Source organism: Amblyomma americanum, chromosome 6 (genome assembly GCF_052857255.1).
Source record: "Amblyomma americanum isolate KBUSLIRL-KWMA chromosome 6, ASM5285725v1, whole genome shotgun sequence".
NCBI classification, from domain to species: domain Eukaryota; kingdom Metazoa; phylum Arthropoda; class Arachnida; order Ixodida; family Ixodidae; genus Amblyomma; species Amblyomma americanum.
The window spans coordinates 72,280,539-72,568,896 of record NC_135502.1 but is presented as its reverse complement, the minus strand read 5'-3'; the positions used below and the strand labels follow the sequence as shown (position 1 = coordinate 72,568,896).

The 288,358-nt window shown below is 47.6% G+C and overlaps 8 protein-coding genes and 2 pseudogenes across 15 annotated transcripts in view; 7 read left to right on the top strand and 3 right to left on the bottom strand.

Annotated features, from left to right (window-relative positions):
• Positions 1-1,784, top strand: part of LOC144093690 (nephrin-like) — a 327,305-nt gene extending 325,521 nt beyond the window's left edge. The window contains 1 exon segment of the mRNA XM_077627281.1: positions 1-1,784. This exon segment is cut by the window's left edge and continues 527 nt beyond it. The gene's annotated coding sequence lies outside the window, so the exon portion shown is untranslated.
• Positions 1,785-20,649: 18,865 nt separating this feature from the next.
• On the bottom strand, positions 20,650-23,262 carry LOC144095326 (protein unc-13 homolog 4B-like). Its single transcript, XM_077629096.1, has one exon. The coding sequence runs from the start codon at positions 23,260-23,262 to the stop codon at positions 20,650-20,652; it is 2,613 nt and encodes an 870-aa protein (XP_077485222.1).
• A 39,201-nt stretch (positions 23,263-62,463) lies between these two features.
• On the bottom strand, positions 62,464-94,741 carry LOC144093689 (protein maelstrom homolog). Its single transcript, XM_077627280.1, has 13 exons — positions 94,495-94,741; positions 94,011-94,121; positions 93,509-93,602; positions 93,283-93,426; positions 93,159-93,200; positions 91,401-91,586; positions 74,805-74,943; positions 72,029-72,091; positions 71,060-71,177; positions 70,428-70,574; positions 69,728-69,938; positions 65,075-65,296; positions 62,464-63,283 (listed from the first exon to the last, which is right to left on the bottom strand). Exons 1-13 carry the CDS (start codon positions 94,615-94,617, stop codon positions 63,261-63,263), a joined length of 1,623 nt encoding a protein of 540 aa, XP_077483406.1. The 5' UTR covers positions 94,618-94,741; the 3' UTR covers positions 62,464-63,260.
• A 694-nt stretch (positions 94,742-95,435) lies between these two features.
• LOC144093686 (cullin-3-like) lies at positions 95,436-153,828 on the top strand. Of its 8 annotated transcripts, none has more exons than XR_013306309.1 (4): positions 142,960-144,166; positions 145,065-145,289; positions 147,167-147,336; positions 147,484-147,658. XR_013306309.1 is itself a non-coding variant. In XM_077627279.1 (4 exons), the coding sequence occupies exons 1-3, from the start codon at positions 143,995-143,997 to the stop codon at positions 147,333-147,335; spliced, it is 519 nt and encodes a 172-aa protein (XP_077483405.1). In that variant the 5' UTR covers positions 142,960-143,994; the 3' UTR covers position 147,336; positions 151,729-153,828. The 8 variants fall into 8 exon arrangements, 6 of the variants coding, with proteins under 6 accessions (XP_077483403.1, XP_077483402.1, XP_077483405.1 ...); XR_013306308.1 differs by having other exon boundaries at positions 145,065-145,517; positions 147,484-147,654; XM_077627279.1 differs by lacking the exon at positions 147,484-147,658 and adding an exon at positions 151,729-153,828 and having other exon boundaries at positions 147,214-147,336.
• AspRS-m (aspartyl-tRNA synthetase, mitochondrial) lies at positions 134,074-137,100 on the top strand. Its single transcript, XM_077627272.1, has one exon. The coding sequence runs from the start codon at positions 134,213-134,215 to the stop codon at positions 136,268-136,270; it is 2,058 nt and encodes a 685-aa protein (XP_077483398.1). The 5' UTR covers positions 134,074-134,212; the 3' UTR covers positions 136,271-137,100.
• Positions 153,829-154,470: 642 nt separating the features above from the next.
• Positions 154,471-183,782, bottom strand: LOC144093685 (protein maelstrom homolog). The gene is made up of 11 exons (XM_077627273.1): positions 183,584-183,782; positions 182,228-182,338; positions 181,736-181,829; positions 181,510-181,653; positions 181,386-181,427; positions 179,592-179,777; positions 162,524-162,662; positions 159,020-159,082; positions 158,049-158,166; positions 157,363-157,509; positions 154,471-156,869 (listed from the first exon to the last, which is right to left on the bottom strand). Exons 1-11 carry the CDS (start codon positions 183,704-183,706, stop codon positions 156,654-156,656), a joined length of 1,383 nt encoding a protein of 460 aa, XP_077483399.1. The 5' UTR covers positions 183,707-183,782; the 3' UTR covers positions 154,471-156,653.
• Positions 183,783-193,587: 9,805 nt separating this feature from the next.
• Positions 193,588-195,668, top strand: LOC144094771 (uncharacterized). Its single transcript, XM_077628678.1, has 2 exons — positions 193,588-193,794; positions 195,201-195,668. The coding sequence occupies exons 1-2, from the start codon at positions 193,623-193,625 to the stop codon at positions 195,608-195,610; spliced, it is 582 nt and encodes a 193-aa protein (XP_077484804.1). The 5' UTR covers positions 193,588-193,622; the 3' UTR covers positions 195,611-195,668.
• Positions 195,669-198,443: 2,775 nt separating this feature from the next.
• On the top strand, positions 198,444-198,606 carry LOC144095704 (U2 spliceosomal RNA; annotated as a pseudogene).
• Positions 198,607-205,163: 6,557 nt separating this feature from the next.
• On the top strand, positions 205,164-207,380 carry LOC144095325 (cullin-3 pseudogene; annotated as a pseudogene).
• A 5,746-nt stretch (positions 207,381-213,126) lies between these two features.
• Positions 213,127-241,274, top strand: LOC144093683 (uncharacterized). Its single transcript, XM_077627270.1, has 6 exons — positions 213,127-213,317; positions 213,995-214,129; positions 217,326-217,472; positions 220,248-220,359; positions 227,351-227,495; positions 235,607-241,274. Exons 1-6 carry the CDS (start codon positions 213,257-213,259, stop codon positions 235,694-235,696), a joined length of 690 nt encoding a protein of 229 aa, XP_077483396.1. The 5' UTR covers positions 213,127-213,256; the 3' UTR covers positions 235,697-241,274.
• The last annotated feature ends 47,084 nt before the right edge of the window (positions 241,275-288,358 follow it).

Genomic DNA, 288,358 nt, shown 5'->3' with positions numbered 1-288,358 from the left:
GCCACGCGTGACCCCTAATGGACAGAACTGAGCGCTGTACGCGCCGGGTCACGTCGCCAAGAACGCTGTGCGCGTCGAAACGCCGTGCAAGGCTTGTACGTGACTGCTCGCTAAGCAGCCGGACCAGAGTGGAACCGAAGTTGCGCGCCCCGCCATCGACGCCCTGCGTCATTCGTGCTGCGCGAGGCGCAGCGCTGGCTCGCACGAGCTCCAGTTTCCGAGAGAAGAGCGACTACGTCAGCGTCATAACACGCGCCTGGTACAGAAGAGGCCAAAAGAAACTGGCGCAGTCCTCGTTCTTTCCCAAAGTCATTTCCTGCAACAGTCAGGCTGCAGTGACCGCAAGCGGTATGCTGTCTTCAGGGAAGCTCCAGAGCTTGATGACAAGTCCACGTGAATGTGAAAAAAAGGGTGTTTCGTTTACTTTCGTCATCTCACGTGTTTTGTTACCCTCTGTTTTTCTTCGGCCATAATGACGACATGCGCTTATCTGAGTTCGTGTGCCTGTGGCTTCAATGGACGTCAAGGACCCTCGGCGACATCTCGCCGATTACAGTTTGTTGTGCTCAAGTCGTGCATCCGGGAAAGCACTGTCTGAGAGTCCGTCGCCAGCGGAGTGGCATTTGTACAGACGAACTAGACAGCTTTCCACCGTGCCTTAATGCAATCTAGTAACGTTCAGTGCGGAACTCGCTTGATTTGAAAGCCGCCCCTTTCACCTCCACGTTTTGTAGCGTGTTCGTCTCTGATCGACTACCGGACACTGAGTGTGATGTGTCAGTGCGCGCTCTAAACTAGGACTTAACAGCAACTCTTCTGCTCTCTTCGAGAGGTACTTAGCACTGAACAGCTGGCTGGTGTTTATTTATGATGCAAATCTGACACACTTGTTCGACGTGTTTCTTGGTTGTGTACAATCTGAATTACAATTTAGAGTTGCCAACGCGTCCCGAGGAAGCACACCATCGTTAAGTTTCAGTCGTTCTTTATCAAAACCTTTACTGTCTCTGCTCTCGCATATTTAATTTTTGTTGAGTGAATGTGTTTTCTTTCACTTCTAAAGGGACACATGATAGTGTGAATTGTGTACATAACTCGGTGCAAGCACGCCATGGAGCTGTCACTCTGTTCATCTCATAGCCACACAATAACGTAATCACATTTTCTCATCATGTCTAGTCACAGCCAATGGCCAAAGAAACTACTGTTGCTCTTATGCCAGACTGAAACTTTCAATTACTAAGAAGCCTTCTGAGGACAGCCTAGCATTCGTTCTTTCCTCAGTTGAAATGCATTCATCTTTCTCAGAGACAGAAAACGAAATACAAACAACTGATCACATACACTAGCGAATTGGTCACACTCGGCTTTTTAAAGCAGTAGGAATGCCATGTTCTGCAGTGCATTTTTATCAATATCTGACGCGACCATTTGAAGCGTTCAGTCACATGGTGGCATAGTTTTGCGTTGACTGTACTGAAACTCACTTTTACAATTTCACGCAGCTCTGTGCGACGAGTGTGGCAGACATTATAAAGCCTAGTCTTGCTGACTATCACCAAAGGACCAATATGTCAACATGCTTGCGATTCCACTTCGCACAAGCGAGCTGCCATGAATCCATGAGCATAATTTTGTGTGTGTTTTGTTGTGTTTAAAGGACGCGGAAAAAAGTGGCAGTGACTTCCGTCAGTGAATGGAAGTGCAACAGTCTGCTTTCACCCCAATCGCTGATTCACGGCAAAAAATGTACAGCAATACACATGAATAAATGGTTTGTCCTTAAGTTTGTACGTCTAGTTATTGTATAGTCTAAGCGGCATACAGACTGCTGGCATGCCAGATTCTTCTTACACCATCGAAGTACTCAGAAATTTTTTTGAGCGGTCGCGGCTAGCCAGTCATTATGTATATATAAAAAAAAATGCTAGAACTGGTACACATAACCTTGATAGATGTAACCCTGCTATATGTGAATGCATTTCCAATCGTGGTTTTACAGGAACTGGTTAATGACTCCGCCAGCACAAGTGCATTGCCATGCATATTAAAAATCGAGTTCGGCATTTTTCTTTCATTCCACACTCGGTTTTTTGTTGAAAGCGGGTCAAGTGAAGCTTCATCAAAAGCCATGCTGACGGCTACCAGTAGGTCATTTTTGTATCCAGTGCATTCAACAAAATGGTCACAAAAGATGAAAAAAATACACACAGTTATTTTAATAAAACTCAGTCATATCCTGAATTTCCCCTGGAGCAATGAATATGAATCAAATTAAAGCTAAAACAAAATTGATATTTTATGCCAGTAATATGTGGTCAACGCAGTCGCAGATAACGATTCAAATACAAGTAAACACGGTAAAAAGACTGCAGTGACTAACAGTGTAATAGAAAATGTCAACATATTAGGAAGAAGTTATGTACATCTTATTTTAAATAATCAAAAAGCTTGTTCTTTTTAAAGTATAAATATGATGGAAATAAAATATCGTTTAAAACACGCATGAGCGCATTATACTTACTTATATAAAACTTAAACTTGTGGATCCATCAACCACGTATTTAATCGAACAGAATAAAAAGTTTCAGTAAACTCTTACCCACAAAACAAGCTTATGAACAGCGTTTCCAAACGGATAAAGGTGGTTACACCATGGTGCGGTGAACAAAAACGCAGAGAGAAAAATACTTTTAAAGAATCTCATCTTTAAGCCGCTGTTTATAATTTACCCAGAATCCATGCTTACTCCAATCCAAGCCGAAACCCCTTTTTTTATACAGGATGCGGAACTCCGTGGTCGGCCTGGATACAGGATGCAGTTTTTCTGTAACCTTCGCGCATCTCGCACACAGCATACAAAACCTTCGCAGCCATCCGGAACTTACAGAAGTGCACTGTTTGTTCGGAATAGGTGTCTAGCCAACCATGCTTCTGGTACCTACAACGCAAACGCTGTCTGCAGCAATATGACACTGGCTAGGCAGGGCTCTTACATCGCAGCGTTCGAGTAGTTCTAGTAACAATGAAAAAAACATCAAACCAACAGTAGTAACGTGACTTCCCTTTGTGCCGAGATGCCGGGAGGAAACAACGGAACGGATTTTTGTGAACTGTGCTGTAAGGATGACCTTGAGGGGCCCCAAAACGGTCGTCATCAAAACGTGAATGATGAAGTTGGCGATTTCGTTATGACACACGGGGCAACAACTTTTGTCTCTACGGAGACAGTCCCAACGAATGCCAGTGAATAGGCGAAAGTTCAAGGTACTCAGAGAGAAGAAACTGGTTGCAAAACTTCTGTAAAACGCCTTGGATTTATCCTCGTATGACGCAGTTCTGTGAGCCATAAAAGTACCTTGCGATTTTCAAGCAAAGCTGGACGCGTTCCAGCGGCATGTTATGAAGGAGTAACACGGAAAGGCCCACGTATTACTAGGCATAATCGGCAACGCCGGCCAGGAAGCGGCGATTAAACGGCTATTAATCTATTAAACGCAGTTTAATCAATTAATCTTTTAATTTATTATTCTATTATTCTATTAAACGCAGTTAACAAAAATTGAAGGATACACTTAAGCTCCACCTTAAGGGTATGAATCGATAGTGTTAATGGGTTAATACCCATGTGTGTAGAATTTCTCATTCTCTAACTTTACATTTATATAATCCTTGAAGTCCCCGTACCACTCCTGGCGCGGTGGTGCAGCGGTTAAGCAATGCGCCACTGCCCCACGATGGCAGGCGCTGCCGCCGGTGGGGCTTGTGCGAACTATGTTCCTCTTCCGAAGCAACCTCTCACGATCAGTAATTCATTTAAATGTCACGGAGGTCAGTTTGCTCAGAATCCAGTGGGCAGGTTGTGATGACGCCACAAGGTCCCATGACTTACGCAGTCCACCTACGTTGCTTCTCCGGAGATTTTTCGCTCACAACGCCACCGACGACGACGACGCCCGATTTTTTTTGTAGAACGGGAGCCATAACGCTACCGCGTTAAAAAGCGCGCCAAAAAGGCCAGCCGACCAGTAGGCTGCGAGAAACAGCGTGAGGTATTGTTGTGTTGCGCGCACAGCGGAGGAAAGTTGCCTACACGCAGTGGGTTCAAGTGCGGCGTTTTTCATGTCGACAAAGTTATCGCAAAAAAATGTCTCCTTGTGTGCGAACGAAAACGATTGAATGAACAGTAATGTGTTCAGCGAAGCCTCCCGCTGCCACTTTAGTCTTACTCACGCAGCGGCAACTTGCAACTGGCGGCGACGCTCGGTCTGGCCCCTATGCCAATCAGCGTCTCGTTCGACAAGGCGCATGGCTGGGTCTTCCCTGTGCCGATGCTTGGAGTCTCACTGTTGAGTACGGCGACGAGCGAGAGCAGCCGCTGCTGTTTCCTCCTTTCGCTTTCTGTTGTTGCTGCGGCTGTGTGTCTGCCATGGCCCTCTTCGAGAAACTTGCACTAGCCGACCGCGTCTCGTGCTGCCTTCATTGTCCTCGGGTGGCGCGTGCGCTCGTCTCTGACCGCATGCCAACCGCGGTGCCCTGGTGTCAAGCGTGCGAACAAGCGTGGCGGAGCTGCAGGTAGCTCCTTCACGGAAACCACCCATTCAGCTTTCGGTCCAACAGCCTTCCCTCCATTGATTTTCTGTCGTGTTTGCTCCTTTAAAGCGTGTTCTGCCTCAATAAGATAGATAGTGAGGAAAAGCCATCCTCGCACACAAATGCAAATAGATGCGCTTGCAAAATAGTTTCTGAGCAACTATTGGGACAGTTTGCCGCGACACCTCAAATACAGCCAGAAAAGAAGAAAATTAAAGCAGACTGCTAACTGGACAAAGTGCTCTTCATAAAAAAGCGAAATTCGGTGGCGGACGCAGCAGACAAATGCACATCTTCAGTCACGGCATGGATGCCTGCAACTGACGGCCGGCACTTATTTACAGGCGTCATCATACGTTCGTGGCCGTTCGCCCGTTATCGCAACGCTTTGAGAAAATGCTGCAAGCAATTATCGACGTACTTGCGCAACTTTATATAGCGAGAGCTTCTCGCGGGGAAAGGAAACCATTTTTTAAAATTTATCAGGTACTTACTGCGGTCTTATAAGAGACTAAGCAGACTGGTCGTGATAAAACTCTTTACTTTGCTTAATTCTTTCCTTTTTCCTGCAGAAGGCGAAATATAGATATGAAACACGCAAAGACATGAAGACAAGGCAGCCTTGGAAGCTGTGAAAGGGAAGTTAAACATTCGGCATATTGACGTAATTAACAGGAACGCAGACTTGCAGAACAAGGTCAGCGATCATGCAAACACCGTATGAAACACATTTGTAAAATGGTAACATCAGTGCAACATTGTTCTTTTTTCTTTTGGGCCTGCTGCGTGTTTCTTTCTTCTGTGCTTCTCTGTTGCGGTGAAAGAAACGAAGAGCCCCAAACGTGTTATTCAATCTAACTACCGGCTTGTTCGGGTACTACTTGAGTTCAACAGTTTCGTTATTATTGCATTTAATATGCTGGTCTTGCCTTGACACCCAGAGGTGCAATTTTCTAAGAACAAAATTTTAAATGCATGTTAAAAATTCACGCCACGGTGACGGCAATTCAACTCGAAATTCAATGACGCCTGGTGCGAAACTGAATTCAACACAGAGGTCGGCAGTCGGAAACCTCTTTTGCAGTTCGTAACGGCAAGCCAAGAGTATGCCGTGAGGGCGTTGCGTAACCACAGACGATCATACGCAGGTCAACCGCGACTAAACGGGTTGCTCCGGAATTGCTTCAAGATGCCTTCGTGAATCGTTCCCCTTCCGCTTGCCTGCGACGATTGCTTGTCTAGGCACGCACTGAGCGGTCTTGCCTCGGCTTCGGTGATACGCACAGTGCCTTCGGCGGCATCGATTGTGGGGTCTTCACGCCGACGCCTATTGGCCTCGCACTCCGCGCAGCACGAAGTTTTCCTCCCCGTGTTCAGCACGCCGCAACGCATCTCCATCAGCAGGGCCTATTTTAAAGCGAAAGCATTACAAGGCTACGTCGACGGGGTTGTGTCCGCAAAACGTGTCATCAAAACATGTCCGCAGCAGTTTTGAGGAACTCAGAAGAGATAGCGCCAAGCGAATAGTTGCGATCGATAGAGGACAACGTGAGGCTGATGTCGCAAAATGAATTTTCAAAATCGTTTGAGTAGTTTATTAATTAGAGCCAAAAATGTCCAGAAAGTGGGCGGGGCCGCAGAAGAAGTGGCGCCATATTTGAAAACACCGGAAGTGGGCGGTGTCAAAGCATGGCGCCAAATGTGAAAACGAAGCGTGGGGCTAAGTCTGAACACCCAGAATGTGCAATTGATGGAACTTGATTAAGTGAGACAATTAATTGTGGCAATTAGGAAACTGGATGAATTGACAAATTCTTTGAATCAAAGAGAGGCGACGAGTAAAGCAAACAGAGGTGGAGAGGGGCTAGGAGGCGTCAATGCTTTCGCATTCCTCCAAGGCGGGTTACCGCAGTGATCTCGAAAGTTTTACCAGGCGCCAAGTGAGACGCGCAGCAGTGACTAAGAGAAAGGCGAAGAGGCTAGCACTCACAGGCACCTGCAGTAGACCACTAGGCCCTCCTCCTCGCCACTTGCTCCTTCTCACCACCGCGCGCCTTCCCTTTACCTTTTCTCTTGCTCCTCCGCGGACGCCACCAACATGGTATCGGAAGTTGAGGAATTAACAGCTATCGAATTAAAATGTAATTCGATTGGATTAACATCTTAGGGAGCTTTCAAACATGAAGTACTCGCACTTTGGCAAAGAACGAAATCTCCGGATTGTGGCTCTACCGATCGCCATGTGCCCCTGGTCATATTATCCTGCGAAATCTGCGAAAACTGGGAAATTAACACTAGGTGTTTTTCACGGCGTACTCATTCAGTAGCAGTGAGTAAGCGGAAAATAAACGCCATAGATGTTAGTCAGATATACTTCTTGTCTGTAGTTAGATTGGTGAAAAACGCATCATAATTTATTTCTGTCGTCGAAGTTTCAAATTTACTTAGAAATGCGCTCATACGTATATATAAACCACCTGTATTCAGGGTATCAATCGCATTCATAATTCTGCGTTTTGAAGCTTACTCATGTGCGTGGTATATGGCTATTAGCTACACACGATGAAAATTTTAAACCTAGATTGTTATATCAGCTGGTATTTTAATGCGAAAGCCTAACAGTCGAACGTCATTATAACGAAACGGTTTATAACGAAATAATCGACATAAGGAAGGAATGACAATTCTCTTTGGAAGCACCGTCAACGCGGGCCATAACGAAGTTGCGGCTATAACGAAGTAATCGCCGGGCACCATCAACTTCATTATAACGAGGTTCAACTGCATATGCCCATGAAGCGGAAAAGCCGAGGTTGTCTTTGTCCATGCAACACGGTCCGAAAACCCACATGACCCCATGGCGTCACCGGTGGTCCTTATATCATCATGAAATAAAGAAAAATAACATTTATTAAATAAAATTTCTCTCAAGTGACCAGACGCCTGCACTCGAGAACGCTAACAAGGAAAAAGCCGGATTATTGTACTGGGCGTTGCTTATACGCCCCAGACTGCCGGTTGAGGGAAAGGGAGCCCGGGGAAGGAAAAAGTGATAGTCGCCGAGCGTTGCGGCGCGCTGACGTCATAACAACCTTCTTTCCCTTAAGGGGAGAATCGCTGTAGAGGCATTCGGGTTCGCGTGAACCTGCTCAGTAGCGATGTTTAATCCAGGGGTGAAGACGCTGGCAGGCCGACCTTCTGCATAGTTCCTTCCTCTGGTCCTTGAGGACCCGTGGTGCCTTCCGCCTGGATCTCAGTCGGACGCTGCAGTGGTGAGTTGGCCACAGAACTGTCCGGAAGTCGCAACTTGACTTGGTCCAAGTGACGGTGCACGGTCTCCCCAGCAGCTTCATCTGCAGTTACCATCCGGGTGCCTTGTGTTTCACAAATTGTGGCCGGAATCCAGGGTTCTTCTTGTCCAATGCTTCGTGCTCACACTACATCGACCGTCCGCAAGAAGCCGGGTACATTATCATGACGGGCTATGTTCGACAGGGACCAGGGTTACCACAGCGCTGCCTATTATAGAATGCGGCTAGAACGCCAACAGTCACATTGCCGGTGTCTCTCCCAGGCCAACGGGAACCAGTCGACAACCACGAAGGATCCTTGCTATACGTGTTTTCAATGACCTTTGCCGGTTCTTCTTCAAACCCTGCTTTACGGTCCGCGCAGCTCGTTCCACCAACCCGTTTGACTGCGGGTGATACGGTGCTGCGCGCAAATGTACAACGTTATTCATCCGCAGGAAGTCAGCGAATTCAAATCCTTACCCGTGAACTGAGGGCCGTTATCGGATATGATGGTTTCGGGTATTCTAAAGGTGCTGAACTTGGTGCACAAAGCCTCGATGGCTGAGCACGCTGTGGCGCTTTTCGTGAGCACGACCTCTGTCCATTTAGTATGAGCATCTACCAATATCAGCAACATATGAAATCGATGTGCAGCCTCGACCAACGCCGACCAGTTTCCGGCCAGGGACCGACTCCTGTCTATGTGGCATAGGAGCCGCTTGCACGCAAACAAGATAACTTTTTTGGAGCCGCTTTATGCAGCATCGATCCGGGAGTACCAAAACAGCGAACGCTCTAGTGCCTTCAGCGCCCCGGTTCCTTCATGTGTGTCGGGCAAAAGGTGTAGCATCGCCGTTCCTGCCTCAGTGGGCACGCGATGGCACCAGTACACGAGCTCGTGACTGACAGTCAACTTGTCTCTTCTGTTATAGAAGACTTTGAAAGCCACGTCCTATCTCGCCAGGTGCTGCGGCCAAGCTTCTTGTACCCATTTTTGCACCTTGGTTAACGTCTTGACGTTCGAAGTCAAGACTGGTAGCTGTTTGGCCGAAATCATCCCGTCGTGGAGGCTGTCCGTGAGAAGAACGTACTCACCATAACCGTCGACGTCTTCCATATTATCAAGAAGTGTCGATGAGGTTACAGGAAGCGGCAGAGCGCATCGGCTGGCTGGAGCGTTGGCCTTGACCTTCTTGTGCAGGATGTGGTAGCTGTAGATGCTCAAGATCAGGGCCCAGCGCTCGGTCCGGCCCGCAACCATGGTAAGCACGAGCTTGTCAGAATGGAAGAGGCCCACGAGGGGCTTGTGGTCTGTTGGTAAAGTTAAAACTCTGTCGAGCAGATAGGCTCCAAATTTGAGCGCACCAGACACCAAACCGAGGGCTTTCCGCTCCAACTGTGAATAATTTCGCTCAGGTTGGGTGAGTATGCGGGAGCGGAAGCCAACGGGGCATATTCCGACTGGTGATGCGTAGCATTCGAGAATTAGTGTATTGTCGCCGTCAAAATGGGCTAGCCATTTGGCTTATTTGAGCAGCGTCTTTACCTTGTCAAAGGTCTCCTGCTTCTGGTGGCCCCATCGCCATTTGACATTGCAGCGGAGAACCTTGTACAGCGGCGCCATCATCGCGGACGCGTTGTCGAGGAACTTGTGGCAGTAAGTGACCAGTCGTAAGAATGACCGCAGTTCAGCTGTGGTTTGCGGCCCGTCGACTTCGAGGGTTGCATCGATGTTTTCTGTTCAGGAGTGCATGATGCTGGGCGAGTCGGTCATACATAGTTAAGCAAAGGGTACTACGCAAAAAAAAAAAACAATCACGGAAGAGAAGACGACAAGGACAGGCTCAGACTGGCCCTTGTCGTCTTCTCGCCCATGATTTTTTTTTTGCTCAGTACCCTTGCTTAAAGATGTTTTTGTCTTCGGCAGCACCCTGTGAGAACTTCATCGGCGACCCAGGAAGTTAACTTCAGGCTGTCGAAATTTGCACCTGGTTGTGTGCAAACACACTCTCGACTCTTCACTTTACTTCACTTCACTTTATTACCTTAAAGGCCCCCGGGATTGGGGGTGTTATATAAGGGGTGGGTTACATGTATAAAACAGATTTAATAAACAAAGAAAACACGTAAGGTACATAGATTATTCGATGTTAAATATAGTCTCTAAACAATTCACAAATGTTGTTGGACAGGTGATTGCGGCGATGTCGTGTGGAAGGCTGTTCCAGTCCGGGGCTGAACGTGGAAAGAATAACGATGCAAATGTAGTAGTGCGCGTACGAGGCCGCGCAACTTGGAGGGGATGACCAATGTGGGGGGAAATGCGTGCCGGCGGATTGATGTAGGGCGGATGACGAAGTGAGCTGTAATAAAATTTATGAAACAAGCACATACTAGTAATACGAAGTCTACAAGCTAGAGATGTTAAGCCTGCCTCTGCTTTTAATGACGATATACTAACATTATATGAATAGCCCGAATATATGGAACCGCTGCAGCACTTCGCGAAATATGGTGCAATCATTCCTTTTTAAGACGAAAGCCTTTAATGGCTCATACTCGCGGCCATGAATCTGTCCGGCGTCCTTTACATCCAGCAACTCGATAAGAAAAAAAAATCTTTGTGCACGGTGGGCTTCGAACCATCATCCTTGCGCTCCGCATCCGAGTGTGCTGACGACTACGTTACTTCCTGCCAACGCATGTATTGTTCCCCTTGTCTAGGACGCTGGAGAGTGTTTGCGGAAAGGCGATGAATCAGACGGATGTCTCCCAAACGCCCTCCAGTGTCTCCAGCATTTAAGATTCACAAACAATTGTGTACTTAACATCGTAACCACACAAGCAGTGACACAAGCAGTGACACAAGCAGTGACACAAGCAGTGACACAAGCAGTGACACAAGCAGTGACACAAGCAGTGACACAAGCAGTGACACAAGCAGTGACACAAGCAGTGGCACAAGCAGTGGCACAAGCAGTGAGACAAGCAGTGACACCGCGCTAAAGACTTTCGTCTCACCGCACTTTAGGTCAAGAAAGCGCCCCCTGTATTCTTTTTTCTTCAATGATGACATCATCAAGATAGACTTGCATACCTAGCAAAGGCAAACCGGGGAAAGGAAAGGTGATAGTCGACGAGCACCATTCTCCCGAAGTAGGTTTCAAATCATGTCCGGAGCAAACAGATCAGCTTTGCTGGCCACTTCATTAGAGCACTGCGCCATCACCGCAGCACACACACACCACGCGCTAAAGCTGGTTGGTTGGTTGGCCTCAAACAATGCTGGCACATACCCACTGCGGGGTAGTGGCCAAGACACAGGCGGTTACTTGCTGGGTACAGGAACGTTTTGACAAGAAAAGGAATAGGAATAGTGTGTATGCTTTGCATAGCATACTCGCCGACCTCATGAATTACACGGATCGGCTCCCTGAGAGACTGTAACCAAATGAAATCCTTGCAGCACCGTGTTGTACACAGGCTGAACAGATGAACTGATGCCCCCTTCCCGCCCCTTGCAGTGTTGCTCCGAATGCGCATTCCATGCCTCACCACAACTGTGAGCGCAGACAGACGTATACCCCACCGATACCATACGCCAACAAATGGCATGTCTTCGGTTCGCAAAAGCTTCAGACAATATAGAATGCATCGTAGCGGGAAATGACGGTGCGCAAATCATTTTTCGAATACTTCTTCAACGTTTCGAATATTTCCATTACCAAAAAACACCTTGTTTGTTTCCTCATTTTTCTCCGGCGTTCAAAATTTCCGGAAATTTTCCACATATCAAGGCGAGAGAGAGACCCACCCTCCAGCTACCGCATTTTCTCTTCGCAATATCACCCTCTTCCTAGCACAGTTGACACATAACATACGCTAAGAACTGCAACTAGCAGCGCCCTCTTCAGCAGCGGTGGGGCAGTGGAAATTTGGGTAAAATTGGTATATATTTATAAAAAAGCACCAGAAGCAACATTACAATCAGCACTTCTGCAGTGCGGCGCTCAGTTGACTCTTCGAACGCAAGGACAGCTCTGTCCAGAGGTCGTACCTGTACCTCTGAACTTTTTTTCATACGGCCAGTTATTTCTGGAATGACGATGGATAAATTATTACAACCCACACGTTTCAACATGCCATGAAATAAGCTTCAGGGAGCCCTATTTCTCCATGCAGATTGTCTTCAAACAGCGTGAGGCTGCCGCAACAGTTAAGCCACATTCATATCAAGTGTGGTGACTTTCATCTTGCTATTTCATCCGAATTTGTGACACTTCTACATTATTTTGTGCTTTCTTTTATGGTTTCTGTAAACCAAGGTGTAAAGCTTGTAAAACTTATAATTTATCCCGTGTTTTTATCAGAAAACTTTAAAAAAAGCAAAGCAACCACAGAACTTAATAACTTGATTATTCAATACCAATAAATGAAGTGAGCACCACAGCGCTGCTTTTGCCGACGGGCTCTTGGACGTTGTTTCCAGAATGCCTGCCAATTACGCGGCAGATAAAGATGTACGTGTTTACACATATAACTATAAAGCTAACTAACACTAACCTCCAAGCAAAGAGAGAAACAAAAAAAAAGGGATGCTCTGAACACAGTTTACATTATCAACATGCAGCTGTCAAGTTATCAAAACCCGTCAGGGATTCCAGCTAGTCCCGTTATAAAGCATTAAAGTAGCGTAACTCCTGTCACCATTTAATTAAACGCGCTTCACAGCATGCGGCCCCAGAGCCACAAACCATACCATGATGCAGCAAAAACCAAAGCCGTGTCTTCGGCGCTCATCGTCGTAAAGCACTCTCCAGCGCATAGGTTCCAAGTGACAACTCTGCAACGCGAGTGAAAGTTTGTGCCAAGCTTCTGAACGCGCGACTACTGCCTTTTTTTCTGCTTTATATCACCCGAGAAACATCATCGGTTCGTTATTTTGTTCTATCTTGTTCCTTCCCCGCATCGCCAAGTATTAAGGGTGAAGCTTCGGGAAGGGTTATACGCCGATGACGGAGACCAGTGAGCGTGCCGAAAGCCCGCTTAATTCTTTATCGGAACTTCCTAAAAGCAGGGATTAGCATTTCGTAATTACACTGACGCGCTCCGGCGCGCCCGAGAGAAACAGCGGAGCAAAAACAAAAATAAAGAGCCGAAAAAAAAAGAAGAGACGTCGAGGGTCGACGGCGGGACAAACAAGACCACTGCAACGCGACCCAGTTCTCCCACCCCCGCAAAATCCTCTTTGCTCCATGCGAGAAGCAGGGCAAAGTTCGGTACCAGTACATATTAGCTGCGAAGCAGCAGCAAAAGAGATAACGAAACGGCAAGATAAAACGCCTTCCATGAAGCAAGACACTCGACGCGCCAAGAGGACCGTAAATGCTGGAATGCGAGACGCACAAAAGACGCCTAAGTACGAACTAAAAAAGTAGAGAGAGAAACGAGGATGCTTAAGGCCGTGCTCGAGGGAAATCATTTACCTATTTATCAGTCTTCCCTCAGCCCAGACATAATGCTTTATTGTGCTCCGAGCTTTGCGCGAACGTAAATGTGCTCTTTTACTCCACGCAAGGTTGCGTCTTGTATCGGCTGCTCATCGGTACAACAACCGAAAATAAAGCAGAAGAAGAAAAAGACGAGCGGCGTAAGAAAACTTGAGTCGTCCGGTTGCGCCATTGTTCAGGATCCTTGCGAAACGCCGCGGGGAGGTGGGGGGGGGGGGGGGGATGCGGTGCGCGGAGTTCGCCCGATGTCCCAACGCCGCCGCGCGGGCGTAACAAGACGCGAGCATCTCCTGTTTGTTGCAGCGAGAAGGCAACGACGGCGACTCGGAGAAAAAGTGACGTCGCCCCATCGGCTGCAGCTGGTAGCGTTGGAGCAAGTCGTGGAGGGGGAGGTGGTGCGGGACGTCACTTCGGGCATATCTCTGCAGAACCGTACACCAGATTGCGTGTCAAGTGCCCTTGACCAATGACCGATGAGCAGCTAGCGCTGCCAGAGTTGTTCTCCTCAGCAGCTCTCCGACGACGAAGAAGAAGACGGTGCTTTGTGGCGTCGGCTCAGAAGATGTTATAGCGCGCTTTCGCCTTTGTTCTCTTTGTTAAATAGCGCGCTTTCGCCTTTGTTCTCTTTGTTAACATCGATGGTGCAGAGATGCGGGGATTGTGGCGCGTTGTGTAATAAAGCAAGGCTCAGAAAGTGACTCTCTTTTTATACTTTAGACTGTAATACACGAACGTTCATCCGAAGGCAGACTACGGAATACGATTACGTACTGAACTTGTTAGCTTCGCGGAACAACGAGAATAATTAAAAGTCACCGAGAAAAATTTGAAAAATTCGTGCGTTACAAAACTGCAGCCTGTACAATTGTCTGCTCTGGAGAAGTGGGCGTTCCCGTTAGTGCAATCAAAGCGACGAGTCCCCAATTCTCCGAGGTTATTGCACTGCTTCTCTAGGCTTGCTGTACATTAACCTTCTTTTTCTTTTTTGTACGGTAAGTTATTACCTTTTTCTAATTATTGCTCCTGGTGAGCTGTGAAGAAACCATAAGCGCTTTTCTCAATTTCCGCTCAGTTGTCACTAGTACATCGATAATGATCGGCCCCAATAATGAGTTAGCGCGAGCCTTAAGACATGAGGGCAGTTAATGTTACGCGTAATTTTTTTTATAGACAACGTAGCTAAGGCAACGAGCGCTTACGATTCACCTTCTCGAAAGTGATCAAAAAGTCTCGCGTATGTGCGTATTCTTCGTATGGAATAACGAAAGTGATATAACGCTAATGAGTCATAATTTTTCTCGCTAAAGAGGTTCACTGAGTCGTGGTGTACACGAGAGTGAAGAGCTTTGCATAAATTTCGTCCACCCATGGTTTTCTTACCATATGCCAAAATGACAATGTACGTGACGCTTTGCATTTCGCCTACATCAGAAAAAGTGGTAGCGTTTTAACGTATTTAAACCGCGTAGAAGTGCGAAAGCATGTGTTTAGCCTGATACTGAAAGGATTTGAGCAAGGGTCTCTGTAGCTGCGCCGCCACCAGAGCGGCGCATGCGTCAACAACAGCGTCTTCGCAGTCTCGTGTCAGGCAAAGCCAGCGTAATGCGCCAAGGAGGTCGTGCAAGTGCAGTCCTGGTGACACATGCTGAGCGAGGCGACAACGCCGCCTGAGTTGCCGCCCTTACGTAATGCGCGCGCTGGCGACACAGGTCCCGCGGCGCCATCTACCACCAGGGCGGCCAGTAACCAGCTCCGGTCGCGCGGGTCACCTTCAAGGACAAGGTCATAGTTCTCTTGGCTGGGATTGGATCCCGTCAAGGAGTGCTTCCGCAATAAAACGCAAGCCGCCACAGGGCGCTTCGCGTGCAGCCAGACATCCTCAGCACCAAAAGGCCATAGCTGCTCAGATGCCACGGCGTCTCTGTACTGAAGCCAGAGGTCGATCAGTGATGTGGCCCAAACACAGGAACAACAACAATTAGCCTCATAGTATAGTGGGCCAGTTGGTATTGATAAAGAAAAAATTGTAGAGCTATGCTTACTGGCATAGCGCATTAATCAGCGGAGGCTGTTATAGCGTTGGTTCAGCCATTTAGGTTAATCCCACCCTCTATCTCTCCTCTCTTTCTCACTTTTCCTCTACCCCCTTTCCCCTAAACATGAAATGGAGATTTCTCTGCCTATACTTTGCCATCTACTAACCGTGGCAGGTGGCCGCCATTTAAATGAATTGGATTAAATGAAATTCTGCTATTCACGCTAAATTAAGGTATTTCAGCCACCTGCGGCCATTGAATTCAATTTAATTGGTTTAAATTAATTAAATAAGAGTGCACATCCTGGAAGCGCTCCTCGTCATTCTCAAGAATAGTCATCTTGAACAAGGCGAACAGAGAAATGTTTTTTTTTTAATGGAAGGTACTGATTTGAAAGGAACTGGTCCGACTAGAGCTCGGTATACATCATACACTCGATGCAAACCACGTTTGTTACAATGTAATCTTTATGACACGACGACGGCTGATAGGATGCGTTATTTTCACTAAGCTTCAGTTCGAGATTAATCAAATACTTTGTGTCACAATTCGCGATAATAAAATAAGGGCATCTGGCTGAGGCCTGATATGCAGGAGGGGCTGGTTAGGGCATGGACTGCAACGTTGTGTCTCCGTGTGGTTTAACCACCGTCATGGCCGGGCTCCCCTCCAGCCTAAGGGGGTTAGAAAGCGAACACTCTCGTCCAGCGTAGCCATGAAGATGGCGACAGCAAGTGTCCTCTGGAAGCAGCCAGCGTACCTTTGCCATTGTGCCCTCTGTCCACACGACAAAGATAGCTCCCAGGCCCTGCCGTAATGGACTTCCCAGAGAGGACCCGGGCGTCATCTGGGTCCAGTTACCGTGTTCGGCCGCGCCACAGTGCAGCCGTCTTCAACGCCAAAGAACGTCGCGCCGAACTTTGATCACAAAAGGCCTCGTTTCCAGTGTCTCTTCTGCGTACCGAGCCCGGCAGCGGCGACCCGCTGTGCATTATCCTCCCATCCGTAGTAACCATGTCTGCAGACAAAGGAGTAGTTTCCTCTACCCCGCCTGGCGCATCGGGACTCATGAAGAACAGGTGAGTGCCACACGTGTTGACTCCCTGCGGACCCTGGGAACCCCACTCGCGGACCTACCGCTCTCAACGCAACCTATAGATGACATCCCCCTCACCCTCAAGCTCAACACGTGACGAGGCGTGTCCACCAGTAAGAGTGCCAAAGCGAACTTCTCAGGACCCTCCCTCTTCGGCAAGCCCGGCCTCTAATCGGGATTTTAGGGTATGAAAGCCATATAAAGTATGTATAAAGTTTTCCCTGTGTTCTTCGTAACCACATCTCCGACTACCTCGTCCCTTCTCCGGCACGGCATGCTGTCTGAATCCCAACGCAATTACTTCACCGCGAAAAAACTGTCGTGCGGCCTGTGGCCGGGTGTCGCATTTCCCCATCCCTATACTCATTCTTAATTGGCGTGGCAGATAGCCTGACGTGCGGACTCTGACGATGTGATTGGGCCATTACGCGTGCATAATCTCGTTCCGTCGTCACTTGTCCCTGCGGACGGTCTTAATCGGTGACGAAGATTCTACAAGATCGTGGCCTTATAATTTCAGGATGCACACAGCCATTCCACTGCTGCTGCAGTATCTCAAGTAGGCACGCCTCAGAGACCAGTATAGACTTCATCTCCATACCTACTATAGTGTCTGTTTTCTATTACTTTGAGCTTCCTCTTTCCATCCTTCTTGCCTTAATTTATTTGTTTATTTTTATTTATTTACAATTATGTTACCCCAAAGGTAAGGGCTGTGACAGGGTAGGTCTGACGTCAATAAACATCGAAGTATGAAGTAAAACAGTGAATGGAAAAAAAAGGAAACAGTACATGTAATGGAAAGCACAAAATGAAAACAGTGCATTCTACTCCTTCCAGTAAAGTGGTGGCCAATAACCGGTCAGTTTCTCGTTCACTTCTACATCATACTTTTCCTGCAAGTGTGCATTTTTGCACTCCCGGCGGCAATTTTTTTTTCATCGAGATGAAGCACTGAGCACGGAAAGCAGGGAGCCCAAGGCCCCAGCCTTGTCACCACAAAACATGATAAAGTTTGCCTAATCCTATGCGCGGCGCGAGGACAATCTAGGACATCATCCTCGAATAGAAAGCGCTGTGGAAATATGACAACATTGAAAAAAAAAATCTTAGCGAGTGCGGCAAGCTGCTGATGTCGACGGCCTCGGCTGTCGGCCGTGATTTGCGGCAATGTGATCGAAGTCATGAGCGCGCATTTGCGCATCCCGAAGCGGTCTTCCGGGTAGCATCGATTGAGAGAAGCAAGCGCCAGAGGACCACCACAAACTTTTCTTTATGAATGGCCATTATAACTGAAGTGAATATAAATGACCAAGCACGCACAATAATAATGGTTTATGGTTTATGGGGATTTAGCGACTCAGGCTATGAGGGACGCAGTAGTAAAGGGCTCCGGAAATTTCGACCACCAGGGGTTCTTTAACGTGCACTGACATCGCACAGCACACGGGCCTCTAGAATTTCGCCTCCATCGATATTCGACCGCCGTGGTCAGGATGAAACCCGCGTCTTTCGTGTCAACAGCCGAGTGCCACAACCACTGAACCACAGTGGCGGCTACACACACAGTATTAGTTCTGCTGTTCGTACCTGTCTTTGGTATTATGCGACCAGAAATCTCGACTGAATTCCCCATAGTTAAAATGAACGATGATATAAAATTAGTCAAATATTAAAATGAGCGAAACCGATTACAGGCGGCTAAATGTATGATCGGATACAAATGAAATGCGAACAGCGGAGCGCGTGACCAAAGGCCTATTTTACGCCGCCCGCCTGCCGTCATCAGAGGGAGGCGCGCTGATCCGGTATGCGATAGTTTTGCTTCTGTTTTCTTTGAAGTACGTTTTCTCGCTTTGCCACTGGAGCGCCACTTGTATTCTGTCCACCGACCACAACTTGCGCAGCCGGCTTAGCTGGCGGCAAAGGCTGTATGTAGCCCGCCTCGTTGAAGCGAGCGCTCTTAGCTCTTTGGCTGGCAGTGTTTCGATTTTTCTTCTACCATCGCCCGGTTATCAGCGTCTGGTTGCCACGCTAACAGTGAAAAAAAAAAAAACGATCAGGTGGCGGTCGGTGTCCAACGAGGCCGTCGCTGAATCGCTTGCTTCTGGCAGTGAGCAAAACTTTGTCGCCGTACTGCCGCCAGAAATGTGGCGCTCCGGCGGCAAAGCGACGAAATGGACGTCAAAGAAAACAAGCAACGCCATCGCAGACGAGAACAGTACGCGTATGTCTGATGACGACAGGCAGACGGCGTAAAATGGCCCTTTGGTCACGCGCTTCGCTGTTCGCATTTCATTTGTTGCCGACAGTAGAAGCTACAACGAATGAGGTAGAGGCGATGAGAATTTTTCTTTCCTCTTATTCTAAAGGGGGCTGTTTCTTGAAGCATGGAAAGGCTTGGATAAGCTACATAGCCCCTATGCTGTTCAAAACCGCATTCATACGACTCGTAGCTTAACAGATTCTCCCTCTGAAAGCGTATGTAACCCCAAGACCTAACGAAAAACAAGTGTTTCCGAAGCTAAACAGTCGAAAGTAGAACATAGACAAGAGCACCGAGTACACACGATTACACTTTCATATTAGCATCATTATGTACTCTAAAGGGTACCGTATATTGCCACTATTTTCAAGAGAGCATGAAAATTGATCAATATTAAATGCGCGGCAAGATACAAAAAAAATTCAGCATAAAAGAAACAAATAATCAGCACGTTCATTCATTTATTACCTACTGCGGACCCTTGGGTCTAAGTGGAGGGGCATTAGGAGACATATACAAACAGCGATGAACGAATCAAGAACAGGCAACTACACATTTATAAATTTTTAGCCACTTTGTGTAGCTGTCTGTAAACCATCGTTCCATTTCGTTATTGTTGCAGGAAAAAAGTAAAATTTAAACGTATAATTTACAGCACAGTACGGTGTGAGTCGGTCAGGACGGTGATGTCTTGTGTGCCGTGTTATTGCAGGAGTTACATCTGAAACGGACCTGTTTTCCTAAATTCTGGCGAATATTCTTTGTTCTGTGTATCAAATTTTTAAGCATTCAACTTTTGTAAGGTCGGAAGTCAGTTTCGCGACGTCAGCTCGCACAGAGCTGTCACTCTGGTTTGGGAACGCGTAGACGTTGTGCTGTGTTATTCCCTACTCTGTCGAGTGCTCCTTCTATCGTTAATGGTAGCGTTCGAGAAGGCATCTCGCAACGCTGTAGCCACCGTGACACAGTTCCGGAGAATGAGGCTTTTAGATGCTAACTTCGCGCGCTCAGAATAAACGTCGCTGCGCGGATTAAGGGAGCAAGCAGAAGCGCATCAAAATGCGAAGGCACTGTTTACGCGGGCTTAGTCAACTGTCAGAGAGTGCTTCAGTGCTTCGAAAAACAAGGTTTACCTTATATAAGTAGATTTGTCCACGTAGTTATCCCTTTCCGAGCCCCATCAATGTCGGCACATTGCAGTCAACTACGATTTTTACGGATGCGCGCTTCAAAAAACAAAAACAAAAAAATAGGGCGCTTCACGACAAAATGAATACTGTGACAGGCCGGGCCAAGCTCGACAGCACCTAATTATACAACGCATTTACAGAGAGCGCTCCCATCTAACGAGCTTGCTCGTTATATAGAGCTCCTGAACCGTTAAGATATGGATGTACAAACACTACTTTTCAAGAAACAGCACTAAACAAAAACGAAAGAAAAACAGCGAAAAAAATGAGCATGGAAGCGGTTGTTTTCGTAGTTGTGTATTTTCCTCTGCAAGGCGCGTAGCACGCATGCTCGATTATCTGGTAATCCAGGATTTGCCCAATGATTGTCCGTTAGAAACTGCCTGTGCTGTATTCTAACCAAGAAACGCCACGCTGGTAATAGTTTATTCCATACTATTGTGTATTATGCAGTTAACACATCCGTAGAAGGGCAAGATTGTACTTTTTTGCTTCATTTCGAAGTTCTTAAATCTTAAGAGTGCAATGCATCTCAAGGCGAAACAGCAGTGATGGGCTCCAGCAGTTGCATATTTCACTCTTGCAATCGGGCAGAGACGAAAATACAAAAAACGCCTCTGCTGTTTGCACGCAACGACGGTTAACACAGTCCACGTGACTGTTCCTCAAACTATGACGACCCCCGCGTCTTTTGACAGACTGACGCCGTGCTCTTCTAAAGCTCGAACGGTTTCGTGCAACTGTCCGTCAAGAGCAACGTAAGGTTTGATGTCCAACTCTGCGGGAGAGAGGCCCGCACCATCGGCATGAAACACGTCTCTGAGCTGGAACAGCGCCCTGTGCAAGCCCTGAAAGCTGAGAGGCGCCGTAGTGAACCGATACAAGTAGTTCTCTTGGACCAGAGAAGCTTCTTCCCTGATGGATCCGACAACGGACCTCCACAGAAGGCGAAGCATCTTGCGGAATGCTATGTCGTCCAAGTGGTCGCGAAGCGTCCCGATGCAGGCGTCTACGTACAGCACCAGTTCGTGAAGCGCGCGGTCTTGCAAGTGTCGCGAACTCGCGTCGGAGACGCGAGACACTCTCTTCCTTTGTTCCGGCTTGAGCTTGTCCACGGCTTCAGAGCAGACGCGAGACATGGCGATCAGGGACTCGTCCAGTGCCTTTTCCAGCGGGAAGCGAGCCTCGCCAGCCCTGAGCGCGATGTCGCCATCAGACAAGCAGACGCCGTCGACTTGCGTTATGGTTTCCTGCAGGAAGGCCGCGATGCGCGCGAAGCTGCTTATGGCAACGCAGAGCTGGGCAGACACTTCAAACTCGCCGACGACGTCGAAGTAACCGGCCGACTCGACGCGGCCCGAAAGACAGCGCACGAAATGGGAGCAGTCCTCCGCCACAGCCGCAGTGAAGGCCCGGGCACACTGAAAGTTGCGGAGCTCGAGTCTTTGCCACAGATGAACATAGCGGGCGTGCAGAATGTCGACCGTGTCTCGGACGGCTGTCCCATACTTGATGTCGCGGGCCAGCTGAGACATGTCATCCCTGCTTACCAGATCGGATATCCATTGAGACACAGGTCTTCTGGCCAGATCGAACCACATCAAGACCAGGTCAAAACCGAACCAGCCTTGGAAGCTGTCCATCTCCAAACGCCCTCTTTTTGCCTCAAGCGCATTGGAGGTTCGCTTGTGGAACCCTTGCAGAAGATAAAAGAGTTGCAAACTCTCCTCCACTTTGTTCGAGCTGGGAACCGACTGGCTGAGAAGCGTGGAGCAGAAGCTCGATACTCTTGTCTGAAATGCCTCGCAAATGAACGCGTCCAGTTCTTTGTGCACAATCTCGGTGTACGTTTCGCTCCAAGCAGATTTGAAAATACGATCGGCCTCTTCGTGATAACTGCCTATGACGCAAAGTATCTGCTGCACCATATTTATGAGTGAATCATCATCGCGCCCACTATCTGGCATCAGTTTACACTGATACCAAGCAGAAGCGTCTTTCCTTATCTCCACACTCGCCAGGTCCGTGACTTCATATTCTACGAGCGCTTCAATCGTGACGCAGCAAAACAAGAGTCCCAGCAGATCAACCCGCTCGTACTTCTTCGCGAATGAAAAGTTCTCGTGAAGTCTTGCCAGGCGCTCCAAGCACGGTTCGGCTAGAGCTTTCACTACCACCTCTAGGGAATTAACGAGAAACTGGTCCTGCGAATCCTTGATTGATGACCTCATCTGCGCCAAGAGTCGATACAATACACAAAAGTTGACTCTCCCCTTCCGCGACTTGACCACATTCGTCAAGGCCGTGATCTGACACAACAGTTGCTCCGCGAACGAGAGGTTGTGGTACTGCGCATGACGATACAGTAACGTGAGGCCCTCTTCGGCGAGACACTGTTCCCACTGGGTCCAGGAGAGTGGTACACCTCGAACGACCGTCGACACACGTTGCAGCAAAAACACGAGGCACAGGTAGTAGTGGTAGCGGAGCACAGTGCGACGGTCAAACAGCTTTCTGGGCCTGCACTCGAATGCAAACCTCACGTAAACACGACCGTACGCGCCCCTACCGCCGGCGTCCCTGAGCTTCAGCCAGTGTTCGCACCCCGTGCACGGTATCTCGTTGATAAACATCGAAGCCGTGCCCATGAAGTCGTCGGCGCCGTCAAAGGAGCACAAGGTCTCGAAGAACTCTCTCAGGAAGTGAACGCACGAACCGCAGGAACGCACGTCCCGCAGCTCGCGGCACACGCCGCACACGGTTCGCGGGTCCCTGTCCCACACGGCCAGCTCAAAGGCGTCCGCATCCGGATCCGGGACGCGGATGCGAAAGCTCTCGTCCCACGTGGGGCACACGGTGCTGCTCTTGACGCTGGTCAGGTACACCTCCGCGCCACCGCCGCCGACGCGGAGGACGCAGTAGGGATCGGACTTTCCGCTCACGTCTCTGGCCACGAGACCTTCCGCCTGGACGACCGTGACACACAGCTCCACTCGGGCTTCCGGAAGGCGCGCGGCGAGGCGCGCCAGCTTCTCCGCGCTCGATGCCTCCACGACCTCGGCGAACGTGGCGCTCACGTAGCTGCGTAGCTCCTGGTTGATGGCCCCGTAGGGCTTAGTCGGTTTGCCCACGGCCCGCTCGGCCAGATGCAGGCACTGAACGCACAGCTTCAAGAAGTCCCGCGGTGAGATGGGATCGAAGAGTTTCTCGAGTTCCTGCGCGGAATAAGGGCTGTCCTCGTAGATTTCGAGCGGACTGGAAGAGCCGCTGGGGACCATGTGAGACTTCTTCGTTCTCTTCTGCCTTCAACCTCAGGCTAATTCACGGTGGTGCACATTGCCGGGACCATCCTACGGAGATCAAATACAGGGTCGGCACTTGACTGGATGCATTCTATAGCTGGAGGCTGCGATGCCATGAAGGACACTGGGGAACCTCGTCTGTGTATTTTCATAATTGATAATTGAGGTAAACAAAACGAGACAGGTGGATGCACACACTGTTCATTCATCAGGTTACGTTGCGGAAATAATAATGCCTAATTTGTACGTGGCAGATGCAAAGAAAGCGGCGATTAGGCATGCTGTAGAGCCGATGAAGACATGGAGTTCATTTTAACATGCTTTGAAATGATAATACATGACTGTTTATGGATCGCGCTTTCATTTAAATGCGGCCGTGGTGGCTGGGATTGGACGCGCCCTCGCGCTGTGCAGCAGAAAGCCACGGCTATTAGTCACCAAAGTGGGTGCACGTTTAAATAATTAACAGGGCGGTATATTTAATTGGCGAGGATACGCCCGTATTCTGCGTCAGGTAGCATCAACACGGGCCGCCTCAATGTTTGAATGGCGGCATCATTGAGGGCTTGGGGATATAAAGTCGCCTGGACGTTTCTTTTCTGACTGTATATCAAATTTATATCAATTTTGACTTTAAACAATGTATATAGAAAGAAATATTTCGTATATTGCCGAAAGCAGGACTAAGAATTCGTACCAAACGCGCTAATGAAATTAAATGAAGCAGCTTGTAGCACTAGTGATAAAATTACAAGAACAAAAATAATTCTGAACGCTATACCAACGAAGGTATGCAAGGCTGCCGTTGAAAATTTATTATCTTTGACACTAGATGTGACACTAGATACCAGAGTGCACATGTACAGGAATGGGGCCCGAAGTAGATACTGTACAGAACCTGTTAATTTAAATATGTAGTCAAAGTAAATAAAAGCAGTCGGTCAGCAAAAAAAAAAAACAAAGCATGCAAACTCACGCGCTAATGAAATAAATCCAGATAAAAATAAAGATTAGTAGATTTTCACTGCGATTTTCTGCGACCTTCACCGAATTACTATACGTGCATATTCACCCTTTCGGAAAAAGTTTTGTGCTGCAGTATGCCCAAAAAGATACATAAATAAACAAATAAAATAAATCCTTCCCATGGTAAATCGAGAAAGTATAACATGCTGATAATTTGATGTCCGATTATACTTATAGTGTGTGGGAAGAAATATTTGAGCTGGAAATGCTTTTCGATCGTGGGCTGCGGTGGCTCGCTGGCTGTGCCTTTGCGGCCGGGATCACAGGCTCCATCCCGGCCGTGGCAGCCACATTTCAATGGCCGCGAAATGTGAAAATGACCGAGTATTGTGATTTCTGCGCAGGTTGGTGGTCGACATTCAGCCCGACTGGCTTTAGTTCGCTTTGAGAACCTTCGGAATGTCTTGCATCGTGTTCTCGCCTCCGACATTTTTCGCTGCGTTCGAGTCCATCCTCTAAACGGCCTTCACTTCATTCGTTCATCTTTCACTCGCTGGCTCAACCCTGATCTCACCTAAAACTTCGAGGGGTCTCTTTTTTTTTCTTGTAATTCCTACTCTGGTGCCACCTGTGAACGCACCATGCCGACCGACACAGGTTTCATGTAGTCAGGCTCTCACGGGCTGACAGCCAGAGGCCTCAGTTCACATCGCTAGTGCTGGGAACCACGCAGACTCACTTTGTCTCCTTAAAGAGGCTATTATCAATGGGAAAGCATTATATAGTTATTGTCACCAGCAAAAAGTGTCCGCAAATTTTGTCCGCACTATAATGTCGTTCTGTGGAGATAAATGTGCAAAAGTTTGATTGTGCTAGGTAGTGCGTGCGTAGATCTTGAGATGGGAAAAGTTTGGTTGATGAATTGCAATTAAATAATAAAATTGAATTAATGAAAATAAATGTGTTTGAAGCAGGTTTTGTGTGACTGATTCGATTAAAAGCGATGTAAACGCGTGAGAAGGCTTACTTAGCATAAATAAATAAGTAAATAAATAAATAGATAAATAAATAAAAATAAGAGCAACAAAATTTTAAACATCAGAAAATAAAAAAAAATATATAAAATTAAAAAGGGAGATAGAAATAGAGGAAAGGGAAAGGCTTCCGCATGTCCTCTCCAAAGCAGACTTAAGCACAATCCTGTAATTTTTTACCCTGACTGAGACTCGCTGCGGGAACTTGAGGCAGGAGCTATCGTCGCGACTGCGCTTGCCCACGTTCAATAAAAGTGCGGCCCAACATCAGTTAGAAGGTGCTGGCTGATGTGACAAGCAGCGTAAAGTCCCTCAAAATACGTGCGTTTAGCTGTCGTAAGCGCACGTACGGTATACCGAAACCATTTAAACTGCGCTACTTCATTGTGGCCACCCATTCTCTGGCGAGTACGGGCGGATCGGTTAAAGAAATACCGGTCTAACCAATCTCTACAGAAACGTTCTATGCCGCGAGTACCATAATTCTTTGTTCTCCATATGACTCATATGGAGTCCATATGGAGCATACGAATTCTCTATAAACTATGTGAACCGCGTATATGGGAACATATGGACACGATTTGACGTTATGCACACGGCACAAAAATCATGTGGAAACTATATGAAAAGTTTACAGAGACTATACGTATACATATGGCAGGCATGAATATTTCTGCATATTTTTACATATCATATGGTCTCCATATTCGCACAACTTCATAAGAGCGGCTCATATGGTGCGTTTAAGTCAGTCGGGACTGTAGCGCATACAGCCCGCCAAGAGGTCGCTTTGTACAATAGCCTCTATAGATAGTCTTCATAAAAGAGGTACCGTCTTTGCCAGAACCCAGAAGTAACCAGGCTGCCCGGTTTGCTTCTGAGTTGTATAGCGGAACACTTATCACACCCAGCAAGTCATCAATCACTGTGAGGTAAGGAAAACCATTTTCTTCACCTTCCAATACATTTCGGTTATTCGGGAGGCCGTAGGGGCTCTACTATATGAGAGAGAAGCAAACAATGCAGCATGGTTACCTTTGGCAAAGACTGTGCACATTTAAAATGCAGTGATGACCTAATGTAAGGCCCCAGTAAACCAACCTGCTAGTAGGCGACGGAGTGGGTAGGAATCTTCGAAGTATGAAATACTTCTAGCTACCATTCTCGGAAACCTCAGTCGAAATCCCGGCGAAACTGAAGCCGAAGCAAAAGCGCATTTCTGTCGGCAAGGTAAGAGAATAAATTTCTAAGCGCCTCGAACTGGATTCCAAAACCCACTGGCGCGAACTCAGTCCGAACGTCGTTATTTTTTTTTGTCTCTGGTTAAAAGAAAAACAAGAGAAGATTAGAAAATTCCTCTCAGGCGTTTCCATGCAAGAACCGAAATTTCTAGGGATTAGGCGGCCAGAGCGGTTCATAGCCTACCGTACACACTCGAAGGAATGTACGAGGTCTCAATGACAACCCGTGTGACTTAAAAGGACATTGAATGCAAATTGAAGTTGGTCTGTGCCGACAGATTAGCGCGTTGTATTGACAAAGTGGTGGTAGTTGTGGTAATAACTTTTTGTCAAGCAAAAAATAAAAAAGGTCCTCAAGGGTTGGCTTCTATTTGTCCAAGAGTCTACCGACCTGGGCTTCACGGAGAGTTCTATTCACTAACGTTTGGGCAGCTGCTTGAGCAACTCGCAGAGCGGCCTCCCATGAGGAGGGAGATGGATTGGGTATGGGGGAACTGCCATGGGTCGGGGCCATTCCCACAGGTAGTGTATGAGGGTGGACTTGGCAGCCCCACATGTTGACCAGAGTGGGGAGGTCAAGGTAGTGTGGTAGCGATGAAGGAGGTGGGGTGAGATGTAGCAGTTTGCTTGCAGTTGCCACAAGACCCCGCTGTATGTTGAATCTAGTGTACGGTGAGGTGGTTGGAGGGTGAAGAGGTTGTTTTTGTAATGAGAGGTGATTTGGTGGCATGCGAGTAGACGATGTGCCCACCGTCACTGAAAAAATGAGGTTTTATAATGTAGAAAATGCCAAAAAAATTAAGCATAGGTAAGTTACTTTTTATTTATTTGTGTTGTAAAAAGAGAGATGGGCAGCGGCAGCAGCCGCACCACCAGCACACGGCGTTGCACTGGCGGTCGGAACTCGGACTGCCGTTTTTGCTAGCTCTCATCAGGCTCCGTTCCCTGGGAATCAACCCTGTATATCTCGTTACAACTCAGTGCAGGTGCTGGGCACAGCCTATGGCCTACGTCCTGCAGCTTCGCTGCAGAACCATCGTGTCAACTATGCCGACCGACTCAAGCCACCCGTCTTCAGAGTCTGCACAGTGTATTTATTGAGTATTTACTTAATAATTAATAATAATTGGTTTTTGGGGGAAAGGAAATGGCGCAGTATCTGTCTCATATATCGTTGGACACCTGAACCGCGCCGTAAGGGAAAGGATAAAGGAGGGAATGAAAGAAGAAAGGAAGAAGAGGTGCCGTAGTGGAGGGCTCCGTAATAATTTCGACCACCTGGGGATCTTTAACGTGCACTGACATTGCACAGCACACGGGCGCCTTAGCGTTTTTCCTCCATAAAAACGCAGCCGCTGCGGTCGGGTTCGAACCCGGGAACTGCGGATCAGTAGTCGAGCGCCCTAACCACTGAGCCACCGCGGCGCGAAACAGTGCTCACGGAGATGTTCTTCCTATTGACGCCACGAGTTTAATAACAAACATAGGCATTGCGAAAAAAAGTTGAGCTGAGGCTTAGCTAAAGTGTTAAGCCTGGATATCTCGAAGCGAGAAGCTTCGTGGCGATGCTCGTGGTTTAGCTTAAGGTTTTATACATAGGGTTACAATTTGTGTATACCTAAGCTTTTCCAAAACGTGTTGTCTTAGGTATGCAAAGCTTGTACAATCGTTACACAGGGCTGTTAAAATCTCCAACTCCCACGCTACCACTTCTGGGTCTTCTCCTCCTTCCATGGTGGCCACCTGCGCTCCGCGTGACGTCACTCGGTTTCACGGTCAAACGGCGGAGTCAGCGCGCGGTGGCTACGACGGCTGCGGCCACCTGCGCTCCGCGTGACGTCACTCGGTTTCGCGCATGCGCAGCTGTGGCAAATCTGTAGTGTGGCTCACGCGAAGTCCGGCGTTGACGAGCCTAGTGAAGCTTTTCGCTTCAAAAGACGTAAATATGTACTATGAACAAAATTGTATGGAGTTGTCCTCGGAGCTCCTTTTGAGGCGCTGGTAATGACAAGCACAGGTGGCGACGCCTGCTGCACTGAAGCAGACAGGCATAAGGAGCTTTGAGGCGATTCTTTGATCTTGCCGACCGGGCGCCACTAGAGAAGCTTCCCCCCCTCCCCTTATGGTGGTGCTGACGTCGACATTCTCCAATTAATTTTTCCAATTGTTTTCCCTTCGCCCTTGTCTTCCCATTTCCCTCGCGAAGCAGTCGCCATTCCTTCAACGCATGGCATGTTTTTTTTTTTTATTTCACGTTCCCCTTCGCCGTGCGCTAATATTAAAGAAAAAGTAGGTTGCTTGCTATATCGTGCAGTTGGCTGCTCCAACAGATATACAAAGGATGTGAGACAATTTAAAGCTCGCAAAAATAAAAATTCACGGGGACATATTACCTAACGTGTTGGCAGTGCGATAGCATTAGAAGCTGTTGATTCCAAAGCGACGTCCCTTCCGTTCGGGTGACGTCATTTCCATCCAGCCAACGGGCGAACTTTGTGACCAAGGATACATTTTTTTTTCGGTGAGGCTTTTAATGCTATTGCATTTTTTTTAAAAAAGCAGGCACACTAGTCCTAAAAATATCCGCCGCGACTGGTGGACCCCGACGGACCGCTACAACCTATGAGGAACATTCTCGGCTACAGTCGGTTATATTTAAACAAATTAAAAACAGCCTAATTAAGCAGGCAAGCAAAAGGACGAACACTAACACTGACGAAAAAGAAATCCCGATTACATCCGCGGTACTGCAGACAATGTGCTAGCGTGGAGGCCACGTTTCAATGGAGGAAAAACGCAAAAGGCGACCGTAAGCTGAGCGACGTGAGTGCAGCATATATATATATATATATATATATATATATATATATATATATATATATATATATATATATATATATATATATATATATATATATATATATATATATATATATATAATTATAATTGGTTTTTAGGAGAAAGGAAATGGCGCAGTATCTGTCTCATATGTCGCTGGACACCTGAACCACGCCGCAAGGGAAGGGATAAAGGAGGGAGTGAAAGAAGAAAGGAAGAAAGAGGTGCCGTAGTGAAGGGCTCCGGAATAATTTCGACCACCTGGGGATCTTTAACGTGCACTGACATCGAACAGCACACGGGAGCCTTAGCGTTTTCCCCCCATAAAAACGCAGCCGCCGCGGTGGCAGAAATTATTTCGCAGCCTTCCACCACGGCGCCTCTTTCCCTCCTCCTTCGTTCATTCCCTTTGTCATCCCTTCCCTCACGGAGTGGTAGAGGCGTCAGCTGAGAGGCGAGAAAGTTACTGCACCTTTCCTTTCCTTAAAACCAATTTTCACGATCACCTTCCTCCCCAGCCTAAATGCGTTCACTGCAGAGCAAAGACCTACCTCACATTCATTGAATTAACCCTTTCCTGTGCCAGCTCCAGCCACCTTATCACCAAAACCTTCCTAACCTCAGTCACCCACCTTACTCCCTGGCGCCCCCTACTACGTTCGCCTTGTCTTGGAATCCCCTCCGTTGCCTTAATGGAACATCGGTTATCTTGTTTTCGCATTAAATACGTCGCCCATTTGTTCTTTATTTCGACGTATATCCTTAAGTCCCGTTTATTTCCTGCCCCGTTCTTCTTTCTGTCTCAAAGTTACACTTATAATTTTCCTTTCAAGGTCGCTACGCTGCCCTAAATTTAAGTTTGACCCTTTTCGTTTGACCCCACTCCAGTTGTAGTCAACATAGTGCTGTGCGCGTGTATTTTTATTGCCCCTACATGAACTGATCACGCGCACGACCTGGACACATTCCTTAATGTGTCAATAGTTTGTGTATATTACCTCTCCCCCTATCCTCTCTTCCTATCCCCTTACCTCTTTCATTTCATTTCTCCATTCTGCCTGCATTCCTTTATTTCCACTGCCCCTGCTCAGCTGCTTCGGTATCGATGGCAGATGCCGGGGCTAGCAAAAATCTTTTCCTTCCTTTTTATTCTTATTTTAATAAAACCGCTTACTACTATTACTTTCGTTAACCTTCACGTTGCTTTTTGCCAATTCGTTTTGGGGTAAAGGAAATGGCGCAGTATCTGTCTCACATATTGGCGACACCTGAACCGCGCCTTAAGGGAAGGGATAAAGGAGGGAGTGAAAGAATAAAGGAAGAGGTGCCGTAGTGGAAGGCTCCGGAATAATTTCGACCACCTGGTGATCTTTAACGTGCACTGACATCGCACATAACAAGGACGCCTTTTGCGTTTCGCCTACATCGAAACGCGGCCTGCGCGGTTCGGTTCGAACCCGGATGCATTTCCTCTTGAGGGTTATTGGTAAACCGCTGCTGAAAAATTAATGTGGATTAGCTCGGCTAATCCGGGATATACAAGGCGAAAGATGTCGGCGTTCACTGTGTTCATTGGTGTTGGCGTTGACAATGTTCTAGACGCTATGGCTTTGAGTTAAGGAAGGGCGTATAACTGGCTCCCTGGATATGCGGACGCCTCATTCGTGCTTTGATACATGTGGCGGTGGTGAGAAAGAGATGTGGCCTGAATGCATTAGCGCTGACAGCGTTGTGGCTGACATGCGTCCCTGCGGCAATAGCTAGGCCGCAGCGTTCATTTGGTGATCAATCTCTCGCTATCAACCATTAACTGCATGCCACCTCCCAGGGTGGCAGGCAGGGCACGCTGCCTATCCAGTGTGCGGAATGCAATCAAAGCAGGCTTTTTCATTTGGACACCAACGCCACGTACATGAAAGCGAGATTGAGGACTCCACTAGGGTGCCTCGATGCCAGCGCTCGATGCCTCGGCGGCGCTGGCATCGAGGCACCCTAGTGCCCCGTGACCCACAGAGCCGGTTGTGCGCCTTTCTTTTCGTGAAAATGAACGGCCTTTGCAAAGTTGTCAACGCCAATGAACTTTATGAACGCCATCGGCTCACTTGTTTTGTTTGGTTTTTGAGGAAAGGCAAAGACACTGTAATCGTCTCGCACATCTCGGTCGACACCCGAACCGCACCGTAAAGGAAGGGGTAAAGGAGGGAGGGAAAGAAGAAATAGAAAACTGAAAATTGAGTTGGATTTTGAGGAAAAGCGCGGCGCTGAACAGCGGCAGAACACCTGCGGCTCGGTGCTACTTGTGGCGCATGTGCAGTAGTGACTAGGGAGCGAGAGAGAGAGAAATATCCGCGGCGAGGCGCGCGTTGTGACGTTATGTGCCTCCTCGGAGTACCGCCACGGCGAAATCGCAAGTTCGCAGCCAGTAAAGCTTTCGCTTTAAAACCAGAGTGTGTCTTCCCAATGCGCTCCACCCCATTCTTATTCTTCTAGCTGTTTCACTCTCGGAGTCCGAATCTGCACTCAATACCAGCCTTAAATGAACGTATCCCCTTACCACTTCCAAAGGTCCCCTGCCTATCTTAAACTGTAGCCGCCCGGAAGTGTTGAGCATTACTTTAGATTTCTTCATATTAATCTTTATACCCGCCATTCTGCCTTGCTTATCTGTCTTCGATCATGCACTCCAATATGGCCCCATGAGTTACTTAGCAAGGTTGCCATCAGAAAATAGGATATTGCATGCTTACGTATTCTCCATTACGCTTTCTTCCCACCTTCTCCCAGTACAGTTCTCTAGAATACGCCCTGTTAACACTTCGTGAATACTGCTTGAGAGATCGTGTCCCGTGGCCTGAAACTCTTCCCCATTGTTCCCCCGTACCTTTCTCTATGAAGTACTACGGTCGCTGTGCATCCGGTGCAGATATTTTAGAGGAATTTTTTTTAGAAAACTGACACTAAGTCAATTTATACTGTAACGACATGCAAATCCACACATCTTTCCGCTGGGAAAACTATGATAACGAAAGGGTCCCCGTAACGCCTGGAAACCCTACATGCAAATCCTATGTGAAATAAAAAATGAGCCAAATGCTGCTGATGTACGGATCAAAATGAGCCAGATCCACACGCGAGCTGCCCCAGCTCAGGTGCCGCTGCCACAGTGATGGCAGATGCCAGGGTTAGCAAAAATCTTGTAATTTCCATTTTATTATTATTTTTATTAAACACTTACTACTACTGCTACTTCTTTCTGAGCTTGGGCGTCACATATCGTGTACTACTTTGTAGCGTGGTTTCCGTCTCCGGCGCTATTTTACGGTCGACTGCGTTATGAAGAGATCGGAGGAAGATCGGAACCCAGAAGACGACGAAAGCAAAGGGATCAACATCCCCGTTGTCGAGGAAGCAAGGATGCGCCTGGCAACATTGATTGGCCAGTTGGTACAGGCTTCCTAAACTCATTAATTGCGAAATGGCAGATGCAGACAGGATAATACAGGACTAACCGCTTCCCTGTCGTGTTGTGTCTACGTCTGTACTATCATATCGCTACTAATTATGAATGTATGCATGATGCTGCAATGAAGTAGAATAAACTCTGGATCACATACATTCTTGCTGGCTTACTTTCGCACTGCCGAAGTGCGAACACGCGAAAAGAGGGCTGGCAGATCAGCGCTCGTGACTGAAGCTTGCTTGTCACATTTACTTGTTTATGTTGGTGAAGCACCGAAGTGCCCCTGATTGCAGACAATGAAAGTTCTTAATGTTTTTTTTTTGCTTAATTCACAGACTTACCATTCTTAAGCACTATTTCCAAAAACAAAGCTGGAAGTAATACCGGAGAATTACGGTTTTTGGATCAAAACTGGGTCGGATAAAGAATTTCACATCGAAAAGAGCCAAATCCAAAGTTTACATGTTTATACTGACCAAATTATTAGCGTAATATTACATTACATGGTGGTGTAGAGTTGCTCTAAGTTGCGAGTAAAACCCATTGTATAAGAGCTTCGATAGCGCTGCGCTTTGTGCGGATGAAAAACCTTCGCGTTTTTCTCGATTCCTGTTAGGTGGATTTGACTCATTTCGAAAAAAAAAAGAAAAAAAACTGATCCTATGCATATTTTACACCCTGGTTGCGCAATGCCCGCCTTACTGCGGTGGTTTCGACTTAGTCAAATGCTTGCCCATAATCTACAAAGGCTAAACATATATACCATACAGGGTGGTTATATTTTGTGCACTTCTCGATCATTTGATTAATGGTGTGAATAATGCCGCAAAGATTTATGATGTTGATTTGTTCGTGCTCAAGGCCGCCGGAATGCGACATTGCGGCATATTGTCACCAAAAATGCTGTTGTTAGCGGCGATTTATTAATAAAATAACAATGGAAAGAAAAGATGTTGCTAGCCGCGGCATCTGCCGTCCGAACATGAAGCACCTGAGCTGCGCCCGTGTGCTGTGCGATGTCAGTGCACGTTAAAGATCCCCAGGTGGTCGAAATTATTCCGGAGCCCTCCACTACGGCACCTATTATTCCTTTCTTCTTTCACTCCCTCCTTTATCCCTTCCCTTACGGCGCGGTTCAGGTGTCCAAAGATATATGAGACAGATACTGCGCCATTTCCTTTCCCCCCAAAACCAATTATTATTATTATTAGCGGGAATAAAAGGACAGGGAGAGGACAGGGAGAGGGAAAGAAAAGGGAGAGCGATAGTGAAAAAGGATAGGGGTAGGGTGTAAATATACACTATGTACAAATACAGAACTTGGAAATATTCAAAGAAATTTTGAATATTTATCGGGATATGCACAACTCAAACATGTGGCGAGTTACATTTACCATCGGGGGAAAGAAGTGCCCGCCTATGCGATGCGCGAGCGCGCGCAAAACGTACCCCTCGCGGCGGAACATTTTTTTGTAACACCGTGGTCATTCCTGCCGGGAGGGGAGGCCAACTGGGAATGTTGCTGCAACGGTGCTCGATTCGGCTTGGTACGCGAAGCGACACTCCGGCAGCCCGGAGCAGCGAGGTGCCGATAAAAAAAAAAAATGTAGGTTGCCTTCGCCTTATCGGAACCGCCCCTGCAGAAGCCAGGAGAAGCGCGCAAGCTTGTCGCGACATCGAGTTGGCTGCCTCTCGCACCAAGCCCAACGGTGGCAGAGCAGACGTTTCCAGACGATCATCCCTCGGTGCGCAGAAATAGATTCACCATTTACGGGCCACAAGCAGCTGACGCTGATGACGCAGCGATGCATATGGAACAAAGGCGGCGCGCACGGGCACGAATTGGATGCTGTCGCACGGCTTCGCCCAGTACTACGGCGTATCTTTAGCGCAAGTTCAATTTGCTGTCTGGACCCAGGGAGCCAATCTACCCTTCCCAGCGAATTAACTGCACATACAGAGTCACCTGATTTATACCCAGCTCGCTATCTTTTGCATGATCACGATCATTCCCTAACCGATAGACAAGCTGGACCCGACTCTGCAGAGTTGATGTAAACGCCTTCTCTATGGGACTTTTTCTCTCAACTGAGCGACAGGTCACACCATAATCACAAAACGACGCCGCCCCTTTACTTGCGCTAACATGCAAGAGAGAGCTGAAATGTAATTTGACGCGACCTTCTGAAGAAAAAAAAAATTGGCGATGGTTTAGCTCTGGTTAAACCAGGAGTGACGCGATAGCTACAGCTGGTCGAGTGGAACTTGGTCACGTGGCCAACCATGTGACGAGCCACGTGATCAGCCACGGTGCTGTGCCGCCGGCAGCTGCTCCGCACCACGTGACCGACCATGTCACAGCGTAACGGCGCAGCCATAGGGTTGCAGCGGAGCCACAAGGTGGCGGCACCGCCACGCTGAAGACTCGAAATGCTACCGTAATGTAGCTATCGCTACATAAAATGGGAGTGGCTTAGCTCCGCTATGCCCGGATATACGTATACCGGGAGGTATGTACGTTTCCCTGGCTGAGCTTGCTGTTGGCACTGTATATTTAGCAATGAGAGACATGGCCGCTTGAAATGTCCGTGTCGCAGATGCACTTTCAGAAACTCGAATGGTGTGATCAGTCACACGACGGGCCTTCACATCCTCTTCGGTTGGTTGCCGTCCACTGACGCTTTCCATAGGCTCCATCTCGGTGGCTATGTAGCGTCTATTGTGCTCGGCAGTCTGGCGTCTCCGTTTGGCAAGGCATTCCTTTGTCTGTTCAGGTGTCTCCGCTGCTCTCTTCGCCTTCTGACGCACATTCTCTCTTTGTTGAGCAGTCAACTGCCAGGCGACAACCTCAGGATCGGAAGACTTAATGTTCTCTTGTCTATACCGCCGTTTAGCAGCGGCTGGACTCTCCTTCTGTGCATCCACATCAAGCATAGCGATACAACCGCCTATTACACCTCCGCCTTTTATACGAAATGCTACGCATGCGACGACGCGCGGTTCGGGTGATGAACGCGGTGTGACGCGCCATACCAAAGGGCGGCGGCGGCGGCGAGCCGCGCGGTGTGACGTCATGCCAGATGGCGCCGCGAGCGCTCAAAGCACAGTAACCGTCTCACATATCTCGGTGGACACCCGAACCGCGCCGTAAAGGAAGGGATAAAGGAGGGAGGGAAAGAAGAAATAATAATAATAATAATTGGTTTTTGGGGGAAAGGAAATGGCGCAGTATCTGTCTCATATATCGTTGGACACCTGAACCGCGCCGTAAGGGAAGGGATAAAGGAGGGAGTGAAACAAGAAAAGAAGAAGAGGTGCCGTAGTGGAGGGCTCCGGAATAATTTCGACCACCTGGGGATCTTTAACGTGCACTGACATCGCACAGCACACGGGCGCCTTAGCGTTTTTCCTCCATAAAAACGCAGCCGCCGCGATCGGGTTCGAACCCGGGCACTCCGGATCAGTAGTCGAGCGCCCTAACCACTGAGCCATCGCGGCGGGGCAAAGAAAGAGAAAACTGGAAATTGAAAGTTGCATTCTTAGGAAAGGCGCGGCGCACCCACTCCTCCCCGGTTGCTATGGTAAAGGCGCATGCGCACAACTGGCCTCTTGCATGTACTACAATGGTAAAGGCGCATGCACAAAACTGGCGTCTCGCCTGTACCGCGAAATGCTCGACTGTTAGCCCAGTGTAGCTCCCGCTACAAAACAATGTGGAGGAGAGTAAATTCAAGTTCATTTCTTTCGTTTATCGTTAACCAAGAGCTTTCCTCAAAATAACAACGTCCTGTAATTGTTCCTCAGTCTACAAACGGCACGCATTTTCTGTGCATGGGAAGCGCCATGCTCCCGCCACATGCGTTTTGCGAACCCCAGAAACGACTAAAACTGCCCTTAATGTCTGTTGGGCAACAAAACGCACAGTGACCGCAAGTCTATAAGCAAGCCCAGGCCAACAACCGAAAGCATATCACAATCAACGAGAGGGAGCTTGGTTCGCACGTTGTTTGGAAAACGAGAGTATCCCTTTGTGAACAGCCGCGATGATTGCAGACAGAGAGCGCGATGTTTTCACGAAGCCAGCACGTACCTGGGCGCTGTGGCACTGTCCCACGAATTTGAGGCTGTCCGCAGGCTCCAGGCTGTGGTGACGCAAACTTGACACAGTGCTTGTAAGCCGTTCGCATATCACTAATGGCATCAACTTTTCATGGCGCGCTGACATCTGTGCTCCGACGCCTTGCACTTCACTAGCGGCCTAGGCACTACACTATTGCCTTGGTCGACGCTAAGAGAGTCAATTTCAGTGGCTGCTGCAGATGAGCGAATGGTGGTAACATGCGACGCTTCAATCACCAGCTGCAGCAATAAGCCCATTTTCAAGCCTGCATAGTCTGGCGGCGCTGGCGGAGCCAACGTAGCTCTAAGTGCAGCGTCACTCACGGTGTCGTCGTGGTTGATCAGGCGTGCTGCTCGCGTGACGAACTGAGCGGATTCGCATGACGTTGGCAATGTTGGCGTCGGGTTTAGGCAGCGCTTTCTGACCTACGAAAACGCAGCTGCGAAACCGCACCAACTTTGTTGTTACGCTCTGTCTTTCCCTACTACTTAGTTCGGATTGGAAATATGGGCTTTCTAGGGGCCCAGGCGTTATTAGAGCAGTGCAGTGTGATTATTCGTTGGCACTTTATTTGTAAACGCGTTCGTCTTGCACCGATATCACTTGTGCTGGACACTGTCATAACTTGGAAGGGGACTCTAGGCTCCTCTTCCTCTCAGTTACCGGTACATTTCTTTTCATACCAGGCTGCGTTGGCAATAATAATAATTGGTTTTTTGGGGGAAAGGAAATGGCGCAGTATCTGTCTCATATATCGTTGGACGCCTGAACCGCGCCGTAAGGGGAGGGTAAAGGAGGGAATGAAAGAAGAAAGGAAGAGAGAGGTGCCGTAGTGGAGGGCTCCGGAATAATTTCGACCACCTGGGGATCTTTAACGTGCACTGACATCGCACACACAGGCCTCTAGTATTTCTCCTCCACCGAAATTCCACCACCGCAGCCGGGATCGAACCCGCGTCTTTTGGGTCAGCAGCTGAGCGCCATACCTGCGGCTCACAAGAGACAAGAGCAAAAATGAACTCTCTCTCTGCACACGCACCCACGCACGCACGCACGCACGCACGCGTGCGCGCGCGCACGCACGCACACACACACACACACACACACACACACACACACACACACACACACACACACACACACACACACACACACACACACACACACACACACACACACACACACACACACACACACACACGAAAGCAGCAGATTGAACAGCCGTCTCCGTAGCTCAGCTGGTAGAGCATGGAACGCGATATTCGGAGGTCGTGGGTTCGGATCCCACAGCCATCATGGTTGTTTTTTTCGGCTGCTTCATAAGTAATTTTCCTTAAGCGACAGATTAATCGCAGTATTATTCTCCCATTGATTGGGTCTACAAATAAAAAAAATATAAACATTCTCCGATGCACCTTGGTTTCGGTGACTGTTGGCTTCCTCCATTTGTTTGTCAAACGAGCCCCTCCTTTCATTTCTCTTGTCTGCTAATAGCTTAACGCGTGTTTCGGTTCTGGAAGTCTTGATGCCATAGGTAGCATAAGAGGGTTCTCGCACAGTTTCCACCCTCGCCATTAGAAGACGTTCCACGCAACACTCACGGTATTACAGGACGTGCAGCGTCCGCCGCTATGGACCAGGGTGGCGCTGGTGAACACTCTCAAGGTTCGCTTACACGCAAAAATAAATACCCACGAAAGCAGCCGATTGAACAGCCGTCGCCGTAGCTCAGTTGGTAGTGCACCGGACGCGCTATTCGGAGGTCGTGGGTTCGGATCTCGACGGCGGCATGGTTGTTAATGCGACAGCGTTAAGGAACACGTGTCGCAGAAAATCCGGCGTCGTCGGCGTCGGACGTGAGCGAAAAATTCCTCCTCCTCCTCCTCGCAATGTACGCCAATGCAACAACAGATGGCGCGCGAATGCAGCGCCTCCAGCGCCCAACGCTCGTCTCGTTCGGGCGCAGTGGGGCCGTGCCGGCACGCAGGAATCACGCGGTGAGCGGCGAACAACGCAGCGCACATCCAAAGCGCGTTCACCACGAAGCTTGCGGCTTGCTGCCCGTTCGTTCGGCGCGGAAGCTATGCTGGCGTTCGTGGCACCGGGTTTGCCGAGAACGATGTGCCGACGAACTACGACTGCAACTTGAGTCCCGCGCGTTTGGGCAAGGCGCCTGGCAGCGCCTCTACGTGGTTTGCCGTTCCGCGCGTCCGTTTCACCGTATGTAGCAGAGCGATTTGTCTAGCGGGCAAGGCGTCGCGCCGAACGGGCGATGGCGTTCCGTGGACTCCCTGGCAGTGCTGCAACACGCTGTCGCGTTCCACTATTAAAGGCGAAGCTTAAGTGTCCAATTTTGTAGTGGGAGCTACACTAGGCTACCAGTCGAGCATTTCGCGATACACGCGAGAGGCCGGTTGTGCGCATGCGCCGTTACCATGGCAACCGGGGAGGAGGAGTGGGTGCGCCGCCGCCTCTCTTTCTTCCGGAGTCCGAAGTCACTGCCAATTTTTTTTTTCTGCTGCTTCATAAGTAATTTTCTTTAAGCGACAGGTTAACCGCGGTATTATTCTCCCATTGATTTGGTCTACAAATAAAAAAAATAGAAACATTCCCCTATGCACCTTGGTTTCGGTGACTGTTGGCTTCCTTCATTTGTTTGTCAAACGAGCCCCTCGCTTCATTTGTCTTGTCTGCTATGTATATATATATACACACACACACGACGGATAAACCTCCTTGGAAATCAGGCATACAGCATACAGTTCAGTACTCGTTTTCATTAAGAAAAGCAAAAGCGTCAAAGTAACATGATGGATGATAAGGCGCCTGTGAACAATGGGAACGACGTCCGACGCGTTCCGGTAAATATTAGGCTAAAATTGAATGCAAACAGCATATCTCCTTTGAAATCAGGCATACAGCGTACAGCTCAAGTTCGTATACTTGTTCTTGGTTTCATTCATTGTAGAGCCATCTGTGTGAATTTTCAAGTGACGTTGCAATGGTAATTGGGTGTCGTTTTGAAGCTTCGCTGTCCAACCATGTTCACAGCGTTGATTGGAACCACATTTTTTAGTTTTTATTTTTCAACATTATTTAACTTTTATTTCTTATATAATATTTATTTTTTAATTATATATTTTTATTCCCTTTCTTATTCAGTTCTTTTTGTATTTTTACATTACCACTGCTTTATGACCAGTATCACATACGATTTCCATGCTCTTCCGTATTTTTCCACTCGCAGTAGCATTCGATTTTTAGCCTGGCGTTTTCTGCTCACGAATGAAAATTGGTTGAAAATGGGTTTTGTAGCGGGAGCTACACTAGGCTACCAGTCGAGCATTTCGCAGTACAGGCGAGACGCCAGTTGTGCGCATGCTCCTTTACCATTGTACTTGCGGGAGGCCAGTTGTGCGCATGCGCCGTTACCATTGCAACCGGGGAGGAGGAGTGGGTGCGCCGCGCCCTTTGTCGTTTCCCTCCCTCCTTTATCCCTTCATTTACGGCACGGTTCGGGTGTTTACCGAGATATGTGAGCATGGTACATGCGGGAGGCCAGTTGTGCGCATGTGCCGTTACCATGGAAACCGGGGAGGAGTGGGTGCGCCGCGCGCTTCACCGTTTCCCTCCCTCCTTTATACTTTCCTTTACGGCGTGGTTCGGGTGTCCACCGAGATATGTGAGATGGTTACTGTGCTTTGCGCGCTCGCGGAGCCATTTGGCATGACGTCACACCGCGCGGCTCGCCGCGTCGCCGGCGTTTGGTATGACGTCACACCGCGTTCATCCTCCGAACCGCGTGTCGTCGAATGCACAGCACTGCGTATAAAAAGCGGAGGTGTAATCGGCGGCTGTATCGCAGTGCTTGATGTGGATGCACAGAAGGAGAGTCCAGCCGCTGCTAAACGGCGGTATAGACAAGAGAACATTGTCTTCCGATCCTGAGGTTGTCGCCTGGCAGTTGAATGTTCAACAAAGAGAGAATGAGCGTCAGAAGGCGAAGAAAGGAGACGCCCGAACAGAGAGAGGAACGCCTTGCCAAACGGAGACGCCAGACTGCCGAGCGTAATAGACGCCACATAGCCGCCGAGATGGAGCCTATGGAAGGCGTCAGACAACAGCAACCAACCGGAGAGGATGTGGAGGCCTGTCGGGTGTGATCACACCATTCGAGTTTCCGAAAGTGCATCTGCGACCCGGACATTTCAAGCGGACATGTCTTTCATCTAAACATACCGTGCCAACAAAAAGCTCAGCCAGGGAAACGTACCTCCCGCTTTGTATATCCTGGCATAGCGGAGCTAAGCCACTGCCAATGTTTTTTTTTTTGGGGGGGGGGGGGGGGTTGGAAAGGAAATGTCGCAGTATCTGTCTCACATATCGGCGGAGACCTGAACCACGCTGTAAGGGAAAGATAAAGGAGGGAGTGAAAGAAGAAAGGAAGAAAGAGGTGCCGTAGTGGAGGTCTCCGGGATAATTTCGACCACCTGTAGATCTTTAACGTACACTGACATTGAACAGCATACGGGCGCCTTAGCGTATTGCCTCCATCGAAACGTAGCCGCCGCAGTCGGGTCTGAAGCGCCGCCGACATGAAAATTTCTTTGCAGGATAGAGGTATACAGCTTTGCTGTAATTCACCGCTTTCCAGTAGTTTACCAGCAGAACTGCGGCTTGAAATACCAGAACCAAGATAAGAAAAATAATTCATCATCATCATCATCATCATCATCATCATCATCACCATCAGCCTTACTACACCCACTGCAGGGCAAAGGCCTCTCCCATGTCTCTCCAATTAACCCTATCCTTTCCTAGCTGCATCCATCATTTGCCTGCAAACTTCTTAATCTCATGCGCCCACCTCACCTTCTGCCGCCCCCTGCTACGCTTACTTTCTCTTGGAATCCACTCCGTTACCCTTAAGGACCAGCGGTTATCTTGCCGAAAAATAATAAGAAGAAAAATAATTGGAGGACGCTTAAGCTTCGTCTTTAAGAGTGGAACACGACAGCGTATTGCGCACTGCCAGGGAGTCCGCGGAACGCCATCGCCCGCTCGGCGCGACGCCTTGCCCGTTATACAAATCGCTCTGCTACGCACGGTGAGACGGACGCGCGGAGCGGCAAACCACGTAGAAGCGCTGCCAGGCGCCTTGCCGAAACGCGCGGGACTCAAGTTGCAGTCGTAGTTCGTCGGCATATCGTTCTCGACAAACCCGATGCCACGAACGCCAGCATAGCTTCCGCGCCGAACGAACGGGCAGCAAGCTGCAAGCTTCGTGGTGAACGCGCTTTGGATGTGCGCTGCGTTGTTCGCCACTCATCGCGATTCCCGCGTGCCCGCACGGCCCCACTGCGCCCGAGACGAGCGGGAGGGGCTGCCGTCGCGCGAGTTGCGGTTCTTGTTGGGAGTGGAAAGGGGTACACAGCACATTTATCTCTCTCTTCTGAGGGGATGGTCCAGCTTAGAGGGTGTTGGTCCAGCGCCATCTAGAATTTTTGGATGGTCGCTGCGGTGTGGGGGGAGGGGGAAGTGGGTGAGAAAGGAGAGGAAGTGCGCCGCGTCGCGAAGGAGAGGGGGTTAGAGTGAGCGAAGGAGCCGCACTATCTGTTGGGGCAGTGGCGTACATTGCGAGGAGGAGGAGTGCAAGGAGGAGGGTTTCTTGCTCACGGCCAACGTCGCCGACGCCGAAACCGGCTTTTAAAGCGAAAGCTTTAATGGCCGCTAACTTGCGATTTCGCCGTGACGGTGGTCCGAGGAGGCACATGACGTCACAACGCGCGCCTCGCCATGGATAGTTCTCTCTCTCGCGCGCGCGCTTCCAAATCACAACTGCACATGCGCCACTAAAAGCACCGAGCCACCGGTGTGTTCCGCCGCTGCGCAGCGCCGTGCCTTTCCTCAAAATCCAACTTTCAATTTTCTCTTTCTTCTTTTCCTCCCTCCTTTATCCCTTCCATTACGGTGCGGTTCGGGTGTCCACCGAGATATGTGAGACGGTTACTGTGCCATTCCTTTCCTCAAAAACTAAACGAAACAAGTGAGCCGACGACGTTCATAGAGTTCATTGGCGTTGACAACTTTGCAAACGCCGTTCATGTTCACGAAAGGAAAGGCGCACAACCGGCTCTGTGGGTCAGTGGAGACCTCAATCTCGCTTTCATGTCCGTGGCATTGGTGTCCAACTGCAAAAGCCTGCTTTGATTGCGTTCCGCACACTGGATGAGCAGCGCTCCCTCCCTCCCACCCTGGGAGGTGGCATGCAGTTAATGATTGATCGCGAGAGATTGATCACCAAATGAACGCTGCGGCCTAGCTTTTGCTGCAGCGCCGCATGTCAGCCACAATGCTGTCAGCGCTAATGAATTCAGGCCACACCAATCTCTCACCACCGCATCAAAGCACGAATGAGGCGTCCGCATATCCGGGGAGCCAGTTATGCGCCCTTCCTTTGCTCAATGCCATCGTCGTCTAGAACATTGTCAACGCCAACGCCAATGAGCACAGTGAACGCCGACATCTTTCACGTTGTATATCCTGGATTAGCTGAGCTAATCCGCATTAATTTTTTTTCTGCTACACGAGCTCCTTAACGCTGTCGTGTTAAAATGGTTACAGTTTAGCTCAGCTAAGCGCGGTTATGCAAACGAAAGGTTTCGTTATGCTTGGTTGTGCTGTGGTTTAAGCCAGGTTAGGCTCATAAGGACGAACACGTTTTGCAGTGTTTAGCATCGTTTTTTTATTCTTAGTTGTTTACTCTTACAGACGCGGCACGCGTGCGCAGTGCATAAAAGTGTGTTCTATCTTTGGACACCTGAACCGCGCCGTAAGGGAAGGGATAAAGGAGGGAGTGAAAGAAGAAAGGAATAAATAGGTGCCGTAGTGACCTCCACTACGGCACCCATTTATTCCTTTCTTCTTTCACTCCCTCCTTTATCCCTTCCCTTACGGCGCGGTTCAGGTGTCCAACGATATATGAGACAGATACTGCGCCACTTCCTTTCCCCAAAAAAACCAATTATTATTATTATTATTATGACAGCATGGAAGGATGGAAACCACTTTTATCAGACGAAAAACAAAATCTTCCAGGGTGGTCCCTTACTGGTACAGGAGTCCACGGGCTTGTGCTTCACATAAAGCCCGATCCACCAGCCATTTCTGGCCGGCGGGCTGAGTTCTGCATAGAACGCAGGTGAATTTCGATGCATTCTACGGAACGCTGGTTGTGTTCAATGCAACGCCTGCCGTGGAGAGCTCCGGTAGATGTGCTCTCTGTCGGCGCGTTGCGGAGAGGAGGAGAGAAGACATCCCAGGTACGCTACCTACTCCGAGTTCCGTGACCTGCCGCGGTGGCTCAATGGTTAGGGCGCTCGGCTTCAGATCCGAAGTACCCGGGTTCAAACCCGACCGCGGCGGCCGCGTTTCGATGGAGGTGAAACGCAAAGGTGCCCGTGGGCTGTGCGATGTCAAAATAATTGGTAATAATAATTGTTTTTTGGGGAAAGGAAATGACGTAGTATCTGTATCATATATCGGCGGACACCTGAACCGCGCCGTAAGGGAAGGGATAAAGGAGGGAGTGAAAGAAGAAAGGAAGAGAGAGGTGCCTTAGTGGAGGGCTCCGGAATAATTTCGACCACCTGGGAATCTTTAGCGTGTACTGACACCGCACAGCACACTAGCGCCTATGCGTCTCGATCCATCGAAACGCAAAGGTGCCCGTTTGAAAGTCAAATTGCGGCGCCGATTACCTTGGCTTGACTAGGTCAGTAAAGCTTCCGCTTTAAAAGACGGTTCCCATCGAGGTCGAAAACATCGTTTTCCAATCTCGATGGTTGAAACCTCCCGCGTGGAATTCGTTGATTCACAAATTGGTAGCGATTGCCACCAGCTAAACGCGCTGCCTTCCCCACTCTCATACTTGTATCTTTCAAAGAAAAAGCTTTACTGGCCTAGTCAAGAAGGTCATCGGCGCCGCAATTTTATAGACCCCGCGCAGACCCGGGGCGACACACAGCGCCAATTACAACGAGCACTCCATAATTTCAAGGGCAGCAAAACACGACTTGCAGAGACACTCAGGGACAAGCATCTCTGCTGCAAACAGGACCGTCGCGGTCAGGAGTACCTTTACGCAGGCAAAGATAATCCTGAGTTGGACCAACCGTTCCAATTATTTGATCTCAAGGCAGCCCTGACCAAAATGAGGAGAGGCACTGCGCCTGGACGGGACAAGGTCACAGTTAAACTGCTGGCCAATATCCCTGACCAGCAGGCGTATGAGGCCCTTCTGAAATACATCAACACTATATGGAAGGGCGAGAACCCTCTCCCCCTTGATTGGAAAACAGCACTAGTAACCTTCATCCTCAAGGCGGGAAAGGAAATCAACACAGACAACTTGGAGGCCTATCTCGCTCACCTCGTGTGTGGGCAAGCTGATGGAAACCATGGTGCGGGATAGGCTCTCCGAATACTTGGAGCAACGAAACACATTTCCAGACACTATGTTCGGCTTTCGCCCACATAAGTCGGCACAGGACGTACTCCTCCAGCTCAACTGAGACATAATACAACCAGTCGAACACCCACACAATGACAAGGTCGTCCTGGCCTTGGACTTGAAAGGAGCCTTCGACAACATCAAACACAGCGTCATACTGACACACCTCAATGAAACCAACTGTGGCCGCGACACTTTCAACTATATCAAAGACTTCCTGACCGATCGAGCCGCACTAATCAGAATCCAAGAGGAAGAATTTGGTCCGTATCAATTGGGTACGCGGGGGACACCACAAGGCGCGGTGCTATCTCCCCTACTCTTTAATTTGGCGATGCTCCATCTCCCAGACAAGTTGAATGGTATCGAAGGCATACGGCATGCGCTGTATGCCGATGATATCACGATCTGGGCCACAGAGGGAAACTTAGGGCTTGGAGGAATGCCTGCAAACAGCCGCTCACGTAGTGGATCGCTACGCAGGGCGTTGTGGTCTCCAATGCGCACCCAACAAGTCTGAATTTGTGCACCTTAGGGCATCCCCTAAGGACACTACCCAAATACATCTCTCCTTAACAAGTGGCCCCATACACGAGGCCAAAGAGATTCGAATACTCGGGCTCTTCATCCATAACCAAAGAAGAGTAGACACAACATTGCACAAACTCCGCAAAGTTGGAGACCAAGTAGGCCGTATGGTCCGTCGCGTCTCCAACAAGAGAGGGTTTGCGAAGCAGGGATGCCGTGCGGCTGGCCCATGCTTCCGTAATCAGCCGAATCCTCTATTGGGTCCCTTATCTACACTTGCGGAAACAAGACAAAGACAAAGTTGAGGTAATACTCCGCAAAATGATGAAGAGGGCACTTGACCTTCCTGTGTCCACCTCCAATGCGAGACTTCTTGCATTGGGAGTGGTGAACACTTTTCAGGAACTCAAGGAAGCCCATCTCACAAATCAATACACGAGGCTAGCCCAAACGAAGTCGGGTCGGCACTTGCTAGCCCGCCTTCACATCCAACATGATTTTCACATTCAGGAGCGGGTCCGAGTGCCCGAACTCTGGAGACGCACCGTCAGAGTTCGACCCCTCCCCTTGGACAAGGAGGATGGACAAGGAGGATCATAGTGGTCGTCGTCAGGCTAGGGCGGAAGCCTTAGCGTACCACTATGGCAACAAACATGGTGCCTTTACGCAGATGTAGCTGGGCCTACCCACGGGGGGTGGTACACGGCCGCAGTCATACATCAAGAAGTACAGGTGGATGGGCTTTCCTTTCGAGCCCCAGGCACAACACAAGCTGTAGAGGTTGCCATCGCCCTAGCTGCTTCTGATTCAAAATCCAAACACATAACAACAGACTCGCGTTCGGCATGTCGCAATTATGAGGCTGGCTGGATAACTCCACTAGCTGAACGAATACTAAGGAACTGCAGCCGGGATACCGATCCTACACCCCGCTGCCTGGTTTGGACTCCGGGCCACCAGGGCCTAGCAGGAAACGAAGCTGCAGACGCGGCGGCCCAAGCACTCATTCACCGGGCGTTCCCATTGGCTCCTGAGCACCTGAAACCTGAAGGTAGCTACTTACTCTCCTTCAAAGCTATCACATCCTATTATAAGGATAGGCATCCCCTCTACCCGGCCCCTGCAAAGGGACTGGGGAAAGCAAACGAACGCGTTCTACTTCGATTATTCACGAACACAATGCTGTGCCCGGCAGTACTAAAACACTTCGATCCCGCGTTCACTGGCAGGTGCAAACACTGTGGGGAGGTGGCTGACACCTACCACATGGTTTGGGCTTGCCAGCGCAACTCAGCTCTCTCCCCCACCCCAACCCTACCAGAGAGGAATGGGAGGCAGCCTTGCTTGGCTGTTCGGACCTTCAGTCCCAAAAGGCTTTGGTCAAGAGGGCTAAGCTGGCGGCTTCGACCAATGGGGTTCCGGAATAAGGACTCCACCCATTGCGGGGCTCTTTAAAGAGCCTCACCTCTTTCATTAAATAAACGGTTTTCACCACCACCAATTTGACATTCATGTGGCGAAAATTGGAAAAAAATAAAATTGTTTTTTTAGGGAAAGGAAATGCCGCAGTATCTGTCCACGTATCGGCGGACACCTGAACCACGCCGTAAGGGAAGGCATAAAGAAGGGAGTGAAAGAAGAAAGGAAGAAAGAAGAAAGGAAGAAAGATGTGTCGTAGTGGAGGGCTCCGGAATAATTTCGACCACCTGGGGATCTTAAACGTGCACTGACATTGCACAGCACACGAGCGCCTTAGCGTTTCGCCTCCCCCGAAAAGCGGCCGCCGCGGTCGGGTTCGAACCCGGGACCTCCGTCAGTAGCCGAGTGCACCGGCGTTCTATGCAGAGCCTACTTTCATGCCCTGCACATGCGACGCCGGCAGACGCTTTCCCGCTTTCCCATTTCCACCGGAAATGGCGGCCCCGCTGCACCAAGTCAAAGGGTGTGACGTCACGGAGAGAGTAGGCAGCGCACCTGGGATGCCTCCTTTCCTCCTCTCCGCAACGCACATCTGCCGGAGCTCTCCACAGAAGCCTTGAAATTTCATCTCCGACCTATATCTCTCACCTGTGCCGGTAAACTGATTGAGCATGTCGTCCTCAACAGGCTGAGCTGGTACATGGACGACCAGCAATTGTATCCGCACACCATGCCTGGCTTCCAGCAACACGTGCCCTTGCAGGACGTCATGCTTCAACTGAGAAATGAAATCCTAGAGCCATACCTCTCCCACCGGCCGAGAGCGATGCTTGCACTAGACCTATCTAAAGCTTTTGACATTGCTAAGCACTCAGCAATACTCATGGCCATCAGTAATATGAATGTCGGGAAGATGAAATACAACTATGCCACAGCCTTCCTGACGGACAGGAAAGCAAAAATACAACTCGGCTCCGCCAAATCTAATACCTTCCATCTAGGCGGAACAGGTATTCCACAAGGCGCAGTCCTCTAGCCGTTCCTTTCCAACGTGACCCACTTCCTGCTGGCCCATAAGCTGGGAGAAATTCCCAACCTAGAACATCCGCTGTACGCGGACGATATTACGCTCTGGACTGCTACCGGAAATTATAGCAATATTAAGGAGACACTTCAATACCACTACAGATGTCGTCCAGTCTCATGCCAGGAGCATTGGCTTAAAATGCTCCCCGAGTAAATCAGAACTCCTGGTCGTTTGTGAAAAACCCCCGAGTCTCCAACCACTCTAAAGTGGATATCACCCTCAATGATGTCAAAATACCCGAAGTCCAAACCATCCGGGTACTAGGAATGCATCTAAAGAACTGTGGGAGAAGTAATGCGATAATTGGCCAACTGAAAGCAAGCGCCAACTGTACATCTTTCCTCATCCGCAGAATTACTAACACAGAGGAATGAGAGAGCTGGACACACGGTGACTAGTGCAGGCCTTCGTCCTCAGCTGTATAACCTATACTATCCCTTACGTTACCTCTCCCGAGCTGAAAGATTCCTCAGACAGAACAATTCGCGCGGAATATCAAACAGCCCTCCCCGTACTCAAAAATACTCCCACCGAAAAACTCCTCCAGCTAGGGGTACATAACACGGTCGATGAACTGACAGGTGCATCTTACAGCTCACTACGAACGCCTCTCCCGCACGACCACACGAAGGACTATCTTTAGGAAACTTAAAATTGGTTACACCCCGTAACACCTCTATGATTGCATAAATGTTTTCACCACCACCACCACCACGGCTACCCAAAACTTTCGCTCCCTAATGAAATTACCAACCACATATTAATTCCTCCCCTTCCCAAAAACATGCATGTACCGAGTGCATGACCAAGGCCGACGCGCCGCCAGAGCCAAGACACTACGTAAAACCTACTACCACTTGCCGCAAACTGTTCACGTAGATGCGGCAGAATACCCCAAGGAAGTATTTGCACTGGCGGTCGTGGTCACCCGTGGTGACGGCCGCCTCCCTCAACGCCCGATTATCGATAGAGGCTGAGGAGGCGGCCATAGCGCTCGCCATAGCTGTCACCAAGGCCGTACATCTAGGCACCATAAAGGCCGGATACATCCTCAGTGATTCGAAGTCAGCTTCGATAAGAGAAGGCTTCATGCCCCCAGCTCTCTCCATCCTGGCAAAAGCCAAATTATCCACCGAACGGCTCCAGCTCATATGGGTGCCAGTACATACCGCCAACGCAGGGAACATGGCAGCTCATGAATGTGCCTGAGGACTCGTCAACCGGGCACAGGGCGACCAGTGCCCCTTGTTCATAAGGGAGCGCCTGGTAACCTACTATGAAATCACCCTCCACTATCGAAATGACCGACTCAAATACCCACCCCCCACACAAATCCCTGACCAAATCAGAGCCTGGCGGCAACTTCAAACGGGTACATTCCCAAATCATTATATCTACTCCCTAATGTATCCCGCGGAATGCAATTCCCACTGCGCACTCTGCAATAATTTTAAAGCCAATCTCAATCGCATCCTATTCGAGTGCCCAGGGGACCCACCACCTCTGAGCATACAAATCTCAAACCAATGTCAATGGGAGACTGCGTTGCTCAGCCCTCACCCGGAGGTACAATTCTGAATAGTGAGCTGGGCCCTGAAGGTCGCCAAGAAGGATGTCTTCAAGCCACCTAGCGCCGTCGCGAGGGCCCACGCATTTGTCTAAGCCTTATACCTAACCCTACCCTCTTTGTCACATGACAAATAAAAGTTCATTCCTCCTCCTCCTCCACGGCGGGCGTTGCATCGAAATTTGGCTAGGGGCAGAATATATCCGTCACAGCGGCCCGAATGCTAAATCGGGCCAAGGGGCGAGGGACTACGGAGGTGGAAATTGTCCGGGTAGCGGCACTCTGGGAACCCTGGAAACGAGGCGGCTCACATGAATGTTCGAGGTGACCCGGACATTCCGAGGAGGTACACGAGAGATGGGCTGGTGTCCTTTCAAGGCATTACTAACCTTTACAAACTTGAGCGGAGAATTTACCCGCCCCCGGACAAGCAATTGGTAAAGGCGCAGGAATGCTTCTAGTGAAGAATGCAGACGAGATCGTTCTTCAACCCATACGTGTTAAGCAAAATCTACCCGGACATTCAGCCGGAATGCAGATGGTGTCAGGAAGTGGAAACCTATGACCACATATTATGGAACTGTAGCATATAGCGCCGCCGCCGGCGGATATTATGCGTGATCCTTCTCTCGAGCAGTGAGAGACTGTGTTGGCTAGCTCAGACCCAGTCGTCCAGACCAGGGGCGTAGAGTGGGCCACCCAGGTCGCCGTCAGCCATGGGTTGATGACCATCTAGCACGGTATCAACCGCACATACGTTCTGTCGAAAAATAGTTTTTCCATCCATCCATCCATGCATCGAACCCAACCAGCGTTCCGCTGAACGCATTAACGTGCAGCTGCGTTCTATGCAGAACCCACTTTCATGTCCTGCCCATATGACGCGGGCAGACGCGTTCCCGCTCCTCTCGGATGATGATGATACCTACTTTATTTTCCACCAGATCAGGAGGCCCCCTACTCCCTGTCCACGGCACGCAAGCCTGTGTGACGGGGGCCGATACTTCCACGATTAGAAGCAGGCAAAGAAGTCGTCTCCTCACGACTTCTTCTGCCAGGAGGATGGCTTGTTGCTGTGGGGCAGGGACCTCGCTCCGCAGCAGGGCTTCCCAGGTTTCTCTACAATTTATATTTGCTTTAGACCCTGGGGAGCTTGCGTATTCCAAGATTATGTGGTTGAGGGTCCCTCTCACCCCACAGTGCTTGCACTTTTCGTTTTGTCTCTCATCTTTCTGAACATGACATGCCCAGACAGCCCCGCCACGGTGGCTCAGTGGTTAGGGCGCTCGACTACTGATCCGGAGTTCCCGGGTTCGAACCCGACCGCAGCGGCTGCGTTTTTATGGAGGAAAAACGCTAAGGCGCCCGTGTGCTGTGTGATGTCAGTGCACGTTAAAGATCCCCAGGTGGTCGAAATTATTCCGGAGCCCTCCACTATGGCACCTCTCTTCCTTTCTTCTTTCACTCCCTCCTTTACCCTTCCCTTACGGCGCGGTTCAGGTGTCCAACGATATATGAGACAGATACTGTGCCATTTCCATTCCCCCCAAAAACCAATTATTATTATTATTATGCCCAGACAGGGTTTACGAAGTTCCCAGCTTGGAGGCGCCGCCATGCGTTTGCCTCCCTATTGTTTAGACTTTTATCCGGTGGTGGCACCAGTCTCCTCTGTAACCCATATTTTTCTACAATCTCCGTATAATTTTGCAGACGCTCGTCCATGTTCCGGCAGTCGGGCGGCTCCACAGTTACCCGGAAGTAGAGAGCTCGGGCTAACTCGTGGGCCACGTCGTTGCCAGGAACGGACGCGTGTGCTGGAGTCCTAATAGGTTAATTTTTCTGTTTAGCCGTCTATTGGCCTGAATCCTTGCCGCTTCCAACAAGATCCTACCTTTTCCAAAATTATAGGTGGCCGTTTTGCTATCGCTAATTATAAAATTGGCTTCCGTTCCAACTCAAGCGAGCGCTACCGCAAGGGCCTCACGAAGGCGGAGGAACGCTTACTCCTTCGCCTTTATACTAAAACACTGCTGTGCCCGGCAGACATCAAACATTTCGACCCTGCGTGCACAGGGGAGCGCCCGCACTGTAGGAAAAAGTCTTCGGACATTTACCACATGGTGTGGGCATGCCAATCAACCCCGCATCTTCCTCCTATTCTCAACCCTACCCGGAAGGACTGGGAGGTGGTCCTGCTCGGCTGCTCTGACCTGGCGAGCCAAAAGACCCTGGTCGGGCGCGCCCGAGCAGCAGCTATATTCCGCCAATGGGCTCCGGTAATGATCGAGCAGCCCACCTAGAATTTGTAAGGAAAGCTCCACTTGCTCCCTGTATATATGTTGAAAGTAAAGTTTTCAGTCAGTCAGTCAGTCTACGCAACTTCTTCAGCTGTTTCCGTGTTGCGGCTTCTAATGGTGGCTGCCGATACGGGGGCACCGCGGCCGTCGACCACTGAGGCGACCGCCGCACCCGACTTGCCACTTGCCGCGTCCACATTCGCAACTGACTTGCTGTCCATCGGATCGAAGCGTGCTTCTGCTCTCTTCTCCCTTCTCTCAGTGTTGGATATGGGATGCATGTTACGAGGGAGTGCGGGAATGATTATTTTCTCGGCAGTCTTGCGGAATTCTCGATTTGGCTCGTAGTCCCCTATCTGTTTGCAGGCCTATCATTTCAAGGATGGCTCTGCCCCTGATTGTTCGGCTTAATCTTTCGAGCTATAAAATTCTGACAGCCTCCGCTATTTCGTCCCAGGTATTGTGCACTCCCATAGAGAGGAGTTTCTCTGTGGAGGTGCTAATCGGTGAGCCAGGGCCCTCTTTATGCACCGTCGAATGAGCGAATCTAGTTTCTTCCTCTCATCAGCCCTGATGTCTAAGAAAGGCATGGCAAAGCTCACGCGGCTTATTACGTATGCTTGGGTTATAGTTCAAGCAAGTTTCTTTCCTTCAGGCCTCGTCCTTTCAGCGCGACCCTTCTAAATATGCCAAAGGCTTGCGTGTCAAATCCCACAAGCCTTTTGATTGCCCCATCATTATATCCATTGTCCTGAATGAACAGCCCTAAAATTCTGATCTTTGGAACTCATTTCCCCTCTACTTTAATGTCAAATTCCCATTTGTGGTTGCATCGCAGTGACTTCGGGTTATAGACGAATAGTTCTGATTTTTTGCGGAGAGCATGAGAGACCCCTACTGGCAGCATAGACCACGACAGTGTCCGCCGCCGCCTGAAGGCGCTCCTCGATACTCGCATCGCTCCCCTGGTTAATCCCCTGGCCATCCGCATACATACTGAAATTTAGCCCCTGTATGCTACTCCGAGCTTCTGGGAGGCTCCATAGAGAAACATACTTACGCAAGTATGTTTCTCTATGGAGGCTCCTCATCGTCACGTTGAAGAGGAATGGGGAGAGAACCGAGCCCCGCGGCATGCCCCTGCTCCCTAACTTAACTGTGTGGGAGATTCAATGTCTTGGAACTTCATGCAGGCAGAAAGAACTTGATGTACCTGCCTCGATTTTATGGAGACCGCGGAGGATTGCTTCGTGTTTGACATGATCAGAAGCCTTTGTCGTCTAGGCCGAGAATTACTTTGGCGTCTCTACAACACGAGTCGATTGTCATGTTTCAGTCAGAGCATCACGTCCTGCGTGCACAGGCCCGCTCCTATCGGTCAAGATGTGTGAAGTCACGGATGGAGTAGGCAGCACACCTGGGATGCTTCCTTTTCTCCTCTCCGCAACGCCGCGACAGAGCGCATATCTGCCGGAGCTAAGGCGGGCGTTGCATCGAACACAACCGGCATTCCGTTGAACGCATTAAAGTGCACCTGCGTTCTATAATAATAATTGGTTTTGGGGGAAAGGAAATGGCGCAGTATCTGTCTCATATGCAGAACCCAGTTTTATGCCTGCCCGCCGCGGTGGCTAAGTGGTTAGGGCGCTCGGCTACTCATCCGGAGTTCCCCGGTTCGAACCCGACCGCGGCGGCTGCGTTTCGATGGAGGCGAAACGCAATGGCGCCCGTGTGCTGTGCGATGTCAGTGCACATTAAAGATTCCCAGTCACCTTTCTTCCTTCACTCCCTCCTTTATCCCTTCCCATACGGCACGGTCAGCTGGCAGGTGTCGGCCGATATGTGAGACAGATACTACGCCATTTCCTTTCCAAAGAAAAAAAAAATTGCTGATGGCCTAAAGCTCAGTTAGGCCCGCAGCTCTGTTAGGCCAGGATATACGTAGCGAAAGCGCGGCGACTGCTGTATCGGAAGAGTGCATTCACTAAATGCGCATTTATTAATGGTTAAAGCTTGAGCCGTCGTGGCAGCGTCTGCGCCTCAAAGGCCCTGGTTCGATTCCGAGCCTCGGCACAGCTTTTTTTTTTATTCAGCGAGTCCCATAGATGCCGCCGCCGAATGCATTGGTTAGCGGTTAAGCGCAGGCTCTGTTAAGGCGCGTTTATACTCCGGCGTAACGCGCGCGCTGCACGGCGACGTCACGTCGGCCAATGCGATACCCTCCATACTCGAACTGCGCTTGACAGCCGACGCGTTCGGCGGCTGCGGCAACGCAGTGGCGGAGACTTGGAGCATGTCTATTTCGCGCAGAGTGCGCTATCCGCCGCCGGCCCGGCCAGACCGGTTCGGCTCCGCGGCGAGGCGCGCGTTGTGACGTCATGTGGCTCCTCGGAGCACCGCCACGGCGAAATCGCAAGTTCGCGGCCAGTAAAGGTTTCGCTTAAAAAAAAAACATGCCCTGCGCATGCGACGCGGGCAGACGTTTTCCCGCTCCACTCGGTCAAGATGAGTGACGTCATGGAGGGAGTAGGCAGCACACCTGGGATGTCTCCTTTTCTCTCCGCAACGCACATCTGCCGGAGCTCTCCACGGTGGGCGTCGCATCGAACACAACCAGCGTTCCATTGAACGCATTAAGTGCGACTGCGTTCTACTGAGAACCCACTTGCATGCACTGCCGCGTCTCTAAGACAAAACTATCAGGATTAAAACAAAATAAACGGTGCTAAACAAAGCAAAACGAGTTCGTCTTTATGAGCCTAGCCTGGGTTAAACAACAGCACAACCAAGCATAACAAAACCCTTCGCTTGCATAACCATGCTTAGCTGAGCGAAACCACCTTTTTTTTTTCATACAGTCGCGGGACAAGGCTATGTCTGATTTGCAATCAGACTGTCTGCCAAAGGAGTACAATGTGCGACTTCATGTTCCATCTCATGACAAATACAATGCAATACCTGGAAAGATGCGCGACGACACGGTGGATCAGCTGAAGGAGTCACTAGGAAAACAGGAATTCCAAAAGCCTACCAAAAAAGTGGAAGTGAGAGGAAGCATCATTATTCTCTTACACCGAAGGATTATTTGTGAAAAACTGCATGCTTGAAGCCACAGGTGCTATCTGTCCCAGCATGAATTAAGAATTAAAAAAGATAAGCCTTTCATCAAATATGGTTATGGAGAGAATTACTGAAACAAACCACATTAAAAAAAATGCATTAATGAACAAATGTCATGGCTTCCAAGCCATTGACAAAAAGAACCGATATTACGGATAATGCCTGTTGTGCCATCTCCATTAGGCATGTAGACAAAGATCTCACCAAGACATAACTACAGGGCATTGTCCTGATGGAAGACACCATCATGGGGGCAGACATCATTTCGGTGCTTGAAGGAGTTGGACAGACCTGCTTGCGTTAGAAGCAAATGGTGTGTGGCAACCGCAGTGCTCCGTCAATGCTCGAAGCAGGAGCGGTCTTGTAGGACGTTTGCGAACAAAGCCTGAAGGGCTCGGAGTCTCTCAAAGTTAGTCGTGCATCTTGCAGAAAGAAGCACAATGTAGCTAGACATTGAACATAAAATCTATCATGAACATTGTGTACGACATAATGAATGTCATTCTTTCAATAGTGCTCGACTACAGTCTGTTTGCCTCTCTCTTACAGGAGGAAGAATGCAATGTTAAGAAGATCCCACACCACACGGATGTGTGCTGGTTGAGGTGTGGAAAAGTACTAGATTTTTGGACCTCGCAGAAGAAATCGACAGCTTCGTGAAGGAGAAAACTGAGCCAATTGCTGACCTGTCAATCGAGAAGTGGCTTCGTTACTTTCTAATTCTCAAAGACATATGTGATCACCTGAACATCTTGAACATAAAATGTCATAGGAAACAAATATAATTAAAATAAGCGAGAGTATTTGTGCATTTCAGGCCAAATTGCAACTCTGCCAACACATTAAAGCAAATAAGCTGGATCACTTTCAACCTCTCCAGACACTAGGGCACATTGCCCAAGATAGTTGCGGTTTTTGTAGATTTGCTTCACAATATCGAGGAAGAATTCAAAACTTAGTTTCAAGACATCTACAGCCTCTCCAGACTGAGTTGACAATGTTGAGCCTGAGTTGTAAATGGAGCTATCTGAACTCCAAACAAACACCATATTAGATGCAGGTGTCCCAAAGTCTTCCGCTTTTTTATACAAGACAATTTTTCCAACTCTCTGGCACCAGACGAAAAGGATCATTGGATATTCGGAAGCACATGCTTGTACGAGCCCTTCCTCTTTATTGAAAATGAACAAATATGCTCTGCATTCCAAGGATGACGGATGATGACCACCTCGAAGCCACCACACTAGTTATCTCCGCACAAGACCTAATGCCAGATATTGCATCCCTTGCCGCTGTCGAGTGCACCTGAAGCCAGCAGCACACTTAGAGCTGAAAGGCAATTCCCGCAATTAAAAACGAAAGCCTCTTCTTGACAAGGTCTTGGCAATTTATTTTACACAGAGCAAAATGCAAGCTCGTCACACAACCACCCCCCCCCCCCCCCCAAAAAAACCAGTGTGAATGAATGACCCCCTCTTTCCCTTTTTATTTTACAGCTTCTGGCCAGCGGAAAACAATTTTCTCGACAAGAGTTTCAGACCCGTGGTCTAATCGACGCCGAGCTGTCAGGGCGAACATCTTCCACATACAAGTGTATTTGTGGAATCTCATGCATGTCTTAACCGGATTGAAGTCCTTGCAGCATTTCTTAAAGGGGCCCTGAAAAGGGCTCTAACAAAGCTTTGGTATCAAAATCAAAGCATTGTTTATCTTCGAAAGTACAAGGCAGTGCATAAAAAATATTTGGACAGATAGCCATGCGGCTAGTGAAATGATCCAGTGCAAAATAAAATGTTAAAGTACGTCGCTTCACGAATATTGTCTAGCAAGGATTTTTTAATGCACTTTGTAGAAGCAGAGTTCTGTTATCAAAATTTGAATTTCAGCATCTTCGCGCCTTTCCCTCTCCTCTAGTCCCTTTTTGCACACTGGAAGATCGGCGCTCCTCCACCGGCCCCACCACTGGGAGCGGCTCCCCCAGACCTGCTGGAGCTTATTGGCCGCGGCCTTGGTAGCTGCCCGATGCCTGAAAGAATCTAACCAATAGTCACCTCTGAACATGTACATGCAGGTGCGAACGACGGAGGAGAGTGCGAGCATGAAAACGTCGCTGGGAAGGGCCCGCAACTTTCGCTTGATTGTGTTCTCTGCTGCGTGTATAAGTGTATTAAGGCGAAAGCCTTTACTGGCTTTTAATGGCTCATGCTCGCGACCCTGTCCGTCCGTTACTTTTCAGCAACTCGGCAAGAAAAAAATCTTTGTGCACCATGGGATTCGAACCACCATCCTTCCATTCCGCAGCCGAGCGTGCTAACGGCAACGCTACTTCCTGCCAACGCATGTGTAGTTCTTGTCTAGGATGCTGGACAGTTTGCGGAAAGGTGTCGAATCAGACGGGTGCCTCTCAAATGCCCTCCAGTGTCTCCAGCATTTAAGATTCACAAACAGTTGTGTACTTAACATCTTAACCACACATTAGTGACACAAGCAGCAACACCGAGCTAAAGGCTTTCTCCTCATCGCACTTTAGGTCAACAAAGTGCCCCCCTGAATTTTTTGGCTCGGGTTTTCATGACAACACAATGCAGTGACTGAGTGAGTTTATGTGCTCTCCTCGGAAGGAGTTTCAGAGACCCTTGAATCTGCGCATTTCACGCAACGTTCGTCCCGTTTCTCTGACCATCACACTGCTACCGCATTCATGAGATACCATGCCTGTCCTTGGCTTGAGCCAAAATTGGCACTTTGGAGGATATGCTTCGCAAATAGGCAACGAGGATTTTAACGAGCACGCAAGGTCTGCTTTGGAGTGTTGCACAACCAAGCGTTGATCTCATTTGCAGGATAGCATTTTTGACAGGAACAGAGGTATGGATCCATTGCTATCTGTTGAATAAGCTCCTACCATAAAAGCAAACAAGGAGCTGCTGTTGAAAGGCCTTCATGAGGTAGAGTGTGAGGCTCCTGGCACAGAGGGGATTGCTACTGTGAAGCGCGACTTTAAAAAGTTTGACGGGGAACTCTTTCGGTCTTGCACCATTCATGCCTTGCACCCTGAGGATCCAACTAGAGAAGCCTTGCTTGACGAGCACAGGCATGCAGATGCTAAACAAATCTCTGAAATTATTGTGGTGGTGCTCTGATCACAAGCGCAAGTTAAATTCTTTTGGAATTCAAAGAATACTACGTCTTTTTGCAGTCTGTTGAAGCTATTCGTGTGCCTCATTAAGCTCCTCTCAGGGAATGAAGGTTTGGTTAAATGTCCAAAAGCGACTCGAGCTGTGAGGGACACCACAGTGAAGTGCTCCGTAAATTTCGACCACCTCAGGTTCTTACTCTGCAATGACATCGCACAGTACATGGGCCTCTAGAATTTCGCCTCCATCAAAATTCAACCACCGCAGCCAGCATCGAACCTGCGTCGTTTGGGGCAGCAGACGAGCGCCATAACCACTCAGCGACCCAACGGCCTCTTTTAGGGAATGAGTCTGACAATAAGTGGCCCTTTACCAATAGTATTTTATTTTCCCAAGGTTAAACTGCCAGTTTCCAGAACTCCTGGATTTGGTGGCCTTCCAGGTTATGACGAGTATCGATGTTGCAATTCTGCCGCAGCCATTTACAAAAAGTCAGATTCAATTTCAAAATGCAGTTATAAATAGGAACAGATTTGGGAACTACTACGCACCTATTATCCTTTGACAACAGACTGCGGTTTGCACTGGCCACTGTAATTGGATGTTACCAGACATAATGTGTGCTCAACTGGAAGGGACCCACCAAGGACAAATTAAGTAGGAGCATACAACCGCAGCAACACACTGCACCTCTATGTTGCTTCATTGTTCGCTCTGTACATTCCCCCTTTTGTTGCACACAGCCTTACTGGCCTAGCGGCACCGATTTCGCTGTGGGCTGCAGTTTGACTTTGAAAGTCCTTGCAGCGCCGCTGCCATATTAACACTGCTCTGGGACTCCACAGCCGCAGAGCGGCTGCTGCCTGACCAAGTGGTCTAGCCGAACAAACGTGGCTTGGAATCTAACATTGATTGCGCTCTGCACACTGGATATACAGTGCGCCCACCCTGGCAGGTGGCAGTTAATGGTTGATTGCGAGAGGTTGGTCACCCAATGAACGCTATGGCCTATTACTGCAGTGCCGCGCGTCTGCCAGTTGTCCGCGCTAATGCATACACCCCACATCTCTCTCACCACAGCCACATATCTCAAAGCGTAATTAAAGTGTCCACTGACCCAGGGAGCCAGCTATGCGCCCTTCCTTTCCTCAAAACCATCCGCATCTAGAACGTTGTCAATGCCAATGAACACCATGAATGCCGACAGCTTTCACTTTGTATATCCTGGATTAGCTGAGCTAATCCACATTCATTTTTTTTGCCATGTATAAAATGATAGTTGCTCTGGGTGAATGTATCTGTTTTGCACGTACACGATGTGAGAGTAAGCATTGTACTGCTTCCTGCATACCTCTAATCGACAGCTACAGATATCCACATCGTAATAAGAAACGTCTTGCAAAGCACAGCGTCGCAAACAACCGGCGGTACAGTCCAGGCACGGAGCAGAGGCAGCGGTCAGTCCAGAGCACGCATGAGGGACAGAGCGTTCGGCGCTTCTCGTCGTCTTCTTCGTTAAGCGCCAGCCTCTGAAGATTCCAAAGCCGAAGACCAGCCTTACAACATTAACTTTTCATGAAAAGTGTGTTTAAAATCGCCACTTTTCATTTACATATGATGACTGCAACCTTGCTGCTAATCCACTTCAACAAGTGCAAGATGGCAATTAATGTGTCATATAGTGTTATGGGAATAAACGGCCAGGGCACGGTGTAAGCTGACCAAGTGCCCTGAGCTAAAGAGGAGGAGGAGCGAGCGCGCAGAGACGAAAATAAAGATTAGGGGCCGCCGGCGGTGTTCCTGGGGCTCTCTCCGACACGGTGTGGTTTCCTTTGGGTGAGACCGTCGTCCCGTTTCATTTTGGTGGCAGCGGTGGGATAGCAGCCACCCGCGCTCGGAAACAGGCTGCGGCAGCGGCCGAGGATGTCGGGCGCCCTCAGGCTGACGTGGCACACGGCGCAGCGGGCAGCGCCCCTGATCTCTGACATTCCGACGGCCTGTCCCTTCCCCCGGTGCTGGGGGCCGCCTTTAAGCGCCTCCATCGTCGAGTGGACCGGCTGTTCGAGCGGCTGGAGAAGGTGGAACGAGAGGATAGCATCTGTGGCGATGAGGCAGCGCCGGATCAACCGGTTAGAACAATGGGTGAGCAAGGGGCAAGGACCGAGCTGGCTGCAGGTGGTGACGAGCGTGGGCGTGAGCTGAAGAGGATGGTGCATCGGCCGGGAGGTGGAGGTGAATTGGATGCATGTGACTGTTCCCCTGCCACGCCCAGTTGTCCCGCAAACGCCCGAAGTGTCGCTGCAGCCTGCTTGAAGGTCGGCGTGGGGTGAGTTGTCCCACACCATGTGATGCTTGCTGCCTCGCTCACCGGAGTGGACCTAGCCGGTGTAAGACGTTCTTCGGTGATTGCGCGCCTTTGCCCAGCTCACAAACTTTGAAGTCAACGAACAGTTTGACCACTTCCTTTCTCCGACCCCACGTTGCGTCTCTCGAGGTAAACCTGAATCAAATGCCAATGTGCCGTCTCCATCCGAAGAAGAATGGCGCGATCAAAAGTTTCGAAATGTGTCCCTCCAGACTGTAGACATGGAAGCAACCTCGTCTGCCACGGTAAATCTAGAAGAGGTCAAGCCTAGAGGTCCGCCTCCAGAAGCGAGCACGGTGCAGATAGAAGAGGCGCAGGCCAACAGTGCTGTCGAAGCCGAAAAGCTGGCTAAGCTTGAGGTGAACGGCTTAATGGAACCATTGTCTGAAGGCAAACAGGAGCCCTTACCGTTATCGTACGTGGAAGAACCACCTACAAGCAGCTCCGCAATCTATCTGGACAGTTTGGTATCAAACGGCACTTCAACGCCATCCCCGCGTGGCGATGCCTGCCGCAAATCAAGCTATGTTCCTGAGAAGAACCTGAATCCAGAATGCCCTGTGGCTCGTCTGGAAGAGCTGGATGCCTTTCTCAAGGAATGCAGCCCCATCAAGGGAGCGCCGCAAGATGTACAAGAACAGCAGGGAGCTCCTCCTAGGTGTAGGTCAACATCGACTACTCCATCGGATGCCATCTCGAGGGGCACCAGCGTGGAGTCTGCGAGCCCACATGCTTCTTCATCGCAAGAGCCCCCGTCCCCGCCCAAAGACGACGGAGTTCCTGATATTTCAGAACCCCGCTCGCTCCTAGCCAAAGACCTGCAGGTGCCAGACAATACGTCTCTCGCGAGCGGCGAGATGCTCATCAACTTCGCCGAGCACACGACCGCACTCAAAGAACACCTGTATGGCTTGGTGGCCGACTACAAAGTGAAGCAGGAGATTGATGCCACAAGCACTGCTGGGACGGCGTTCTGCCCAGACGGTGCCGGCGTTGACGGCGCCAAGAACGTCTTCGAAAAGCATGCCAGGTCCTTTCCGACTAGGTCGACTGCTTCAGTGCTGCAGCCTTCAGACATTTTTCGCCCCGACTCGCTGCACTGGAGTCTGCGGCCATTGTCGTGGGACGGCATCACTTGAGGCTGCCGTATTTCCGGCTGGCCTCCCTGGACTCGAACAACGTGGACCGTCGCACTACACCAGACTCCCCACCCCCCCCCCCCCCCCCCCGCTGCCACAAAAATGAAACAGAACGACGGTCCCGCCCAATAAAAAGCACAAGTCGGAGAGAGCCCAAGGAACCCCGCCGGCGGCCCATAATCTTTATCTTCGTCTCTGCGCACTTGCTCCTCCGCGCGCCTCCTCTTCTTCCGCCCAGGGCGCTGTGCCCTGGGCGTTTATTCCCGCAACAATAGGCAGTCGTCTGACCACCTGCACATTTCTAAGATGCGGGACCACAAAAAGACAAATCAGCACAACTGAAATATGGCAAAGATGAAGCACTGATTCAAATGTTTATTATGATACAAAGAAAAGCTACAGAGACTTTTTATTGACTTGAGCACCGGGGCCTTAGGTGCACAACTACAGTCAAAGTCCCAAATAAGTCCGAACCCAACGACTTCATTTGATTACAAAACAAGAAGGAAAAAACCCCCCTCAAAACTGAGGCCTAAGCCACTGTCACACTTGACCACAAAAAAAGAAAAGAAGCACAGCTATAGTCAATATTATGAAGTCAAAACTTCCCTGCACATCTCTAAGATGTGGGACCACAAAAAGACAAATCAGCACAACTGAAATATGGCAAAGATGAAGCACTGATTCAAATGTTTATTATGATACAAAGAAAAGCTACAGAGACTTCTCATTGACTTCAGCACCGGGGCCTTAGGTGCACAACTACAGTCAAAGTCCCAAATAAGTCCGAACCCAACGACTTCATTTGATTACAAAACAAGAAGGAAAAAAACCCCTCAAAACTGAGGCCTAAGCCACTGTCACACTTGACCACAGAAAAAGAAAAGAAGCACAGCTATAGTCAATATTATGAAGTCACAACTTCGAGAGTTCATTATAAACACACAAAAAATCCCTACACACAAAACTACAGCCCAAGCTCTTTGTATCAGTCCAACCAGACAACTAAATGTTGATCCACACTCTTTAAAAAAAAGAAATGAAAGGCACATGGTATAACAGCTGGTAAAGTTAGAAGCTTCAAACACATGCAGCACATAGCTGCATCAAAGACAAAAACAAACTTGCACCGCTGGCAAATTCAAATGGCACCTCTTCCAGCCCCTGAAAAAAAGAAAATGCCCAATTTTCATGTATCACTGCTTCATGCACAAAACATAAACGTTTAACGTGCACTGCTGTGCGATGTCAGTGCACGTTAAAGAACCCCAGGTGGTCGAAATTTCCGGAGCCCTTCACTACGGCGTCCCTCATAGCCTGAGTCGCTTTGGGATGTTAAAACCTAATAAGCCAAACCAAAAACAGAAACGAAAATTGGACTTCACACCACAAAAAGCCCACAGCTTTCCTTTAACCAGTCTGATAATATTCCAAATTTACACTGTTTCCAGGGCTATCACCCACTCCCTGCAATACACTACTGCTACACACATCCCAGAAGAAAAAGTAACAAGGCCACAAGTGGTAAGAGTGAGCATGACAGATGAAGCTACTTGGTATGACAACTCCTGCTCCAGAAAACAGAATTACAGTAAAACCTCTTTGATATGTTCCCAGTTAGTATGCTACCGGTTAGTACGCTCAAAATCGCGGACATTAAATATGTTCCACTGAGTTAAGCTATATTTTTCCTGGTTAATACGTTCCCAGAAAACACGATTTCCCGGCTACTACGTTTCAATTTTCGACAAATTGTGCTCGTAATTTACTGACCAACCGCACACGTGCAAACATACAAGTTGGCAGAAAAATGCAACATGGGGGGTGGGGCAGCATCTTGGCACGCTGCCAAGGTTTGCACTGCCGACAGCGCGAAAAGAAGACCCCGCTACAAAAAGCTAAATGCTGAAAAAAAAAAAGTAGACTCTGGCGGATGAAAGTGAAGGGCGGGTTCATTATTAGAGTGCGTTCATTACGCGGGTATATACTGTACATGCTAGACTATATCCAATGACCGTCTAAAGCAGCTGCATAAGCCATTATATGCTTTTGGCTTCGGACTTTTCGGAACACACCTTCTGCAATTTTTATTTGTAGCGCCCCAAAGGCACAAGTCAGCTACGAGGGACACTTGGTGGAGGGCTCGGGACTAGTTTCTACCAGTTGGAATTCTTCCAATGAGTGCCGGACGTCACCCAGCCCAGGAACGTTTTTACTTTCACCAAAATTGAAATTAAGCTGCCCTAGCTGTGATTCGACCCCTCAATCACAGTAGCTATGCAAAGCATTAACATAGACAAAATTATGCCTCTTTGCTGCGAGGTCCTTGTCCAGTAATTTCTTGCACATGAAAATTTATCCTACTCAGTGGCTACTAAATACTTTAGGAGCAGTTTAGTGCACAAGCGCAGTGCCATACATGTACTCCGGCCCACTCGCTAAAAGGCCGAGACGCCGATATCAGCCGGCAAGAGTGGCACATAAGATTAGGCAGCACAGGCACAGCATACATTACCTTATGAAACCAGTCAGCTTTGGTCACTTTTGCTATTTTGACGCCAGCATTGCATTGCAAATCACATTCTGATTGCAGCTGCATGTCAACCTTGCTGCTGTGTGCACATTTTCTTTCAGCTCCTATGCTAGAAACAGTTGCAAGGCAAAGCTAATGACAAGAAAAAAAATTTGTTGCTTGTTCTACGTTACGCTTGCTTGCATCCTCAATGATATATGCATGGTGTATCTACATTTGTGCATAAGCTCAGTGCACATTCATATATTCAGAAAAGTCGAGTGGCCTTTTTTCATGTTTCATGGAGTTCACTCAAGCAGTAGTTCACAGTAACATCACACCACCTACAGTCACCACGTGCCTTTTACATGACACACTGCACTTGCACCGCCTTGGGTGCCTTCACATTCCACGGCTAGCGTGCACACGAAGGAAAGACTCACCCTTGGCAAACTTGGCGTCGCCCGGCTTCCTCAGCTGAATATAGGCAGCCGGCAGTACGCGTGGCTGCCTAGGGATCTGTGGTCCCTCCGCGGTGCCACCTAGCATCAGGCCGCGGCCAATGCCTTGCACTTCAGGCAAGGCAGTGGAATGCTCTGGAAATTGAGCAGCCAGTCGAGAAGATGCCCCATACTTTGGCCTGGCACCTCCGTGCTGGCTGGATTCTGCACAAAAAGTGGGACAGTCTAGCTCGCAAGCGGCATGAGAAAGCTACAGTTAATGCTGCATGCCTTCCTCGTTTATCTGGCCATAAAATGCCAAAATTTAGCTCCGCTACACTTAAAAAGCCCGCGTTAATTCTATCTAACCTGCAGCCCCCTTCAACTCCGATTTACATCCAGGACTGACTGTACTAATCCACGTGGCCGAAACCTAATGAGTATGAGACATAACCTCTCCATAGTAGTGAGGCGAAGTTTATAAACACAGGACAAAAGAAATGAAGGGCGAGTAGTGTGTTAACTTGCCAGGAAACACTAACCACAGTGCTCTGTGTGTCGTTTATCGCTGTCAGTTCCAGCCATGCCATTCTTTGCATAGCATAACCCTCCCTCACATCTAGCATTTCTGCACTACACCTCTATCAATGCATTACCAACTATGCAGCCTGAACACAGGTCCTGAAGGCCATGTGCACGTTTTTTACAAGAGGTTAAAAAAACCCAGGAAAACTCCGACTGTGTAATGCCAATGTTTAAGCCTTCGCTTATAGCACACAACATCTTGGAGCTGTGCCAAGTTTGCGGAGTGCGCCGCAACTCCCCCCCCCCCCCCCCTCCCCCCCCCCCCCCCCCCAAATATCTCTGGCTGGAGCTCTCCTCAAAAGATAAACAAGTGGTTATGTTATCGATGGGCAGCCTGAGCAGACAGCGCAAAAACTGAGGAACCTGATTAAAAAAGCTAAAGGCTAAAAAAAAAAGTAAAAGTGGACATTAAAAGTGGGGAGGGCGTTCATTATGAGAGTATCTACAGTATGTCATTTAATTTCATGTAAAAAATTCCTTGAGCACTTATGCAATTGTTACGCAAGCATTTTGTGAAGAGGTTCGAAGAAAATTTGCAGCAGGAAACTTGCTGAAATGTATGCTATGGGTTCTTGACATAAAGGAATGCAATAAAGGTAAAATTGTCTTCCTGCCTATCACAGAACTTGAATTATAGGGTATTGAAGCTACCACTTATGAAACAGGTTTAAAAACTTTTCTTTGAATATTTGAAGCGACTTCAAAAACCTTTAACTGTCGTTCTATGATAGTCGAAATGATAATTTTACCCTTATTGGGTTCCTTGGTTCAAGAGAACCCAATGGCATATATTTTAGTAAGTTCCCTGCAGCAGCCTTTCTTGAAAGCTGTACACAAAATCTAGAATAAAAATTACAGTAGACTCCTGCTAAGACGAACTCGCTTAAGATGAACACTTGGTTAAGATGAACAGTGGAGGTCGTTTGTTTGGTTTCCCATAGAGTCAATGCAAAAAAAATCCGCTTAAGATTTACACTGCGCACGCGCTAATCGGCTAAGATGAACTTTCACGACTAGCCGCGCCCAAGCCATGCAGCTATACTCGACCATTCGAGCAGCATTTCAGCGGAAAGAAATAAAGAAAAAGTGAAAAGAAGTTTTTCGGCGCCGCCGACTCTCCGTGCAACGCGGGGAGGAACAGAGACCTAACCAACGTAACCACGTCTTCGTTGAAAAGGCGATTCTGCGAAAGCAGAACTGCCGCTGCTCACCCCCCCCCCGCAGCAACTCCCAACAATAATCTGTCTTTATCGCGCCAGCAGATTCATGTCACGTCAGCAGAGTTCTCGGAATTTGCAGACTCCTCCTACGATCACAGGCAGGGAGGAAAAGTGGCGCACAGAGAGAGAGAGAGAGACCATGCGAGCAGCCCAGCCGGAAAGCCAGCAAAACTCGAGAATAAAAAAAAGGTGAAGAGAAAAAAGTGAGAAGAAAAAGCAGCAAATGCTGCTTCCCAATGGTGATCACATGACAGTGTCGTCATGCCAGTGCTACCGATGCTGTGTGGTCGTGTCTCACGCGTTTGTTGGCCGCAGCGCAAACTGTGCAGTAGGCCTATCGATTGTTCATGGCATGTGTGCGCGCCATGACCTCGCCGTGTTCCGTGATCTCCCGCCTGTCTGTACGCAGCCACATCGTGGTGTCCATTGTTTGTTTTAGTGTGCGCCCTGTTCGTCGTGTTGCTAGTATGGCTAGTCAGCCAAAACCTTGGAAAAAGCCGCTTGAGCTTCGTGACAAGATCGAAGTTTTGACTGAAATTCACGCCGGCCGGCTTTCAAAGACTGAAATATTGCGCAAGTTCGGCATCGCGAAAAGTACCGTGAGCGGTATTGTGAAAGACAAAGAGCGGATTACTAATGCTTTGCAAGATGGTGAGTTTGCGGCGAAGCGGAAGAAAATGCGCACAGCTATGCACAAAGACCTAGAAGACGTTTCGCTTGCTGGGGTGAAAAGAGCGCGCGGTGCGAATTTGCCAGTGAATGGAGTGATATTGAAAGCGAAAGCAGAAGAAATTGCGCTGCGGCTCAATGTGGAGTCTGCGTGCAGTGATGGCTGGCTCGACCGTTTTCGGGTAATTCGGGCTCCAATAATTCGGACTCGTAGGAAATTTCGGACTTCGATGAGGCGCCGTCAGTCACCCCATAGAAGCGCATACATATTCGTGACGGATATTTCGGACTTTAAAAGTCCTAAAGTTCGGTTTTTCAGACTAATTTCAGTCGCCTGCTGGCCAAAATCGGCCATCTTATCGGCTTTTCGCAGATGCAAAGGGTGCCATTTTGGATTGTGGCGGATTTACTTTGCAGTTGGATTGGCTTGACATACTTTCGGTACCTCATTTTTGCTATTAGAGGTCCCTGCCTGCGATCTTTGACACTTCGAAGTGGCAGTCGGATTGTCATCGCTGTCAACTTGCTTTTGTCGCCAACGTAGTCGCAGGCAGTTATCGCTTGTCTTATACGCTGAAAATTGGTAAATTGGTTTTTGGGGAAAGAAAGCGGTGGAGGTTCTGTCTCGCATGTCCCTGAACCGGGCGCCATAAGGGAAGGGATAAAGGAGGGAGTGAAAGAAGAAAGAGGTGCTGTAATGCCCCGTAATAATTTCGACCACCTGGGGATCTTTAACATGCACTCACATGTCACACAGCACACTGGTGCCTTTGAGTTTCGCCTCCATCGAAACGCTGCCGCCGCGGTCGGTTTCGAACCCGGGAACTCCGGAACAGTAGACAAGCACCCTAACCACCACGGCGGCGGATAAAGTTTGCCATTCGCCATTTCGTCACTTGGGTTTCTCCGACCGCGTCGACCGAGTGGCGCTCCGTCTTCACGAAGTTGCATCCATTCGCTGTTTTGTGATTGCGGCCAGCGGTTCCATTGATTTGAACAAAAAGTGCCTAATCATTGTGCGTGTTTGACGAGCGGTGTGGTGCACACTTGGGCTGTGGACAACATGGGCCCGCCGGTGCCGCCGGGTCCGTCACAGAAGCACGGGAAGTATTTAACTAAACGCCGTGACCTTGGAGTGTACAGTGAAAGCACAACTTTGGCGCAAATCATCACCAGCAAAGAGAAATTTTCCACTCGGTAAAATCAGCGACTTTTTTAAGCTGATTTCATCTCACATCTCAATAAAGTGATTTTTTTGTACTTCACGAATTTTTCGGGCTGTTCGATTATTCGGCCCACTTTTTGGGTCCGTTCGTGTTTGAAAAATCGGTCGGCGACTGTATATTAATAAAATTGTCTTTTCAAGAACAGGCTCCTCCCTGGTCTGATTTTTTTGCGACATGCTTGACTATTTGGACTTTTTCGCACCACCGCAACATGACCCTAGAGCAAATTTATAAGCACACCTGAAATTTTGTATACATCATGACTGATTGCTTGGTTTTTCAGACGCCTCTCGCACTCACCACACCACCACCGTAAATAGACAAACTGGCATAGATCTGTACACTAGAATGTCATTAACTCAAAACTTCAAGCTAGTCCTTCCATCCCAAATACACAAAGCGTGCAGAAGGCGTATGGCTTCGCGCATATGCCGGAGCCGGTCTACACGTGTGAGCAGGCACGAGCGCAGTACCCAGATCGGTACATGCTAGATGCTGATGCCTGCGCTGTTATCCCGCGCATGTGCCTGAAACGGCACAGCAGTTTACAACATCGAAGGACGGCATGGCTCACAAAAGTGCTGGGCCAAGTGTGAGCTGCTCTTTTCTTCACGGCACAGAACTTTCTGATCAAGCCTCTTGGTGTGAAAGGGAAAGCATCAGCACCAGGCAAATGGAGATCCATTCCCCTTTTCGACAACTAGTGTGGGGTAGTGCTGCACACACAAGCATGCAGCACATACGCTCCTATAGTGCCTATCGAGTCTCAAGCTCAGAATGCAGTCCAAATGAACTTTTAATGCACTTCCATCACACGCTTTATATGCCAATGAAAACTTAGGATTTTGGACTTTGCTATCCCCAAATTACATCTTATTAAATGCGGGCCTATATTATACAGGGGTTTTTATGGTAATTAAACAATTTGAGGTCAATGCTGGTGCCACACTACTAACCCGAAGTAATGCTAGCAGTCTCACTCCTGTCAGAGTACGACGTCATGCTGCTGCTAGCACGCGAGAGCATGCCCCCACTGGCTCCACGGCTGGGAGGCTGGCACTTCTGCATTGAGTCGCAGAGCGAAGGAAACTCGTCGTCCACTGCACTGCTGCTCGCAGAAGCGGATGAGACGCCAAAACGGCCAGAAGCAGCAACCACAGTTGGGCCCTGTGAAAAGTGAAGGCTCGTTAAGATAGAAAACTTTCCCACTGTGAAGCACTGAGATGCATTAGTGTTATCAAAGTCGCACTGTGGTTGGACATTTCTCAACTGAACTTTGGCCCAACTTTTAACCACAGCTACTACTCTAGTTGAGGCCTTGAAATTGACTAATGTGTTGAAATGTGGCCGAACAGTGGCAATCAAAGCTGCAAAACAGTCCCCACCAATCCACAACCAACAACTCCTGTCTAGTTTTCGAGCAAGCTCCCTTTCTACCAACAAATATCTATCACAGCACACCGCAAAAGTGCAGTTCTTAAAAAATATCAGTGTAATACCCGAGCCGTTTCTATTGTGGCAGGCAATAGAAGAAGCAAAACTAAAGCAAGAGAAGTGCACCAGCCCTCAAAGCTAGTTTCTGCCACATCCAGTTAAGCATGAGCCAAGAATAATGGCTCTGAAAACGACCAATCCACAGCAGGGTCTCAAACTTACCACTTCTTCGCCATAGTAGTCACTGGGGCGCCTAGTCTCCCTGGGCAAGGGTGCAGACGCATAGCTGTCCCTTGGGATGCTGCTGCCTTCATCCCCGCCACCAGCCTGCGGCTCCAAACGACGTCCCCATCCTGCACGGGCCGGCCTCTGAAAGCCGCCAGAAGTGCACAAAGGAAAAAGAAATTGGGGAGGGGGTGCAGACGGTTTGGCTCAGTCAAGATGATACAGTACCAAAGTACAAAATCAAGTTTCCAATTTTGCACTACTTACCATATTTACTCGTACAGACACCTAGCAGTGCACATAGAGCGCATGGGGAGCACACTACAGTGCATTCGCAACAGGATCTGCGGCCCTGTTACAGTTTGGTATGCGAGGTGGTGCGGACATGAAAGCATGACTGCTCAGACACAATCTAATATTATAACTTGCAAACAGAACACTGTAAAAGGCAAAGTTCATTATTTTTCAAGCTTTTTTTTTTTTGCAGCAAAGTTAACTTTTTGAAGTTCACAAATTATTTTGAAAACTGTTCGATTATTCAGAGCATTTTTAAAGTCCCGCCAAGTCTGAAATATTGATTGGCAACTTTACAGGCAGAAGTGCACTAAAAAAAAAATCCCATCACTCACCACATTCATCTGTGAAACTTCGAAGTTCGACGAAGGGTCCAGTCGTGGAGGCAAGTGCTGGTACTCAATGATCTCATCAACCTCGTAGGCACTGAGGAGGACGTTTGACATTTTGAACCTGCAATGGCAAAAGCAATTTTATCCTAGATTCTTTAAACAAGTAAAAAAAAACTGCATGAATGTTGCCTTGTTTTGTTACTTTCCTGTTGGTCTATACTGTTTCTCATGTCATAAATGGTAGGGTTTTAATGTAGTTAAACAGAGTGGGACAAGCGAAAGCAATTGAGGCAACATTGCCTCAAAGGCAACCGCATGAAACGACGCGGAACGAGCAGCGCACGTCCATCGCCACCGAGCGGTTGCTTGCGCGATCCTGACGACAATGGCTCTCGCACATCGGGAGCAGAGATGGCGGAGTGCACTGGTGACATTGTGTGGGCGGGAGTATCAGCCAAGTTGGGGCACTAGGCGTGTAAACGACGTGGGATAGCATCACCGTCGGCATTGATGGCTCAAAGCCGCACTCATCGCAAGATCTTGCTTGGGGTCTACCCGTTGGAATAGTGCTTTTGCACTAAAAAAAAAAAGCATCTGCCTCCAAAAAACGACAGCGAAAAACAACTTGTGCATTAACCTGAAGGAGTGGCAGAACTCATGCAGTAAGCCTTACGTGTTAGTAGCAGATGCGAGTGAATTTTAAAACCAAGCAGACGAAAGTTAACATTTTGGCAATTGTTAGCATAGCTGCCATGTGTAAGGCCTAACGTCACTAAACAAGCAGCGAGCATTAAATCAACATGCGTACTGCCACTGCTAGATGGTAAGCTGTAATGCCACGAAGTTCTTTAGTTCTACACCAAATATATGTGGCACTCACGTCACCAGTTCAGCGCTGTAAAAATTTTAGATGAGAAAGTCAGTTTATTTTTGTTGTCTGCCATGCACCCAAATTAAGAAAAGATGCCTTACCCGATCCTCCTGGTCTCCCCAAGAGCACAGTGAATATTATCGATTTCCGCATGGTAGTAGCACCTAAACAAGTAAAGTGGGGAGAAGGCCAGGGCAGTGAGCACAGCATCAAATCTCAAACATGGTCTGCTACATTTCAGTCATGTCAAGACAAAGCGAAAGCCCTTGAGTGACTCATTGTTGCCCTCGATGCTCACCTTAGAAGAACTTAGCTTAGAAGAACTAGTAGCTCAAATTAGCGAAAGCCGCATGCTAATTTTTGAAAGCCCAAGTTTAGCGCATGTGGCACAATGACCGCACACTGGCCAAAGCGGGACTTTCTTCACTACACTGGTGCCTGACCAACACTGCTCGGCATTCTCCAGCACTTAACGCTTAACGGCTGCAAAGGCTTGTAAATTCCAGAAGCATATTGCGCTTACAAGCAATAAAGAAAATGTGGCATACAACACTCGCAATCTTTTCCACACACATTGTTTGGCTACATTGCCTGGCTGGTATAATTTTCCTGGTAGCCCCATGAAAAACAGCAGCGTAGTTCTACTGTATCATTTCACGACTTCCTAACTGGAATAGTTCCTATGAGCCGGGTGTGTGGACTGTTCCAGTAAAAAAGTCCCTACAGGCCTTGTACCTCTGTCAACACAGCCTTCATCCAATGCCCTCCAAGAGCGTATTGTTTCACTAATGTAGCAAAAGCTGCAAGGAGCCATTAAAGAGTTACATGGCAAAGCTGCAGAACAAAAAGCAGGCGGATTTTTGGACCCAATCCCCAATATCCTGTGCTGCCAGTGAGCTCCAAAAGTGCAACCATTCATACTGAGTTGCCATAAGCATATGGAATAACCAGTTCTTGACAACTGAGAGCAAATATATTCTATTAAAGGGACAGTGAGGAGAACTCTGATATTTTTTTTTTGGTTAGCAAAATCTGATAGTTCGGCATTTCATGGCTTTGTTGCCGCTGGTCCGGGAGCAAAAGATGCATTTATTTCAAAGAAATTTGGATTCGAAGTTGATAAAGTTTCTCCCGCCCTCCGATTCAAACTGTGCGCACTCTTATGACGTCACGGCGTCCTCTTATGATGTCACAGGACGGAGTGACGTGAAACGTGACGTAAACGCAGACTCCGTGATTTCTGGTGGCTAGCGGTGCGGTCTAGCAGCAGCTGAAATGAAAGCTACTGCCGCCGCACGTTGAAGGCATCTATCTGGGGTCGGTACCGTTGCTTGGTTTACGTCTGCACCGGCGTCTTTCCAGCTTTACGATGGATCTTGTTCCCGCACCCGCCAACGAAGCTCTCGCAAAAAACTCCGGCCTGCATTTCAGTGACCTCAGCCTCACAGAGCGTGCGATGCTTTGAGGGAGCACGGTTAGGTTAGGCGCCGCCGGGTCGTTTCCCCCTTCCTCAGTTGAGCAGCCATTGCTAATTAAATATCTTAACCCCAGTGCAGGGAGTCGTGAGGGGCGAGGACAAGGTCGGCACGTCGCGCCCATCGGAGGCTGGCCGAGACTTTGGGGCCAATGGATTGTGATTCCTTGAAAAGCGCCGTTGCACGGTGCAGCAGGCAGCGTCGAGGAGGTTTCTCACGATTGCAAGGGCCAGGCTATTTATTTATTTATTTTTTCCCCACAAAAAACGGATGGGTGCTCAAGGGCGCTCGCAAGTGAAGTTGGCGGCTTGAAAGTAAAACCGCACGACGCTTTAACGGGTTCCGCGCTTTTCTGGAGGTACGGGGTCCACAATGAATCGGGTTCTCTCGCCCACTTGCATATTGCCTTTAGATGTGTACTGCAATTGGATTAAATCAAATTAAAGTTGACTGGCACAGAAGGGAACGTTTCGCCGGGCTAGCGTACGAAGACACAAGTGCTCTTTATACTGCTAGCTGCATTGTACGATCACCGATCATCGTGCCATCATTGTTTTTCATCGACCGTGGCGGTGATCATCAGACCAGCCTTAACAGGCTATTTCAAAAGTTAACTAGCACTTGAAGCGGCACATGCAGTTCCTCTGCTGTTCGGCGCATGTAATTCGAGGTGCGTCAAAAACAAAACCACGGGGCACGCCATGGGGCACGCAAAGCTCATAGACGCGAAGCGCCATAACAAACCGAAACTCTCCTGGCCGCCTGTGGCGCGACCAAGCATTGGTTTTCTTTGCTTCCAACATACAGGTTGTCTTTTGTCTGTCTTCCTTGTGGGATAAAAGTGCACTATGGGTTTCAAAACAAAACTTACTTCAATACTGAACCGCGCAACCTTCCTTTGTCAGCCTCAGAGATTCGTGCCATCCATGGAGGAAGGAAAATTCCTCCAAGGTGGCGTCGCTTGTCCTATGACGTCATAACGCTTGTACTTGGGAGATTGGCCTGTGGCGGCGATACCTGTATTTTGGTTCTTGCTATTTTCTACCTTACAAGAGCTCTGTTTTCTGTAAGAGTGGCGTTTTTGTGAACAGGAGCTGGTATTCTAACGATACAAGCCAACTTCAATTTCTCCTCAGTGCCCCTTTAGAGAATTTAAGACACTGGCAGCCAAATTTTTTTATTACTTTGCACCTTCTTCCCCTGACAGACAGCTCAATATCAAAGGTCCTTAACTGATGCAGCTTTCGAAAGGCTTGCAAAAGGGCATTTACTGTTACATAATCGTGAGAAAAAAAAAAGTCAGACAGCAAGAAGGTCAAAACACGCTATGCATACAGAAACAAGTGGGACTGTTGCGACTCGCACTCAAAGGCCACTGCAAGCAGAATAAGTAAGGACTTACAAGCACTTCATCTCATAGTCAAACATCGCACTGTAGAGGATTCTCTCGGCTTCCCCTTGAGAAATCTCGTTGCCAGCTGCACTGCAAAGCTTGCGCAGCAAAGGCAGGACGTCCCATACTTGTATGTCAATAGGGGTACCTTGCAAAAAACAATGCGCATCATTAGTACTGTGCAGTTTTATAATGCATTACTGAAACTAAAAAAAAGTCCGGGATATTTAGTTACAACCTGGTTTTTATTGTATGCAGTTTTCGCGAGAAGACTCTAAAGGACAATACAGAATGGAAACGAAAACAAAAAATAAATCTATGTGAAATCGCCTATACTCCGTCTCATAACTAGTAGGCAATGCTGCCGAAGCTAGCGCACCTGTTCGTGCAAACTAAGTCCATGCCGAAAAAGTAGTTCGCCCTACAACCAAAGTGAACACAAGCATATTTCAATGAGACAGATCTTCAAGTGTTGTGAATGACAATCTGCCGGACTTCGTTTTAACTCTTGCCACATTTTCGCTCTCCAACTCACTGAGAATTCGAGAACTAAGAATGACATGGGCAGTCTGTTGCGTAGCTGGCAGGGCTAATCGCCCTTACTCCAAACGCACCTAAAAAAGTAGCCCACACTCGGAGGAAATTACAGCCAGAAGGTCCAAGCACTGAGTATCTCAGAGTTTCAGTGCTACCACTTCGCTTTATACTGCTCTTTATTTTTATCCAAACACTCGTAGAGGCTTCCAAGAAGGACAAATGATACATGGCGGAGTAATATGGTTTCGCAGACGCACTACTTCTACAGCCTTTGTAGTGTTGCCTGTTATATATGAAACGGCGTATAAAAAATCTTTACAGAAAGTCTCATTCCTCAGAGTCAAATGTCGAGAAACATTTCACGTTCATGCCGACAGCACAATTGAGATAGCTGCCACCACCTGCACTGCAGCATGCACAACGCCGCAACAAGTTGTATTGTGTTTAATGGCACGTGAGCAGCTAAGGCTATCGTGCGCCGAGCTCAAGGTATAGGAAAATTGTTTTCTGCAGATTTTTACTAATAGTGCCTGAAGAAACATAGTGGTGTAGAGAACCTAAAAAGTTAGGTTGTTCTACCTAGTACTGAGAGAGGAAATTTTGTAAATGGATAATAGTAAAACCTTTAAAGAAGGCCGGGTAACCTAAGCAGCAGTCCTTGCCTGGGCAAAGGATCTGAAGGCTCCCAACCAATCAAATAAAGACCTCAGTCTTCTCAGGAATGAGAAAGTGGCTTAGGTAAATCGCAATAAATAAAAAGGAACCAGTAGATCAAAATTGTTTTTCAAGAGAACCTGCTTATTTTTTATTAAAAAGCTATAAACAGAACGTATGTTAACCTTTGCATTATCACATAAGAGCAGTGTTGGATGAAAAGGAAAGCATTTGTTATAAAACTATTAAAATACATTTTAGTGTTTCAAGCATGATTATAAAATGTGATTAACCGTTAGTTCATTTAACAAAACATGTTGTGGGGCTAGTTGGTGAAGCAGGACCAGCGCCCGTCCTGTGTACTTCATCCTGTGTCCTTGTTTTTTTGTAGCGCTATAAAGAACTCCCAGAAATTGTTAGTTTATCTCCACATTTTGCACAAACAGGTTTTTTTTTTGTCAATAGAAAGTTGTGTGTGGCCTATACGTAGACGGCAGGTAATAATCCTTAAGTGTTCCTGGTGTACACGACTTCCATTCATCTAAACCTGGCTTTATCAGGTGTAGCTTATTTACTTCGCTGTTCCAAGCTGACTGCCACTATTTCTATTAATTTCCATTGTGCTAAGTTCATGCAATCCTTAAAAGATACGTTTACTTTATTTCCTTGCCACAAGCTTGAGGAACATCCAAATCTGCTCTCTCGTTACCTTTTATTCCACATGACTCGGGACCCAGCACAGTTTTATGTTTTGACCTTGAACTGTGGCACTTACTATGCTGTGCATGATGTCACCAAGTAGAGGGGTGACTGCATTTCTAGAATGGGGAGCTTTAAGTACACTTAAGGAGTCTGTGTAACTAACACTGCTTGTGGGATTCTTGTTTAGTATTTTTTCTGTGGCCACACACATACTGCGTAGCATTCGGCAGTGAAGACGGATGCGCACTGTGGAAGTCTTACTGTTTGCTCCCAATTGCCTCGCACCCCTGCGCGCCATGCGTAGACGTGCTTTTGAGCCATCAGTATAAAATTCCGTAAAACTACTGTATTTTTCTTTGAGTGCAAAGAATTCTTGTATGACATGCTTTTGGAGTTGCTTTTGCAGAAGAGTGCAAGAGTGAAATTGCAGGCTGCGGGGAAATTGTACCATGAAAGTAATGAGTATATTCTTTGTGCTATGCCAGGTACGTGTCAATTGCACCGAGATTTTGGGAACATCTCTTCAAATCGCAACAGCAGTGGTCTGCTAGCCTGAGATTTGTTGTTAAACAGTGTTGTACAAGGGCACTTTATAACTATAGGGAAACATATATGTTTCAGTACGGAACAGATGTTTTGAATGTAAGAGCATATGAGCATGCTTCTTCTGTCTGCAAGTGGTGGTTCATTGGTTTCTACATACACAATGTTTATGGGTAACGCCCTTGATGTGCCAGTTGAAAGACAAATTGTGCACTGGGTCTAGTTGCTAGTAAGATGGCCTTGCTGAACCATATGCTATGCAACCATAGTCTAAACAGGATCTTGCCACATGAACGATAATTTTGTAGAAGGCTTGCCGTCAGACCCCCCAGTGTTTGTGTTAAAGGACTATGTTCAGCGACTAGGAAGCTTTCTTTTCCAGCGCTTTTATGCGAGACAAGAAAGCAAGTTTATCAAAAGTTATGCCTAGAAATTCGTGCTCATTTTTTACAGGTCATTCGGTTTTATTCAGATGTAGTGTGAGATCCGTTTATAAGCGTTGTTTGAGAACAAAGGCCACTGTTTTCAGTTGAAAAAAACTTAAACCCCTTCTGTCCACCTATGTTGCGAGTTTATCGTTAGCTGTATGCGTCTTTCGCATGTTGATATGTTGGAGGATGTGCAACATACCTGAAGATCATCTACATAGACTGAATACATAGACCTTGGGATTATTTTCCTAATAAAATTAACAGTTGTGCCAGCAAGAGTAACAGTTTTTAGGCAATTCAACATCCTGCCGTGGATGCTAAGCTCAGGCAGGTCCTGAAGAATCCCGAACCTCCAGTATGTGTCGTATGCCTTCCCAAGGTCAAAAAAGAGAGCAAGGCAGTGTTTGCATATGAATGCATCTCGGATAGTATTTTCAAGACGAACTAGGTGGCTGGTAGTGGAGCACGCCTTTTTAAAACCACATTGATGTGAATAAGTTCATGGGATTCATGGACAAAACTTAATCTTATATTTAAGACATTTTCAAAGGATCTGGCGAGGCAGCTGGTACGGGTTATTGGTCTGCAACTACTGGCGGATGCTGGCTGCTTTCCAGGTTTCAGGAATGGTACATGGTACAATAACTGCTTTTTTCCAGGCTTGCGGCAGTTTTCAGAGTAGCCATATGTTGTTAAAAAAATTTCAAGTGTTTCCACAGACTGTTGGGAAAGATGCGCCAGCATTTTGTTACATACATTATCAGGGCTGGATGCAGTCTTTTTTCCAAAGTTCTGTATAGAACTCTGCTTATTTCTTGGATTGTAATTAAACCATTGTACGTTTCCTTTGTGCAACCAGTTGTTGGAAGTCTTCTTTTCCACTGCATTTTTGCATTTTTGAAAATGATTCCATGTATTGAGAATAACATTCACTTAAGATGACTGCTTGCTTTTCTATACTTGTTTGTGTACCACGGGCTGTAAGGAAATTATGAAAGGGGAGAAGCTACCATTTAGTTTGTGAAGCTGCTCCCACATTTCTTTGGATGTGATACAGCTATTTAGGGACAATACATAGTTCTTTTAGGAAGTTTTTTCGACGGATGTGCCATGCTTTTGCCCTTGCTTTTTTGAAATTTATTAGGTTTTCGTGTGTTGGGTATCTTTGAAAACTCCCCAGGCTTTGTTTTGCCTCTTGTTTGCTTTCCTGCATTCTTGTGTGTACTAGACCTTATTATTTTGTCGTACTACACCCGATGATTGCAGATAGCGAGGCCTGAAGCCGCAATGATGCAGGCAGTGAAAATTTCGTTTAATTCGTCAATACTGAGATCGTAGGAAAATATCCAGTATCCAGAAGTATCCAAACTGGCCTTTTCTTGAAACAGCGGTCAGTCGGCTAAGTGCAGTTTCTAATGGCACGGTTTGCTAGGGAGGATTGAGGGAGAGGATGATTACCATGGGAAGGTGATCGAAGAACATCCCACTTTGAACTCGGTAAAGACAGAAGAACTAAAAGACATATATGAACGGCTCTTTTTGCTTGAGTTCGAGATGCAGCAGGCAGACATTGTTGGACAAAACAAAATCTTTAATACGGTCTCTTGTATATGTCAGTTCCGGTAACTGTTAACCCTTTCGTTGTCCAAACGTACCGGTACGTCTTCGTGCTTCCCCCTCCACAGTGTCACTGACGCACCGGTACGTTCTCTATCGTGTGTTCAAAATTTCGCGCTTGAGCGCAAAGCTGGAACTCCTGGACTGGCCGCACCATCTGTTGAACCTTTTTACAAGTCCATATTTTCGCCCCGCACTGTGTTCGTATATGTATTGAAGAGTACGGAGCGACTGCCACCCCCCCCCCCCCCCCCCCCCCTCTCTTTTCTGAGTGGCGCGGTCGCTCCGTGTTCATGCGCCGCACGTGTGTGACTATGGGTTCAAGGGCTGTTCTGCCATCTCCGCTGGTTTGAAGGTTTTTATTTTTCTTCCGTTGGCGTGTCCGCTACGGCGCGTCAAGTTCAGCGGCATGCGCCGTTACCTCTCCGAAAAGAGACAGACACATGACTCAATTGCTGCTTTCGCTCTCTCACCGCACCCTCGCTTCCGGCTTGCAGCAGTAAACGTAAAGCCCCTCAAACTTTGTTTTAGCCTTTTTCCATCTCCCTCTGTCTTCTTGACCACACAGCGTCCCATTTCTCTCCGTTGTGCGGACACTGAAAGCGCACCCTCCCTGTGCGCGGTTACTCCCGGATGGCTGAGCGCACGGGACCTTCGTCTGCTCATTGGAGCGGTGGCTCTTCGGATTCTGAATACGAGCCGAGCTCGGATTCAGACAGTGTCTCATCGGAGGAAGAGGCGAGTTCTGCATTGTCAGATTCGGATGTTGAAACGATGGAACCATCATCCCAGAAACGTGCGCGGCAAACGGAAACTATGTGGCAGAAAGGCGATTTCTCACCAACGTTGTTTCCCTTCGATGCGTCACGTTCAGGACCGTCCGCAAGCGCAACTGTTCAAGCGGATGCACAAGAAGGTGACTATTTCAAGCTGTTTTTTGATGAGCCAATCGTTTCACACGTCATGAGTGAAACGAATCGGTTTGTGCAAGTGAAGACAAGTGCACAAGGAGTTGCACGCACGTCGTGGCTGAGAGCTTGGGTGGAGACAGATGTAGCAGAAATGTACTGTTTCCTTGCGGTCGTTCTGCTGATGAGCCTGATAAGAAAGAATGCCTTGCAAGACTACTGGAGCACAAACCCTATGTTGCACACACCCTTTTTTGCAACCGCTTTTTTGCAACAGGCACCGCTTTGGTGTCAAGTTCTTTGTTCTTTGCGATGTCAAAACCAGCTACATTCTGAAAATTGTTGTGTACACTGGAGCGACGACAAACATGACCATGGTCAAGGATTTGGAATTTTCTGGCTCCATTGTTCTAGAGCTACTTGAAGACTACCTCAGAAAAGGACATTCGCTATTTGCAGATAATTGGTACAGTAGTCCAGCACTGTTCAACTGCCTTCAAGATAAAAAAAAACCAACACATGTGGAACTGTTTGGACCAACAGGAAGGGGCTTCCAAATTTCTCAAAAAAGATGAAAAAAGGGGAAGTGGAGTCATATCATACCAAGACGCTTTTTGCGCTCAAATGGCATGACAAGAGAGATGTACATGTCCTAACGTCGATGCATGATGCACGGCTGGAAGACACAGGGAAGGTGGACAGGGTAACAGGTGAGAACAAGCGAAAGCCCACCTGTGTTCTCCAATACAATATGAAGATGGGATTAGTGGACAAGATGAGTTTCGCTGAAAGCATTAGGAAGAGCGCCAAGTGGTACAAGAAGTTTTTTTTTCATATTATGGACATGTGCCTTCTAAATGCCTTCATCTTGTGGCGTGAAAATGGTGGACGCAAAACATTCGGTGAATTTCGTTTGAATGTCGTGTAGCAACTGATACAAGAGTTCTGCATTGCTAGGAGGAGAGGTCGGCAGAAGGAGAGGAGAGGGCGGCAGAAGGTTAGATGGGCGGATGAGATTAAGAAGTTTGCAGGCAAAGGGTGGATGCAGCTGGCAAAGGATAGGGTTAATTGGAGAGACATGGGAGAGGCCTTTGCCCTGCAGTGGGTGTAGTAGGGCTGATGATGATGATGATGAGGAGGAGGAGAGGTGGAAAACGGAGCGGTGATGACCCGATGAGGCTCACGGCACGACTCTTTCCCCAGATGGTTCCTCCGAGCAAAGCCAAAGGGAGCCGCACCCAACGGAGGTGTCACGTGTGTGCGAACACTGTTCGAGGGCAAAAGAAAAGGAAAGACACCCGTGTGATGTGCGCTCAGTGCGACAAAGGCTTGTGCCTGGACCCATGCTTCAAGATATACCACTCTCTCAAGAAGTATTGAGCAGTGTTCTTTTTTTTCATGTTATCCTAATTTATAGCCAGGCTGATGATGATTAGTTTACTAACAGCTGCAGAACACTGAAATGTGCATATTCCATTGTCTATGTTATTTGTATACCAATCATAATCAAAAATAAATTGCTATGCTCATTCCCTGAAACCAAGCCGACACTGGGGGTGTGTCACGGCCAGAAACGCCCGAGAGCGAAAGGGTTAAAAAGGTTGTTCTAGAAGGGCAATGGTGCAGCACGCATGCGAAGCAGCGTGACTCAGTGAAGCCCTGGACTAGGGGCCCAACCCTGCTTTGTAGGTCAAGAGTCTGCAGCGATGAAGACGAAGACTGAACGCTAAACCCTTAATGGACCAAACAGTTTTTCTCTCTCTCTCTAGATCATGCAGTGTTACAGTGAGACATGGTGGAAGATAAACAGAGCAATTGTTTTAAAATGAAGAAAAGAGACTGTAACTGATTCGTATTTTGTTTGCATTTTGATTTTTTGAGCTGCAACACTGATCTGGACTACAGTAGCAACGCCTCCAGAGAGCCTACTCACCTGCTCTCAGTCTCTTCGGAATAATTTATACTTCTTAAAAACGATTGTGTAGAGGTCCAAGGTTTGTCTCCTGAAGACATAATGCTACAGGCGAAGCGAATTTAAAATGTCAGTTATGTCGCTAGTTTGTTAGTAGTCCACAGCAGTTCCAGTAGATTAGGAATGCCATCATGATTTGTGAGGATGAGTTAAAAACTTAGGCCTCTTGTTTGGGAATTATTAGAATTTTATTTTTTTTCCTTTGCCACTGCTGCAGCAGGGGAAAGGTCGGAATTGTGTCCATCGCCTCACTAAAGGCGCTGGAGTTCCACGTAGAACCCGTAGGCAGAGGGCAGGGCTTCTCCCGAACGAGGGAAGCCTGGCGGGCTGCCGACTTCGTAGCCGGCGGGCCCTTTTTCAGGGGGTGGCAAAGCAGCTTTCACTGATTCCACAAGAGGCGTGGGTGGGCCGGCCTTAGGCTCACTGTATGTGAGCTGGGCAGGTGCTGTAGGCTGGTGTGGTGTGCCTTGCCCATGCACCACATCAGCGAAATTCATTTTTGCACTAAGAAGAAAGAAAGTGCCCCAGCTCTGTGCATATCACCTTCATGCTACTCCCAAGCTCATGTTTTCCTTTGTTTTTATAGTTATAATTTCTTTCTCCTTCAAGGATGGGCACGACCTTGAGCAGGCAGCGTGCTCCCCCTCATAGTTTGAACAGTGCGGCGCAGTATCATCGCAGTTCTCTGAAACATGATCCTTCGACACACATTTCACACACGTTTTGCAACCGTGGTGTGAGCTGTGGAGCTGTGACCAAACCTCTGGCAATTGAAGCATCTTCGGGGGTTCGGAACGTGGTGCCTTGCTATTACTTAAGGGGGGACGCAACCTTTGAAAACCGAAAAATCGCGAAAAAGTCGATTTTTGGAAACGTGTGTATTCCAGTAGTATTTGTTATAAACTACCTTTCCTGTAACTATCAACATCTAATTCGTCGTGAAAATATAGGAAATTAAATATATAACATGCCGCAGTGGCCCCCCGAGCCACGAGCAAGCGCCGAAAATGCCCCCAACTACACACGCGCTCCATTCCTCTCACGCTGAACCGAGCGCAGGCATTTTGGTCTTGTTTTGTTAGTGAATTCTTGCACTTTACTACCTGAGGTGGCAGTGGCGTGCTCGAGGCAAGGCTAGCTTTTGACTGGGGGCCTCGCGGCGGCTTTCGAGTTTCCCGCATCTCAAGTCGGAGGCTACGGTTGGACAGAGCACGGGCTCCTCGAAAAAGCGAGGGAACGGGCGGCTGCTATTGGCTGCTGCACACACAGGCGCTCAAGTCTCTGCCGGCTACCTCCTGCATGTTGCCTGCTCCACATTCTTGCTCTCCTTCGTGTGGTGTGTTCGCGTTTCGCTATTTTTGCAATCGCCGTCTTTATGGTCTATTGCTCTGCCCTTTGAACAGTTTCGTGCAACCTGTCGACCGTCGCGTGGTTTCTCACGAAACCTAAAATGAAATTCAAGACGTGACACGCGTTCGGTGCATGGGAGTGTTCTAGTCCGTCCGCATGGCGAAGCGCGCCGCCGCCAACTGCATCTGAGAAAGCTGCTGAGAAAGATGCCACGTGCATGGGGACGGCAAGGAAACAGAATGAGGTAAAAACTGAGAGGTGGCAAATAAACAAAGGGCACAGAGACAGCTCCAACTATTAAGCAGAATCATTATAAACTTGGATGTCGCTACTTTCGAGGGCCATTTTCTCAGAATTATGTTTTTTTGCCTTGTATGTGCTCGTTCTAGCATCATCTCAGGAATCACTCATTAGATTTCCCTGTGGTTTTCTTTTTATCCTGTTCGTAAATAAATTTCAGAGGGCAAAGAAAGCCCATTTATTCAAGATAGTGTGCTTATAATTTGTGGTAATTAAAATTTGGTTAATTAGTGAATGTCTAATAACTAAATTCAGCGTTGTGCTAAAATTTTTTGGCAAGGAAATTTAGAAGGGCCATGTCATTGCCTGAGGTACCTATCAAAGAATTACCACAGTGCCAGCACACTATGCAAATTCTACAGGCCTTTCCCAAGGAACCCATGCAAAGAACCTCGATATGCTCCTGTTACTTGAGAACCAGTGGGCACAACTCTATGAAACTTGGTAGTTCTTCCAATGTTCATGCTGTGAGCCTACCCTAAGAACTTCGTTAAGATATCTCGAGAAACAAAAATGTTGGTGTCCTCTCAGCCTTCGAAGGCAGTTTTCTCATAATCAATTTTTTGCCTAATGTGGCTGCTCAGTCAAGCTGTATCTCGGGAACCGCTTATCAGAATTTCATGGGGTTTCTTTTATTTTATAAACGAATAAATTCCTGAGGGCAACACAAGCCAGTTTTATCAGGATATTGTGTCTGGAATTTGTGACAAACGGTTAAAATTTGATTAGTGCAGGCCTAATTAGTGACACTAAATTCAGGGCTGTCGCAAAATTTTTCAGCAAGGAAATTTATAAAAAGGGCCTTGTCTTGCCCTGGGGTACCTATCCAGGATGATAATACTGAATTTCACAGTGCCAGCACATTTTGCAAGTTCTCCAGATATGTCCCAAGGAACCCATGTAAACCACCTTGATATAGTCTTGTAACTTGAGAACCAGTGCACACAGCTCCATGAAACTTGGTAGTTCTTCAAATGTTTGTGGTATGAGCCTACCCTGAAAATTTCATTCAGATATCTCAAGAAATAAAGTTGTTGCTCAAGGGTACCCTCCCCCCTTAACATATCTGACTTCAATGGTTTAAGGTAATGTACTTGTATTGAACATGTGAACTATGTGTATTGTATCTGTCTATTGTCTTCCAGATTTTGATTCTGTGTACATCCGTGACATTTCGGTCGATGAGCCCTTCTCGCATTTTTCTATTAGATGCATGAAATCATCTTCAGAGATGACGCCACGGACGGTGTTGAGAAATCGGTGTGCTGTTATGGAGACTGGGATGTCACCAATAGATACAATGTTTGAGCTTTTGGAGTTCTGGACACTGTCACGGAGGTGTAGCATTGTCTCCACTGGCCACTTAGGATACCTTGTAGACAGGGCCCAAAGCATCTGTTAAGCATTTCGGCACAAGGAATGGGGATAGAATTCAAGCATTTTTTTCAACTGTTTAACTATGAATGGCACAAAACTTGGTGAATGTTGATTTTTTTCGGAAAAAGTCTGCTGCCTTGTTCCCCACCCTTTTCAGGGTGTGATCATGTTTGGATAGGGGTGGAGCTATGAAGAGTACATGTTATTTGGCCATGATGCCAGCCACCCACCATGAAGCCCGAGGGGACAGGACCGGAACTTGCAAGCAAGCCCTGCCCATGCCAGCTGTGCACCCCAACTGTAACCAATAGGACACAACTCCGGGTAGTTGGCCACACAAGGTTAACCCTTGCCGCTAAGAAAAAAAAAAGAAAAATCAAGGAGTAGGAGACAGGAGAGTTGTGAGAAACGAATAAGAAAGTGAAAGATAGAGGGGAGGACAGGAAAAGGTGGCTGCCGATTTTCCCTGGTCGGGTCAGGCCGGAGGTGCCGTGTATAGGAAGCTGGGGCCAAAGTAGTGTGTTGCCTCCACCAAGGGGCCTTAAAGGTCGAAACGCTCAGTATCGGCTCAGCCACCAGGATCCCCTTTTCACCGAACACGTGGATGCTATGCACGACTGAGCGCAAGTGCTCGGGTCCGCGGTGACGCACTGCTCATCATCATCCCCCTGCGGAGATGTCCCTGCGGATGATCAGGAACCCGTGGTGTCGTAACTAGCCAACATCTGCATATAGCAGATGCCCCTGCGGGGCACCACTACAAGTGGGGTGGAAGCCGGAGGCACTGCGGCCGAGATAGAGGAGAGCACATGCTTCTTCCCGCATGTTTTCTCTCTTGGTCTGCACGCCGCTGTTGCCGCATGAAACTGAATCATCACCTTGTGTCGCTGGCACTTTCCGCTCCGCTGCTTCTGACAAGTTATCGGTACCCAAGGAATTGTGTGAGCGACCACGCAGTGGCGATAGGTACTCACTGCTTGGCAGTTTCTTTTTGGCTCTGCCCTATTATTTTTCACTGCTTTTGAGCATGAACCGTTTAGTACCATGTGGTACGATGCACCAAAAGCCGCACAAAAACAAATTTTTTTCCATATTAGTCAGTGAGACAAATGGTGTGCTGGCGCAGAATGGACCCGATTTTTTAATCAAATCTGCCTCTATTATTTCTCTAATGTCCTGACACCTATGCTTGACCACTATCTTGCATGCGCTTAAGAAAGGTTTACATGGTTTCCTATTCTTTTCAGCGCTGTCATCAATGTTCGGAAAGATCACTATCTCTCTAAGTGCCTACCTTCCTCTTGTGCTCCAGCAATCTTTCATTAAGTCATCAGCTAGTTTGACTGATGTATCTAGAGCCACATGATAGAGAATTTCATAAACCACACCAGAAGCACATGCTACAAAAGGATCTCGGTGCTTGATACCACATGGGTCTAAGCTTTTGGAAAGGATTAGTTATTTTGACTGATTTTCCAGCTTCTAGAGCGCCGAGAGCAATACTTTGACGTCACTGCATTTCACAAAATTCTTTAGGCGATGTGAGGTGTTGTGCAAGTCAACCAACTTTTAGCCCTTTTTCGTGAGTTTTAATCCTTTAGAACTGACGCATGAAATTCCAAGAGATGGTGTTTTACAGTTTTTAGATTTGAAGCTAATTCTCACTGAGAAATCTACGTGTTGTCAGTACCATCCAAGGGCTAAGAAACCTCTCTTACCGTTTGATTAATCTCATTCTAAACTTTTTAAGAGAGCAATCGCTAAGCAATGCTTAAATAAAGCACTAAACAGTCGTGTTGCCATTAACTGAGCCCTAGTTTCCAAAAGCAAGAGACGTGTCTCGTCAGCTGGGTATCTGATCAGCCTGATTGCATCCGTATACGAAGGGATGTTAAAAACTGCAAAGAAAACGGGCAAGCCAGAGCAAAGCATCGCTTATAGGCTGTGAAATGCAGTGACGTCAGAGTAGTGCTCTTGGTGCCCGGGAAGCTGGAAAAACTAATCAAAATGATTAATCCTTTCCAAAAGCCTAAAGAGCCATGCAGTATCAAGCATCGAGATCCTTTTGTAGCATATGTGTCTGGTGTAGTTAATGAAATTCCTGTATCGTGTGGCTCTAGATACATTGGTCAAACTAGCTGATGACTTACTGAAAGACTGCAAGAGCACAGGAGGAAGGTAGGCACTTATAAAAATAGTAACCTTTCCGAACATTGTCATGACAGCGCTGAAAAGAATAAGAAACCATGTAAACCTTTCTTAAGCGCATGCAAGATAGTGGTCAAGCATAGGTGTCAGGACGTTAGAGAAATAATAGAGGCAGATTTGATTAGAAAATCGGTCCATTCTGCGTTAGCGCACCACCTGTCTCACTGACTAATAAGGAAATTTTTTTTTGTGCGGCCACTTGATGTCGGCAGAGCTGTCAGTTTGACTTCATGCAGCAAGATGTATTTAATGTGCTTGTGTGTCCATATATCGTGTTGTCCAAGCCTTTTTTTGTCCATGTTTTTTGTGCTTGTACGTGATTTCAAGGACCCCAGAAAGCCAATCTGCTGCTTTTCCAACAGCGAACGCCATTTAATTTCCTTTACAGTCATGTAGTAAATAAATGTCACACAAAGTGGTAAAAGTATTGAAAATTATAGCATCAAAATATCAACATTTGTCTACTTAAGGAATTATAAAATCACTGTTTCTTAAGATACATGCTAGAAAAACCGGGGAAACAAATGTGGGTCTAACCTGACTGCATGAAAACTGAAGGATGTACAGTAATCCCTCGTTATAACGAAATCACTTTACCCGGAATATCCCTTTATTTGAAATTTCTTTTGGTCTCAACCCAAACGCACGCATTTTGAGCCGCATTACTCGAAGCACACGAAGAGCTTGACCCGCTTAGAGCGAAGTGGCGAGTGGAGGCATCACCGCCGAGCGCCAGCGACCCTTTTGCGCATGCAGTGTGAAATTAATACCGCCGATGAATTAGTCTCATGCAGCAGCAGAACAGGCCACAAAAGTAAAAAAACCTACGGCCGATGACCTGCCTAGTAACGGGTACCAAGCGAGTGCCGAGTGCCGCCAGCTGTTTGCAGCAAAGTGAACGGAAGCTGTCAAATTCCATGGTGCAGCGCGCTCGAATCGGTCACAATCGCATCGCTGGTGTCGCCCGTGATAGAATCCACACGAAAATAGTTTTCGTGACGTTTTGCGATGCCAGAAAACCGCAGTCTCTCGGACGACGAGTGACCAAAAGACCGTGGGCAGATTTGCGCCGTAACATTCCATGAGGTGCACTCGATAAGCAAAATTTTACCGCTCTAAAGAGCACTTCTGGCGCTGAAACGTGCCAAAAAGCACAAAAGAAGTGTCCCTCAGATTATGAGCCCATTCACACTTGCAAGTCGCGAGCAAGCTGAGCTTTTGGCAATGACACCAACCGTGGACGCGCCGGGCAACAAACTGGGGTACTCCCTGGCTGCCGTAGTCGTCACTAAGCATAACCCGTTTAACATCAGCCAAAGCAGACGAAGCTCTCGAAAGTGCGCGAACAACGCCATTGCAGTGAGTTTTCGTTCCAAACGAGAAGGTGACCCGCAGGTCGCGCTTGCAAGTGTGAACAACGGTGTTGTCGAGCTGCTGCCTATTCGCAAGCAACTGGTGGTCGCATGCCCTTTGTCATGTTCGACGCGAGGGGGAACGATGACTTTGGGGAAGTCGGTCTAAAAGTTCGCTTGTCGCTCAACAAAACACCACCCCTAGCTTTGTTGCACTTTTGACGGTGCATATCGACCGATAACTTGTCGAAAACACGAAAAATCCAAGCGTCGCCAGCGGTGAGTCAGGCTGTCAAACGGCGGGTCAATACAACCACGGTGTTTCCCCGGCGATTTTCTCTAGCCAGTCATGCTCAATTCGCACCACACTACTATACAAGCAGTCTAAATGCGGGGTAGGGTCATTGAATTTTGTTCGCAGACATTTGTTAACGGCGTGGACGCGGCGCTGCGTGAACACTGACACTCGGACCATACAATTAGCAGATTTTTGTTGATAACTGTGCGTCGAAAACTCTTGCTCTGCAAACTTCATGGCTTCACACCTAGGAAAAAAATTCCCAATAATCATGCAAAGCCATTACTGCAAAACTGTTGTTTTCACGATCTCGCTGCGTACCCACAATGAGCAGCTAATAGTTTTTTGAGCCCAACCACACAACCTCAGACTTGAGCCATGGCATTTGCGGGACTTTCCAGCGCGACAATTTTGTAGTCTTCCGTGACCTCCCCTCCATACAAGAGGCCACTGCCTTCGAAATACCCCGAAATACCACCACAAAAGTGGCCACTGCCTTCGCGACTCGAAATAGCCCGATAGTAGAACGCATGGGCGGCGACTGCGGCCTCGTGCATTACTTCGTCAGATTAGAGCAGGGGTTGCACGCGGCCGATAAGAACTTGAAACTGCCAAAGCCCATTGCCTTTTTTGCACTTGAATAAAGTTTTGCTTCACTGAATACATTGTATTTTGACTTCCTCGCAGTTGCAGCGCAATTAAAGCTCGACTGTTTTAGATTTTCTCGGGCAGTCGCATATGTCGAACTACCGCTTATAACGATTTTTTCTGCCGTCCCATTGACTTTGTTGTAACGAGGCATTACTGTACTACCAAGCTCACTGTTTTGATTAATATTTACCGTGCGTACAAACCGTCAAAAAAGCACCCTAACAAGATATGACAGTAGCTAAATTCACCTAAAGCAAAGAAATCGCTGCAAGGTACAGCATATTCACAGAAAAAATTGAATTCACCATGCACCATCAGGGCCATTACAGAATGACGTGGCTTTGGCAGTAGAGTTCCTGTTATGGGCTACCCAATAAAAATTATGAGGTGAAGTTAGAGTATTGACACTTAAGTTTTTTCTTGAGTGTTTTCTTATTTGAAACGATGCGTTACATGTTTGTATACATGGATTACCCCGTGGCTATTATGTATCAGCGATTATATTTGTTTTTCATGGCTCACATTAAGTTTCAAAACAGAAACCGATAAAAAAAACAAGCAAAAAGAAATTCAGTTATAAATTATTCAATGGTCGTAGGCAAAAATTCCATGGTGAGCCATGCATCTTAATGGCTAAAGCATCAGTTGAAAGAAGAAGACATGTAAGTAAAATAAGTAACTATTTCGGGCTTCCCAACTTCTGTGTCCATGGAACACGATTTTCAGCTTCAATATAACAAAGTACATTTTACCGCACATGCAACATAACTGAATTCCGCTGCTAGCTTAGAACAAACACGAAGGAAAAATGTACCGTGAGCTCAAATAGCAGAGTGAGGAGCGTACATTGAAAGTGGGCGCCGCCCAGTTCGCAGATGAAAAAGCCACCTGCTGCGCTATCTGCACTAGTACGGGCAAGGTTCATGAACCTGGTGCGGAGCAGATCCACCAGGCGACACAAGAGTGGGCAATGCAGCCAGCCAGGCCAGCTGCAGCTCTTGAAATCTAGCCAAAAATCTGCACCGAATGCGGCATGCTGCTTCCACTCAAAGGAAGGAGGCTTTGACATCAGTAGTTTTCTATTCCCAAAGCTTGGTAAAAGGATTTCAAGGGTTGGCACACCTGTCAGCCTGATAACCTCACTTCCCATTGTGACGCTGCTTGCACATGCCCAAAGATGCACGTGCTTGCGGTGGAAAAGTGACAAGGTGTGGTTTGGGGCACATTTCATTTCATCTGGCGCTTACAGAAGGATTCTAATGTGCAGGAGGACGCTTTTTGTTGTTATCGACACTGAGAAAGCGAGGGAGAAAGGAAACGAGACCCACTGTTGCTGATAGTTCTTTGCGCCCCTAACAATGGGCAAGCCTTTCCAAAGAGCTTGCAACAAGCGGGCGCAAGATTTACCATTTGACCCTGTCATCAGATTTTCTAACTTAAAATAACTTTAACGCAACGGATACGATCAAAAATAACTTCATTTAGGAAGGGGTGCAAGGCCCATGCAGTCATGACAGCAATGAGAAACCTTAAAGTATCAGCAACTAAGTGCCAGATATAATAAAAGAACTGCATGGTACAATAAGGTTTGCCCCCCAAATTGGTTGCTAAACTAAATAAAACTGGCATGGTGTGGTGCAATAAAAAAGAGAAAAGCATGCACACAATTGCGTGCACATCACTTCAAAGGGTCAAGACAACTTACGAGCGGCCTCCTCAATCCAGCGGAGACAGCCTTCAGCCTGCAGGATGTGATCTCGCATGGTAAAAATTGGCGGACACTGATCCTCATTCGTGATACGGAAAAATTCGAACAAGTCCTGAACAAACTGCCTGTAGTCTGTGATGCCCTCCTCAAAGCCGATGATGGGGATCCCATGAGTATTCTCACCTGGTCAGAAAATAAAAGTGATCAGAGATGCCTCAAGAATGATTGCAAAACTCTCAAAAGTACATTAGAACCTCGATTTTACGACTTGGGACCGTGTAAAACTGTCGTATAATTGAAAACCTCGTGCAAGTAATGCATTCAAGTAATAAACACGTCCACAACTCTCGCTTTAAAAAAATAAGCTTCCCATGCACACAATAAAAGCGCCCATTTTCATTCTGCAAGAATTAGTTCTGAGAATGCACGCCGCCAGACTTTTCGGCGTCTAAGTGCCGGCTTTAGATGAGGTGCGGTTTCTGCACTGAAGCCACAAAAAAAAAGCGCTTTCGAACTAGCTGCCGATGATCACAGAAATGTCTATTCTTGTTACCGCTTCGACAATAATTTCATGCTGGTATGAATGCACAGCTGATTTCCTTAACACTTTCGTCAGCAAAGCATGCAGAAAAACAGGCAAAGTGAGCTGCACATGCGGAGTAAGCATTCAGCAAAACAGTCATTAAAGGCTGTCATGTGCTCGATTGCAATGTTGTGCGCACATCTTCATTCTGGTCTGGAATGAACCTCTGACCTCATGTCTGCCAATAAAGTGCTCCACCAGCGACTCTCATTCCAGAAGATTCCCGCCGGCCGTCGTACGAAGCGAGGCATGCATATTTTTCTGTCGTATAATCAAGGTTCTAATAAATTTATCCTATGGGAGATTCACCGGGCCCGCACCAATTCTTTGTAAAATGCGGTTTGTCTGATGAAAGGGGGACACATAATCTGGGTACCACTGTTTTCAGGAGAAAAAAAAAGGAGGGGGGGGCACCCTTTCTGCCATGACAGGTTCTTGTCAGGAAAGAGACCTGAAGGGCGACCCACGTGGAGCGAGCTTTCACAATGAACTTCGCCAGCAAAGCAGCAGCAGCATGGCAGGATACCCACTCACTACCGCCGTGCTACACCACATAAGGCGAAAAACAAGCGGCCACTCCAGTGATTGTGTTGCTAGCAGCAGCATGATTCTATATACTCAGTAAAATGCTGAAAAGAACAGCTGTGCATTTAAAATTAAGCTGTTTTTTATTCAACGGTGACGAAGGGCAAATTATTTGTTGTGATCCCTTGCTGAACCAAAACATTTATTCTGTTTGAACCTACTGCGTTTTGAACCCAAAACCGTGAAGACATTTCTATTTGTGTTCTCGACTGCGCTTAGCACCAATATAACAGCTACAAACAGCAGCACTTGCTTTTCAGGCTGCACTAAAATAAGCCTCAGGCGGCACACAAAAAAGGTATCGTTGATGAGTAATTCCACAAATACCTACTCACTGAAACTTAGTACCTAAGCACTAATACACAGGACTACCCAGGCCATTCTTAACACAAAATTCATTCTTTAATGATTTTATTATGGAGGGTCCATGAGCTCCGTGGAAACCTGTTGGGTACACACTGCAATCAGAAGTTAGCCACGATCTATCGTCCTTGCGAAAAAAACTAAACTGCTGACGATCAACGCCAGAAGATGCAGACATTGTAATGGGCTGCTGCGCAGCAGAAAGAAACAGCTGTGAAACTCACTGTGGTCCTTTGCAGCACTTGCAAACCCAAGAGGGATATTGCCTGTGGGTACAAATCAGTCATTAGTCAGTGACGCCACACTAGCCATGCCGAAACTGTCGCAAGAAAAGTGTCAAGGTCATACCCGGGTTTATAAAGCGGTGGAAAGCTCTGATGAACCCTTTCTCAATAGTATACTCGATGAAAGCTATTTCAAGTGGGTAAGTTATCCCATTAGCTTCACAGAGTATGTTGGTTGATACAATGTAGATAGGCCACTTTATGATTCCTAGGGAGATTAAATGAGAAAAATCAGAAAAGGGTACAAGAATGTCAACTGTCAAGTAAAAGCTTCTCTAAACACTACGCACTTTCTACTGGCCCCATATCGTCCACATAATGCTGTATGTTTGTGATCGATTCTTGCAGCAGTTGCACCCTTTCGTCTTCTTCCTTGAGCACTAGCTGTAAAATAAAGCAACGTTTTTTGAAAGGAACATGGCACACAGTCTGCACTCACACAAGCGGCCCAAAAAGCATGAGGTTTGCTAGCCATGCAAATAGGTAACCTATATGTCAACCATGCAGGCAACCTGTTCCACACCTTTGTAAACTGGAGGAAAAGGGAAACGAAGTTCCATTTTGTAAGAGTGCACCGCAACAAGTTAACATTCGCTCAAATGCTGCAAGCGCCGCACAAACGGTGCAGCAGCACAGAAGCAAGTTTTCGTTGAGAAACATCGCTGAGATTTCAATACCTTTTCTTTTTTTTTTTACGACACATTTCATTAAAGGTCAGCTAATGAAACGTGCCACTCATTTCGTTTGAGAAAGCAGAGTCATTCGAACAAATGAGAGCCAGGCATTACTTACCGCGATGCAACGGCCGTCGGAAGTAAATTTGTTATACAGGGAACCTCGGCCCCTTTCTCTGTGCTCATTTGCCATATCTTCGTAAACGGCCCGCTGACGTTCACTCATTTGCTGCAAAATCGAACATGGCGCGCTTGAGAGCTTTGACAGCACAATGACAGCACATAAGAGCCGCTCACACACCGCTTAGCGAAATAACGTAGATTGTAAGAATAGATAAAGCTGCGATCAAGGAATGAAGACAGAAACGTACAGGAAACCGAGCGTTCCTTAGTAATGGTTAAATTGCCCGGGAGGAACGAGACAATAGTGGGACACGTGACGAGTCACGGTTGAAACCAGCCGACAAAAAAAATTGCAACGGTACTATGCAATTCAATCAGACAAATTGCAAAACCGAGGAAGGCGTTTAAAAACTGTGTTCATTAACGGGTTCCATTCAACAGTAGTTATGGGGTAAACCAGGCTCCCCAATGCAGCTTACCCTCCACATCTCACCGGCCTCTTCCCGGACGTCGTCGAGCGAGCAGGGAAGATTTCGTTCCTTTCTAGAGTTCTGTAATTCTCGCATGAGAAAGAAGAATGGCCCCTTCTTCTTCGGTGCCATGCCGCAGTTAGAGTAGCCACTGTAGTTAAGAGTGCGACGAGCAAACGATTCAGCCTGAAAGACAGTACCGGAAACTGACCCACGTCCCCACGTGCTGAAGCCACAATTTCACAAATGGCCACTTCACAGCACCGCAGCCGCCGCAGCACAACACCACACGTGCTTGACAGAGCCGGACTTTAAAAAATTGCTAAGCAGAGTTTAAAAAAAAGAAAAAGGCAGAATTTTTAATTTTGTAATTTGTGGTATTCCCGAACCTCCCGGCAGCGCAGCTTGTCACGCCAGAAATACGCTTTGTTTTGTTAGGTTCGTTCGATTCGCCTGCACTACGTGAACTGGGGTGCAGACGTTGTGCAAGTCTAGTTCAGGAAAAAGTTCACTTAAACTGTGCGCCTCCTCCGCTGTCGGTCCCGAAATCGCGTATCTGCAGCTGCCATGTCCAACGATATATGATACAGATATTGCGCCATTTCCTTTCCCACAAATCCAATTATTATATTATTATTAGCCGCCATGTAAGCGGATCATGGCTTGCGTGACGATGGCTTGTGCGTTGCAATAAACGCGGCGAAGGGACTCAGGTTTATCCGCTCGTCGACGAGAACGGTGCCCCAGTCATTACTCGTACGGAGCGTCACGGGCACCTCTTGAACAGGCCTGTAACTACTTGCGGCGATTTCTGTGCAGTGTGCGCACAGTGAACCGCGCGCACCGCTATTTGCTGTCACTCGGATCGCGTACACCGCTCTTGTGTTGCTTGAAAGAACGCACGTGCGTTTCGCACAAGCTCCTGCGAGGTGCACACGCATCGATAGAGGCTGGTTCATGGCAGCACTTCGCTGCGATTTTGTATTCGAAAATTTTTCATGCGGTTCGGTATCTTGGCGGCCGTTGAGGTGGGCGATGCCAAGGCTAGCAGACGGCCAGGCTTGCACTCGACCATTCGTTTTGAAACCAGACAGTGCCAGTCTGCACTTGAACTATCGGAACTGGCGCTGCACGCTCGCGACACTAGCGGCACCACTTTAGAACTTTACAGAACTGGTGCAGCGAGTGCAGGCGTGGTTCGTGGTTGATCGGTTGATACCACTATAATTCCTAGAATATACTTGTATTCTATACTTATTTCCTTATAGTCTAGGCACTATAATCCCACATCGATCCTCTCCTGGGACGCTGGGAAGTTCTCGCTGCATCTCCCGCCAGTTTCAAAAAGAGATTTAGCGGGATGGTAGAGCCAGCACCTCGTGTAGATTGCGTTTTGCAATTTTTTTTAGCAAAGTTCTTTACCGGGATACCGCTCTTCCCGAAGAGTGCTGGACTTGAGGCACAAGTGGTTAATGAACTGTGTGCACGCGGAAAACTGCCAGACAAGCGCCTTGTGGCCCACGTGCTGAGAACAATTTGCTTCACTTATTTGAAGCATGTGTAGATGCGGGAAGAGTGCTGGACTTGAGGCACAAGTGGTTAATGAACTGTGTGCACGCGGAAAACTGCCAGACAAGCGCCTTGTGGCCCACGTGCTGAGAACAATTTGCTTCACTTATTTGAAGCATGTGTAGATGAGACAGCTTGACCCTGAAAAGAACTCAAAACTGCCAACGAGGAACAGCCACCCTGTGGCTGAAGCGACAGTGCAGCTTCTCTTGACCGTCTTGACGGTCATCGACATTATGTCACTAGGAACATACGCTGTCAACGAGTTCCGAAAACGTAAAAGGTACGGATCACACTGTGCATACTTTTTTTTTTTCATTTTGCGTGCAGTGCATCGCTCTTCTGCCCAGCTTCAGCCGTAAAAAAACGAGATCACGCCGGAAGCCTCACGATTTACGTGCGCAGTTTTGCCCAAAGTAAAGTTCCACTTTACATAGGGTTTTACTTTGGTATTACATTGGGTTACCTGCTCAGATTTCGTGGCGGCAAATCATGGGGATTGTCGATTGTATCAATGCTGCAACTCTACAGAGCACTCTTTTTGGGATTGTTGTGGTTTAGTGCACCGGTGCTTTCAAGCACATGCTAGACGAATTTGCGTGCCCTCAAAGCTATACAAGGTCAGGCACTTCGCACATGCCTGGGTCTCCCTCGCAGCGTATCAACAGTTGCTACCATTGCAATCGCCCAGGACTACCCACTCTCGACGTATATAACCCTTGACACCCTGCGGATCCACATACGGCATCTAACAAGGATTCCCCAGTGCCACCTTGTGTCAGTGGCGAATCAAAGACCACACGCAGCGTTTTCAAAGGTTATAGCAGTCCACCAGTCGTCCATCCCATCACAGTTCACCCTGGCAGCACGGCCTTCCTCAGCGCTGTGGTGTCTGTGGGAGCCATGTGTGCGCCTTACAATTCCGGGCATAACGAAAAAATCGAACTTATCGACACCGGCCATTAAGCAGTTGACACTCTGCCTACTCCACGCCGCATATAGTGACCGCACTCATGTGTATACAGATGGTCCGGTCTCAGGTACATGTTCAACCTACGCCATAGTCATTCCTGCGAGACAGACCAATATTATACAGCAAACTTCGCATCAGACAACCTCCACCGGGTCAGAATTGGCCGCTCTTCGTGCGGCTGTGCAATACATCAGTGCACAAACACCCCACAAATGGGCTGTGTTCTGTGACTCAAAAGCAGCCTTACAGTGTCTTAATTCTGTTTTATGCCACTGCGATCACTATCAACTCGTAGCTGAATTAAGACATCTACAACACCAGGCCCAGGAAGAGGGTCATGACATCGTCTTCCAGTGGATACCGGGACGCTCTGGCATTGTTGGAAACGACTCAGCTGACGCTGCAGCTCGAGCGGCTCACGGCAGTGCCAACATTGTCCAGATACCGTTGACAAGAACCGACGCAGCAAGACATCTGCGAATGCTTGGCCGAAGAGAGCTTTTAGCGTCATGGTCTTCTACTAGCAACTCCACATGCCGTCTGCACCGCCTAGACCCCTTACTCCAACTCAGTCCTCCATCCGGCCTCTCTCGCTGCGATGCTACGCTTTTGTGTCGTCTGTGGCTGGTAGTGCCGTTCACAAATGCCTACTCCCACTTAATCGCAATGGAAGACTCTCCTGCATGTGAGATCTGTGGGTGCGACGAAACTATAGAACACCTTCTTTGTAACTGCCCTCGGTTTCAGCGTGAGCGTGCACTCCTCGCTGCAACACTCCGCCGTTTAGATCCTCGGCCCCTTACTGAAAACAAGATTCTGGGTCTTTGGAGTAAACCTCTATCGCAGAGGACAGCTTTGAAGGCACTTTTCAAGTTCTTGAAGGACTCAGGACTGAGTGCAAGATTGTGAACTATCCATGTGTGCCCTGTGTACCCTGCAAGTAACGGCCAATGAACATATGCAAAAGTGATCATCTCTCTTTGTTCTCTCCCCTTCCTATCTCTCCCTCTGTTCCCCTTCCCACGTGTAGGGTAGCATACTGAGCGCTGCCTAGTTAACCTCCCTGCCTTTCCATCTTTCTCTCTCTCTCTTGTCTAGTTGGTGGGGTTTCGTAAAGGGTACACAGGTACTGTGTTCATCCCATTGTTGCTAGAAGGAAGTTTCACAGTAGGGATGTTCGGTTTAGCCGATTTAGCTAGCTATTGTCATCTGGAATGTTAACTGTGTGGCGTTCAATGTTAGCTGACTCTGCTTTTGGTGGCTTCACGGTCTCGGGAATATCGAACAGCATGGACAGTACCAAGGGTAACATTCTTTGGGAGGCCACCAAAGACCGTAGCTCATCAATAACAGTAATGACAGAAGCTGTGAGGAATATCGGAAATGCCTTCCTGGTGAGTTATTAGTAATTGCAATATTCATGGTAGTTGCAATGCAGAACAGGGAACAAGCCTGCCCCATGTAAAAGTTGCATGTGCACTGTCAAAATTCCCAAAAAGTGTGGCTCTTGCGCATTTACAAACTTGGGAAGGATGCAGCTCTCTGTGCAGTCTGTCTTCAGCATCTGCCTTTATGTGCATGAAATTGCACACTGGAACCAATGCGGTGCACCCTGAACATGCTTGGGCTTTCTGAGGTGCTGCATATTGCAATCTCAGTGCTGAAAAAATAAAGCAAATTCTCTCTGCAACTTGTTCGCAATTCTTGGAGTATATAAGCTCATCCTGTCCAGCACATGTAGCCCTGCAGCAGCTTTACTGTAGATGGGCTTCCGTAGCACCTGCCTACACCTCAACACATACCTGAGCACCTGAATACATGAAGTATGCAACAAGGTGGGAATCTCAGCAATAGCTAGTGTAAACTTGCACATTGTCCGAGAGGCGCTTCGAAATTTAAGGCAACGCCTTATGACTGGCCGCCTCAGCTGATGACGATGGAGACATCGCGAGGTTCTGACCCTGGTGTTAGATGCTCTAGCACAGCCCAGCACTCCCCTCCCTTCACTGCTTTGGCTGCGCTTCCCTCTTGCCTGTTGTTCACCTCACTTCCTCTCCCTCGGCACAGTTACTTCCCCCCACTAAGAATAGCTAGCCAGCTTGTTGCTGACCCGCACTCTTCCCCCTCATAGCATTCCCAGTCATAGCATTGACTGTGCTGTCCCAGCTGCAGGAAATGAAAGGGACAGGAAGGAGAGAAAAGGGAAGAGGGGAGCAGGTAGAATGTGCAGCTCTAAATGTATATACAAAAATGTACAAAAGAGCAATGCAGGGCCAACAATTGTTGTCAACTGTTCGTACACAATACCGAGGTACAAAACCCCCTATATTGTAAGGAAAAGTGGGCCTGGTCCAATGCACACAACAGCCTGGGTGGCGGCACCTGGTTGTTGTCCATCTGCTTCAAGTACATACAGAGGCTTATACCTAGTGCATGTAGACAGCACTACAAGCTCAGGTTCTCCTGAGACTTTCGTTCTTCAGGGGACATAAGAAAGGCAGGATAGACAAGGAACACTGAATATTTCTACACAAAACACAAAGCTTAGCGTAATGTGGCAATCAGTCCCACAGGGGGAGAGCTGTGCCCGCTTCTGGAAACAAGACCTGCAGAATAATATTTTATTATGCTGTGGGCACCTCCTGCCGCACTTCCAGTACTGCGTACATTCCCTGATCGCTCCCATGAATTCCGTCCACTTGGCGGTTCGCACCAATCCTCCTGGAAGTAATAACAGCCGTTACTTGGAGGGGGAAGTACAAATACCGCTCTTACAGGTGCGGACATAAGTAAACGGAGCACGCGGTTTTGTTCTAAGCGCAAACACATTTTTCCTATAGGGAATGAAGAAACATTGTTCATCCATAATAAAGCGCACTGTCGTCCACTACCAGCATCCACACACCATACCTGGCAATTTCAAATAGGCAACGAGCGAAAAATGGTGGAAGCCGATAGCGTGCTCCGTTTACTTTTGTCCGCGCCTGTAACTCTCATAAAAGCAGTACTTTATGTGTTGATTCCTGCGCATAAAGAGGCGATGTGTTTGCAGTGGCGCCACCACGTCCGCGTGCAAATCCACCCAATCATTACCTTTTGCTGAACTCAAAGGAACAATGTTACAAGCTTACTCCTGCTCTGTTGGAATTCCACTGATTGACGCGATTGAGCTCATGCCAATGCACGCTGTTGTGGGCTGCGTGGGCGACCGATGGCAATGTAAGCAGCACAACAGGCGCGCAGCGCCCACGCTGCATGGTAGCTAGAATGCGTTCAGCATCGCCATGGTTCACGCCTGCAAGTAAGCAATCAGAATAATGAAAATGCATGCATAAATATTACTGATGCTAACAAATGTACCCTGGTAAGGTCGTTTGTCCCTACCAGGACGACGACGTGTGGAGCCCACCTGCTGCAGCCTGCGCAGCACGGTCTCTGCTGATGCGCCGAGAATCTGTGTAGGTCTTTCTGCACGATGCAAGCTAGGTACATTGATCATAAGAATGGTTTTCTCTTCTACGCAGTATACATTATGTAGGACGGAGGCACCCCAAAGCATGCTCACTGATGTGCCCGCGAGGAAGATCGGACGCCGGGTGCACCAGGCACATGAGCACACTGTCCCAGATAACCTAGTGTTAAACAGCCGTGCAGGGCTGTTCCTGAACATCTGTTTCAGAAAGAAAAAAAATACTGCTAGGAGATGACTGTGACTCCAACTATAGTGTATAGGTGCTGACATGAGCAAACAGAGCACGCTATTTCGTACTAATTGCGCTATCATACCTTCCTTATCGGACATGAAAAAGCATTCTTTGTCCATGAGCAAGAGCACTTGCATCCGCTACCAGCCTTGACACACCAGAGCTCCCAGTTTCGATATTGCATCGCATTAAAAATGTTATGAGCCAATTGCATGCTCCGTTTGCTTTTGTCCATACCTGTAGCTTCAAATTCGCAGTTTCTGCCGTGAGCTTATGGGAAGAACTGCACTTACTGTCGATGTGGGTGCGCATCAGTCTCTCAGCTTCTGTGTCGCAGTGTGGTTCGTTGAAAATGTGGATGGCCTCGTTGCTGGTTTCTATTTATACCAAGGGGCGGCGCCCAAAATTTGCCTTCTTCAGGGAGGGGAGGGAGTGCCGTGGTATAGGGGAAGCAGTTAATGCGAGGCCTTTCCAGCATAGGCATTACTGTACTCTCTGCTGCAGGCGCACATGGCATTCCAGTGAGCCATGGAGAAGAGAGAGAATAAACTTTATTGAATTGCATTTCATGGGGCCTTGAATGAGGCATATCGGCGGTCGGGGCCCTTATTTCAGGGCTGCGCTAGCTTGTTGGCTTTTCTGACCAAGAGAAGTTGTTTCTCTATGTCCAAGCTGGCCAGGAGTGCCTCCCATTGAACTCTATTTGGGTTGGGTATATGCTGTTCAATGTTGTGTGTTGTACACTCCCACGTGATATGGTACAAGGTTGGCGTTGAACCATACCACGGACATTCGTCCTTGTATGTCGTGGGGTGTATCTTGTGCAGTTTGTGTAGGTTCATGAAAGTGCCTGTCTATAGTTTACACACAGATCTGTGGCGCCTTCTGTCTTTAGTTTCTCGTGAGGGGGCGAGTAGACCATGTGGTTTTCTCTGTAATGTTGAAGTATATGAGAGTAGTCGGGATCGACGGGTATTAGGTCGTCTACCGCTGGTTAGTTGAAAGCCCGGTAGCTTGCGTATCCTTGGGCTGCTAGTCCTTGTGTAGGTTGCCTGTGATTGCTATGGGTCCTAGTAAAAAAAAAGAATTGAAAATTGTTTTTTGAGGAAAGAAAATGCCGCTGTAACTATTACCCTGCCATAAGGGAAGGGATAGAGGAGGGAGTGAAAGAAGAAAGGAAGAAAGAGGTGCCATAATGGAAATCTTGGGAATAATTTTGGCCACCTGGAGATCTGTAACATGCACTGATATCGCACAGCACACAGGGCACCTTATTGCATTTCGCCTCTATCGAAAACGCGGCCGCCATGGTTGGATTTCAACCCCGGTACTGTGACTCACTATACGATCGCCTTAACCACTGAGCCACCGCGGCAGTTTGTCCCAGTACCCAGATTGTCGTTTGGGTAAACTCTGTTTGCTCATTCTTTTGGTTGGTCAGGATGCGGTAGGCACTCTTGCCGATCTGTCCTCTTTGAAAATTTTTTGCATGCTGTTTGGCAGCCAGTGAGAATTGTAAGCAGTTTCTTTGATTTCCTGTTATCTTGGATTGCAAGAATGATGGCGGCTTCTTCTACATCTGTGACGGAGTTTTTGGACCTTGATGCACTGGAGGTTACGCTTTCTGTATGGTCTGTGACCACTGCTACTGCATTATTGGCGTTGGCATGGGCAGGGACACTTTATTTTTCGTTCTTTTTATTGTTGTAATTATTCGTTATTTTATTGTTTCGTTTGGGTTGTTCGTTGGTAGGTGTAGGGCCATTTTGAAAGCCATTTTGTTTATTGCATCTGCTTTCTCCTTCTCCGCCTTTGTTATAGTAGGGCAGGCTGTAAGTTATCCTGCCTATTACTGAGCTCCTCACAAGGCAGTGTGTGTCTCCCTCCTTCATACCAGGGTGTCTACCAACTGGGGAAACCGTGAAAACCGGGAATTCTCAGGAGATTTCGATAATGTAGATAAACTCAGGGAAAACTCGGGGGATTTGTGCTTATATCAGGGAAAATTAGCTTCAGTTCTACATAAAAGTCGTGATAATTCTGCCTCGTGTAAACAATACGGACTGGCATTGCACGGATTATCCAGTGCTGCGTTACGCGTCCTCTCCTCAGCGACCGCTGGCCTCCAAAGTTGTGCTATCAAGTGGAGCATCCCAGCAAGGCTGGCAAAAAGCTTTGTGGTGCCAGCGGCGCTTCCAGTTTCGATGCGTACTTCGTCGAAAGCGGACACTTTACCGCGCTTCCTACGGTTTGCACGTGTGCTGTTCGATGGCCAGTGCCCTCCCCTTATTTTCCTTTGTTTCCGAGTAAACAGCTCCAACAAGGCGGTAGGAAACCTCGTGAGAACTTGTGATATAGTCCGAAATGAACTCTTCCTTCCTATGCATCTCCTTTATGGAAGCGTCCATTTCTGCCGCAGGGGGTGCATGCACACGATGCAGGCGGCGCTGCTTTGGGAGAAAGGGAAATAGTTTCGTGCTTTCTCGCTATCTGCCGACGCTAGCAAAGCAATGAATTCGGTCCATACGTTGCTGCGCTGTTTTGAGCCGACTTAGTTTTAATAACTGTTGTAGTGCCGCAGGTAAGCTGTGTGCGACATGTCAAGCATGACAGCCTTCAAGTGCACTTTCATCCAGGACTGGACGAATTCGAAACATTGCGAGCTTGCAGCCTGGATTAGGCCCATCAAAAGTAACCCAAACGCAGCGTACTGTGCGCTATGCAGAAAGCAGTTTTCGCTCAGCAACATGGGAAGAAGAGCGGTGACAAGTCACGCTGAAAGTAAGAACCACCAACTGGCCATTACCGGAGCCAGGACACCCTATGTAGCCTCATTTTTGACACCGCCTGCCACCGTTGTGACCAATGCCGGGACATCCTCTGTAGCCTTTTTTTGACACCGCCCACCAGTGTTGTGACCAATGCCGGGCCAATGTCGTCAATTTCTGCACATTCTTCAAGCGCTTCAACTACTGCGACAGACGTCCAACCCGATCGTACAGCAAAGGATATCTTTCAGCATGACTTAGAGGTCATAAATGCTTAAATGATGTGGTGCCTCAACGCTGTTATGACGCACACATCACTCCGTGCTGCCGCGGCATCGGTTTCTGTGTTCCCTTTGATGTTTCCATCATCAGCTACAGCCAAGAAAATACAGCTTGGCAAACACAAGGTAGGCTATACCATTGTTTGTGGCCTCGCACCTCTCTTCAAGGAGAACCTCGTGTCGGAAGTAAGCCAAGCCTCCCACCTCGTCGTGGCTTTTGACGAATCGTTAAACAATCTGAAGTGTAACCGGCATCCGTTCAAGCAGTGTTTCACAGCCCCTTTAATGTGGTAGACGCCCTCAGAACGTGCTAGCAGCGAAAGCGGCAATGTGGTGAATTCAGTTGATCAAAACAAAACGGGAACACTGCCCTTTTAGCAATGAAGCAGATGCACTTTTTTCTGCCAACCATAACATTTGCACCATCTCAAGAAAGCAAACGTGCTTTCCAAACACACGATACTATGTTAGGTTTATGCTGGTGTAGGCACCTGGTCACGCGGATGTGGTAGGAAAAGCATGAGCTGGCTCGCTTACCAGGATCAATTTTCTGGTTCCCTCTACTCCCTGGCCAACTCGCTGCCGGCTCTACACTTTGTATCACACAAGTATCGCACAACTGTCACACCCTGGCAAAGCTTTTAAAAGACGAAGCCTACTCACTGGCACCATGGTAGCAGTGGTAGCACCATTTGGCTAGCACTAGCCTATCCCACCACCTCATTTCAGATACGTCATCACCTATGGTCAAGTCTGCCTTATCACCCAGTTCCCTGGTTCTCTCCCAACAACAGACGTGCCTCCCAGTATTGTCCTCCCGCCCATAGGTCCCCTTCTCTACTTTTTCCAAGACCACCTCTGACTAGCAGGAGGTGCTGGCTTCTCTGCCCATTCTTGTGGACCAGCTGTGAAACAATGCATTCTATCCTTTGTTTCTTAAAGATATTCCTTAGCACTATGGTAAACCTAGCAACATGCTGTGGAATGGGATCAGAAAAGAGGATAGAATTGAAACAGCTTCTCTGGTGCAGCGCTGGAACCACTACTGATTGGGCTTCCCATGCTAAGCGATTAGACAGCGAACGGGAGAAGGGTAAAAAATGCTGCAAGAACTTGAACTATACATACCATCTATAGGGCAGAAACAAAACAAATTACCTTGCTGATATGTGGAACTGATGACAGAGGCACCCTCTATGATAAAATTTTGTAATTTTTTAGCTTTTTTTCATCTCTCAACACAAGTGTAGGCAGACGTGGTTTCATGTCCTGTACATCTCGTTCTGGGAAATCTGACTTCTTGGGGAATTGAAAGGGGGCATCTAAAAACTAAGCCTATATCTGTCCTTATAGTAGGGAACCCTTTGTCACTCATGACTGAATCGCCTTGTTTTGTTGGGTCCAAGAACCTGTAGTCTCATGTTTTAAAAGGATGTGTGTGTCTCCCTACTTACACTGACAATAAAGCTGTCATCCCATCAGGAAGGTCAAAGCATAACTCCCTTGTAGTTGAGTATAGCATGTGTTTTCAGGCTGGTCTCATTGGCATCACTTGTTTTACTTCAGTGCAGTCAAGGTTGTTTTCCCTCCTATGTAAAGGTGGGAGAGGGGATGGTGGGACATGCCCATTGGACATCGTAGAGGAAGGAGTAGGCATCATTCATAGTGGGGACAAGTAACAGAGAATTAAGTAGGGTAGAAGTAGGGCAACTGTGCGAGGTTGGGGTGGACGCTTGCTCATAGCTGGCGCCATGCCACAGCCTCAGCACGAATGAGGTGAATGAGATGGGGGGAGGGGGTGCAGGTCGTACCGGGAGGCATGGTAATAAAGAATATCAGGATTAGGGTCTGGGCGAACTGAGATGTCAACTTGCAGCCTGCCTGGTTGATGCATTCATGGGCAAGCTGATGTGCCTACTGGTTGCCAGTCACCAGATTGTGTCCTGGTGCCCGTGGTTTACTTAGGCATTGGGATGCAGGTGGCAGTGAAGAATGTGGAGGGAAGGGCCGCCTGATAGCCTGTGGTGATGGTGGCATATTTAGCGTGAGGTGGAGTGACAGTGGCACTCCCTTTGCACCAGTGTTGTCTGGGCTGGATGTGGAGGCAGTAATAACAAGGGAGCCTGTATGGTCTGTAATGGCCACTGAAGGTGAAAAGCGGTTTGGATAGGGAGCAGCATCACAGTAGCGGACTAAACTGTTGCTTGCATAATGTTTCTGGATGTAGAAAGCTCAAGCTCCCTTTGTCCAGAATGAAGGGAGGGATGCATTTGTGGAGATGGGAACGACGCCCTTGAAGCTGCTGTAGCAATGATCTCGACCAGGCCATTGACAGTGGTCCATGCCAACCCAATGTTCAACCACTGCCCATGTCGCCACGGCCAGCAGCTCCACATTTGAGCTCACAAACAAGTCCCAAGACACGAAACATTCTTACTTATGAGCCTCACTGTCTTCTAGTACACAGATCTATCCCGACCTTGCCAGTGGTGTAGGACTTGCTCATCATGCCAGAGGGCGCCACATGGTAGAACTGTTTGAAATACACTAGCTCCTTGGAGTTCTCTCAACGTAGAGGGAAGGAACGACTTCACCTGTGGCCCATCCTGTCCGAACCTCTTCTACATGGCCGAAGTGGCCATTCACTGGATGAAACCTCACGTTGGGGTTGGGGATCCGACGACATTGTCTCCTGCAGAGCCATGTCAAGGACAACGGGGAGAACATTCTTCCTGCTAGGGACATGGGTCCGATATGCAATGCGGGTGGTCCAGAGATACATGCCAGTGGATTTCTTTCCGGCATCCCAGCAACATTTTAGTAGTTAGCATTCCAACCAAAAACTTTCACTAGTTAGAAAATACACTTCTGCTACTTTGCAGAACATGTCTTTGTCTTCATCCAAAATGGCAAGTAGCAGTGAAGGAGCTGCTTCATATTCTATAGCAGCTGACTTCTTCATGGCTCTGAATGCTTCTGCTTCCCTCAAGCAGTTCTCTCTTCGTTTTATCACTTGCTGCGAACATAAAAAAAAAATTTGCCAACAGTCTGCAGCTTTGGATCAAGGACACTTGCAGCATCGAAGCCGAGCAGTGTTTTTACATGGCTCTCCAAATATTTTGCTTGGAAGGAAATGGACAGTTTTGTGTAACATCAAGAACACTGATAGACATGTTTATAGGTGTTCATTCTTGAGATGCTCTCTTTTAAAAACGCAGGGAACTATTCAAGACAATATGACATAAAACAGTTTTGCCATCTGCGCCCCAAATTGATTCAGTTTGGCACCATTGTTCAGGACCTGTTTGTTTCTCTTTATGGTGCTATTAGCCACAGCATTGAACTTATTTCTGGAGAATGGCAGTTTTTGTCACAGATTTTGAACAACCTCGAGTCACTAGGGAAGGCCTTTGGCTTCATGTTTGAGTGTTTGATTCGTCCCTTAAAAGGAAAAGGCTATTCTGCTGTGCTGTTTCAAAAGAGCTGTTCTTCAACCGTTCGTTACCAGTGCCGCAGGCTATTTATTGATATGTTGCCACACGGTGCTGTATCGGAAAGCTTCTGATGCAAAGTCCGTGGCCATGTCAGCCCACCTTCTGAATGAAGTGGTTCGCATCTGTCCCATAGATTCATCCATTTCGTTTATTGTTTTGTAGTCTCTGCACATGCTAGGCTGAGAATGAGGGAACGCTTTGCCGAGGAGTTGCAGCTCAGCCTGTAACTTAATGTAAATTTTAACAGTGCAAAGACACGGGCACAGGAAATATAGGGTGGATAGAAACATGGATAGAAACATAGATGGTGGATGGGTATAACATGAACCAACTAGCCCTACAGCAAGAACTACTGTAACTTAAACTGGGGTAATGAGGCATAAGTGCCCAAACGACGGCCCTTCGGCCCTTGAGAAAAGTTTCTTTTGTTCTGCAAACACCTAGAATTTAATTGCACTCTTGCTTTGTCAAATTGGCAGCCATATCTTCTGATGACTATTCACTACCATGCAGCTATTGACTGGGGTGCGCATTCTGTTTCACCAAATGTGCTGCCTTCCTCAAACATTTCAGCCGGAGTCATTACCTTGCTGTATAGACCCTTTACAGATCTGGTACATGTAGGCAGCCATATTTGATCATGTAATACCCCTGCCATTCGTGATTTATTCTGCTGCCTGCCGATGCAGATGCTGGACCTGTGAGTTTGTTTGAACTGCAAGAGCTTAACTGATATTATTATTTGCCTTGAAAATGGTTATGAGATGGGTGGATGACACAAAGCTTTGGCCAAAGCTTCAGCAGCCATGGAAGTGCACTGCCTTTTTGGTGTTGTTTTCGAGCCACATTAGTGCAGGGCTATTGTGCATTGTTTATTGACAATAGCATTCTGATTGTTTGTTCTCTTTTCTAAACTCATATGCAATGCTGAAAGTTCTGCCGTTGTGTGCTTACAACTGTTTTGGCATATGCATGTATGATGTGAGAGCTCTTGATACAGCGCTAGTCTAACTCTACAGAGTTGTTTTTTTGCAGGCAGTGTGTAACTGCCCCAAACTGCGAGAAACTTCTCGTAGCAGCGTACAAAATGGCAATGCGAAGTGAAAATTGATTACTTGAGTCCATCGCCTGCTGCAATCTTGCTCTGCAATCCACCACAGATGGTAGAGCGACAAATGAAGCCTCCAGACGTTCCAGCTATGCTGAAATTGTTGACATCAAAGTTGTGGAGGTTGAACCACATTTATTTGACATCCCGGTAGCCGCGGCGGCTGAGACGGTGGAGTGGGCTGTTGACGTTGCTGGCTAGGCCAGTTGCCAACATCGTTACCTGTTGCATGAGAAAGAGCTTCTGGTTTGTGCGAGGCAGGTCGCGCCAACTTCATCTTCATCAGCGCCGCTGGCGATGCCAGCGCCGCTACAAAGTGTCAGTCAATTGGGCAGATAAAAATATAAAACTTATAGGTAGCCACTGTTTGCAGAATAAGGCTAACATGAGGCCAGTGAGAGCAGCCTTTGTCCTGCAATGAATGTTGCTAGGTTTATGATGAGAACACAATAAGAATGTGGAAGATTCACGACAGGAAACGAGGCTGGAAAAAGATACTTACTTCACATGAATCTTCATGGCTTATTCAAGTGTGTTGTCTCCTAGCTGCTTGCCCGAATGCAATGGAGATCGAGCGCGAGGTTCAGCCATTACACCTCATTGATCTCTTATCAAATGTGGCTGGACGTTGTGGAGATGAGCATGTTGTTTGGTAGATGTGTCTTTGCAAAAATTCTCACTGTGAATTGCTCCAGGATCTTGAGGTACTTTAACCACCTGATTGACCATTCTACATAAAATCGAAGTCTGGCCAGATGACACGAGGCTACAAGTTCTGAACGACTTATCTGGGGCTGGCCTTTTGAGAACCTTGGCAGTGAAACTTTCATGCCTGGTGGAATTATATCAGCGAGGACTTCATTACCTGTGTCAAGACTTGGGTGCTCAAAAAAGTCTCTGTCCAATACTATGAACCGGTTACTTGCACGGCCACCATATGGTTTTGAAGTGAGCATTATAAACTCGCTTGGTGCGGTAACATGGAGGATTTTTGCCTCTTTGTGCAACTTGTAAACACTGTAGGCTATGTTCCTTCAGAGCAAATGGCCTGTCCTGTCAGCAAAGATTTCAGAGTTCACTGTGCAGGTTACAGTGTAATTCTCAAAACAATTAAGCAATTTTCTCCTTATTGTTTTTCAGGGCAGCTAAACATTAAAAACTCTTTAGCAAACTTAGCAAGTTCCGATACCATAAAGCAGAAAATTCTGCCCATGGCTGCTGTGGATATGCCAAAATGTATGCTGAGGTCATTATGCAAGAGACATGGGCTAACAATCATCAATGCTAACAAGACTTGGTCTGTTGCCGATGAGCCAGGCATGTAGAATTGTGTAGCCTGATGCACTTACTTCGGCGAGTAACTGATCTGATATAAAGCCAGACATAACATTGTTGATACCACCAATTGAGTCATCGGACTGGACTGTATAGGTGGTAGTGCGGTAGACCTTCTGAACCTCTGTAAGCAAGTGTACCTTGGCCTGAGTGGCTATCAGGGAGATCAAGGTAGTACCAGGGTACAGTGCACTAGAAGGGGGCAGTGGGCTTACTCATCCGTTCCTCTGACACAGTCAGCGTTGCATCCAAGAGGTGGTGCACAGGCAACTTCAGTGGAAGCTTTGCTTGCAGCTTTCATTTTCCTGGTGCTTCTGTTGATTTCAGTTCGAAGCCGTTCACGATCTTATTTGTTTTTAATTTTGAAACACTTGAGATTCTTTACATTTCTTTAGCAATCAGCACATTTATTTAGGCCACATGATATTTTCCACCATAGAACCTTGTGTAAAAGGGAGGGCAACTCCGGCGATTTGCTGCCTATCCTAACCGCTACACAATTTACCTAAATAAGCCATCGCCAACGGATTTTGCTTATGTGGAAGGGGCCTTAAAATTTTCCAAATTATCAGGCAATCGTAAAAAAGTTATATAGAAACAAATCTTGAATTAGAGGCTTGGTGACTATATACACCATTTCATGTGTTGCCCTAACCTAAAATAATCTTGTATCAGGGTCAAGTCCGGTAGTCCACCAGTGAATTAAAAAAACAGGGCGTGCATTCTTCCTAGCCAAACTAAAAAAAGCAGGCATGCTAGTGAGGTTTGTGCACTTGCGTAGCCAAAATGAAATTGCATATATGGCTGAAATATTTCCTTGTTACACTGAGTAGTTTCACGTGTGACAGTAGCCTCCTGCATTTGTTACCCACCATGCAGCTACAACTGTGTCATGCTTATGTACAGGAATACAAGGGCAAACAAAATGAAAATAACAGGGTTGTTGATGACATGATGTTTTTATTTCCGAGAACTGGAGTGCAACATCCAGCCATTGATTCATGCAGCATCTCAAGTGCAACCACTCAACTTGAGGTGCTTGGCCTTCTGCCGCTTCCTGCCTTGTCACTGTTAAGACCTTTGGCATAGAAATGAAGACGTGTGACAACATAAAAACTAATTATTTTAGCTGTAAGGGAGGAGCATGTGCACTGCAACCAATTTCAAGGGAGAGTCTGCTGTGAACAACTGCCAGCATATCCGTTATGCTGTCAGGGCATAGCTCGCTCTGACAGAAGTATTCCGTGAAGAGATCCTCGAGACTTTTAGTGAAGCCGTACATCTGACTGGAGGGATAAAGTAGGCCTCCTCGATCACAGTAGTTTGTTAGCCGGGCAAGTTGAAAACTTTCATCTGGTGGAGCCATAGTGAGCAGCTTGATGCATTCTTGGCATTTTGTACTCGCATTGACAACACACTTCCGCACAACATAGCCCGCAATGTTGTAAGTAAGCTTTGAGTCATTTCTGGCCACACCGCCGGTTCTGGTCGTTTGAAACCTGCACGCCCGTGCCTTGCTGGGGTACTGCGTGTTGTGTGGCACCTATGGCTCATTTCTGTCACCTGATCCTTCGAGAGGGTCAACTTCCAGTAAGGAGGCCAGTGTACATTCCTTGCAGTTTCCTTCGCTAACTGATCTGACTAGATCGTAAAAGAAAGGCAATTTATAGTGATCAGGAACTGTGCTGGAGTTGGGTGATCGTTTCGTTGTTGCCAGAAGCTTGTCAGATGATTCCAAAGAAATCCTTTAGTGGGTTCTGGCTCGTCCTTGATGTCACCATATACTTGTATCCAACTTTGGATGTTAAATGGACAAGCAATTCAAGAGTACTTGAAATAGTAACACGCAGGCCAACTACTGTGGAGTCGCTTAATAACCTCTCGTTCCTTTGGCGTGTTTTTCCCACTGGTCAAGATATGACAGGAAGTCCTTCAGAGCTCTTGTCTTCAAAGAACCTGGCCAGAGAGCTTCAGCAGCATACCGTGACGTCATTATTGATATCAGCTGGCTAATATTGCTTTAAGTACTGCTAACATGGCCTCTCATATTGCAGGCAAGGCTGTGTAGCAAAGCAAAAACTTCAAAAAAATTGTGAAATTAATAAATTCTATCTTAAGGAATGCCTACTGAAAAACTGTTTTTAATTATGTGGCAGTACGTTTACCTGGAGAATTCCCGAGTGGCGCTTATGGTTCCAAATATCTTGTCCAGCTCATTCCTGTAGAGGTGGAAATCCTGGAGGACTTTCGAGCCAAACAGTTGAAACGCGTAGCTCGCCCTCATTTTTTCAAAGCCATTTAGATTCAGATGACACTCCGTGATTCCAGGCATGGCTTTGAGGGTCACATTATTAGGATCAATCTTGTAGGCTTCCCTTACCGGCTGCATGGTGACCTGCAGAATAAACACTTCCAAGACAAAGCAGGTCATTTGCAGCTGTGCACGCTAGTTGTAGCAAGGATGGGATTCAGTTTGCTAAATATTTGTATTACCCTCCAGTTAAATGTTCTCCAACTAAATAAGGGCGGAATTTTGTTAATGCCCAAACAAGTGCAAGGCACCCCCGCTCAGTGATGATATGGTTACGTTCAGAGGGAGATAGTAGGCGGCTGGCGTAAGCAATGACACGATAGTGATCGTGCTGGCGCTGCACAAGGATGGCCCCAATACCATGACCACTGGCATCGGTGCGAAGTTCGGTAGGCGCAGAAGGGTGGAAATGGGCCAGCACAGGTGGAGCAGTGAGGGCCGCAACAAGTGCGGTGAAGGCGCTAGCTTGGTCCAGACCCCAGGAGAAAGGCACATCTTTCTTCAGGAGGGAGGTAAAGGGACGGGCCGTGTCGGCGAAGTTCGGGATAAACCGGCGGAAATACGAGCAGAACCCGAGGAAACTGTGCACATCGCTCGAGGAACGGGGGGTAGGGAACTCGCGGATGGCACGAACTTTGTCAGGGTCGGGCTTGACACCAGAAGCGTCGACCAAGTGGCTGAAAACCTTGATTTGGCACTGGCCGAAGCTGCAATTCTTGGAGTTGAGTTGGAGACCGGCGTGGCAGAAGACGGAAAGGATAGTAGAAAGACAGTGTAGGTGGCTTTCGAAAGTGGGGGAGAAAACGACGTCATCCAGATAGCACAAGCATGTCATCAATTTGAATCCACGCAAGAGCGAGTCCATCATACGCTCAAAGGTGGCAGGAGCGTTGCAGAGGCCAAAAGGCATGACTTTGAATTGGTACAGGCCATCGGGGGTGACAAAGGCTTTCTTCTCACGATCCCGTTCGTCAACATTAATTTGCCAGTAGCCGGAACGCAATAGAAGAACAATAGCTGGCGCCGTCTAGGCAGTCGTGGGCGTCATCAATTCTCGGAAGAGGATAGACGTCTTTCTTTGTCATTTGATTAAGATGGCTATAGTCAACACAGAAGCGCCAACTGCTATCTTTTTTTTTTTGACCAACACCACAGGGGAAGCCCACGGACTGCTAGAAGGCTCGATAATGTTGTTCGCCAGCATCTTGTCCACCTCCATCTGGATGACATGGCGCTCAGGAAGGGAGACACGTTAGGGCCTTCTGTGTATGGGGCTGGCATCGTCTGTATTTATGTGATGGGTCACGACGGTAGTTTGGCCGAGAGGACGATTCCCAAAATCGAAGACGTCTTGTAGGAAACTAACAGGGCAGAGAGCGCGTTGGCATGGTCAGGTGGCAAATCCGTCGCGATCATTGCAGAAATAAGGTCCGGACGTGAAGCTGCCGAGCGGGGATTAGGAAGACCAGTCTGAGGCTCAGCTATGAGAGTAGAAATTGTGCATTCGGCCAAAGGAAATAGTTCAGCGAGTGCGATTCCACAGGGTAAAACTTGAGTACAAAGGCTGAAGTTGAGAATCGGAAGGTAGGTGCGGTTACCGATGACGGTCAGGACGATGTGTGGAAGGATGACATTTCGCTGAAGGACAACGTCCTTGGTTGGGTAAGTGACGTAGGCACAATCAGGAATGGGGGGAACCGGGGACATTGGAACATAGACTGCAGAATTGCGTGGCAGGCGAGTAAAATCAGCGGCACGTAAGCGGGGCGGCTTGGAATCGGCGATTTCAGAGCAGAGCGGCAGGTCCAAACGAAGAAGGCCAGTGGAGCAATCAATTAGCGCCGCGTGGGTTGTTAAAAAGTCGATTCTGAGGATCACATTGTGGGGGCAGTGGTCGAGCACAGTGAACAGGACGGCTGTAGTACGCCCGGCAATGCAAACACGCACAGTGCACATTCCAACGACGGCAGTAGCACCGCCGTCGGCGACACGAACGGTTGAGGAAACGGCGGGTGTCACAACCTCCTTCAAACGACGGCGAAAGGAAGAGCTCAAGACAGAAATTTGAGTGCCAGTGTCAATCAGAGCCTTAACTGGTGCACCGTCCACCGTGCATCCCTCATTGACACTACTGCTGCCTCTGCTATGAGTTTCCCTAGCACAAACGTTCCTGAGTGGAAATTATCATTGCTGTTTACAGTGAATTACTCTATCTGTAGGAATTACTCTCTTTTGATCTTTAAAGTTCAGGGTAGTGCTTTGCTCAATTCTTTGTTCCAGGCGTTTTAAGCAAGCTGCAAGAAAAAACTCGTGCAAAAATACACAAGGTACAAATACATTGGAGAGTACATTTATTGTTGCATCACATCATGGCACAGAAAGTCTAAATGATACATTTCGACAGTTTGGTAGAAATACACAATATCATTTATGCAGATATCGAGAAGGTTGTGGTGAGGAGCGGGGGTCAGGAGAGGATTTTCGAGCCAGGTCGTCAATGCAGCGTCACCTCCGGGAGCTGCATTGGTTAGTTTTCCGAATGAGAGCAAGGTAAGGGCGGAGTGGGCGGGCGTTGAAGTTGCAGCGAACGGGAGCGACGGATCTGAGGTGAAGGCGAGCGGCTGTACCTGCGCGGGGTCAGAGTGTCGTTGGCGTGTGAGAACTCGGGACGGGGAGACATCTGGTGCGGTCCGTATTCAGCGCAGCGATCGTAATCAGAACGAGGTCCGTAGTCCATACGACGATCATAATTAGAGTTAGAGTGAGGTTGGAAAAACCAACGGCTGTGGCAGTGGCGGGAAATGTGGCCGGCACGCGAGCAGGTGAAGCAGATAGGCCGGCCGTCTGAGGTTCTCCAGTCCGCAGGATTCCGGCAGCGATAACGCGGTGGGATGGCCGGAGTCGGTGAAGCAGCGGCAATCAATGGAGCGCTGGTTGGCGTACAGGGCAACGCAGAGGGCAGGCCAGAACTGAGACCCACATTCGTGAACTCCTGGCGAATTACAGCCTGGATCAGAGCAATCGTAGCATCAGGCGACTGAGGGGTGAAGGCAATGGGGGTCATAGCCTCCAGTTCCCTTTGTGCAATTCTGGTTAAATTGGCAGGATGGGACGGCTGTTGCAGTGTTGGCAGGTCTTCGCAGGAGGATGTCGCCGCCGTGTTCGGAAGGCGGTCAAAACGGGGAGCAATGCGGCGGAGTTTGGCTTGCTCAAACTGCCAGCATACCTGGAGGACAGAGTTGACCATTGCGCAGTCTTTGCAGAGGAGCAAGTTAAAGGCGTCGTCAGCGATCCCGTTTAGTATGTGGCCCCCTCCACACAGCTTGTGCACGTCGCCCATCTTAAACCCTACCACTCTCATCCACTCCCCTAGGCCTCCCCGAGTCTGTGCCTTCTCCCACGGGGCGGAGAGGGGGGGTAGTGTTATGGTACACAGTCGCGAAACGAAGACGACGTTGTGTCGCTGGGCAGGCGACGAAGACGAGGACAATGCCGCTAGTGCTTGAGTGACCCATTTCCTGGTGTGTCTTCTGTGTACAGCATACCGTACACAGCAAAAGACTGTTGTTGCAAGAAGGACAATTGCTTGGCAATGCACATTTCTTTGCTACATACCCAGCAGTGTGGCATATCAGCCTTGAGCCTGTCCGTCTTGCATGGTACGGATGTTACACAACTTCTTCTGAAGCAGATGAAGGTGCTGTCTTGTCAGTGTAGGATTTTACAATGCCCATCAGTTTGTTTTAAATTTTCTTCTCGCTTTTCAATGCTGAGGAGGGAACTGATAGTATCTCCCTCGACATTGCCACCTGTAACACCGTGGGCGAGGTTGTAAAAGAGTATACAGTTAACTGTCAGCAGAAAGTGCTGCGGCGTTAGGTGGGTATTGCAGCCCGATGACATCCTTACTATGCTGAAAAAAATTCTCAGTCTTGTCTTGGCTGAGCCAAGATGTCAGCACATGGCTGAATCCAACCACTTTATTCAGGTAGTCAAGCAGGTTAAGCGTACTAGTAAGGGTCACCCTTAGCCCCTCTGCAGTGGACACTAGGAACTGCTGCTTGTCATCATGAGTCTCCCATCGATTTAGGAAGTCAAGTATTTCTTTTATGACTTTGACGTTAGCAGAATCTGGCTGCAGGGCTTCTGCGGCATGTCTACCAGTCATAACAGCTATCAAAGATTTCATTCTCATAAAAAATTTCTCTGTTTCTTGAATGTTGCCTCACTGTCTTCGAAGCTGAGTACCACACAAAAAAAAATGTCTGCAGTGGACCATGCTCGAATAGCTGAAAGGCGTAACTCACTCGCATTTTCTCAAAATTTTTGACAACTAAGTGAACAGTGGTGGTACTTGGCTTCACTTTCAAAGTTAACGAGTCGCTGTCCAGTTTGAAGGCTTCTTTCACAAAGTCCAATGAAACTTGTCTCTCAGGACTATTTAACAAGGTTGTCAGCTGCGGATATTCTTCACAAGGTGAGGAAAATCGGGTGCAGTCTTGCAGACCACCACCTTTGATGAAGCACATATGTTGAATTTCCACCACATCGCTCTATTCCATCTGGCTGCATCACAGGTCAAGTAGTCTACAAATAGCTCAGCCTTTTCTGCCAAAGCTGTTGCCTTCAGCACGACATTGGCTAACCTTTCACGCCTAACCTTCTCTTGGCTTCCGAATGTTCCAAGCACCTGCGTCTAGCTGCCCACAAGTGGCACGAACAAAACAAGCCCGTGATTGAAGGGCAGTGATATTCCTCAGGTATGTACGGCACCAAATCTACAAAGCCTTCACTCTTACCTTCAGTACTCATAGACAAGTGCTTAGAAACTTCATTTCGTCAGTGATGATACCTCCATGCCGGTGCATGTTGTAATAATAATAATAATAATCTTTATTGCACCAAATACTTAAAAAAATGTACAAAAATCTGGCCTGCCAAAGCCTCATAGGGCCTGAGTGGCAGAGCCCAACAGGCTGCGGAATCGCTCAGACATACACACAGGCATCAACGCACATTAAAAATAACGGAACATCAAATTAGTACAGTGGTGATACATTGAGCTACTTTGGTTTCCAATGCGCTCATCATTTTTTCATTTAAGCCATAGCCGATTCTGTAGCGAGCAGTGTACTTTCGTACTGTTTCGCTTGGAAGTGCAAGGATGTTTTGTTTCCTCATGTATCGATACAACTTTGGGCTTCTTGAGCAAAATACACTCCAGCGTCCATTCATTGTCGTATCGCATTCCACATAAACTCTTCCTTTTTGCTGTTTTGGAGGTAGTGAGTTTATCTTTGCTGCTAATGCTTCTTCAGTACTTGCAGGAGATTCATTTTTCAGTCTATGAGTGTCTTTTTCAAGGCTTCCTAGTCACAACAAGAGCCTCTTGTTTCATTGTGTGTATGCCTTCAGCTTTCTCTTGGCACTTCCACAGGTATTTGCTGACGTTCTCTTGTGCTTCTTCAGCCGCCACTGCCGCATGACAAAGGCCTTTTTTAAATACTTGCAGCTGATGCAAGGCATTCCCTGTTTGTTTGTGCTTCCTAGGCTCTTAATGCTGAAAGCAGACCCGCACTTGAACTGGATTTATCCTTGTAAGATAGTGGTAGGTTGCTCAACAAAGAATCAGGACGAGCAGCTGCACCTTTACACAAGTGCGGTGCACATGATTGATCCATAATGCTTTCCACATCCCTCATTGCAACTACTGCTGCCTCTGCTATGAGTTTCCCTAGCACAAACGTTCCTGAGTGGAAATTATCGTTGCTGTTTACAGTGAATTACTCGATCTGTAGGAATTACTCTCTTTTGATCTTTAAAGTTCAGGGTAGTGCTTTGCTCAATTCTTTGTTCCAGGCATTTTAAGCAAGGTGCAAAAAAAAACTCGTGCAAAAATACACAAGGTACAAATACATTGGAGAGTACATTTATTGTTGCATCACATCTTGGCACAGAAAGTCTAAATGATACATTTCGACAGTTTGGTAGAAATACACAATATCATTTATGCAATGAACCAGCTTGTGAAAGTGTCAGTAGTAAATAATAAGTATGACACAGCTTTACACTTTTTACTTAGACGTGTATCACTTGCAACCGCCACACACCACTAAGCTGGTTGTGAGGAAAGGAGAGGTGCAATATCCGTACTACAGTGAGGTCAGCCGCATGAACCACGCAGTTTAGGAGGGAACATGGTTAGCCAGATGTGCACAGGCATCTTACGCAGTGTACACTGCGATGGCATTTCAAATGTGCACTATGGTATTTATAAAACATGTGCGGCCTAATTTTCATGAAACACAAAACAGCACAGCGTGACAGAATACACTAAGTATAAACATTTCGTACAAACTTCAATACACATACAATGAGTAAATATTGTACATTGAGACAGATTATCTCAAATATGGTGAAGAACGAAAAACATCTACTGCACATATAAGTCACTATAAACATAAAAAAAGCATTTCACTCTCGCTTAGTCGTACAACGAAGATACGAAAGTAGCAATAGCGGAAATCTCCCAATTCTACCATTTCTTAGACTGCAATGCTTACCTCGACTACTTTGCAGAATAACTCCCGGTCTTCATTAAAGATGGCCAGTAGTAGCAGGGGGGTGGCTTCATACTCTACCGCCATCGACTTCATTTCAGTTCTGGCATTTTCAATTCCCTGCAGGCATGCCTTCACATTCAGTTTCTTTATTTAGCTCTGAGCATACCGAAAAATCTGTCTCCCTACGATCGTCACCTAATCATCAAAGGTTTTCGAGGCACTGAACCCCAGCAGTACATTGACATGTGAACACATGTGTGTTTCTTTGAAGAGGAATGGCCAGTACTCCTCCTTCTGCTGATGTTGATCACCTGCCTCTGTGATATATATGTTTCAGCCATTAGGTGGGTGACTCGAGAGTTGTTTGGGGAAGCTAGCCTGAATTGGACTTGCAGCTCTTCTTTCTTTTTTTCTTGCGTTTCAGCTGTTTCTGTGGATGGCAAGCCAGGTTGCCAAGCTACACAGCCATAGGAATCCTTTTGGAGTTGTGGCTTTTTTGTAGTCAACTCTTCTTCATCGTCTCGAATACTGTGCTTTGTACATTCAGAACTGTGCCTCTTTTTGTTGTTAATGCAATTTTCCAGCTTCCAAAGAAGCGTTTCTAGTCCAGTAGCAATGGCAGTACCATTTAGTGTGTTCTCAAACGTTTTTGGAAACTTTCCAACAATTTCACTTGCAATGGCTCGCAGCACTTTGCGCCCAGGCTTCTGATTGCAGGCGAGCACCCTGTCACTTACTGTCCTCACCATTTCATTCAGGTCACTTTCCAGTGGGTGCGTGCCCTCTTGACATGCTCTCATGAGTTTGGGAGGAAATAAGCCCCATGAAATGTCGAAATCTTGGTACAGCATGCTCACGGAAGCTTCACTTTCTTGTGGAATGGACACTTGTACAGGTGGGGAAGCAGCTGAGTGGAACTTTTCAAGTAGAATGCGTCTACTGACCACATTCAGAAACATTAGGTCAACTTTCACTACAAACTTTAGGTGTTCGAGTGATTGAACACCATAGTCCAGCAGATTCTGTACTGTGAGTTTTGTCGTTTCGTCATCCATATGTGGCAACCAACTGGCAATGTGCTTATTATAGCATGCTTCAATACAACAACAGGATACTTGTTGCAAGCGAATTCATACTGCACGAATTGAGTCCAATCAAGTAGGCTTCCAAGTTTCATGCATTTGAAAGGACCGTCACTGCTTACAATGTTGTAGAAGTGCATAGCAGGCTCATATCTTGAGTGGACGGTTCTTAACAAAAAAGAGTGGTTGTCATTGCTGGCAGGAATAAGCCTGATTTCAACAGAAACAGGAGCACCATCTGCCTGTCTCATAATTACAAGCATGCCTTGTTTGTAACACAGGCTGTGCATAGTAGCTTGATGTGCTCAGAATATATTGCTTTGGTTAGATATCCCCTGACGTTCTTCCTTTTGTATTTCTGGTGTGCAAAGCTCATTCGGGAATGAGGAACCATTGACAAGGCTATGAATGCCTTCTCCCGTGTTCTTATAATCCTGATAATGCTGATGGCGCTCAGAAAGTGTGTGCGTCAAGTTCCTGAAATCCAGGCAATTTCGTGCACACTTACAGAAGTAGCTATGCTTGCTTTCACACCTCATTGTCCACATTTTTATCAGTGGGCCAAACTGCGTAATCAGAAAAGGATAATGTAGCAAGTAATGGTGCTTAGGTTTCATCACAACATTGGGGAAGAGATTTGCTCTGCTTGCCATGTAATCCTCTATAATGTCTTGTAGCCTCATAACCATAGGGAGTATTAGGGCATGTGCAGTAACGAGCTCGACAATTTCAAAAAGCAAGAGAACTTGTTGCCAGATGTCATTTTCAGTGGATTGAATGGAACCAAGAGGGAACAATGGAAGAAAGTGCAGCATGTTGCAGTTTTTAACAGCATGGCCTCCTAGTGTTTTTTGAGCTGAATTTCACTGGTCTGTCAGCCAAATCACTATGTTTAAAGTGAAAACAATTTATGTGCTGATTTAGGTCTTGTAGAGAAATCCACTTGAGAACCGTAGCTAAATATTGAATGTACAAAGAAAAGTCAAATGAAGCAACGCCTTCAAATAAATCGTGTGCCAAGCAAGGAGGGAGACCTGAAGCACACACATGAAAGTACTTCAATTCATTGAATAAGAAATTGAACTTCACTTCCCTCTCTGTACTTGAACCATTGGCTTGTAGGGCTAATATAGGAATATTGTAATTGGTTGGCAGCGATTATATCAACGTTTTTTCATGCCTCACGTGACACAAAACCACTCTTTCACGTCACAGCCATCGTTTGGCTTGTGAAACCGAAACAGCATGACAGAAAAAGTTTGATTATAAATTATCTAGCGGTCGTAGGCGAATATTACATGGCGATTCATGCGTAGTAGTGTCGTCCGCATCATTATAGAGAAGAAAACATGCCACCAAAATTAGGTGTCTGTACTCCTTTAATACAGGTAGCTCTCAAAATCCATCATTTTCTGCGGTAATACAACCATGTTAAGATTCCTTCCCATTCCAGCTGGAATTTTCAAGACACAATAAGTGGAGCAGATTTTTGATAGCCACTGTATGTTGGAAGTACTGATTGTCCTTTTAAACTATTCTTGCCCCTTTAGATGTGGGTCCCGAATGACATCTTATCAATTTACATGCTTTTACGTACGAAAGAAACGTATCCACCTCTATAAGCCATGTATTTAGTAGCATGAGGTAGAAATTTCTCTGTGTGGTTAATCTAACCGCACATAAGCCACTGTGCATCCTACTGACTTCGTTCCTTCAAAAGATGCCATGAATGTTTTTCTAAGTTAAATTGCAGTCAGCTTCGGCTGCAGGAGGTGGTTGGTTCGAAACCCACCGCCAGGCACCCACCGGTAAAAATGGGAGCCACCCCCGACCCGGCGCCCAGCTTCTTCAGGGGTGTGTGCTTGGAGGAGGCTCCGCAAACCCCACTGTGGCCTTTCGGGGGCAAACCCAGTTTCGAACACTCAGCCTGCAAAGGTATAGTTTGTGTTTCACTCCCAAGTGAAGAGTTCGGCTCAAAGCTCGCACGCTCTAACCAGTGTCAAGTACAACACTAAGCAATCTTTCATCAGAAGCGATTCAGAGTATCACTGCAGTCCTGGGCAAGTCCAGTTTTTCCAGCTGTCCGACTTTGTGAGAAAAAAAAATGGGGGGCCACAAATGGGCTTCTACCGCACGAGGCAGATTTAGGGTTGCTTGACGGCGGAACTTATCTCTGATCCGTCAAGGCAACTGTGGTCAAGACCCTTTTCCCAAGCATCTCGCCCCAGAATAGCCGAGCACCAGACCAGAGGAAACCTTGTACCCATTAGAAAACCGGTGGGTCCTCGGCAGCACTGGGGATCAAACCCAGCACCTCCCGAATGTGAGGCGGATGCTCTACCACAAGGCCATGCTTTGGTACTTCGTACAAGATCAAAATAATTTTGCAGTGACATATTGGATGGTAAGTTTCTTAAATGCTATTTAAGGTTCTAGAATGATGCACCAAAAATGATTCGGGTAGTTCACATCACCTATATGGAAATATGCTGAACGAACCAAGACGAGTTTTGGAAGAGATAGCGCTGCTGATATGGAACCTAGCAAAACTTCATTAGTACATGTCTTGCGTATTTCCCTAAATGCACAAAGTATATGCAAACATGAGGGCTCTTAACTCGTACTACACAGATGTGTTCAAATAAAATTTGAGTCTACTGTCATTCGGCCTCGACTCCCATGATGCTTCATGAGAATTTCCTAACACATTCAAACACTTCAGCATTCACTTGCTGTATTGCAGTAACGCTTCTTGTTGATGATTTTGTTTGCTCATGCATTTACAGTGTGTACGATGCAACCACGATGGCAGAGGCTATCGGCAGCTGCCGCTGATAATAGGTCGGTGTACACGCTCATAAGCCAACTTATGGCTCACTTAGGCTTAGATTCTGATCATGATCTAAGTCGTGAGTCCAGAGTCTCATTCAAATCATAATCCGAGTCACGAGTCTGGGCTCAAGCTAGATCATGATCTGTGTTTTCGAGACAACGGTGTGAACTTTGGTTTTTGCTCATTTGCTGATAGCAGACGGGAGATAACATTTACTGCCGCGTCCAAAAACTCTTGAGGACGAGATGGCTTCTTGACGTCTGAGGGCGGCCGAAGAGGATTCTGTGGAAACGAGGAAGACAAGTGTTATATGCCCCTTTAGAGTATGCGGATGCAGTAGTGAGCCACATGGCGATGTGTCGGACAAATTTGAACGAGTTTCTCAATTCTTTGCTTCGGAGGCGGGGGATCCCTTGTCATGGATCTTTTACACGCTTCGAGCCTGCATTATTCAGTGCATTCCCATGTTCAAGGGAATAAGTCTACTTAGGACAGGTAGTGACCGCTGATCCAGATAATGAAAGGGAAATAACTAGGAAGAATAAGAATAGGGTGGAATGCATATGGCAGGTTCTCTCAGATCATGAATCGAAGTTTCCCAATATCTCTCAAGATAAAGTATACAACAGCTGCATGTTACCAGTACTCACCAATGGGACAGAGACATGGAGGCTAATGAAAAGGGTTCAGCTTATATTAAGGACAACGCAGCGAGCTAAGGAAAGAAAAATGATAGATGTAACGTTAAGAGACTGGTAGTGGGCGGAGTGGGTGAGGGGACAAACATGGGTTAATGACACCCGTGTCGAAATCAAGAGGAAGAAATGGGCTCGGGCAGGGCATGTAATGTGAAGGCAAGATAATCGCTGGTCCTTTAATTCTTCTGCTTTTATTAGTCTCCCATTGATCAAAACCACAAATGAAAAAAAGAAAGGACATCTTCTATGCTTCTTGGTTTCAGTGACTGTTGGCGTGCATCATGTATGTCACAACGAGCACCTCTTTCAATTTTCTTGTCCGCTGGTCCTCAAAGGGTAACGGAGTGGATTCCAAGAGAAGGCAAACGTAGCAGGGGGCGGCAGAAAGTACGATGGGCAGAGGAGATAAAGACGTTTACGTGAATACGGTGGCCGCAGCTGGCAAAGGACAGGATTAATTGGAGAGACATGGGAGAGGCCTTAGCCCTGCAGTGGGCATAGTCAAGCTGATGATGATGTTCACAAGCGTCAAAATGAATCAGTGAGCCCAAATGAGTTGTGAGTCAAAATGAGCGAATGAGCCCAGATGAACCGTGAGCTGAAGCAAGTCGCCAGTCATTTTGAGTCGCTGACCTCGGATGACTCCAGAGTATGAGTGAGCCCAAGTGAGTTGTGATCCTAAATGAGTGAGTTCATAAGTTTGAGTGAGCCCCTTTAAGTTGACGAAACTTCTGTGAGTGAGCCTCAGTGCAGCACACAAGATTTTGCCGAGGCGCACCGTTCAGTCCCGCTAGGCCAACAGCGATACCGGCACGACCAACGCATATCATCGTAGAGCGACAGCTAGGTTTTTCAGGCCAACGAAACCAAAAATCCTGATCATCGGTTGCCTGACCAGTCCTCGGAAGATCGGCGCGCTCAGCGACACATGCGTATAAGGCGCTGCACGACTTCGATAATTCTGGAGAGCGAATTCTCAAGTTTCGTTTTTACAGCATTGATCTGAGGTCGACGATTCATTACAGCTAGATGTGCATCCGGTGTGACCCATACTGCCGAGCAATAATTACTTTGGATGGCCGGGAGCAGTCATCGGCGTCGCTTGTGGCTTACAAATTTGGCCGTTTAAATTAATGTGAACAGTCGCTGAACATATCTCCCTATAAAGTTATTTAAAATCAAGTGTTGATCCTACACGATGCCAACAACCCGGCAGTCAGGTGTTCCCAAGCGGGGAATCGCATCGGCGCTCCCTACAGAGTTATCGTACTGCGTGAACAAGCTAGAGTACAGCCAGTGAAAAATTTTACAATTTATCTCACATAAGTAGAGCGCAGATTGCGTTTTATGGCGTGTAAACGTTCTGTTTCTGCATGTTTGTAAACAACACAGAGTGCATCATCATCGTCGGCACATTCTTACAGAAATTTCACGTGCAGTAAATGCTGAATGGCCTACTGTTATCTTATGGCACCCATTTAGCGTGTATTAGCGAGTATTGTAGATCGGAATTCACTTGTTGCCAGATCCCTGACTGGGGGAATATGGTTCGGAGAACGATGTCCAAGCAAATGAGCTGATGTAGACACTGGTGGTACCACCCACGGCAGTGTGGCGGTGCTGATGCTCTCACAGTTCACTGAAGAAAAGGGTAACAGACATTTCCCGAACACTGTCACGACGATGCCACCACAGCTGCTAGGTCAGCGACCCCGTGGGAAAAGAATGTCCAGCCATCTCCCAGCAGGGGGGTAAATGACCTTGCACTTCCCCACCTGTTGTCCGAAACGCGGGAACTTGAAGCCGCACCCGTCCGTCAATTATCATCCCTAGCGTGACTGTTGAAAGCAACGCTCTGCCCGGTAACCCAAGGGCCGACTCGGCCACGTGGCGCCGCCATTTTCGCCGCTGCTTCCGCGGACACCAGTCCAGGCAGCAACGTTTGTTCAGAAGACTCATTCGCCGTCACGTTGGTTTTATTGAAATTCTGGTCGAGGGAGTCCGCGTCTTAATCCCTTTGCCCTGGAAGGCACGCCGGGCATAACAGCACCCACGCCGTCAGACTATGCATCCGGAAGATGAGCTGCTCTTACGCAGCTCGGCTGACAGGACTTGCGATAATGGCCTCTCGTTCTGCAGTTCTCCAGGACCTTCCTCCTCTGTTGGGGATGTCCAGCTCTGTGATCTCTGCAAGGCGAGCCAAACGAGACAACAAACGCCAAGCCACACACAACAAAAGCAAGTGCCGTCTGAAACGCACTCGTCCTGCCAGACCAACACCAAAACAAAACTGATTCCACTGCAGAAATCCCTCTAGCTAAGACTGAAATTGAACTTTTCCTCAGCGAGCACGAAGTGCATTCCCGATGCAAGGTTCAGGCGTTCAGACCTCTTCAAAGCATTGTCATACATGACACTCAAGACAGAGGGAAAATAAGAATCGCTCTACGATCGGTCGGAAGGTTCAAACGATCTCTGATGTCACCCGGGCAGGGGGGAATCAACCGAGAGGACAGAGGCTTTTAATTTTGCCCCAAGCTATTGTTCATTTGTAACTATATAGCCACTACATGTGGCTACTGACTACAACAATGAGGACAGTTATCCTCCCGCAGTGTGAGAAAATAGCCAGTGACAGCCGGCCAGCAGACATTCAACCTCTTCACAGCTGCTGGGAAAAGAGAACCATCTAGTCGGCACTTATCTCAAGAGATTCAAGTATTCTGTAGAGACAAAATCAAACATCAACCGCAGGTTGTGAAGCCACTTTGAAGACGATGAAAACTGGTTGTAAATCTTTGTGACAACACTCTCAACGTCAGTCTTGAGTTTGTAGGCTGCATGCCGAGCACAGTTGTGCAGTACGTGAACAACACAGTTCCCCTTGGTCAGCTTGGGGACTTCTTTCTTGATCATGGTGTAAACAGAGTAGTGTTTCCCGTAATTGGTGCTTGCGTTGTCTGCACAGTAGGCAGATACCTTCTCAGTGTCGAGACCAGCTTCCTGTATCCTCGTCTTTAGTTGCCCAAAAATTGCTGCAGCCATCTCGTTGTGGTCCTCATAAAAATCAAGCACTTTGTCCTCGATCCCACGCTCAGGAGTAAAAAACCTGACAGCAAGGGGATAGAGCAGCGCTGGATTAAGGGGGAGGCTAAGGGGGCTGCAGCCGAGGGCCTCACCTCGGACTGTAGGAGAAGGGGGCCCATTTATTTTAACCTGCTTAGTATATGGAACCATGGGCAACGGAACTTCGAGCGACATGTATGAAGCGAGAAAACCAGAACGAGCAGACGGGGCCCCCCACCTAATGTAAGAGCATGCGTTTAGCCTGACTATTTGGGGAGAGCTTGTCGAGCTGCAAAAACAGGAATCCCCCGCCACCCCGGTGGGGCCCTCTTACGAAGTGAGGTCCGTTTGCTTGGAAGAGTTTTCGTGGTTTCCTGTCAGTTCGTCTGTCCAGTGCTGTCTGGAGAGGAGGGGCAAGGGGGAAGCACCTAAAACATATGTAATGTGGGATGAGGACCTAAATCTCCCTTGCCCCTCGTCACCACCGCGCCACCCTCCACCTCTCAAATAGTTTAGCCGCTGTCCTTCTCATAGAAAAGATGTGCTGCAGTACCCAACAGTGCCTTCCATTTGACTTTTCTTTGCCGCGATGGTAATTTGGGCGGGGGAGGATGAGTCTGATAGTAGATCATGATGAGTCTGATGGCAGAGTCTAGGCAGAAAAGGAAAGAAGGCGTCACACGTGCTTTTGTCCACGTTCCTTGGGGCATGGAATGTTCACTGTTCGGGCTAGCGTTGTGGAAGAGTGAAGGGGGAAGTTGGAGAGCTGGACACAGGCCTGTCTCCAGGGCCCATTCCTGCCTAGTGGCTGCGCACCCTCATGCGCGCTCGTCACAAAAAGTAGGTCAGACTGGCCGCCGAACTTTCCAGGGAGAAGTAGAAAAAGATGACTCAGAGGCGACGGAGGGCACGTAACTTCGCCCGCGCTAGAAGTTGCCCTCTCCCCTTCATTCTCTCGCTCGGCGTCAGCGGGGCGAGAGAAAAATCGAGAACCTCCCAGAACAGGCGATTGCTCCTAGCCGATAGGAAGACGATACCAGAACAGGAGAAGGAGTGAGTTTGTCCAGAGAAGGAGGGAATTTGTACAAGGAACTTTATGCGTATGTGAACGCCTGCTTTGGCGCTAGTAACAGACAGACGCGGCACGTGTCTATGAAAGGAAGTTTTTTTTTTTTCAAGCGATGTTTATTGCCTCAGGGTATAAAGGTTATGAAATGAGAGATGAGTAAGATGCTTAAATAAATGAAAAAAGGTCGGCTGATAGAATGAAATCAAGTAGTGAACGATGATATTGATACGGGAATAAAAGAAGAGGCGGAGAGCGAGCGCGAGCGGCGAGCGCGCGGCTCTAGCACGAGGGAGATAGAACGAGAAAGCTTGGCCGCCGCCGGTCGTGCTTCGCCGGCTCTCCTCCGTACTGCTGCTATATTTCTCTGGGCGGGCCCGTGGCCACCCCGTGGCCACCCACACCGTAACATTTTAGATACCTATCTTCCATCATGGCCAGCGCTTAACGGCTCAACTTGGCTCAACCATACGGCACAACCAAGGTAGATGTATACTGGTAGCGAAGGCTCCATAGACGCCCATTGGTCCAAAAAATGGCGGCTCGTGGGCACTCCAGCGCCCCCTGGATTTTGGGGGGCAAACTACGCAAACGTGACGTAGACTGACGTCACGCATACGTATGCTTTTGGCGCGAATTATAAAGCGGTCTTTCTGTAGAATCCGAGTTTTCGAGCCCGTACCTCTCGAAGGTTGCTGCCTTTCAGCGCGCCCCAACCTTTGCCAGTCAAATGTGCTCGAGTTCCTGCTAGTTATGGCCTTGTTAATGTGCAATTGGGAACGCAATGAAAGTGACTGGTAAAGGAGGGGCAGCATAGAAAGGCAGCAACACTTCCAAACACTGGCGAAGCATGCATGATTCGTAGTGCAAATACTGGTGCTAGTACTTTTGAGAGCTTTTGAGTACAGCAAGGTATGATGCAAGGTATGATGCAAGGTATGATGCACAAAGCACTGGCTCAAGTGCACAGTTCGCAATAGAGTGTACGGCAAGTATGGTTTTCATAGTTTCATATTCATTGTTTATTGCAGCAACCAAACAAATACAGTCACAAAGCACACCCTTGGCACACAAACAAAAAATACATGTCACAGGCAGCACAAGCAGTATTGTTTAAGTTGGCTAATCATCTCAATAGTCACAGTGCAGAAGGAAAAAGCCCTGAAGTGCCACGAACGTTGTCAGTTAGGAAATTGAAAAGTATAGAAAACAATGCTACGACAGCTTCAATTGAAGCAAACATAACATGACATAAGTAGGCGCATCAACACAGACCATAGAGCACACTGGGATTATTCTTCACATTTAATTTCTTCAGCTGAAAGAATATAGCAGGTGCGTTTACATCTGCAAGGCAATGTTAAAGCCAGCTTTAGCGCCCTCAAACGTGCTCAACGTAGGAGCAAATACCATACATTGAAAAAGACATGAAGCCAAGTACGCACGAACGGGTTACAGCTATGAAACACGAGCGAACAGCCCGGCGAAACCATATCGAAGCTATCGCGCATACCTAGTGTTGTATCCCGTACCGTTGGGAAACTGCCCGGTCCGACTGCCCGGAGCAGCCGGAGCACCCCCACGTCAAGCACCCGCCACTACAACTTCGACCAACTCCCTTTTATTCCAGTTCAATGATGAATATATATACAGATGTGCGAGTCAGCTGACCAGATAGGGCGCATGCCTAGCGCCACCTAGTTTATACAAACATAACTACAGAATACAATACCACATTATTCCCCCTCAAAAGAGTTAGCAACTAACACTGGAAAAACACAATAAACACTCAATGTCTTTCATAGTCTTTAAACCACACTGGTGGTCTTCTTTGTCTCGTCGAATGCCTGTCCTGGAACGTCCCTTTCAACTGGCGTCTGAACAGATGGCTGCTGGGGTGGGTCGTGGTTCTCCTGCTGTGGTTCGCCAAGTGGTTTTGCTGATTCAGGCGAACAACTTTTCGGAACTGTAGGTGGTGGAACTGGTTGGGGGCAAGGTACCAGCCGACTCCGATTCCATGTGCGGCCATCATTGAGCTTGTAGGTATCTTGACCACATTGGTCCACAATGGTGAATGGACTCGAGTAGCTCAGAGCGCCCTTAGGCACGTGACCAGGCAACTTGACTCTCACCGGTTGACCTGTTGTTAATGGAGAGTACTTTGCAGCTCGTCGACGGTCAGTGTAAGTCTTACTTGCTTGTTGCCTTTGTGCTACTCTGCTGTGGATGGACTTCATCGCTGCCTGCGGATCTTGAAAAAACTCTTTACCTGGCGCTCCTACAAGATCAAGTTTTGTTCTGGGATGACGGCTGTGAAGAAGGACGGAAGGCTTCACTCCTGTGGTCGCATGCGGTGTGAAACGGTAGACTCCCAGGTATTCGGTGATAGCTTCCTTCAAAGGCCGATGTTCTTGTGCGCAGACTTGAACGTACTCTTTGAGTACTCGATTAAACCTCTCTACCTGCCCGTTAGCTTGCGGATGATAGACTGCCGAATACGTATGAGCGATGCCACGTTCTTTGAGGAAACTGTCAAACTCCAAGGCTGTAAACTGAGCACCATGATCACTCACAATCTCGTCTGGATATCCTTCCCTGCTGAAGATGCTTCGCAGAAAGGAGATGACTGTTGCAGTTGTCACCCTTGCTGAGAAACAAACCTCAGGCCACTTGCTGTAGTAATCGATGGCTGTAATGGCAAAACGGCAATCTGCCGGCACTTCGGAAAAAGGGCCCACAATATCGATGCCTAGCTTCTGCCATGGTGCAGATGGGAATGCAACTGGCTGCAGAGGTGGTGTCACGGGTTTTGCAGACTTGTCAACAGATTGGCATACCGCGCAGGATGCAATGAATTGTTCTACTTGCTTGCACATAGCAGGCCACCAGTATTGCTCACGTAGTCGCTGCTTTGTCCTCGTTATTCCCGGATGAGACTCGTGGGCTGCGTCAAGAAGCCGTGCTACGAGGGACGAAGGTACTACAAATTTGTCACCACGAAGCAGGAGGTCTCCAACGACTGAGAGCTCAGTTTGCACCCAGTAGAACGGAACTGCTTCGGCAGGCAACATCTTCACTGCGGGCCATGCCGATGTCACCCACTTTATAACCTGCTGCAGCAACGGGTCCTGCATCGTTTCAATGACAAACTCTTCATGAGTAATGCATGTTGAGACAACACAAACAGTCTCTTCTTCCTCTTCCTCCACACGACCTGGAAGGGGCATCCTTGAAAGAGCATCAGCAACAGTATTCTTGTCACCCTTGTGAAATTCAATCGTGAAGTTGTATGCCAACAGCCTGGCGTGCCACCTCGCAATCCGGAACGGTCGGCGACCTACTCCCTTTGTACTAAGGAGTGTGACCAGAGCCTGGTGATCGGTGCGTAATATGAATGAACGACCCCAAAGGTACACTCTCCAATATTCGCATGCCCACAAGCAAGCAAGGGCTTCCAATTCCCCTACAGAATACTTCTGTTCCTGTGAAGTAAGCCTGCGAGAAGCAAAAGCAATCGTCACCAGTTCATCATTCCTTGTCTGTTGCAACACTGCTCCCAAGCCAATGGATGAGGCATCCGTAGTGACAATAATGTCACCCGCAGGATCAAATAGCTGTAAACATCTTGTGGCCAGGGAACATTTCAGTTGCTCGAAACAAGCTTGTCTTGCAGGGTTCCATGTGAATGTGGCATTCTTACGTAGCAACTCTCGAAGAGGCTCGACAACCACCGCATAGTCAGGTATAAATTTGGCGTAGTAGCCTACCATGCCCAAGAATGAGCGCAGAGTACCGACATTTGTTGGGGCTGGCACAGCCTTGATGGCGTCAATGTTACTTTGTAAAGGGCGTATTCCCTTGTGACTGATCCTGTGACCAAGGAAGTCGACTTCTTGCACATTAAAAATGCATTTGTCATTCAACTTCAATCCAGCCTTTGCAATCAAGTGCAGAACTTGTTTCAAATTCTTGAAGTGCTCTTCACGTGTGCTTCCGTACACAATGACATCATCTATGTAGCACAAAGTGTTTTTGCAGTTCTGCAAAATAGTGGCCATCATTTTCTGAAACGCAGACGGTGCTGATGCAAGACCGAAACAGACGCGCTTGAATCTGTACAGTCCACTATCGGTTATGAAGGTAGTCAGTTCCCTGCTTTCAGGGCTTAGCAGAACTTGGTGATATGCAGCTGCTAAATCAATCTTTGAAAAGTAATTTGCGCCATGAAGTTTGTGCAATATTTCTTCCGTGTGCGGCAGTGGAAATTTGTCAACGACAATCGCTTTGTTTGGTTCGCGCAGATCGACACAAATTCTTATCTTGCCGTTTTTCTTTGCTACTACTACGATTGGAGACACCCATTCAGACGTGTCAATCTTTTCTATGACATCTTCTTGCTCAAGGCGCTGCAGCTCTTCGCGTACTCGGTCTCGCATTGAAAATGGCAAACGCCGCAACTTAGCAACAACAGGCGTGATTCCTTCTCTTATCTTGACCTTATGGACAAAATTTGTTGCAAGCCCTAACTTGCCATCAAACAAGTGCGGAAACTGGCAAAACAGTTCACGGTCAAGGCCTTCTGGCGCTTGCGTAATATGGGTGCATTGCAATGACGTACCGTTGATTTGCAGACGCAGCGTTTCGACAGCGTCGATGCCGAGAATGTCAGTACCGTCCTTGACGACGTAGAAGAGAATGTCGGCCTGCCGATCCTGGAAGATGACTGGCGCCGTGAAACACCCCTCGATGGTTATTCTGCGGCGAGAGAAATCGTAGAGTGACGCTGATGTTGGCTGCAAAGGGAAGCGTTTCAACCTTGAATACGTGGCGTTCGACAGAATGGAGACAGCAGAACCCGTGTCTACGAGGAAACGTATAGGAACATCTTGTACGAAGACTTCTGTGTGTATCCCTCCTTTGCATTGCCGGTCGAGAAGCAACACGTTGAGATCGCCGGATGCACTGCAGGTGTCGACTTCTCGGACAGCAAGGGCCCTTTCGTCAGGCATGCCGCTTCTACAGACACGCTGAAAATGTCCTCGTTTGCCACATTTGCTGCAAGTTTTACCCCGCGCCTTGCATGTCTTGGAATCTGCAAGATGCCCTGAAGACCCGCAACGGAAACAGGACTTCGGCTGCTGCGAACGCGGTAACTGCGTTTCTGAGCGGCATGGCATCCGATGTTTTTCGACCTTTTGAACGCTCGCAGCCGATGACTGCAGCTCAAGTGAGTATTTCGTGGCTTCTTCGATACTGTTTGCAATAGCCAGTGCGCGTTCAAGAGTGAGCGAAGTGCCTTCAAGCAGTAAGCGTTCCCGAAGAACAGGGTTGCACGTTTTCGCTACAAGTTGGTCACGAATAAAATCGTCAGCCTGCTTACCGAAGTCGCAACTTAATGCCAGCTCACGCAACGCCGTGACGAACGCTGTTGCAGTCTCCCCGGGCAGTTGGGTGCGTTGTCCGAACCGATGCCGCTCCACGACGACGTTCGTTTTAGAAGTGAAGTAAGCGTCCAATGTAGCCACCGCTGCATCGTACTCGTCGCTCGTACCGCTTCCTTCCTTTCCTTCTGTAGGCGGCGTCGACGATTTCTCCTCCGGCAACGCGTAGTACAAGCGTTGGCCTTCCACACCCAAACAGTGTAGCAGCAAAGCTTTACGGCGCGCAGGTGGGTGAGCGTCGCTCCCGGACGCCAGGAGATAGTTCTTGAAAAGGCGGTGCCACTGCGTCCAAGGAATGGCGGGCTTCCCGGGCGTCGGCAGGAACTCGGGCGGTTGATGCAGGCTCATTGCTTCCGCGTTCGGTTACTTCACCACTCGTCGCCAACTGTTGTATCCCGTACCGTTGGGAAACTGCCCGGTCCGACTGCCCGGAGCAGCCGGAGCACCCCCACGTCAAGCACCCGCCACTACAACTTCGACCAACTCCCTTTTATTCCAGTTCAATGATGAATATATATACAGATGTGCGAGTCAGCTGACCAGATAGGGCGCATGCCTAGCGCCCCCTAGTTTATACAAACATAACTACAGAATACAATACCACACCTAGAGCAGACGACACACCTGTGAAAGTCCAGCGGGAATCGGTGTAGCGTGACACCAATGGTACTATCCACGCTGTCGCAGTGTTCCGCCTTGGTGTACCACGGAGCATCGTTTCTTCACATGCCGCAAGCTCATCTTGAAATGAAGCGCTAAGCGCTTCGAAAGAAGAGCGCGAAGCGTGCAAAGACGGAAAAAGGCTTCGCACTGGCCGCACGCCGAAGGAAACGACAAAACCGAGAAAACTGCCGCAGCGGTGCAGCGGGGTGCAAATCTTACCGAACGGTGACAAAGAAGCGACGTGCAAGGACGACGAAAACTTCGCAAAAGGAGCATTTTGAGACCGGCGAGCTAAATTTATACGCTTTACCAGGCGTGCCATCGCAGACAGCTGGCGATAAGAAATCGCCACTGTGGCCGGGTTAGCCGGGTATCGAAACAAGGCCTGCAAAGACGCGCTGTAATGCACCGCACACTCATGAATAGGGGGCAGGTCAAGAGTGTTGCAAAAATACAAAATTTGCCAGGTTTTAATAAAATGACTTACCTCTTTCATAAAACAAGGTGCTAATATATTTTTTCTTTTCTATTGGCAGATTACATTCCAATTTTGTAGTTTTATTATTTATTTATATGAGTGTTTTGCCCCCCCATCCTCTGGTTGTGCTGCAGTCGCGCTAAACCACTTTTCGGCCCAGCCTTCGCCACCACTATAAATCCGCCTTGGCACAACTGGCCACCGCGGGCATGGCGGCCCCCAGAACTTACCTTTGCGGCGTGAGTAGCAACCGCAGCGCGAGCTGTGCGGGCTGTGCGCTTTCAGCGTCGACTAATGAATGTAATGGGAAAGGCCGGAGTGAAAAGTTTTACAACCGTCTTTGACAACCGTCTTTTACACCGCCCGAGGAGGATGCTGGAGTGCATGTGGCGAGGGTCGCCCCTGGTTCGTGTGGTGTTGCGGAGATGTCGGACACTCGCCGCGGCGAGGTCTCTCTGCACGCGTCCAGCGCGCACATCAGACGCTGCGGCAGCTAGCGCCTACGTTACTACGGCCTCTTCGCTAGAGACTGCTGAAGAGAATGGCCAGTGGAGCAGCGACTTCTCGTGGCGGACACACACATGCGGGGAGCTGCGGGCGGCACACGTGGGCCAGCGGGTGACACTGTGTGGCTGGCTGGCCTTCAAGCGCCTGGGACGCTTCCTGCTGCTCAGGGATGCCTACGGCCTCACCCAAGTGCTGCTGCCAGACCACAGAGCTGACTGGGTGTCCCAACTGGAGTCTTTGCCTCTGGAGTCGGTGGTGCAAGTGGTGGGCGAGGTGGTTTCCCGGCCCCCTGGACAGAGCAACCCGCGGCTTGGCACGGGTGAGGTGGAAGTGCTGTGCCAGCAGCTGGACACCCTGAACCGGGCACGTCCTTACCTGCCGTTTCTGCCTAGGGACTACCAGCAGAAACGGGAGCCGCTGCGGCTGCGGCACCGCTACCTGGACCTGCGCTCATCGGAGATGCAGCACCGCCTGCGATTCCGCTCAGACCTGCTGCTGCGCATGCGCCTCTTCCTGGCGCGCCAATGCGGCTTTGTAGAGGTGGAGACGCCAACACTGTTCAAGAGGACTCCCGGTGGGGCTCAGGAGTATGTGGTTCCCACCCGGTTTCCCGGGCAGTTCTATGCACTCGTCCAGAGCCCCCAACAGTTCAAGCAGCTGCTGATGGTGGGCGGCCTGGACCGGTACTTCCAGGTGGCCCGCTGCTACCGAGACGAGGGGGTACGCCCCGACCGACAGCCAGAGTTCACGCAGCTGGACGTGGAGCTGTCATTTGCCACTGCCGCAGACGTGATGCGACTGACGGAGGCTGTGCTGGCAACTTCGTGGCCTGCAGCTGTTGGTGGGGCGTCCTTTCCGAGCATGACCTACGCCCAAGCCATGCAGCGGTATGGCACCGACAAGCCTGACCTGCGCCTGCCTGGGATGCTGATTCACGATGTGACAAGAGTACTGCGAGGTGAGATGTCAAGCGCAACTCCCGGTGCCCTGTCAAGTGCAGCCTCGACCGAGGGAAGCTCCGTACAAGCCATCGTGGTGCCCCAGGGCGCTGGAATGCTGTGGCAGCGCCACCTGGAAGATTTCAAGTCCATGGCCAGGCAGCAGCTGGATTTTCAGGGTGCCCTGTTCGAGGTGCCTCTGGTGGGGGGGGGTGGACCACGGACAGGCCTCCTCCCATACCAGCTGATGAAGCGGCTGGCAGCGGAGCTCAATGCCCGACCAGGGGATTCACTGCTGCTGTCTGCTGGCCACACAGACGCCGCGCGGCAGGTGCTGGGACATCTGCGGCCGGTAGTGCACGGGGTGCTATGTGAGGGCGGCCGGGCCGAGCAGCTGAACCCCGACGACTTCCGCTTCTTGTGGGTCACCGACTTCCCCCTCTTCCGGCTGGACTCAGACGGGTCCGTGAGGTCCAACCACCACCCGTTCACTGCTCCTCACCCCGATGACGCCCGTCTGCTGTTCACGGAGCCCCTCAGTGCCCGGGGCCAGCACTACGACCTCGTTCTCAATGGCTGGGAGGTGGCCGGAGGCTCGATCCGCATCCACCATGCGGCCACCCAGAGGCATGTGCTTGAAAACATCCTGCAGGAGGACGTCGTGGAGCTGAGCCACCTGCTGGAGGCCCTGGATGCAGGGGCACCACCACACGGTGGCATCGCCCTAGGGCTGGACCGGCTGGTGTGCCTGGCCTGCGGGGCGCCTAGCATTCGAGACGTCATCGCCTTCCCCAAGTCGGCGGATGGCCGCGACCTGATGGCCAGTGCACCCGCACCCCTGGCACCCAGCGAGAGGAAACTCTACCACTTGGATGGGTCTTCCCCTCCGCACCACCTAGGACAGTAACCCCGTGCTGTTGTATGCCGATACCACGGCACTTGCGGTAGATGCGCTGAACATCCTCGAGCAGGTGTGCCAGCTGTGCCACCATGGTGGCGCCGTACACCTCTGCCAGGGCAGCATGGTCACGTCTTTGGCGGCGTGCGTTGGCTACCAGCTGCTCCCAGCAGCCGTGTGATGAGAACAGTGGCCACAAACCACAAGCTATCAGGCCACTCCTCCTGCGTTTTGAAGAGATGTGTCAAAACCTCGGAGTACTGGACACATTACCTGCCATTGCTCGAAGACGAGCTCCACTGCCTCCATGGCACAATTTTCCGGCAATCTGTGATTTTACCCTTACGCAGTTCCAAAAAAAACAAACTCCAAAACAACATATAGTACAGGAATTCCTTGCACTCGAAGAAAAATACAGTAGTTTTACGGACTTTTACACTGACGGTTCAAAAACGAATGTTTACGTAGGAAGCGCAGTGGTGCGAGGAAATTCGGAGACAGCAATGCGACTTCCACAGTGCGCATCCATCTTCAGCGCAGAATGTTACGCAGTATGTGTGGCAACAAAAAAAATACAAAAAAATACTAAACGAGAACCTCAAAAACACTATTATTTACACAGACTCTTTAAGTGTACTTACAGCCCTCCACCCTAGAAACGCAACCACTCCCATACTTGGAGACATCATACACAACATTGTAACAGCAACAGCTCGAGGACAGAACATTAAACTCTGCTGGGTCCCGAGCCACATCGGAATAAAAGGAAATGAGAGAGCAGATTTGTGTGCCGCTCAAGCTCGGGGCAAGGAAATAAAAAAAGTAGATATACCCTTTAATGACTGTATGAAATTAGTTCAACAGAAATTAACACAAAAATGGCAGTCGCGTTGGAACAGCGAAGTGAATAATAAACTGCACTTTGTAAAACCAGTTTTGGGTGAATTTAAGTCATGTGTGCACCAGGAACGTTTTAAAGAAGTGGTTTTATGCCGTCTGCGAATTGGCCACACGCACCTCACGCACAACTTCCTGCTAACAAAACAAGATAAACCTGGTTGTGAGGAATGCGGAGAAGAACTTGCTGTTAACCACATTTTATTCTCATGTGTGAAACTAGAAAAACTAAGAAAAAAGTACTTCACTCAATTTTATCATGAATACATTTCTTTTCACCCAACATTGCTCTTAGCTGATAATGCCATTGTTAACATACCCTCCGTTTTTAGCTTTTTAAAAGCAGCGGGCGTCCTCGAAAAACTGTAATTTTTGAACCACTGGTTCCCTTTATTACATGATACACCTCAGCCACATTCTCATTCCTGAGAAGTAGGCTGAGGCTTTTTACTTGATTGGTTGGGAGCCTCAGGATCCTTGCCTAGCCAAGGATAGCCGCTAAGGCTGCCTGACCTTCTTTAAGGCTTTTACTATTAGCGATTTCCAAATTTCTTCTCTTCTTTTACTAGGCAGCACAATGTTTTTAGGTCATCTACGCCATCGGCATTTTTTGATATTCGTAAACATTCTACAGAAAGCCAATTCTACACCTTGAGTTTGGCGCATGATGGCCTTAGCTGCCTATGTGCCATAAAACCCAACACACCCAAGTTCACGCCGGGGCCGCTCAGCACGGTGGCGTGTGGCGATGGCGCGCGCCATTTTGTCCAGTGTGCGCGAGTACTCCAGCTCCACCTCAGCCCTTCGACGGAAATAGTCCTGCATCTCGGACACCAGTGCCAGCTGCGTCTCCAGCCGCACGTCCAGGCATTTGAGCTGCTCCCCGAGCTGCTGCCGGATGTCTTTGACCTGCTGTTCGAAGAGGCCAAGCAGCTCGCGTTTGCCGGCCGACTTCTTGTAGTCGGCCGTCATGACGGGGTCAGGATCGCGGGCGTGTCGGGCAGGAAATGGGCCGCAGGAGCCGCCGTCGCATCCGCCGCAGGAAATGGGAAGCCCTCAGCTACGCTTGGCGTCCTTCGTCGACTGCGTGAGCACGGGAACGCGCGGTCGTGACCACGACGACATGCTTCCCTCACTCGACTGTGCACCGGACTCGCGCTGTAGCCGCCGCAACTCGTTGACTTGCTCGGGATGATCTGCTCACGACGCGGGCGACCGCGGGAACATCAAGAGCGGCAGCGGCGTCACTTTCTCGGGGCCTGTGACCCTGTGACCCTGTGACCAGGCAATATAGGAATCCGGATTGTCCGGTGAGAGACCCACCACCGCCAGAAGTGATTGTGGGCTGCGATTCAGCCCCGAGCCGCCGGTTAAGCTTGCATAAGCCCTCCCGCTGAGGAGCTCGCAGGGGATGCACCACTTTCGGCCAGCCACGGACCATCCAGGCAGCGTATGCCAGTCATCGGGACGGCCACCGTTGGACACCTGTGATCGTGCCGCGGACTGACGAAGTGCCCAGTACGCTGAACAATTAGCATCCATTCATGCGAAAATGCTCAGTCGGAAACATCAATGTGGTGCGTCTATACGAAAGGCGAAGTTAGAAAGAGAAGAGCGTGAAAAGAAGCTACCAAAGATGCCAAAGTACCTACTGAATGCAGCTTCCGCAGAGCAGTATGATCGCTCTACCCAGAGTCCGTGTCAAACTCCCAATAGTACCAACTGGGCTTCTGTGGAAGACTTGCCAACTCCATCACCACGGTTTCCTGGCAAGAAGCAAGGTTTGACTCATCTTGGTTGTCTGGATCCTGTGAAAATGGTGCCAACTTCAGTCATCCATAATTCTGAGCACCTGACGCTAACCGAGCCCTGTCCTGTTCCTGAGTCAGCAACGTCTATGCTACTCGGCTGGGCCCCTGTCACAGAGCTCCAGGTGTCCGGTTCGCCACACCCGATTTCTACTCCTGCTGATCAAAAAGGTGCCAAACCTCTCCGATGAGCTTCCTTCTACTGACGAGCGCCAGGAAACAACACTCCAAGAACCGACTCACTTGTTTCCTGTTAGTTAGGCTTCAAATAGTCATGTTCCCACCCACAAAGTGTGCCTCGAGAGGACAAATGAGACGGCTTCTCGTTGCGGCAACAGAGAAGTACAGACACCCCTGCAGCATGAGGTACGTTGTGAGATTCTCCGAAGTGACCCTGCTAAGTGGCCGGACGTTATTACTGACAGCTTTCGGAGTGTATGCTTTCTCAAAGGGCCATACTGTATTTTAAAAATCAGGCAGAAAATTTTCAGTCTTCTGAAAGGCAATACAAAATTCAGAAACGCTATATGTCACCTCATCTTTTCGTGCGAAAGGCTGTAAATGGGGAGGCGTACGAGCGAAACTGGTTAATATACTCGAAGTCAAAAGGTTCCGTTTACTGTTTCATGTGCAAACTATTTTTGATTTCAAGTAACTCCAGTGCTTTCACCATGCACGGCTTTTCTGATTGGAAAAGAGCAGACGAAAAGGTTTGCGCACATGAAAATAGCGTCGAGCACCGGAACTGCGTGGCAGCATGGCTCGCCGGCTGTAACTCGAGCAGCACAATTGACAAGTAGCTGATTAAGCATCTTGTCACTGAGACCGCTTACTGGACAGAGGTGTTGAAGTGCGTAGTCACTGTAGTTAAGCTTCTAGCTGAGCGCAACCTAGCGTTTAAGGGCAGTGAGGAGATGTTTGGTTCACCGAGAAATGGAAATTATATGGGAGCGCTTGAGGCCACTGCCAAGTTTGATCTCTTTCTAGAGGAGCACATCAAACGCTACGGGAACAAAGGAAAAGGTCACCCATCGTATCTGTCAAAAACAGTTTGTGATGAATTTATCGAGCATATGGCAAAGGCTGTCAAAAAAAGTCTTGTTGACGAAGTGAAGCGCGCAATATACTTTGCTTGAATTTTTTATTCGACTCCAGACCTTACTCACGTTGATCAGCTGTCAGTTGTTTTACGATACTATTTAAATGAGAAAGTGTACGAACGCTTTCTTGGATTTGTTCCAATTGAATCGCATACCGGCTTGTATCTTTTCGATACCGTGATGTCCCTCTTGACGACCAATGGCATCTCAATTGATTATTGTAGAGGGGCCAAACTTATGATAATGCGAGTAATATGTCAGGAAAATACAAAGGACTGCAAGCTCAAAATCAAACACCTAAACGAATTGGCACTCTGCGTCCCGTGTGCTGGTCATTCACTGAACTTAGTTGGCACATGTAGCGTTGACAGTTGCCTTGAGGCAGTCAAATGTTTCACTCTAATTCATAGACTGTATGTGTTCTTTACTGCCTCACCTAAGCGATGGAGGTATCTTTTGGACAGCATGGGCGGAACTGACCAGCAGCTTGTTTTGAAAAGTCTAAGACCAGGTGGTCAAGACACGCTGAATCATGTAAGGCCATTCTGAAAAATTTCGATGCAGTCTTGTGTTGCCTTGAAGCTATTTCAAAGAACGAGGAAGAAAACAGTGACACTAGAAACGAAGCGCACTCTCTCTTCAAGAAAATGACAAAACTAGAGACTGCGTTCATGGCGATTTTCTGGAATGAAATCTTTGACAAAACGAGCTTAGCACTTCAGAAACCAGGCTGTGGACTGCTGTAGACCTGCTAAGCTCTCTAGAAGGCTTTGTTAATTCTTTGCGGCCTCTCTTTGATACCTTTGAAGAGAGCACGCACGCTAAGTACCAATCAATGTTATCAGGATGAGGGCAAACGCATCGTTTTGGGTAAGCACCCGGACCGAATAAGCGATAGTGCGATACAAGGTAGAAAAAAGTTTATTGTAGAGACCTACAATATAGGGAAAAGGGGCCTGCATGCTCATTAGCCCAGGGCCTCCTTTTTCTTAATCCAGCCCTGGGATAGAGCTTAATGCTCCCGTGGTTCGCGGTATCTGTTGCTACGGAGAAGTAAGCTCTCGTATCTGGTGACCCGTGGGGCATGGCGGGAGCTTGAAGCGCACTGATGCATCGAGTAGCAGATGCGGAAGCCAGGATATTCGTCGCAATAGCTTGTCACTTGGTTCTTCCAAACCAAGTCTTCCTGGCAGTTGCATTGCAGTCAACTGTTTTTCAGGGTGATCTACAATTTTTCCATTGAAACTTTTTTAATTAAGCATAAGTAATTAGTTAACTTTGAAGAACAAAAAAAATACTGCAAACTAGGCCACGAGACTCTAAATAACCCTCAGTTGGTCTCACGCTGCTAGGACATTCTCTGTTTTTTAAAACTGGTTACTTTTGGCTGGGACACCTGGCATATGAAGGGTGTTGACCGCTGTCTGTCAGCTCGAGCCGCGCTTAAGTTTCACAGAAATGTGCCCGCTCAACTCCCGGGTCAACATCACTAGCCCAGCCACAGACCAGCGATGCAGCGTGCGTCAACCTGCGGGGCGGTTCCGACGTGATCCTCTGTTTGTCGGACTGTCGCAGTGCCCGGTGAACAATTGTGTTTTGGAAACTTTAGGTGCGCCCCGCCGCGGTGGCTCAGTGGTTAGGGCGCTCGACTATTGATCCGGAGTTCCCGGGTTCGAACCCGACTGCGGCGGCTGCGTTTTTATGGAGGGAAAACGCTAAGGCGCCCGTGTGCTGTGCAATGTCAGTGCACGTTAAAGATCCCCAGGTGGTCGAAATTATTCCGGAGCCCTCCACTACGGCACCTCTTCTTCCTTTCTTCTTTCACTCCCTCCTTTATCCCTTCCGTTACGGCGCCGTTCAGGTGTCCAAGGATATATGAGACAGATACTGTGCCATTTCCTTTCCCCCAGAACCAATTATTATTATTATTATTTAGGTGCAAGGCTTTTTGATGTATTGTAGTCTCTCTCGAGTGTTACTTTGTGTGAGTTGCGTTGTATTGTAAATCAATTTGTATGTGTTCGTACGAGTGGCTGAAAAATCCTCGGCATACATCGTCTCTTTGCTCTATAAACTTTTTTTTGTTTGTGAACCTTTAGCTTCGGCCATTTTCTGGCTTATCACCGGCGAAAGCTGGGCACCAAACGACCACCCCCCTTGTCACTTGATAGCTGTTTTTTGGCCGAGCTTGCCACGCTGAGTCGAGGGCATCTTCTTTGAGACCAAGTCTGGAAGAGCACGACCAAGTAAGTGAAAAGGTGACAGTTTCCACCTATCCTTAAATTTATCCCCAATTGATGAGATAACTTCGGCTTAGAGCGCGGGAATGTGCATCACAATTAAGAGCAGGGTTGGCAACGCTAACGCAACGGTACAGCACAGAGCTGAGCAGTCGGGGCTCCGTATGTGCTGTGTGTGCGGCGTACTGTCATCTGCTAGTGTCGTCCCTTTGCAGTGCAATAGACATTTATTTTTTTAACGTCTTTCATGAAGACTTTTCTGGTCTTCTCATCCTGTTGACGGCGCAACAAGTAGGTAGAAACGTAGAAATAGACGAGAATGGTGAAAGACAAAATGGCATGTAAAACAAACTGAAAAACCGTACTGAGCTCCGATTTCGTGCACTGCAAAAGGGTGACTTCAGGGTCTAGGCCACTTACTTCTTGTGGGTTTCATCCAGCCACCTAGTGGAGAAATGGGGTGCGGACTGCTTTGCTGCCTGAGCTTCACCCTCCCTCTACCCACCCATTCATCTATCCACCCCCTCCCAGCCACCCCATCCATCCGTCCGTACTTGTCTGTCCATGGGTGCATGGTTTTACTTGACACTCCGTTCACATTACTTTCGTGGAGTTCCCAGAACACGCAAAGGATATGCGGCGGTTATAACGGCTGCGCGCGTCAGAAATTCAAAAGGGATAGGTACCGGGGACGGAAGTTGTTCACGCTTTCCTGCTGCTGAGTAACCCTGAGCAAACTGCCCGCTGTGGCAGTTGGCACTTCATGATTGGACGCGAGATGTCGCTCGGGAAGCGCAAGCTGGGTCGCACAAGCCCTACCGGTGGTAGCACCTACCACGCAGTGGCAACACCTGCCCCTGCCCTGCAATATCACAGGGCAGTGGCGCACCGCTTAACCGCCGCACCACTGCGCCAGTAGTATCATGAGGACTCCAGGGATCTATGAATGTAAAGTCGAGAACGACCAGTTCCGCTTAAATGGGCCTTAAACGATGAACACTAATGCGTCATCCCCTCCATTTCTTTTTAAAAGGTTTGCCACTGTCGCAAACCTTTTTAAAAAACTGGAGGGGACACTTAAGCTCCGCCTTAAGGGTATGATGCAATAGTGTTCATCGGTTAAGTGGCAAGGCCGCGTTCATTGCTTTGCTCTCGTCTCATACGCGTTTTCCTCGCGCAAGTGACTGTAGAAACAGTTCAAAATACTTTGCATACCAGATGGGCTAAACAGATTTCATTATGAATACTTACCACAAGGGCAGCTTTCATGCTCGCGAGAATGAGCGTGACAGGCTTGCCATTAGGGCACAGCAGAAATCGTGGTTGCAATGACAATTTATGCACAGTGGACGCGGAGGGGAAGATCTCAAGATCTTGAATTAATTGTCAGGGGTCCCATAAAAGAGACGTAGCAGCCCTAGACAGCATTGTGCCGTGCTTGCGTATTTGCCGTGCTTGCATATTTTGTAAGAAAAGGAAACTTCGAAGTATTTTGAGTTAAAATAGGGCGATGCCTTCGTGCCCTTACGGCTTTTATAGTACTGTCGTAAGGTATAAAGACTTTGCGTGATGAATGTTGGGCGTAAGGATGTCGGAGGTGTTCGAATCATCTCAAGAGGCAGGGGAAGGAGAAGAAGCCAGCTATGTAGCACAGCACGAAGTGGAAGCCCTGGACCGACTCTTCTCAGATGAACGTCGCCGGCATCACCGCGCCGTTTAGTTCCATGTCCCAGCTGGTGCGGTCCTCGCAGTCTCTTCGCTCACACCGGGACACCGCCTTCGGCTCCTTCGAGGAGTTTCTCGGCGCGCCTACTTCTGAGCCGCCGCTATCTGGACATCAGACAGCGTTCGCCGTAGTGGGTGCGTTTGCTAGCTCTGCCTAGTTCACTAGAAACAACGACCAACACGGCGCAAAATACGCGGAATACCGGTAGCTGTGGGGGTATCCTTTGGCGCCAGTGTTTGTGCTCATACATGTAGGTATGTACACGCACTTGTTCACAAACTTCTTCTTTCGAAGCAATTAACCGATAGCTTTTATACTAGTATAACTGCCATAACAAAACCGTTAACCTCATCTGCCAAGTGGACAGCAGCTGTTCAAAAGCGAATGGCGCGTGCAGAAAATAACTGACGCATATCGTGTCCGTGTGCGAAAAAAACTCAGGTTGGTGAAAACTCGAAGCAGATGGGCTTAAATAATGTATTCGCCGTATGTGGACAAGAAAAAAAATAATTTGGGTGCTCCTGAAGATTTGGGAGCATGCGGTGCCTCTGAATTCCACAGGCCTTTCCATGTACCATAACACTACATGAAATGTGATTGCGCATTACGCTTCAGTGACACCATAGTCCTTCAATGATGACACAGAAATAACCGGAAGGAGCAGAGGCAGCCGCAATCGGGGTTGAGCACCGAGTCTTACTGTAGCCGAACGATCGTCATCAGAGAATAAGGAAATAAGCGGGCCTGTTCAAACTTTGCAAAGAGTAAAATGTCACTGTCGTCACTTTCACGTGGCATGACTTCTGTTTTAGTGACAAGTAATGGTGGCGCCTTTTTGTCTTCGCAACTATGTCCTCTGCATTCCAATTTGCCCTGCCCCGTCAATCTTTCTGTAATTCTTGATACACACTAACAAAAGCATTCTTCAGAGCCACTTTTAACCATTCTTTTCGGGCTTTCAAGGGGTGTCTCGGTGGCCTGAATACGGTGAGCAGTGCGTTCACTGTTTTTTTTTTCCTTTTTTTTTTTCAGTCACCACCGTACGGATAGTCAGCGATGCAACACTTTCTACGGTAGCATCTTCTCATGGCAGCGGCAAGCATGAGGGATCGGCGGCGACACTGGCTCCTCCCTCCACCTCCTCTTCTTCAGTCTGCTTCAGGACGGTGACGCTGGTCTGGCCGCTGGTGCTCTTGGGCGGTGCCGCAGCGGCTGTGATCACCCTGGTGCCGGTCCTTTTTCTGGGCAACGTCATGGGTGAGGACCCTTCATTTGAACCGCCGTGGCCGTTCTTCCGGGGCCCCCTTCCTGAAGAGCTGCTGGTGCGACAGTTGCACGATGAGGGCACTGCAATGCCGCAAACAGTGACTGCGGCAGGTGCTCCCACCACCGGGACGGCATCTTTGGGCAGGCCTGTCCCCGAGGCATCGTCGCGGCCATGAACGCCGAGGGAGAACACAACGCCTCCTGGAGTACATCGTGCGCGTACGTGGCCATGATATATAGTTCACAGTTCTAATTCTAGATATTGTGCAGTAGGTCGTGCTATTGTGTAACGTATACGACGAGAATTGCGCATGGTTTTTGCGGCAATAAAGAACCGCATCGTGCTGAACCATATCGCTTACCGTGCTGGTATTCAGGACAATATACTTAGCTCCTGAAAGCACGAGTGCATGACCTGAACAAAGACTTGCGTATTTCTTCAATTGTGTCCAATTGTACCTCAGATTTGTGTTTCGCAGCTGGAGACAATTCCGCCAAGCCGCCGCAGCTGGTGTATACTGCGACATATCACCATAAATGTGCAGAAAGAAAAGGATGTTGAGACGACTCGCATTTAGAATAGAGGAGGAAGGATTTAATTTATTCTGTAAACAGGCGTTTGCGCTGCGGAATTTATAGATGTGTCGCTGTATTATTAAATTTACAGCCAGCTATAAGCAATCAGCTCTTACTGTCCATTTAAAAATGCGCACCTGATGCTCGTACAAAACACCTTTAATCTTCCATTGAAACGCTGGAAGACAGGCTAATGAGGGAGCAGCGACGATGTTCAAGAATTACAGAAGCAGCCTACTTGCCTCATCAGTGAAATGGATGTCTGAAGTTGTGAATGGCTGAATGAACGTCTTTACTGTAGAAAATGGTGATCGTGCCGATTAGTTTGAGGCCGTATAGTCCGTGGCCGCATATGTAGTGGCCACCGCCTCGGCATGTTCCACCAGTCATTGCTGGCCGGCGGCTGTGGGGTGAGGAGCTTTGATTTTTCAGGATGTTTTACTAGGCCCGGATTTGTGGGGAGCATATGCCACTTGCAAGCCTGCCTTCTATGTCGACCGAATTTCGACCGAACCTCCCCGCTGTACGATTGCGGACCTAAGCCGATGCGGATCCTAGCCACAAGAACTGCAAGGCAGCACTGTGATAGAAGTTTGTAGTGCCAAATTGGCATGTTACAGTTATGCACCCAGTGCAGCGGCGAAGGCTACCACGCCGAAGAACCCCATGATCGCGGCTACATGTGTGTCCGACCATTCTTTCTTGAGATGTGCCAGGCTTTTGAAATTGGCGTCAATGCTGACCGACTTTATCAGTGTTGTGTAAGTACTGACTGATATACACATTGTTAAAGAGTCGACAGGGGATCGGTCAAGCGTCTGAGCGCATTTTGAGTGATGGAAAACTCCCATCAAGGGCTTATGACAAGTCATGAACCAGGTCTATCCTCAATAAATGAACATGCGCAACTTCTTAATTCCAAAAATTATAGCCAGACCTCCACGGTCAGTCAGAACATAATTTCTCTTGGTAGCTGCCATCGTTCGAGAGCCGTAAATTATCGGCAGTTCCTGACCTCCTCCATCATTATTAGCCTGACTACGCCCACCGCAGGCCAAAGGCCTTTCCCATATCTCTCCAATTAACCCTGTCCTTTTCCAGCTGCAGCCACCACATCCCCGCAAATTTCTTAATCTCATCCGGCCACCTAACTTTCTGCCGCCTCCTGCTGCGCTTGCCTTCCCTTTGAATCCACTCCGTTGCCCTTGTGGGAATCCGGGCTTCCCGCCGTTTCCTTTGCGCGGCTGTCGCCGGCATCCCGCGTTGTTCTCTTTCTTTTTCTCCCGTCTCAGGCGGCGGAGGGGCGGCTGCATGACTAATCACTGTCATTCGGCCGCAGCTTCGCCCCGGCTTCCCAAGGGCCTGTGCCATTGGTGCCTTTTGGCAGGAATTCGGGACCCGTGTGGGCGGCCGCGCGACCGTCCGAGCGGGGCCCAGGAGGAGACTCCCGAGATAGCGTAAGGTGCGTATGCTACTGTTCGTCCGGGTTGGCCTTGGCCGTTCGGACCAGGGCATACTCTAGCTCGCCAGTGCAGCTCAAGCCTGTCCAGGGGTCCAGCGACCTCCGACAGACGCACCTTGCGTTAACTGCTCACTCTCTCTCTCGCAGGCGGCCCCAGCACTGCCGCGGGGACAATCTCCTGCAGCGGCGTGCTACTGGCGCACATTACTCTTGTCGCTCCGGTCCCGCAGCGGAGCCTTGCTCCTCACGCGCCCCCAGGACGGGGGGACTGTTGAGTCTGTGTATCGCTGGAGGACGGCGTGAATAAACGTCTCCTTCGTGAACTTGGGAGGCCTCTGTGTTTGCGGCGAGTCGCTCTCCTCTCTGCAGAGGTTGAGTGCCGCCGCAGCGGTGCCCCAGGGTGCGTGTGGTGACGGCTGATCGGGGCCCTTGGCTCGCGCGAAGCCCAAACCCACAGTGGTTTGCGGCCTCTGCCCACTGAGAAACCCACACCCTTAAGGGCCAGCGGTTATCTTCCCTTCACATCACATGCCCTGCCCAAGCCCATTTCTTTCTCTTGATTGACTAGGATGTCATCAACCCAAGTTTGTTCCCTCACCCACTCCACCTGCTTGAGGTCTTTTTACGTTACACCTATTATTTTTCTTTCCATAGCTCGCGGCGTTGTCGTTAAGCTTAACCCTTTTCGTTAGCCTCCACATTTCTGCCCCACAGGTGAGTACCGGTAAGATTTAGCTGTTGTATACTTTTCTCTTGAGGGATACTGATAAACTGGTATTCATGATCTGAGAGAACCTGCCAAAAGCGCCCCACTCCATTCTTATTCTTCTAGTTATTTCCCTCTCTTGATCCGGATTAGCGGTCACTACGTGCCCTAAACAGACATATTCCTTTATACTAGCAGTTCTTTGGCTTTCCAGAGCACGTTAGCTTCCTTAGCTGTCCATTTCCAACTACAGCCACTGTCTAGCAGCCTGTACAGATGTTTCGGGGTGTGTCCAGCTCCATAAACGAACCTGTTTAAGTTGAGTGCTCCTTGAAATGCTTGCAGCTCCTCCTTGCACTTTGGCTCAGCTCCTTCATGAATAGCCTTGACCTTATTATCTGTTGGCCGTATTCCCGCATTGCTGACCTTGTACCCCAAAAACACAACTTATCCACACCAAACTGCCATTTACCTTGGTTCAGCCTCCCGCCGCGGTGGCTCAGTGCTTAGTGCGCTCGGCTACTGAGCCGGAGTTCCCGGGTCCGAACCCGACCACGGCGGCTGTGTTTCGATGGAGGCGAAACGCTAAGGCGCCGTGTGCTGTGCGATGTCAGTGCACATTATAGATCCTGAGGTGGACGAAATTATGCCGGGGCCCTCCACTAGGACACCTCTTTCTTCTTTCACTCGCTTCTTTGTCCCTTACCTTACAGCACAGTTCAGGTGTCGGCCGATATGCGAGACAGATACTGAGCTATTTCCTTTCCCCAAAAGCCAATTTTCAATCTTTTTATTCAGCTGAACGCAATCCAGGGATTCCTGGATTGCGTCATAGCACCACTTCTAGACGCAAGTTGTGCGATTTTCCACCTTTCCCCCCCACCACAATGTCATCGAGGAAATCTCGAACGCCATCAAGGCATTGGAGTAGCTTATCCATGTAGAGCTGGAAGATTGCAACTGCCACTGCAACTCCAATTGGGAGACGCGTTACACGAAACGGACCACAGTTTGTGGCGATGGTCAGCAAGACAGCTGTTCCCTCTACTGTCAGTTCGATGTGATCATGATCAAGCTTGGGAAAAATCGCGCAACCCGAGTTTGGCACATAGTTCTTCTGGTGTCGGCAAGGGGTAAGTGTGCCACTGAACAACAGATTTACCATACTTCCATAGTCACCACAGATTCCAACTGTGCTGTTCTTTGTCAGTGACATTAAAGATCCTCAGGTGGTCGAAATTATTCCGGAGCCCTCCACTACGGCACCTCTTTCTTCCTTTATTCTTTAACTCCCTTCTCTATCCCTTATAATAATAATTGGTTTTTTTGGGGAAAGGAAATGGCGCAGTATCTGTCTCATATATCTTGGACACCTGAACGCCCGTAAGGGAAGGGATAAGAGAGGGAGTGAAAGAAGAAAGGAAGAATTAGGTGCCGTAGTGGAGGGCTCCGGAATAATGGATCTTTAACGTGCACTGACATCGCACAGCACACGGGCGCCTTAGCGTTTTTCCTCCATAAAAACGCAGCCGCTGCGGTCGGGTTCGAACCCGGGAACTCCGGATCAGTAGTCGAGCGCCCTAACCACTGAGCCACCCGTTATGTGGTTCAGGTGTCCACAGATATAGGAGACAGATACTGCACCATTTCCTTTCCCCAAAAACCAATTAAAAAAAAAAGTTCATTGTGCGAAGCTTGACCTTGAGGTTGACCTCAACACGGTTGCAACCAAGAATCTTGTGTAAAGCTCAACCTTAAGGATGACCTTAGCCAACCTGGACAAATAAAAATTATTGCTGCATGCGACTGGGCTTCGATCCCGCGGCGGCACGAACAGATCAGCTGCGCTGGCCACTTCACGAGAGCACTATATATGCTATCGCTGCTACTGATCACGCCTCTTGTTAAGCTAAACACAAAGCAAAACCACGACTCAACCAGACTAAACACATGCTTTCGCATGTCTACTCGTTTTAACCCTATAGAACCCTACCACATTTTATGTGGAATGCCGTACTGGCTGCAAGATTCCTCGTATGACAAGTTTGTCCAGGGCTTCCTCAACTCTCGGCTGAAGAGCAAATGGAATTGGACGAGGCTTCAAGAACTTTGGCTAGTTTGTCCAGGGCTTCCTCAGCTCTCGGCTGAAGAGCAAATTGAATTGGACGAGGCTTCAAGAACTTTGGCTGGGCAGTTGGTTCCATTTCCACCCGCATGGGAGGTTTGTTGCAGTTTCCCAACCGCGTGGTTGGAAAATTTTGGCATACTTGTGCAGCAGCGTTCCTGTTGATGAGTTGTGGATCTTGACCTCATTGCCAAGAGCCATGAATCAGTCCCTGCTAGTCAAACTAACTCCAGCCCCCTTTCATAACGGCTAGATGCAGTTGACCCATCATGGGCAGTCATGGAGCCAAGAACCTGCAGCTCTTGCTTATTGTACGCGCTTAATCTCAACTCTCACGGCTCTAACTTGCATTTTGGCAGACACAGACACCTCATAGTCCTCTCATTAAGCACGCAGCATAGAGCTCCCGACTCCAATTCCATCTCAATAGGCTGTCCGTTGATTTCGATAAACTCGAACTGCCGGCTCAGACGCTACTTGGAAGATTCCGTAAACGTCAGCTGTTCTTTCGCCCATCTCCTCGGCTTATGCGTCGGAAACGCTTGCTTCGCTCTAAGTTTACGTTGGCGACTCCTCACAATGTGTCCCGGCTATTTACAGAAATGGCATTGCGCATACCGGAGCGGGCATTCGTGAGCTTCGTGATCGCCTCCGCAGCGAAAACATTTGGTGCCTGATTGCGTTCCACTGTCGCATTGCGCGTTCGCTTTGCTAGGCTTAGCAGGTGTAGCGCAATATTTCTGAAGAAAGAAGGTTTCATTGGATAGCGCCCTCCAAATTTTCTCGGTTTCATGGTGGGCATATTCTGCTGCTACAGCTCTCTCTCTGGCCATCGTGAAAGTTATTTTCCGCTCAATAAGTAGTAGTCACTGCAGAGATTCACTGCGGAGACCACAGACCATCCTGTCTCGGAGCACGTCGTACAGCGTCGAGCCGAAATCGCAGTGTTCGGACAGTCAGCGGAGTTAGGCGACGTGGTGCGCAGTGCTTTCCCCCGTACACTGCACACGTTTCCCGAACTGAAGCTGTTGAACGATAATGGTCGGCTTCGGTTTGAAGTGTGTCTCCTATTTCAACACAGTGTCGTCGTAGTGTATAGCTTATGGCAGCGTCGGTGAGCACAAAGAACGTATTGCTGCTTAGGTTGCTGCGCCACGAACTGTGCTCAGTACGGCCCGCTCTTGCTCAATTTATGTGATGTCATTTGCAACGCTATACAACTCCGCCCTTTCGAGGTACAAAGGCCACGCCGCACCGGTACTGGGGTCGAACGCTTCAAAAGTTGCTTGGGTGTGTGCCGACGCCAGTTGCAAAACGCTGTCGCCGTTCTGCTGGGTCATCTTCCCGCATGGTGCTGTTCCTGTAAATCCTCACGCCACTATATTATGCCTTTATTTCAGGACAGGTATTACAGTAAGACGCGTACGTACTCCACATATCGTATTGAGAGTGCTGACCCGGATCACATACGTCAGCGCGGATCACACCACAAGCACCACCATTGCACTGGCGCACTGGTGCATGGTTGTGGTGATAACGGCTGTCCCATTTTTTTTTTCAGGTTGCCCCTGCCTCGTGGTGCGGTGCAGCGAAGACAAAAACTAAAGCACGTCTCTTCCACAGTGGGCATTGTCTCCTGGTTGTGCCTGCCAGCGGTTGCCTGCATAACACATTATCCCTTCGAAAAAAAGAAGCTGCACTTATTGGGAACGCGAACATGCACGGAAGAAAATGAAGACGTGCAATGGCCTCAAGAAGAGCGTTTGAGCGCGTTGAAGGCGAACGTCTTGACCTGGTTCTTCTCGAAGGAGGACACCAAGGTGGTGCGCATTCCATAGCCTTCGCATACGATGGGAGAAGACAGCACCGGGAACCTCTGGCAGGCTCTGCGGACGGTCATACAGGACATCCTGGAGAAGGGCGAGAGCGGGCGGCACTTCGCAGATCTATACCTCAGTGCCTACGCGATGGTGGTCCAGGAACAAGGGGCACTGCTCCACGGCGGACTGCGTGAAGTCGTGATCGACCACCTGGTGAACAAGGCTTGGCCAGGCGCCTTGGCCTCCCCTCACGACGCCTTCCTACGGGCTCTAAATTAAGCCTGGAATGATCATCAGACAAGAATGAACCGGATCAGGGACATCGTTAGGTACTTGGAGCAGGTGCACGTGCCACGGTAGTGTGTGCAGCGTTCACAAACTCGGGGTGCTTCTTTTCCGCGACGAAGTAGCATGCCATGGAGACATACTACCCAAGCTGCAAGAGTGTCTCCTGCAAACGATGAGCCGAGATCGCGAGGGCGAGATGGTCGACAGGCCATCAGTCAAGAACGCCTGCCAGATGCTGGGAAAATTGGGCATCAATTCGAGATCGGTCTACGAGGAAGACTTTGAGCAACCCTATTTGGCCGAGTCAGCTAAATTCTATGCTCTTGAAAGTCAAAAGCAGTTGGTGGAAATGAGCGCGATCGACTACATCGACATGGCGGAGCAACATTTTAATGAAGAGTCGCAGCGGGAAAGGCTTTACCTGGACCCTGGCACCGAGCGCCTCATCCAACAAGCGGTCTACCAGGAGCTGGTTGCCAGCCATGTGAACGCCATCGTGGCGAAGGAAGACTCGGGCGTCATGGCCTTTTTGAAGAACCAAAGGGTGGAGGACCTCACACGCATTTTTCGGCTGCTCAGCCGTGCAGAGAACGGCCGCAAAGCAGTTGCGGAGCGTGTAAGTAACTACCTGCGCAAGCTGGGCAGATCACTCATGGCGGAGGATGGCGACAAAGCAGACTCGCTGTTAGTTAAGAAAGTGATTGATCTTAATATGAGCACATTCTGAATACCTGTTTCAATGACGAGTTCCTCGTCAAGATTATCAGTGCAGACTTTGAGTACATCCTCCGCCTGAACCCTAAATCGCCAGAATATGTGGCCTTGTTTGCAGACGACATGCTGAGGAAAGAGATAAAAGGAGTTGCTGAGCAAGAGATTAAGCAGCTCTTAGACAAAATTATCGTGTTCGTCCGGTTCCTGCATGAGAAAAACCTTTTCGAGAATTTCTTCAGACAGACATTTTGCAAGCTGCTGTTACTCAACAAAATCATGTCGCAGGAGACCGAGAGTGCCATAGTCAACAAGCTCAATGTTGAGTTTGGTACTGTGTTCGTCTCAAAGTTTGAGGCCCTGTTGAGAGACTTCTCTATCCAGAACAGAAAAGTGGGAAGGGGGGTTCATTATGAGAGTATACACAGTATGTCATTTAATTTCATGTAAAACAATTCCTTGAGCACTTATGCAATTGTTATGCAAGCATTTTGTGAAGAGGTTTGAAGAAAATTTGCTGCAGGAAACGTGCTGAAATGTATGCTATGTGTTCTTGACATAAAGGAATACAATAAGGGTAAAATTGTGTTCCTTGCTATCATAGAACTTGAGTTAAGCGTGGCCCGCATGGAGCGTTTTTTGCCCGCGAAATCGCGTCGCGTGCCGGCGTCGACGAATTTACTCCCACATGGTCAGTAGCCGAGCGGCGTTTTGCCGCCCAGTTGTGCGATGCGCGCGCCCCCATCCTTACTGAAATCAGAGACAGATGCGCAGGAAGCGAAGTGGAGCCGCTGGATTTCGCGAGCGAAGAGGTTATTATTTATTTGGGGCGAAGCGCTCGTACGGGGAGTAGGTAGGGAGGGGGGGGGGGGGAGCGCAGCGCGGTAACTGCCTCCTTGTTTAGGGGTACACCGCAACTGAGATGTGCAGGAAGAGGGAAGAAAAGAGGGAGTGGAGAGGAACGGGATCTGGTTTGGAGAGGGGAGCAGGGGAGGAGGCGAGGGCGCGTGCCGATCTGTCCCTGCAATGCGGGAGCCCGTTTGGGCACGTATCCACCATGCGAGAGTCTCTCTCGGCCGGGTAATTGTAGCCAGGTGCACCGGCGCGGCCCCGTCCAGAATCACGTGATGCCCGTTACCCGTTCCGGCTCTTATTGGCCCTCTGTCGCTGCCCTCTCCCGGCTACGGCGATTTTATCTGTTCCGCCAGAACCCGACGATTTGGCAAAAACATCCTCTCCTGCGGCAAAAAACGCTCCGCTGCTGTCGACGCCGACGATTTGCCAGGAAAAACACTCCATGCGGGCCACGCTTTATAGAGTATTGAAGCTGCCTCTTCAGAAACAGGAATAAAAACTTTTCTTTGGATAATTTTACTCTTATTGGGTTTCTTGGTTCAAGAGAACCCAATGGCATATATTTTAGTAAGTTTCCTGCAGCAGCCTTTCTTGAAAGCTGTACACAAAACCTTGAATAACAATTACATAAGTGCTCAAGGAACTGTTTTACATGAAATTAAATTACATATTTAGAATCGGCACGCAGAAGTACATGTTCAGAGAAGATTTCACAATGTCACTACAGTAGCCGATGGGTAATTCAGACTTCTAGGATATTTCGGACTTTGATGAGGCACCGTCAGTCACCCCATAGAAGCGGACTAATTTCAGTCACCTGCGGGCCAAAATCGGCCATCTTATCGGTTTTTCGCTGACGCAAAAAGCGCAGTCTTGGATTGAAGTGGATTTACGCTGCAGTTGGATTGGCTTCACATACTTTCGGTACCTCATTTTTGACAGTAGAGGTCCCTGTGATCTCTGCCACCTCATCGGATTGTCATTGCCGTCAACCTGCTTTTGTCGCCAACGTTGTCGCAGGCAGTTATTGCTTGTCTCATACGCTGAAAATTGGTAAATTGGTTTTTGGGAAAGAAAACTGTGTCGTATCTGTCTCGCATATCCCTGAAACGGCGCCGTAAGGGAAGGGATAAATGAGGGAGTTAAAGAACAAAGGAAGAAAGGTGCTGTAGTGCCCCGTAATAATTTCGACCACCTGGGTATCTTTAACGTGCAATGACATGGCACAAAGCACACGAGCGCTTTTGAGTTTCGCCTCCATCGAAACGCTGCCGCTGCGGTCGAGTTTGAACCCGGGAACCTCCTGATCAGTAGCCGAGTGCCCTAACCACCACCACGGCGGATATAGTTCGCCATTCGCCATTTCGTCACTTGGGTTTCTCCGACCGCCTTTACCGAGTGCCGCGCTGTCTTCACGAAGTTACATCCGTTCGCCGTTTTGCGATTGCGTACGGCGGTTCCACTGCTTTGAATGAAAAGTGCCTTGTCGTTGCGTGTGTTTGACGAGTGGTGTGGTGCACACTCGGGTTGTGGACAACATGGCCCCGCCGGTGCCGCAGGGTCCGTCAAAGAAGCGTGGGAAGTATTCAGCTAAACGCCGTTACCTTGAGTCTAGGTGTACAGTGAAAGCACAACTTTGGCGCAAATACAGGCGCAAATCGTCGCCAGCAAAGAGAAATTTTCCGCATGGTAAAATGAGCGACATTTCTAAGCTGATTATGTGTGATTTTTTTGTACTTCAGGGATTTTTCGGACTGTAAGATTATTCGGACCATTTTTTGGGTCCCTTCGGGTCCGAAAAATCGGTCGGCTACTGTATATCATTACAATCGTGTTTTCAAGATCAAGCTCCCCCCTGGTCTGATTTTTTGCAACATGCTTGACTATTTGGACTTTTTCGCACCACCGTGACATGACCCTAGAGCCAATGTATAAGCACACCTGAAATTTTGTATACATCATGACTGATTGCTTGGTTTTTCATATGTCTTTCTCATTCACCACAACACCGCCGTAAATAGACAAATCGGCATAGATCTGTACACTGGAATCTCATTAACTCAGAACTTCAAGAAAAAATCGAAAGCTCGACTAAAGAGGAATTTCAGCCTAAAGTGGAGGCTTTTCAGTGGCAGGACTAACATTCTCTGTGGGCTCATACGTCACGCTCGTATGGTCGCAATCATGGTGCTCTCTGACGGTTCACCGCTCAAACTTGAACAGCTGTCAAAGTTTGCTGACATCTGTGACTAGTCCTTCCATCCCAAATACACAAAGCATGCAGAAAGCGTATGCCTTCTATGCGTATGCACGCTAGATGTTGTTCTAGGCGTATGCACGCTAGATGTTGATGCCTGCGCTGCTATCCCGCGCATGTGCCTGAAACGGCACAGCAGTTTACAACAATCAGAGGACCACATGGCTCACACAAATGCTGGGGCAAGTGTGAGCTGCTCTTTTCTTCACGGCACAAAACTTTCTGATCAAGCCTCTTGGTGTGAAAGGGAAAGCATCAGCACCAGGCAAATGGAGATCCATTCCCCTTTTCGACAACTAGTGTGGGGTAGCACTGCACACACAAGCATGCAGCACGTACGCTCCTATAGTGCCTATCGAGTCATTGAGTCAAGCTCAGAATGCAGTCCAAATGAACTTTTAATGCACTCTCATCACTCGCTTTATATGCCAATGAAAACGTAGGATTTTGAACTTTGCTATCCCCAAATTACATCTCTTATTAAATGCGGGCCTTTATTATACAGGGGTTTTTATGGTAATTAATCCATTTGAGGTCAATGCTGGTGCCACATTACTAGCCCGAAGTCATGCTAGCATTCTCGCTCCTGTCAGAGTACAACGTCATGCTGCTGCTGGCACGCGAGAACATGCCCCCACTGGCTCCACGGCTGGGAGGCTGGCACTTCTGCATTGAGTCGCAGAGCGACAGAAACTCGTCATCCACTGCACTGCTGTTCGCAGAAGGAGATGCGACGCCAAAACGGCCAGAAGCAGCAACCACAGTTGGGCCCTGCGAAAAGTGAAGGCTCGTTAAGATAGAAAACTTTCCCACTGCGAAGCACTGAGACGCATTAGTGTTATCAAAGTCGCACTGTGGTTGGACATTTCTCAACTGAACTTTGGCCCAAACTTTTAACCTCAGCTACTACTCTAGTTGAGGCCTTGACATTGACTAATGTGTTGAAATGTAGCCGATCCGTGGCAATCAAAGCTGCAAAACAGTCCCCACCAATCCACAACCAATGACTCCTGTCTAGTTTTCGAGCAAGCTCCCTTTCCACCAACTAATATCTACCACAGCACACCCCAAAAGTGCGTTCTTAAAGAATATCAGTGTAGTACCCGAGCCGTTTCTCTATTGTTTCAGGTAATAGAAGAAGCAAAACTAAAGCAAGAGAAGTGCACCAGCCCTGAAAAAGCTAGTTTCTGCCACATCCAGTTAACCATGAGCCAAGAATGATGGCTCTGAAAACGACCAATCCACAGCAGGGTCTCAAACTTACCACTTCTTCGCCATAGTAGTCATTGGGGCACCTAGTCTCCCTGGGCAAGGGTGCAGACACATAGCTGTCCCTTGGGATGCTGCTGCCTTTATGCCTGCCACCAGCCTGCGGCTTTAAACGACGTCTCCGTCCTCGACGGACTGTCCTCTGAGAGCCGCCAGCAGTGCACAAAGGAAAAAAAATGGGGGAGGGGGTGCAGACGGTTTGGCTCAGTCAAGATAATACATACCAAAGTAGAAAAGCAAGTTTCCAAATTTTGAGAAGCTGAAGTAAATCTGTGTGCTAAAATAAATTTTGCACTACTTACCATATTTACTCGCGTAATTTGCACAGACTTCTCGCAGTGCACATAGAGCGCATGGGGAGCGCACTACGGTGCATTCGCAACAGGATCTGAAGCTCTGTTACAGTTTGGTATTGGGTATGCAAGGTGGTGCGGACATGAAAGCATGACTGCTCAGATACAATCTAATATTATTACTTGCAGACAGAACACTGTAAAAGGCAAAGTTCATTATTTTTCAAGTCTTTTTTTTTTGCAGCAAGGTTAATTTTTTGAAGTTCATAAATTTTTTTGCAAACTGTTCTATTATTCAGAGCATTTTTCAAGTCCCGCCAAGTCTGAAATATTGATCGGCAACTGTACAGGTAGCAGTGCAATAAAAAAAAATATCCCGATCACTCACCACATTCATCTGTGAAATTTCAAAGTTCGACGATGGGTCCAATCGTGGAGGCAGGTGCTGGTACTCAATGATCTCTTCAATCTTGTAGGCATTGAGGAGGGCGTTTGATATTTTGTACCTGCAATGGCAAAAACAATTTTAGCCTAAATTCTTTAAACGTGCCAAAGAAAAACTGCATGAATGATGGCTTGTCTTGTTACCTTCCTGTTGGTCTATACCGTTTTTCTTGTCATAAATGGTAAAGTTTTAATGTAGTTAAACAGAGTGCGACGAGCGAAAGCAATTGAGGCAACATTGCCTCAAAGGCAACAGCATGAAAAGACTCGGCACGATCAGCGCGTGTCCATCGTCGCCGAGTGGTTGCTTGCGTGACCCTGACGCCAATGGCTCTCGCACATCGGGAGCGGAGAAGGCGGAGTGCACTGGTGACATTGTGTGGGCGGGAGTATCAGCCAAGTTGGGGCACTAGGCTTGTAAACGACTTGGGATAGCAACACCGTCGGCAGTTATGCCACAAACCCACAAACATCGCAAGATCTTGCTTGGGGTCTACCCGTTGGAATAGTGCTTTTGCACTAAAAAAAAAAAGTCTGCCTCCAAACAATGACAGCGAAAAACAACTTGTGCGTTGACCTGAAGGAGTGGTAGCACTCATGCAGTAAGCCTTACGTGTTAGTAGCAGATGCGAGTGAATTTTAAAACCAAGCAGATGAAAGTTAACATTTTGGCAATTGTTAGCATAGCTGCCATGTGTAAGGCCTAACGTCACTAAACAAGCAGCGAGCATTAAATCAACATGCGTACTGCCACTGCTAGATGGTAAGCTGTAATGCCACGAAGAAGTTCTTTAGTTCTACACCAAATATATGTGGCACTCACGTCACCAGTTCAGCGCTGTAAAAATTTTAGATGAGAAAGTCAGTTTATTTTTGTTGTCTGCCATGCACCAAAATTAAGAAAAAATGCCTTACCCAACCCTCCTGGTCTCCCCAAGAGCACAGTGCCGGTTGCCTATCTCTGCATGGTAGTAGCACCTAAACAAGTAAAGTGGGGAGAAGGCCAGGGCAGTGAGCACAGCATCAAATCTCAAACATGGTCTGCTACATTTCAGTCATGTCAAGACAAAGCTAAAGCCCTTGAGTGACTCATTGTTGCCCTCGATGCTCACCAAAGCATTAGCTTAGAAGAACTAGTAGCTCAAATTAGCGAAAGCCGCATGCTAATTTTTGAAAGCCCAAGTTTAGCGCATGTGGCACAATGACCGCACACTGGCCAAAGCGGGACTGTCTTCACTACACTGGTGCCTGACCAACACTGTTCGGCATCCTCCAGCACTTAACGCTTAACGGCTGCAAAGGCTTGTAAATTCCAGAAGCATATTGCGCTTACAAGCAATAAAAAAAAAGTGGCATACAACACTCGCAATCTTTTCCACACACATTGTTTGGCTACATTGCCTGGCTGGTATAATTTTCCTGGTAGCCCCATGAAAAACAGCAGCGTAGTTCTACTGTATCATTTCACGACTTCCTAACTGGAATAGTTCCTATGAGCCGGGTGTGTGGGCTGTTCCAGTAAAAAAGTCCCTACAGGCCTTGTACCTCTGTCAACACAGCCTTCATCCAATGCCCTCCAAAAGCGTCTTGTTTCACTAATGTAGCAAAAGCTGCAAGGAGCCATTAAAGAGTTACATGGCAAAGCTGCAGAACAAAAAGCAGGCGGATTTTTGGACCCAATCACCAATATCCTGTGCTGCCAGTGAGCTCCAAAAGTGCAACCATTCATACAGAGTTGCCATAAGCATATAGAATAACCAGTTCTTGACAACTGAGAGCAAATATATTCTATTAAAGGGACAGTGAGGAGAACTCTGATATTTTTTTTTTTGGTTAGCAAAATCTGATAGTTCGGCATTTCATGGCTTTGTTGCTGCTGGCCCGGAAGCGAAAGATGCATTTATTTCAAAGAAATTTGGATTCGAAGTTGATAAAGTTTCTCCTGCCCTCCGATTCAAACTGTGCGCACTCTTATGACGTCACGGCGTCCTCTTATGATGTCACAGGACGGAGTGACGTGAAACGTGACGTAAACGCAGACTCCGTGATTTCTGGTGGCTAGCGGTGCGGTCGAGCAGCAGCTGAAATGAAAGCTACTGCCGCCGCACGTTGAAGGCATCTACCTGGGGTCGGTACCGTCGCTTGGTTTACGTCTGCACCGGCGTCTTTCCAGCTTTACGATGGATCCTGTTCCCGCACCCGCCAACGAAGCTCTCGCAAAAAACTCCGGCCTGCATTGCAGTGACCTCAGCCTCACAGAGCGTGCGATGCTTTGAGGAAGCACGGTTAGGTTAGGCGCCGCCGGGTCGTTTCCCCCTTCCTCAGTTGAGCAGCCATTGCTAATTAAATATCTTAACCCCAGTGCGGGGAGTCGCGAGGGGCGAGGACAAGGTCGGCACGTCACGCTCATTGGAGGCTGGCCGAGGCTTTGGGGCCAATGGATTGTGATTCCTTGAAAGGCGCTGTTGCACAGTGCAGCAGGCAGCATCGAGGAGGTTTCACACGATTGCAAGGGCCAGGCTATTTATTTATTTATTTTTTTGCCACAAAAAACGAATGGGTGCTCAAGGGCACTCGCGATTAAAGTTGGCGGCTTGAAAGTAAACCGACGCATGACGCTTCAGCGGGTTTTGCGCATTTCCGGAGGTACGGGATCCACAATGGATCGGGTTCTCTCGCCCACTTGCATGTGCCGTTAGATGTGTACTGTGAATGGATTAAATTAACCGATAGCTTGAAGAGAACAGTTCCACCCAACTGCCGAAGCTATTGAATGGAGCCGCAAACAAACGAGTTGGAGGAGAGTGGAGTCACGGTCTCTGCAAGTTCCAAATCTCTTTTAAAGCTTAAGCTTTACTCGCCGCGAACTTGCGATTTCGCCTTGACGGTGCTCCGAGGAGGCTCACGACGCCACAACGTGCGCCTCGCCATGGAGCCGAACCGGTCTTGCCGGGATGGCAGCGGCTGGCGCACTTGGTGCGAAATAGAGACGCGCTCCAAGTCTCTGCCAGTGCAGTCAGAGTGCGCCGAAGCCGTCGAACGCATTGGCGGTCAAGTGCAGTTGGAGTATAGAGGGTCTCGCTCTGGCCGTGACATCGCCTTGCAGCGCGCGTTATGCCGGAGTATAAATGCACCTTGACAGATCCTGCACTTAACCGCTAACCAACGTATTTGGTAGCGACATCTATGCGAGCCACTGAAACCCCCCACACACTCACTGAATAATAAAAAAAAAAGTGTGCCGAGGCTCGGAATTGAACCAGAGCCTTTGGCATTGGAGGCGGAGACGCTACCACTCTGCCACGACGACACAAGTTTTAACCAAGAATAAAGGCGCATCTAGTGAATGCACTCTTCCGATGAAGAAGTCTCCGCGCTTTCACTACGTATATCCTGGCTTAACAGAGCTAGGCCATCGCCAATTTTTTCTTAACTGCCCTGTATATTGCTTTCCGTCCCTAATAAACGATTTCCGTTAAGCAGTTCGAAGTTGACTTGCACAGAAGGGAACGTTTTGCCAGGCTATCGTACGAAGACACAAGTGCTCTTTATACTGCTAACTGCCTCGTACGATCATCGATCATCGTGCCATCATTGTTTTTCATCGACCGTGGCAATAATCTGACTAGCCTTAACAGGCTAATTCAAAGGTTAACTAGCACTTGAAGCGTCACATGCAGTTCCTCTGCTGTTCAGCGCATGTAATTCGAGGCACGTCAAAAACGAAACCACGGGGCACGCCATGGGGCACACAAAGCTCATAGATGCGAAGCGCCATAACAAACCGAAACTCTCCTGGCTGCCTGTGGTGCCACCAAGCATCGGTTTTCCTTGCTTCCAACATACAGGTTGTCTTTTGTCTGTCTTCCTTGTGTGATAAATATCACTATCGGTTGTCAAAACAAAACTTACTTCAATACTGAACTGCGCAACCTTCCTTTGTCAGCCTCAGAGATTCGTGGCTCCATGGAGTAAGGAAAATTCCTCCAAAGTGGCGTCTCTTGTCCTACGACGTCATCACGCTTGTACTTGCGAGATTGGCCTGTGGCGTCAATGCCTGTATTTTGGTTCTTGCTATTTTCTACCTTACAAGAGCTCTGTTTTCTGTAAGAGTGGCATTTTTGTGATCAGGAGCTGGTATTCTAACGATACAAGCCAACTTCAATTTCTCCTCAGTGTCCCTTTAGAGAATTTAAGACACTGGCAGCCAAATTTTTTTATTACTTTGCACCTTCTTCCCCTGACAGACAGCTCAATATCAAAGGTCCTTAACTGATGCAGCTTTCTAAAGGCTTGCAAAAGGGCAAGTACTGTTACTTAATCGTGAGAAGGTCAGAACACGCTATGCATACAGAAACAAGTGGGACTGTTGACACTCACACTGAAAGGCCACTGCAAACAGAATAAGTCAGGACTTACAAGGATGTCATCTCATAGTCAAAAATTGCACTGTGAAGGATTCTCTCGGCCTCCCCTTGAGAAATCTCGCTGCCAGCTGCACTGCGAAGCTTGCGTAGCAAAAGCAGGATGTCCCATACCTCTATGTCGATTGGGGCGCCTTGCAAAAAACAATGCGTATCATTAGTACTGTGCAGGCGGAATTTATAGCTGTCGTGCTTTTATAATGCATTACCGAAACAAAAAAAAACTGTGGGATTTCTAATTACAACCTGGTTTTTATTGTATGCAGTTTTCGCGAGAAGACTCTAAAGGACAATACAGAATGGAAACGAAAACAAAAAATAAATCTATGTGAAATCGCCTATACTCCGTTTCATAAATAGTAGACAATGCTGCCAAAGCTAACGCACCTGTTCATGCAAACTAAGTCCATGCCCAAAAGTAGTTCGCCCTAGTAGTTCGTCCTACAACCAAAGTGAACACAAGCATATTTCATTGCGACAGATCTTGAAGTTTTGTGAATGGCAATCTCCCGGACTTCGTTTTAACTCTTGCCACATTTTCGTCCTCCAACTCATTGAAAATTCGAGAACTCAGAATGGCATCAGCGGTCTGATGAGTAGCTGGCAGGGCTAATCACCCTTACTCCAAACGCACCTAAAAAAGTAGCCCACACTCGGGGGGAAATTACAGCCAGAAGGTCCAAACACTGAGTATCTCAGAGTTTCAGTGTTACCACTTCGTTTTATACTGCTCTTTATTTTTATCCAAACACTCGCAGAGGCTTCAGAGAAGGACAAATGATACATGGCGGAGTAATAAGGTTTCGTAGACGCACTACTTCTGCAGCCTTTGCAGCATTGCTTGTTATATATAAAACGGCGTATAGAAAATGTTTACAGAAAGTCTCATTCCTCAGAGTCAAATGCCGAGAAACATTTCACGTTCATGCCGACAGCGCAATTGAGATAGCTGCCACCACCTGCACTGCGGCATGCACAACGCCGCAACAAGTTGTGTTGTGTTTAATGGCACATGAGCAGCTAAGGCTATTGTGCGCCAAGCTCAAGGTATACGAAAATTGTTTTCTGCAGATTTTTACTAATAGTACCTGAAAAGATATGGTCGTGTAGAGGGCCTAAAAAGTTAGGTTGTTATACCTAGAAATGAGAGAGGAAAGAAATTTTGTAAATGGCTAATAGTAAAAGCTTTAAAGAAGGCCGGGTAACCTAAGCAGCCGTCCTTGCCTGGGCAAAGAACCTGGAGGCTCCCAACCAATCAAATAAAGACCTCAGTCTTCTCACGAATGAGAAAGTGGCTTAGGTGTATCGTAAAATAAAAATGAACCAGTAGATCACAATTGTGTTTCAAGAGAACCTGCTTCTTCTAAAAAGCTATAAACAGAACATATGTTAACATTTGCATTATCACATAAGAGCAGTGTTGGATGAAAAGGAAAGCATTCGTTATAAAACTGAGTAAAATACATTTTAGTGTTTCGAGCATGATTATAAAATGTGATTAACTGTTAGTTCATTTAACAAAACATGTTGTGGGGCTAGTTGGTGAAGCAGGACCAGCGCCTGTCCTGTGGTGGTGGTGGTGGTGGTAAAAACATTTATTAATTATAGAGAGAGGTGTTGGGGTCCGTGACCTGAAGGGTCACGCCCTTACAACCACTAGGTGGGGATGCCTAGTCAGGCACCCCATTGGCGGTTGCCGCAGCCCGGGCACGCTGCGTTAAGGCCCTTTGGGCCTTGAGGGTGCAGCAGCCGGACAGGGTCGCCTCCCAGTCCTCTCGGGTGGGGTTTGGGATAGGGGGTAGGGATGGGGTCTGCTGGCAGGCCCACACCATGTGGTAGGTGTCCGACACCTCCCCACAGTGTGAGCACCGCCCGTCGAATTGAGGATTGAAATGGTTTAGAGTTGCCGGGCACAGCATCGTGTTAGTGAGCAGGCGCAGGAGTACCCGCTCGTTGGCCTTCCCCAGCCCTTTGCAAGGAGTGGGAAGAGTTTGGTGGGTGGATTTGTAGTAATCGCATATTTCCTTAAAAGTGTAAACTTCATTCTGTGCCCTTGTTTTTTTGTAGCGCTATAAAGAACTTCCAGAAACTGTTAGTTCATCTCCACATTTTTTACAAACAGGTTTTTCTTTTGTCAATAGAAAGTTGTGTGTGGCATATACGTAGACGGCAAGTAATAACCCTTAAGTGTTCCTGGTGTACACGACTTCCATTCATCTAAACCTGGCTTTATCAGGTGTAGCTTATTTACTTCGCTGTTCCAAGCTGAGTGCCACTTTTTCCCTTAATTTCCGTTGTGCTAAGTTCATGCAATGCTTAAAAGATACGTTTACTTTTTTTATTTTCTTGCCGCAAGCTTGAGCAGCGTCCAAATCTGCTCTCTTGTTGTCTTTTATTCCACATGACTCGGGACCCAGCACAGTTTTATGTTTAGCCCTTGAGCTGTGGCAGTTGCTATTCCGTGCATGATGTCACCAATTAGAGGGGTGACTGCATTTCTAGAGTGGAGGGCTGTAACTACATTTAAGGAAACTGTGTTTGTGAGGTTCCCATTTGGTATTTTTTCTGGGGCCACACACATACTGCGTAGCTTTCGGCAGTGAAGACGGATGCGCACTGTGGAACTCTTACTGTTTCCTCCCTGTGCGTCATACGTAGACGTGCTTTTGAGCCATCAGTATAAAATTCCGTAAAACTACTGTATTTTTCTTTGAGTGCAAGGAATTCTTGTATGACATGCTTTTGGAGTTGCTTTTGCGGAAGAGTGCAAGAGTGAAATCGCAGATTGCAGGGAAATTGTACCATGAAAGTAATGAGTCTAGTCTTTGTGCCATGCCATGTAACGTGTCAATTGCACCGAGATTTTGGGAAGATCTCTTCAAATCGTAACAGCAGTGTTCTGGTAGCCTGAGATTTGTTAAACAGTGATCTAGAAGGGCACTTTGTAACTATAGGGAAACAGATATGTTTCAGTAGGAAACAGATTTTTAGAATGTAGGAGCATGGGAGCATGCTTCTTCTGTCTCAAGTAGTGGTTCATTGGTTTTTACATACAGAATGTTTATGGGTAACGCCCTTGGTGTGCCAGTTGAAAGACTCAGATATAAATTGTGCACTGGGTCTAGTTGCTTTAAGTAAGATGGCCTTGCTGAACCATATGCTATGCAACCATAGTCTAAACAGGACCTTGCCACATGAACGATAATTTTGTAGTAGGCTTGTGCTGTCAGACCCCCAGTGTTTGTGTTAAAGGGCTATGTTCAGCGATCAGGAAGCTTTCTTTTTCAGCGCTTTTATACGAGACAGGAAAGTGAGTTTATCAAAAGTTATCCCTAGAAATTCATGCTCATTTTTTACAGATAATTCGGTTTTATTCAGATGTAGTGTGGGATCCGTTTATAATCATCATTTGAGAACAAAAAGCCACTGTTTTCTGTTGAGAAAAACTAAAACCCCTTCTGTCCGCCTATGTTGCGAGCTTATCGTTAGCTGCATGCGTCTTTCGCAAGTTGATATGTTGGAGGATGTGCAAGCTATCTGAAGATCATCTACATAGACTGAATACATAATAAACCTTGGGATTATTTTCCTAATAAAATTAAGAGTTGTGCCAGTAAGAGTAAGAGAGTTTTTAGGCAATTCAACATCCTGCCGTGGATGACAAGCTTAGCCAGGTCCTGAAGAATCCCGAACCTCCAGGATGCGTCGTATGCCTTCTCAAGGTCAAAAAAGAGAGCAAGGCAGCGTTTGCATTTGAAAGCATCTCGGATAGTATTTTCAAGACGAACTGGATGGCTGGTAGTGGAGCACGCCTTTTTAAAACCACATTGATGTCAAGAAGTTCATGGGATTCAAGGACAAAAGTTAATCTTATATTTAAGACATCTTCAAAGGCTCTGGCGAGGCAGCTGGCATGGGCTATTGGTCGGCAGCTACTGGGGGATGTTGGCTGCTTTCCAGGTTTCAGGAATGGTACAATAACTGCTTTTTTCCAGGCTTGTGGCAGTTTCAGAGTAGCCATATGTTGTTAAAAAATTTTTAAAAGTGTTTCCACAGACTGCTGGAAAGATGCGCCAGCATTTTGTTACATACATTATCAGGGCTGGATGCAGTCTTTTTTCCAAAGTTCTGTATAGAACTCTGCTTATTTCTTCGATTGTAATTAAACCATTTTAGGTTTCGTTTGTGCAACCAGTTGTTGGAAGTCTTCTCTTCCACTGCGTTTTTGCATATTAAAAATGATTCCATGTAGTGTGAAGAACATTCACTTAATATGACTGCTTGCTCTTCTATACTTTTTTGTGTACCAGGGGCTGTAAGTAAGGGATTTATGAAAGGGGAGAAGCTACCATTTAGTTTGTGAAGCTGCTCCCAAATTTCTTTGGATGTGATGTTGCTATTTAGAGACAATACGTAGTTCTAGGAAGTTTTTTCAGCATTTTGACGGATGTGCCATGCTTTTGCTCTTTCCTTTTTGAGATTTGAGGTTTTCACTATACCTGATGATTGCAGAATAGCGAGGCCTGACGCCACAATGATGGAGGTTGTTAAAATTTCGTTTAATTCGTCAATACTGAGATCGTTGGAAAATATCGTATCCAGACTGGCCTTTTCTTGACTGGCCTTTTCTTGAAACAGCGGTTAGTTGGCTTGGCTAAGTGCAGTCTCTAATGGCACGGTTTGCTAGGGAGGATTGAGGGTGAGGATGATTACCATGGGAAGGTGATTGAAGAACATTCCAGTTTAAAATCGGTAAAAACAGAAGAACTAAAAGAGATATCTGAACAGCTCGTTTTGTTTGAGTTCGATATGCAGTAGGCGTGCTTGCCTGCATTGGTCAGGCAGACTTTGTTGGACAAAATAAAAGCTTTAATACCGCCTCTTGTATACGTCAGTTCACTTCCCCAAAACGAGGAGTGTGCATCAAAATTTACTAACAGATCTGGCTCCGGTAACTGTTAAAAAGGTTGTTCTAGATCGTGCAGTGTTGCAGTGAGATGTGGTGGAAGATATACAGGGCATACTGTAATTGTTTCAAAATGAAGAAAAGAGACTGTAACTGATTCGTATTTTGTTTGCATTTTGATTTCTTGAGCTGCAACATTGCTCTGGACTACAACAGCAACGCCTCCAGAGAGCCTACTCACCTGCTCTCAGTCTCTTCGGAATAATTTATACTTCTTAAAAACGATTGTGTAGAGGTCCCAGGTTTGTCTCCTGAAGACATGATGCTACAGGCGACAGTGAATTTAAAAGGTCAGTTATGTCGCTAGTTTGTTAGCAGTCCACGGCAGTTCTAGTAGATTAGAAATGCCATCATGATTTGTGAGGATGAGTTAAAAACTTTGGTCTCTTGTTTGAGACCTGTTATTATAATTTTTTCTTTTTTTCCGTTCAAGAGAGATTTGCCACTGCTGCAGCAGGGGCAAGCTCGGAATTGTGTCTATCGCTTTACTAGAGGTGCTGGAGTTCCACAGAGAACCCGCGGGCAGAGGTCAGGGCTTCTCCCGAACGAGGGAAGCCTGGCGGGCTGCCGACTTCGTAGCCGGCGAGCCCTTTTTCAGGGGGTGGCAAAGCAGCTTTCACTGATTCCACAAGAGGCGTGGGTGGGCCGGCCTTAGGATCACTGTATGTGAGCTGGGCAGGTGCTGTAGGCTGATGTAGTGTGCCTTGCCCACACACCACATCAGCGAAATTCATTTTTGCACTAAGAAGAAAGTGCCCCAGGTCTGTGCATATCACCTTCATGCTTCTCCCAAGCTCATGTTTTCCTTTGTTTTTATAGTTATAATTTCATTCTCCTTCTTCAAGGATGGGCACGACCTTGAGCAGGCAGCATGCTCTCCCTCACAGTTTGCACAGTGTGGCGCAGTACCATCGCAGTTCTCTGAAACGTGATCCTTCGACACGCATTTCGCACACGTTTTGCGGCCATGGCAACTCTGTGAGCTGTGGCCAAACCTCTGGCCATTGAAGCATCTTCGGGGGTTCGGAACATGGCGCCTGGAAATTGAGGGGGGATGCGACCGTTTAAAACCGAAAAATCTCGAAAAGTTCGATTTTTGGAAAAGTGTGTATTCCAGTAGTATATGTTATAAACCAACATTTCTGTAATTATCAATGTCTAATTCGTCGTGAAAATATTGGAAATTAAATATGTAACATGCCGCGGTGGCCCCCGAGCCACGAGCAAGCGCCGAGAATGCCCCAACTACACGCGCGCCATTCCTCTCCCGCTGTACCGGGCGCCGGCGTTTTGGTCTTGTTTTGTTAGTGAATTCTTGCACACTTTTCTTTGGTACCTGCGGCGGCAGTGGCGTGCTCGAGGCATGGCTAGCTTTTGACTGAGGGCCTCGCGGCGGCTTTTGAGTTTCCCGCATCTCAAGTTGGAGGCTACGATTGGACAGTACGCGGGCTCCTCGAAAACGCGAGGGAACGGGTGGCTGCTATTGGATGCTGCGCACGCAGACACGATGGTCTCTGCCGGCTACCTCCTGCATGTCGCCTGCTCCACCTTCTTCCTCTCCTTCGTGTGGTGTGTTCGCGTTTCGCTATTTTTGCAATCGCCGTCTTTATGGTCTATTGCTCTGCCCTTTGAACAGTTTCATGCAACCTGTCAACCGTTGCGTGGTTCCTCACGAAACCTAAAATGAAATTCAAGACGCGACACGCGTTCAGTGCATGGGAGTGTTCTAGTCCATCCGGATGGCGAAGCGCGCTGCCGCCAACTGCATCGACGCTTCCAGCATCCCAGGACCTGGCCACCTAGCCATCCAGCAAGCTGCTGAGAAAGATGCCACGCGCATGGGGATGGCTGAGAAACAGAATGAGGTGAAAACTGAGAGGTGGCAAATAAACAAAGGGCACAGAGACAGCTCCAACTATACAGCAGAATCATTATAAACCTGGAAATGTCGCTACTTTTGAGGGCCATTTTTCCCAGAATTATTTGGGTTTTTTTTGCCTTGTATGTGCTCATTCCAGCATCATCTCAGAAATCGCTCATCGGATTTCCCTGTGGATTTCTTTTTATCCTGTTTGTAAATAAATTTCTGAGGGAAAAGAAAGCCCATTTATTCAAGATAGTGTGCTTGGAATTTGTGGTAATTAAAATTTGGTTAATTAGTGAATGTCTAATTAGTAACTAAATTCAGTGCTGTGCTAAAATTTTTTGGCAAGGAAATTTAGGAGGGCCTTGTCGTTGCCTGAGGTATCTATCAAAGAATTACCACAGTGAATTTCAGTGCCAGCACATTATGCAAATTCTACAGGCCTTTCCCAAGGAACCCATGCCAAGAACCTCGATATGCTCCTGTTACCGTAAAAACCGGACTATAGGTCGAACCGGAATATAGGTCGACCCCCCCAACTAACCAATCGTAAAAATGAAAAAAAATATTTTTCAATGGCAAAAGTACTGAAAGACACCCTTACCTTGAAACAAATGCGACTCAGCCGGTTGCACAATGGTGACAGTATTTATTTAAATGCTGCTCGCATGTGCACCCGGCCAATTTTTAACAGCATCGCGCGACCATCGACCCGCGTGTTTGTCAGCACCTTATCATCACGGCACGGAGCGGCGAAATAGCGAAAGTAAGCGCATGTGTATCGCCGCTCCGTGCCGTGATGATAAGGTGCTGACAAACACGCGGGTCGATGGTCGCGCGATGCTGTTAAAAATTGGCCGGGTGTGCAGTACACAAAAGGACACAAAGTGCGCAATCGCTACTCCGAATCAGAGTCGTCCGAACTAGAGTCCGATGACGAGTGCTTCTCGCTGCCCACGTCCCATAGAGCATCGTCCTCTGTGCCGTCCAGCGCGTTGCTTATGCAGCATTTCCTGAAAGACTTGCGCACCATCTCTTCCGGGAGAGATTTCCACGCCGACGACACCCAGCCACAAACAGTCGCAAGCGGTGGACGTCGCAGGCGGCCGGTGGGGGTAGTCGGGTTATCGCCCAGCATCCATTCATTATAGAGTTCGCGCACTCTATCTTTAAACGGTTTATTTAGCACCACGTCTAGTGGCTGCAGCACAGGTGTCAGTCCACCAGGGATGACCACGAGGTCCGTCTTGCCGTCGCACAGGGCCCGCTTTACGTTGGCTGTGAGGTGGCCTCGAAATGAGTCCAGAACGAGCATGTTCGCTCGCTCAAAGAGAGCACCAGGTCGCCGCTTCCAGACGAGCCGGACCCACTCCAGCATCAACGATTCGTTCATGAAACCGTTTTCATTAACCCGGACGATGACGTCGCGTGGGAATTTCTCTTTCGGCAATGTTTTTCTTTTAAAAATGATGAAAGGGGGCAGCTTCTTCCCATCAGCTGTACATGCGAGCATCACAGTGAACCGCGAGTGCTCGTTGCCCGTTGTTAGAAGCTTGATTTGCTTCGCTCCTTTCTCGGAAACAGTCCGGCTTGAGGGCATATCGAACCACACTGGCGTTTCGTCGGCGTTTCCTATCTGTCCCATCATGTAGTCGCGTTGCTGCCGAAGCGCAATTACATATCGCTGAAACGAGATTAGCTTGTCCTCGAATTCTTCGGGCAGTTTCTGGCACACAGAAGTACGGCGCCGTAGTGCTAAGCCCTTCCTCTTCATGAAACGCCGCACCCAGGATGGCGAGCCCTTGAATTGCGCCCTCGTCAGTCCAGAGGCGCGCGCGATCTCCACCGCTTTAAAACGGATGGATTCAGCTGTCACAGGCAGCGATCTTGCACGAAGCTCCCGGACGAAATCCGCAACCTTGTTTTCCAGTCCTCGGTACGCTGCAGTCCGCCCACGAAATGAAGTTTTCTTTTGGTTGCTGCAAGCAACCAAAAGCTGCTTCTGCTTCCGCCAGTAGCGAATGCATTTTTCCGACACTCCAAATTCGCGCTGTGCCGCCACGTTGCCGTTAGCTTCCGCGTACTCGATCGCCTTTTTCTTGAAGGCGACGGTGAATTGCCGTCGCCTTCCGCTTATTTTTAAACAAAGAAACAATGCAAACGCAAAATGACGGTGCTACGATGTCGCCACGCCACGCCGCTGCTGATGTCGATGGCGGCTGTTTACTTTTTCCGCCCATTGTTGCAAGACTTCCGTAGTTTTTCCGCCAATGTCCGGTATATAAGTCGAGGGTCGACTTTTCGCGATGGTTTTTTGAAAAAAAGTTCGACCTATATTCCGGTTTTTACGGTACTTGAGAACCAGTGGGCACAACTCTATGAAACTTGGTAGTTCTTCAAATGTTCATGCTGTGAGCCTACCCTAAGAACTTCGTTAAGATATCTCGAGAAACAAAAATGTTGGTGTCCTCTCAACCTTTGAAGGTCGTTTTCTCAATCAATTTTTTGCCTGGTGTGACTGCTCAGTCAAGCTGTATTTCAGGAACTGCTAATCGGAATTTCATGGGGTTTCTGTTATTCCATACATGAATAAATTCTTAGGGCAACACAAGCCAGTTTTTTTATGATATTGTTTGTGGAATTCGTGATAAACGGTTAAAATTTGATTAATTCAGGCCTAATTAGTGACACTAAATTCAGGGCAGCGGCAAAATCTTTCAGCAAGGAAATTTAGAAAAGGCCTTGTCTTGCCCTAGGGCACCTACCCAGAATTACAATACTGAATTTCACAGTGCCAGCACATTTTGCAAATTCTCCAGGCATGACCCAAGGAACCCATGTAAACCACCTTGATATGCTCTTGTAACTTGAGAACCAGTGTGCACAGCTCTATGAAACTTGGTAGTTCTTCAAATGTTTGTGGTATGAGCCTACCCTGAAAATTTCATTCAGATATCTCATGAAATAAAGTTGTTGCTCAAGGGTACCCTCCCCCCTTAACAAATCCGACTTCAATGGTTTCAGGTAATGTACTTGTATCGAACGTGTGAACTATGTGTTTTGTATCTATGTCTATTGTCTTCCAGATTTTGATTCTGTGCACATCCGTGACATTTCGGTCGATGAGCCCTTCTAGCATTTTTGTATTAGATATATGAAATTATGTTCAGAGATGACGCCACGGACGGTGTTGAGAAATCGGTGTGCTGTTATGGAGACTGGGATGTCGCCAATAGATACAATGTTTGAGCTTTTGGAGTTCTGGACACTGTCACGGAGGTGTAGCATTGTCTCCACTGGCCACTTAGGATACCTTGTAGACAGGGCCCAAAGCATCTGTTAAGCATTTCGGCACAAGGAATGGGGATTGAATTGAAGCATTTTTTTTCAATTGTTTAACTATGAATGGCACAAAACTTGGTGAATGTTGCTTTCTTGGGAAAAAGTCTGCTGCCTTGTTCCCCACCTTTTTCAGGGTGTGATCATGTTTGGATAAGGGTGGAGCTATGAAGAGTACATGTTATTTGGCCATGATGCCAGCCACCCACCATGGAGCCCGAGGGGACAGGACAGGAACTTGCAAGCAAGCCCTGCCCATGCCAGCTGTGCACCCCAACTGTAACCAATAGGACACAACTCCGGGTAGTTGGCCACACAAGGTTAACCCTCGCCGCTAAGAAAAAAAAAGGAAAAACCAAGGAGTAGGAGACAGGACAATTGTGAGAAAGGAATAAGAAAGTGAAAGATAGAGGGGAGGACAGGAAAAGGCGGCTGCCGATTTTCCCTGGTCGGGTCAGGCCGGAGGTGCCGTGTATAGGAAGCTGGGGCCAAAGTGGTGTGTTGCCTCCGCTAAGGGGCCTTAAAGGTCGAAACGCTCAGCATCGGCTCAGCCACCAGGATCCCCTTTTCACCGGACACGTGGATGCTATGCACGACTGAGCGCAAGTGCTCGGGTCAGCGGTGACGCACTGCTCACCATCATCCCCCTGCGGAGATGTCCCTGCGGATGATCAGGAACCCGTGGTGTCGCAACTAGCCAACATCTGCATATAGCAGATGCCCCTGCGGGGCACCACTGCAAGTGGGGTGGGAGAGGAAGAAGCCGGAGGCACTGCGGCCGAGATAGAGGAGAGCACATGCTTCTTCCCACATGTTTTCTCTCTTGGTCTGCACGCCGCTGTTGCCGCACGAAACTGAATCATCACCTTGTGTCGCTGGCACTTTCCGCTCCGGTGCTTCTGACAAGTTATCGGTACCCAAGGAATTGTGTGAGCGACCACGCAGTGGCGATAGGTACTGACTGCTTTGCCCTATTATGGCTATGCCCTATCATTTTTCACTGCTTTTGAGCAGGAACCGTTTAGTATCATGTGGTATGACACTCCAAAAGCGAGACCAGTGGAGATGCGAAGACGACACTGGTGCACGGTGCGCTGTGTCAACTGTAGTTGCTCATTGCAATCAGACGTTCCTCTCACGTTCGTTCGTGCTTTATTGTGATGAAATTTTTCTGCCAGATTTCGGAACTCAGCACAACTCCATGTAACACCATTGTGACATGGTGGTCTCAAATATGCATATCAATGGGTGCGGCGTTGGGGAATTGAGAAACTTCGTAATATCGAGAAATTCACTACCGAGATATCGTTTCATCACAGTTGTTGCAATTCTTAGGGCCTGTATTTCTGATAAGCACTAGTACTCCATGTCATTAAATTTAAGCCTTCCAGATGCTGGTCGTTAATTTAACTTTCAAAACGTTTTTTTTTTTGTATAAATAGCAAATCAAGGACTCCAGAGCACAGACCTTTGAGCGAGTTGGTGCACTGCAATCACGTACAAGCACAAAAAACGTAGACAAAAAACACTTGGACAACACGAGCGCTTACTTCCAACTGAAGATATATTGACACACACGCACATTAAATACATCTTGCTGCATGACGTCAAACTGACAGCGCTGCCGACATCAAATGGCCGCAAAAAAAAAAAAAAAATTCTTATTAGTCAGTGAGACAGATGGTGTGCTGGCGCAGAATGGACCCGATTTTCTAATCAAATCTGCCTCTATTATTTCTCTAATATCCTGACACCTATGCTTGAACACTCTCTTGCATGCGCTTAAGAAAGGTTTACATGGTTTCTTATTCTTTTCAGCGCTGTCATGACAATATTCAGAAAGGTTACTATCTCTATAACTGCCTACCTTCCTCCTGTGCTCCAGCAATCTTTCATTAAGTCATCAGCTAGTTTGACCGATGTATCTAGAGCCACACGATAGAGAAATTTCATAAACCACACCAGAAGCACATGCTAAAAAAGGATCTCGGTGCTTGATACCGCATGGGTCTTTAAGCTTTTGTAAAGGATTAGTTATTTTGACTGATTTTCCAGCTTCTAGAGCACCGAGAGCAATACTCTGATGTCACTACATTTCAGAATCTTCTTTAGGCGATGCGAGGTGTTGTGCAAGTCAACAAACTTTTAGCCCTTTTTCGTGAGTGTTTTAATCCTTTAGAACTGACGCATGAAATTCCAAGAGATGGTGTTTTACAGTAGTTAGATTTGAAGCTAATTCTCACTGAGAAATCTACGTGTTGTCAGTACCATCCAAGGGCTAAGAAACCTCTCTTACCGTTTGATTAATCTCATTCTAAACTTTTTAAGAGAGCAATCGCTAAGCAATGCCTAAATAATGCACTAAAAATTCGTGTTGCCATTCACTGAGCCACAGTTTCCAAAAGCAAGAGACGCGTCTCGTCAGCTGGGTATCTGATCAGCCTGATTGCATCCGTATACGAAGGGATATTAAAAACTGCAAAGAAAAAGGGCAAGCCAGAGCAAAGCATCGCCTAAAGACTAAGAAACACAGTGATGTCAAAGTAGTGCTCTCGGTGCCCGGGAAGCTGCAAAAACTAGTCAAAATGATTAATCCTTTCCAAAAGCCTAAAGACCCATGCGGTATCAAGCACCGAGATCCTTTTGTAGCATGTGCTTCTGGTGTCGTTTATGATATTCCTCTATCGTGTGGCTGTAGGTACATCGGTCAGACTGGTAGACGTCTAAACTAAAGATTGCTGGAAGACGGGAGGAAGGTAGGCAATTATAGAGATGGTAATCTTTCCCAACATTGTCACGACTGCGCTGAAAAGAATAATAAACCATGTAAACCTTTCTTCAGCGCATGCAAGATAGTGGCCAAGCATAGGTGTCGGGATGTTAGAGAAATGATAGGCAGATTTGATTAGAAAAGCGGGTGTACCCTTCGTCAGCGCACCATCTGTCTCACTGACTAACAAGGAAACAATGTTTTTGTGAGCGGCCACTTGATGTTGTCAGTGCTGTCAGTTTGACGTCATGCAGCAAAGTATTTAATGCGCTTTTGTGTCAATAAATCTTCAGCTGGAAGTAAGCGCTCATTTTGTCCAAGTCTTTCTTTGTCCATGTTTTTTGCGCTTGTACGTGATTGCAAGAACTCCAGAAAGCCAAACCATTGGTTTTCCAACAGCGAACACCATTTAATTTCATTTAGAGACATGTACTAAATAAATATCGTACAAAGTGGTAAAAGTATTGAAAATTATAGCATCAAAATATCAACATTTGTCCACCCAAGAAATCATAGGATCTCTGTTTCAAAGATACATGCTAGAAAAATTGGGAAAACAATTGAGGGTCTAACCTGCCTGCATGAAAACTGTGAAGAATGTACAGTAATCCCTCTTTATAACGAAATCGCTTTACTCAAAATATCGCTTTATTCGAAATTTCTTGTGGTCTCAACCCAAACGCACACATTTTAAGCCGCATTACTCGAAGCACACGAAGAGCTTGACCCACTTAGAGCGAAGTGGCGAGAGGAGGAATCACCGCCGAGCGCCGCCGACCGTTTTGCGCATGCAGTGTCAAATTAACACCGCCGATGAATTAGTTCCATGCAGGCACAGAACGGGCCACAAAAGTACCAAACCTACAGCTGATGACCTGCCTAGTAATGGGTACAAAGCGAGTGCCGGGTGCCCCCAGCTGTTTACAGCAAAGTGAACGGAAGCTGTCAAATTCCATGGTACAGCACGCTCGAATCAGTCGCAATCGCATCGCTGGTGTCCCCCGTGATAAAATCCAAAGGAGAATAAAGTTTTCTTGATGCTTTGCGATGCCAGAAAACCACGGTTTCTTGGACGACGAAAGTGACCAAAAGACCGTGGTCAGATTTGCGCCATAACATTTCATGGGGTGCACTCACTGAGCAAAATTTTACCACTCTAAAGAGCATTTCTGGCACTGAAACGTGCCAAAAACCACAAAAGAAAAGTCCCTCAGATTATGAGCCCATTCACACTTGCGAGTCGCGTGCAAGCCGAGCTTTTGGCAATGACACCAACCGCGGACGCGCCAGGCAACGAACTAGAGTGCTCCCTGGTTGCCGTAGTCGTCATTAAGCACAACCGTTTCACATCAGCCAAAGCAGACGAAACTCTCAAAAGCGTGCGAACAACGCCATTGCCAAGAGTTTTCGCTTCAAACAAGAAGGCAACCCGCAGGTCGCGCTTGCAAGTGTGAACAACGGTGTTGTCGAGGTGCTGCCTGGTCGCAAGCAACTGCTGTTTGCATGCCCTTTGTCGTGTTCGACGCGAGGAGGGACGATGACTTTGGGGAAGCCAGTCTAAAAATTTGCTTGCCGCTCAACAAAACACCACCCCTAGCTTCGTTGCACTTTTGACGGTGCAAACTGACTGATAACTTGCCGAAAACGAAAAATCAAAGCGTCGCCAGCGGCAAGTCGGGCTGTCAAACGGCGGGTCAACACAACCACCGTGTTTCCCCGGCGATTTTCTCGAGCCAGTCATGCTCAATTCACGACATACCACTAGACAAGCAGTCTAGATGCGTGGTAGGGGCATTGAATTTTGTTCCCAGACATTTTTTAACGGCGTGGACGCGGCGCTGCGCGAACACTGACACTCGGACCATAGTATTAGCACATTTTTGTTAACAACGGTGCGTCGAAAACTCTTGCTCTGCAAACTTCACGGCTGCACACCTAGAAAAAAAATTGCCCAGTAATCATGCAAAGCCTCTAGTGCAAAACCGTTCTGTTTTCACGATCGCGCTGCGTACCCACAATGAGCGGCTAATAGTTTTTTGAGCACAACAAACACAACCTCAGACTCGAGCCACAGCATTTGCAGAACTTTCCAGTGCGATACTCTTGTCATCTTCCGTGACCCCCCCCCTCCATACACGAGGCCACTGCATTCGAAATACCCCGAAATACCACGACAAAACCGGCCACTGCCTTCGCGATTCGAAATAGCCCGATGTTCGAATGCATGGGCGGCGACCGCGGTCTCATGCATTGCTTGGTCAGGTTAGAACAGGGGTTCTCGGGCAGTCGCATATATCGAATTATTGCTTATAACGATTTTTTCTGCCGTCCCACTGACTTTACTATAACGAGGGATTACTGTACTACCAAGCTCACTGTTTTGATTAATATTTACCGTGCGTACAAACCGTCAAAATATGACAGTAGCTAAATTCACCTGAAGCAAAGAAATCGCTTCAAGGCACAGCATATTCACAGAAAAAATTGAATTCACTATGCACCATCAGGGCCATTACAGAATGACGTGGCTTTGTAGTAGAGTTCCTGTTATGGGCTACCCAATAAAAATTATGAGGTGAAGTTAGAGTATTGACACTTAAGTTTTTTCTTGAGTGTTTTCTTATTTGAAACGATGCGTTACTCGTTTGCATACATGGATTACCCCTGTGGCTCTTCGCCTATGACTGCTAAATAATTTATAATCGAATTTGTTCTTGATGTCGTTTCATTTTCATCACCTGAACAATGGCTGTGACGTGTAGTTTGTTTGTAGGTCCCATGAGGCATGAAAAAACTGGCAATATAGCTGCTGTATAAGTCATTTATTGTCCCTCCAGCTTTTGAACTAGGTTGGCTAGTGTTGAAATGAATAAAAGCTATGTATCAACGATTATATTTGTTTTTTTCATGGCTCACATTCAGTTTCAAAACAGAAACTGACAGAAAAAACAACCAAAAAGAAATTCAGTAATATATTATTCAATGGTCGTAGGCAAAAACTACATGGTGAGCCATGCATTTTAATGGCTAAAGCATCAATTGAAGAAAACATGTAAGTAAAATTAGTAACTATTTCGGTCTTCCCAACTTCTGTGTACACAGAATACGATTTTCAGCTTCAATATAACGAAGTACATTTAACCGCACTTGCAGTATAACTGAATTCGACTGCTACCTTAGAACAAACAAGAAGCAAAAATGTACCGTCAGCTCAAATAGCAAAGTGAGGAGCGTACATTGAAAGTGGGCGCCGCCCAGTTGGCACAATCAGAGTGCATGGCAGATGAAAAAGCCACCTGGTACGCTATCTGCACTAGTACAGGCAAGGTTCTGAACCTTGTGCGGAGCAGATCCACCAGGCGACACAAGAGTGGGCAATGCAGCCTGCCAGGCTAGCTGCAGCTCTTGCAATGTAGCCAAAAATCTGCACCGAACGCGGCATGCTGCTTCTGCTCAAAGGGAGGAGGCTGTGACAACAGTAGTTTTCTATTCCCAAGCTTGGTAAAAGGATTCCAAGGGTTGGCAAACCTGTCAGCCTGATAACCTCACTTCCCATTGTGACGCTGCTTGCACATGCCCAAAGATGCACGTGCTTGTGGCGGAAAAGTGACAAGGTGTGGTTTGGGGCACATTTCATTTCATCTGGCGCTTACAGAAGGATTCTAATGTGCAGGAGGACGCTTTTTGTTGTTATCGACACTGAGAAAGCCAGGAAGAAAGGAAACGAGACCCACTGTTGCTGATAGTCCTTTGTGCCCCTAACAGTGGGCAAGCCTTTCCAAATATCTTGCAACAAGCAGGCGCAAGATTTACCATTTGACACTGTCATCAGCTTTTCTAACTTACGATAACTTTAATGCAACGGATGCTACCAAAAATGACTTCATTTAGGAAGGGGTGCAAGGCCCATGCAGTAATGACAGCAATGAGAAACCTTAAAGTATCAGAAACTACATGGTGAGCCATGCACAATAAGGTACAATAATGTTTGCATGGTACGACAAGGTTTTCCGCCAAATTGGTTACTGAACTAAATAAAAACTGGCATGCTGTGGTGCAATAAAAAAGATAAAAGCAAGCACACAATTGCGTGCACATCACTTCGAATGGTCAAGACAACTTACGAGCGGCCTCCTCAATCCAGCGGAGACAGCCTTCAACTTGCGGGATGTGACCTTGCATGGTGAAAATTGGCGGACACTGATCCTCATTCGTGACACGAAGAAATGTGAAGAAGTCCTGAACAAACTGCCTGTAGTCTGTGATGCCCTCCTCAAAGCCGGTGATGGGGATCCCATGAGTATTCTCACCTGATCAGAAAATAAAAGTGATCACAGATGCCTCAAGAATGATTGCAAAACTCTTTCAAGAAAAAGTACACTAGGACCTCAATTATACGACTTTCATGGGACTGCGTGAAACTGTCGTATAATCGAAAATCTCGTGGAAGTAATGCATTCTCGTAATAAATGTGTCCACTACTCTCGCTTTCAAAAATTAAAGTTGCTTTCATGCACGTAATAAAAGCGCCCATTTTCATTCTGCGAGTAGTAGTTCTGAGAATGCACACAGGCAGGCTTTTCGGCATCTAAGAGGCAGCTTTAGATGAGGTGCGGCTTCTGCACTGAAGCCGCAATAAAAAGCGCTTTCGAACTAGCCACCGATGATCACAGAAATGTCTAGTCTTGTTACCGGCTGGACAATAATTTCATGCTGGTATGAATGCACAGCTGATTTTCCTAACACTCTCGTCAGCGAAGCATGTGGAAAAACAGGTAAAGTGAGCCACCTCACACACTGATGGCAGCAGGTTGCACACGCGGAGTCAGCAGTCAGCAGAACAGTCATTACAGGCCGTCATGCGCTCGATTGCAGTGTTGTGCGCACATCTTGATTCTGATCGAGAATGAACTTCACTGACCTTATGTCTGCCAATAAAGTGCTCCACCAGCGATTCTCATTCCAGAAGATTCCCGCCGGCCGTCAAACGAAGTGAGGCATGCATATTTTTGTGTCGTATAATCAAGGTTCTCATACATTATTTCTATGGGGATTCACTGGGCCCTCACTAATTTTTTGTAAAATGCGGTTTGTCGCATGAAAGGGGGACACATAATCTGGGTGCCACTGTATTCAGGAAAAAAAAAAGGCGGGGGGGCACCCTTGCTGCTGTGACAGGTTCTCGCCAGGAAAGACTCCTAAAGGGCAACCCACGTGGAGTGAACTTTCACAATGAACTTCGTGCACAAAGCAGCAGCAGCACGAAAGGATACCCACGCACTGCCGCCGTGCTGCACCACATGCGGCGAAAAACAAGCGGCCACCGCAGTGATTTCAGTGTTCCTAGCAGCAGCACGATTTTATATACTCAGTAAAATGCTGAAAAGAACAGCTTTACATTTAAAATTAAGCCATTTTTTATTCAACGGTGACAAGGGCAAATTATTCTTTGTGATCCCTTCCTGAACCAAAATATTTATTCTGTTTGAACCTCCTGCACTTTGAACCCAAAACCGTGAAGACATTTCTATTTGTGTTCTGGACTGCGCTTAACACCAATATAACAGCTACAAACAGCAGCACTTACTTTTCAGACTGCACTAAAATAAGCTTCAGGCGGCACACAAAAAATGTATTGTTGAGTAATTCCACAAATGCCTACTCACTGAAACTCAGTACCTAAGCACTAATACACAGGACTACCCAGGCCATTCTTAACACCATCCTAATTCTTTAATGATCTTATTATGGATGGTCCATGAGCTCCGTGGAAACCTGTTGGACACACACTGCAATCTGAAGTTAGCCATGATCAATCGTCCCTGCGAATAAAACTAAACCGCTGACGATCAACGCCAGAAGATGCACACATTGTAATGGGCTGCTTCGCAACAGAAAGGAACAGTTGTGAAACTCACTGTGGTCCTTTGCAGCACTTGCAAACCCAAGAGGGATATTGCCTGTGGGTACAAATCAGTCATTAGTCAGTGACACCACACTAGCCATGCCGGAACTGTCGCAAGAAAAGTGTCGAGCTCATACCTGGGTTTATAAAACGGTGGAAAGCTCTGATGAACCCTTGCTCAATAGTATACTCGACGACAGCTATTTCGAGTGGGTAAGTTATCCCATTGGCTTGACAGAGTATGTTGGTTGACACAATGTAGACAGGCGACTTTTTGATTCCTAGGGGGATTAAATGAGAAAAAGCAGAAAAGGGTACAAGGATGTCAACTGTCAAGTAAAAGCTTGTCTAAACACTACGCACTTTCTACTGGCCCCATATCGTCCACATAATGCTGTATGTTTGTGATCGCATCTTGCTCCAGTTGCACCCTTTCGTCTTCTTCCTTGAGCACTAGCTGTAAAATAAAGCAACGTTTTTTTGAAATAAACATGGCACACAGTCTGCACTCACACAAGCGGCCCAAAAAGCATGAGGTTTGCTACCCATGCAAATAGGTAACCTATATGTCAACCATGCAGGCAATCTGTTCCACACCTTTGTAAATTGGAGGAAAAAGGAAGCATTCCGTTTTGTAAGAGTGCACCGCGACAAGTTAACATTCGCTCAAATGCTGCAAGTGCTGCACAAATGGTGCAGCAGCACAGAAGCAAGTTTTCGTTGAGAAACATCGCTGAGATTTCAATAACTTTTTTTTACGACACATTTCATTAAAGGTCAGCTAATGAAACGTGCCACTCATTTCGTTTGAAAAAGCAGAGACATTCGAACAAATGAGAGCCAGGCATTACTTACCGCGATGCAACGGCCGTCGGAAGTAAATTTGTTATACAGGGACCCTCGGCCTCTTTGTTTGTACTTATTTGCCATATCTTCGTAAATGGCCCGCTCACCTTCACCCATTTGCTGAAAAATCAAACATGGCGCGCTTGACAGCACATAAGAGCCGTTCACACACCACTTAGCGAAATAACGTAGACTGTAAGAATAGATAAAGCTGTGATAAAGGAATGAAGACAGAAACGTACAGGAAACTGAGCGTTCCTTAGTAATGGTTAAATTGCCCGGGCGGAACAAGACAAAAACGGGACTGGTGAGGAGCGACGGTTGAAGCCAGCCGACAAAAAAAAAAAAAAAATTGGTGGACGCTTAAGCTTCGTCTTTAAGAGTGAGACGCAACAGCATGTCGCAGCGTTGCCGAGGAGTACACAAAACGCCATCGCCCGTTCGGGGCGATGCGTGGCCCGTTGGACAATTTCAGGGAAGGACGCCTGTCTCACAATATCTGGGAACAGGGCCGTAAGGGAAAGAAAATGAAATGAACAATTGCTTTTAAAGAAAGGAAATGGCGCCTGTCTCTCATTTCTCGCTGTACACCCGGATCGCACCGTAAGGGAAAGACAAATCGACAGATTGATCAATCCATCCATCAATCAATCCTTAACACTGTCGCGTTAAAATCGATTCCCTTACGGCGCGGTTCAGGTGTCCACCGAGATGCACCATTTTTCGCTCACGGCCGAAGACGCCGACGACACCGGCTTGTCTGCGACACGAGCTCCTTAGCGCTGTCGCGTTAAAAAAATTGCAGGACGCTTAAGCTTCGTCGTTAAGAGTGAGACACAACAGCGTGTCGCAGCGTTGCCGAGGAGTGCACGGAACGCGTGGCCCGTTGGACAATTTAAGGGAAGGACGCTTGTCTCGCATATCTCGGCCTACACCCGAACCGGGCCGTAAGGGAAGGAAAATGAAATGAACAATTGCTTTTAAGGAAAGGTAATGACGCTTGTCACATTTCTCGATGGACACCCGGATCGCGCTGTAAGGGAAGGAAAAATCGATCGATCAATGAATCAATCCACCATTCAATCTATCAATCCTTAACGCTCTCGCGTTAAAATCCCTTCCCTTACGGCGCGGTTCAGGTGTCCAAAGAGATGCGCCATTGTTCGCTCACGGCCAAAGACGCCGACGACACCGGCTTTTCTGCGACACGAGCTCCTTAACGCTGTCGCGTTAAAATTGCAACGGTACTGTGCAAGTCATTCAAACAAATTGCAAAACCGAGGTAAGCGTTTAAAAACTGTGTCCATTACCGGGTTCCATTCAACAGTAGTTATAGGGTAAACCAGGCTCCCCAATGCAGCTTACCCTCCACATCTGACGGGCCTCTTCCCGAACGTCGTCGAGCGTGCAGGGAAGATTGTGTTCCTTTCTAGACTTCTGTAATTCTCGCATGAGAAAAAAGAATGGCCCCTTCTTCTTCGGCGCCATTTCCTTTAGAGCGCGACGAGCAAGCGATTCAGCCTGCAAGAGAGAACCGTCACCTGGCTCGCGTGTGGACGCCAAAATTTCACAAATGGCCACTTCGCAGCACCGCAGCCGCCGCAGCACAACACCACACGTGCTTGACAGAACCGGACTTTAAAAAATTGGTAAGCAGTGCTAAAAGAAGGGGAAAAAAAAGCAGAATTTTTAATTTTGTGATTTGTGGTATTCCTGAACAGAACTGGTGCAGCGAGTGCAGGCGAATAGAACGGACCTGTTGCTGTTGTCTTTCGTTCGTGGTTGATCGGTTGATACCACTATAGTGCCTAGAATATACTTATATTCTATACTTATTTCCTTATATTCTAGGCACCATAATCCCACGTCGATCCTCTCCTGGGACGCTGGGAAGTTCTCGCTGCATCTCCCGCCAGTTTCAAAAAGAGATTTAGAGGGATGGTAGAGCACAAAGCAGCTCGAGGATTCGTCAGCCGAGCAGGGGACGCTGTCGTTGCTGAGAGTTTTTCGAAGGACGGCCTATCATCTTTTCACGATATTACTAATCATTTTAAACTTGAAAGGAGGATATTCCCTCCTCCAGACAAAGCATTTAATAAGGAGCAGGAGACCACTTGGAGGCGACTCCAGAAGCGATCCTTGATGACGCCTTACCTGTTGTCAAAATTCTACCCCGGTGAATACGGCCCTGCATGTACATTATGTGGTGATTTAGCCACTTATGATCACCTATTGCGGAATTGTAAAGAGGAGCCGCCCCCGAAATCTCTAATAGAGGTTCCTACTCTCGAGCAGTGGGAGGCCGTGTTGGTCAGCTCAGACTTGGCATTTCAAACCCGGGTCATTGAATGGGCTACCCAGGTCGCTGTCAGCCGTGGACTGATAGCTACCTAGCACGGATCGTCTGCATTCTGCCTTTTCTGACGAATTAAATGTTTTCCAATCCAAAGAGCCAGCACCTCGTGCAGATTGCGTTTTGCAATTTTTTTTTTTGCAAAGTTCTTGACCGGAGTAACGCTTTTCCCGAAGAGTGCTGGACTTGAGGCACAAGTGGTTAATGAACTGTGTGCACGCAAGCCGCCGCGGTGGATGTGTGTGAGTGGTTACGGCGCTCGGCTGCTGGCCAAAAAGACGCGGATTCGATACCGGCCGCGGTGGTCGAATTTCCATGGAGGCGAATTTCTAGAGGGCCGTGTGCTGTGCGATGTCAGTGCACGTTAAAAAACCCCAGGTGGTCGAAATCTCCGGAGCCCTTCACTACGGCGTCTCTGATGGCCTGAGTCGCTTTGGCACGTTAAATAATAATAATAATAATAATTGGTTTTGGGGGGAAAGGAAATGGCGCAGTATCTGTCTCATATATCGTTGGACACCGGAACCGCGCCGTAAGGGAAGGATAGAGGGAGTGAAAGAAGAAACGAAGAAGAGGTGCCGTAGTAGAGGGCTCCGAAATAATTTCGACCACCTGGGGATCTTTAACGTGCACTGACATCGCACAGCATACGGGCACCTTAGCGTTTTTCCTCCATAAAAACGCAACCGCCGCGGTCGGGTTCGAACCCGGGAACTCCGGATCAGTAGTCGAGCGCCCTAACCACTGAGTTACCGCGGCGGGGGGCACGTTAAACCCCCAAAACCAAACTGTGTGCACGCGGAAAACTGCCAAACTAGCGCCTTGTGGTGCACGTCCTGAGAACTAGCTGAACAATTTGCTTCACTTATTTGAAGCATGCGTAGATGAGACAGCTTGACCCTGAAAAGAACTCAGAACTGCCAACGAGGAACAGCCACCCTGTGGCCGAAGCGACAGTGCAGCTTCTCTTGACCGTCTTGACGGACATCTACATTGTCACTAGGAACATACGCTGTCAACGAGTTCCGAAAACGTAGAAGGTACGAATCACACTGTACATACTTTTTTTTTTATTTTGCGTGCAGCGCATCGCTCTTCTGCCAAGCTTCAGCCGCAAAAACACGAGATCACGGCGGAAGCCTCACGGTTTACGCGCGCAGTTTGCCCAAAGTAAAGTTCCACTTTACATAGGGTTTTGTCTAGTGTGTGGGGTTTCATAAAGGGTACACAGGTACCGTGTACATCCCATTGTTGCTAGAAGAAAGTTTCACAGTAGAGGGATGTTCAGTTTAGCCGATTTAGCCAGCTATTGTCATCTGGAATGTTAACTGTGTGGCGTTCAATGTTAGCTGACTGCTTTTGGTGGCTTCACGGTCTCGGGAATATCGAACAGCATGGACAGGACCAAGGGTAACATTCCTTGGGAGGCCACCAAAGACCGTAGCTCATCAATAACAGTAATGGCAGAAGCTGTGAGGAATATCGGAAATGCCTTCCTGGTGAGTTATTAGTAATTGCAATATTCATGGTAGTTGCAATGCAGCACAGGGCACAAGCCTGCCCCATGTAAAAGTTGCATGTGCACTGTCAAAATTCCCCAAAAGTGTGGCTCTTGCGCTTTTACAAACTTGGGAAGGATGCAGCTCTCTGTGCAGTCTGTCTTCAGCATCTGACTTTATGTGCATGAAATTGCACACTGTAACCAATGCGGTGCACCCTGAACATGCTTGGGCTTTCTGAGGTGCTGCATATTGCAATCTCAGTGCTGAAAAAATCAAAGCAAATTCTCTCTGCAACTTGTTTTCGAGTCTTGGAGTATATAAGCTCATCCTGTCCAGCAGATGTAGCCCTGCAGCAGCTTTACTGTAGATGGGCTTCCGTAGCACCTGCCTACACCTCAACACATACCTGAGCACCTGAATACATGAACTATGCAACAAGGTGGGAATCTCAGCAATAGCTAGTGTAAACTTGCACATCGTCCGAGAGGCGCTTCGAAACTTAAGGCAACGCCTTATGACTGGCCGCCGCAGCCGATGACGATGAAGACATCGCGAGGTTCTGGCCCTGGTGTTAGATGCTCTAGCACAGCCCAGCACTCCCCTCCCTCCACTGCTTTGGCTGCGCTTCCCTCTCGCCTGTTGTTCACCTCACCTCCTCTCCCTCGGCACAGTTACTTCCCTCCACTAAGAAGAGTTAGCCAGCTTGTTGCTAACCCGCACTCTTCCCCCTCCCCAGTCATAGCATTGACTGTGCTGTCCCAGCTGCAGGAAATGAAAGGGACAGGAAGGAGAGAAGAGGGGAGCAGGTAGAAAGTGCAGCTGTAGAGGTATATACAAAATTGTACAAAAGAGCAATGCAGGGCCAGCAATTGTTGTCCACTGTTCGTACACAATACAGAGGTACAAAAACCCCTTTATTGTAAGGAAAAGTGGGTCTGGTCCAATGCGCACAACAGCCTGGGTAGTGGCACCTGGTTGTTGTCCATCTGCTTCAAGTACATACAGAGGCTTATACCTAGTGCATGTAGACAGCACTACAAGCTCAGGTTCTCCTGCGACTTTCATTCTTCAGGGGACGTAAGAAAGGCAGGATAGACAAGGAACATTGAATATTTCTACACAAAACATGAAGCTTAGCGTAACGTGGCAATCAGTCCCACAGGGGGAGAGCTGTGCCCGCTTCTGGAAACAAGACCTGCAGAATAATATTTTATTATGCTGTGGGCACCTCCTGCCGCACTTCCAGTACTGCGTCCATTCCCCGAGCGCTCCAATGAATTCCGTCCACTTGGCGGTTCGCGCCAATCCTCCTGGAAGAAATAACAGCCATTACTTGGAGGGGGAAGTACAAAAACCACTCTTACAGGTGCGGACATAAGTAAACTGAGCACGCGATTTTGTTCTAAGTGCAAACACATTTTCCCTATAGGGAATGAAGAAACGTTGTTCATCCATAAGAATACGCACTGGCGTCCAGTATCCACACACCATACCTGGCAATTTCAAATAGGCAACGAGCGAAAAATGGTAGAAGCCTATAGCGTGCTCCTTTTACTTTTGTCCGCGCCTGTAACTCTCATAAAAGCAGTACTTTATGTGCTGATTCCTGCGCATAAAGAGGCGATGTGTCTGCAGTGGCACCACCACGTCTGCATGGAAATCCAACCAATCATTACCTTTTGCTGAACTCTAAGGAACAATGTTACAAGCTTACTGCTGCTCTGTTGGGATTCCACTGATTGACGCGATTGAGCTCGTACCAATGCACGCTGTTGTGGGCTGCGTGGGCGACCGGTGGCAATGTAAGCAGCACAACAGGCGCGCAGCGCCCACGCTGCATGGTAGCTAAAATGCGTTCAGCATCGCCATGGTTCATGCCTGTAAGTAAGCAATCAGAAAAATGAAAATACATGCATAAATATTGTTGATGCAAACAAGTGTACCCTGGTAAGGTCGTCAGCCCCTACCAGGAAGACAACTACGGGCTCCGCATAGCCCACCTTGTGCAGCCTCTGCAGCAAGGTTTCTGCGGTTGCGCCGAGAATCTGTGTAGGACTTTCTGCACGATGCAAGTTAGGGACATTGATCATAAGGATGGTTTTCTCTTCTACGCAGTATACATGTAGGACGGAAACACTCCAAAGCATGCTCACCGATGTGCCCGCGAAGAAGACCGGTCGTCGGCTGCACCAAGCACATGAGGACACTGTCCCAAATAACCTGGTGTTAAAACAGCCGTGCAGGGCTGTTCCTGAACATCTGCGTCAGAAAAAAAAAATACTGCTAGGAGATGACTGTGACTCCAACTGCAGTGTATAGGCGCTGACATGAGCAAACGGAGCACGCTATTCCGTACTAATTGCAATCATACGTTCCCTATCGGTCATGAAGAAGCATTATTTGTCCGTGAGCAAGAGCACTTTCATCCGTTACCAGCCTTGACACACCAGAGCTCCCAGTTTCAATATGGCAACGCATCAAAAACGTTATGAGCCAATTGCATGCTCCGTTTGCTTTTGTCCACACCTGTAGTTTCAAATTCGCAGTTTCTGCCGTGAGCTTATGGGAAGAACTGTACTTACTGTTGATGTGGGTGGGCTTCAATCTCTCAGCTTCTGGGTCGCAGTGCGGTTCGTTGAAAATGTGGATGGCCTCGTTGCTGGTTTCTATTTATACCAGGGGGCGGCGCCCAAAATTTGCCTTTTTCAGGGAGGGGAGGAGGGAGTGCCGTGGTATTGGGGAAGCAGTTAATGCGAGGCCCTTCCAGCATAGGCATTACTGTACTCTCTGCTGCAAGTGCACATGGCATTCGAGTGAGCCATGGAGGAGAGAGAGAATAAACTTCATATAATTGCATTTCGTGTGGCCTTGAATGAGGCATATCAGTGGTCAGGGCCCTTATTTCAGGGCTCCGCTAGCTTGTTGGCTTTTCTGACCTAGAGAAATTGTTTCTCTATGTCCAAGCTGGCCAGCAGTGCCTCCCACTGAACTCTATTTGGGTTGGGTATATGCGGTTCAATGTTGTGTGTTGTACACTCCCACGTGATATGGTACAAGGTTGCCGTTGAACCATACCGCGGACATTCATCCTTGTATGTCGTGGTGTGTATCTTGTGCAGTTTGTGTAGGGTCATGGAAGTGCCTGTCTATAGTTTACACAGATCTGTGGCGCCTTCTGTCTTTAGTTTCTCGTGAGGGGGCGAGTAGACCATGTTGTTTTCTCTGTAATGTTGAAGTATGTGAGAGTAGTCGGGATCGACGGGCATTAGGTCGTCTACCGCTGGTTAGCTGAAAGCGCGGTAGTAGTAGTAGTAATAACTTTATTCCTAGAAATATATGGGTGAGTGTCGGTGTAGAGGCACTCTTCACATCTTTTGATGTGGTCTGTGGCTCTTGTGGCAGGGTTGGAGCCCCTAGTCCAGGGCCCCACACTGAGTCTTGCCGCCAGATATAGCTTTCCGGACCAGTCCTGCCTGGACCGCCGGATCCTCGCTGGAAAGCATCCTCTCCCACTGCTCCGCACTCGGGATTCTGTTTATTGCAGCCGCATTTGTTCTCTTTTCACACCACGTTATATGAATTAACGTGGCTTTGTCCTCGCACCACGGGCATTTGCTGCTATATAGCGCTGGGTGAATCTTGCTTAGCATGTTTAGATTCGGGAAAGTTCCCGTTTGTAGCTGTCTCCAATAGACCGCTTCCTGCTGGTGAAGATTTTTGTGAGGCGGGGGATATCTAATCCTGACCCCCTTATTCAGAATTCCTGAGTATCCTAAGGGCACTCGTTCCGCTTCAGGCTGCTCGAGGCTGGTTTGGTTGGAGGCTCGGTTTGTAAGCTCTCGAGCTCTCCTATCCGCCTCGGCATTCCCCGCGATGCCTGTGTGTCCCAGTACCCACATTATGATGTGTTATAATTGTTTTTCCTTAGGCGGTAATTTGGCTGTATTTAGGATGTAGAGCGCTGCCCCCCCCCCCCCCCCCATTTTGCCATTCATGTAGTTTCTGCACGCTGTTTGCGAGTCTGTTAGAATTATTAGGGACCTTTGAGCACAGTAGTCCTCTGCCGCCGCTGGGGCAATGGCAGCCTCTTCGGCCTCCTCAATCGTGCCATCCCTGAGAGTTGCGCCGGCTATTTCTTTGAGCTCATGATTAATTGCCGTTGCAACCGCTCTATTTCTGTTATGTTGTCCAGTTCTTCCGTATGCAGCCGCATCCGTGTACGTAATGTTTTCTTTGTTGGCTAGGTTCTGTTGCACATACTGTGCCCTAGCCTCCCGTCGCTCTTTGTGCAGGTTCGGATCCATATTTTTGGGAATTGGGGCTACCCTAATTGTTTGCCCGGTAGCTTGCGTATCCTTGGGCCGCTAGTCCGTGTGTAGGTTGCCTGTGATCCCTATGGGTCCTAGTAAAAAAAAAAGAATTGAAAATTGTTTTTTGAAGAAAGAAAATGGCGCTGTAACTATAACCCTGCCGTAAGAAAAGGGATAAAGGAGGGAGTGAAAGAAGAAACGAAGAAAGAGGTGCCGTAGGGAATAATTTTGGCCACCTGGAGATCTATAACATGCATTGATATCGCACAGCACACAGGGCATCTTATTGCGTTTTGCCTCCATTGAAACGCGGCTGCCGTGGTTGGGTTCCAACCCGGGTACTGCGACTCAGTAGACGAGCGCCTTAACCACTGAGCCACCGCGGCAGGTTGTCCTGGTACCCAGATTATCGTTTGGGTAAACTCTGTTTGCTCATTCTTTTGGTTGGTCAGGATGCGGTAGGCACTCTTGCCGATCTGTCCTCTTTGAAAATTTTTTGCATGCTGTTTGGCAGCCAGTGAGAATTGTGAGCAGTTTCCTTGATTTCCTGCCATCTTGGATTGCAAGAATGATGGCGGCTTCTTCTACATCTGTGACGGAGTTTTTGGACCTTGATGCACTGGAGGTTACGCTTTCTCTATGGTATGTGACCACTGCTACTGCATTATTGGCGTTGGCACGGGCAGGGACACTTTATTTTTCGTTCTTTTCATTGTTATAATTGTTCGTTATTTTATTGTTTCGTTTGGGTTGTTCGTTGGTAGTTGTAGGGCCGTTTTGAAAGCCGTTTTGATTATAGCATCTGCTTTCTCCTTCTCCGCCTTAGTGAGGTTATAGTAGGGCAGGCTGTAAGTTATCCTGCCTATTACTGAGCTCCTCACAAGGCAGTGTGCGTCTCCCTCCTTCATATCAGGGTGTCTACCAACTGGGGAAACCGGGAATGCTCAGGGAATTTGGATAATCTGGAAAAACTCAGGGGATTTGTGCTTATATCAGGGAAAATTAGCTTCAGTTCTACATAAAAGTCGCGATAATTCTGCCTCGTGTAAACAATACGGACTGGCATTGCACGGATTCTCCAGTGCTGCGTTACGCGTCCTCTCCTCAGCGACCGCTGGCCTCCAGAGTTGTGCTATCAAGTGGAGCATCCCAGCAAGGCGGCAAAAAGCTTTGCGGCGCCAGCGGCGCTTCCAGTTTCGAAGCGTACCACGTCGAAAGCGGACACTTTACCGCGCTTCCTACGGTTCGCACGTGCGCTATTCGATGGCCAGTGGCCTCCCCTTATTTTCCTGTGTTTCCGAGTAAACAGCTCCAACAAGGCGGTAGAAAACTTTATGAGAACTTGCGATATTCCCAAATGAACTCTTGCTCCCTGTGCATCTTCTTGATGGAAGCGTCCATTTCTGCCGCAGGGGGTACTGCACGCGATGCAGGCGGCGCAGCTTTGGGAGAAAGGGATATAGTTTCGTGCCTTTTCGCGATCTGCCGACGCTAGGAAAGCAATTAATTCTGTCCGTACATTGCTGCGCTGTTTTGAACCGACTTAGCTTTAATGACTGCTGTGGTGCCGCATGCAAGCTGTGTGCGAGATGTCAAGCATGACGGTCTTCAAATGCACTTTCGTCCCGGACTGGACGAATTCGAAACATTGCCAGTTTGCAGCCTGGATTAGGCCCATCGAAAGTAACCCAAACGCAGCGTACATTGCGCTATGCAGAAAGCAGTTTTCGCTCAGCAACATGGGAAGAAGAGCGGTGACAAGTCACGCTGAAAGTAAGAAGCACCGACTGGCCATTACCGGAGCCAGGGCACCCTCTGTAGCCTCATTTTGACACCGCGTACCACTGTTGTGTCCAATGCCGGGCCAGTGCCATCCGTTTCTGCACATACTTCAAGTGCTTCAACAACTGCGACAGACGTCCAACCAGGTCGTACAGCACAGGATATCTTTCAGCATGACTTCGAGGTCATAAATGCTGAAATGATGTGGTTCCTCAACGCTGTTATGACGCACATATCGCTCCGTGCTGCCGCGGCATTGGCTTCTGTGTTCCCTTTGATGTTCCCATCATCAGTTACAGCCAAGAAAATGGAGCTTGGCAAACACCCGCCGCGGTGGCTCAGTGGTTAGGGCGCTCGACTACTGATCCGGAGTTCCCGGGTTCGAACCCGACCGCGGCGGCTGCGTTTTTATGGAGGAAAAACGCTAAGGCGCCCGTGTGCTGTGCGATGTCAGTGCACGTTAAAGATCCCCAGGTGGTCGAAATTATTCCGGAGCCCTCCACTACGGCACCTCCTTCTTCCTTTCTTCTTTCACTCCCGCCTTTATCCCTTCCCTTACGGCGCGGTTCAGGTGTCCAACGATATATGAGACAGATACTGCGCCATTTCCTTTCCCCCCAAAAAACCAATTATTATTAAACACAAGGTATAGGCTGTACCATTGTCTGTGGCTCCGCACCTTTCTTCAAGGAGAACCTCATGTCGGAAGTAAGCCAAGCCTCCCACTTTGTCGTGGCGTTTGACGAATCGTTAAACAAAGTTGCACAAAAAGAGAAAATGGACGTGTTGGTTCGCTTTTGGTCGGATGCAGAGCAGAGCGTGAAAACGCGCTACTTGACGTCATGCTTTCCGGGCGCACGCGGGCAGAAGAATTGGTGTCCGCTTTTAAAACTGCCACAGATGGACTGTCCTGATCAAAAATTCTTCACATTCCAATGGATGGGCCAAATGTAAATATAAAGTTCCTTCGTGAGATCAAACAAGAACTTTGTGAATCCAGCGACGGTCGTCGTATTCTCGAAGTTGGTAGCTGTGGCCTTCATGTTGTGAAAGGTGCTTTCAAAACTGGACACGCGGCAACAGGTTGGCAACTCGCGGAATTTCTTCGTGCTTTGTACAACTTATTCAAATGTGCACCTGCCCGACGCGCTGAACACGCATGCATAACCGGGAGCAACATTTTCCCTATGAAGTTTTCCGCTGTGCAGTGGCTTGAAAATGTTCGTGTAATTTCAAGAGCTATTGAGATTCTGCCGTACCTAAAAGTGTACGTCGAGTCGTGTCGAAACGAGAACAACCGATCAACCAGCTCCAGTGAAGGTATAAAGACTTTACGTGATGAATGTTGGGCGTTAGGATGTCGGAGGTGTTCGAATCATTTCAAGAGGCAGAGGAAGGAGAAGAAGCCAGCTATGCAGCACAGCACGAAGTGGGTGCCCTGGACCGGCTCTTCTCGGATGAACGTCGCCGGCATCGCCGCGCCGTTTAGTTCCACGTCCCAGCTGGTGCGGTCCTCGCAGTCTCTTCGCTCACACCGGGACGCCGCCGTCGGCTCCTTCGAGGAGTCACTCGGCGCGCCTTCTTGTGAGCAGCCGCGATCTGGACATCAGGCAGCGTTCGCCGTAGTGGGTGCGTTTGCTAGCTCTGCCTAGTTCACTAGAAACAACGACCGACACGGCGCAAAATACGCGGAATACCGGGAGCTGTCGGGTATCCTTTGACGCCAGTGTTTGCGCGCATACATGGTGGTACGTACACGCACTTTTTCACAAACATTTTCTTTCGAAGAGTACCCGCCGCGGTGGCTCAGTGGTTAGGGCGCTCGACTACTGATCCGGAGTTCCCGAGTTCGAACCCGACCGCGGCGGCTGCGTTTTTATGGAGGAAAAACGCTAAGGCGCCCGTGTGCTGTGCGATGTCAGTGCACGTTAAAGATCCCCAGGTGGTCGAAATTGTTCCGGAGCCCTCCACTACGGCACCTCCTTCTTCCCTTCTTCTTTCACTCCCTCCCTTGTCCCTTCCCTTACGGCGCGGTTCAGGTGTCCAACGATATATGGGACAGATACTGCGCCATTTCCTTTCCCCAAAAACCAATTATTATTATTATTATTCTTTCGAAGCAAATAACCCATAGCTTTTATACTAGTATAACTGCCATAACAAAGCCGTTATCCTCATCTGCCAAGTGGACAGCTGTTGAAAAGCGAATGGCGCGTGCAGAAAATAACTGACGCATATCGTGTCCATGTGCGAAAAAGCACGGGGTGGTGAAAACTTGAAGCAGATGGGCTTAAATAATGTATTCGCCGTATGTGGACAAGAAAAATATATTTTTCGGGTTCTCCTGAAGATTTGGGAGCATGCGATGACTCTGAATTCCACAGGCCTTTCCATGTACCATAACACTGGAAGAAATGTGATTGCGCATTACGCTTCAGTGACACCATAGTCCTTCAATGATGGCACAGAAATAACCGGAAGGAAAAGAGGCAATCGGGATTGAGCACTGCGTCTTACTGTAGCCGAACGATTCTCATCAGAAAATAAGGAAATAAACAGACCTGTTCAAACTTAGCAAGGAATAAAATGTCACTGTCGTCACTTTCACATGACAAGTAATGGTGGCGCCTTGTTGTCTACGCAACTATGTCCATAATATTAAAGAAGCGCTAGGCAACAAGGACGAAGAACGAAGGGAACACACACAAAGGCGCTGATCTTACAACTCTGTACTCTGGAGTTGTAAGATCAGCGCCTTTGTGTGTGTTCCCTTCGTTCTTCGTCCTTGTTGCTGAGCGCTGTTTTAATATTATGGAGCATTTCCAACTCGCCCAATCTGCCGTTCTTCTGCAACTATGTCCTCTGCATTACAATTCGCCCTGCCGCGTCAATCTTTCAGTAATTCTCGATGTACACTAACAAAGGCATTCTTCAGAGCCACTTTTAACCGTCCTTTTCGGGCTTTCAAGGGATGTCTCGGTGGCCTGAATACAATGAGCAGTGCGTTCACTGTATTTTTTTTCCTTTTTTTTCAGTCACCGCCGCACGGATAGTCAGCGATGCGACGCTTTCGACGGTAGCATCTTCTCGTGGCAGCGGCAAGCATGAGGGATCGGCGGCGACACTGGTTCCTCCCTCCACCTCCTCTTCTTCGGTCTGCTACAGGGCGGTGACGCTGGTCTGGCCACTGGTGCTCTTGGGCGGTGCCGCAGCGGCTGTGATCACCCTGGTGCCGATCCTTTTTCTGGGCAACGTCATGGGTGAGGACCCTTCATTTGAACCGTCGCGACCGCTCGTCCGGGGCCCCTTTCCCGAAGAGCTGATGGTGCGACAGTTGCACGATGAGGGCACTGCAATGCCGCAAACAGTGACTGCGGCAGGTGCTCCCACCACCGGGACGGCATCTTCGGACAGGCCTGTCCCCGAGGCATCGTCGCGGCCATGAACGCCGAGGGAGAACACAACGCCTCCTGGAGTACATCGTGCGCGTACGTGGCCATGATATATGGTTCACAGTTCTATAATTATAGATATTGTGCTGTAGGTCGTGATATTGTGTAACGTATACGACGAGAATTGCGCATGGTTTTTGCGGCAATAAAGAACTGCATCACGCTGAACCATCATCGCTTACCGTGCTGGTATTCAGGACAATATACTTAGCTCCTGAAAGCACGAGTGCATGATGTGAACAAAGACTTGCGTATTTCTTCAATTGTGTCCAATTGTACCTCAGATTTGTGTTTCGCAGCTGGAGACAATTCCGCCAAGGCGCCGCAGCTAGTGTATACTGCGACATTATCAACATGAATGTGCAGAAAGAAAAGTATGTTGAGACGACTCGCATTTAGAATAGAGGAGGAAGGATTTAATTGATTCCGTAAACAGGCGTTTGCGCTGCGGAATTTATAGATGTGTCGCTGTATTATTAAATTTACAGCCAGCTATAAGCAATCAGCTCTTACTGTCCATTTAAAAATGCGCACCTGATGCTCGTTCAAAACACCTTTAATCTTCCATTGAAACGCTGGAAGACAGGCCAATGAGGGAGCAGCGATGATGTTCAAGAATTACAGAAGCAGCCTACTTGCCTCATCAGTGAAATGGATGTCTGAAGTTGTGAATGGCTGAATGAACGTCTTTACTGTAGAAAATGGTGTGCGTGCCGATTAGTTTGAGGCCGTATAGTCCGTGGCCGCATATGTAGTGGTCACCGCCTCGGCACGTTCCACCAGTCATTGCTGGCCGGCGGCTGTGGGGTGAGGAGCCTTGATTTTTCAGGATGTTTTACTAGGCCCGGATTTGTGGGGAGCATATGCCACTTGCAAGTCTGCCTTCTATGTCGACCGAATTTTCACCGAACCTCCCCGCTGTACGATTGCGGACCTAAGCCGATGCGGATCCTAGCCACAAGAACTGCAAGGCAGCGCTGTGATAGAAGTTTGTAGTGCCAAATTGGCATGGCGACACCTCTTTCTTCCTTTCTTCTTTCACTCCCTCCTTTATCCCCTACCTTACGGCGCGGTTCAGGTGTCCGCCGATATGTGAGACAGATACTGCGTTATTTCCTTTCCCCAAAAGCCAATTTTCAATATTTTTGTTCAGCCGAACGCAATTCTCCTGGATTCGTTGTAGCACCGCTTCTTTAAGCGCTCCGTCCCGTCTTTCTATCTTGTGTTGTGTCTTTTTTCGCGCCTGTAACCAAAAAGATGTACAGTTACCAACTTGCCCAGCAAGACGTTCTTTTAAGCTATATACGCAAGTTGTGCTTTTTTCACATTTTCCCCCTACCACAATGTCACCGAGGAAATCTCGAACGCCATCAAGGCGTTGGAGTAGCTTATGCATGTAGCGCTGGAAGATCGCAACTGCCACTGCAACTCCAACTGGAAGACACGTGACACGAAACAGACTATGGTTCGTGGCGATGGCCTGCAAGACAGCTGTTCCCTCTACTGTCAGTTAGATATGATCATGATCAAGCTTGGGAAAAATTACGCAAAATGAGTTTTGCACATAGTTCTTCTGGTGTCGGCAAGGGGTAAGTGTGCCACTGAACAACAGATTTACCATACTTTCATAATCACCACTGATTCTAACTGTGCTGTTCTTTGTCAGTGACGTTAAAGATCCTCAGGTGGTCGAAATTATTCCGGAGCCCTCCACTACGGCACCTCTTTCTTCTTTTATTCTTTCACTCCCTCCTTTATCCCTTCTCTTACGGCGCGGTTGAGGTTTCCGCCGATATATGAGAGAGATACTGCGCCATTTCCTTTCGCCAAAAACCAATTAAAAGTTCTTTGTGCGAAGCTTGACCTTAAGGTTGACCTTAACACGGTTCCAACCAAGAATCTTGTGTAAAGCTTAACCAATTAAAGATGACCTTTGCCAACCTGGAGAAATAAAAATTATTCCTGCATGCGACTGTGCTTCGAACCCGCGGCGGCGCGAACAGATCAGCTGCGCTGGCCGCTTCAAGAGAGCACTATATACCGTGTAAACAACGTTCCTCCCCATGTGCGCCCAGAAAGGATGGAATGTCCCAGTCCCAGTGCAACATTTATCGAACATTTCCAGGCCGTAGAGGCAGGACACAGAAAAGGGCAGTGTGCCCACTAATGGTCTAGAAACGTTTTTCGAGGGTGTTAATCAGAAACAAAAACAAATCATATATAGCATTTTGGTCCCAGAAAAGTAACTGGGGGGAACGTTTTTGAGACCAATGCTTTTCAACAAAAAATACAAATTGACTTCTCGCTCCCTTTTCTCTCTCCCTCGCGCCAAAAGCCTGGGGAAGAGAAGGTTTTGCTCTTGCACGCCGTTTTGAGAGATCAGTTTCTTTCGAACAGCCGAAGGAAGTGCAGTTAACCCCGCATCTCTCTCTCTCGTGGGCCGTCGGTTCCATGCTGCAGGTACGCCCAGGCCTCTCCTCACACTACATACCCAAATCTGAGTTTACTCAGCAAAATCTATCCATCCACTTATGAAAACAAATGCCCGCTATGCGGTGAACACGCAACGCTTTACCACGTTACATGGGCCTGTCAGAAAATGCAGGCAGCGCCGATAAACAACACACCTACACCGAAGCAGTGGGAGGCTGCGCTGTCCAGCTCGAAGTCTGAAGAGCAGCTCAAGCTGATCGACAGGGCTCGCAAGACTGCAAAGGCCGCTGGGGCCCTGGACTGAGGGCTCCACCTACGCTGCGAGAAATAACCCTTATACAATAAAGTTTTTCATTCATTCATTCATTCATTCATTCATTCATTCATTCATTCATTCATTCCTCACACCGCTGCGAATATCCGGACCCCGTAGAGTATCTGTTACGGGTCCAAGTTGGACTTATTTTTGGAAATGTGGCGGAGAGTTTGAAGGATGCTTCACTCCCGCCACCGGTTGGCCCGGTATTGCACTTCCTCCGGGATTGGCCTTGTCTTTAGCGCGTCTGTACTATCCTGTCTTTCTATCCCATCTTTCAACTCTCCTTCTATCTGCACGTGGTAGCGATTGTGGCTCGGCTTGAGCCAGTGAGCAGGCCTGTGCACTTTCCTTTTCTTTCTTCGTGGCAGCAACAGACAGACATGCTGCAGGCAGGCAGGCGACGGCGATCTGCTCTTTCATCGCACCGCCGGAAGCGGCGGTAACCAACGTGCCCGTTTTCTATAGTGTTTCCAACTTCAACACGGTGCGGCGGTCCCTGAAGGCATCTCCGACTCCCAGCGGTCCTCGCTGCGCCGCTGTCTATCAGAGGCGCAGTAATGGCCTCCCGTCGCTCGCCCGGCTTCCTCGCTGGACGGAATCCATCTTACGCACACGTATTCGCGAAGCCCCTAGCCGCTCGCGCGCAAGCCCCAGCGCACGGCAGCTCTTGCTCTCATCACTGGGCTGTCGTGAACTTCGTAGCCACGGATTCGTGGCAGCTTTCCCGCGCACCTCGGCGTGCCCACATAATTCCTTTTGCAACTGATGCAGCGGCGCGCGGCGCGTCGCGAGTCCTTTGCGCAGCTTAATTCACGGCCCTACACCATAATGGCGCTATTCCAGGCGTCGTTCGCGGCAGCGGATTTAAAGGCAATGGGCGACTCCTGGCACGCACTCTGCATTCTTCAGCGCCTCCGACGACTGTGGCGTGTAGTTGGTGGCAGCGTAGCCGTCCACTGCGGTCATAGGCGGGAGAGATCTTCGGAGGCCCACCAGACTCTTGCTGCGAGTGCCCATGGATTAACCTTGTCTACCTACATTGCCGTCCTGTCGCAGTGGTATAGTTTGTGTTGTGTTCGCGTCGCTGACTCCCAACCCACCCCCACCGGATTACTTGCGCCTTGATCACCTTGATCTCGCCTCCCACGCCGTATTGTGCCGCACGCGTGGTCTGCTGTATAGCATGGGTGCGGCGCGCCAGGGCTCCTACCTCAGGACGTCCCCCCTTTCCATCCGGCTGCAAGCAGTCTTATCTCCACACTTAGTCACAAGAAAATAAAACGGGGCTGTAACGAGGATGTAACGCGTATGTTCGAGCGTTCGCTGTGCCGTGAGAAGGCGCAGGACAGAAGGCTGCGTTGAACTCATATATATATAGTTGCAGCATTTTATTTCACCCCCGGGTTTCCATTGGAAACGTCGTCAAGGTATGTTGGTTTATGCTCAGTTTTTATTTTCGCCAAGTAGAGTTAATTTTTTTCTTCCTGTTTTGATAACACGTCGCTGAAGCTTACTCCGGGGCTCGTGCGAGAGGCAAAGCGAGGGGGAGGTTTCACCTGCAGAAAATCCGGGACCTGGAACCGCGTATCTGTATCGTACGCCCATCTCGTCTTTTCTTTTGGCACCCAGGTTGCTCTTTACATGCGTTTGCTTTTGCGTGTGCATACATGCTTTTGTACCCTTTAGAATATTTGCTTTAGGTGCATCAATTTTCAGCCTGTATTATGTTTTTATTGCTTCATTTTTATCAGATTTCTGAGGGGTAGAGAAAAATTTGGTCATAATTATATGCTGGTGCCGTAGTCCTACGTGCATTATGTGTTAAATGGTGCATACGAATGCGTCTCCTGTTTGTATTCATTTAAATGCAAAGAGCACATCTATTAAACTGAAATTACATCATATTGCGCTAGTATTTCCTGTTGTATGGGCAGGATCGGGCGACTTTTTGAATTCATATTTCCTTTGTGGTGTAAAATTCTAGCACATTTCATGTTCTTGTGGCGGGAGCAGCGCTGCATGAAACAAAGGAGAGATGCGGGAATCGACGATGACTAACAAATTTTAAATGCACGTTCGTCGAATATATACATCTCGCTCTTGCAAGAAGGAAAGGACAGAAGCATGGCAAACGCATAAGATGTACACGTGGTAAAAGATTAGGACAACGCACGCAGATAATTTCGCTGTCACGAAGCGCTATCGAAGGTATGCTGACGCATACGTCGCTCTTTTGTCGGATGTTGAAAGCGTCTTCAATCTCTCTGGTCCGTTGATCAAAATATGACGTGATGACCATTGCGTTGCTAAGCTGCACGTCACATTCATGCTCTCTTCAATGTTTTGATATTAATTCAGTGCTGATTGCGCCCTTTAAGGACCTTTTCTGCTCTCGAAGCCGTTTATTCAAACAGCGCCCTGTTTGACCAATATATAGGTGCGTCCGCATTACAGAGGTTCATAAACCCCGCTTTTCACACATCTCACTTTTTTTCGGTGCTTTTTCTTGCATTGTTTTTTTCTTTGCTCGCTGTTGACTTTGGTGCTCAGGCTTCTTAACTTTTTGGGTGCTGACATGAGCACTTTTACACCAGCTCTTGCGCCTACCTTTTTGAGACTGTGGGAAATGCCATTAATGTAAGGAATGACCGCGTACGGCCTCCTTTTTTCTGATGTGGTTGTGATGTATTTCCTGCCTCTAATTGCTTGCAGAATCCCTTCTGCGACACTGGATAGCAGTCTCGTCGGGTAACCTGCTGCTTTCAGCCGACTGTTCTGGGCGTCAAAACTGCCTTGAACTTCATGATGACAGCATCTCGTCAATGCGGCTCTCGTTGCTGCTTTTGCTAAGGACTAGAAAGACTAGAAGAACTAAGACTAGAAATAACGAGTTAACTCCCAGAAAACAACGTTATGCGATTTCTTGACTTGACGCTAACCTTTCTAGGCGCTCACATATGCTGGCGGTACGGACCACGAAGCTAGAAGGAACTGCTCCCCTACACATCTGCGCACTCGAAGGTCATCAAGCGGGGGTAAAAAAAAACAGCAATTAGAGCCGCATTGACGAGATCCGGTCTTCATGAAGTTCAAGGCAGTTTTGACACCCAGAACCGTCGGCTGAAAGCAGCAAGTTACCCGACGAGACTGCTATCCAGTGTCGCAGAAGGGATTCTGCATGCACTTAGAGGCAGAGAATATGTCACAATTACATCCGAAGAAAGGAAGCCGTACGCGGTCATTTCTTACATGAATGGCATTTGCCACAGTCTCAAAAAGGTAGGCGCAAGAGCTAGCGTAAAAGTGCTGATGTCAGCACCCAACAAGTTAAGAAGCCTGAGCACCAAAGTCAACAGCGAGCAAAGAAAAAATCAATGCAAGAAAAACACCGGAAAAAAACATGTGAAATGTGCGATAAGTGGGGTTTATGAAATACCTCTGTCATGCGGATGTACCTACATTGGTCAAAGAGGGCGCTGTTTGAATAAACGGCTTCGAGAGCACAAAAGGTCCCTATAGGGCGCCATCAGAAGTGAAGTAGCAAAACATTGCAGAGAGCATGAATGTGCTCCGCAGCTTAGCAACACAATGGTCATCACGTCATATTTTGATCAACGGACCAGGGAGATTGAAGAAGCCTTCAACATCCGACAAAAGAGCGACGTATGCGTCAGCATACCTTCAATAGCGCTTTGTGCCAGAGAAATTGATTATCTGCGTGCGATGTCTTAATATTTTACCACGTGCATATCTTATGCGTTTTTCATGCTTCTTTCCTTTCCTTCTTATACGACCGAGATGTATATATTCGACGAACGTGCATTAAAAATCTGGTTGTTAGTCAGTGGCGTGTCCCACCTCTCTCTTTGTCTCGTGCTGCGCTGCTCCCGTCACAAGATCTTGCACCAACCAGCCCAACTTTTCACCTTGTTAAAGCACATTTCCTGTAAACAGGTAAGTCCGAATGGCTGAGCCAGCATGCATTCACGCCAGTGGACAGATGTATTACACCACCTGTAACGTAAGCATTTGCCGGAAATTTGGCACATATTTTCATTTCATTTATTGATCCCTTAAAGGCCCGAAGGCATTACATAAGGGGGGGCATATTGGTTTCCAACGGCGATGATGGGAACATGCATAACAATAAAAGGAACAAACATACAAACAAACATAAAAGGTGTTGTAGTCATATCAGGGTTTTCCAGCAAGTGATACATCATTTAACAAAGATATGTCAAGCAATACTCGCTACAAAAGAGCGCAGAAGTGATCAAGATTTATGTGAGGTGAATTTTTATTTTCTCGCGGAATGTTTTGTGATCAGTGCATGCAGCGATGTCGTTAGGCAGTGAATTCCATAGTGCTATTGCGTTGGGGAAAAATGAGTTGTTGTAAGCTGACGTGTGGCCACTGATGCGTGCTATCGGGTTACCGTGACTAAGCCGGGAGGACGTTCGTAGTGGGGCGGTTAGTAGAGCGTGCCGTGATCTTGTGTTATGATAAAATGTATGAAGTAAGCATATGTGGCACATATGTGTAATGCCTGAAGTATGCATGAAAAAGAAGAAATAATTTTATTGAGCCAGAGCCAAGAAATCGAGCATTAACATTTTGGGGCTTTCCCTGGGATGCACAAGTTTTTAGGCACGGCTAGTTGTGGGGACGTCTTTTGTATGTGTTCGGGAAAAATGAGCACCTCCTGGGGAGATTCCAAATGTCCTGATGGGCTTTTTCTGGGAGATTTTGAGGAGGTTTTGTGTTTGTTGGGTATGCTATCGCCGCTACCGATCACGCCTCGTGTTAAGCTAAACACAAAGCAAAACCATGAGTCAACCAGACTGAACGCATGCTTTCGCGCGTCTACTCGTTTTAACCCCATAAAACCCTACCACTTTTTTATTTGGAATGCCGTACTGGCTGCAAGATTCCTCGTCTGACAAGTTTGTCCAGGACTTCCTCAATTCTCGGCTGAAGAGCAAATGGAATTGGACGGAACTTCAAGAACTTTGGCTGGGCAGTTAGTTTCATTTCCACCCGCGCGATAGGTTTGTTACTCTTTCCCAACCGCGTGGTTGGAAAATTTTGGCATACTTTTGCAGCAGCGTTCCACTTTATGAGTTGCGGATCTTGACCTCATTCCCCAGAGCCATGAACCAGACCCTTCCAGTCTAACTCCAGCCCCCTTTGATAACGACTAGACGCAGTTGACCCGGGCAGTCATGGAGCCAAGTATATTGCAGCTCTTGCTTATTGTACGCGCTTAGTCTCAACTCTCACGGCTCTAACGCGTTTTGGCAGACGCAGACATCTCACAGTCCTCTCGTCAAGCACGGAGCACAGAGCTCCCGAGTCCAGTTCCGTCTCAATGGGCTGTCCGTTGATTTCGACAAACTCGAACTGCCGGCTCAGACGCTACTTGGAAGATTCCGTAAACGTCAGCTGTTCTTTCGCCCATCTCCTTGGCTTACGCGTCGGAAATGCTTGCTTCGCTCTAAGTTTACGTTGGCGACTCCTCACAATGTGTCCCGGCTATTTACAGAAATGGCATTGCGCATACCGGAGCGGGCATTCGTGAGCTTCGTGATCGCCTCCTAAGCGAAAACATTTGGTGCCTGACCGCGTTCCACTGCCGCGTTGTGCGTTCGATTTGCTAGCTAGGCTTAGCAGGGGCAGCGCAATATTTCTGAAGAAAGAATACTTCGTTGCGTAGCGTCCTCTAAATTTTCTCGGTTTCGTGGTGGGCATATTCTGCTGCTACAGCTCTCTCTCTCTCTCTGGCCATTGTGAAAGTTATTTTCGGCTCGGTAAGTAGCTGTCGCTGCAGAGATTCGCTGCGGAGGCCATCCTGTCTTGGAGCACGTCGTACAGCGTCGAGCCGAAATCGCAGTGTTCGGACAGTTGGCGAAGTTAAGCGACGTGGTGTGCAGTGCTCTCCCGCGGACACTGCTCACGTTTTCCGAACTGAAACTGTTGAACGATAACGGTCGGCTTCGGTTTGAAGCGTGTCTCCTATTTCAACACAGTGTCGTCGTAGTGTGTCGCTTAAGGCAGCGTCGGTGAGCACAAAGAACGTATTGCTGCTTAGGTTGCTGCGCCACGAACTGTGCTCAGTACGGCCCGCTCTTGCTCAATTTATGTGATGTCGTTTGCAACGCTATACAGCTCCTGCCTTTCGAGGTACAAAGGCCACGCCGCACCGGTACCGGGGTCGAACGCGTCAAAATTTCCTGGGTGTGTGCCGACGCCAGTTGCAAAACGCTGTCGCCGTTCTGCTGGGTCATCTTGACGCACGGTGCCGTTCCGCTAAATCTTCACGCCACTATATTATGCCTTTATTTCAGGACAGGTATTACAGTAAGACGCGTATGTACTCCACATATCGTATTGAGAATGCTGACCCGGATCACATATGTCAGCGCGGATCACACCACAAGCACTGCCATTGCATTGGCGCACTGGTGCATGATTGCGGGGATAATGGCTGTCCAATTTTTTTTCGGGTTGCCCCTGCCTCGTGGTGCTGTGGAGCGAAGACTAAAACTAAAGCACGTCTCTTCCACAGTGGGCATTGTCTCCTGGTTGTGCCCGCCTGCGGTTGCCTGCATAACACATTATCCCTTCGAAAAAAAAAGAAGCTGCACTGATTGGGAACGCGGACATGCACGGAAGAGAATGAAGACGTGCAGTGGCCTCGAGACGAGCGTTCGAGCGCGTTAGGGGCGGACGTCTTGGCCTGGTTCTCCTCGAAGGAGGCCGCCAAGGTGGTGCGGATTCCATAGCCTTCGCATACGATGGGAGAAGGCGGCACCGGGAACCTCTGGCATGCTCTGCGGACGGCCATACAGGACATCCTGGAGAAGGGCGAGAGCGGGCGGCAATTCGCAGATCTATACCTCAGTGCCTACGCGATGGTGGTCCAGGATCAAGGGGCGCTGCTCCACGGCGGACTGCGTGAAGTCGTGATCGACCACCTGGTGAACAAGGTTCGGCCAGGCGTCTTGGCCTCCCCTCACGACGCCTTCCTACGGGCCCTAAATCAAGCCTGGAATGATCATCAGACAAGAATGAACCGGATAAGGGACATCGTCAGGTACTTGGAGCAGGTGCACGTGCCGCGGTACAGAGTGTGCAGCGTGCACAAACTTGGGGTGCTTCTTTTCCGCGATGAAGTAGCGCGCCACGGAGACATACTACCCAAGCTGCAAGAGTCTCTCCTGCAAACGATGAGTCGAGATCGCGAGGGCGAGATGGTCGACAGGCTATCAGTCAAGAACGCTTGCCAGATGCTGGGAAAACTGGGCGTCAATTCGAGATCGGTCTACGAGGAAGACTTCGAGCGACCCTATTTGGCCGAGTCAGCTAAATTCTATGCTCTCGAAAGTCAAAAGCAGTTGGCGGAAAAGAGTGCGATCGACTACATCGACATGGCAGAGCAACGTATGAACGAAGAGTCGCAGCGGGCAAAGCTTTGCCTGGGCCCCGGCACCGAGCGCCTCATCCAGCAAGTGGTCTTCCAGGAGCTGGTTGCCAGCCATGTGAACTCCATCGTGGCGAAGGAAGACTCAGGCGTCGTGGCCTTATTGAAGAACCAAAGGGTGGGGGACCTCACACGCATTTTTCGGCTGCTCAGCCGTGCGGAGAACGGCCGCAGAGCAGTTACGGAGTGTGTGAGTAACTACCTACGCGGGCTGGGCAGATCACTCATGGCGGAGGATGGCGACAAAGCAGACTCGCTGTGCTTAGTTAAGAAGCTGTTTGATCTTAAGTATCACTATGAGCACATTCTGAATACCTGTTTCAATGACGAGTTCCTCGTCAAGAAAATCATCAGTGCAGACTTTGAGTACATCCTCAGCCTGAACCGTAAATCGCCCGAGTATGTGGCCTTGTTTGCGGATGACATGCTGAGGAAAGGAATAAAAGGAATGGCTGAGCAAGAGATTAAGCAGCTGTTAGACAAAATTATCGTGTTCGTACGGTTCCTGCACGAGAAAGACCTTTTCGAGAATTTCTACAGACAGACCTTGTGCAAGCGGCTGTTGCTCAACCAAATCGTGTCGCAGGAGGCCGAGGGTACCATGGTCAACAAGCTCAAGGCTGAGTTCGGTGCTGTGTTCGTCTCAAAGTTTGAGGCCATGTTGAGAGACTTGTCTCTATCCAGAACCATGGCAGAGGAGTTCAAGAACGCCGTGGCTTCCTGTAAACTGCAACTACATGGATTGGACTTAAATGTACGCGTGCTCACAACGGGCTTCTGGCCTTTCCGTGCGGCTACTCAGCGATGCAATATTCCCACTGCTCCCCTAGACGCTTTTCGGACGTTTCGGCGGTTCTACTTGGCCAAGTACAATGATCGACGGCTGGATTTGCAGCCACAGCTGGGCTGGGTGGACATGCGAGCGGTGTTCTATCCACCAGAAGAGCCATCTGCTTCGTCGGCGCTCCCTATTCAGCTGAGCGGGCCACGAAAATACGCGATTCTGGTGTCGACGTACCAGATGTGCGTGCTGATGCTGTTCAACAGCCGCGACAAGATCACGTACGAGGACATTGCCTCCGAGACGGGCATCCCCGAGACCAACCTAGTGAACGCCTTGGAGTCGTTAACAGTAGGCAAGGCCGCCCAGCGAATCCTCGTCAAGGAACCTCCGACAAACGATTTCGGGCCAGGTCACGTGTTTGCCGTGAACGAAACTTTCACATCTGACCTGAACAAAGTAAAACTCCATATGGCCGCCAAGAAAGGGGTCGATTCGAAGGGAAACGAGTGTGCTACGCGCAACGTGGTCGAAGATCGAAGGTTTGTGACCGATGCCGCCATTGTGAGGATCATGAAGTCAGAACAAAGGCTCTCTCTCAGCGAGCTTCTCACGAAGCTTACCGAGTTGCTGAGCGCAAGGTTCACCCCTAACCCTGAGGCCGTTAAGAAAAGAATCGATGCCCTCATAGAGCGTGAATACCTGGAAAGGGCTCCTGAAAACGCCGAGGTGTACGTCTACGTGCCATGATATGTGGACGCCGCTCGTATATAGCTAGAGTCCGCTCCCGCCGGTGACCAAATTTCCTTTTCAAAATAAACTCAACGAATATCCGTTGTCAAGCCTGTTTTTTTGTTTGCATAGCCGCTAGCTGATACGGCTTCCATGTATAGTCTAAAAACATCCCAATTTTTCGCAGGGGCGGGTTTACGGAGTGCACCAGCTGGCTATAGGCATTCTAACTTGCATCGTGCATTTCTTGAGCTGCAGTTAAGCTTCTTGCCCTCCTCCTGATGTGATGGCCGGATTGGGCTAGTCCGTTGCTCCTCGCGAGCGGTGAGTGAAGATGGCACGCTGGCCGGTGATCGAATATCGGCGGTTAGCGGTACGAAGAGCACTTCAGGCCTTCGTCCGCTCGTCCGGCGACACGTTGCCGGTTGGGGCAGCAATTCCAACTTCTTAGAGACAAAACTTATTTATTAAAGACGGGACCGAAATAAAAAATAATGATGATAAGGCAGTTTAAAAGCTGTTTTAAAAAGGCTGCAAAAAAATGGCCGAGCTTGAGACTCGGCGCGCTCGTCCAAAGTCGTTGTTTCCCACGGGTTTTAACCCCTTCGATAATTGGGCGGAGCTTGAGTAATCTAGTTCTCGCCCAATTTTAACCAACCGCAGTGCAGTGGCACCGTATGTGCAAGTGGGCGGAGCCCAGGGCTCATCGGTCCGAGCCCAGTGAACCCCGCTCCTGGTGGAACGTGCAGGGCGCGTGACTCCGCGTACGCAGCTCCCTGCATGCGCATTCCACCGATTGCCACGCATCGGAACTGCCGTCGCCGTTGACAGCAAAGGAATGTCTTCCGCGGGACAAGGATAACTGGGCGCCGGAACAGAAAGAATTATTGCCGCAGCTCACCCTAAGCGCGGGCGTCACGCCTCGACGTACATTCCTCGATTTCCCCCCGGGTATTACCGCTCCTGGCAACAGGGGCGGGGGGGGGGGGGGGGGAAGGGGGGCATCGGCCCTGTGGGCTTCCACTTAACAGCCGCCTTCATCAAAAAATGTTGGGGCAATGGGGTTTTTCGTGTTAAATTTAAATCTTCCCCTAATTTTTTAGCTAAGGGTTTTCGGGACGTGTCACATAAATTAAAGTGGCAACCCCAACCGTGGCTGGTTTCTTGGATCTTGACGTCATCTGCGTCCACTTTTTTTCTTAGGGTCTGGTTCATACCATGCTAGTAATTTTTTTTTGTATTGCTTGTTTCTTGTCTTCATACTTGTTTATGTGTGTGGCTGTTTCTTGTGCACGTGATCCGAGCCTACAAATTTTTGTCGATACACTCTCTCTCTGCCGTCCGGCTCTTCTGTCACGGTCGGCTTTGAGTCTCGGCCCCTTTGACTCGACCGCCCCAGCCAACACCACAGCTTCTTTTACACATATCGCTGTTTTTGCACCGTTTCTTCCGCAGGTCGATCCAGAAAGCGCGCATTCGCCGTAGCTACTTTGTGCACTACATAGCCTGCCATCCAGTGACCCTTGTATATTTCTATAATGTCCGCTGTGTTTCGGTATCCTCGAGCGTATTTTTCATGCTGCTCACGAAAAGGTACGTTTTTTCTGTCACTTTGGTTTTGCAAGTTGTTCGTAAATCACTGTTATGAAGGTGTACCGCTACGTTGATTGAGCTGGCTAAAGAGCGATCGAGTCATCGGGTTACCTGAAAGCTTGAAGGAAAAAGAAAATTATTTCTTAGTGTACAAATACCCCGTCACGCATCTCCGGTTTGAGCGCTAAACAGAACACGTATAATCTTGCTAAATCGCTAAACCTGTTCAGTATAACCGGAATGGACACTGAGAGGGTGCTGTTTTGAACTGTTCAATCTCATAGCGGCCAGATATCATCAACTGGAGCTATAAACCAGACCAGTACAAACCTGTTTCGGCAGTAAACAGACCCTGAAACACCCTGTTCGCCGCAACTTGGACCCGTATGAAGCCTGTCTTTTTTTTAAAATCCGGTTTCATTAAATACACGATTTTTGAGTAGCCTATAAGCCTTTCATCAGAAGAATTTCTCACGAATTAAGGACGCCTCCATATCGCATTCAATGGGCGAAAGTGGCACCGCGAGAACGTCTGGCATCCCCTTCGGAGGGCCATCTAGGACATCCTGTAGAAGGGCAAGGGCGGGCAGTGATCTATACCCTAGTGCTTACGACATGATGGTCCAGGATCAAAGGGCGCTTCTCCACGGTGGACTGCGCGAAGCCGTGATGGACCACCTGGTGAACAAGGTTCGTCCACCTGTATTGACCTCCGCTCACGACGCCTTCCTGCAGACTCTAAATAGAGCCTGGAACTAACATCAGTCAAGAATGAGGCAGATCAAAAACATCGCTTTCTATCTGCAGCAATACGTGCCAGCATGTGGAGCATCCAAAGCCTCGGGCTGATTCTCTTCCGGAGCGAGGTATACCGCGAAACGGAGACATATACGGGACAAGCTGCAAGAGAATCTGCTTCAAACGATGAGCCGGCGACCGCCAGGGTGAGGTCGTCGACAAGCTGTCAGTCAAGGAAGCCTGCCAGATGCTGGGAAAATTGAGCGTTAATTCGAGATCGGTCTACGAGGAAGACTTCGAGCGACCCTTGTTGACCGAGTCAGCGAAATTGTCCACCCTCTGGCTGCGTATCCCTCTGCACTCCTCTCGTCATTCTCTGCTGCTTCCACGGTAACTCCTCTTCCTCCTTACCCATAGTTAACCTTCCGGTTACGCTGACTAGTACTGCTGCTACGACGCTAAACCCAGGGTACGGGCCTTTCCGTTTAATGACTGACGCTATTAATGGCTCACCCAAGGTATGCCTGGTTTAGTCAAGAGCTTAAATGTCCGAGTGAGTCCGAATGAGAGAACGCAGATTGGTTGTGAGACGAAATGAGTGAGTCCAGACCAGTCGTGAGTCAAAGTGAGTGAGTCCATGTGAGTCGCGAGTCGACCGAATTGAGGGAGTCCAGATCTATGAGTCCAGAGTTGAATGAGTGAGCTAGCCTAGATGAACCGTGAGTCTGAGGCGGGAGTCGCTATATATGAGTGGTTGACCCCGGATGACTGGTGATTCTGAGAGAGCTCAAGTGAGCTGTGAGCCTAAATTAGTTTGAGTTCATGAGTTCGAGGGAGCCCGAGCCAAGAGTGTGTGTTTGAGTTAGCCCGGCGTACGTAGGTTGACCAAACTTTTGTGAGTGAGCACTCGTGATTTTGCCGATGCATGCCGATGGGCAGGTCCTTAAGGCTTCACTGTTTACCGCGACATGTCCCCCCTAATGCTCGCGCATTATAAAAAAAATTTTCCTCGGCCTAGCCGCTCGCTTGTTCGGACTCAAGTTTCGCACAGGGGTGGAATCTGGCGGACAGTTGTTTTATACTACGCTTGGGTGGGAGTATGAGGAGGAGGAGAGACTTTAATGGAACAGGAGAGGTGGGGTACTTGCATTATTCGATTAAAAATTAATGAATCGGAAATCTCCATAGTCTGCGGCGACAACGAAGCAAAGCAGCGAGCTTCCGCGGCACTGTAGGACACTGCTGGTAGCGCCATCACGCGCCCTGGACAAACTAGAGCTCTAGCGTGCAAGGAGGCAGTGGAGAAAAATATGGGAGAAACGCAAAGTGGAGGAAGGGGACAGTCGTGTGCGAAAAATGTTTTCTGTTCCTAATATTGATTAGAGAGAGAGAAAGCAGACTTTATTTACACCGACATATACCTCGGGGCAGGGGCTCAGCCAGAGGGAATGTCTCCCCCTTGCCGGCCCTCCTGCGCCGTGGCCGCAGAGAAGGTCTTGGAGTAAGCCTCCACCGCCAGGCGTAGGACGATCTTTTGTGCATCCGCATTTTGGCTGCGGATGTAGGACTCCCATGCAGGCAACTTGATCAAGGGGATATCAGTCTGTTTAGCTCCCGGAGATTCGGGGCATTGGAAGATTAAATGATTTTGACTCAGATGCACGTAGCAGAGATTGCAAGCCTCTGGGTCGCCTTTAAGCTTATTGCGCAGAGTAACATAAGGGGAGAAGAGATTGGCCTGAATTTTTCGACAGGCCCGACATTCTGAGGGTGTTAGGGACCCATCTGGTGGTGGATAGATCCTTCGGCCTAGTCTGGGAGTCTCAGAGAGCTCCTTGTAGGTGATGAGAGGGTCTTTGTCTCCGGGTAGCGGGGGTCTCTACGGCCACTCGGGTGTATACATCTCGAGCGAGGTGTTGGGCAGCCTCATTGCCTGGTAGACCCTCATGAGCTGGAACCCAGATGACTGAAACATTCCGGTTTAGCGGGTGCTTCCTTAGTAGACTGGCCGCCTGCTTGGAAATTAGGCCTTTATTGAAGTTCCTAACAGCCGCCTTATCTTCTGAGAAAATAGTTTTGGCCCAATATTGATAATGAATGAATGAATGAACTTTATTTCCGACATCGTGGGGTCTCGCGGTCGGGGCGCAGCAATCAGGAGGGGGTGCCTCCCAGCCGGCACTCAGCACCGGAGACAGCGGAGAGAGTCTTGCAGTAAGCTGTCTCCGCTTGTCGGATGATCAGTCTTTGCTGATCCGGGTCGTGGCTCTGGATCAGCCCTTCCCAGGTGGCAAGGTCTGGGATGCTTTGTGATTAAAGAATATGAGAAAGAGCTTTCAAACCAGCCGCGCAGCCACACCCTCCCTCCGTGCTCTTCCTCCCAGGCTCGTTCCTCGAGATGGCACTACCAGTACCATTGTTTCGAAAGCTTGCTTGTTTTGGTCTTCCTTTCAGCAGACGATGATTTTCGATTAATTCTTACTGAATCAGGCATGTCCCCCCCCCCCCCCCCCCACACTTCCCCAGAAAAAAGAAAGTTTAAAGCAAAACTTATCACCAAATTCCACCCCTGTGCGAAGTTTGAGTCCGGAAAAGCAAGCGACTAGGCCAAGGGATTTTTTTTTCGATTTTCACTGAGCATTGAACCCTATCTGGAGAAAGAATAACTTTAATAATAATAATTGGTTTTTGGGGAAAGGAAATGGCGCAGTATCTGTCTTTTATATCGTTGGACACCTGAACCGCGCCGTAAGGGAAGGGACAAGGGAGGGAGTGAAAGAAGAAGGGAAGAAGGAGGTGCCGTAGTGGAGGGCTCCGGAATAATTTCGACCACCTGGGGATCTTTAACGTGCACTGACATCGCACATCACACGGGCGCGTTAGCGTCTTTCCTCCGTAAAAACGCAGCCAGTCCGCTTTTAAAGAATAACTTTCTGTCACGAAATTTTATTCTTAGTTGAATAAGCCATAAAAACACTAGCTGTACATCGATGGTCCTTTAACCTGCGCTGACTTTGTACGGCAGACAGGCGCCTATTTGTTGTTTGTCAATAAATCTTTAGTTGGAAGTAAGCGCTCGCGTTGTCCAGTTCTTCTTTGTCCCTGTTTTTTTGCGCTTGTATATGTTTGCAATGCACCAACTCGCCCAAAGGTCTGTGCTCTTGGGCCTTTTCCAAGGCAGCCGTTTTGCTAGTTCTGATAACCTGGCCGCTAGAGCAATAGGCTAATTTTTGCACCCAAGCCTGTACCTAACTCTTCTGAACTATTAAAATAACGAAGACCATCTTTTTGACGCTATGACGTCTCTTCCGTTGTCGTCAGTCCCTAGCTAGAAGGTCCCTAGCCCCGTGGTCCATAGTCTAGAAATGTTAACAAGCGCCGGCTGACGGTCATGTGTGAAACTGTATGGTTTGCACATGTAACGGTAGATGGCGTCAGCTGTTGAACGCGTTTTCGGAAGATGGACGTCATGTTTTGAACGTCAGTGGTCACTGTTTTCTAGTGTTGTGCAATTGAGCGTTGACGGCACAGGTAGTCATTGAACAAACGCATTTCGTACCACCATGTACCCGGAGTTAGACCGGACTTACGTTTGCGTTCTGCTTTTCCTGCTTTTTGGAAGTAGTAAGTAGATATTTGTAACTGATCAGGTGAGGCGGTTTGTGGTTCTGTAAGGCGCGGTCAAACGTTGTTTACTTCGTGCCAGCGGCTCTAAAGAGGCGCGTTGAACTCAAGTGTCAACGATCAGTAATGTTGCTTCTTGAGTGTTTAACTATTAACAACGATTTCCCGCCAGTGTCTTACTTACGAAAAAAAGAAGTGCTCTACACGATCTTGTAGCCGCTCGTAGTTTGCGTGCTGCGTGCAAGTTGATTGACAAAGGTGAAAGTGTTTCTGAGAAGTTTCTCCGTCTGCACTTGAGGGGTGATTGCAGCAGTCGTATAACATTGCAACGGTGTTTTGAGCCTCAATGAGTTCTTAATTGCTGTATGTTAGAATGAGCCAGCTTGTGTGTGCCTTGCGTTCAGTAAATTTTCTTGGTCACCTCGCCAATTTAATGCTGCTATGTAGTAACTGGTGTCCACCGTTTGGGCAGGTAGGAGCGAGGCTTACTCATAGGATGAAAACAGACTCGGCTTCGATTTGTTACGGCAATGTTGACGCTGCGATGGTTCAGATCATTGCTGCAGTAAAAGGTTCGCTCGAAATAGTACGCCTGGTTTATTAGCACAAAGCATTTGTTGATTTGCGACAGCTGTCTGTTGGCGACGTGCGTGCGAGCATCCTTCCCTTTCGTGCAGGTTGTGCGCAGATTGGAAGCAAATGCACGTTCATTAGTTTCTGCCTCGCAAGGCACGCTTTCTGCGATTCCAACAACATCTGCAGATGCAAGCCGGACTACCCTGTGCAGATATCTGATCGCAAGTGCGTTAAAGGTAAGCAGTGACATGATGGTGTCTTTGGGCACCGTTAAGTGCGCGCAGCTACAAAAATGTAGCACATGTGTACTTAGTTTTACAACGAACCTCAGCTAGGAAGCGTGGCGAAACTGGTTGAGGACTTGCATTTCCAGGTGAAAATCTTGACCAGCTTAAGTGGTTTGTGGAACAATTCGCATTTGGTTCCAACTGGGACCAATTCAATTCCTAACCAATTAAATAAGTCCGTGTACCTCCTTTTCTGGTCCTTCGTTTTAATTGCGCTGTTTCGTTCCTTAAGATGCAATACCAACTCGCCCACTACGCTGTGTTGCTAAATAAACTGGTCGAGGCATACTACCGACCGTGTTTTTAGATGCAAATTGTGCCTATCTCTTTGCAATGCCAAGATTTATTCCGTTTAATTTGTGTACCATCATGTGACCTTTTTCACAGTCCGGATATCTATATAAAGCAATATCGGTTTCATAGATTTTTTGCTCGTTACTAGGGCTGTCATTACTTCCTTTGCATGCAGCTTGCCTTTGGGGGCTTCAGCTACATGTTGGTGTCATCTTGTCGAATGGAATTGATACATGGATTTTCACTTTAATCCCGAGAGTGTCCACTTTCGGAGCCAGTTTCTTTCCAAATACTCCTTTTGAGCTGGGTTGAAAGGTACAGTTGCGAGGCTATGGCTTCTGCAAGTCTGCTGTTCTCACGCTTTCACTAGCTGCCACATTGAAAATAAGAGGCATATCAAATTCCTTTCCCAACCTGACAGACCTCTGTCGAATGTTTTCTTTTAGAAACAAAAGGTTTGCACCAAAGAGTAAATGAAGGAAAGAAAAAGAACGAGGCTTTGTCATTGGGCATCTTAACTGGTACTGTACTCCATCCCACTAGTAGTTCACAGTTCAGTGGCAGCTATGAGCGTGAGAAAACTGGTTCCACAAGTGTGCTCTTCCCGTGAGCCATCCATACAGGTCTGGAAGCCATTGATTCACCCTGATAGCTTCCACTCCAGTGTCAACTACTTGTTAGATGAAGTATAGTGCAGTCAAGCAGTGCACAATATCTCCCTCTTCTGCAAGCATTGTTTTATAGGCCAAAATAGTTGGTACCTCAATTGCAGATTGCATGAGAATACTTGCTCACTCGCTTACTCACGGGATTTCCAATCAGCAACCGTTCTGCTCATGCAATTCTTGCCCTGAATGCTAACTAAAGACACCATAAAAAAAAAACTGCATGCGAAGTATATGAAGCCTTTACAATATATTTCAAGGGGAGCGTTTGCATGTATGTATTATACTGTTGTATGTGACTGAAAGCCTGTTGCGTTTCTGATTTTGTTTTATTGTTTAGTTGCCTTGTGCACATATTTGTCATGTTTGCAAACAATAAGCACATAGCTGTTATTCAGACTAGCATCTTGTCTTGCCTGTTCTCGATGTGTCTCGTCTTCAGCCCGTTGTGCCTTAGGCAGTGCGGGCTGGGCAACATTATTTTTCTTTCTTTTTCTCTGACCACACTAATATATGTGTCTTGTCTTCAAGCTACTTCTGTGTGTCATCTTACGTGCAGTGATCAGCCCTTATTAGCACTACTGTTAAATATGCGGTGCAACTACATAGTTGCCGAACTGAAAAGTACTGCTGCATAGTTGCAGCCAGTGCTATTTAGTATGAGCAAAAAGGTCTGCTTGCTTGCTAATGAACTTCAATTGCCACGACAGGCAGTATTACACTGGTGTCACACGGGTGATCTCAGTGGTTTCCTAGCGGGGTTGTCTTTCATGCAAGATTCATTCACACTTTCGTAAGGTCTTATCTGTTGCCCAGCATCAATATGTCGTTACTGAGCAGTTCCTGTGCTTGTGATTCTCACTGCACATGCCATAGTACATTATACCCAGTTACCACTCATCCAAGACACCCAAAAAATGTGAAAGAGAGTATTCTAATACATATAAGTTTTTAACATTTCAGTGCACACTGTTGGCATCGTGTGCTGAAGATCAGACACAGCCATCCAACTTAATGCATGGTCCACCGAATCTGCGCCCATTCAAGAACCATGCTTACCCTCTTGTGCATTGCTTTTTGTATTGTGTGAGCATTAGGGGGCACATGTTGTGGAGAAAGTGAAGCCCTGATGAGTGACACCCTGCCCACTTGGTTGTGAGCAAAGTGCCCGTCATGGCAGATGGCAGGTAAATTAATGATTGGTTGTGAAAGGTTGCCCAGGAAGAGCACCCTGGGTTGCAAAAGCCCCACCGATGGCAGCACCTTCCATCTCAAGACAGTGGCACATCGTTTTACTGCTGCCCCACTGTTCCAGTAGTGGTTTGAGTATTCTCATGGATCAGTGAATGTAAAGTAGAGAATGACTGATGTCGCAGCATTTAAAGATGACGAGAACGGAGGCACCAAGAATGAAAAATTTAAAAATTAAAAAGAAATCAGCGTGTGATCAGCGAGCGTAGTTTGTAGCGGTGATCGCTCATGCATATCCGTCGTAGTGCTCAAGCGAGCGCCATTGCGTTTTTTTTTTTTGTGAATGGAGGGAAATGCATTGTGTGTGTGGCATCCCCTTCCCCTCTAACTGCCACCTCCAAGAGTAGCTCATAAATCCACCCCTGTTTTATTCATGGGTTGACTGTTCAGAAACAGTGGCATGTAAAATTGCTGATGGTCATATGCTGCAGGCTGGTTTTGCTCGCCTTTCAGATATATTTGCTAGGCTTGGGTAATAAGGGGTGGTGGTTGGGGCAGTGGTGCCATTGTGGTAGGCTTAGCGGTTTTGTATCTGAAGATAAGGCCATAATAAACCACCTGGTTGAGAGATGTGCAAGATCACTTGATAGAGCTGGAGGTCAGCGGCATGTTTATTGGTAGTGCTCATGGATGTGGTCTCGGGGGTTAGTTCAGATGTGCAGATGGGAAGTATCTGCATATTGCTATGACAGACCTGTGTGAGTAACATCGGTGCCATTTTTGCAGTCAGGAAAGATGCAATGTTGCTCGTGAGTTCTGTTATGTCAGTGCATGTTAAAAACCCCAGGTGGTCTAAACTACAATGGAGCCCTACTGTAAGGTGTCCCTCATGGCCCATATGCAACTCTGGGTGTCAAAGCACACATATACAATATTATACCAATAGTTTATGAAATTGCGGAGCCGTTTCATGTCTTGTTTAACTTCCTTCTTAGCACGACGACATCTGGAACTGTGCATGGACACTAAAGAGTGCACTAAGATGGACAAAAACATGTACTGCTCTCGAACATCATCTCAGAGCCGCTGTGAGTGCCATGATGATTACATCTACAATGAAGAGACCAGATCCTGTGAACCCTGTGAGTACATTTATTTCTGGGGGTGCATGCTAAATATCTGTGGATTTCATCTATCTCATTGGACTACAGAGGCAAAAGTGCAAGATGTGACGTACTGCTTTAGAACAAACTGCTGAACATTTAATGAGTTAACCGCAAAAGGGAGAATTGTTGGGCCATTTGGTTTATGATTAGTGTCGAAAACAGTGCAAAACACGGGACAGAGAAAAGAAACAACATACACAGCACTAGTCCTCTAGCAAATGGAGAAAGGTAATCATTCTGGTTACTAAACCACTGGCTTTTTGGGCTTTGGCATGAAGCAGGAATGAGCTGTATTTTTTTTTTTTTGATACCATATGTGCTTTTTATTTGTGAAAGCTTTAGGTCTTTGGCAACTGGAGATCAGGGCAGAGTAGTCTGAATTTTATTTTAAGTAGTATTTATTGACAACCACATCAGTCGACGCAAACTACTAATATTGAATGAAATATAGCAAATGCTTTTTTCTAAGATTTCGATGATTGTAACGAGCTGTCTGATTCGAGGTGAGTGCTCAACTGAACACACAGAAAAGGACTACCACGCTCGCCAGTTGCTTTTTGTGGCAATGAAGGAAAAGCTACGAGAGCAGAGTATCTGTAACTGTGTCACTACATGAACAGGACGGCCACCTTGCACATTGCTCAACTCATGGTTGCTGTGCTCAGCCAAACCAAACTAAACCAAACCAAACCAAACCAAAGAAACTATTTCTGGGGTGACTCTTAAGTTTAAAATGTACGATAAGGTTAGAATTATGCCGTAAATAACGGTTATTACCAGTGTATAATTATTTTTGCATTCTTCTGTTTGCATTAGAGTTATCCTGTTCATGTTTCATCTGACACTGATAGTACATCTGTAGTAGGAAGCTGCAGTGGGGTCGTATGGCTTCACATGCTAGTCTGTGTTGCCTGCATGTTTGCTTCAATTGAATCCTGCGTCCACAGATGTTTGTTGCGTCCTATGTTGATGTTGGATGAATCCTGTGATGTTTGTTGCGTTGGAGATTCAGTGCCGTCGCCTTGACGTGCTTTGTGATGGTCATGCCACCTTTGTTTTTATGTAGCATTCATTATAAAGGGGGCCATTACAAGTAGGCCTGGCTGTATGGTGGGAGTTCTCGAACTGGGTTTCGTTAAACCCTTCGGCTCCTTAAGGGTACTTTTGGACTCTCCAAGCACCTAAATTCATGCATGTCTGAACCCCCAGCTTTTCGTTCCCTATCTTATTTTGGGCCTGATCCTACTGCTGTGGCTTTTAACAAACTGTTTCACTCTGCAGCTGGCCATTATCATTTGAATTCGGACAGTTTTTTGAGGGGGTTGCACGTCTGCATGCTCTTTATTGCATGCATTTTAGGCAGGAAGGAATAGAAGCCAAGACATGAAGATCCTCAGTACCTTTTGAAAGTCACTGAGGTTCACTGAGAACCCTTGCTCTATATTTGTTGTGAAAATTGTCCTGAAGTGCTGCTGGAAAGAAACTTAGGTGATGCAGAGACATTTAGCTCTTAAGTGTCCTTCATCAGGACATGTTGAGCCTTTTCTGTGCGCATGGGGAAACTACCGTTGTGGTTTCACAGTGGGGCAATGGATGGTTCACCATTTGAATTTAACTAAAGAACTAAAAAGAACTAAATAGGTTAAAGTGAGTACCTGTTTCATGAAAATACTAATGCACATATCAAAACATTATAATGCATTAGTAGCCGATTGGCTACTAGGATTAAAGCAGCATATTATGCAGTAGTTGTAAGGCATTTTGCTATTCAGGAAAATCAGTCACTCTAACTCTGATCACCCAACTTGTGCACATGTTGACTTGGGTAAATACTTCTAGCTACACTGCAATTAAAACTATTTTCATTGTTCATGCACGAAATGTCAGCATATTTGATGCATGCTGATTTCAGAAATGCATTTTATATTAAGATAACTTTTAGTGGTACACAGTAAATATAATTAACACCCCATAAATTTATCCCCGACGCATAAAACAGTTAAGGAGAACGTGGACAAGTTTTTGTATGTCGGCATGTTCACAAAACTGCGTCCTGTGCAATAAAGCAATTAGTTCTTTTTTTTTTTTTGTGACGATGCTCATGGAAAGCAAAGTTGAAAGTCATTGGGGTCATTGCATAATTACATGAACACACCTCTTGTAAAAATAACTTCAAAAATCTATTGCACGCAAACATAGAAAAATAGAGATTTTAATACACTCCTTAACATCTCAGAATTCATGCACAAAGAAAAAAAAGAACCCTTTTATTGTTATTCGTTGCAAAATTCCGAAGTGATGAGTGATAGCACTCAAAAAAAGTCAAAGCTGAGAAAATGAACATTACAATTTATTCCTTCATTGGCCTCATTTATCAGCTTCTCTGGTTTAGCTTTTAGTTACACAAATACAGCATTGCAACCTCTGACCTCTCTTCTTCATGGCGATGCAAAGATGGCAGTGCTCTATTGTAAGAAACCCACGAAAATCCTTGATGCACTATGGCCACCAGCAAGACATGTTTTCAATTTTCAGTGAATCCGCATCAAAAAAGCATCTTTCTCTAAATTTGTACTGCATATTTTGGTGTAATTTTTTTGTTATGAGACAGATGAATTCAAGAATTACAAAGAAAAAATTGAGAGATAGAAAATTTTGACCAAATTAGCCATTTTATTGGCTGCATGCCCAGTTAAGCTAAGCATCAGCGAATCTGTTTTGATTCTTTTGCACCTTGTGTTTACATTGCAGTGAAGCTGGCTCCTGTGTCTCCGGACATCCTTTTGCCCATGGCTGTTGGTGTCTCAGTGGCTCTCTCCAGCATGCTGTGTTGCTTCCTTGCTTTGTGGCGCCTTTGCAAACGGTCAGTGTTTGCCTTTTACTAAAGCATGGACAATATATGAAAGTTGTGTTCTTTGTAGCACCCGGCAATGGAAAATTTGTTCAAGATATTAGAATGGAGTTACAGGCGTGGCATCCATGAATTGTGGTTTGGTCTCTTAGAAAGCTGCTTCTTAGCTACGTTTAGAACTTGTGCTGTTCTCTAATGAGTATTCTCAAGGTGGCAGTGTTTCCTTCTTGAGGAGCTCTCAGAGGCAGGAGCCGGTGGGAGCATGTTTTACGGTTATGCTAAAGAAACCAATGCAGAATCAAGTGCATTTCAGAGAACGGTAAAGCACTTTTAACCACCTTTTAGCACTCATGCCATCATCAGCATCAGCCTGACTATGCCCACTGCAGGGCAAAGGCCTCTCTTATATCCCTTCAAATTAATCCTGTCCTTTGCCAGCTGCGGCCACCGGGTCCCCTCAAACTCATCCGCCCATCTAACTTTCTGCCGCCCCCTGCTACGCTTGCCTTCGCTTGGAATCTACTCCGTTACTCTCATGTAAGAGTGCGCCCAACACATAGGACCATGCATTGGAACTCCTGTGTTCTTTGAAAATTTTATATTTTGCTATACAGCCGAAAGTTTGAAATGCAGCAAAAAATATTCCAGTCATGTTTCTGAACTTGAATTATCATTGTTTACATGATTTACCATCTGTGTCTCAAGAGGATGCTTGAGCAGGCCTCTCCGAGAATTCGATGATTGACAGAACTGCAGAACTGGATGTGGCAAAAAGAAATGAGGGTGGGCACACTCGCTGTCGATGTCAGTGTGATGGTGTCACAGGTGTCATCTCATGGGCTGGTTGGCACGTTTCTGAAATATATTCTAGTAGTTTGAATCAGACAAAGATACAAGAAAGGTATGCAAACAACAAGCGGGCGCTGACTTCGAACAATTCACAGCGGTTGTATAGTTGTATAGCCAGTTGAATGCCCTGGTTTTTTACAAAAGCATCTTTCAAAGTTCCCTCAGATTTTTTGTTCCTACAACAGCACAAGACTTATTGCAGTTCTAAGCCGCCACGGTGGCTGAGTGGTTATGGCGCTCGGCTGCTGGCCCGAAAGACGCGGGTTCGATGCTGGCCGCGGCGGTCAAATTTTGATGGAGGCGAAATTCTAGAGGCCCGTGTGCTGTGCAATGTCAGTGCGCGTTAAAGAACCCCAGGTGGTCGAAATTTCCGGAGCCCTTCACTACGGCGTCTCTCATAGCCTGAGTCGCTTTGGGACGTTAAACCCCCATAAACCATAAACTTACTGCAGTTCTGTGATTTTCAGTAGATGACAGAGCAGCAAGTTCCTGTTTTCTTAGCGGACGTGTCAAAGTTGCTGGTCCTGGATACAGTGCTCTAGGCAAAAAACAGTGCTACAATAAGTTATTTGTTAGTTGTTCTGGGTGCCCTGAACACTGTCATTAAAGAAAAAAGAGCAAGAATGTCATAGCTTCATCCTTGAAGATGCACAAAACACCAAGTAGACAGAAAAGGTTCAGTTGAACAGAAAAAAGGACACAGTGACCTATCTATATTGGTTGGTGTTTCTTTTTTTTTTTTGCTGTTGCATTGAACTTGCTACCTCACCAGACGATGTTTTATCAAACCTTAGATTTCAGGCAGAAGAGGGACAAAATGACACAAGCACTTTTTCGGAACGAAACCTTTATGCAAAGAATACAAGAACTTAAATCTGCCTTTGAAATTACAGAGAACGAAAAACTGTGAAGAAAGTACACTCAGGATGTACTTATCAAGGTTGCAAAAAGCAAGGAATTAGAGAGAATGATTTTCATCTACTGCTTAGATATGCTAGCTCCTTGTCACTGCGACTGATGGTTGATTAGTGCATGAATTTTCCTTTTGTATCAGGAAAACACTCAATTACAGTAGACTCTCGTTAATTCAAACTTCAAGGGACCAGAGATTTTTTTTTGTATTATCAGAAGTGTACCTTAATATGATCAAATATTGAATGCAGTTTTCTATGCAGTAATATTTTGAATCTGTTTCTTCATGCGAATGTAGCTAAATGCTTTAGCACAACATAAAATATGGGTGAAAGGCAGTGATAAGTTTGCTTACTCAAGTGTGGACAAAAAAAAGTTATCAATGCACTGTTCTCGCAATAGGGTAAAAACCTGAAGGAATAAAAAAAAGGTCCAAATCATCTGAAGGTCGAAAAGTCGAATGGCTAAAAGAAAAGCTTCCTGAAACAGTTTTACATGGGAGCAAATTGAACTGATGAAAAAAATAAAGGCAGTGGTCGTCTGCTTTTAAGTGCAAAACTGCGTGGAAATGACGGTTTTTCGCAATTCAATCAATGTTTTGTGCGTGCCCGCTGTCGAGAATATCAAAGCAGAACTGCTTAGTTAGCTTTCAATGGGTGGCCTGGTTGGGCTGTCGGATCCTTGTTGAGGTCGATGTATAAAGATGGCACAATGGCCGGTGACCACACACGGCGGTTAACGGTACGAAAGCACTTCACGCCTTCACCGCTTGCCCGGCGATGCGTTGCCGGTTGGGGCATCACTCCAACTTCTTAACAATCAAAATAGTTTATTAAGGGTGGGACATGATACAAGTCAGTTGAAGAAAAGGCGGTTTAAAGAAAAGGTGGTTTAAATGTGGCTGAGGCTAAGACTGGATGCGATGCGCTCTTTCTACTTCTTTGTTTACAGCTCGTTTTAAAACCTTCGGTATTTGGACGGAGCTTACTGTTTATGCTCTCGCTCAATTTTAACCATTAGCAGTGCAGTGCAACCTACTTGCAAGTGGGTGGAGCCCAGGGCTCACCAGAGCCCGGCTCAGTGGCGAGGCACCTCTGAAGCGTGCAGGGCACACAGTTTCTCGTATAAACACCGTACGCATCTAACTCTGGAGCGATACGTGCGCCATTAGCTACGGCGTGCGCGTTCATTGAGATAGCGACATGAACTCTCCGGAGTGGCAGTGAGCGAAGCAGAATTTTGCGGTACGCCGGTGAGATTATTTCAGGCACCAATGAACTTTGTAAAAATTGCTAGAAATTGTCGTATTGTTGGCTGCAACAGCACTTTCCGGAATTCACCTATGACAAGTTTTACCTAAAGCTTCCCGACCGAAAAGGGAAATGGAAACGTCCTTTTCATTCTAGAACACAAGTCGAGCTTTTACTTCTATTGTGATTCCATATCGCTCAGCTGGCCCTGTGAAATATCTCGCGAAGATAAGCGATCTTGCTCTGTGTTCTAAATTTTCGGGTCGGCAGGAAAATACTTTGTGTGCCTGAAAAAAAAAAAAAATTACATCTGTGCTCGGTAATGAATCATATTCAAGCGCTTCTACCAAGCACAATATGCGCCCCTTGCCGTGTGCAGCTACTCGAAAAGTAATACTCTCTCTTTTTGTTGTTTGTTCTAAGCAAAGCATACTTTCGTGAATGTACTTTACACTTTAACCTTTTTTGTTGTTGTCATGCGACGTGCTGTTGGCCATTACATCATGTCGTACCACAGTAATTTCTGATTAATTCTTAGTTAAAGAGTGGTCTCCTTACTTCAAGTTGTGTGTGGAATCCTTTCTTTTCTTCAATGAACTTTGTTCTTCTGCGCGCTTACGAAGAGCTCGGCCAGCTTCTCTGGAGCTACTATGACATGTTTTTGATATATTTCTGCTTCTACATTTGAGAGACTGAGACATATTCAGTAGGTACATTTTCATGCATATCAGCATTCAAATCCAGCTTTCTCCAATAAACTCAAAGTAAACAAACCTGGCCGCAAAATCCCGTTTCTTCAATATCAAGGTTGCGCCGTTCAGCACTGTCTCATAGCTGGGGCATTCGGGCCACGATCGCTTGTCCTATTCAAACACTTCTATTGTGCCTTCTTGATTGTTTTCATTAGTAGGAAGGTCTTCGCACTCTCCAAATTCATCGGCTCGCAAGAGGCCATTCAGGCCGTATTTAATGCCCCCAAAATGGTTGTGTACATTCTCCACCTTCACTGGCTTCGCAGAGCCCAAAAAGAACAAGCATAAAACTTATCACCCACAAAAATGTCTTAGAACCATCGCTGTTTTCCTTTTGTCTTAATACACAATGTAGGATGCCATGAGATAAATTGATAAATTAACCTCATACACATGAAATGTAAAAAGCTTATCACTGTTTTCGAGAAGAGGATTTCATAAAGGATTTTAATACCTTCTAGCTTGTCTGATTTGGCCACCCTTAAAAATTTTGGGTACACTTTCCTGCAGCTCGGTATTCTTCATGCTTGAGGGTGGTTAGTTTCTGACAGTGTGCCACTCCGCTCCAAAAAGCTGCCACAGACGCGTGATGTTTATTTTTTCCTGCAGCGCCTGCCTTGCAGCTGCAGGTTGCTTCGACCAGGTGCCTGGTCGCTGACAGCTGTTTTAGAAAGTGGAACCCTTAATACTTTCTAAGCGAAAAAATGAATATTACTTCAAGTTTATTGATTTCGGTTTGGTTTATGGTTTGGTCTATGGGGGTTTAACGTCCCAAAGCGACTCAGGCTATGAGGGACGCCTTAGTGAAAGGCTCCGGAAATTTCAACCACTTGGGGTTCTTTAACGTGCACTGACATCGCACAGTACACGGGCCTCTAGAATTTTGCCTTCATAGAAATTCCGCGGCCGCGGCCGGGATCGAACCCGCATCTTTCGGGTCAGCAGCTGAGCGCCGTAATTACTGAGGCACCGCGGCGGGTTTTTATTGATTTCGAGGGTGCAGAGACGCATGCCTGCGCAATGCATCGGGCTGACACTTCACGCCCATCTTCCATCAAAGTTTCTTTCACGTTGTGAACATGGCAGGATTAAAAAAGCTTGCCCTACAGCCGAATTCCTTCCTAGAAAAAAAACTTGTCATCCTAAAGGCAGAGAGGAACCCAGCTTCTATAAGCAGTGGTGTGCATGTGCCTGTTGCCATATAGTCACGGAAAATCGTCTGCTACGGCGCGGAGCCATCTCACTCAGGACGCCAAACTGGCCGTTGGTGGCACTGAACGCAGCGCCGCCGGTGGAGGCGGCTGGCGGGCGCACGGTACCTATACAGCTCGCTACATTTGCAACCCATCGAAGTGTACCCGCATCAGCTTTACCGTCTCCACTGATATTTAAAAAAAAATCACTCATTTGGACAGCAGGGTTGTTTAAGAAGCCGCCGGCTTTAATGACGACCTCACTTGAGCGCTCGTCCGTTTTCATTGGCAGAAGGTCTTCGGCCTTCGCCAACCTCTGTGGTGCCGCCATTCAAGGACTCTCTCCCCATTTGTCCCCAAGGCCTTGTACATCGTCCGAAGCGCGCAACGCGCTGTCATTGTCCTGACCCCTCTCGGCTCCCCGCGAAAGCGGCAACTCTCGGCAGAAGGGGGAAACGAGCCACCGGCACCTAGGCCTAACTTAACATGTTCAAAAAGAGTGAGGCCTTCCGCAGCATCTCTACAGATGAATAGCGTGCGCTAACAGGACGAACACAGGAAACTTGGAGAAGACGAAAGAAGCGCAACTGTTATTAAAGTTGGAAGTTGCGCTTCTTTCGTCTTCTCCAAGTTTCCTGTGTTCGTCCTGTTAGTGCACGCTATTCAATTGAAATGTACTAACTAGCCTGCCAGAAAGTTCCTCTACAGATGCACCGCAGTAGCGGCGGAGCCTCCTGACACGCGGTGGTGTACATGTGAGGAGGCTTCACCACGCAACGAGCGCTCATTATCGATGCACAGGACCATGCAGGTGGACGACTCGAGGGTAACGCACATTTTAGCCGGCATGGCGAGACACCTTCTAAGAAAAAAACAAAAACAACGACCAGTGACGTGCCATTTAGCGTCCGAAACTGATGGGCTGGTAGCGAAGCGCAGAAAATGAAACTATGCCCTGACGGGGAAACTCCAATCGACACTCCCCCCTTCAGGCCACGTCGAATTTGATCTCATCTGATCTCGGTCGCCGCTCTTTCGCGTGCCGGGAGCGTTGGAGCAAGACGAAGGAGGTTTGAATTGATCGAATTTAAGAAAAATTGCAGCACGAACTAATCGGCTTGGAAATGCATTGAAGATGTAGTTGTAAGCGGTTTATTAAAATAATAAGAAGAAAGAAGGAAAATATTTTTGTTATCCCGGCATCTGCCATCGATACTGAAGCACTTCAGCTGGGGCAGCAGAAATAAAAGATAGTGGGCAGAATGGAGAAATGAAATAAAAGAGGTGAGGGGACAGGAAGAGAGGAACAGCCAACCAAATTATAGAAATTAATTTGAAATAATCGAAAGTATGATTTATCACGAGTCTGCTGTATTCCATCTGACAGTTGCTTTCAGTGTCACCCTAGGATGGCTGTTTCTTTAAAAGCAGGATGACGACGACACTTGCAGCAGTGTGCTGTGAAATGTGATGGCTGTCATCTTGGTAATAACTGTTGTTTTTGAGATGCATATTAACACAGTGTCAAGCCTGACAATACTATAGGTTATCCCTAAAACTACGAAATGTTTTGTATAGCACCTTTTTCTTCTCTTGCGTGAAACGAACATGGTCACATGGCACATATTGCATCTGCCTTTAATTGGATGCCTCTGATTCTTTGCCTTTTTGCTTGCTAAGGCACAGTTGTTTCGAACTTTTTTATAGCAGAAAATACTGTATATACTCGTGTAACGAGCGCCCCAGAGTATGCCCCACCCCCAACTTGGCAGCCAGTAACTGAGGAAGAAAAATATCGGCCAGAAGAATGGTTTCATGTACGCATAATTTTGTGCTTATAGTATGTTCTGCTGGGAGCTAAGAGGCAATAAAATCACCAGGTAATAAATAAATCGCATAATAAATCACCAGATGATGTCTCACAGCCAGATCCAATCTGGTTGGTTTGTTTAGAGTGCCGTGGCTAGGCCTTGATGCAATTCAGATATCTTCCAGCATTCCCGCCCGCCGCGGTCAAGCAAAAATTGATAGTGTTTTCTGCGCGCAGGGCCAACAGCAGTGGCTTCCTGAGCAGCCTGCAAGGTGGCAGCAGCACAAATTCCAGAGGAACCCGGGAGCATGCCCCTGTCCGAACTCAGGACTCCTGGAGCTCGGACACCTTGCCCTCATACGAAGCAGCTGTTTCACTCAAGGTAGGAATAATATTTCAGCTTGGTGTAAAACAGGGGTTCAACTCGACCTTTGCAGAACCATTAGATTCCTTGGTGTGTTCTATTGGTCCCCGAGCGCCTACCATATTTACTCGCGTAATTTGTTCTCTTTTTTCCTTAAGGCTTCAAAAAGAAGGTGCACAAATGAGATTTCGCGAACTTGTCCTAAAAACCTCTACAAAGGTTGTAATGTGCAATATATACCGCATATTGCCGCCTATACATCAACCCCCCAACTTGCACCACTTGCTGGCAAAAATGTTGACTCCAAATATAAGTCAGTGCACGCCCTCCACATTTATGTCCTGCCCCATCCCATGTTATGCAGTCCCCTGTGGGATGGCTTTGTGGCATGCACGCAGCTCAAAGCAATACATTAAAAATGCACAGCCGTGAAGCCAGCAGTCAGGGGCAAATCGAGATAAAAGGCGATAAAACGGCGCCTTCACATGCGGCCTGGCTGACTGCCAGCTGTTCAGTAGTTTTGGATTTCTGTGGGCCCTGGAAGTTTACTCTCACAACTGTTCATCCAGGAAAACGACCGCCAGCACGAGGGATCTGGGTAAATGATGAGGATTTTTTTTTTTTGTGCGGTAGTGCTAAGGCTTCAATCTCGGAGAAACCCATTGGCTGTTTGTCTGAAGCCGGCTAGACCTGCAGAAATAAAATAAACATTGCCGTGGCTGGGTTTGGAACCCACGGCGGCTCAAACGGATCAGCTTTGCACGAGAGCACTATGCTATCGCCACAACCAATCACCCCACATGTTTACCTGCCACTCTCTCACGCTGTGCATTGCATGGCATCATCTTCATCAACTTCCATTTTTGCGCAGTGGATCCAGAACACACCGCTATCACATTGCCCTTTTAAGGTGCGTTAAGCGGTCCTAAAATTTAATAGTGCGCTACTACTAATGGTGCCCTATGGAATGAAACGCAACATGCTAGTGCGCATGCTTTGCATTTGGCCTGGTAAGCTAAACCGACTGTAATTTTTTTTTTTGCCTCAACAAATTTACAAACGAAGTACCGTATAAACGCGTGTAAGGGCCGCACTTTTTTTCCCAGATTCGGGGGGCAAATTTCGGGGTGCGGCCCATACACGCGATTTTCGAAAAAAATTTTTTTTTTTCAAGTGAAAGCAAACCAATCTGAAATGCACGGCATTTATTTACCGTTCAGGCATCACTCACGGAGTCTTCAGACTCCGAGCTGGTGCTGTGTTCAGGTAAATGTTCAGCCCACAGAAAGTCGTCTTCGGTCCCGTCTAAACTGTTTGAAATTCCGGTCGCTTTGAAACTCCGGGTTACAATGTCGGTCGACACGGAATTCCACGCGTACAAAATCCATCCAAGCACAGTCGCGAGCGGTGCCCTCTTAAGCCGCCCTGTCGGCGTCTCGTCATGATTGCCATTGGCCATCCATTCCGAATACTGCCTTCGAAATTCAACCTTAAAAGGCCGATTGACGCTTACATCCAGGGGTTGCAGCATGCCGGTGAGGCCGCCCGGTATCACGGCCATGTCTGTGCGGATACCGCGCAGGCGTTCCTTAACCCTACCCGTCAAGAGACCGTGGAAGCTGTCCAAGACGAGGAGCGATCGTCGGGCCAGCATGGCGCCTGGGCGCTTCTCCCAAACGCTTTTTACCCAGTCGAGCACAAGCTCATCATCCATCCAGCCCTTTTCTTGGGCGCGAACTACAATTCCCTTGGGGAAAACGCCTTTAGGAATTGTTTTTCTTTTCAGGATGACATAGGGGGGCGGCTTCCGCCCTTCCGCGGTGACGCACAGCATAACGGTACACCGTTGGCGCTCCGCGCCGGTTGTCCGCACGAAAACACTCTTCTTTCCTTTCAGTTCAACTGTGCAGCTCTCGGGACAGTCGAACCACACGGGGGTCTGGTCGGCGTTCGTTATCTGCGAAAATATATAGTTGTGCTCATGACGCAGACCGATGACGTACTTCTGAAAGCTGAGCACCTTGTTGGTGTAGTCGAGGGGCAGCCGCTGGCACAGCGTGGTCCTTCGCCGAAATGATAGGTCCTTCCTCTTCAGAAATCTTCGTACCCAGCCGGCACTAGCCTTGAAGTCCTCATGAGGTATGCTTTTAGCACGCGCCAAGGCTTGTGCCCTCACGCGCAGCATGTCCGTTGTCAACGCGTAGCCGTTGTTCCGCACTTCCATTGAATAGCATAGCAGCTCTTCTTCTAGCTCAGGAAATTTGCATGGCTTGCCTCGGAAAGCGCGCTTTTTGGAGCTGGTATTCTTCAACGCATCCTTTTGTCCGCACCACCGTCGGACACACTTCTCGTCCACATCAAATTTTCTGCCCGCGGCACGCTTGCCGTGTCCGAGAGCGAACTCCACTACTTTAAGTTTAAAGCCCGCCGTGTAGCTGTTGAGGTGCTTGCCCATCGTGCAACATTGACAATGCTTGGAGGCAGTTCATGAAAAAGTGAAGAACAACAGCGCACGAGAGCAACAGCTATGCCGAGCGACCACGCTAACACAACCACCAAAAAGCGCATGCTTTGACAGCCAGAACAGAACAAAGTTAGACCTGGCGATACCGATGCCGATACGGATAGCGGAAGTACAGTAGCAGAAGCTCGCGGCAGAAGAAAAGATGATGATGATGACCCGCGCCCTCGGGCGCCATCCATGGGCAGCAAGCACCTCGAAGCTCCTGTGCGCATGTATTTCGAAGGCTATTCTTGTGTGTTTCCTGGAAAGTTTGGGTGCGGCCCTTACACGGATTTTTTTTTTTTTAAATATTTCGTTTGGGAATACGGGGTGCGGCCCTTACACGGGTGTGGCCCTTACACGCGTTTATACGGTAACTTTTTTGTTTCACGCACGGAGCTCCATGTATCATGCTTGGAATGGGCATCGCATGGGACGCGTACAACCCATGGCTCAGGCAAAACTATGTTAGGCCCCCCAATATGTTCACTGCTTAATTTCGAATGGTCATTTTTCTAGAAAAAAGTCGATATATGCAGCAATACGGTATATTGTGCGTTGTGACCTTTGAATTTCTAAGGGAAGGATGCACTGTGACCGTTTCTGCTGTTATTTCCTTCCATTATGACATTGTTATCTTCTCCATGGCTATTTAGGTGATGCTGACTCGTTTCCACTTGTGTGTTGATGGAGGCATGCTGGTTCCGACACCCTAGTCTTGCACTCTTGCCCAAAAAAGCCAGTCGTGCTCATTCCTTGCACTCATCAGTAATGACTTTGCTTTGGCTTGGCTTTGGCAGTGACGTCTTCCTTTGAGTGATGTGGCTTTCTTGGTGGGGTGCCCTTGCCACTCGCACCTTTCACAGCCGCACACAGCGACGCGGCCGCGCAAGCCTTCCCGGGCCTTCTCTGCATGCATCCACATGCGTACTGGTGGTCTGGTGCTGTAGGGAGCATAAATTTTAAAAATAAATTCGTGTAATATATAATTGGGGCGTGAGTTACTCGAATAAATACGGTCAACCAATGCATGATTGGACCCTAAGCTTTCTCTTACCCACCTTTTTATGGGATTAATCACGTTGTAATTGGCTATTGCAGACTACTTTACTTTACAGGCAGTCATTAATCAAACTAAGCATGTTTTGAGGGGCCATGTGTCTGCATGTTTGACTGCGTGACAGTTGCCTCGTGTGATAACCAGTTCCTGTCCCAAAATGCTGGCATTGTAGGATGAAGGAACCAAACAGCCATCTGTGCTCATATATTTTGTTTGGTCATCTTCCAAATATAAAATGTGGCATAGCACATTACCACTTTACCAAAGTAGGATACTCCCAAAGTAGTATTTCCATATTCTTTATTTGTACATAGTGCATACAGTGGACTCTCGTTAAACGGAACCCCAAGGGACCGGGAAAATATGTTCCATTTATCAGCAGTTTCGTTTAGAGAGAGAAGGTTCAGGATTTCGCAATCTGTTGCGCGCTGCTTGGTCCCGACGAGGCAGGTGTGCGCGCAGTTGGCAGTCTCCGCGGAAGCGGATCTCAAATGCAAAATCTAGATAATAAAGAGAACGGTACACTATGGGCACAAACTTTATTGCACAAAAGCAGTAAGCAGTGAACTTTGTTTTTTCAAAGCACTACTGAAATTTAAAAAAAATGTCAATAGTCCACTTATTCCGTGGAAATCAGTGGGAACTGCAATTTATTGGCTTGTGAAAAAGGACTTTATGTTTGCTTGTTTTAGCTCTCGCAACCGTTTTCCTTGGATGGTGCCACCCATACTAGACAGGCTGCTTACTTCTTCAGAATTTTGGGGAGCCGTCTTGCTCGCCAGTCCCCGCATGCTGTCGTGTCTGCAGCGGCAGCCTCCCCTGAAACGGCACGACACACTATGCTATTCCGATCTTTAAATCCCGTTAACCACCCTTCGCTGCACGAGAAACCTTCGATGCCGAGCTGCAGAACAAATTCTTCTGCTTGCGCGTGAATGAGTGGCCCGCTGATCGGAATGTCTTCACTGCGGGCTCTCCGCAGTCAAACCACCAGACACTTCTCCAGATCTTCGTGGTTGGCCACCCGCAGTCGTTTTCTTTGAGGGCCAAAGCGTGACGTCCTGAAAGCCTGCCGCAGCTTATCCTTGTCCTAAAGTATCCTCGTGAGGCTGCTCTTGGGGACAGCGTAGTTCATCGCAAGCGCTGTTTTTGTGAAGCGACCACTCTCGAAGTCGTTGATTTTCTCCACCTTCCTTTCTAATGTAAGGGCATTGTGAGGTCGCTTCTGCGCTGCCATCGGATGGTGACTTCGTGACGAAATGTCGCAGACGACTCTCAACAGCGGATGTAAGGCTTAAGCCTAGCTGAACACAACTGCAAGCACACCGTGACAGAAAGCAAGCGATGCGGTTGCAGTGTGTGAGAAAACCGGAAACACCCAAAGACGGAAATCTGAAAGAGGGGGGAGGCGAGGGGCAGTGATGCGTACCGCGATGGGGCTGCGCGTTCACGTCAAGTTGTGGTTTCGAGCCTATTTTCGGTTCCGTTTATACGGTGGTCGGAAAATTTTTGTTCCAATTAACGAGATTTTTTTTACATTGCCTTAATACAAAACAACCAACTGCAAGGCGTTTGTTCCACTTAAGCGTTGGTTCCGTTTAACCGACTTCCGTTTATTGAGTTTCTACTTTATTACCCCTACCCCTATCCTTTCTTACTATCGCTCCCCCCTTTCTTTACCTCTCCCTGTCCTTTTATTTCCGCTAGTCGCAGCTCAGGTGCTCCATGTTTCGATAGCAGATGCTGTGGCTGGCAACATCTTTTCCTTCCATTGTTATTTTATTAATAAATAGTCACTAACAACAACAAAGTAGTCATTTTCTTATTGGTTCTGGGTTCAGGAAAACAAAACTAAGCTTACGTTTGCACATAGTTTGATTGCTCACGTCTCTTTACAGTATGCTGGCATGGATACTGTAAGAAGCACATCAAGAATAATCTCGAGTCATGTCGTTCTACCTCTAGCTTGATTTTTATCGAGCAGTGCTGTACTCTTCCTGATGCCTTTGCATGTGTAGGTTCTGAGCACCTTCTACTCTGTTTCGGAAAGCCGCCGCGGTGGCTGAGTGGTTATGGCGCTCGGCTGCTGACTCGAAAGACGCGGGCTCGATCCCGGCCGCGGCGGTCGAATTTCGATGGAGGCGAAATTCTAGAGGCCCGTGTGCTGTGCGATGTCAGTGCACGTTAAAGAACCCCAGGAGGTCGAAATTTCCGGAGCCCTTCACTACGGCGTCTCTCATAGCCTGAGTCGCTTTGGGACGTTAAACCCCCATAAACCAAACCTATTCTGTTTTGAAAAGGGTTGCAGCCCTTTCTAGCTTCCTGTCACATTGAAGATCTTTGGGCTGTGCCTTTGAAACCGAGTTACAGCATTTATTTCAGCAGTTTTATAATTAGGACACCGTAAAGGGCAGCTCTAGGGTTTTTTGTTAGGTTGCCATGTTCTAATGGTACTTAATCTAAGATTTGTCTCTTGTTCCCGACTACATTAACCAAGTTTGGTAGGCATACGATGTTACATTCCAGCGCATGCCGATTTTAATGTTCGCTGTTTCCATATTCTCAGTTGCAGGTAATTTCTACGAGCAACACTACATTTCCAGTGTCACATACCTACAATCTAGCCGTGTTAATACCTTCTTTCCTCTTTAGTAACAAAATTTCGAGGCTTCCCGTCTCGGTCATTTTATGAAATGACTCGTTTTCAGTTGCTAATTCAGCCATTCAACTCACATGCGAGCGTTTTTCTAGTAATGTTTGTAACATCATTGCCGCACCAAGGGAAAGATCGTCCCTGGCCACGGACTGAGTTCTGATTTCGGTTTTCTGTTTTCGCTGTTTCAAAATGGTTGAACTCGATGTATTGGAAAACGGTTTGTTGTAGCAGAGGTAGGCGACTCTAAGGAGTGTGATGCGACTATCAACTCAAAATCTCCAATAAACCCCGGGTCTTCCTTTAAGCTTGACCAATCCACCCATCTGCTTAGGCTACAAAGAGGCTTTATGCACTGTCTTTGTAATTTTGTTCTTTTTTTTGACATTTTCTTCATTTGTAAACAGTTGACTCTGTACACCTGCATCTTTTAGATATTTTTTACTGCTCGGTCCCTATATTGCAATACTGTGCTGTCTGCTAGCCCTCTTTGAGTCCTGATTTTTGCCTGTGATGCTCATAGTGCTGGATGTGCAAATTAAGATTATCTTTTGCACCTGAAGCTATCTTCAGCCACAAAAGCATGAGCATCCCCCAAAGTATTGGATGATGTACAGTAGTGTAGGGGACAAAAGTCTATGGATGTGGATTTGCAGGGAAAAAAAAGTTGCGTTTTCTTGCTACCAAATCAGGTGGCATTCATTCAAAGCACACATGTCAGCTCATGTTTCTGGGCTCTCTAATGAACTGGTTTGCCTGGCCTCGCAAAAATGAATTTTTCCCACAGAACTCGCATCCCGTATTTTGTCAATGACTGTTTGTACATAGGTTTATGGAATTCGCAAGTTTTTATGAATTGGTCATGCTGAAGAAAACCCAAGAAGAGTTGACCAAAAACTGTTTTCAGTAGTGGTTCATAAACAAAATTGTGGTTCATAAGAAGAAAACTGAAGCTTGCTTTTACAAAAGCAAAACTAACAGCTTATCTCACACTGGTACGACCGACACTGGAATATGCAAGCGTAATATGGGATCCACATCAGAAAAACCAAATTGACAGGATAGAAAAAGTTCAGCGAAGGGCGGCTCGATTCATTCTGTCCAAATATAGATCTACAGATTCAGTGACTGACATGCTTCATGAACTAAACTTGCCTCAACTTTCAAAGCGAAGGAAAGTTGCCAGGCTGAAAATGTTTTATCTGCTATATACTAACCACTTCAACTTGAACATAAGCGTTTACATGACACAACGTTCCTCTAGAGCTGTGAGATCTTCTCACAAAGATCAGGTCACACCCATGACGGCCAGAATCAATTCATTTAAATACTCCTTCTTCCCCAGAACCATAGATGAATGGAATTCCTTGCCCCAGGACCTTTTACAAGCAGACAATCTACACCAATTTGAAACTTATCTGTCCCGTTATTTAAGCCTATAGAAGCCATTTGTCTTTGCTGTCAATCATTATGTTCTTCACCTGCGGTTCCGATCCTCGGTGGTCTGAAACTGAGTGTATTATTTTGAACATTAACCTACATCAGGCACTTGTGGCTTTATCTGCTGGCAAAATAATTGATGATTTTAAGTTGTATAAATCTTGTACTTGTGGCTTTGTGTACTTGTGGCTGTGTGTACGTATTCAATTGTATGCATCCACCCTGTAACGGCCTTACGGCTGACAGTATCAATAAATAAATAAAATAAAAATAAGAAACGGTGTACATTTGACATCTTACCATCTTTATTGTGCTGGAATGTATGAAGTGTTGGCCTTCTGCCTACCAACTTTGTTCAGTCTTGTAAAACACTTTTCGTTGAAAAGCCTGTCATGAATGTTGTTTTCACTTTTTGCATTGCACTTCAATCTTTGCGTACAGTACTTTTTTTCTGCTCGTTCTACCATTCACAGAGGCCGTCATCATCATCTCAAGAGGATCCTCCACCGCCATACAGCGAAGCTGTTACGTTCCAGTTGCCCTTGTCTGAGACAAAAGTGTGATTGCAGTGCTTCTGCCATGAACTGAAATTCTGTATGCTGCTGCAACACGCAGTCTGAACCACTCTGAGTGAACAGGCTCTTTCGCCAGGTGTAGGAAAGAAGACTGTGCGGAGCACTCATCCCCGGTAGAACAGCCAGCGGGCCTGACAGTTGCCACGGACATCTTCTGCGCTTTGCCATCAATGGCTGATCAGTGCTTACAGCTGATTCTTCCGGTGTAGTGTGCGGCTTGCGCTCACCGTGGTTTCTTCTGTGCTTAGAAAAAAAGCCCTAATGACAGGAGGACTTTTGAGTCCTTGTTCCCGTTACATCTGCAGCAGTTCGCTTTTGCATTGAGATTTAAATATCCAACTTCAGGCCGGAAGAGAGTTTGTATCCAGGAATGGTAGAAGGGTAACGACGCAGCCATCTGCAAACTGTAGTGCATAACAGTATTCTAAGTCGCCCAGCCTTTCTGTTTTTGTGACAAAAAGAATATGTTCAATGCCATGCTGTGTTTTTCCGTGCATACTTTGCTAAGCTGTCTGTTCAAGATGCCATTTGGCAATGTTCTGGTTTTGTTATTTTAAATCAGTAGTATTTTTGTTTTTCCAAATGCTCAGCTACAAAGGTGCCTTGAGGTTTGGCTGGTGCCTGAGGATTGGCCGAGTGCCCTAATACAGTCTTGCTGAAAGCAATTTGGTCTTGTGTTCCTGCCAGAAAGCTGGTTGCACCCACGAGAGAGAAGCACTGGCATGGGCTTATATTTACATTCCTGTTGTCATTGCCAAACTAGGACATGCTTTTTTGTTTGTCATGTTACTGCTAATACAGCATTCTTAATGTGATCATCAGGGGAAGAGGTTAACGATCACTGCCTGCTGAAAGTATGCTGATGATTATTCAGCTTTTGTTTTGCCAGGACCAGGATGTTCTCGGCATCCGTAGACCTCTACACAGGTTTTCTTTTGGGGCAGGCTGTTACCTTGACCAAACATTGGCCAAATATGGCGGCATTTTGTTTCCTATATGGACGTGCCACAAATGCAGGTTTAATATTCATGTTCCTCATTTGCTTGCTTGTTGACCAAACTCATCACCAGGCACTCATTGTTTTAACAAGCATATTTATTTGTTTCAACTTTGTCTTACTTTGTGAACTTCAAGTATGCATGTGCATTTTCATTATTATTTGTCTACATCATGTTGTGTAAAAGAGTGTGCATGAAGAAAGAGCAGGAAAAGCTCTCAGATTTTCTGTGACCTTGCTGTGAGACTACGTAATATTGTTGAGAAAATTGTGCAAATCGGTGGCTTACTGAGGTGCTTTTGTGAATTGTCTTCCATTTAAAAGTGTAATTCTTATTTTTTCAAAGTAGCCTGTTTGTGAATAACCATCAGCAATAACTACTCTAGAAAAGGCATTCATTAAAGTCTGCTTTTACAGCAGCAAAGCTGCATGGCAGATTTCATGCATGCAGGTTCATCTGCAGCTAAGTGCAGGAGTGCGCAGAGCACAGGAGATGTGAAAGAGCTGAGTTTCATTGTGTGCAGATCAGAATTGAAACCTTTACTTTACATGTGCAAAAGTGAATAACACAGCACATCCTGCAATGCGTAGGTATGCACTATGGCCACAAGAAATTAACCTTTTTTTTCATGGTTTCTATGTCTTGTGGACTCAAGATGCAGCTGTGAGGTGAAGAAAGTGAAGTTCTTTCAAATAGGATGTGACGGGGTTTGTGTCTATTGAGCTTATCAGAAGTTCATTTCAACAGATGTACCTAAATAATTGGGCTCCATAAACGCAAACCAGCCACATTTAGTTAATCAGAACTGTCGCAACCTTGGATGAGTTTGCAAGAAAACACCTATTCAGAACCCTAAACAGCGAAAATGAAGAATTTGCCAGGCAGTGTTTTTTTCAGTGCATTGGAACAATATTCAAACATCCCCCAAGATGTGTGCAGTCAGCTATTCAGTTGCAAGATCTGCGGAATGTTTTCTGAACACTGCTGACTGCCCTCGTGCCTCGGATGCGTGCAGGGTCATTGGAACTTGTTAGGCTAGAAGTCTACTACTTGTCTTAACCAAACGCATTTGGTCATGCTTTTATGGCACTAAGAGTTTGTGCTAAACAGTGTGTGCAGTTAAATGGTTTGTTTTAGCCTAAGTTTGCAAAATGAGGCCCCTAAACTGTTCAGCTGATCAGAGAAATTAGGTTTCTTAAGCTCATCCTCAAGGCTGAGCTCCATGTACACGAAATTTCATGCGAAGGCTGAAGTGATGAGTGGTGCCGTCATGCTAAGTGTTTTGCCTGTGTCCGCAGAAAATTTCACTTGGCGCCCGAAAGTCACTTTGCAGTTAACTCAGTCGGACGCCTGTTGGCTGTTTCCAGTTTCTCACATAACATTGCTTTGTGCAACTAGGCCTTTTGGCATTGAAGAGGCTCCTTTAGACAAGGTGCGCATGCACTCCGGTCAGTGTGTGTTAAGTAGGCATCATACGTGCCTTGAAAATGATGATTTGGATGCGCGCCAGAAGTATGGCTGCTCCAAATCTTCCAAGGCATTTTGCAACATGCATGGCTTTCTGTTCAGACTCCAACCCTATCTGGAACTGCTCTCACACTGCCATTTGTAATTTTTAGACAGTAGGCAACAGTACCTGCATTAGGCCTTTGCGTCAAAAAAAGAATAGCTTGACTTGTCACAGGTTGACCGAGTAAAAATTGACATGCGATTACAGTACTTGGTAATGCGAAATTTCAGTGTAGCTCTGCACATATTTTCACGCCACAGCTGGCAGGTGGCATGTTACACAACCACCCTCCGGGATATTCCCATGGCAGCTTTCCGGTTGTCAATTTGTGTGCTCCTGCCATGGCAGGTGGTGTTTCGCTTTGGCACTACCTGCCAGCTTTCACCTGCCACCTAAAAGGTGGCAGGTGAAAGGTGACCTGTGACCTGTCAGGTGGCATGTTATGCCGACAACGTCAATGACTATATCACGGAATGCAGGAACGGGTGCTAAGAGCTATGCTCTAAAAAAAAAAAATGAAATCACAGGTGTTCACCTGCAGTGCGAAAGCAGGACTGATGTGCAGCCACAGCTGCTCAATTTTCTGTAGAGTGAGTGGCCATGCTGTAGCCCACCTTGTGACGGCGCACTGCTCACTCGGTGTTGCCGGGCCTAACTAGCTCCGGATTGAAGCTGCTACAGAAAGCTCTGTCGAACTAGTTCCACTGATCATAGAAACGTCTTATCTTGTTACCACCTGCACAATAACTTCATCTGGTATGAATGCGCAATTGATTTTAGTGACGTTTCTGTCAGTGAAGAGAGCAGGAAAGCGAGCCTGGCAAAAGCTGTCAGCACTGATGGCCGTGGGTCGCGTGCTCGGGAGTCCAAGCCGTCGGCAGAACCGTCATTATGGGCCATCATGTGTAGGGTCGCACTGTTTTGTGCACGCCTCAGCCTTGATTTCAATTCGAAACACCTTGGGTGATTTGATGTCTGCCAATAAAGTGCTCCACCAGCTTTTTTCATTCCATGCAGTTCCTGCCGGCTTTCGTACAGAGCAGGGCATGCATAATTTTCCGCGGTGTAATCGAGGCTTTTAATGCATTATCTCTATCAGGTATTCGCTGGGCCCGCTCTATTTCGTCATAGAATGCAGGTCCTCAAATGAATGGGGACGCATAGTTGGTTGTAATGTGCTTTGCTCACTTACAGGCAGATAAAGGTGACAGGTTATGGGAATGAAAAGTTGGAGTATGCAGGCATCGAACAAAAGCGTGTTATTTGCTGGTGCACATTGTGTATGTCACCTCTCATCATTGCTTCCTTGAGTTTTACCCACTAAACAACAGAGCGGTTGACACTGGTCCTCTCCGTGCCGCCTTGTCACTCTTTTTCATGCACATGGAGCTTACTCTTACGGGAGTCCACTGTAGTTTGAAGGCTTACCACATACAAGCAAAGGTAACTAACTTGAGAAAAAAAAATTTATGCACATAGGATTAGGTAAAACTGAGTAAAGTTCTTACTTGCAAACCACTCCTTCAAGATCTATTTACGGCACACAACTAGTTGCAATCCAGTATACAATAAATACAGTACGGTACTAAATATCATCTTCGGACATGTTGAGTTCTGGGAGCTGGTGTTACACTCTAAGTATATGCATTAAGCTTTATATGAAAGCAGAGCAAAATCTCTAACTTTATTTTTTCCATACAACCAGCTCCTCATTTGGTCAGTGTAGAGTGCATTGCCTTCCAGTCGTCACCATTGTTGCATCTCATTACAAGTGCTGAAGTGAAAATTTAGTGGAACATGTCATCTGCCCTCTGAATTGATAAACTAGTGTCTTGTGAACAATTAATGAAGGTAGTGCGATATATTTTTTCTGTCTGGCTATGGTGCGAAACAAAGTGTTTCAGACTGGAATCACTTTTCTTAATGGTAAAAGGCAGCTACAAGAATCTGCAGTGCTGTGTAACTCCAAGTGAACTGCACACGGTTGCCTAGCCCTAAATAGGGGCTTCTATGTGACTTCCAAATTAAGTTTTTGCTCAAGATATGTCAGTGCCATTCTCAAGGCATGTTAGCCTGTGCAGTGTGCTGAATAAGTGTCTGCCATTGAATTTAGGCGTGTAGTAGGAATTCTTGCAGACGTGTTGAATGTTATTGCCAAGTTTTTGTGTGGAAAAGATTCTTCGAGGAGCTAATATGTGATGACACCTGGCCCATTTTTGGTTCCCACTTCGTGCCTGCATTGTGAGCTTTTAGTGGATATGTACACCTTTTGAAGACCATGACGACGTTTTTGAACTTTATACAGAATGGTACTTTACACCAGGCATTTTTTTATAAGAGGAGTTTTGAGAGAATGTTGTGAATTTTTGAGAGTAAATGGCGCATCTCCGAAGAAATTTCCTAGTGAATATTTTTTTAGACAGTGTTTTTCTTGTGTTCATGCACCATGATATTAGAGGCCACAGACCTCTAATTGACATAATGCACGGAGTTCACTTTTGGACATTTGTGGGGGATGGTTCTTTACACTAGGTATTTTACAGAATGGTATAGCATAGGAGTGTGTGCCCATACGTGGATGTCTCTGACAGTTAGTTTGACTATGACAGTTTCATTGCTCTGTAGTTTGTATACATGGGCAGAGAAGGATCTCAGTTATTTTTTGTCGACTATATTGTGCAAAAACTAATATTGCTATTGTCACTGTGCAGAAGTCGGGGGATTGCATTCCTGCTTGAAATTCCATTATCGAGTCGCAATGATTTTGTGTCCGCACTTGAGACTGCTTTCTGTGTGTTCATTCACTGCATCCAAGTGGACTAGTACCATGGTCTAAGGCAGCATAAAGGTAGCATACTATAAACATTTTGTTCATGTTAGCGTGTAGTGTGGTGCATTATAGTGGCTGATAGAACAATGACCCAGAGCAACCATGTGCATTTATATAGGTTTGTTGCACTTTTGAAAGAAATTAGTGTGCATGTTTTCAGAGTTGCATATATTTTTTTGTAAATAGCGCTTCACTTGCCCAAAGAACAATAAAACCTGCAACATATAGTTTGCATTTTTTCTTTCATTAGTACAAGTTCACCACAAAGCCATGATGGGCGTGCTCTTATTTGGTGCACTCAAGCCATACAAGGAGTAGGCACTCACCAAGTGTTCATGAAGCTGGTCATACAGACAATTCCCTATAGGATCATTTTGCAAGTGCATTTCAATGAAAGGGAATACATGTAAGAGCACGCTGCAGTCAGTCAGTGGGTATGGCAAAGGCCCCTAACGTGCTCCGGCAGAAAATTTTCAATTCCACGAATTTAGAGTGAAGAATATGCAATATTCTGCAGGTGAACCCCCCCGCCCCCCCTTTTCCTTTTCCACGCCACCTTACTACGGATGTCCTGGCGCCAACCTACACACCCCGTACGTGAAACTCTTGTGGCCGTGCTGGTGAGCTTCTACTATCATGGATATATAGTCTATTCTTGCGTCCATAATGGTGCAAGTCGGCAGCGCGGCCATGTGCGGAAAATGCTCATCGAGCCAGGCTTAACATCACATATTGCAGACGTGTCAGATTTTTTCTGGTAGTGTTTCTCTAGCGTCGTGGTTTGTGAAGCATTTTTTTTTTCTTAAGTGAATATTTTCGGACATTCGTATGCCCTGTTGAAAAAAAAATTGCTTCCAATTGGACTTGTCAATTGTAAAATTCCCATTGTTATGGTGGGAACAGTTGGAATGATTAGATCAATTAAGCATAAAAAATTGCCCATGTTTTACCTGCGACTTAGGTGCGCTAGCATGTTTTCCCTAGTTATCTGTGTATACCTTTAGCTTTATATAAGCTGGAAAATTTGAGTTGTAACCGCCAGCTTGCACGAAGCAAATAAGACACTCTAGGTCCCAGTCTAACCTTATTCGCAGTCTTAACCCTCTCTTGGTTTTGAGAAAAAGAAAGGCGCGTAACTGGTTGGATCACTTTGTAGACGGACACAAGCGCGTCACGGCGCCGACTAAAAGCTTGGCAACAAGATTGCCATAAAACGTGCTTTCTTAGCAGTGCCCATCCCCCGGGAAGCCGATAATTAACATAGCTTGGATAATATTCTCACAGGGTGGCACACGGACGCGGCATTTTTCAGACGGCTCTTGAGGCCCCAATTACCACACGACACGACAGGACGAACTCGGTTTCGCCTGGGCGCGGCCACATCACGTGACTGACGTCACTGGCTCCGCCTCGTTCGCGGGACGGCGCAGGCTTCACAAGTCCGGAAACTGGGTGGGTTGCACAGCTGCAGCAGTCTGCTGCGCATTCAGAAGGGGTAACAAGATCTTTAGAGTGCGCCCTCATCCCTGAGTGAGCTCCCTAATTAACCTCAATTACTGGAATTTTTGCTTATTTTCTCTTGCTAGGATGGGGGGCTCTTTTGTGTGATTGAATCTTTAATTCAAACGGTGTGGCTGCGAGGTTCCGTCGGCTGCTCATTTCCTTTCTACCAGTAGTGCAGTTGTGGGGTGCCCCCGCCGCGGTGGCTCAGTGGTTAGGGCGCTCGACTACTGATCCGGAGTTCCCGGGTTCGAACCCGACCGCGGCGGCTGCGTTTTTATGGAGGCAAAACGCTAAGGCGCCCGTGTGCTGTGCGATGTCAGTGCACGTTAAAGATCCCCAGGTGGTCGAAATTATTCCGGAGCCCCTCCACTACGGCACCTCTCTCTTCCTTTCTTCTTCCACTCCCTCCTTTACCTTCCCTTACGGCGCCGGTTCAGGTGTCCAACGATACATGAGACAGATACTGCGCCATTTCCTTTCCCCCCAAAACCAATTATTATTATTCATTTAATTCAAACGGTGTGGCTGGCGAGGTTCCGTCGGCTGCTCATTTCCTTTCTACCAGTAGTGCAGTTGTGGGGGTGGCGCGGGCACTTCCTCGCTCTTGGGAGGGAAATGCGAGGAGGACGGTGGAAAGCAACGAAAGCATGACGGCGCCAGGTGAGGGGGGGGGGGGGGGGGGGGGGGAAAGGCCTACTACAACTGCTTTTTGCCGTCCGTTCGTGCTGTCGTCCGCTCTCGCCGTCCGCCCCCGTCCCGCCATGAATGTACATGCGAGCCGTTTGCCGCCCGCGGACGAGGCGGAGCCAGTGATGTAGGCTCACGTGGTGCTCTGACCGCGGTCGAATCAGATTTCGCCCGTCGTGTAAATCGGCGCCTTTAGCGACAATTTGCACAACGCGAAATACAATGTATATATTTTTTGACAGCACTCGTCCCCGTAAAGTATTTATCGCAATACTGCGCGGTTCAGGCGGTTACGGCGCGGTTCAGGTGTCCAACGATATATGAGACAGATACTGCGCCATTTTCTTTCCACCAAAAAACAATTATTATTATTATTATTATTATTATTATTATTATTATACTGCATGAGATTAACGACACAGTGGACACAGTTTGCAAACGAACATGTGCATACTCAGCAATTTTGGAGGGGCAAAATCGTTTTTTGAGAGGGAAACCGTTTATGAACGCAATTTTTTCGTATGATGTAAGATTTCACCATAACAACCAATATATCCGCAGCTCACCCGACAGTAGTCGTGTATTTTTTTTTCCACGTTTTTGCTATCGTCAAAAGCGCTCCCCATTGGTTTTCTATGGCAGACTTAACTGTTCGATGCGATCGATGGAAACACTTTAAAAGGATGATTTTGCTACATATCAGAATAATGGACCATTATCTTCAATATTTCCATAAGAGTGTCTTACAATATTCCAATTTTCAAAATTTTTGCTCGAGAAAGCTGGACTTGGATAACATTAGAGACAGCACGTTAAGTCACCTGCTGGTCGAGGAAACATATGGAGGAGAGCTTATTTTCGGTTTTTCGGGCACCGAAGAAGTAGGCTGGCTGTGTTGCTATCTGTTGAAAGAAAAACAAAACCTTTATTCAGGAAAGGAAGCGCTCTAAAATGAGAGAAATGGCTCTTTGCTGAGAAAGGTGCCATAATCACCGGAGTTATTAGCTTGTTAACAGCTCGCTAGGAAGCTCCGTGGCCTTCGGCGGGGCTAACGTTCCGTCCGCTAATATTAGCGAGTCTTTTCTCCACTTAATGAGCGGACATTACCCAGTCGCGTCAAATAGCTTTGCTTCTCGCGCGCCGCAGTTTTGTTCCTGGCCGTTCCCAACCTAAAGCGAATATACGTTTTACTGCGCCAATCCAGGAAAACGACATCTCATTTCCATTCAGCGCCGTCCGCGTCGTTACGCGGTGTAAAATTAGCCCGCCGACTGAAACAATAGCTGCCCCTGATTTTGTGAAACGAGAACCTTGCCCTAATCACCCTTTAACGGAATGCTCGCAGTAATCTGTGCCTACCATATTCGGCGCTAATTGGAGTTAGAAAAAGGAAAGGTCCTTATTATAGAGTGCCCTAACTTCTCCTTGATCACAGAAATTGTTTTGTAGTGTGCAGTACGCCAGTATCTGGAGATACACTGCACCGAATTGTCAAGTTTAAGGACACAGGTAACAATAATGATTGTCAGGACGTGCGTTCTTTCTACTTAATAATTGGTTAGTAATAATTGGTTTTTTGGGGAAAGGAAATGGCGCAGTATCTGTCTCATATATCGTTGGACACCTGAACCGCGCCGTAAGGGAAGGGATAAAGGAGGGAGTGAAAGAAGAAAGGAAGAAGAGCTGCCGTTAGTGGAGGGCTCCGGAATAATTTCGACCACCTGGGGATCTTTAAACGTGCACTGACATCGCACAGCACACGGGCGCCTTAGCGTTTTTTCCTCCATAAAAACGCAGGGCCGCCGGCGGTCGGGTTCGAACTCGGGAACTCCGGATCAGTAGTCGAGCGCCCTAACCACTGAGCCACCGCGGCGGGGCTTCTTTCTACTTCAGCTACGAATTTCCGAAACAAGTCTCGCAAGGGAACAGCTGTTCACAGGTCGTAGCGAGGTGCTGGAAGTGGTAAGGGAATACGTCTACTTAGGGCAGGTAGTGGCCGCTGATCTGAATCATGAGAGGGAATTAATTTGAAGAATAAGGACCATCATCTCTCTCAGATCATGAATGACAGTTTACCAATATCCTTTAAGGTACAAGTATGCAACAGCTGTATATACCTTACCGGTACTCACCTATGGGGCAGAAACATGGCGGCTAACGAAAAGGGTTCAGCTTACGGACAACGCAGCAAGCTGTGGAAAGAAAATGATAGGTGTAACGTTAAAAGACCGGAAGCGGGCAGAGTTGGTCAGGGAACAAACGCGGGTTAATGACATCTTAGTCGAAATCAAGATGAAGAAATGGGCGTGAGCAGGGCATGTAATCCGAAGGAAAGATAACTGCTGGTCCTTAAGTGTAACTGAGTGGATCCCAAGAGAAGGCAAGCGTAGCAGAGAACGGCAGAAATCTATTGGGTGGGTGGATTAGATTAAGAAGTTTGCTGGGATACGGTGGCCGCAGCTGGCAAAGGACAGGGTTAATTGGAGAGACATGGGAGAGGCCCTTGCCCTGCAGTAGGCGTAGTCAGGCTGATGATGATGATGATAATGAATTTGCAGCCGTCCGCTGGCTGAGATTTGCATTCATTATTCGTTTTTACCTGCGAAATAGTGCTTCCATAAGAAAGGGAGAAAGTTAAAATTGTTTCTTTTAACCTTGCGTGCCATGCCTGGCTAACAGACCGCGAAAGTTGATTTATTCGCCCGCAGTTCAACGTACACCAGCGATACTCCAGTATAGGCACGTCGACACAGCCATAAGCGGAGAGACTCTGTGATCTTGTTCTTTAATTTCAGAAGCCAGTTGTTAACGTGAATAGCTGGTTTGGTTGGCTTAGCTGCCTCTGTGCACTGAAAGGCAGCGTCTGGGAATCTAATAGAGAAATCGCAACATGAACCGGTTCTGATCCGGCGACGGCACTCCAGCTTTTATCTTAAAACCTGTCACACACCGGGGTGAATCCGCTCCGAGTCTTCGCCGACTCGCATGCGGCATACTCTGAAATCTTTTACCCTGTTCCGGAAGATGCCGGCTGCACTGTCTGCGCAGATAATTCCGCTTTTGATGCAGTCTACCGAACCATCCAAATGGTTAGGCAATTAGGTATATTGATGGTTTGGCTTAGGGGGGTTTAACGTCCGAAAGCGACTCAGGCTATGAGGGACACCGTAGTGAAGGGCTCCGGAAATTTCGACCACCTACATGGGGTTCTTTAACGTGCACTGACATCGCACTGCATACGGGCCTCCAGAATTTCGCCTCCGTCGAAATTCGACCGCCGCGACCGGGATCGAACCCGCGTCTTTAGGGTCAGCAGCCGAGCACCATAGCCACTGACCCACCGCGGCGGGGGATTAGGTATATTGAAAAGTTCGATTAAAAACACCAGAGCAAATTCTTCTGAAACTGGTTCTTTCCGTGTTGAAACCGTAAACAATTTTCGCCTAAACCATCCAACAGCCATCGGGAGCTATAGCGCAGTACTGATTTCTGCTCATAGCATTGCGGCGTAAATTATCACGAAAAAATGAAAACGACTCACAGCACTTGCTTATCTCAGCGCAAACGTTCCTTTAAGTTTAAAAAGTTCTTTGTGAGTTTCATCTTAAAAAAATAAAGGTTTCGAGCTCGAAAGGAAGTAAAAAGCAATGCAGTGAGGTCGATTGCTTTTCCTTAAAAAGAGAAAGAGTTAACCAGGGACGAAGTTCCAGACTTTGGTTCTTACGTATTTCTTATTTAGGTTGCACAAGCGCGTCCATTTGCCTATATATGCATTCAGCGAAGTAAATGCACGAAGAAAACTGGTTTAGGGGCGTCTGTGCTCCATCGATTAACATTAATGATCAAAGCCATTCATCAAGTCGCACCTGCGATCAAAAACAACGTCAGCATATTTCTAGGGAGTCGATGAATCAAAGACCGGTAAGTGAAAATAGGCGTCATCAGAACGCCATTACGGTGGCTCTTCGGCCACCATGTCTGCTGCGCTGTCGCTCGATGAAATTTAGTTCCTGTTTGTAATAGAACTACGCTGAGCATAAATTGTTTGTTGTTCACTGCAAAGACAAGGCTGCGCCATGAATGCATGGATTTTCGCTTTTGGTCAGTTTATGTTAGATATGGTAAGACGGGCGAAAGAACAAAATGTGGGAGCGATTAAGTCTATAATTTTAATTCGTTTTTACTTCTAACCAAGGGACAGATTTAAAAGTAGCCCCACCGGAGCAAGAGTTATACGCATTGCCTCCACTTTTTTTTAGGAAAAGATAAAGAAAAGCACAGGGAAAATAAATGCGTCCTGTAAATATAAACACCTTCAAGTCTTTTATCTCCTGTCTCTCCGCGGGAATGTTTAATGTTTGGTTTATGGGGGGTTTAACGTCCCAAAGCGACTCAGACTATGTGGGACGCCATGGTGAAGGGCTCCGGAAATATCGACCACCTGGGGTTCTTCAACGCACAGCACACTGGCCTCTAGGATCTCGCCTCCATCGCAATTCGACCGCCGCGGCCGGGATCGAACCCGCGTCTTTCGGGTCAGCAGCCGAGCGCCATAACCACTCAGTCACCGCGGCGGCTTATAAAATCATCGGCCCAATGCTTTACAGTGAGAAGATTAATGGCATGGGCGGTTCGCTGTTGAAAGCATCCTTACAATGCGTTACTGGACCTACAACTTCAGCACAGAACTTTTCTTGATGGGGTGAGAACATCTTTGTTATGCAAATCTAGAGATGCCTCTTTCACGGTATAACCATTTTTTTTCCTATCCTGACTTTCCTTCTGTTCATCCACTCGACAGTCAAGCCACATGTTCTCCTGCTTCGCTTTAGTAAAGGGAAACCAAATAAAAATTTTGAGTTTCTGTTACGAGAGAGCGACTGGAGGGGTTTGTATGTGTGTGTGTGAGTGTGTGTGTGTGTGTGTGTGTGTGTGTGTGTGTGTGTGTGTGTGTGTGTGTGTGTGTGTGTGTGTGTGTGTGTGTGTGTGTGTGTGTGTGTGTGTGTGTGTGTGTGTGTGTGTGTGTGTGTGGGAGGGGGTCGTTATAGAGAAGTGGATAGGTTCCGTCACGAAGAATGCCGGGGATAAGTTGAAACATAAGGCAAATTGAGAGCGCGCACTGCGATTAATTGTCTTTTAAATTGTTTTTTTTGGGGGGGGGGGGAACGGAAATGGCGCAGTATCTGTTTCATATATCGTTGGACACCTGAACCGCGCCGTAAGGGAAGGGATAAATGAGGGAGTGAAAGAGAAAAGGAAGAAGAGGTGCCGTAGTGGAGGGCTCCGGAATAATTTCGACCACCTGGGGATCTTTAACGTGCACTGACATCGCACAGCACATGGGCGCCTTAGCGTTTTTCCTCCATAAAAACGCAGCCGCCTGCGATGCGAAATAAAAAAAATGTAGCAGCAACGAGTCCTGCACAAAACCACGCTTTCCGCTTCGAACACGGAACGCTCAGCTCAGGTAAGCTTTTAAATTACAGTTGCAGCCAACGACACATTTGCACCGTTCAAAGCACGACGTTCCGACTCGGCTGTATGCATTTCCCTACCGGAATGCGACTGATGTGCCATACGTCGCGGCGGGCGACTCTGCCGTAACTGCTGCGGCATGTTGCTGCGCAGGCTCGCAGTATGCCACTCCATGCAGTTATTTCAGATGGTGATGAAAACGTTTATTGAAAACCAAAAAGTGCTTGGGTTACAGGAAGAATCTCCTGGTCCCTAGTTCGGGACACTGTTGTTAAAAGCCGCTACCCGTGCTCTTTCGACGAAGGCTCGTTGCTTCTCGAGGTCCGAGCTGGACAGGGCCGCCTCCCAGCCCTCCAACGTTGGATGATTTATTATGTCACAACTGCTTTTTTCCTGACAAGCCCGTACCACCATATGGTATGTCTCCTGCCTACAAGATTTGCACTGCGCCGAGAAAAACTTGGATTCAACGTAGTGAAGCTTAGCTGAATTATTAAACTACATTTGTTTTTAGCAGTCAGAGGTGACAATCCTGTGATTTATTAAGACCCTTAGCGGGCCCGGGAGTCTGCCTCTCAAGGCGCAAATCTTATACCGGGTTTCAAGGCGTTTGGCGCGCGCCGTCTTGTTGCGACCGAAGTTAGCGCGGAGAGCCAGACATGTGCATGGGGTGGTCACGGGATCGAAGGCGCAAGTTATCGGGACGATGACTACTATTACTACTATGTGTATATAGTGGCCGGGAACCTTTGGTTTAACTGCTAGCGCTGTTAAGCACGAAGATTATTTGTGGACAAAAGAAGCAGAAATAAACAGGACGGCATCGTGTAGCACGTGATTGCCTTAATATGTGGGTATCAAACATTGCAGCTCGCATACGCGAATTACAGCAGCAGTTTAGTCTTTTCTATGTAAAAAGCACCGAAGCATTTCTCGAAAGACCTCGAACGAACGTCTCGAAAACTGCTGTAAAGATGAGAGTTTTTTCTTATCATAGGAAAAACGCTAAGGCGCGCCCGTGTGCTGTGCGATGTCAGTGCACGTTAAAGATCCCCAGGTGGTCGAAATTATTCCGGAGCCCTCCACCACGGCACCTCTTTCTTCCTTTCTTCTTTCTCTCCCTCTTTTATCCCTTCCCTTACGGCGCGGTTCAGGTGTCCAACGATATATGAGACAGATACTGCGCCATTTCCTCCCCCCCCCAAAAAAAACAATTATTAATTATTATTATTATTCGCTGCGTTTATTCTTCTATATATTCGCAGATGATTGCAATATTATTCAAACTGGATCGAGGCGTATTCCGTTTTTGTGTTTGTTTGTAGACCGAATTTACCTCGTTAGCATTGAGTGACATGACGTGAATTCTGCTGATGCGCAATCTGTAAGAATTGCACGCCCACGGCAGAAATGGTCCACTCTGTATCCTTACTGAGTGACATTCAACACCGAAAAAAGAAAGCGTGACCTGGAATACTCACCCACAGCTCGCGCTTAATCGATTTTACGAAGGCAAATGGTTCCACGCCGCTGCTACTTATACCCGAGAAAATCGACTGTGACCGCTCGATCGCGAGAGGAAAAGGGCCGTTTTTTTTTCCAAGTCGCGGTGCTTAAGGCCTATTTCGTACCTACCCACATTGTATACGCCCGCACAAACATTGCCAACCTTTTCAGGTTGAGCTATGGCCGCTCTTGACGGCTTACATTACCTCTCTGCTGAGCAATCACCGTGCCACCCCAATCCCGCCTATTTAATTCCGCGGCCCGGACGTAAGGTGTCTGTTGGACCTGGCTATATATGGAGCAAGTGGAGGAGGAGGACAAGCCACTATTTAATGAGCGCCTCCTGCACCTCCTATTGCCGCGGTGTTGCCAACGCATTCATTCGAAACTTCCGTGAAGTATAGCTTTCATTATCGCATGGTTCAAAGCCTTGATAAACTAGTGTGCACAGTGCTATAGAAACTGTGGTTGCTGAATAATGAGCGTCGCTAAGCATAGAAAGAACCTTAAACGTTGTGCTACCATTCACAGCGTCACTAGGCTCTGCTGGATCATTTCCGTTGCCCCGCCGCGGTGGCTCAGTGGTTAGGGCGCTCGACTACTGATCCGGAGTTCCCGGGTTCGAACCCGACCGCGGCGGCTGCGTTTTTATGGAGGAAAAACGCTAAGGCGCCCGTGTGCTGTGCGATGTCAGTGCACGTTAAAGATCCCCAGGCGGCCGAAATTATTCCGGAGCCCTCCACTACGGCACCTATTCTTCCTTTCTTTCACTCCCTCCTTTATCCCTTCCCTTACGGCGCGGTTCAGGTGTCCAAAGATATATGAGACAGATACTGCGCCATTTCCTTTCCCCAAAAACCAATTATTATTATATTTCCGTTTCCCCAAATTCTTCCTTCATTCACTCCTGCATCCAAACCTACTTTCCTGTGTTCATTGTCGTCGCAGGAACGCTGAACTTCCAAGCAATGAAGCTGGATGTTTCAAAGGGCTGGAATGATTCTTTAATGCGTGGTCCCGACCAAGAGATATTTGGGCCTCGTAGCAGATTCTCACACTGTGATAAAAAACACAAACTCGGTGACTATACGGGACTGAAGCCTTAAATGCGCAAAGAACAACGCTTATGCAATGAACATACCGATGAACTTCACACTTATTTCTCGTGAGGCATATTTTATTTCAGTAAATAAAGGCAGCCAGCCGAAAACATCATCATCATCATTATCATCATCAGCCTGATCACGCGCGCTGCAGGGAAAATGCCTCTCCCATGTCTCTCCATATTAACCATGTCCTCTGCCAGCTACGCCCACCCTATGCCTGCAAACTTCTTAATCTCGTCCTCCCACCTAAATGTCTGCCGTCACCTGGTATACGCTTGCCTTCTCTTGGAATCCACTCCGCTGCCCTTAAGGACCAGCGGTTATCTTGCCTTCGCATTACATGCCCTGTCCAAGCCCATTTCTTTCTCTTGATTTCAACTAGGATGTCATTAACCCGACGTTTGTCCCCTCACCCACTCTGCCTGCTTTCGGTCTCTTAACGTTCAACTGTCATTTTTCGTTATATAGCTCGCTGCGTTGTCCTTGTTTCCGCCTACATGTTTCTACTCCATAGGTGAGTGCTGTTAAGCTACAGCTGTTGTATACTTTTTTCTTGAGGGATATATTGGTAAACTGCCATTCATGATTTGTGAGAACCTGCCATAAACATACTGCACACTAAGTGATTTGTGCGTTTAAATCTTGTTTATAATGGGACAGTAGCTCTCCTTCAAGTGCCCGATTTATTATCTTAGGAGGAGAGTGAGGACAAGTCCATACAGTTTTGTTCTTGTAAAATTGATTACGTATTTTATTTCCCAGTACTTTATTTCCGACCTTTTCTAGCCAATAAATGTCCTTTTTCCGCCGCGGTGGCTCAGTGGTTATGGTGCTCGGCTGCTGACTCGAAACGCAAGGGTTCGATCCTGGCCGCGGTAGTCGCATTTCGATGGAGGTGAAATTTTAAGGCATGTGTACTGTGTGATGTCAGTGCACTTTAAATAACCTCAGGTGGTTGAAATTTCGGGAGCCCTTCACTACGGCGTCCCCATAGCCTGAGTTGCTTTGGGACGTTAAACCCTCATAAACCAAACCAAAAGCTCCTTGTCTTAATGAAAGTTGGATCCTTTTCTTGGAACACGGTAATCTATCGATACAGGCCAACTTAAATTTGTGCCGTGTCCTTTTAACTTGTTAGACATTCTTACTTTTGTTTGATGTGAAAATTGCACTCTGTAGCACACTTCTCTTTAGTGTTGTGCTATGTCGCATGAAAGTAACCCATGGAGGTGTTACAACAAGTAATAAAGGGCTATTGTTATAAAATTTTTCTTTATAGAGCCATGCAAGAGAGTTAAAATAAATGGACCTTTGTTTGTTTTCTCTTTAAGCTTCTGGACATCTGTTAAACCATCCTGACGTTCTAGATATTCTTGAGAGTACTACTTCTTCTGGGCGACTGAGAGACGGCACGCTTGCGACTCACGCACCACGCAGCGCACCATGATCGTGTGACGTCACAGTAAATCCGAATGCCATTCCCTTGCACAGCCTGTATGCTGTAAATGTTACCATGTACAAACAACTACTGTTCCTGATGCATTACGCGTTCCGCCGCTGTGGCTTAGTAGCTATGGTCCTCGGCTGCTGGCCCGAAAGACGCGGGTTCGATCCCGGCCGCGGCGGTCGAATTTCGATGGAGGCGAAATTCTAGAGGCCCGTTTACTGAGCGATGTCAGTGCACGTTAAGGAACCCCAGGTGGTCGAAATTTCTGGAGCCCTTCACTACGACGTCTGTCATAGCCTGAGCCGCTTTGGGACGTTAAACGCCCATAAGCCAAAGCCAAAGCGAGTTTGATCCCGGACTTCGTGGTCGGTCGCATTCGATGGATGCGAAATGCTAGAGACCCGTGTACTGAGCGATGCACTTTAAAGAACTCCAGGTGGTCGAAGGTATCCGGAGCTCTCCACTGCGGCGTTCCTCATAGGCTTAGTCGCTTTGGGTCGATAACCCAATAAAACTATAAAACCAAACCAACATACATTACGTGAATCGCCAGTACAGTTTCCATTTGTCGTGCATAAGTCAGCAATGACCAGTCTGCAGAGGCGCAGCTACGTCAACGCCTACGTTTGCTTTGGATTTTAAACGCCAGGTACTGCCAGTCGCTCCCACAACTTGCAGGGTGCCAGCACATTTGGGACAGTATCAGTCAAATTCTAGCATCCGTGCTTTTTAAAATTGGGAGTGGCTTATATTGCACTACTTCCAAGTGGACCTCTGTATTTATTAAAAAACGCCAGTGACGTTAATTTTTTCAGAGATGTGAAATATTGAATCCAAAAAGAGGTCTCCTTATTTAGCAGCATTCACTCACAATAGCTACTATACAATGCTTGATCATTTTCCTCGCATGCCTTTTATTCTGCGCAATATCTGCTGCTTTGCCGTAAAAACACTGGGATTCTAATTTCTTCCCAAAGAAGTCTTTAATGCTTTCTGTAGTGAAAGCGGAATGCACCCTGGAACGACATTAGCGCTGTTATTAGGACCCGAGTCTTACGTCCGCGTTACTAAAAGGGCAGTGACATGATGATGATGATGATGATTTGATTTTATTGGCGCAAGAACAGCTTAGCAAAACTAACCTAGCAATGACATGGTGACCGAGTGGCTGGTATGCGCGCAGACTTCGTTGACATGATGGGTGGAAATATTTAGCTTTAGTATTACTTTTATTTTTTTGCCCCTTAATTAATTGTGGCGGCCTATGATAGCAGTGTGGCTCACCGGCTTCCTTGATAAAGCAGTGTCTAACCCATGACAGAGACATAAAAGAAAAGAAAGGGAAAAGAAATCTTACAAAATACATCCCCGCTCTACTAAAAGCGACGACGCTGGTATGACTACTTATTCATGCAGTATTGTGTGAAGGCTGCATGCGCTGTCTTTGCAAGATGATCCAGTATTGTCTCTTGTGCTGCAAAACTCCCCAATAATACTTGCATTTTGTTGTTTACGGGTACTGCATTCGCTTCAGTTGCCTAGCAACCTTGCGCACATTTTCGCTGCTGGCGGCGCTGAAAAACGGCCCACGTCAACTACGAAGAATTCACAGATGCAGTAGCATTGTGTGCTCATGCTGACCGAGAGAGAGGCAAAGTAAAAGCACGCGTTGGTGATCGCCCACGTCGGTATTGCCTTCGTAGGTCACAGGAGAACGGCCACAAGGCGTTGCCGGGAACGTGTCAGAAATGCGTGAAACGCTGGTTGCACTTTTCTCGGTTGCCTTGAAGCAGTGAAGTTCGAGCTATTAAGGCGAAAGCCTTTAATGGCTCATGCTCGCGTCCGTCCGTCCACCTATCCGTTACGATCTTCAACTCGATAAAAAAAATCTTTGTGCACGATGGTATTCGAACCACCATCCTTCCGTTCCGCAGCCGAGCGTGCTACCAACGCATATGTAGTTCTCCTTGTCTAGGACGCTGGTGAGTGTTTGCAGAAAGGCGTCGAATCAGACGGATGCCTCCCAAATGCCCTCCAGTGACTCCAGCGTGTAAGATTCACAAACAATTGCGTACTTGACATCTTAACCACACATCAGTGACAGAAGCAGCAGCACCGAGCTAAAGGCTTTCGCCTCACCGCACTTTAGGTCAACAAAGTGCCTCGCCATCCCCCTGAATTTTTTTTCGGAAACTTCATGATGGCTTCCGGTAATTATATGTCCTGATAGAGCACGCACCAACTCAGAACATTTAGCACTTAGCTATTCATATCGTATGCTAATGATAGAAAAGTAAAAATACATCCGTGATTGCGTAGTTCTTTTCTTTCCTTTTTCAGTTTCATGAAAAGGATGGTGGCCTTGGCACTTGTGAAAATGTAAATACTATTAGAAGTTGGAATCCGCTGTGTAATTGTGCCTTTTTTGGGGTCTGTGTCACAGGCGTCTGGGAATAACATTTTTCACATCATTACTCCTCTTTTCTTGACGCTAATGTTGCGAAAAGTATTGCGGGAGGGATTTCTCCGCCGGCTGCTTTGGATTGCGGCTAGACACCTATAGACTAACCTATTCTATGCTTTATGAGAGATGCTTTCAAAATTTCTGTAAGATTTCATTAGCAGACTATAGCTTAGAACCTCGACGTTTCGGGAGTAAAAGGAATGCAACAAAAAAAAATCAGCTGCTTCGGCGCCATGCTGAGGAGCGATTGAAAAGATGAAAAAACAAAAAAATCCAAGATGTTAAAGAAGTCATTCATACATAGTGACTTAACTGACAACTAGTTGTCGGCAGAGACGGCACCGGTCACCTAACCTAACCTAACCTGTTTCGTAGTCAGCAAGTGAGGCCAGACAGAGAATGAACGGTTTCAGTGCGGGGGTGAACTGATGGAGTTGAAAGGAGGTGATTCACGGACATCTCTTGCAGGAGAGCGCAATGAAGAAATGACAACGTTCATAAAAGAGATCATAAATCAAAAATCACATAGACTGGAAGCAACACCAATCAGTACCTGTGCGCAACCAGGCGGAGTTCCAGTGCGCAAGGGCTTTGCTGTATCGCAAACGTCTTCATAAATTGTGCAACAGTTTCGTAACTGTTTTTTTTTATCGACAGGAAGCGAACGGGGGCGTAGGGGATAGCTTTTCTCGAAAGGCCAGCTTCTTTTGTCAAACCACTCTTGGTTTTCGTGCGCACCTCAAAACATCCACTGAGCCTCGCGCAAAGATATATGAGCTGCAGAAATAAATCGCGAGAAAGCTCAGCGTCACTAAAGCTGCGAAATAATGGAAACGCCGCCATAAAGCACAGCCCTAAAGTAGGAACAACGACTGCCGGAATTCTATCGAACAAGGCCGTGATAAATAATCGCGATAAAGAGCAAACGCATCCTCTACTCAGTTTTGTTCGCTTCCAAGCACTGCGCTCTTTGTGTGAACGAGGAAGCAAACAAATAAATACGGCGAAGAAATGATGAGTGAGGGCGAGTGCACAGGAATTCCATTGCCAACTGTGTTTTGTCTCCCTGTGGATTGGAAAGCCGGGCAAGTGTGCAGTTTTCTCTGCGTGCAGAGGGGCAGTACGCATCGCTTCCGTTCCATCCCGTCACGTCAACTAGCGCTCTGAAAAGCCCTTGGGCCTGCCTGCAGATTGCCACATCTTCTGTGTTGTTCTACTCAGTTTGGCTCTTGAGTTGTTTTTCTGAGAAACACTCGTAACTGACATTTACTATTCGCTGCTTTCCCGTGCTCCATTTTCGATACCTGAAAGATCAAGGCGTGCTCGCGATCAGCTACGTGGCTTAGTCAAGGTTCCTGCTCGGTATTCTTTTACAAGTCCGCTACCAGGGATGGTCGCTAAAACACTGAAAGTAATAATAATTGGTTTTTGGGGGAAAGGAAATGGCGCAGTATCTGTCTCATATATCGTTGGACACCTGAACCGCGCCGTAAGGGAAGGGATAAGGGAGGGAGCGAAAGACGAAAGGAAGAAAGGGGTACCGTAGTGGAGGGCTCCGGAATAATTTGGACCACCTGGGGATCTTTAACGTGCACTGACATCGCAAAGCACACGGGCACCTTAGCGTTTTTCCTCTAAGGCGCCCGTGTGCTGTGCGATGTCAGTGCACGTTAAAGAAGTAGGAAATCTAAAAAATAACTGCGTCTTTGGTTACAATATTTAAAACAATATTAACTCTTAACATTGAAATATCTTGCAAACGCATCTTCCGCCTCTTTTAAAACATGGCGCTAGAAGCTAAGGCAGTGAAACTCAGTAAACTGCGCCCGGTTCTGTAACGACCGGTGATGTCGAAAAATGCGGATGTGCAGAGCACATTACAGTTGAAAGGATGGTATTACGCAGCTGGCCGTGTGTCATGTGTGATTACACTTCTAAGCTGCTAACTGTGGAGCGCACGAAAGTTTGCAGTGCCGCAGAAGTTGCTCCAGGCCACCGCATTTGCGCACGTAGCACAAAATAACGCTTTCTATTCTACCATGCGATTTTTCGTCCACTTGAAAATATAACAGCGATGATAATGCGCTTCGCTCGAACCAACGTTGGCTCGAACCGATGCCTAAGTGCGCGCATTAAAACGACAACGACACAGAGTTAGACTTTTCTACGCCTTTCCTGGTGCCAATTGTTGACATCTTCAGCACCAAACTTCCAAGGAAGCAAAGTCGCAATATAAGCATGCTGGCGCCTACTTAATGAAAAGGAAGGACATACTTTCGGTAAAAGATAAGCAGTATAAGCAGCGCAGCGGCCGAAGCTTTGATTTTTAATTTCTACTCGCTAGATTTGTGACAGCTTCGCCGATATTCAAGCACGTCAGCAAGACGCAGTGCTGCCAACCTCGAAAGCCACTTCTCCCCCAAATTTTCACTCAAACTTCCCTAGATTTCCCTAGATGCGAAAAAAAAATATTCAGGCATGGAAAAAAGGTGCGTAGTTGAATTGTGAACTCTTTTATTTCGCAGAGACCCTCTTACCACACTTTGGTAGCAACTTTGATATAAATAACACATTGATTTCCCATGAAACTCGCGTACCACGTGATCACGGGTAAAGAAAACATTAGTTAGTATCAAAGCCTAATAAATCCTGGCCTAAGCCCTGAAATGAACGAAAATCTCGCAGTGAACACTTACGCTGACAGGCTGCAGTCAAAGAGCGAGGGAAAATCCACTTTTTGCCCAAATGTTGGCGTGAACAAACAAACGCTAAAACATAGGACACGTCATTCGGGTGGCATCCCGACTGAGTTTCACTCCTGCATACACATTTCTTTTTTCATGAGGCCAATTAAGCGTTCGTTCACTGCAAAGTCATAACAGTTGGCCCCTCCTAGAACCCGCTTGGTGTGAAGCGTAGCTGCCAGGGTTTGCATCACCAAGCTGTTTCTGGTCTTTGTTTTCATCAGGTTGATCTGAGAGAAAACTCTCTCCACTGTTGCACTGGAGTGCGGCAAACAAAGGAGCTTGTAGACGAAGTCGCTCAAGAGAGGGAACATTGGGCTCCCATCTCCTTGCCAGGCGTCTCTCACTCGTTTCCAAAAGCGTTCAACGCTCGCATCTGCCGGCAGGTCCATTTCTCTATTGCGGAGCAGTCTCCATTCTGCTTCAGTTTTGTTCATTTCTCTTTCTGGCACCACAGAAGGGAATGATGTGGCAAATGGGGCTATTGAATAAATCCGCTTTTCGATGACAACTTGCGGGTCGATTGCCTCCAGTCTCTTGATCTGGACGTTGTCCAATGGGAATCTGGTTAATATATCTGGCTTGCCGCTTCAATATAAAATTCCAAACATCTGAGGCGGAAGTTGTGAATAATGGTTCGGTCTATGGTTCCGACAGTGCCGACATCACTTTTCCGCCGAGGTATATCTCCTCAAGAGGTATGAAGTTCTTTGGGTCTCTGTACGGTACACGCTCCAACGGTACATCCCGCAAACAGATCGGCTTTATGTCACGCTAAGTCGAGGGCATCTCCTTTGTGACCGAGACCGCTACCCCCACACGCTCTAAGGGTGTCTGGCAGTGCACGCAAAAGTGCGCGAAGTGGTGACACACGCCTGCGAGACTTCATATGAAGTCGCCTAAGCTGTTGTGAAAGAGCAACGACTCTTTCTGCTTGCATCCGGGTCGACTTGGGCCTCAAAAAGACTAACCACTTCACCTTCAACTGGCGAGTCACGGGGACTGGTTCTAAGGAGACTCGTCACGAATTTTTCTACGGAATTTCACCGGAACCCAGCCAAGAGAGTCCAACCTAGACCAGCCCTTCCAACAAGCAGCTCACCCTTAGATTAAAGTGCTGAAACAATTCGTTTGTAATTTCCTCTCTCTGCTCGATTGAATTTTTTTAACTGTTCTAATTGTGTTCTCATTTGATGTTACTGCTTGTATCGTTGTCCTAGTTTCCCTCTTTGTATGTTTATATATGTTTTACTAGATCTGTTTTTTTTTAAAACCTCTTTGGCTTTGTTCTTGTATTTTCCTATGTACGAAGCCCTCCTTATGTAATACCCTGTGAAGGGGCGGGGCCTTAAGGGAAAAATAAATGATGATGATGACGTGATGACGAAGAATGTGCGGTGCAGATCGACTGGAGTAGCAAAGTCAATCTGCTCCTCTGAAGCGGAGAGAAAAGCAGAATCCACCGTTCTCGCCGGCCTACAGAAGAATGGCTATACACGTGGCTTTATTCAGCGCGTTGGTCGCCAGTCAAGCTCAGAGGGCAGGGGAACCAGCTAACAATGAGACAACGAAACGCACGTGTTGTGCTTCTATATGTGAGGGGAACCAGCGAGGCACTCGCACGCATTCTGAGAAAACATGGAATCTACATAGGCTCACGAACCTGTTTCGACAACAAGCCGCTTCTTGCCACGACCGAAAAACCGTCCCAGAGAAAAACAACCAGGTGTCGTTTACAAAATCTTATGATCAAAGTGCCCGGCACCATACATTGGCGAAACAAAAAACCTCCACCAAAGAATAAGGCAACACAAAAATGACATCCGGCAAATGAATTCAGAATCTAACTCCCTCGCCGAACACTGCGAGCGCGCCGACCACAGGATAGCCTTCGAGGAGGTGAGCGTCTTGGCCGTGGAGCCAAACCGGTTCAAGAGGCGACTGCGGAGTCATGGCACATCCGGCTGACAAAGGTGTCGATGAATAGCACTCCAGCAACACTCTCCTCCGCGTACGTTTGTGCATGGAGTGCGCCACGCGCTAACAAACGGAGAACGAAGGCAGCAACCCGCTGCTGCTGGCACACTTTAGTCACCCCTGAAGAAGAGACCGTGTTGGTCCAGAAACCTTGGCTAAAGTTAAAAATATTGGTTGGCGTCAGTTTCCTCTAAACACACCCAACTACCTTCAGCCGTGATTTCGAGGAATCGTGCTTCTTGGACAGCGTGCTTCTGGTACTGCTAAAGCTAGACTGTTCCAGGAACCGACCAGGAAATTCGAAGCAAAGGAAGCGTCCCAACTTTAGCCTAGGCAGATGCGCCATCGACTCTGTTCAAGGGCGGTGGCGAGACTTGTTTCTTAACGGGTAAAGAAGGCGGGAACCGGAGGCAAACTCTATTTCAGGGCGCCCGTCCGCCTTACCCATCGAGTCTCTACCAGCGCTTCCCTCATCATCTCTGTACAGTCCGTGCATTTCCTTCACCATGTAAATAGAATGTCTTGTTGTCCCCCCCAAAGTCTCCCTGAGTCCCGTCATCCTCGTACCTCCTCCCGGCCCGACCACGCCACCTCGATCCCAACAACGCTTTCCCCTCGTGCACATGGCGCATAGCCAGATTCTCAAAATCAAGGTGGTGAAGAAACAGTAAATAAGGAGCCGATTCACATCGAAAAATAAGACACATGCGGAAAGTAAAATTTCCCTAGATTACAACAAAAATCCCTTTCCCCCTAAACAAAGTTCAAATTCCCTAGATCTAGGGGAAAATCCCTAGGGTTGGCAGCACTGGCAAGACGGGAACCAGAAGCCACGGGCCCAGTGTTGCTAGACCTACAAGCAATATCGGCTATTTTACTGGACAAATCAACTCGCACGTGAGAATGATCTCTAATTGGCTATCTCCCATCCCTTCAGCAATGTGGACATATACAGTCGTTGTTCGGTGGCGTAAAGTGCAGGTTAATCTCAAGCAGGTTTTATGAGCAAACATTTTTATGAATTCGGTGCCCGACTGCCCATCGCAAGTTGTAGCTCCTGCTAGAATCCAAACGGCTAGTGATGCACAGTAGATGTGCATTCTATCAGTCTCTTTGATGCGCAGCTGTTACGCACCTGTCCTGCGCTGAGCTTCGGTGGCGATGTTGCAATCGCAAGGGCGTGAGGAGTAAAGAGAAAGGAGCAAGGTAAGGCGAGAGCAGGACGTGGAGTGAGACGCGTATAGGGAACTTGCGGTGCCCAGGTGGCACTGCAGTTGTTCCATTCGGCGACTCAAAACTGCTTTTGTCAGCCGCTTGGGCCGCTGCAAACGCGAGAACACATTCTGCGCGATTAAATACCCGCGTTTGGCTGACAGCATTCATTGCCTAGCTTCTCTCGGCGTAGCCCACATAGTTGACGCAAGGCACGTGCGCCTTCAACAGAGCAGGGAGGCTCACGCCAATAAGAGTCTGAAGGTGGCGCGGAAAAGTACTAAGAGTACTTCCCAAAACTGCTTGCTCTTCTCGCTAGGCAGTGTGTTATGGCGCTGCAATCGACACCGAAAATTTCAGAACAGCGGCTTCCTGTTCTTCCTCTGTCGCTCGATAAACCTGCGACCCTGTAGCGTCCCACACGGAGGCGACATGCAAGTGCCAAAGACGACGAAATTGTAAGCACACGCGATCGCGCGGAACCACGCGCGCGGACACCGCTGGAAACCGTTTATACACCCATCCATTTTGACGCACCTACGGCACGACTGCCCTGAACTAATGGCGTATTCCAATCGGTGCCCATTCCAACCGGTGGTTCGGAGTGTGTCCCTGGATATGGGAAGGAGAAAAGTATCTGTCGCTGTCCATTCGGAGCACAGGATCTGAATACAAATCGCATATTGAAATACTCTCTTCGGTTTCTCGGAGCAGGACAGCTTACTCCGGATCACCGGCTTTCCAACCGGGGATAAGACACAATGCGCGACGCCTAACGTTGACTATGATCTTTGGTGCACGGCATGGAGCTACTTCTCACTGAGGAGAGCTCTTTCGCTCTATAAAAGGAGGAGTGCAGCTGTTTATGGCATTTTCTACGTATTGAGTTGAAACTTCGAAGAGGATGAAGAGGAAACGGGGGGGGGGGGGAATCGGAGAGGGGAGAGACGAAATGAGGGGGGGGGGGGAGGGGAGTGGCTCTGATTGAACAGACGGCGCCCTGCAAATGGCGTTCGCGGCCGCTGACTTGAACATGGTTCCACCTGTGCGCGCCGTGCATTCGATTAGCGTCTAAGGATGTAACGCGACTGAAGGCCAGCAATATCCCCAGTCAGCTGCGTCGTCCATTCGTATTACCAAGAATCGTAATTATTGGTATGAAAAAAATGCGCCTGATCAGCTAAGAGTCTCGATCATGCAACAGCATGCCCATCCAGCCTGTGTCGAGAGCGGGTTGTTACTCTGGGTTTAATACGGTGGTTTTGTGCCGCGTCCTAGGCATGAGCACACTTGCGCATGAAATGGCAAGGCAGGCGCAAAAGCGACGAGCAACAACCGCAGAACTAGCGGCGTCCAAGCGCTCCGCGATAGTGGGCAAATTCTGCGTCACGGTGCCGTCCTGGCGCCTGCGATAGCCGGAAAGGAAGCGCCTGGAACATTACGACGTTAAAAATATGCCGAGGTGTTACCATAGCAGAAGCGGCGGTGATAGTTATAGCTTTGGGGTGAAGTGGCGGCTTTGCGTAATAAGCGGCTGTTTTAGAATCTTCCGGGGCAAGTTTAGACGTGCCCAAGGTGCCCAGCCTGCCTCGAAACGCTTTTTTCCGTTTGTCGGGGTGTCTTTTTCTGTTTCCGTTGTCGGTGCCCTGCGACGAATGAGCTGAACTCCGCGTTCTATTAATTACAGGAATCGTTTCGTCACATAGTTAATTGTTCTCGCAGCCCGCAAGGTCCCTTTCTCTGTTTCACTGACTGCAGACCGGCCATGGATCATTGACGGATTGACGGCATTGTCTTCGACATACCCGAAGTACGGGTAAGCTGCAGAGCATTGTTTTTCGAAGTGGGCAGACAGTTTATGGAGGTGGTTTATTTAAGCACCGTATTTCAATTGATATTCAATCCCGCTCTTCGGAGAAGTGCAAACGAACCGTTTACTCTTCAGCACAGTGCTTAACACAGCGTGAGGCTTTGCGGACCGTGGCCATACTTGGCTTCGTTTGCATGGAAAACCTGGCGTGGTACTACCATTAATGACATTGAAGCACTAGTTGCGTCTTAGCCAGGACATGGCAGATGAAAATGGTGGTTTTCCGGATAATGAAGAGAATGCATATTCGTTGCGCTTGTCTAGCGCTCCGACCGTTTCACGTGTTTAACGTTTTAAATCCTCAAGAGGAAACGTATATATAAAAATATCTTTATTTTCCGTATTTTCGCCTGTTCAAACAAACCAAGCTTGATTTCGTCTACATTACGGACAAACCTCTATTCTGAATGATTCCTGGACCGAACTACCACATCCTTTCATAGAAAGCCAGCACGCGAAGGCGCTGTTCAGTGACAGTTGGCGTGTAGCGCGTACACCACCTCTAGAAGGTGTCGCGAACATCGTTTATCGACATCTAAATAACAAAACATTGCTTGGAAATCTGATTATAACTTGCTAATTCGCAGAGCGTGATTCAGTGCACAATTCTCAGTCTTCCTCCAGTTGCGGCACTCTGGAGATAATATGACGGCTGACAAGTGACGTGTTTGACGTTTCATTCATAAAATGCTTGCACAAGTTTTTTTTAGCTTTTGGCTGAGGTGACGGAGCGCACATATATATTCAAATGGACCTAATAGGGGTTACTTTCTAAACAGGAACAAACAAAACGTCGCTTCTCTGCAGCTAATTGCATGCTTGCTACGAGCCTACAATGCAAATATCGTGCTTTGGAGTGTGATTTTGTTATGTTTAAATGACGGAAATGTTTTCGCAGAGTCGCAAAGCTGTACGTTGCTCTGTACAGTCCAGCGAAAGCTGCCCTTTCGGTGATAATTTTGTGTCGCAGTTAGACGGAAAACTGCAAGAAGGAACAAATACGATAATCTACTTCGCCTGTTATTACATACGCGAACGTTAATCTTGTGAGAATGAAACCGGCGCTTTAAACTCAAGCATAGACGGACGCGTCGACGCCCTAGCACCTCAAACCAAGGGCCATAATGACAAGCGCGCACTATAATATGTCAGTTTATTCTGCGATAGCGTATACAGCTCGTTCGGTCGAAAAGTCGGCGCCGCGTGTCGAATATAATTGGGGGCTGCGTAAAAAAAAGTCGTAACAAGGTGTAATTTATGATTGATGATTGATTGGTGTGCGATGAGCGATGACGAGTTAATGAAATCAATGTAATTAATTGATTATTTATTAATTAACGAAAAAAAATAAAAAAAATTGGAAACCGGAAGGGGGGGGGGTCAAAGGTGTCAGGATGCTCAGAATGAAAAATCATTGCTTGGTGATGCTAATGAAGAAAATTTGGAGTGTGTAATTGATGAATATATTAACTGAAACAATTGAAAAAAAATGAAAAATGCGTTCAAAAGTGTCAAACTGCTCAGAGTGGAAAGCCTAACCCACTACGGTATCGCCTCACATCCTTAATTAAGGCGCAGCTTTAGTGTCCTCTCAATTTTTCTTCTTTTCCTTGTATTTTCATATTCCTTGTTGAAAAGTGAACTTGAACTTGATCTTTATTTACCGGAAAAGTAATCTTATCAAACGGCTCGCTGCTCCGGTGCCCCTTCTAATCTCCACCTTCGTACTTTAAGATAACCGGACGGTGACCTGGCATATACGCTGGGTACGTGGGCAGTGGCGGAAGTATAGCTGCGGACACATGAAAGCAGGTCACGTTCCGGCGGCACCTTCGCACTGAGCCATCTTTTGTGCCGCTCGCTCCGTCCGACGCTCGTTAACAAGGTGATTAGCGGCCGCTCTGCGCTAACAAACACGGCGCATCCCGGCACCTCGAGTGGGAAGCGCAGCCGAGGTCGTCCACACACGCACGAGATGATCATGCTGTTCTCCAGACGTCGCGCCAGAGCCCACGGAAAATGGAGCGGGCTGCAGTTGGGGGCCCGGGGTGCAAAAGGTGAACAGAAATTAGTCGCCTGCAGGGCGAGGCCATGACGATGAGCAACCATTGCACGCGCTCGGAGAGCCTGCATTTCCACCACGCCTTGATGGGAGGCCTTCTTTTTGCTTGCACCAATTTTTTATCGCAGACTAAGTGGTGGCACTTTCCTTCGCACGGCAGAAGGCCGGAGTAGTTAGAATGCAGGTATTGGTGGAAGCTTAGACACGGGTTCGCGTGCTAACTGTACAGGTGCGCACAAAAGTTTTCGGAACACGAAAATTGCAACAAAGCCTAATTACTGGCCAGCCTAAGCATACAACATGAACTGGTGGGCGAGCTGGTCAGACATAGTTCTTGTAAACCAGCGCAGCGGCTCGAAGCCAAACAGAAATTGACAAAACACAGCGCTGAACTAACAGAATAGATTTATTCAGGGCACCATGCAGTGGTTAAATACGATATTTTTTTTTTGGCTGAAGCGATATTTTTTCTTATTTTCTCTTGTTTTTCTCTGTTTTTCGGTTATTCTGTGATACCAGCGTGTATTTAACCACTGCATGGTGCCCTGAATAAATCTATTCTGTTGTTAGTTCAGCGCTGTGTTTTGTCCCTTTCTGTTTGGCTTCGAGCCGTTGCGCTGGTTTACAAGAACTAAGCCTAAGCATGCAACCATGAAGTGAAGTGTGTGATTTGTAGTTCCCAGCGTGACCTGCACAATGCACACCACAGTGCCTTTTTGTGCCTCTAGTCAGCGAGCAAATTAACGTTTTTCGTGATTTCGGCGTTCCGAAAACTTTTGTGGGCACCTGTACAGCGTATACCAAAATGCACGCACCGCTGAGGCCTCTGAAGTTGCATCCTTCTCGAACTCTGTGCTTTGATGGCGTAAGGAAAAAGTAGGTTGTTGAGCAGTACAGTGTGCTCAGGTTTGCACAGCTGCAAACCTGAGTGCACTGAATTGCAAACTTCGCTTGCAAATTGAACACTGTTTTGCAGACTGGTACTCTCCTTTCGCGCCTTATCAGTGATTAAGCTGCGCTAATTGTGCAGTTTGTGGAGATAGAGAAAAAAGGGAATGGTCAATAACTACAGGAGGTCACTATTTTTTATTCGATTCGAGAGCAAGGCATGATTGAAACTTTTCAGATTGAATCTTATTTGATGAAAATCAATAAATTCATTGTTTCTTTCATTAATGTACCCAAGAAGAAACAGTAAAATGCGCACCCGAAGTTTTGCAGGGTGTGTGCGCACGCTAGCCACGCCCATCATATTTTGAAGCTAATAATTATTTCGTTCCGCCTTATTTCTTTACCTTCGATTAGACATCCACTCCTTCAAGGACGCCCGTATAGAGCCAGTAGGCCTGCATGGTTTCCTTATCCAGGGTTTTTTTAAACCCTGAGTTCTTGTTGAGCTGAAGGGCTCAAAAATAGAGCGTTATCGCCAGCTCAAACATTAACGAAGGAAACGGCACAATACGTCTCTATCCGCAGAAACGTAACACAAGTTAACAAGAAACTTTCATGCTTACTTCCTCTACGGTTCTTTGCCGTGGAGTTGAAAAGGCCTGCTTGTAAGTTTGCATATTTAGATAAGATCCCTTTTGTGTGTAAGCTGCTTTGGCAAGGATTGACAAAAGAAAGTCCAAGACTTTCTGGTTTTGATTGCGCCGAATTCGATTTTTAAATTCCTGTTCATCATTAAACCACTGACACCGATGACTGTAACTTCATTGCAAATATCAAGCGTGATGCGTTCATATAGCTGCTGCCATATGCGACGACCTATAGACGCCATTTACATAGTGCGACAAAATTCTAATGTGATATCATGGCGTGCGAATGATGGATTCGATTCGAGGCATCCACTCCACCACGTAATGTTGAAGCCTGAAGGCACAGCGACGACGTTTAATTTTATTTTTCACCCCCGGTGTGTCGAAAACCTAAACAGGAAGTTAGCAAAAACCCGCCGCGGTGGCTCAGTGGTTAGGGTGCTCGACTACTGATCCGGAGTTTCCGGTTTCAAACCCGACCGCGGCGGCTGCGTTTTTATGGAGGAAAAACGCTAAGGCGCCCGTGTGCTGTGCGATGTCAGTGCACGTTAAAGATTCCCAGGTGGTCGAAATTATTCCGGAGCCCTCCACTACGGCACCTCTTCTTCCTTTCTTCTTTCACTCCCTCCTTTATCTCTTCCCTTACGGCGCGGTTCGGGTGTCCAACGATATATGAGACAGATACTGCGCCATTTCCTTTCCTCCAAAACAAATTATTATTATTATTATTATTATTATTATTATTATTATTATTATTATTATTATTATCATTATTATTATTATTATTATTATTATTATTATTATTATTATTATTATTATTATTATTATTATTATTATTATTATTATTATTATTATTAGCAAAACTACTGGATCTTTCATAGCCGACCGATTGTGAACCTGAAACGGGCTCTTGTGTTGAAGAGTGCACTGAATGTTTCCTGTGATTTCACCAGAATACAAAAAAGCTACACAGCGTTTTTAGAATAACGGCCTGAGGGGCGAGTTGGTGCACGATGAAATGAACGGCGGTCCTTGTTGTCCTTGTAGTGTCCTGGTTGCGCTGCCGTTAACAGCGTTTTTATTTTAAGTGCATAATTGAAAATGATTAGAAAGAAACTTGTGACCGTTTCTTTTTGTTCTTGATTGCATTAAGCAAATCTTACTAAGTAAATATTAAAAACGAACAAACATGTGATTCACTGCTCCAACAGTTTGGCCTAAATGTTAAAACTTCAGGGGTGCGCAGCGCGGGATAATAATGCATGCGGTAACGTCAGCTCAGTAAGCTTTCCCCATCTCCGATTATTGTTTCTTGCCCGTGAATGTTTTCTTGTAAAATACTTCCGCAAGGAACTACAAGAGAGCGCGCTTTTGAATTGATGACTATCTTCAAAAAGCTTCCATTACTTCGATGGATTTCAGTCTAATGGCAAAATTGTTTCAGAAAAGCCATTTCCTCAGGATGGTGGCGGCGGTGCTGCGAGCATCCTAGATTCTTTATGTGCGTAGGATAATACGTTGCGTGCGCCGAGGAAAACTGCGTTCGGCGGCGAAATGCTCAGAGGGGGCTTTATAGGGCATTCCGAATCGCGAAAAACGCATTTCACGAGATTTGAGGCGACCGGATGTAAGTTTTCCTAAAGTCCCTTCTTTATTTCGTTTGAAGCATAACGCTGCAGTTTTGGGATGTTTTCTTGCTGCTGTGCTTATTCCGATTGAATTTTCAAAGAGGACATGAACGGGGACATGAACAAGGAAGCTAAGAAATACGAAGACCCAGTAGCCCTGCTCTTTCGTCTGCTTGCGATGAGAGGATGCTGCTTATTGAGATCCTGGGCTACCTCTGCGGTGTATATGCGCCTCAGTATTTCACAGTACATACCTGCGGCTACTTGTATTGCTTTAACTGCTGTCGCAGTGCATGTTTCATTTGGTGCAATTAACTGCTACCTGTCACGGTGAGCAGCTTGCTCACAATCCCGTGGGCAGGCTGTGATGTCACAAGGTCACGTGACTTAGGTGGGCCACCTGCCCCCTAGGTTGCTTTTACGAGGATTTTTCGTGGATCTTTCGCTCACGGCCTACGACGCCGACGACGACGCTGGTCGTTTTAGGACAAAGGCCTGTAACGGTATCGTGTTATAAAAACTGTGTGCCCGGTTAGAGCGCAATGCCTTCGTGGGTCGCAGCGGCAGTATCGGTCGGCGAAATTTCGATTGCGACCATGCTGACCTAGAACGATAACCGCAGCAAATACAGCAGTGTCGACCAAAAAGCGTTTTGCCTGCGAGTGCTGAAAGAATGTAGTACGCACACGCTTTGGTAGAGATGTGGCGTCTGTAATGTAGGCAATTCACTGTACCTTACTTACTTACTACAGGGTGAGGTCGATAGAAGAAGACCTCGCCCGTACTGTAAATCTCTGCTGAAGAAATGCAGATTTCATGTTTTGTTTTTGTCCTTCCGAGAGCGGTTTGCACGCTCAGCTTGCTCTCGCCTCCTCTCACTCACATTCAGAATTCGCTAAGTAAGTTTGTACACCATCCGAGTCCGAGAAATGAAGCGAATAATTGAATATGCTGAGTGTTCTGCTTCGAATGTTGTTTCGACCTCTACCTCTTAGTTGGCTTGATCACTGACTTTACCTGATGATAGAGATCAACTATAACGTGCTGCTCAGCGTTGGCAGTATTCCTGGAGGCTATGCATGTGTACAGGCACTCCTGTACAAAAACGAAATCGCAAAATTCACTGCGCGACCACAGCGGTGGCCTAGTTGTTAGAGCATCCACCTCGCGCGACAGAGGTGCAGAGTTTGATCCCGAGTGCCACCGGGTATCTACCAGTTTCCAATGGGTAAAAGGTTTTCCCTGGCCTGGCGCTCTGCTTATATCCTCTAGGGTGAAACCATTGGAGAATCGGTCTTTGACCTCACCTTAAGAGACTCGAGGTTGAGTTCCCGACTATAAACTTTAAGCTTCAGGTGTGCGCCCTCTGTCCCCTGTCATAGTCGTCGACGGACACGCGAAAAACTCATTTCGTTGTCGCTCTTTCTTTCCTTTCCCCCCCTTTGTTCCCATCCCCGCGTGTAGGGTAGCCTATTGGGCATCGCCTGGTTAACCTCTCTACCTTTCCGTCCTTCTGTTTCTCTCTCTGTCTCTCTTGGACACAACCAGCAAGGTAATCTGCAGGTAGCTGTTATGCAATGGTAAAGTTGTTCGCAAACTTGATGCAATGCAAAACCCCTGGCGCTCGCACTGAAAGACAGATGAAGCGGCATCGACAAAGTAAGCCCTACTTCCGAGTTCCAACTCTGGCGTTAAACTGCAACACACTTGAAGGAAGGAAGGAAGGCCTCAGACGTTGCTGGCACATACCCACTACGGGGAAGTGGCCAAGACACAGGCGGTTAATTGCTGGATACTGGAAAGTTTTGACCGGAAAAGGAGTGGTAATAGGAAGTAGCCTGATAGATTGGAAGACGGAAGGACAGGGGTCCTGTTAACTTGGAGATCGAGGACGGGACAATGGCTTAATGTGCATAATAGTATACAATGCCTGTAATGTTCCAATGCCGTACTGACTGAGAGCGGGAAAAAGAAATTAGAATGGGAGTCGCTGCGTTTCTTGAAGAAAATTTTGCACAGCAGAGCGCACACTCCTGTCGCTTCGTCCAAGCAAAGAAGCGCCACTGGAAAGAACAACCGCGGAAGACACAGGCAAGCCCAGTTGATGAAATGGAATTTGCAAAAGACGCTTCCTCAAATGAGAGAAGCGACGGCAGAACAGCAGGAAATGATCTATTGTCTCAGGTTTGGCACAAAAAGGGCACAGTGGGGAAGCCGCCAGGCCAGATCTGTGAAGGTAGAAATTTAGAAGTGGAACCCGGCAACGCAAGCGCATGAAAGAGACCTCTAGTCTGCGTGAGCGCCAGTCTTCGCTACTCCAAGGATGCAGAAGATACACTTTCGCGCTGTGCACTGCAGATCGTCGTCTTCATCAACTTCCATCTGCGGTGCGAACAGATCAGATGAGCTTAATCTCGATCAGAGCTTCACCTGAGTCCAGTATCGCCGGACTTGCCGAAGACACAGCAAAGAAAAACCATAAGAAAATCTGGCTAAACACATGCTTTCACACGTCTACTCGGTTTATCCATGTTTAAAGCCTGCAATCTTTTCATTTTTTTTGCAGTTTTTCAGTTTTTATTTTTTGAATTCTTAATTTTCACTAACGCTAGAGAGACGGCCAGAAAGTAAACAAAAATTGGTCAATTGAACCGAACTACACTCTTTTAGGTGAACGAATACACAGAGCCATGTTAGAAAACGCAGTGAAAACAAGTCAATCACAGTGGCAAGAGCGACGCTAGAGAAAGAGAAAGCAAAAACGAATGAAGTCATTTACGTGCCATTTATCATCATCATCATCATCATCATCATCGTCGTCGTCGTCGTCGTCATGATCATCATCATCATCATCATCATCGTCATCATCGTTTTTGCTGCAGCAGGCATCTTCAGAAATTTAGGTTGAGCCGAGCTTCATCGAGAGACAATGAGATGTCAGCCCGAAAGAGTGGAGAATACGGTGAAAGAGAATACAAGAAAAACGTCTAAGCGGGTATTGATAAGTCACGACGTGAAGAGCCCAGAGATTTTTGCTTTAATCCCCAGAGAAAGTGTACTTCCATTTCCTTCCCCTTAAAGGAGACGACAGCAACAACACTGAAAAAAAAACAAACAAGTAAATCAGTGAAAACAAGTAAATCAAGGAATACGTCATCATGAAGAATTCCATTGCGAGCAGAGTTTCGCTTCCCGGCGGATTTAGGACTCAGTTGTCTGTAAGGCTTTCGATAGCATCTCTATTAGGGCCGCTCTGCGGCCTAGATAGAACGGACGCTCCGGGAGCGTACTGTTTGCGAGACTAGGCGCTTCCTTCGCCTTCGGTAAGTGTTTCTGCCAATGCGCACTTTTATGTTTCGCTACTTTTTGAAACGTCATTTCCCCAGCTTCCTTTCAAAGAGTGAACGAAATTTACAATTCTGTTCCTTTCCACCTTGTTTCATGGGGCTGTTCCAAAACGGTGTAAAGAGCTGTTTGTTTGTTTTATAACGGAAGTGTGCATTTCACTTTGTGTTTTGATATAGAGGATGAAAATAAACAGAACAAGAATGTCGTAAGACTTCTCTCGATAGTGGAAACTTCTTTCCTTTTAACAAGTGACACACAGAACAGTCAATGCATTTAGCTAGGCTGAGATTCTAGCTATTCTTCTGAAGAAAGTAAACTTTACCAGAGTAAAGTCAGTGAAGGAAGACCAATGGGGCTTCAAAGCACGCCAATTTGCCCAGTTTGTATAGAAAGAATGCCACCGTTTCCCTAATGACTATTCTAACACTGAAACAAGACAAAAGTTCGTCATTATTTGTCGCCACCAACGACGAAGAAGATCTCAGAACTGAAGTTTCAGTCGTAATCAGTGGAAACTGCGTGGCTAAAATATATTCGCAGTTTGGTTAAACTGTTTCAGGCTTGCAGAAATTACATGCAACATGCTAGGTCACGAGTAGCTTGTAGTAAATATACTATGTTTATTTCAGTTGTGACTGTCTCAGGGTTTACAGTAGTGCACCTCAGTGTGAATTAACTTTTAAGTGTATCGGAGAAAAATAAAGGGCGTGCTGCATGGGCGGGTGAGAATAGAGCCGCTTCCACATGTTCTATATCTACAGTGGCCAGCGCTTCGAAGCTTACTTTATGTTACTAACATCTCCACATATAACGAAACTATAGATCAGAGAATTTTGGTCACTTATTCAATAAGTGCACATTGACACAAAGACAGCAATTTTATGTTCAAATATTAAAGAAGGATGCAGCAAAGCTTCGACTACACTGCTCGGAACAGTGACTACTCGTTTCTAGCGTTTGTCTTCATTATGACCTACTAGCAAACCATCCTGGTGCTTTATTTAATCTCCGTGCGTCGTTACACGATTTAATTTCGGACGAATGAAAAGACTTCGAATGTGATAGGCCGCTAGCGACTTACAGCGGTGCTCGTGCGAAGCGAAGAAATAAACATGGCATATCATTTCCTGAGCCTCTTTCTTCTTCTTGATTCGCTATGACGAAATCTCAGGTGTGTGCTTGGTCGAGGAATTTATGCAAATTAAAGAGATGGAGAGCTCTCAAAAAGGAGGGACAGATATATTAAGACGGTGCCATGGAGCCATGCGCATCAGCTGCTGGCATTTTTTTTTTGTCTTGTACGATCAATGCACGTAAGAAAGGTCGGACGAGGACACCAGGTCTGATTATGCCCTTTTTTGTTTAATATTTTTTTGTTCAAGTGACAGCAGCCTGCTTGGAGCTTCCTTGCAATTAATATCCAGATTATGCATATTAGCCACCGTGATTTCTCGGTGCTGCCTCGTGAAGCGGTGTAATGAAGTCTTGTGAAAGGTTCTTCACTGTGTGGCGCGGAGTTTTCTTTATATGAACGAGGACTAGATGTTTTCTCACGTGCTCAAGGAAGCAAGTGGCTCAGCTCTGACGGCTGCACGTAATTTATAGCGAGGCAGTTGCAGTTAATGCTAATTTGCTGGATCTCTGCAGAATATGTAGTGGGCACATTACATGGGGGGAGAGTACGAACTGAAGACACTGACAAGGATCAGTTTGTACGAAAACTTTGTTGTACGAGATGTTCAGGGACAAGGACCAGGACAGTCCCTTAATGTAGGCACTGGCAGAGTATCCGGAAGAAAGGCTATATTAGAGTGGCAAGATTGACTGCAGTCATCTCGCACTGCTTTTTGTACTCACAGGTATTTCCGACCAAACTAGCAAATTTGCCACGCCGGCTAAAAGGTAACTCTTGCGCAAATACAAACAATAAACGTAAGTATGATAAATTTAACCTTCGGAAGCTGTGCGTCGGCTGAGATGCTGAGTTTTGGACTGAGTCGGTTGAGTCTTGGAATGCGTGAGGACCCCACCCACAATCTGCTCCGGTCTCCTTTTTACATATAAATGTTTATTCTCTCTCTCTCTCTCAGCTGAGAGAGTGGAGGCCTCAAGATTTCAACACCTGAGAGTACTTAAAGGGCGACTCCGGCATTTTTTGGACCTTATCTGATTTTACTGAAGCTTTCACGATGCGTTCTCCACAGTTTCTTGGTCCTTTGTGCGAAATCTCGCAGCGGGGTGGTGCTTCATACAGTAAATCAGGGGCGAAGTCCAAACTGCTCTATCACGTGCGATTACAGCATTACGAGCTTGCACATTTAGTCTCAATGTTAGGATTAGGTTCCAGGTGAATTCATCTTTCAACGGCCATCCTTCATACAGAGTTATACATATTTTTACTCCCTCCATCACAGGTGATGCGATGGGCAGTAGGTGCTTAATTTTGCTTTTAGGTGCCTGGCACGTGCAGCCTCCCTCCTGGGGACAAAGCAGATATGTACTCCGGACACCAAATGTGGCTCTTCTTTGAGGTGAGGTGAGCCATGTAGTTAGCTAAAGCGTCGTGAACCGCTATTGTATTGGTTATCTCCCTAGAAGCACATAAAGGTTACCAGGTGATCATCAAATATGATCCGAATTTTAGCTCCAGATGGTAGCCTGAACCTCACCTCATTACGAAGCTGCTTATGTAAGAAGAGGTTAAGCGTACAACTACTGCTGAAATTCGCAGCATCATTGAGAATATGTCATAGACCGAATAGGCAAATGCAAGCGGGTTGTCTTTGAATTTACGCTCGAACGGCAGAATGGCAGTGTTGTGGCTCGGCTGTGTCCAGCGTCCGGCGGCTTCGGCTGCGGGGGTGCTCACTTCCTGATCATGGAGCCGTTGCTTCATCTGTTCGGCATCACGAGCTCGCTCGTCAGGATCCTCTGGCCGTTGGCGCTGTCTCTCCGCCTCACAGGCGCGAAACTCCGGATCTTCACGTAGTCGTTGCTTGCGCTTGAGCTCAAGGCGGCGTTTGCGAACTTCGGAGTTTGGCTTCATACTGCCCGTCTTCTCTGCTGCGGTTGCTCGGTTTCGAGCGACTAGGTGACGGCGCGGTCAGAATTCACGCGCCACAAGCCATGAGCCATGTGCTCTATAAACTGTGGCGCAGCAAAAAAAGAAAAAAAAAAGATGCACATGTTTATGAAAAAGATGCTGGGGCGAGATCTTGAAAGCCTGCATGAAAACAGACTGAGAAAACCGATGATTGCCGTTTTCTTTATGCATACTTGTTCTTAGCGCAGTGGATTCTTTCTACGTGTCTATCAGAACATTATTCACTGTGGCTCGTGCTTTTAGTTAGGCATTATGTGCTTAACATGCTGTGCTCGCCACATCCCCCCGCACCCGACGCTGCAAGGAAAATATAGCTGTCCCATGAAAAACTGGACTAAATACATTACCTCTCAGCAGTGGATTTCGGTAATGGGTACCTAAAGATTGTGTTTTTTCAAAGAATCCTTCAATTGATTAGAATGAATCTCAGCGTGAAATTAAAATTAAAATTGGAAATTGGTCTTTTGGGAAAGTAAATGGCGTAGTATCTCTCACATATCGGAGGACACCTAAAGCGCGCCGTAAGGGAAGAGATAAAGGAGGGAGTGAAAGAAGAAAGGAAGAAAGAGGTGCCGTAGTGGGGGCTACGGAATAATTTTGACCACTTAGGGACCTTTAAAGCGCACTGACATCGCACAGCACACGTGCGCCTTAGCCTCCACCGAAACGCGGCCGCCGCGGTCGGGTTCGAACCCGGGAGCTCCGGCAGGGTAAAATACGTAAAACAGATACAAATATACACGGTTGGTCAAAAGTTTCCAGGCCACAAGGTCTGGTTTTAGCCATGTGGCAGTGAATTTAAGACTCCGTCGAAGCTCAACATAGCTGCAATGCGTACAAGAAGCATCAGTCTCGCCTCCTACAGCCTTGTTAATTTCACACCGGTGTTAAGGGCCCGACTATAACTCTTCAGAGCAGACCCTGTGGCGCGGGAACTTTTGACCAACCCTGTACATCGTTCTGCAATCAGCCCGTCGGGAACAGGATGTTCAGAAAATGTTCGTTGCCGAAGACGGTTGCCCGGAGGAGTGGTGTTTATTAGAGCAGCGTGGCGCGATTGAGAGGGCAGGCTAGATATGAATGATAACCACACTGCATCACGTTTTGCCACTTGTTTGGCGTCGCCAGCGGAACGCCAGTTTTTGCCTGGCTGGCTCGTCAACCAGCTCTTGAGATTAGACGCAGTATATTCCTATTAAAGGTGGGCAACATTTTCATCGCAAACCTGTTAGGCCTGATGAGGAGGCAAATTGACAGTGTTTAGGTTTCAGCGCCCTGTTAAATGGAAGCAATTAACAACCATTGGTATTAGCCGCTCATGTGGCCTTCTGTTTGATAATGGACAGAGGAGCTAAGAGTCGATGAGAACTTGTTAAAGCTCCGGATTTATCAAGTACTTTTACACTAGCTATTAAAACAACCTGAATGAATTGAGGAGGATGAAAATCCTTCCACTGTTACGCCGTTGTGCAAGAAGGGTTTTGACATGCACGCCTCTAAGACTAATTGTATGCACGAGGCTTGGGGGTATTTGTGCTAGCAAACCAGAAAGTCGTCGTTATGTTGCGTGTAACTGTACTACTGGGACGCGAAACACTCTGGATACGAATGCATTCAGTCTGGCATGCATGGTGGATACGCACAGAGAGAAAATATTAAGCATACGCGGTGCATGTGACGTGTCTTCTGTATGACCGCAGACTGCTACGTTTACATTCATGGCATGGTCGCCATGGCGGAGCCAACCGTCGTGTGAAAAAGGGTCCGTAAAAGCTTGACGCCTGAAGTCCTTTGAACCTTTCAACATAATCGATTTTGTGAACGCGGTGACACGTGACATTGCTGACAGCCGTCACTCGTCTGCCAGCTCGTAAAAGAGGCCTTGTCTGAACCCAGATCTGCGAGGAGAAACACTACGAAAGGACTGCGCTGAGATCACGCATGAGTTGCGCTGCTCGCGGTGCCATTCGGTTCAGGACTTTCAGGGAAAGCCAAGCGAGAACCGATAGTGCATGTGTACAGACGTTAGTTTTTTAACAGCGACAGCTGTTGGTGTGCGAAACCAAGAGAGGCTTGCGCGCGCCCGCCTTTCATGGTGAGTCATGTGCTGTATAATTATTTCACTTCGACGTAACAAAGACTAGAATTCCTATTCTGAGAACAGGACTGGGAAGAGTTGGGAATGAAAAACTAATGAAAATTACGTAAATAATCTTCGATTTGCTGACGACATTGCCTTAATAAGTAACTCAGGGTGTGAATTGCAGAGTATGACTGAGGGCCTAGGCAGGAAAAGAAGTATGATAGGTTTAAAGATTATTATGAAGAGTAAGTACAGTAATGTTTAAGAGTCTCGGAAGGGAACAACACTTTGCTACAGAAAGCTAAGCACGATGGCAATAAAATACGGCTACTTAGGGCGGGTAGTGACCGCAGACCTGGACCACGAGAGTGAAATAACTAGAAATAGAATGAAGAGGGACGCATTTGGCAGGTGCTCTCTAGAGGAATGTATATAAAAGTTGTATCTTATCGGTGCTCACCTATGGGGAAGAAATTCAGAGGTTAACGAAAAGGCTTGAGCTTAAATTGAGGGCGGCGGAGCTGGGCCCGGAGAGAAAATATTAAGTGTAATGTTAAGGTACAAGAAAAGCGCACTATGCAATACACGCGAGATAATGATACCTGAACTAAAATCAAGAAAAAAGTGGGCATGGGCAAGGCATGTGATGCGAAGGGAAGATAACCGATGTTTCTCAGGGCAACATATTAAATTGTAAGATAAAGCAACCGTAGTCGGGGGTGGCAGACAGTCAGGTGGGCGTGCGAAAGGGTGTTTGAGGGTATCAGGTGGCCACAGATGGCACAGGAAAGGGTGAATTGAAGCGACAGTGGAAGATGCATTTTCCATGCAGTGGATTAAGTTAGGCTGATGATGATTGCTACAATCTAACGGTAATGGCGTAGGCGTGTGAGAGGAGGTCATGCTCTAGTTATCTCCGTGTCCCAGGCGGTGTTCAGCAAGCATGATATCTGAAGAGAGGGGCGCCATACGTGGAAACTGGGAGCGGAGAGTGTGTGGCGACAAGCGTGGCATAGGGTCAGCGGGTGACAAATGCTGAAGCCAGCAGTGGTTGGTATTGGGCAGTGGAGATTGGTCGCTACCCGCATTTTACGATGTGGAAGTACCGACATCATTACTTTGCAATAAGCGGCCTGCGTAGTTTTCCCTCTCTCAGGTGCGATGAGAAAGCCGGCGGTAACATACCCTGCTTTTGCACAGGCTAGACGCCTCCGACAGCCCGAGCTGTAGCTCAACTTCACGTTACGTTGGCGCAACCATGACATTAATTTTTTTAAATTGTCGATACGGGCTGCACGTTTTGTTTTGAAATAAAATTGACGCATGTTGCATGAACGGATGTGCTTAAAAAAAAGATATGAAGAGAACGGAAAAATAATGAAACGACTTGTCCTAGATTTGCGGCGTGTTCGATCGCCACCGATAGTAGGTTCACGGCATTAAAGATTTGCACTCAGACATAATCGAACACAGCGAAGATGGTCACAGCGGTTATGACCACTGGGTGAACCAAGATCAATCACATGTGAAAGAACTGTAGTCGTCGGTTATGTACTTCAGTGGTTCTTAGTAAGATAATAAAAGCAAGAGAGTGGAGTGGAGCTGTTTGTTGCCAGCAGTTGGTAAGTAGACAGGCACATGATAAAAAATGGAAAGGGACGAGGTATGCAGCTTCCGGGAAGAATAGAATATAACAGATTAAAATCAGCCCAACCTCAAGCTCAATATTGTCCATGGGTATTCATGAAATATTTAATACTGATGCGGATAAACGTGGCCTTGAGTTTAAAATTCAGCATCAATTCTCATCGAAGATTTAAAGCAAATTCAGCTCAAGAAAAGAATTAATGACAAGTGAGAAATAAATATGCTTCTCTGGTATGCAGAATTTTTATGAACTCATGAATATAAAACATGGACGCAATCGACCTGAGACGAAACCGAGACTGCATTATTCTTCCTGGAAAAAGGTTAGACTGCCTGGCGGTAGAATGAGAAAAACGTCGCCACAATAAAGCAATTTAACGTGGTTTATATCCAGAGCTGGCAGTGATGGATAGCCTCTTCTTTCGTCTACAAGGATAGTCTAAGCTTAATATGCGAAGTTAGTGGAGGCAATGCGTATAAACGCAATCCATTTACGTGGGATAACGCTAGAAGGAAAAGCCGTGGCTGATAGAGAATTGCTCAAAATGTCGGGCAGGCAAACAACAGATCTTATTTTAACCTTCGGCACAAAAGGAGGATAGGCAAACGGTCTCCTGAGAGGCCCTGCATTTCATGTTTTCTCTCTTTCAAGTTCACTTTCTGTTTAAATGTCATCTCAGTGCTTAAGCTTTGCACTTCGCTCTAGCCACTTTCTCTAGCGTTGCCTCAATTTCTGCGAGCTTTTATAGAAGGAATACACAAAATACCACACCCGACCTAACATCCACTAGAAAATGGCCTTTTCTCCCTTGACTAGCACGGAAAATTGTCGCCAGCGGCGCGCAGTTCAGCTGGAAGAGAAGCGACGTATAGCGACGGCTCTTCAAGCCCCGAAAGCAGGCAGGGTGGGCATGCGCGCAGGCCATTTCATATAAGAGCGAGTGAACGCGGCGGTTTGTTCAGCAGCCAGAGGACTTGGCCAATTCCCGAGTGAGGCTACCAAGTATGAGGCAGCAGCCGAGGGCCTAACCACTAAGCCACCACGGCGGCTGAATAAAAATCGAGTTACAAGCCAACGCATTTCCCTTGTGGAGATCTAGTCCTTGTATTGTCAGCTAGTCTTGAAGGTGACTCGGGTTGTTTAGGTCCCCTGTAGCGTTGAAGTGGCTTGCTTCCTGGCCGTGGTTATTATATTCTCTGAATAATGAAACTACGGACCTCTGACAACTAGAAGTCAGCCCTGACTAAACCTTCAAGGGGTAAACATTGCGCTTGGTCATCGGCAGTAATATAATAGGAATGCCTTTGTTCACATATAGACGGAAGGCCGTAGGGAAAGAAGCAAAAAAAAAACGCCCACTTTTTGGGAAAGTTTATGTAACGCTGCTAACCTTTTGTTCTATGGTGAAATCTTCCAAGTCAAGGCTGCCGAAACGGCCTGTGCGGTACGAGACCTACATGGTCTGGACCTCACTTACTGACCACGAATCTACACTTTCTTTCAATAAAGTTTTTACTCACTCACTCTTCCCGTGTGGCTCGTTTGGACTTCCCGTTTTCAGGGGCCATTTCCTGACGGAGCGAACTGCGGGTTTGGTTTGAACCAAGCCTCCTTTCATCTTTTCTCCATAGCTCTTAATGGGTAGCGCTGTAGCCTTTGCCATTCCTACAAAAGAGACGAATCACTGCCCACGTCCTCCCAGTATCCACATGCATCTCGGCTCGAAGGTGCCGATGAAACGGTGGTAAGGAAAAGCTGCCGCACAGAGGAGAGACGACTTGTAAGCCTTCTGCCGCTTATTTCGTTTTTTTCTTTATTTTTTTGATCTACTTTAGAATATATGTGAAAGCGGCCCGCAGCCCTGCTGTTTTATTCTTCATCTTGTCATTTGGCTTTAGGTACGCAATCGCCTTCGCTAACTGATGGACATAAATTGCAATTTACGAAGGATACCGTACAAAGCGAACAAAGGGCCGAAGGCCTCTCTGCGAACATTTCTGTGAAAGCAGATACTGGAGAAGCTCGGGCAAGTTGGTGTGACATTGTTTTTCAGCAGCGCAGGGGACAAAGGACAAGACAAGAGCACAGACACGGCGCTGAACTTATACGTGAGAGTACGTGAAAGTACGTGTTGCTGTTTTTTGCTTTTTATCACTGCGGATTTCAGCCACGGGTGCGGGACAAAGGCGTTGCTGTGCTGTTTAGACCTGCCGTCTAGCAGTGCCTTTCTTTCAAACAGCATTTGCATACAAACACTTCCTCGGCACCAAATATTCTCGCTCTCCACGAGCTTGTCTCCATTGTTAGGCAGGCTTCACACCCAGTAAGCTGTATGAACAGCGTACAGGGCTGCGCCTATGTATCCAAGAGAGCAGGCGTGCTTACATAAACTTAGTCACAAAGGTAGAGTTTTGAGGAGAACGAGAAGTACAAATCAAGGCTAACATGAATGACGTTGCTTCCACATGCGGAACGCAGAAATGAAATTTTTCAACATTATAGTTCAAGAAATACTCGTTGAATGTTTATTAAACCTCCTTTATGCTTATTGAACTACAGATGTTGGATGTTTATTTAGAAACAGCTGGTTAACCAAGCCTCTCAATGCATAAATATAACGGTCCTGAATCAGGAGTTCATGCTTTTTTCTATAATTTGGTGACTAAACGCAGCGAATGCTCCTGGTTTGCACACAAACGCTAAAGCAAACAGCGGAACTTTACTTTGAGGGCTCCTTGGAAAACGTACAAGTCTTTTTAAATAATCAGGAAAGTGCGGAGAAAGCAGTACCGTTTCACGAACTCACGCACAAAAAGTGACAACGCTGCTTCTCTCTCAAGCGAAGCAGAAGTGAAAACCTAGGCCGATTACCCCCCTATTTCTCCCCCGCCCCCCTCCCTGCATTTCTCGTCTACGCCCTTCCCCATTCCCAGTTGGGTGAACTCTTTCAGGAGCCACTTGCCATTTCTCTAGAAATGATTTTTTTTTGGCGTATGTTTAGTGTGCGCAGCGCTCAAGCAGGTCAAATATTCAGATTTTAAACGCGAAACACCGACGGTCTTTTTATTTTTTTTACTTTCATGTACAAAATTTTGTACAAAGTACCAAATGGTTGGAAATCTATCATTGAAACACGCGAAGCTATAGACGTGGTACATTTTTTTCGAAGATGCACACGACTTTAGAAATGCATTGCTGGTGGTGAAGTAAGCATGAAAGTGGTGGAGTACGGGCTACCAAGCCAACTATTTGGAGAAATATTACAGCATTCTCTATCGAGCGTGACAAACCACCTAGCAAGCTTCAATATGGACGTGTAAAATTCGTTTAAAACAAAGAAATTACTGTTAGCTGTACCGCACTTGAAGAAAAAGCTGCGAATTCTCTAAGTGCACAGCTGTGTACATAGTGCCTGAAGGGGTTATGCGACCAGAGATGGCAAACCCTTGAGAGTTCCAGTCTGCGGGAAAGATTCTGCGGGAATTTTTTGATGGCTCGGGTGCCACTTCTCTGTTATTCTCCTTGTCCAGCAAAAGAACGCGTTAGTTTTCGAGTGCGACATGTTAAGCCAACCGCAAAACGGTCGCTCCAAAAATAACTCTTTCTGTTGTTAAATAGGAAAGGGGGCTATAAATTCTTCGAGAACCTTTTTAACATCGCATTTCGGTTCATATTGGGACTCCTTCAAAACTTGGTTCTCTGAGCTGACTTTCGGGTCGTAAAGGCAATTCCAGATGTCGAATGTCTCCAGTGAGAGGTAAAGCGATGAGCGATGCGGGCTCGCTGGTGCAAATCGCCAGCCTTCCACGCATGGCTGCAGAAACACCAGACGCGAAGTTTCCGCGCCGAATCACGAGAACTGGCATGTCTTAGTTCTTCTTTTTGCTACTCACACGGTTTGAAAGGCGTCGAATGCTTGTGACAGCTTCGTGACATTTGCCCGTCGCCAAATATTCCGCCTCTCTCTTTCCCTTTCTTCGCTTCTGTCAAGATTCGCCGGGATTTTCCTCCACAGCGCATTTTCTCCCCATCCGGACCGGAGCTTGCGCGCACTGAGATTTTGCTCGGGTAACAATGGTCGAGGCTCTGCGGAAGATGTGTCCTTGCTCCTCTCAACCGGAACACGCGAATTTTATGCCTCGCGGGGACATTCAGTTGTGGTTGGAGCTGCAGTCAGGTCGGCGGTGAACTATGCACACATGTGTATACATGGTAGACGTGTAATGCCTCGTTGGTTTACACGTGAACACTAGACTTTCTAATGGTATTGCGGTATGGTATAACTCGTCGGAACTGGAATTCTTTTCTCTTTTCTTTTCTGGGTGAAAAAAACCTTATAGGTCTGTAGCTTGAGAGATAGCCTGCAGAAGTTGCAAGCGGCTGTAGTCTTAATCAAAGAGCGAGATCATCAGAATGTTAATTAATTAATTTCAAATACCTGCAGCACCCGAAGACCTTATTGCAGGGGAAGGAATACATATTGTTTTTATGAGGCCCACACAAGGAAAAAAGGAAAATATATGATGACACAAAAACAAACTTACAAACAGCAACAAAAATGGCAATTGCACTAGCAGTTATACATCCTACAACAGAGCCCGAAACGACGCTTCAGTGTGGCATTCAATAATTTTTTGTCAACTGATTCCATTGGTTGATGGCGAAAGGAAAAAAAAGTCATAAAAAACATTAGTTCGGCAAGTAGTTTCTCTAATTTTCTATTGATAATCACGCCTCTTAGACGTAAAATGGAAAGGCGCAAAGTAAGTTTCCCTGTCTACTCTAACTTTGCCGGAAGAAATTCTGCAGAGCATCTCTAAACGCATGTTTTTTTTTCGCGCCTGCTATCAAGATCCCATCCCAACCCTTCCTTAAATAAAGTAACACTGGTAGTGAAGTTAAAATTATTACAAACAAACCTAGTGGCGTGGTTTTGTGTCCGTTCAAGCATATCAGAAAGAATTTTAGTGTGCGGGTTCCAAATCTCACAGCCGTACTCCAATATGGGTCGTGTATTAGTGAAGTAAAGCAGTTCTCTGGACACTGAGTAACAGTGGTTACGTGATGAAGCTGAGGCGTTGAACGCCAACGCCTACAGGTACAACGAGAACACTCTGCTAACCGCCGCATGGGAAAATATATTGTTAGTCTTGATGACTTCAGGATTACTTCTGAATTGCTAGCAGTAGCTACGTAAATTGTTGCTCCTAATTATTTATAGAAAAAAAAATGTTACGTCAAGAGTATGTGTAAGCATGAAATGCATTGCAGGAAAGGCGCAGCGCTTTCCAGGGCCCCTCATGCATGGTAGCCGCGCTCACCCGCTTGTATACTTCGACTTGGGCAGCGCTCATGGCATCCCTGGCTGCTTCCGAGGCTTGGAGATCCGACGCTTATTTTCCACCTGACCTGTGCGCCATTGGTGGTGGCATTTGAAGAGAAGGAGTGGAGAAATTTTATTTAACCAATAGTAGCTGGTCGCCATCCTCTTCGGGCAGTGTCCTTAGTCCAAGACTCCGTGCGCTGTCGCGACCCTGCGCGCTCGTTTGATCAGCCGTTGCTGATCTTGTGTAGCCTGCTGCTAATAATTTCTCTTAAGAACCCGAGCCGCAAAGTTCTTAAAGCTTCGCATACCACAAGACCAATAACCTATTGTATTAACTAAGTATTTCCGTTAACTTAGGATGGCAGGCCTGTTGAGCTGCACAGTTTTCAGAAATGTAGCGTGCACAGTTTTGTGCCGTTTTGACCGCTTACTAGTTCACAAAGGCTCACTTCGTAATGTTTTTCTCTGCTTTGAACAAGCCGATCCCGTATCACATTAAGTTACATTGTAGTCGATATTCGCGCATCATACTAGCTAAATATCAAGTAATCTATGACAGCAGGCGCTAAACAACAAAGCGAAACGTTTGCCCCACTCTCTCCTAATTGTAGTTCAGCATGATTTGTATGCGTTTAATGAACAGGGCTGTAGAAGAAGCAGTTTACTATAGGGCAGTACTAGTAATTTTTTGCGTTCGAATTTTTTTTAGGTGCCAGACACTTTCTTTCTTCATTTTCTACTTGTGCACGCTTCAGTCAACTCTGTGAAAAGATAAGCAAGGAAGAGCCCTTGGTACGACTAGACCGGTCTTCTATGGTCTGCACAGGGCGAAATTCGATTTTCTTCGGCCAAAGTAATTGGATTATCGACGACGCTGAAGGATCCCTACCACGATTAGAAAAGAGATCTTGGCGGCGCTTCTTGCCTCCTCGCTCGTTTCGCCGCATCATCTTCCCTCGCTACAGCGCAACCACAATCAGGTAAAAGGCGAGCTTGGATCCGTATTCATTCGTTCCTTTGTTACTGCATCCTGGTCTTGAGTACGCCCTCGAGGCAGGCCTGTGTTTTCTTTCCCATCATGATCTTAAGAAAGCAGCGGCTCCCAGATGATTGGGTTAGGAGAAAATCAGCTTACCGTCCCCACAATTGATATAGTAGTGCCTTTCGAGCATGTGTATAGACACCGTGCGCCCGTCAGGTGCCTCCACCGTCGGTTCCGCATTCAGCGCCACCAGTGGCCACTTTTGAGTCCCGAGTGGGATGGCTCGCTGCCGCAGCAGACGATTCAATGCGGGTATTGCATCCGGCACTTGCGCGCCGCTGCTTAGATCAGCGGGGTTTCAGCTGGTCAATGGCCTGACAAGTTTCTTTCGAAGTGGAACCTTGGATTTAATCTTTTTGAGTGCGGTCATGACCACGGCGTCAAGTTGTGACTAAAGATTGAACAAAACCAGTTGTTGGGCGAGTTGGTGCTGACGATGATCCATAGCAGCGCGACAGACGGGACAAAGAAGAGGAGACACAACACACAGCGCTGACTCACAACTACAACGTTTATTGGCTGCCAGCCAGTATAAATACTGGCCTGGTGGCCGGGAAAAAAATACAAGCACGCTTGACTTGCGTGATATCAAAACATCGCCAGTTCATCAGGCACGTGTCAACATACAAGAGTCATCAGTGTAAAATGTCACCCCTACAGCAGGCACGAGTTTTCATTCACAATCAAGGTAGCGGGTTTTCTTATCCGACAAGGCTACAGAGGGAGTGCTGATACACTGATCTGAAGTCCTAGCTATCAGGTGGGCTTCTATTATTTCCCTGGTTAGCGAGCTGCGGTTCTTACCTAATACAGAGCATTCTTCTTCTTCTTCTTCTTCTTCTCCTCAAGTAATATGGCACAAGGGGAAAACAAATTTTTGAGTCGTCGTTGTCTTCCTCGTCATCGTCATCTTCGTTGTCTTTGCAGTTTCTGCAATGTTTTGCTACGTGGCCTGTGATAGCGACACGAGAGACATTATATTGGTGCTCCTTTAATCTTTCGTTAACACATCGGCCAGTTTGGCCGATGTAACATTTGCTACATGACAGAGGTAGAGAGTGAAGAGCTGGTGAAGAGGGCGATCGCTTTTTCTGTGCTTCACAACGCTGTAATGAAATCTTGTGCGCACAGGTTGGAGCGCAGCTTCTGCAACCAACTTGACCGCCTGTCAAAGGCTGGCTACCATGCAGACGTTTTGGGTTCTGTTGCAGAAAAACTGAAGAAAAAGGTCGGACTGGGTAAGATAGGTGAAGCGAGACAGGAGGAAAAGGAAAGAAAGATTGCCGTAGTACCGTATCTGCACCAAGTCTCGCATAACTTGGAAAGAATTGGGAAACATGCTGGTGTCGAAGTTGTCTTCTCGGCGCCTAAGCGACTGTCTAGCATGGTCAAAAAAGTAAATTCAGTAGGAAGGGAACCACGCAGCTGCTTGATAAGGCACGCGAAACAATTCGTGCCTTGCCGGGAAGGTGTCATCTACTCTCTACCTCTGTCATGTGGCAAATGTTACATCGGCCAAACTGGCCGATGTGTTAACGAAAGATTAAAGGAGCCCCAATATAATGTCTCTCGTGTCGCTATCATAGGCAACGTAGCAAAACATTGCAGAAACTGCAAAGACAACGAAGATGACGATGACGAGGAAGACAACGACGACTCAAAAACTTGTTTTCCCCTTTACAAGGAATGCTCTGTATTAGGTAAGAACCGCGACTCGCTAACCAGGGAAATAATAGAAGCCCACCTGATAGCTAGGACTTCAGATCAGTGTATCAGCACTCCCTCTGCAGCCTTGTCGGATAAGGAAACCCGCTACCTTGATTGTGAATGAAAACTCGTGCCTGCTGTAGGGGTGATATTTTGCACTGATGACTCTTGTATGTTGACACGTGCCTGATGAACTGGCGATGTTTTGATATCACGCAAGTCAAGCGTGCTTGTATTTTTTTCCCGGGCACCAGGCCAGTATTTATACTGGCTGGCAGCCAATAAACGTTTTAGTTGTGAGTCAGCGCTGTGTGTTGTGTCTCCTCTTCTTGTCCCGTCTGTCGCGCTGTTATGGATCATCGTAAAGATTGAAGGGGAGTAGCAGTACCATCGGCGACACTCCTATGTGAAGGAGCTACGGCGAAAGAAGCAACGAGGGTATTATTCTGACTGCTTAATTAATAACGCAATAGCGTTAAGGATACCGTTCTGCAGAAAATCCCTCGTAGTCGTCGTCGGTGTCGCCGGCGTTGTGAGCAAAAGATCCACGCAGAAGCAACCTTGGTGGGCCACCCGGGTCACGTGACCTTGTGGCGTCATCACAACCTGCCCAACGGATTATGAGCACACTCCGTGGCATGTGGCAGCAAATTATTGGTCGCGAGAGGTTTCTCGGGAAGAGCAACCTGTGTCGCACAAATCCCGCCGGTGGCAGCACCTGCCGTGTCAGGGCAGTGGCGCATCGCTTAACATCTGCACCACTGCGCCAGGAGTGGGATGAGGATTCCCCGAGATCTATAAATATAAACTCTAGAATAACCAATTGCACAGATATGGCATTAACCTATGCGGCTATCACGTCGTATATCCTTAGGCGGAGCTGTAGTGTTCCCTGCAATTTTTTAAATTGCTCCAAAGAGCACATGTAACAATAACGTATCCTTTCGCAGTTCTTTCAAAGCAGCAGAAAACGCATGTGCCGCAAAAATAGTTACGCAGAAATTCTATCACAAGACTTGGCTTTTGACGGCGAGAGACTTGATTCCACCAGTTGCAGCCAGCAAAACAGCAGTTAGCGTTAATGTTTTTATGGTCCATAGTTGCCTGAAGAAATGCCCCTCAATCCATTGATGCGCGCGCCGTGTTCCCGTCGCCATCCCATGGCACTCAGGACGGGCGCATGTTGCTCCGGAGTTAGATGTGTGCAGTGCCTATTGCGCGATAAGCTCCCTTTCTTGTCTCAGAGTGCAATTTCACAAAGTGAACACTCTTTATACCAGGCTTAAGTTTCAAAAGGTGTTGTGCAGCACAGTACGCGCTCTGACGCTTGAATGTTCGGAGTACCGAAAAAATGTTGGGAGCTGGGAAAAGACTTTGGACTCCTCAAAACCTTTTCCACCATTTTTCGACATTGAAACTGCTGAAACAAACATGGTGCAGAACCTTCTTTTTTTCTTCCTCGTTTGGAGATAATGAGCAGTCACAGCGATAGATAAACTACCCTCGCCCACTATTTACCATTAGCGCACCGACTGCTAGGTTGATTCGGGTCACGTGATCACAGGTGGCACTTCCGACAACAGACATGCCCCACCGCATGTACTGCTTACAGCTAGGACACGCCTGATTAACAAACTCGTTGCGACCACGAGAACGCGAAAAGTGTCGGTTATGAGGCACGTCGATGGCGACGCGTGTTACACCGAACAAATGTACTCATACAAATATTTCTGTCATAATTTGAACAGAGTTGTAAATGCGTACATTAGCGAAAAGGGGTTGTGTAATAAACGAGTAAATAGACAATTTATGGGCGGATTTTCATTTGCATCATTT

Bases quoted from the DNA above. Each gene is read 5' to 3' on its own strand.
- LOC144095326 (XM_077629096.1), bottom strand. From the start codon at position 23,262: ATGGTCCCCAGCGGCTCTTCCAGTCCGCTCGAAATCTACGAGGACAGC.
- LOC144093689 (XM_077627280.1), bottom strand. From the start codon at position 94,617: ATGGCACCGAAGAAGAAGGGGCCATTCTTCTTTCTCATGCGAGAATTA. The intron at 93,427-93,508 runs GTGCGTAGTGTT...TAATCTCCCTAG, and splicing joins CGATATGGGGCCAGTAGAAA to GAATCATAAAGTGGCCTATC. The intron at 63,284-65,074 runs GTGAGTCTTTCC...TCTTTTTTTCAG, and splicing joins CGACGCCAAGTTTGCCAAGG to GGGCTGGAAGAGGTGCCATT.
- AspRS-m (XM_077627272.1), top strand. From the start codon at position 134,213: ATGAATGTAATGGGAAAGGCCGGAGTGAAAAGTTTTACAACCGTCTTT.
- LOC144093686 (XM_077627275.1), top strand. From the start codon at position 143,995: ATGAACGTCGCCGGCATCACCGCGCCGTTTAGTTCCATGTCCCAGCTG. The intron at 144,167-145,064 runs GTGCGTTTGCTA...TTTTTTTTTCAG, and splicing joins GACAGCGTTCGCCGTAGTGG to TCACCACCGTACGGATAGTC.
- LOC144093685 (XM_077627273.1), bottom strand. From the start codon at position 183,706: ATGGCGCCGAAGAAGAAGGGGCCATTCTTTTTTCTCATGCGAGAATTA. The intron at 181,428-181,509 runs GTATGAGCTCGA...TTGTACCCACAG, and splicing joins CCACCGTTTTATAAACCCAG to GCAATATCCCTCTTGGGTTT. The intron at 156,870-157,362 runs GTAAGTTTGAGA...CACTTTTCGCAG, and splicing joins ACTACTATGGCGAAGAAGTG to GGCCCAACTGTGGTTGCTGC.
- LOC144094771 (XM_077628678.1), top strand. From the start codon at position 193,623: ATGAACGTCGCCGGCATCGCCGCGCCGTTTAGTTCCACGTCCCAGCTG. The intron at 193,795-195,200 runs GTGCGTTTGCTA...CTTTTTTTTCAG, and splicing joins GGCAGCGTTCGCCGTAGTGG to TCACCGCCGCACGGATAGTC.
- LOC144093683 (XM_077627270.1), top strand. From the start codon at position 213,257: ATGTACCCGGAGTTAGACCGGACTTACGTTTGCGTTCTGCTTTTCCTG. The intron at 213,318-213,994 runs GTAAGTAGATAT...CCTTTCGTGCAG, and splicing joins TTTCCTGCTTTTTGGAAGTA to GTTGTGCGCAGATTGGAAGC. The intron at 214,130-217,325 runs GTAAGCAGTGAC...CTTCCTTCTTAG, and splicing joins TGATCGCAAGTGCGTTAAAG to CACGACGACATCTGGAACTG.